Source organism: Peromyscus eremicus, chromosome 2 (assembly GCF_949786415.1).
Source record: "Peromyscus eremicus chromosome 2, PerEre_H2_v1, whole genome shotgun sequence".
NCBI classification, from domain to species: Eukaryota; Metazoa; Chordata; class Mammalia; order Rodentia; family Cricetidae; genus Peromyscus; species Peromyscus eremicus.
The window spans coordinates 54,970,177-55,258,534 of NC_081417.1; the positions used below are offsets into that span (position 1 = coordinate 54,970,177).

The 288,358-nt window shown below is 39.5% G+C and overlaps 1 protein-coding gene and 1 pseudogene across 3 annotated transcripts; one reads left to right on the forward strand and one right to left on the reverse strand.

Annotated features, from left to right (window-relative positions):
* The first annotated feature begins 9,218 nt into the window (after nucleotides 1-9,218).
* On the forward strand, nucleotides 9,219-225,737 carry Rngtt (RNA guanylyltransferase and 5'-phosphatase). Of its 3 annotated transcripts, none has more exons than XM_059254084.1 (16): nucleotides 9,219-9,404; nucleotides 17,867-17,976; nucleotides 21,303-21,406; nucleotides 21,489-21,577; nucleotides 26,083-26,158; nucleotides 27,241-27,481; nucleotides 32,795-32,904; nucleotides 33,937-34,038; nucleotides 59,288-59,423; nucleotides 66,571-66,642; nucleotides 77,259-77,423; nucleotides 82,521-82,589; nucleotides 115,771-115,871; nucleotides 158,694-158,760; nucleotides 223,657-223,780; nucleotides 225,022-225,737. In XM_059254084.1, the coding sequence occupies exons 1-16, from the start codon at nucleotides 9,341-9,343 to the stop codon at nucleotides 225,183-225,185; spliced, it is 1,794 nt and encodes a 597-aa protein (XP_059110067.1). In that variant the 5' UTR covers nucleotides 9,219-9,340; the 3' UTR covers nucleotides 225,186-225,737. The 3 variants fall into 3 exon arrangements, with proteins under 3 accessions (XP_059110067.1, XP_059110069.1, XP_059110068.1); XM_059254086.1 differs by having other exon boundaries at nucleotides 225,083-225,737; XM_059254085.1 differs by lacking the exons at nucleotides 158,694-158,760; nucleotides 225,022-225,737 and having other exon boundaries at nucleotides 223,657-223,769.
* On the reverse strand, nucleotides 164,316-165,310 carry LOC131903490 (large ribosomal subunit protein uL23-like; annotated as a pseudogene).
* Nucleotides 225,738-288,358: the final 62,621 nt, after the last annotated feature.

Genomic DNA, 288,358 nt, shown 5'->3' on the forward strand with positions numbered 1-288,358 from the left:
TCTTGTTCTAGAGCTTTCAGTTGTGTTGTTAAGTCAGTAGTGTGAGATTTCTCCATCTTCTTTATGTGGGCATTTAGTGCTATGAGTTTTCCTCTTAGTGCTGCTTTCATAGTGTCCCATAAGTTTGGGTATGTTGTACATTTGTTTTCATTGAATATAGGAAATCTTTAATTTCTTTCTTTATTTCTTCCTTGACCCATTGGTGATCCAATTGGGCATTATTCAGTTTCCATGAGATTTTAGGCTTTCTGTAATTTTTGTAATTGTTGAAATCTAACTTTAAGCCATGGTAGTCCGATAAGATACAGGAGGTTATTTCAATTTTTTGTATCTGTTGAGATTTGCTTTGTGACCAAGCATGTGATCAGTTTTGGAGAAGGTTCCATGGGGTGCTGAGAAGAAGATATATTCTTTTGTGTTAGGGTGGAATTTTCTGTAGATGTCTATTAAGTCTGTTTGAGTCATAATGTCTGTTATTTCCCTTATTTCTCTGTTAAGTTTCTGTCTGGCAGACCTGTCCATTGGTAAGAGTGGGGTGTTGAAGTCTCCCACTACTAGTGTATGGGGTTTGATGTGCAATTTAAGCTTTAGTAATGTTTCTTTTACAAATGTAGGTGCCCTTGTATTTGGGGCATATATACTCAGAATTGAGACTTCATCTAGTCGGATTTTCCCTGTGATAAATATGTAATGTCCTTCCCAATCTCTTTCGATTGATTTTAGTTTGAAGTCTGCTTTATTAGATATTAGGATAGCTACGCCAGCTTGCTTCTTAAATCCATTTGATTGGAAAGTCTTTTCCCAGCCTTTTATTCTGAGATAGTGTCTGTCTTTGAAGTTGAGATGTGTTTCTTGTATGCAGCAGAAGGGTAGATCTTGTTTTTGTATCCATTCTGTTAGCCTGTGTCTTTTTATAGGTGAATTGAGACCATTGGTATTAATGGATATTAATGACCAGGGATTGTTAATTCCTGTTATTTTTTTGGTGGTAGTGTTGTATGTTGCCCTTCTTTGGTATTTTTTGGTGTGGGACTATCTATTGCCTGTGTTTTCATGGGCATTTCTAACTTCCTTAGGTTGGACTTTTTTTCTAGTGCTTTCTGTGGGGCTGGATTAGTGGAAAGATATTGTTTAAATCTGGTTTTATCATGGAATATTTTGTTTACTCCGTCTATGTTGATTGAAAGTTTTGCTGGGCATAATAGTCTGGTGACCCGTCCAGCAGGTCAGGTTATTCGAGGGTCTCGAGGAGGGAACCACCTGAAAGCCAATGGGGGCGAGAGAAGAAGGAGACCAAGCGCATAAAGAAAGACAGAGTCAGTCTAAGTTGTGTCAAGGTCTCGTTTATTGGTAGGATGTTGCAGCTTATAAGTAGGATTTCAGGCAGGGAGGGGGAGCAGAAAGAGTGGAAAAATTTTCTTGAGAAGAAGTCAGGGTGGTCAGGGTAGGGTGTTTCTTTGGTCCCAGGCTTCTGCAGCTGGCTGATTACAGTTTATGCCAAGTGGTTTATCTAAACGTAAATTTGGTGGTTAGGCCAAGGACGCCCTGTTTTTGCAAGACTCCACTAAGCAGAAAAACTTAAGACATAACAGTCCTGGGTCAAACAGTCCTAGGTCAGTCTCCAACAGTCTGGGTTGGCATCCATGGTCTTTTAGTGTCTGCATAACGTCTGTCCAGGACCTTCTGGCTTTCAGAGTCTCCATTGAGAAGTCAGGTGTTATTCTTATGGGTTTGCATTTATATGTTACTTGGCCTTTTTCCTTTGCAGCTCTTAATATTTATCTTTATTCTGTATGTTTAGTGATTTGATTATTATGTGGCGAGGGGACTTTTTTTTTGGATCCAGTCTATTTGGTGTTTTGTAACCTTGTATCTTTTTAGGCATTTCCTTCTTTAGGTTGGGGAAGTTTTCTTCTATGATTTTGTTGAATATATTTTCTGTACCTTTGAGGTGGTATTCTTCTCCTTCTTCTATCCATATTATTCTTAGATTTGGTCTTTTCATGGTGTCCCAAATTTCCTGGACATTTTGAGTCATGACTTTATTGGCTTTAGTGTTTTCTTTGACTGATGAATCGATTTCCTCTATCATATCTTCAACGCCAGAGATCCGCTCTTCCATCTCTTTCATTCTGTTGGTTATGCTTGCATCTGTAGTTCCTGTTCGTTTACTCAGATTTTCCACTTCTAGCATTACCTCAATTTGTGTCTTCTTTATTGTCTCGATTTCAGTTTTCAGATCTTGAACTGTTTCTCTCACTTGTTTAATTGCTTTCTTTTGGCTTTCTTTAAGGGATTTACTGATTTCTTCCCATTTTTTTGTTTGACTTTTCCTCGAATTCTTTAAGGAAACCTTTCATTTATTCTTTAAAGATCTCTATCATCTTCTTAAGGTCATTTTTAAGGTCGATTTCTTCTGTGTCTTCTGTGTTGGGATGTTTAGGTCTTGCTGATGTAGGTTCTGATGGAGCCATATTGGTTTTTATGTTGTTGACTGTATTTTTGAACTGGCATCTACTCATCTCTTTCTCCACTTGGTGCAAGCGGTGTCTGAGGGAGCCTCTGTTGGTCTGATCGATACTCTTGGTCCAGTGGCAGCTCTTGGTTTAATTGGTGCTGATGAACTCTTTGTCTCAGGGAGTAGCTCTTAGTCCAATGGGCGCTTGTGGGCTCTGTCTCAGAGAATAGCTGCAATCTTGGTGTGGGTGGGTTGGGAGGGGTGGAGCTTGTGGGTTACGGGTCTAGTGAGGGATGGTGCTAGTCTGACCTGTCTGCAGTAGGTCTGCTTGCCCACTGGCCTGAAACTGGGACTGCAATGGGTGGTGGTGTAGGGATGCAGGGTTGTGCCCCTGGGCCCAAAGCCTAGGGGCTGGGGTGTTCGGGTATGAGGATAGAGACTCACCTCTTAGTCCAATCGGGTGCTGGCGGGCTCTGTCTCAGGGGACAGCTGCAGTCTTGGAGGGTGGGTGAGGTTTGGGGGAGGTGGGGCTTTGGGTTACAGGGTCTGGTGGGGGATGGTGGTAGTCTGACCTGTCTGTAGGAGGCCTGCCTATTGGCTTGAGACTGGGACAGCAATGGGTGGTGGTGTGGGGGTACAGTGCTGTGCCCCTGGGCCCCACCTAGACAAAGACTCACCTCTTAGTCCAATTGGGCACTGGCAGGCTCTGTCTCAGGGAACACTTGCAGTCTCGGAGGGTGGGTGGGATTTGGGGGAGGTGGGGCTTGTGGGTTACAGGGTCTGATGGGGGATGGCGGTAGTCTGATCTGTCAGCCAACTGGCCTGAAACTGGGACTGCAATGGGTGGTGGTGTAGGGGCCCATGATTGTGCCCCTGGGCTCAAAGCCTAGGGGCTGGGGTGTTTAGGTATGAGAATAGAGACTCACTTCTTAGTCCAATCGGAGCCTGGCGGGCTCTCCATATCCCCCCTTTTTTTTTCTTTTAGAAAGAGATCGACTATGACTAGTAACAGTTTGTAATCAGACCCCCTAAACAAAGACAAACATCAATAATCCAATTTTTGGGAATGTGGGCATAGTTTTCTAGGCTACTTCCTGCTGATTGGGGGACACTGTTAATCTTTGAGGGACCCTGAGGAAATTTAGAATTATAGTTAAATCTTGCCTGTAGTAGTCTGTGAGGCTGCATCATTTCAGCCAGTTGCCTTGAAGCTGTTCTGGATGTTGGATCACCTGGGCCATTGCTCCCATTGGAGACCTCTCAGGGGATCTTCCTTGATGGAACCATATTAACCTGGAGGGAATCCACAACTTCTCATCTTCTGTGGAAACAAAGGCAGAACCTCTTTTCCAAAGCAACATATCCTTAGACCCAAATTTTGAAATCAAGATACCTTTAAAATATATATGTTGCTTTAGCTTAGCAGCCCCCACAATCAAATATCTCTCTGCAGTTAAAAATCCCAAAGACAATATATATGAAACTGTGAAGGTTAATCCTTAGCTGCAATGGAGAATCCAGGATATTGGTGATGTTAGGACCATATCTACCAGGGAAAGCTGCAGGCATGGGATGGAACTGGTCCTCTGCAAACAGAGTTGAGGGGTGGCAGTTGCTGTGGATATCGCTCTGTATGCTCTGATTTGGTTGATAAATAAAAAGCTGATTGGCCAGTAGCCAGGCAGGAAGTATAGTATAGGCAGGACAAAGAGAGAGGAGAATTCTGGGAAGAGGAAGGCAGAGTGAGGAGTTGCCAGCCAGACACAGAGGAAGCAAGATGTAAAGATACCTGTAACCCATGAGCCACGTGGCAAGGTATAGATTTATAGAAATGGGTTAATTTAAGTGTAAGATCTAGCTAGCAAGAAGCCTGAGCCATTAGGCCAAACAGTTTTAATTAATATAAGCATCTGTGTGTTTATTTGGGTCTGAGTGGCTTTGGGCCTGGGTGGGACTGGAGAAAATTCCAGCTACAGGCAGTGCCTAAGCCTTTCAGAGCATAGTCAGTTTCATTGGGTACCCCACAGAGTTGTCATGGAGTTGTAGGCTTCGATGTTTGTCCTTCTGGATTTTGGTCTTGCTTTGGTCTGATTTTTCTTTGCTATGTCCCAATTCTTCCATTCTGGAACATAAAATGTTTATTCTGTGCAACTGTATGATAGAAGTATGTTATCTGATTTTTATTGCATATGAGCTCACTGTTAAGAGCTTACCTTGAGTCTCAGATGAGATATGGACTTTGGACTTTTAAACTGATGGAATTGTTAAAGAGTATTATTTTGAAGTTGGATTGCATTTTGCATTATGAGATTAACATGAGACTCTGGATACAAAGTGTGGGAAATTATGATTTAAAGTGTGATGTATTGAGTATCAAGTTGACAGTGGGTGGCGCTGTGATGGCTAATCTCAGCCGTCACTTGAGATCTAGACTCACCCGGGAGATGGGCCTCCTGCATGTCTATGGGAGAGTATTGTGATTAGCCTGAGGTAGGAAGAGCTGTACACTGTAGGTGCGCCATTCGTGGAGATGGGATCTTAGACTGCATAAAAAAGGGAGTGTGATCTGAGCACCATCATGTACTGCTCTCTGCTTTCTGACTCTGCATGTCATGTGACCCGCTGCTTCAAGCTCCAGCTGCTGTGACTTCCCTACGATGATGGACTGTGATTCTGAGCTGAGTTGAAGTAAACCTTTTCCCCTTTGGATGTCTTTATCAGGGAGTTTAATCACAACGACTGGAAAAGCCGTACACCTGCCTACCTGAGGTACCTACCAATGAATTTGAGAAGTTGGTTGATTTATGACTTTCTTTGTTCTGTTACTGTAGAAACTGTTAACCATATTAGAACATGGAATTTGGGGCAACCTATATTTATCTAACTGGACCATAGTCACTCATATTTGGTTCCAGAATAATTGATCTTATTCCCTCTGAGGTAATTTTTCTTTTGAGACAGAGTCTCACTGTGTAGTCCTGGCTAATCTGGAACTTTTTATGTAGACCAGGCTGGCCTCAAACTCAAGAGATCTGCCTGTCTCTGCCTCCCAACTTCTAGGATTAAAGATGTGAATCTTCACACCCAGAAGAATTTCATTTAATAAAAGGATTTAAGTGTGTCTGTGTACATGATGAGTGTCTGAGTATAGGCATGCAAATGCCATGGCACAAATATGGAAGTCCGAGGACACATTTTGGAGTCAGTTCTCCCTGTCCCCTGTCAGACTTGAGGGGCAAGTAGTTTTACCCGAGGAACCATTTCTACAGCCTTACCTGCAGTTCAACTCTAGAATTGGTGCTTGTAAAGTCAAACTGTTACAGTGTAGTTAATTTGCCACTGTGATGGTTACTAGTCTTGTCAATCTAGAAACATTTGTGAAGGGCCCCCCATGGAAGAATTGTATAGATGGAGTTGGCTTGTAGGCAGGACTGTGAGGGACTTTCTAAATTGGGTGACTTGAGGTAGAGAGACCTATCTTGAGTGTGGGTGGCAGCATTTTATGGCTGGATCCTACTTCACTGAATGAAAAGGGCATCGTGAGCTGAGTACAACCATGCAGGAATGGATTTAAAAATGGACACTAATGGGGCAGTGGCACACACCTTTAATCTCAGCACTCGGGAGGCAGAGGCAGGCGGATCTCTGTGAGTTCAAGGCCAGCCTGGGCTACGGAGCTGGTTCCAGGATAGCCAGAGCTGTTACACAAAGAAACCCTGTCTCCAGCTCCACCCCCCAAAACGACCACCACCAACCAAGCAGGCAATGTGTAAACACTAGTCGTTGCTGGGAGGAGGGGGCTGGAGAACAGCAAGAAGGAGAGCGAGAAGGCCAGCGGCATTAAGGTCAGGCCATGGAGACGGACAAGCAGCCCCATGGGTCATGGGGTGTTGTGTGATGGACATTTGGTGGGGAGACACCACACATGCATCCATTCACCCCAAAAAGGGAGCCCACAACAGAGTAACGACCACACCAGCTTCCAACTTGGTGAACCAATGAGGTTTTTATTGGGGTCACTATCAGGAGTGTGGGGGAGGCTTACTGACAAGGAGCAGGGGTAATTCAAAAGCAGCTGCATGGCCAGAAAGCCTACCAGATGTGGGTGATGACTCAGAAGATCTACAGCTCTGGAGCCTTCCTTCTATGAAGCTCTCGGCAGCTCTGTGACTGACTATCTCTTTTTATCCTCCAGTTTGGCTTGTGGAGACTCTTTTCACCTCTCGGTAATAGTTTACTCCTTTCCATACCGCTGGGGAGCAGCCCTCCGTAATTTTCCAAGTGCCGGTTTTCATATAACCCTGTGTTTACCTCCCGAGGCTCAAGGGCCTCCCCTTCCTGCTTGGTGCAAATGCTTCAGTTTGGAGGGAATGTTCTGAGGAAGCTGTTTTACCAGAGGGGGCTTCACAGAGGGAATGAGATCATCCATAATGTCAGGGCAAGCGTGTGTAGAATTTTGGCCAATATTAAACAAACAAAACGACAGAAAGAAAAGTTACGTTGTTCTGTTGGACCTCCTGTTCCCTCTTGTACAAGCTGGGACACCCTGTCTGCCGACTTTCCCCAACCCCTCCGGTGCTGAGAAAACTCTGAACCAAGGAATGGCCCCCAGGTGCCCACCCAGGAATCTAGCTTTTGACCATACTTGGACATAGTCCCAGCTCCTGGCTGGCACATTATCACCCCTCACCTAAGGTCTATAAAACCTCCCTGACTTAGCTGTGTGTGCTCAGCTTCTCTGGCTCTGTTCTTTGGGACTGGTGAACCCACCCTGGGAGCCACACCCAATAAACCTGCATTTATCTGTTTTTAATCTGGTCTGATCTGCTCTTTTGCAGTTGGCAGAAATATATCATCTGCTTTTTGAATTAAACCACAGAAGGCAGAGCAGAATTAATGAAAATCTGTAAGTAACTACATCAGGGGAAGGACTTGGGGTGTGTGTTTAAGTACATTATCTCATTAAGGAGATAATTATTCCTTCCATCTCCTCAGCATGTCTTTAGACAAATTAGCTTGGGGGGGGTGTTATGTGCCTGGCCGACTCAGTTGGATTAACTCTAAAGGGAGTGAACAATAGCACAAAAAGAATATAGATTTTGGGCCAGATTATGACAATGTCTCTCTTCACCTAAGGCCAGAGGTAGAATTTAGATTCTGTTCATTTGAGCAAGAGTGTTCTAGTTTGATTTTTTGTTGCTGTAAATAAAACATTGGCTAAAAGCATCTTGGGGCAGGAAAGGGTTTATTTGGCTTACTGGTCCACGAAGAAAGGAGACAAGGGCAGGAACTCAAGCAGGAACCTGAAGGCAGGAACTGAGCACAGCCTTTGAAGGAATGCTGCTTAAGGGCCAGCATCCCTGGCTTGCTCAGCTAGCTTTCCTATGTGGCCCAGCCAGTGGTTCTCAACCCATTCATCATGAAACCCTTAACAAGCCTCTATTCCCAAAAGTGTTTGTGATTCATAACAGTAGCAAAATTACAGAGAAGTGGCAATGAAAATAATTGTATGGTTGGAGGTCACCACAACAGGAGGAACTATATTAAAGGGTCGCATTAGGAAGGTTGAGAACCCCTGATCCATCGGCTCAGGAACAGCACTGCCCACAGTGAGTTTGGGGCTTCCCCACTAACTAGCGACCAAGAAAATGCCCAACAGACATGGCCAATCAATTCCTTAATTGAGGTTTCCTCTTCCTAGGTGTGTCATGTTGACAACTGAAGCTATTACAATGAGGAACCAGCTTGTCCATGATGGGTCACAGTCACAATAAAGCCCTGATAGCTCCACCTTTCCATACAGTGTTTTTTTTTTTTTTTTCTTGAGACAGGATTTCTCTGTGTAGTTTTGGTGCCTGTCCTGGAACTCACTCTGTAGCCCAGGCTGGCCTGGATCTCTGTGAGATCCGCCTGGCTCTGCCTCCCGAGTGCTGGGATTAAAGGCGTGCGCCACCACCGCCCGGCTCCATATGGTGTTTTAAATCTCAAGGGGGAGACACAAGGCTTCCTGGTCTACACTGACCTAGTAGTGGCCAAGTTCCTATCTCTGCCAAGTACACATAATTAGTGATTCCTTCAAGACAGAGACTTTCCAAAATCCTAAATGTTTGTGATAGAGAAAACAAAAAAGATTAAAAAAAAAAAACCCAAGAAAACAAATAAACTAAAAAAAAACCACATTAAAGCCACCTGCTCCATAAATGACAAAGTCTTAAGGGAAGTAATTTTTGATGTTTCATGGGTCCTCAGGAGCATGTTCCCTACCCCTTCCCGATAAAGAATTTCCTCATTTGTAATAGCCTAGTCCTTGGTTTTCAGGACTTTCTGATCCCGGTAAGGGAGGATTTCTAAATGCCACTTCAAACCCAGATCCCGCAGGCACACCAAACTTGAGCTGTGACTAGCGACAAAGCACCTTCACCTGTAAAATATACCCTTTTGAAAGTGGCAGGTCAGTCCACAGGTGGAAAGAAGCGTCGATTCTTTCTATTTTGGGGGTTTCTCTAGTTCAGACGGAAAAAAAGGACTCCTGTCATTTGCTTACGCGAAGGCAAAACAGACTTGGGGCGTGGCAGACGGAGGCCGGTGCCGGAGACCCAGGGGGCGGGGCGTGGGGGGCGGGGCCAGGTGGAGCCGCCCCTCTAATTCGTGGCCGCTTCCACTCGCTCACCTGGGCGGAGCTTCGTCTTCGCCTGACCTCGGAAGGAAGGGGGCGGTCCCTTCGGGGCGGAAGTCGCAATGCATTGTGGGCTCGCCGGCAGCCTCGGAGTCGAACCTGAATGAAAGTGGCGCGCCGCTGAGGAGCCGGGTGGGGCAGCTGGCGCTGGCGTTCGGGCCACTGGCTCCAGAGCGGTCGGCTAGGTGGCGGTGTGCGGCGCAGACATGGCTTACAACAAGATCCCGCCGCGGTGGCTGAACTGTCCGCGGCGCGGCCAGCCGGTGGCAGGTACCCGGGAGGGGGCTGCGGGCGGGTTCGAATCCCACTACTGCGGCCGGGCCTGGGGACCCGCGCGCTCGGCGGCGGCCAGTCCGGGCTCCTTCCTGCAAGACTGAGCAGTGAGGACGGGAGCTGGACGGGAGGCTTCCGGAGCTTAAAGTTCGCGAACCTCTGTGGCCGTTTTGAGACTGCGTCTGGCTGTCTGTCTGGCGAGACTTGTTCTCGGAAAGGGCGCACGAGCGGAGTGTGAGTCTTGAGATTGAGGAGAGCTTGAAGAGAAGTGAGAGGCCGGGGAGCGAGGATTTTTGGGTTTTCTTTTCGGTGGACTTTGGTGGAATGTTTTCATCTTGAGTTTGACAGAGTAGCCTCACTCTCGAACTTCAGAGCTTCTTTTTCTAGCCTCCAGAATACCTGGCATTATAGGCCCGTGCCACTGCTTGGCCGAGGGACAGTGACTTAAAAGTGTACAGTTTGGTGAGTTTGGACCACACACATATACCCCAGGGAATACACATGAAATAACCGAGACACAGTTCTCTGGATTTGTAGAGACATTGCAGATGGTAGCCTCAAGGGACCAGGCTCCACACAGTTCCCAGCAACAAGGTTAGATGGCAATTTGGAACTATGTCGACTGGACCTAGGAGCCAAAAGCATTTTTTTTTTTTAATAATAAAATTGAGGAAGAATTGCTCGAACTGTTTACACTGGATTTACTGTTATAGAATAATTGTCGGACAGTTGTTTGCAGATCTTCCCTGCTAAGCCTTCGTTTCTGAGTTCTCAGTCAGGCATCAACATTTCCTTTCCATCTTTCTAGCTTTTGGTTTTTCGAGACAGGATTTCTCTGTGTACCTTTGCGCCTTTCCTGGAACTCACTCGGTAGCCCAGGCTGGCCTCGAACTCACAGAGATCCGCCTGGCTCTGCCTCCCGAGTGCTGGGATTAAAGGCGTGCGCCACCACCGCCCGGCAAGAAAGATAATTTAAACAAATTGTAGTGTGAGGAAATTAAAAAAGCAAACCTTTTTATTCTCACCACACTCATATATGTGTTTCAGTTATAATGATATTTTTTGATAGTCCTATTGTCTTCAGTCAAGTTAATCATTTTGAGTCTTTTAAGAAATATTTATTTACAGTCCTGGTGGCACATGACTTTAATCCCAGCACTTGGGAGGCAGAGACAGGTAGATCTTCCGAGTTTGAGGCCAGCCTAGTCTACAGAATGAGTTCCAAGATAGTAAGAGCTACACAGAGAAACCCTGTCTCAAAAAACCAAAAAGAAAAGAAAAAAAAAAGGAACAGTTAATTATTTAGTAATGTTGGGGATTTAGTAATATTGAGGAGTGTTGCGAGGAAGGGATAGAAGCCCAAACTCCCCAAGCCTTGTGTTATGGAGGGCAAGGAAGTTTTTCAGAAAGAGGGTTGTTGGGTGCATAAAATGCTGCTGAGATGTTAAGGTGCTGGTAGTTGTTGACAACTGTGAGAAGTGTTTTTTTCTACCTCCCAAGATGTAATCACCTTTGGAAGGAGAGGGATTTAAAGGAGTTGGGGGGAGAATTCTAACTAGACTGCATGAGAACTCAAAATTAGTGTGAATTAGGTGTAGTTATGGACAGATGAAGTCATTACAGTTTTGTCTACATGTATAAATAAGTGTTTGTATTCATTTTATTTTCCTTTTTTGAAGTTATGGTTTCAATATTTAGTTCAGGTTGGTATGAAACTTGGTATTCAATATTTAGAACTTAGAGAGATCTGCTTGCCTCGGCCTTTTGAGTGCTGGGATTAAAGGAGTGCACTACTATACCTGATGGGCTGGAGATGTGACTCAGTAGTAGAGCACTTGGCCAGCATGTAAGAGGGAGGAAAGAAGAAGAAGTGAGGAATGAAATTCAAGCACAGCCTGGGAGAATTTGTTTGGGTCTTGTTCTTTTCTGGTCATGTCTATTCAGGGTTCTAAATGTGTCATGTTTCAATGCCATTTCTTTCCTTAGCTTTAGAAAATACTCTGCCATGATTGGACTGAAAGTTTCCTGTGTCCTTAGTCTGCATCTTAGTTCCTTCTTTTACAGCACAGATTTCTAGGTTTGGTATCTTTTGTTGTTCATCTTGAGTATTGTAATCATAATCATTCATTTCTTCTTTATTATCTGGACGTAGTAATTCCTTAGCCTTGTCTTCATTTATTGATATTCTTTCTTCCACTTGGTCTATTGTGATGCTTTCCATTGTGCTTTTTATTGAGCCATTGAATCTGAACTTTGGGTCCTGGAGAAATGTCTCTTGTTGCTCTTATAGAGGACTCAGGTTCAGTTCACAGCTGTCTGTAATCTTAGTTCTAGGGAATAATGTCTTCTGGTCTCCTGCCATACAAGGCACGCATGTGATCTACATAAATAAACATAGGCAAGACACATGAAATAAAAATAAATAAATCATTAAAAACAAACACAAACAAGTGTGAATTACTGCAGTTGGTTCTCTCATCAACAACAGCCAAAACGTTGAATTCTTGCTTGTCATTCCAATCATTTCAATACTTTTGGCTTCAGTTTGGAAGAGTTACTGACTTTTGGAAGAATTGTGCTGTCCTGCTTTTTTTTTATGTTTCTTGGGTGTCTATGTTGCCCATGCTGTGATTAGTGCACCTATAGGTGGTTAGCACTTCTGGCATTAGCTGAAGGTCTTAGTGAGCACCTTTGAGGGTTCAGTCCAAAGCACTGCTCAGATAGGAGGAAAACTGCTGTAACAGTAATAACATCAAAACAAACCAGATAGAGAAATACAATAAAAATCAACAAGACAGTATACACTACCAATAAATATGAAAATATGAAGTTAAAAATAAATAATGGGGCTGGTGAGATCAGCTGGTAAAGGTGCTTGCTACCAAGCCTGGTGCTTGAGTTCAATCTCAGAGTCTCCAGGCTGGAAGGAGAGGACAACTTCAGGAAATTGTCATCTGACCTCCATGTGCAAGCTGGTGGACACATATACACATAAATAAATCAATCCATGTAACAAAATTAAAATGATACTGTTACCAATTAAAAATTTTAATTACATTTATTTAGTAATAGCCAGGTGTGGTGGCACACATTTGTAATTCCAGCATTTGGCATGGGGAGTTGGGCTCAAACCCAGCCTGGGCTACATTGTGAACTCTAAGCCAACCCCTGTGGAATGGCTCAGTAAGTAAGGTACTTGCCACCAAGCTTTACCACCTGGGTTTGATCCCTGGAGCCCATAAAGGAGAAGGGAACTCTCTTTCCTCAAGGTTGTTTGGTGTTCATAAATAAAATAAGTAGATGTTTAAAAAAAAAACACTGAAAAAAATGAGATAAAGGAGTATGGTAGAGAAATGGGAAGAAAAGTTAAAGGAAAAGTGAGGGGCTGGAAAGGTGGCTTAGCAGTGAGAACATGTACTGCTCTTGCAGAGGACTCATGTTTGGTTCCCAGCATCCACATGGTGGCTAACAGCTGTCCATAGCTCTAGTTCCAGTGGATTCAACACCCTTTTCTGGCCTCTGAAGGCCCTGGGCACACATGTGGTACACATACACACACTTAGGCAAACATAAAAGAAAAATACATGTTAATAAAAATATGACAAGACAAGAGGAAATATGAGGAAACAGGTAATAATAACAGATATTATTAGATTCTGGACCACCGTGGCTGCTCAGAGTCAAAGCACTTGCTCTGTAAGCCTGATAACTTAAGTTTGATCCTCAGAGCTACAGTGGAAGGAGAGAATTGACTCCACTGTTGTCTTCTAACTTTCATACATGTTTAGTGACACATGCATCAGCATTCATACACATCTCTCCCTCCCGTCTCTGTCACACACACACACACACACACATCATAAATGAAAATTTTTGAAAATAAAGATATTATCAGACTCTGCCCTACAGCTACTAAAAGAATGATGCCATTATTAGCTGAGATGAGGAAAAACCAGTAAAAAGAGTTTGAATATTGAGAGATCAAATTTGGATATCAAATCAGAGATGTCTGTTAAATTCAGAGAGTAAGACCGGTGGTTTGATAATAAAATTAAGAAAAGTTTTTAAATTTTTTGTTAATTTTTATTTTCTTTTTTGAGACAGAGTCTCCCTACGTAGTCCTGGCTGTCTTGGAACTCCATATGTAGACCAGGCTGGCCTTGAGCTCACAGAGATCCACGTGCCTCTGCCTCCTAAGTACTGGTATTAATGGCGTGCCCTAACACAATAATTAACGTTTTTGATACAGGGTCTCTTATAGTTCATACTAGCCTTGAATCCACTATATATCTAGATCCCCTGCCTCTACTTTTCAAGCTGAGATTATAGGAATGTCCTTTCATGCATGTCCACCTAAGAGAGAGGTTTAGATTGGAGATAAACGTTTACTCATCAGAACTGGGTATGGGGGTGTATAACTGTAATCTCAGCTCTCAGGAGGCTGAGGCAGGAGGTTAGTCTGGATTGTGCATAGTGAGTTCCAGGCCATCCAGGGATACAAGGGGAAAAAAAGCACATCTTTAGCTATTAACCTTATGAGAGTAGATGAGACATCAAAGGAGTGAATGCAGATGGAAAAGAAGTGTAAGACAAAGCAGGAAGCTACAGTAGGGCCAGGTAGAAGAACCTAAGGCAATGCTAAGCAGGTATAAGAGAAAGCAAGAGGTGTAGGAAAGTCCTGAAAGAAAATGATCTAAGAATTCATTCTTGAGCTAGAGAGATGGCTCAGTTGGTAAAGTATTTTCTTGCAGGCATGAAGATCTGAGTTGGTTTCCTAGTGCCCAAGTAAAAAGCTTGGTGTTGTGCATGCTTGTAATCCTAGCATTGGGGAAGCAGAGATGGGCAGATCCCTGGGGCTATTTATGTAGCCTAATCTGACAGCCAGTGTTCCCAGTGAGAGATAGTTTAAAAAATTGAAAGGTGAGTGTCTCCTAAGGAACAACACCAGAGCTGACCTCTGGCTTCCACATACATACATAGGTATATGTATGCATATACATGTGATTTCACAACACACACACACACACTTAGGCATGCAAAAGAAAGTTCCTCTTTCAAAAAAATTAATCAGTTGTGTCCCCTCCCCCCCCATGTACTGAATGAAGATTGAACCTATGGCCTTGTGCATTCTAGGCAATACTCTTTCAATGAGTTTTATCTACATTCCTTACTATTTTGGCTTTGAATTCTTTCTGCAACCCAGGTTAACTTCGGTGTTTTGATCCTCATTTTTCTGAATAGTTGGAATTATTGGTCTTTACCAGCAGGCTTGGACAGTTGTTTCATATATTTGAGAGTTCAAGTAAGTTGAGAAATGAGACTTGACCATTGAATTTAGCAATGTGGAGGAATGCTCAATGCTTTTGAGTTTTATAAAAAACAAAAATTAAAAAAATGTCATACTTGGGTGAATGGCTTTTTTTTTTTTTTTTTTTTTTTGGACAGGGTTCCTCTGTGTAACCCTGGCTGTCCTGGAACTCAGTTTGTAGACCAGACTGGCCTCAAACGCAGAAAGATCCGATTGCTTCTCCCTCCCAAGTGCTGGGACTAAAGGTGTGTGCCACCAGGCCTGGCCAGGGTGAATGACATTTTAGTTAGCTATTCTTGTTGTTCATATTATGTTTGAAAATATAAATCAGTTTAAGTAGTGCATTATTTATATTTCTATTACTATGACAAAATTCCTGAGGTAATCAACTTGTAATAAAGAAGAAAGGTTTTGGGCTCACTGGTTAAGAGTGTTTGCTGCTCTTACAGAGGACCCAGGTTTGGTTCCCAGAACCCACTTGGAAGGTAACTTCAGTTCTAGGGGCTCTGATTTTTCTTTTGGTTTCCCAGGGCACCAAACACCTATGTGGTGCACATATATACATGTAGACAAACACACATAAAATAAAAATGAATACTTAAAAAAGAAGAAAGGTTGTCTGGGCCTGGTGGTGCACACTTGTAATCAATCCTGCCTATTCAGGGGGCTGATCACAAGCTCAAGGCTAGCTTGACTAACATAATAACCCCTGTCTCAAAATTAAAAACAAAACCAAAAAGGGTTGGGGATGCAGCTCAGTGTTAGAGCACTTAACTAGTATGCACAGAGCCCTAAATATAGTCCATATTACCACAAAAAGGGGAAAAAAGAAGATGATTACTTTTTTTTGAGACACATTCTTTCTATATAGCTAGGTTGGCCTAGAACTTGGGATGCTCCATCCTCTGTGTCCTCAGTGCTGGCATTAGAGGCATTTTCAAGTGATGCAAGAATCTGTTTTTTTTTTTTTTTTTTTTTTTTCTGGTTCATAATTTGAGAAGTTTCAATCTGTAGTTACATACCCTGCTCCTTTGGGTCTTGAGGACATCTAGTAAGTCAGAACATCATGACAGAGATGGTATGGCAGAACAAACTGTTCTCTTCTTGGTGGCCAGAAAGTAAAGAAGGGTCCAAAATCAAGGTATAACCTTTAAGGATATGCTTCTTTCAGGGACTTCTTCCAAATAGACAACTCCTGTGAGTGTTTCTGTCACCTCCTAGTAACTCATTAAGTTAGGAATCTATGAATGAGTGAATTTGTTCATGAGGTCAGAGCCCTCATGATCCACTCACCTCTAGATGTTGTGTCTGTGAACACTGCCACATTAGGGAATAAACCTTCAGCACTGGATGTTTGAGAGATTTAAGAACTACAAATCAGCTGTAATGTAATCTCAGCACTTGGTAACAAAGGCAGGAGATTCATTGCTAGTTCAAAGCCACCTTATCTATATAGTGATAGCCTGGGCTATATCATGAGGCTCCCTCTTTTTCTTTTTTCTTTTTGTTTTTTTGAGACAGGGTTTCTCTATAGCTTTGGAGCCTGTCCTGGAACCCACTATGTAGACCAGGCTGGCCTTAAACTCAAAGAGATCCGTCTACCTCTGCCTCCCTAGTACTAGGATTAAAGGTGTGTGCCACCACCACCTGGCATGAGACTCTGTCTTAAAAATAGTCAAAAATCTAAACCATGACAAATAGGTATTTAAAAATTGCTTATTTAAGGTGATTTCCCTGGACTTATACTGTTAAAAAAAAAAAGGCACCAAACAAACAGTCTTTAGCAAGTGATTTTGGTTAATACTATTTTAACACTATAACAAATCCTCCATGATCTTTTTCCCGAGATGTAGATAAAGTTCAAAGATGGCAATACTTTACAACCCTCACATATGACCAGGGCTGGGAGAGTCCTTTAGTTAGTAGATGACTTGCCTAGCATGCACAAAGCCCTGGTTTTGATCTCTAGCATTACATGAACCAGTTCTGTTGGGGGAGTGCCTAGGATCCCAGCACTCTGAAAAGTGAGGTAGGAGAATCAGGAGTTCAGGGTTATTTCCAACTACATATCAAGTTTGAGGCTAAACTTGATAATCCCTGCTTTAAATAACAAATAAACAAACAACAACAACAACAACAAAAGAAAGCCCCAAATACCAAAGCCATGTAATTAAGAACTTGAAAAAATTGAGTTAAACTGGATGTGTTGGTACACACTTGTAACTCCAGCTTTTGGGAGATTGGTATATTTTGTGAGATACTATTCCTGGGTAGATGTGAATATCTATTCCTGCTTACCCCAGATAGGGAAATGACAATAGACAAGAAGTAAGGATATTACCAAAGTCCAACTTGGTGAGCTAATGAGTTTTATTGGGGTTATTGCTTACAGGAGCAGATGACTCTAGTGGTTTAAAGTTTAGATTCCTTAAAAAAAGGATTTTTTTATTTATGTTTTATTTATGTATATGTGTGTGAGCCGGTGTAAGTTTACGTGCACCATGTGCGTGCAGGAGTCTGTGGAGGCCGGAAGAAGGAATCGTATCCTTTGGAACTGGAGTTACATGCGGTTGTGAACCACCATGTGGATGCTGGGAATTGAACCCAGATCCTCCACAAGAGCAATAAGTGCTCTTAACAGCTCAGTCATCTCTCCAGCCCCAAGTTTAGATTCTTTATGGAAGTTACATTAATTGGTAATTTTTCTTTGTTTATATTGTCAAATTCTAGAATTAATTCAAATTAATTAATCTGTGTTTCAGAGTTTCAAAATAGTCTCATTTTAAAATATTGTTCATTGTGAAAGTACATTATGGGTAGTTGCATTCATACTTTTGGGTTTCATTTTAAGATATTACCAAAGTGGGGGTGGGATGTAGTTCATTTAATATAATGTTTGCTTACCACTGTGAAGCCCTGGGTTCCATACTCAGCACTGCATAAAGCCAGGCCAGTGGTACAAGAGAATCAGAAAATCAGGTCATCCTCAACTACACAGTGAGTCTGAAGCCAGCCTGGCATATGCGAGCCTGTGCTTTAATGAAAAACAAAGACAAAATGTTATTTTAAGAAGGCAGGTTTGAAATAGCAAATTATAGAATTTTAGTCCTTTCTTTAAATAATGAAAATTATCAATCACCTTAATGTTTAGGAAGATTCTTACCTCTGAAGACAATGCTGGGGCCAAGATATGATAGTCAAGTTGCTGAAGAAAACCGGTTCCATCCCAGTATGCTCTCAAATTATCTAAAGAGTCTGAAGGTAAGAATCAAAGCTCTTTGCTACTAATGTAGTATTCCCTCCCTGTTTTAATTCTTCAAGGGCTTTCCTGTGAGGGATATGTGTGTACACATGGGTATAGAGGCCAGAAGACAACCTTGTGTATGGTTCCTCAGGTGCTGTTCACCTTTTTGTTTTTGAGATAAGATTTCTCATTGGTAGATTCTTTTCATGTATGTATTTATTTCCAGAAGCTTCTACAGCAGTAGGTTTCCATATGATTTCTAAAATGACCTTTAGTGTTAGTTGTCCCTCCCCATATTCCCTCCTCTTTTCTCCCTTACTCCTGTCCTTCCTCCCTCCCCTCATTTAATCCTCTAGTCTACTTTCCCCCTTATTTCTCCCTAGCACTATATTCTATTTTCTCCTTCCTTGGGAGATCCTCTCCTCCTCACTGGTCCATTACTAGGTTCCTAACCCCTGTGGCTATTCAGTTTGTAGCACACATATTGAAAACTTAAAACTAATTTCTATATATAAGAGAATAGTGTACAATATTTGTCTTTTTGGGTCTGGGTTACCTCTCTCAGGATGAATTATTCTCACTTCATCCATTTACCTGCAAATTTCATTTTTTTTAATAGCTGAATAATATTCCATTTTGTAAATAAATTACATTTTCATAGTCCATCAGTTGATGGACATCTAGGCTGTTTCCAATTTCTGGCTTTTATGAATAGAGCAGCATTGAACATGGATGAGTAAGTATCTCTGTAGTAGGAAGTAGAGTCCTTTGTTTATGTGCTTAAGAGTAGTATAGCTAGATCTTTATGTAGATCGATTCCCAGCTTCCTGAGGAACTGCCACACTGATTTTTATTAGTGACTGTACCAGTTTGCACTCTCCCCAGCAATGAGTAAGTATTCCCCTTTCCCAGTGTCCTTGCTATCATTGTTTTATTGATCTTGGCCATTCTGACTTGTATAATATAAAATCTCAAAGTCATTTTAATTTGAATTTCTCTGATGTGTAAGGATAGTGAATATTTCTTTGTTTCTCAGCCATTTGTATTTCATCTTTTGAGAACTTTATGCTTAGTTCTGTACCCCATTTTTTAATTAGTTTATTTTCTTGATGTTTAGTTTTTTAAGTTCTTTATGCTTTCTAGATACTAATCTATCAGATGTATAATTGGTAAAGATCTTTTCTCATTCTATAACCTACTACTCTGTTCTGAATGATGGTGTCCTTTGCCATACAGAACTTTTCAGTTTCATGAGGCACTATTTATTGATTGTTGTTCTTAGTGCCTGTGCTATTGGTGTCCTGTTCAGAAAGTTCTTTCCCATGCCAATGAGTTCAGGTCTATTTCCCACTTTCTCTTCTATCAGATTCAGAGTATCAGGTCTTATGTTGAGACCTTGATCCATTTGGATTTGAGGCTGCTGTGGAAAGTACTATTTCCCTGTTTTTTTCTTAGTATGTCTGTCATTTGCATATAGGAAGATTACTGATTTTTTTGTGAGTTAAGTTTGTATCCTGCTACTTTTCTGAAAGTGTCAGCTGTAAAGTTTCTTGGTAGAATCTTTAGGATCTTTTATATATAAAATCATATCTTCTGCAAATAAGAATACTTTGACTTTTCCCTTTCCTGTGCATATCCCCTTCAGTTGTCTTTTTGTTCTAGCAAAGACTTCAAGTACTATATGGAATAGGTAAGGAGAGAGTGGACATCCTTATCTTGTTCCTGATTTTAGTGGAAATGTTTTTTTGTTTCTCTCCATTTATGTTGATCTTGACTGTTAGCTTGCTTTACATCACTAGTCCATCCTGGACTTTTATCTTGAAGGAATGTTGAATTTTGTTAAAGATGCTTTCTGCATCTGATGAGATGATCATGTGATTTTTGTCTTCTATCTGTTTATGTGGTGGATTTACACTTATAGATAATATAAGGCCTTCAGTAGGTAAATCAATTCAGCTTCAGTTTCATTGGTTATATTTTCTTGCCATCTTTCAAATTATGTATGACAGAATGTTGTGGAGGATATGTGAACTAACTCTTTCTGGAGCTCAGTTTAGGCATTTATTTCTTCTCTCTTTCTCTTTCCCCTCTATTTTATTTTATGGATTTTTGGACAGAGTCTCATGTGACTTAGGCTGTGCTTAAAGTTGCTATATAGCTGAGGATGACCTTGAAGTCTTGTTTCTCCTGAGTCTACCTTCTGTGTACTAGGCATGAGCCATTACACTAGGCTTTGGAACTGCATTTTAAAAATAACCATTTAGATTATAATTATATTCTCATTTTTATTGAAAATGAAGTTAGGATTTTAATTTATTTTCAAACCCTTATCTTGTTTTTTTCTGATATCCAGGAAGAGAAATATACGTGCAGAGGCCAGAGGTTGATGTCTGATGTCTTCCTCTATCATTCTCCAACTTATTTTTTTGAGACAAGGTCCTTCACTGAACCTGGAGCTTTCTGATTTGGCTAGACTAGCCGGACAACAAAGCCCCGAGGATCATCCTGTCTCCACCTCCCAGCTCGGGGATTACAGGTGTGTGTTACCACACCTGCCTTTTTATGTGGGTGCTGGGGATCCGAACTCAGGTTCTCATGCTTGCATAGCAGGCTCTTTGTCCACTGAGCTATCTCCTCAGTTTTCATTTTTTTTTCCCCCCTCTGTGTAGCCCTGGCTGTCCTAGAACTTCATCTGTAGACCAGGCTGGTCTCAAACTCAAGAGTTCTGCCTGCTTCTAGGATTAAAAGTGTGTGCCACCACACTAGGCTTCTGTTTTCGTTTTTACCGTGCTTCTTTAGAAGGAGTATAGTTCTAGGCATTAGTATATTTTTAGGAAATAGAAGAATAAATTAAATTGAAAAGGAACACACATTTGTTGCATAAATGGCTTCTTAACATATTTTAAGGCTGGATACAGTATAGTGAATAGATATAAGTAGCAGTTGTGGTGGCTACTTCAAACCTGGATGATGTGCACCTGGGGTTAGAGCTGTGCTCTTTCAGAAGAGTGCTGTCCTGCTTCTAAGCTTCAGGCTTCTAAGGACCAGAGGTAGATACAGAAAACAGTGGCAGTCTTTGCCTCTTTGAATTCACATTGTTGACAGTGGAGTCTGTTTTGCTTATACTGTCTGTCCTCCTTAGTTTAGAATTACTTTCCAGTGCCTGCCTAGCTCTTGTTTCTGGAGTACTTGGACTCTTAGTTGAGAAGGTACTTTCCACTGTCAGTTGCTTGGTAGCAGTGAGCATGCACTCCTGCTCAGTGGAGCGGATGAGCTCTGCTCTTGTCACCTACTCATTGTTTGGAATAGATGGAGTAACTAGCAAATTCACTTCTTTTTAAAGGTTAAAATGAGCTTGTTGGTGGATCTGACAAATACTTCAAGGTTCTATGATAGAAATGACATAGAAAAAGAAGGAATCAAGTATATCAAACTTCAGTGTAAAGGGTAAGTTATAAGTTACTAACATTGAAAACTTTAATTGAAGTTTGTAATTTCTTTTCCAAGCAACTTCTGTTTGTGTTCTCAGACATGGTGAATGCCCCACGACTGAGAATACTGAGACATTCATTCGCCTGTGTGAGAGGTTTAATGAAAGAAGCCCGCCTGAACTTATAGGTATGCTTGACTTCCTTAGGACAGTCCCCCTGATTTCTGTTACAGAAATTCACAAACATACAGAAGTAGTAAGTAAAATAAGACTCCATGTACTCAGTAATTACCATTTGCTGATATTTTCATATTCCCACTGGTGTATATTGTATGTACATGTTTATGTGAGTGTGTGTGTTTGTGTAGCTTAAGACAGGGTCTCTCACTAACCTGGAGCACATCAGTTTGGTTAGGGTTGCTGGCCAGTGAGCAGGGGTCTGCCTGTTTCTGTGCCCTGGTGCTGGCGTTAGTGATGTTTACTGTACCCAGCTTTTTATATCGGTGCTGGGGATCTGAACTCAGATCCTCAGGCTTGTGTGGCAAGGTATTTTCTGACTGATTCATCTTCTCTGACCTTTTTTTTTTGGTGTATTTTAAAGGAAATCATAGAAGTCATGTCATTTCATTAAGAATATTTTAGTATGTATTTTTAATTGTTAAGGGATTTTGGTTTTTATATAATCACCTTGCAATTAGTATACCAAACAGAATAGTTACAAATTCCCTAATGTCATCTAAAACCAGTCCACTTTAAGATTTCCTCACTTAATCTAAACTTTCTTTTTAAATTTTATTGTTTTGGGACAGGGTGTGGAATGACCTCTGGTCTCCATATAGTCACACAAAGAAAAAGAAAAAGAAAAACAACTGCAACAATTGGTTATTTCCTGTGTACTGTGAAGCATACAGAGCCGTCTATACAATATTTCTGTCTGAAGTGCTAGAATGCATCTGGATATGAATTTAGTAATGTTTCTAATCTAAATTCATGGACTATATAATAGACAAAGAAATAGTTTATAGGTTAGAAATCCATAGTCTGTACATCCAAAATTCAAAATGCTTTTAAACTACAAACATTTTTAATATAGTTATAACACTACAAATAGCAGATTTCTCCCATGAAATTTTGTTTAAAATTTTGTTAAGAGTAGTTCTACAATATTACTTTCAGGCTAGGTTTTTATGAAGCATAAATTACTTTCATATTTAGACATGAATTCAATCCCCAAAATAAAATTTCCAAAATTGGAAAAGAAAACCAAGACCTAAACCACTTCTGGTCTCAAGCATTTTGTATAAACTGTGATTAATACCATGGGAAAACAAGCAGAGGAATTTAGAGTGTAGATTATTTTTACAAGAAAATGACTTATTTCTCTAGGAAACTTTTTTTTTTCTTTTTTTCTGGAGACAGGGTTTCTCTGTGTAGCCCTGGCTGTCCTGGAACTCACTCTGTAGACCAGGCTGGCCTTGAACTCACTGAGATCTGCCTACCTCTACCTCCCGATGTGCTGGGATTAAAGGTGTGTGTCACCACCACCCCACCTTATCTAAGAAACTTTTAATGGCTTGAAAAAAAGAGAAACTAGAGAGACAAGGTACAACAACAGAATTTCATATGTGAATGTTGTTAGATTGTGTTTCGAGAAACTAACTTTAGAAAGGCATTGCTGGGGCTGGAGAAATGGCTCAGAGGTTAAGAGCACTGCTTGCTCTTCCAAAGGTCCTGAGTTCAATTCCCAGCAACCACATGGAGGCTCACAACCATCTTTAATGAGATTTGGCACCCTCTTCTGGCCTGCAGGGATACATGAAGGCAGAATACTGTATACATAATAAATAAATAAATCTTTAAAAAAAGAAAAAAAAGAAAGGCATTGCTGGCCTGCGTATGGTGATGGTTCTCTTTTACCTCATTCTAGTGTTTGAGAGGCAGAAACAGGGAGAGTCTATGAGTTTGAGGCTAGCCTGGTCTATCTAGCAAATTCTAGGACAGCCAAGTATACATAAAGAGACACTGTCTCAAAAGAAAAAAAAAAAAAGCTGAGTATAAGTACAAATAGCTGTCAGGTTTTCCTTGCCCAGCAAGCCTTTCCTGCTAAACCATCTTACTGGCCTCCAGAGGATTTTGTGGAACTGTGTTTGGCATTACTTTCTTAGGATATCCCATGTGTTAGCCACTGATTGATTTATAGTTTGCTACATGTGCTTTTTGATTACTATATTTACATTTGAACATATTCTTACTATCTGTTCTTTCTTTGTATCCTTGTTTATGAGGGTTGTTTATGTAAAATATTTTATTTTTAATATTAATGATTATTTTATGTTATGAAGGTGAAGGTGAAATAATTTGGCTCAGCTAATAGTCATTTTCAAAACTGTCATTTTAACTAACAAAAACACTTTTGTAGAGAAATCTTACATGTAGAAATGAGATGAAAATGATACTTACTTTATTCAGTTTTTGAGATAGGCTCTTTGTAGCCTATGCTGGCCTGGAACTCAGAATCCTTCTGCTTCTACCTTCTGAGGGCTGGGTTTTTGAGAATGTACCACAATGCTGGAAGTTGAACTCAGGGCCTAAATATTGCACCTTAGTTGTTACTCAAACAGTTTTTTAAAAACATTTGCGTGTGTGTGTGTGTGTGTGTGTGTGTGTGTGTGTGTGTGTTTGCCTGTGAATGTGCCTGTGCCTGTGACTGTGACTGTGTGGGTGTATATCTGCCACAGCAAGTATGTGGGGGGGTTAGAGGGCAATTTACAGGAGTTGGTTCTCTCCATATACAGATTTTCAGGATTAAACTCAGGTGGTTAGGCTTATGACAAGCACTTTTACCTGCTGAGCCATTTTGTTGCTCTCTCTCTTTTTTTAAATTAGATGTGGCTTTATGCCCTAGGCTGACCTCAAACTTGCCAAATTCCTGCTTCATTCTCCTAAACATTGGGATTTCTGGTGTAGAGTACCACACCTGACTTCTGTGAGAGTTCATTTTGAGTCTGCTGGATAGTCAGTTGATCTGGCAGTAATATTATATTAGTAATGCCATAAAACTCTTAATTACTTTTTTTTTCTTTTTCTTTCTTTCTTTCTTCCTTTCTTTCTTTCTTTCTTTCTTTCTTTCTTTCTTTCTTTCTTTCTTTCTTTCTTTCTTTTTTTTTTTGTCTTGTTTTTCAAGACAGGGTTTCTCTCTGTAGCCCTGGCTATCCTGAAACTTGTGCTGTAGACCAAGCTGGTCTCAAACTCAGAGATCCACCTGTCTCTGCTTCCTGAGTATTGGGATTAAAGACCTGTGCTACCACTGTCCAGCTTTAATTACTATTTCCAAACTCTTATGTTTTGTTTTGTGCTTTGAGACAGGGTCTTACTATGTAGTTCAGACTGGCATCACTCTTGGACTAATCCATCTGCTTCAGGCTCTTAAGTGCTGGAATGAAAACAGGAATGAAAACTTAAAACTGTTAAAATGATCCCCTCCACTCCCCTCCCTCCCTCCTTTTGGAGGCAGAGTCTCCTGTAGCCTAGCTTAGCCTTAGCTTGATGTATAGCTGAAGATGACCTTGAACTTCTGATCATCCTCATTTATTTCCTAAGTGCTTTAATTACAGGGTGTACCACCACGCCCAGGAAAATAATCTTGAATATATTCTGAAAGAAGGTTTAAGAAAAATACATTTATTTTCTTCATGTGTTTCTTTCTTGTAAACATTTGTATAAGTCCCATGTAAGGATACACTCAGTTGGTTTATAAAGCACTTCAAAATAGTATAGGTTTACTATACTGAGTTAATTAAGTTATCTACAGCTGTCTTAGTAAGTATGTGTTTTATTGCTGTGAAGAGACACCATGACCATTGACAACTCTTGTAAAGGAAAGCATTTAATTGGGGCTGGCTTACAGTTTCAGAGGTTTAGTCCATTGTCATGGCAGGGAGCGTAGTGGCTTGCAGGTAGATCTGGTACTGGAGAGGTAGCTGAGAGTTCTCCATCCGGAATGTCAGACAGCAGGAAGAGAGTGACACTGGGCCTGGCTTGACCTTCTGAAACCTCCACACCCAGCCCCAGTGACACACTTGCTCCAACAAGGCCACATGTACTCCAGCAAGGCCACATGTACTCCAGCAAGGCTATGTGTCGTAATCCTTTCAAATAAGGTGTGAGCCTATGGGGGCCAGTTTCATTCACATCACTATAGCAGTCAATGACTTCAGTTGATTACAGTCAACTACTGTTAATCCTCTGATGATTTTATATCCATATAATTATTTTTGGTCTGATTTTTACTTTCTTTCCCAATATAGTTTGACTGTCTTTCATGTTGATCATAAGAAGGGCTGGAAAAACAGGATCAAAGTTGTGGAATATAGGTGTCTTGTTTTTGTGTGTGTCCTTCTGACCTGTGTGTTTAAAACTAAAATTCTTGAAAATTTTTAATGATAAATTTTAGACAGTAGATAGTTTTAAACCAATAAACTAGTGTATTGTTTTTGAATTTTTGTCTAGTACTCTAAGTTAGATCCTAAGTCACTTAAATTGACAAGCTATTAAGTTAAACGAGTATTTTGAGTGGAATGTACAATTATGTAGTGTAATTAAGTCACTGAACTGTTTGGAAAGCAGTTGTCATTTAAAACAGAATGTGGCCTTTGGAGTGGTTTAGTTTAACCCGAGCTGCTTTCTCTTCTAGGTGTTCACTGTACCCATGGCTTCAACCGGACCGGTTTCCTCATATGTGCCTTTTTGGTGGAGAAGATGGATTGGAGGTATATAGGTTTATTATAGTAGAAGAAGATGTATGTGACAGTTCATGGTGCTTATGAATCCTATAAATGGTGTACTTACTTTTCCATGTTTTTCTTGTATTTAGAATAAGCAGAGGTTGGATCTTCCAATGTTTGTGTTTGTATTCAGCTTTGGAAATGTCTGTTGTTTTCCTTTGAAATTTATTTTCTATAGCTGTTAATTACTAGGAAAAGCATATAATGCTATATGAAGGAAGCATTTTAGGATGGCATTACTCTATTTTAAACAAATCTTGTCTTTATTGAGCATGTTACTTGTAAAGTATATTTTTAGATTTTGAGGGATTAGAACCTAGTTACCAGAAATTCTTATGAGAATAGAATATTGCTGACTGGATTTTCTTATTACTGCTCTAGGTTCATAGTTTATATTTCTAAAACCTTTTACCCAATAGGTCCTTTTTTTTGAATATAGTCAGGCAAAACATAGATCTGATTGTCTGTTTTCTATTTCTTTTACACTCAGTGGTTTTCTGCCTTGTGCATTTTTCAGCTTTGGCCATTCAAAATATTATATACAATAAATCAGACTCCTATGTCAGACTCAGCCAATAGTTACCTCTCTCTCAAGATGTATATTCTTGGTGCCTGGGTCTGGATCTGTTGGTAGTTTCTTAGAAATTAATGTGTTTGTTGACTTTGCTGTTCACATTTTCTTGACTGCTCTTTTCTCTTTGAGACCTTGACCTTCAGTGCTTTATTAAAATTTTTTTTCATTGGCTACCCATGTCTGTCATAAACACTCATAGCAATGTGCTTTAGACATTTATAGTGTACCATATATTTAGAAAGTAACATATATTATAGTGGACCATATATTATAGTGGTCCATGTATTACGGGTGGATGATCTATGTGTACCATATGTTGCAGTGTATTGTGTATGTGTTTTTAGAATCAGTTTATTATTGATTGAAAGCTTTGCTGGTAAAGAAAGACTTTGGTTTGTCTGTTTTATACGCCTGTTACAATTTGAGTATGAATTAATTATTGGTAAGTCCACATAAACGGACACTAGTGAGAAAATTGCATTGTTTTCCGTAGTATTGAAGCAGCAGTTGCTACGTTTGCCCAAGCCAGACCACCAGGAATCTATAAGGGTGATTATTTGAAGGAACTTTTTCGTCGCTATGGTGATATAGAAGAAGCACCACCACCACCTGTCTTGCCAGATTGGTGTTTTGAGGATGATGATGAAGATGATGAGGATGAAGATGGAAAAAAGGACTCAGAACCAGGGTCAAGTACTTCCTTTGGTAAAAGGAGAAAAGAACGGTTAAAACTGGTAATGTTCACAAATACTGCAATATTCTTTTAAATTACATTTATTTATTCATTTATTTTGTGTATATGCATGCTTGAATATATGTGCCTTGGTGTGGGAATGGTACAGTATGCATGTGGAGGTCAGAGGGCAACTCATGGGTCCTGGGGGTCAAATTCAGATTGTCAGGCTAACTGCAGGAACACTTACCTGCTGAGCCATCCTGTTGGCTTCCAAATACCATAATACTCATATTTTTGTTTAAACTTATTGTGGGATATTGGCTATATTTCTGTTATTTATGTCTTTCTCTTTCTTTCTCTATATGTGTTGAAGAACATAATAATGGCCTCTGTTTTTATGAAATTAATTTTGATTCTACCTGAAACCCATTAAATAACTCCTGACATCACGGGCCAGATGGAGACCTTAAGAAGGTGTGATGTGGTCTTACTATGAAGCCCAGGCTGGTCTCAACTCCCAGTTGTCCTGTCACAGTGCTGAGTAATATTCTTAGTGCTGAGATAGATTATAGGCATGCCTCACCATTGTTTCACTTTTAAAATGAGTCAGCAATTTGTCTTTAAAATTTTGTCTTACAGAATTATTTATTCTTTGGGTAGAGGGGCTTGCCTATTGTGGTGGGAATGAGAGGTCAAAGGACAACTTGTGAGACTCATTCCTCCCCAACCATCTTGTGCATTCTGGGATCGAACTCAGGTTGTCAGGCTTGGCAACAAGTGCTGAGCCATCTTGTAGCCCAGCAGTCTATTTTTTCAGAGAAAAGTTGGAGTTAAGAAATTTCATCCTAGTTTTGTTTCGTATGTAAACCAAAGAACTCTTAGATGTTAGATTGAGATTAGGTAGTAAACTAACTACATTTAGTGTTAACAATAGATTTAGTATATTACCTAATAACCAGTGAGAATGTTTTTACAAAATAGTCATAGAGTTAATGTAACTGTCCCCTGCCATAGGTGGTGTTTCCTTTGTACTATATACAACTTAGAAGACTTCTACTTCTAGTCAACTTTTCTTCTAGGAGTAAAAGTCTAATGAAGTTGGGTTGTGGCTACAACTCAGTTGGTAGAATACTTGGCCAAGCATGCATGAAGCATTGGGTTCATTTCCTAGTACTGTATAAATGATGCATAGTGATGCATGCTGATTCCAGCACTCAGGAGTTCAAGGCCACCTTCTGCTACATAGTTGTAGGTAAGGATGGGATACATGAGACCCTGTGTTTAATTAAAAGTGATAGAGTGGAGTTATGTAGATGAAATTGTAAATGGTCTTATTAAATAAGAAACACAAGAGCCAAATACAGAGTTAAAAGCCCAAGAGGTCAGAGCCTTAAACTTACCACTCGCTGCCGTCCTTTCCCTCAGAGAGAGACCTTCTTCCTGTGTCTTATCTTTTTATTGCCTTTCTGTTCTGCTTTCTCATTGGTTCTTAACCCAACCACATGACTTCCTCGTCACTGCCTGTCTATACAGACCTCCAGGTCTCTATGGTTTGTTCTGAGATTAAAGGTTTGGGTCACCACTTGGCTGTGTCCTTGAACACACAGGAACTCTGCCTGCCATGTGATCGCATTAAGGGCGTGTGCCACCACCGATGGACTTCTGCTAAATGGCTTGCTCTTAGCTCTGATCCCCAGGCAACTTTATTTATTAACATACAAATAAAATTACATTTCAGCACAAATAAAATATCACCATATTTCCCCCTTCTATTCTAACAAAAAGAAAAAAGTTATAAGAAAAATTATGTACAATAAATACAATAACTATATATAATATATACAAGCAATAAATACCTAAACAATGTCTAGTCCATTTGCGTTTGACAAACTCAGAGAAAATATTCCATTATCTATCCTATTTTGGTAAGTCCAAAATGTACCTGATTCACTTTCTATCCTAACATATTACTAACAGAACTATCTTATAATGTCTTTCAAATTTATATACTTATACCTCTTTAGTGAGTTTCTTTTCTGAAATTATTAACAAGGAAAACTATTAACTATAACTATCTAATCTGCAACTCCCTCAGAGACCCAAGAAGGAAATAATATTACCTAATAAAACAGGAAGCGCAAACAAGCAACTTCCAAAAAAATGTGAGTTGACAGAAACAGCCAGCTGCCTGGACAGTCATTTGAGGTTTCTCCACAACATTGGGGCATCTTCTTCAGCCTATAGGCTTAGCGTATCTGACAGACTCATTTGTGAAGTAGAATGTACACAAAGCCTACAGTTTGACCTCACATTTGGTGAGAGTAGTGCATTTACCAGAGACACCTGAATTCCACTAGTGTCCTGTCATGATTCAGGATTTTAAATTCTGGAAATTGTTGATGTTTTTTGAATTAAGCTGTCCATTTTTCTTGGCTCGTGGGTGGCTTCACCTCTTTTATTAAATGCCAGTCTACCATTGAGAGGTTAGACTCTGTCAGCTTAGTTATTCTTTAAGAATAACTGTTTCAGCTATTGTTCCACTGCACACGAGAAGCCATCGGTCCACTATCTGTTCAGCTGCCTTAGAAGAAAGGGGCACTGTACCTTTTCCATATTGCAAAGGCCACTTCAGGGATGGTGCCATATTGGCCTGGCCTCAGAAGATTCCTGTTGTTAAAGCCACAAACACACTTTTCTTGGCAAGAATCGATAGTCCTTTGTTTTGTGTCCTGTCTGTCCATTTTGTCCTGTTTGTCAGCAGTTGATTCAAGGATAATTCGTTGTCCAGTGGCTAACTTTTGCTACAATGAAAGTTAATTCCATATGCAGTTTCTTCAATGCCCATATCTTCTCTGAAGTAGATTGGTGTTGCCAGGAGTCAACATGTCTCATAGTCATAAAAAAAGAGAAAATTTCTAAGTTATTAAAACATTTTAAATGCTATATTCTGTAGATCTCTGAAGGGTTTGAAGATGACCTGTCTATCTAAAATATATCTGCTTGACCTTGAAAACATACCTAAAATGACTACCAGTTCGAGTGTAATGTCTAACTACTAACTTTCATTTCTTTATATCCTAATAGTTGGTAATAATAACATTCAAGGATTAGCAAATTGCATTACATTGGGAGACTTAATGACTTTTAGGTTTTCCAGTTTTGTGGAGTACAGGTTGTTTTTTTTTTTTTCCCCCAAGACAGGCTTTCTCTGTGTAGCTTTGCGCCTTTCCTGGAACTCACTTGGTAGCCCAGGCTGGCCTCGAACTCACAGAGATCCGCCTGGCTCTGCCTCCCGAGTGCTGGGATTAAAGGCGTGCGCCACCACCGCCCGGCGGAGTACAGGTTTTTAAAGTATGTCTTTATGATTCTCTGGATTTCCTTGGTGTCTGTTGTTATGTCCCCCTTTTCATTTCTGATTGTTAATTTCAGATACTCTCTCCACGGATATACATATGCACATCCATCCACACCTGTGGAGGTCAGAGGACAACTTGGAGTCTTGTCTGTTTTTCAACCCCACCCTGGGGATCAAACTCAGGTCTTTAGGTTTGGTTGAAATGGCCTTTATACCCTGAGCCATTTTACATGCCCTGCTTGCTCTTTATGATACATTTTTGTAAGGAAATCGAAATACGTAGATGATTTAGATTGCAGTCATGTCCCACCATGTCTGGCTTTCAAATACACTTTTTAAAAGCAACATTAATCTTGAGCATATGTGCTTAAAATATTTTTGAAAATAATATTTTTTATTATAATAGTTACTGATTTGCACAATGAGATACAATTTAAAGGTTTATTTTTTATGCCTTTCCAGTGGAAAGAGCTTTAAAAGTTACATCAAAGGACTGGTAGAGTGCTTGCTTAGCTTTTGCAATGTCCTTGGGTGCGTTTCTGTCCTTTCTTTTTTAAGGAAGATTTGGTATTTTATTAAAGAAATTTTAATATTGACTTTTAAGCATGCTAGTTTAGAAAAGAGGGGCTCTTAGGTACAAGGCACAAGCTGGGCATATTTAAGATAATATTTTATAGGGATATTGACACCACTTGGGTATTCTTAGTCACTGTATTGTGAGTCTTAGAGCTTTGCTTTCAGGATGTATTTTTCTTATTTAGTATTTAATAATAGAAATGACCTTATTTTTAAAGAGTTTTCTAAACAGGCTGTCAGTATATAGAGCCTAGCTGACCTCAAACTTATTGTGTAGCCCAAGCTGGCCTTGAACTTGTAGGCTTCCTCCCTTAGGTTCCATAGTGCTGGAATGATAGTCATACATCACCACAGCTGACATTAGAAGAGTGTTTTTATTTTTAAGATTTATTATTTTATGTGTATGAATGTTTTGCTTGTATGTATGTATGTATGTGCACCACCTGTGTGTCTGGTACCCATGAAGGTATGAAAAGTGTGTTGGATCACCTGGGACTGGAGTTCCAGATAGTAGTGAGCTGCTGTGTGGGTGCTTGGAATTGAACCAGGGTCCTTCTACAAGAGCAGTAAGTGTTCTTAACCACTGAGCTTCTATTCAGCCCCTAGATGTGGTTTTAAAACAGAAATTTTGTTGTTGGGTCAAGGTAATGTTATTAACAGGAAAGTATTGGTTTCTTTGATCCTTAGGTCATGGGATCCCTACATTATCATTATTTTAAGGCCGTCAGAGTTGAAGATTTATTAGATGACAATACATATTAATTCTGAGTTTGAGGCAGAATGTAGGAGTGCTGTCTGCTGGAAAGACTTAGGACTTCTGTGGACCTGACAGTGATGTATATGTGGATGAACTCTGAATGCTTTTCTTCCTCTTCCCAAATGGATTGCTTGCCAGATCTTGGCCAGACAGTTGAACTTTGTAACTTGTAGACCAGGTTTTTTATTCTTTAATGACATCATCAGCTAGAGTTTTATGTAGATTTTACTTGAAAGTGAAGCCAGAAGGTCTCTGATGTGTCTGAAACTAATTTAGTATACACTTAGACTAATGTTTTAGTTTTAAATAGTGTAAAAACACAAGTGTAGAAAATTTTATAGACTTCCCTAGAGTACACCTTTTCTTTTCTTTGGCTTTGAGATGGGATCTTGCTATATAGCCTATGTTGGCCTCAGAATTATAATCCTTTTGCCTGAGCCGCCCGACTTGTTGGGTTATAGATGTTACTATTACTGCAGGTGAAACAGACCATTTCTGTTTGATATGTTTTCTTAGGTTTGTGAAAATAAACTTATTTATTTGTAAATACATTTGTCCTTTAATTATATATATATATATATATATATATGTGTGTGTGTGTGTGTGTGTGTGTGTGTGTGTGTGCATATATATATATACACATATATTTATTATTATCATTTTATTCTCTCTTTTCTTTAAAGGGTGCTATTTTCTTGGAAGGTATAACTGTTAAAGGTGTAACTCAAGTAACAACTCAACCAAAGTTAGGAGAAGTACAGCAGAAATGTCATCAGTTCTGTGGCTGGGAAGGGTAAGGAATATTTTCAAGTTTCTTTGTGTAACGCGTAAAATTAATTCAGACATTCCCTTTTTTTTTTTTTTTTTTTGACTCCCTAAAGTTAATGTGTACATTGTAAGAGGATGTCAGGTGTTTTTCACGGTAATCTGTAACCGTCAAGTTGAGTCAGGATCAGCTGACTCACATTGTCCTCAAGAATATATTACTGTTGTCACTAGAGTTTTTTGTTTTTGTTTTTTTTTTTGATCTCTGTTTCTGTTGGTGCTGGTTAATGTTGGACGCGTCTTACCAGTGGAGAATAATAGAGGAAGACTCCCAGTGTCAACCTCTGCCTCCACTGTGCACGTGTGGGCTAAATGTGCCCCTCCCCCCCATAATTGATTATGCATGATTTAAATAGTAAAGCAGGTGTGTTTTAAAGTCTTATACTTCCGAGAAAAGCTTGAATATTAGCTTAATTACCTTAACCCCCACTCCCTATCCCTAGTGCTGGGATTAGAGCACCTGCTGCCAGGCTTGGCTTTTTACATGGGTGCTGGGAACCCCAACACAGACCCTCATACTTACATAGGAAGCATTTTAGCCACTGAACTTTCTCTCTAGTCCTGCATAGTAACATTTTAAAATTAGCCCAGTATTTAGCAGTGGCAATTTAGTACCCTGTAAACTTGTATTATAAAATGTTAAGAGAGTGATAATCTTTTTTTTTTTTTGTTTTTTTGTTTTTTTGCTTTTTTGAGACAGGGTCTCACTTTGTAGCTCTAGCTGTCCTGGAACTAACTATGTAGACCAGGTTGGCTTCAAACTCACAGAGATCCATGTGCCTCTAACTTCTGAGTGCTGAGATTAAAGTAATTAATTAAATTATCACTCCTGGCTGAGAGTGATAATCTTTGTTAGAATTTTTGTGACAGCTGATGCTAATCCATTTGAAATCAATCTCATGATTAATCGCTTTATGATCAACATGTGAGCCATTGGTTTAACACAAAGATAGCATTATATGGGTTGTAGCTATGACAGAATAGTGTTTTTTTCTTTAAGGTCTGGGTTTCCTGGAGCACAGCCTGTTTCCATGGACAAGCAAAATATTAGACTTTTAGAACAGAAGCCATATAAAGTAAGCTGGAAAGCAGATGGTACTCGGTAAGTTTTACTACTCAAAACAATTACACAAATAACTCTCATGTTTAAAGAATATTACATTGTTAGGGAAAGTGTATACTCCTCAGGGTGTGAGTTTCTGATTTGAACAGCGAAATATATATGTTTTAGAAATTATGTATCTTTCATCTCATTGGTATTCTAAGCTGTCTAAAGTTTTAGTTCACTCTGCTGAATTTTGGCTTCAGAATTCTAGTTTTTATAAAAAGTTTTTTATTTGTTTTAATTTTTTGAGACAGAATTTTACTTTGTAGCCTGGTGTAGCCTTAAACACCTGATGAACCTGCAGCAATCTTCTTCCTCACCCTCCCAAGTGCTGGGATTACAGGTATGAGCCATCATACCTGCCTTATACTGAATGTATGGAAGGAGCATGCGATCCTCTTACGTCTGTCTCCCAAGTATTGGGATTATAGGCGTGTGCTGACATGCCCACATTTGGGGTCTCTTTTTATTAACCTTATTTCATAATTTAGTTGTCGGTTGTATCTTCTCTTATTCCACGGTCCTTATATATACATATTTCAGTAAAACTTAATTTGGGGTTAGGGATATAGTTCAGTTGGTACAGTGCCTGCCTAGCATGGGGTAGGCCCTGAGGTTAGTCTCTGGCACTGAGTAAAACTGGGCAGTAGTGACTCAAGCCTGTAATTCCAGCATTTGGGAGATTGTGGCAAGAGGATCAGAAGTTCAAGGTCATTCTCAAGTATATAACAAGTTCAAGGTCAGTGTGAGGTACAAGAGACCCTGCCATAAACAAATCAACAAGCTAACTTTGTTTACAAAGCAGTAGTCCACCTTTTTCTTTTGGGTCATAGTTTGCCAATCCATGCCTGAATATATTCTTCTTAAAAGACTTTTTTTTTTTTTTCCTTTTTAAAGATAGGATCTTTGTAGCCTTGGCTGGTCTGGAACTTACGATGTAGATCAGGCTAGCCTTGAACTTGTGGCCTTTCTTTTTCCTACCTCTGTCTTCCCATTTCTGGGATTAGAAATGTGACCCACCACACCTTGATAAGATATTTTTTAACTTAAAAAATTCTTGGTTTTTATGTATATATGGTGTTGTCTTGGTTAGGTTGGATGTGATAAAACATCCATGACCAAAGCAGCTTGGGGAGGAAAGAGTCTTTTTTTTGTAGACCAGCATGAAGGGGTATCAGGACAGGAGCTCATGCAGGGCAGGAACCTAGAGGCAAGAACTGAAGCAGAATCCATTGAGGATTGCTGCTTATTGGCTTGCTCCTCCTCATGGCTTGTTCAGCCTACTTTCTTATATCATCTAGGACCACCTGCCCAGGGATAGCACTGCCCACAGTGAGCTGGACCCTTCAGCATCAATTATTAACCAAGAAAATGCCCCACAGGCTTGTGCACATGCTGATCTAGTGAAGGCATTTTCTCAATTATGGTTCCCTCTTAGACTAACTGGGATATGTGTGCTTGCATGAGTGTGTACCCTGGTTGTTCAGGAGACTACAGAGGCAGGAAGACGGACGGTGTCAACTCTTCTAGAGCAGGTATTATGAGCTACCATGTGGGTGCTGGGAACTGAACCCAGGTCCTTTTCAAGAGCAATAGGTTCTCTTAATTGTTGAACCATCTCTCCAGCCCCAGATAATTTTTTAAAATCTAACTTACTAAATGTGTATTTCAAAGGCAAATAGGCCCGATTTTCCTCATAAAAATTACGTTCTATTTCTTGGTTATAATGTGGTGTTCAGTGTCTGGTTTATGTTACATGTGCTGATGTAAGTATTTAGTGACCTGTGACTATCTTGTTTTAAAAATAGCTGTTATATGAATGAACTAATTATAATATGTTGCCACAGATTCTGTATTTGCTGCTGTAATTGTTTTTGTACAGAACAGTGCAATAACCCCAGGTAGTTTACTTGAGTACCTTGAGTAGGTATTTTGTCAATAATTCTTGTAGGTGATGTTTATTCTGGTGACTGGAGCTAAATGTTCAGACAGCAATGATGTGGATAAGGTAATGAGACTCTAGAATTGTTTGCCATTTAGTGAACAGTAATAAAGAGGCTTCAGATGTCTCTGGGATAATATTCAGTCATTTACAAACTGTCTTTTATACTATGTAGAAATAGAATGACCAAGATTAGCCATTGTATATATATGCTTTTATATTTGTTCACCTTGCTCTTTTTGAGTTCTACTTGAGGCAAGATATCAGCTCAAATACACATTTCTGCTTAGCCCTTGTTTCTTTCTGGCATTACATTCTGAGTGGTGTTTTTTCTTTCCAGTTTATCATGACACCTTTTAGGACAATACCCAGATAACAATTATGAATCATTGTAGGAGGTTTATACTAAAAGAAAAAAAAAGCAGAGATTTAAATCAAATAGGACTGGGTTGGCTTTGACAGTGCACATTTTTGAGAAGCACTCTAGTTTCATGGTTGATTCTGACTTTTATTGGGTTTGATAGTTAAGTCAGCAACCTAATTTAGAGTCATTGAATTAAAGATATACCAGAGAATTTGATTAAAGGAGAGCTACATGTGGTAGGTAATTGTTACCATCGTAGCTGACATTTTTTTTTCTTTTAGGGTCCTTTTATTTTTGAAAATTACTTGCATATGAAGATGCTTATCGAAAGTATGTATTAAACTCAATTTCTGATATCAAACTTTTACACAGTTATAACCACAGTAGAACTGACAGTTAATAGGCAGCTTTACAGAAATGTTTACAGAATAAATATTCTTCACACGTATAGGTTCTAAAGAAAATAAGAATTGCCAGGCGGTGGTGGCGCACACCTTTAATCCCAGCCTCGGGAGGCAGAGCCAGGCGGATCTCTGTGAGTTCGAGGCCAGCCTGGCCTACAGAGTGAGTTCCAGGAAAGGAGCAAAGCTACACAGAGAAACCCTGTTTTGAAAAACCAAAAAAAAAAAAACAAAACCAAAAAAAAAAACCCGAAAAAAGAAAATAAGAATAGCTATCTGAGCAAAATGAGACAGTAAGAATATCTGAGTTAGGGAACAGACTGAAAGGACTGGGCATATAACTTACTGGTAGAATACTGCTTAGCATGACAAAGTCATGGGTTTAATCTCCAACAACACGTAACTTTACGTAAGTAAGTGAGTAGGTAAGTAAGTAAGTAAATAAATATAAGCTTTGTCAGCTCAGGATGATGAATACAAGCTTAGAACCTTAGCAATACACAGTGCAGTAAATCATAAATCATTGGTAATAAACATCTAACTCTAATTCTTGTAATTTTTCTAGATACCTCTCAATAACTGCATTTTCATCAGTGATATTGCTCTCAAACAAATTTGGGACTCAAATAAGATAAAACTGTATGACCTTTGGGGTAAAAACTAGAACAGGTTTTGAACTTAGTAAGCAAGCATTCAGTCTTTAGTTCTATTTCTCAGTTCTGAATAGAAAAACCTCTTTGAAATGGCATTTGTAACAAATGTAAATCAGATTTATTATTCCACAATCTGTTCAATTTAGAACTAAACAGATACAAATAAAACTTGTGCTACACACACAGCTAGCATCCTAGTTGAGAATTTTTAGATGCCTGTATTCTAGGGATAACAGATTTGAAGCTTGGAGACACTTAACAAAATCCTGTTTTTTATTTATTTATTTATTTATTTTGGGTGTTTTTGAGACAGAATTTCTTTGTGTAACAGCCCTGGCTGTTGTCCTGGAACTCACTCTATAGACCAGGCTGGCCTCAAACTCACAGAGATCCTCCTGCCTCTGCCTTATGAATGCCGAGATTAAAGGTGTAGGCCACCACTGCTTGGCTTAAATAAAAAAAAAAAAAAATCCTGTTTTTGGTTAGTATTTCTAAGCTTTATTTTCAAAATAGACTAGGCAGATGGACCCAGATATCTGAGAAACAGATAAGATAGGGTGAAGACATTGAATTATCTTTCTTCCCTCATGCCATATGCTCTTTGTGATATGTGAATATGTGAAATTTGCTGCTCTTTGAAAATTGTTAGATCTAAACTATATGATGTGTCTTGAAAAACAAAAACAAACAAAAAATTGGATTGCTGCTGAGAATTATTTATTCTTGAGGCATTGAGAGTGTTACCAGTTTTTTGTTTGTTATAAGTAACCATACAGCTTTCTTTATACCTGTCTTTGTATAGATGATGAGAAAAGTAGTATTACCTGGATAGTGAGTGTGGTCATAGGTGTCTTGCTGAAGTTTGTTACATTTCTAAGGTTGTCCAGGAGTGCCTATTTCATTTCATCACTGACAGTTTGAGGAGATAGCCAAGTTGACAATTGGAAAATGAACTTTTCCTAGAAAAGAAAGCCAAATTTCACTGATATAAACACCCACAAAACTAAAAGAATAGTAAGATTTATTATTGCTTTAATTAGTACTTTTTAAATAGTGGCATGGCTGCACAGTATTCATTGTATATTTTAGTTGTAGGAAAAGCTATGACAGGTAACACTTATTGACTTCTTGGTATTAGGCATTTTCTAAGCACTCTATGTAGAACATCTCCTTTAATTCTTACTACTGTAGTACAGCTACTGTTATCATTCTAGTCTATAGGTTAGAATGAAACACATAAAGGGAGGCAACATTTCTGAGGTCACAGAAGTATAGTAAGCAGCAAGAGTGGGTTTGGAATGCAGACAGAATCTTTACTAGTATGCAATCATGTAAACTATTTTTTCTTTCTTTTGGTGGTTCTAGGAATTCAATCTAGGGTCTCATGTGCATGTGATCTCTGTCACAGTTGCCAAATGATGTCTTCATTGTTTTACAAAAATTCTTTGGCTATGTTTATTACTTTCGATAATTTCTTCTTTATCAAACCTTAGTTAGAGAAATTAAAACATCTTCTCATGAAGATATTTGTCTAATCTCTTAGAGTAAATGGTGTTAAGAACTGGGTGTTCCTTCAGACACAACTCCTCAATCTTTCTGCCTGCCTCTTTTCCCTCATTTTCAGATCTTCCATGTGAATGAGAAATGATAAGTACTGTTCTATTATAAGTGAGCTGTAGAAAAACCTTGTTGATTTTCTTTTACCTTGTTTTGTAATGTTAGTTAGAATTGCTCAGTACCTGTCACTAATGGGTGATCAGTGTCTTTGTAGAAATACTCTTTGTTGCTCTAGTAGCAAACACCTTATCTGAAGTGCTGGAAGCCAGAGTGGTGTGAACATTTACATGTAGAGAATTAAATTTTCTGGGGATGGGATTCATGGAAATGATTCTAAAGGTAATTATATACAGTTCTTTAAACAGTTTTGTAGTAGTGTGCTTTCAGATCAGTCAGTACCCCATAAATCTCCAATTTTGAGTATTTTGGATTACAGATGTTCAGATTATGGAAATGTTATTCTGTGTCTACCCTCAAGCTTCTATGAAATGAAGTAATAAATGTGATTTTTTTTTTGTTAGCTGAAGTAAAGGGAACCACACGTGTGGTGGCTCATGTTTGTAATCCTTAGTATTTCCTTTTCGTTAAACGTCTTTCTATTAGATGTAAACATAAAATTATTTCCTTATTGATTCCTGTATTTGGCTCAAGAATCAAATAATACTGGGAAGCTTATAATGGAGAAGTGTTATAGTCTGTTTCTGTCCCTTTTTCCTTACGTCAGTTCTACTCCATAAAGCAACTGCTTTCAGCCATTTTTACATTTTGCTACTCTAAAGCTGTCCCAAGTCTCTAAACTCCATTTTATGTTTCTACTTACCAGGTGTGAATGAGTTGCTGTTAATAGAATTCACCAAAATCTTTGTATCCACCTTTCCCTTTATTATTCCATCATAGTTATTTCATTGTTATTCTTCATGGCTCTATTTTTAGCCCTTCTTTTCTTCTTTTACTAACCTTTCACAGTGCTTCTTGACTGTTCATCTTATAAGATAAAAAGGTTAGAGTCCCCTTTCTCCCACCTACCTCTCATTACATTGTTGAGTGGAGCTAGGGATGAAACCTAGTGGTATGCCAGGCAGGCAGTCTGCTACTGAGCTGCACATCCAGTCCTAACTTAAAAACATTTAATGCTGTATTTTGTGTGTGTGTGTGTGTGTGTGTATGCGCGCGCGCGCGCGCGCGCATATGGGCAGGTGTGTGCTGCAGAACACACATGGAGGTCAGTTGGTGAATTGGTTCTTTCTTTCCATCGTGTGTGTCCCTGGGATTAACTAAGGTCTTCAAACTTGGTGGCAAGTGTCTTTACCTGCTGAGCTATCTCTCTGCTTCCAGTCCTAACTTTTAATATTTTCAGCTGTTGTCATTTATAGACTTTGGGGAACATATTTTTTTTTTTTAAATTTAATTTGTGTGCATATATGAATGTCTCAGTATGTGCACCACTTGTGTATAGGAACCAGCAGAGGTCAGAAGAGTCATCGAAGATGGAATTACAGACAGTTGTGATTCTTCATGTGGGTGCTGGGAATTGAATCTGGGTCCACTGCAAGAGCAGTGAGTGCTCTTAACTGCTGAGCCATCTCTCCAGCCCTGGTAAACAGTTTTTAAAAAACATTAAAAAAATGTGTGTGTATGTGTGTGTGGGGGGGGGAGGGTAGGTGTTCATGGAGACTAGAAGATGACATCAGAACCCCTGGAGCTAGAGTTATAGGCAGTTATAAGTGCTGAGGATCTAATTCAAGTTCTTTGGAAGAGGAGCAAGTATTTTTAACTGCTGAGCCATCTCTCTAGCCCCTTAAAAAAATTAAAAACAATTCTGTGGTTGAACTTATTTATTTATTGTTCATTGTTATTACTATTACTACTATTATTATTATTTTTATTATTATCAAGAGAGTCAAGGTCTCTGCACTACCTAGACCAGCCTGGAGCTTGCTGCATAACAGAAGTTGACTTTGAAGTACTGATTCTCTTGCCTCCACCTCCCAAGTACTGGGATTGTAGGCCATGCTCAGCTTTGTGGTTGAAGTTAAGTGGTGAAAATAATTTTTTTTTTTTTTCGAGACAGGGTTTCTCTGTGTAGCTTTGCGCCTTTCCTGGATCTTGCGCTGTAGACCAGGCTGGCCTCGAACTCACAAAGATCCACCTGTCTCTGCCTCCCGAGTGCTGGGATTAAAGGCGTGCGCCACCACCGCCCAGCAAAAATAATTTTTTATCCCTATTGGAAATATTTTTAGATTAGCGGGGGTGTATTACATTCCTACTTTTAATGGCAAGAGGAAAAGTCACTTTAATATATCAGAGATACAGGAATTTGATATGTGAATTGCTTCCAAAGGCATTTGATAGTGAAGTCAAAGGTAGAAAGGGTTCCAATGAGATCATGAGCTATTACTGCTCTTCCAGCCTGGTTAGCACATGGGTTGTTTGTTTGCTGGAGGAGGGCTGTTGCTAGAAGTGTGCTCATTGTGGCAGTACCTGCAGCCACCACTCAGACCTTCCACCGAGCAACTGGAACCCACACTGCTGCAAAGTCGAGATCAGCTTGGGTTAAATACCCACTCCGCCAGCAGAACTCAGACTGCAAAGCCATGAGGCAGAAAGCCTCTTGGAAGCTCTTGGACTATGGGCTTCTGACTTGAACAGAACACAGCTGTTTGTGCTGGAGGACCCTCTTTTTCTATCACTTTATGTGTGTACCTTAAGTACGAATTTTGAGAATTTTAGTTTAAAAAATACATTTCTTTTTTAGTCCACATGTCATGTCATTCTTTCAGTTGATGTTGGATCTGGATCTTGGGTTGTGTAAAATGGCAGCTCCATCTGTGGAGATTATTGCTGCCACTGTGCATGCTTCTTGGTTGGCCCTTGTTGTTGAAATAGTATACTTGTTACCCAGCATTTAGCAGTTTAAAACATCAAAATGTATTATCTCACTGTTTCTGAGAACAGTTTAGTTGGGTGGTTCTGACTCAGTGTTTTCATGACATTGAAGTTAACCAAAGCTTCTGTGTATCAAACCTCTGCCAGCATTATTTATATGGTTGATGGTAGTCCTCAGTTCCTTATTGGCTATTGAGTGAGCTAGTTATACAGTAGTACTGTTATAAAAGCAAAACTTTCAGGTCAGGCACTGTGGCATAATACCTGAGGTCCTTGTTACTCAGGCAGCTGAAGCAGTAGGATTTCTTGGACTTAGGAACTGAAAACAAGTCTAGGCAAAACAGCAAGACTCTATATTAATCTTCCCCTCCTGCCCCCCCCCCAACAATAGCAGACCTAAAAGCTAAAAATTCCAAGCATTTTAAATTTGAAAATGCAAACAAATTTTCTAAGTACAGTAGTTTCACACAGTGGAATAAGGATTCAGAATGATTCCGCTGGCTCTTAAGACACCATCAAATGATAGCGAAGTGTTTTTTTTTTGTTTTTTTTTTTTTTTAAAAAAAAAACAACAAAAAAAGCATGTTCATAGATCCTCTGGTACTCCCATCAAAGATGGTAGGAGGTGAGCACCTTGTATGGGCTGTCCTGTACTGACTGCTTGGGTGGAATGTGGCCAACACATAATGAGGATACTCAGGATCTGTGCAGTCCAGCTGCAGCCTAAAGCTTTAGTATGAAGATGATTCTAACCTGAAGTCATGTCAGCGTCAACAGATGCAGAAGGGAATCTTTGAGCTTCACTTATGAATTTAAAAATAGAAACTTCAACCAGGCACACTCTTTTCCAGAGTTAAAAACTTAGAAGCAAAAACTTCAGTGGTAGTGCATGCCCCTGACCCCTGCACTTGGAGGCAATGACAAGGGGAGGATCAGGGTTCAAGCTAAAATCTTGGCCATATATCAGATTCAAGGCAAATCTGGGCAACATGAGAACTCCAATATATTTGTTACAGAGTGTTTCTGCACACATAGATCTGTTTGCCTTTGCCTCCCATGTGCTGGTATTCTTAAACATTTTATTTAATGATTTATTAAAGAGTTTCATGGCTGAAAACTTCCTGGTTTAGGGTTGGTATTTTATGACCTCAACAAGATGGTAGTAGAGGACCAGCTTTGATTTGTTGTCTTTGTAAAGCAGTAGAATCATAATGGTAGTTAATATATTACACATATCAGAATACTATTTATTTTGTCATTAAGAATTTAGTGATGATCAGGTGGGTTCTGTCCACATGGAAAGTCTAGCTCATTTGACAATGCTGACATATTCTTTTGTGCATTGCAGTCACCTTTGTAAAAAAAAAAAAAAAAAAATTCCCACATGGCCAGGTATGGACAGGTACGGTGCTGCACACTTGTTAGTGTGAGGCAGGTTGAAATAAAGTCCAGGTCAGCTTGAGCTACAAAGCAAGTTTCAGACCAGGTGGAGTTATCCAGTGAGAGTGGATCTGATATTTTTGAATTGTATTAAAGTTAGGAATGGTTTGTCAGCCTGAGGAAATAGACCTTCCTAAGTCTATTCCTGGAAGGAACTAAGTGATGTGAGGATTCTCTTTTCATCTCATGTTTATTTTCCCTTAACTGTGTTGGGAGTGAAGAAATTTAACAGAAAAACAGGTGTTGGCTGGTAACTTTTCTGATTTAGATATGAAGGTTGATGTTGGTAAGGTCAAGATACTGACGTTGGCTTAAGAAGAACAGTAATTCTGAGAACAAGCTTTGCTTTATAGTTTGGAAACACTTTGATCCTGCATTTTATTTTGTCGTTCCCCCCTCCCCCCCAGCTGAGGCCCGAACCCAGGGTCTTACGCTTGCTAGGCAAACACTTTATCACTGAGCTAAATCCCCAAACTCAATACTGCATTTTAAAACTGAGTTCTATTTCTACCTTTCTTCTTTTTTAAAATCTATCTTAAGGAACTAAATTCAGATTTCATTTGTTTGATAGTAGTTTGGTCCCCAAAAGGAATTACTGTCTGTGAAATTAGTAAAGAAGTGGGGAACTGAGTGAATTAGTTTTGACAGCTCCTTTTCAAATTGTGCAGTCTGATTTAAAGATTTTTATAAGTAGCCCATCTTAGTACAATGTGTCTCTGGCTTTCAGCCTGGTTTTAACGTAGCTATTGCTGATAATTTTGCTGGCAGGTGAGCTTTCTTGCATTGGTTTTAATAACATTTTGGAATTTAGGAAATAATTTAAAAAATAGTCTTGTATGATAGAGAACTAAGTTTTGTTATTTCTTAATTATGTAGAATGACCTTCAAGCTTTGTGTGTGTTAGTTTTACCTGATAAAAAGTAAACTCCCAGAGTTACAGAATACAGAATATAATTAGAACAAAATAAATTGCTGCTTGAATTATAAAATTAAAGTATGTGTATATTGAGAATTCTTTGAGATCTGGCCTTCCTAGTTGTCTTTTGAATATACATATATATGATCTTTTTCTTTTCGTATTCCTATTTTTTTTTCCCCCGAGACAGTGTTTCTCTGTGTAGTTTTGATGCCTGTCCTGGATCTCACCCTGTAGACCAGGCTGGCCTCAAACTCACAGAGATCTGCCTGGCTCTGCCTCCCGAGGCTGGGATTAAAGGCGTGCGCCACCACCACCACCACCACCACCACCACCACCACCACCACCACCACCGCCAACCTGGCTTGTATTCCTATTAGTGTTATAGACACTTGTTTTTAGCTGTTAGAATGTTCCATCTAGAATGTCTCATGGCACTGTTCTGTCAGTATGGACAAAGTGGCATCCAGTTATTATTTAAAAAAAGATTATTTGTATGTACATATCTGTGTAAGTATATGCTGTGTGTATGCCGAGGCACTCTTAGGCCAGCTCGAGTTACAGGTAGTTTTGAGCTGCTGGATGTGAGTGCTAGTAATGGAACTCGGGTCCTCTGGAAGAGCAGCAAGAGAAGCACTGAGCTGTCTCCCCAGCCTCAAAGCATTTGTTTTTCAATAGTGTAATCCATTAAACATTATTCATTAATATTAAAAAAATGAAGATGGAGGTCACAGTTTAGCTTTACCCCAAGACAAGTGCTTATAACCTTGTAAGTCAAGTAAAAGTCATTTTGATTTTTCCAGAGTGCTATCTCTATGCATAAGAGAGACAGAAAGCAAGCTTTACTCCTTGCCAGCATGGCTCAGTGACATCAGACCAGAGTTATAGACAGATTAGATTACACAGACCTGCTTGCCAGAAAAGAATTCTTCAAGCATAGTAGCCAGCCACCAAAGTGATGAAATGCTTCATACTTTATGTGCTATCTACTGCCATCACTCACTATCAGGCAAGCTTCTTGCCACTTGGTATGAACACACACACACACACACACACACACACACACACACACACACACACACACTTACTTTGAACAGCAGTAAAGTTTTTAAACTTTTCCTCAATCTGACTTTATTTCATTTTTGACGTTAACAAATGGAAAAATTAAAACTCATTAAAAAATGTTCTGAGTGGCTGGAGAGATGGCTGAGTGGTTAGAGAGATGGCTGAGTTGTTAAGAGCATTACCACTCTTCCAGAAAACCTGGGTTTGAGTCCCAGCACCCATACAATGGCTCATAAGGTCTGTAACTCTAGTCCAAGAGAATCTGGTCACTGTCTTCAGGCCTTTGAGGGTACTGGCAGGCATGTGGTATACCAACATACATGCAGACAAAACAGTCATACACATAAAATAACTAAATGAAAAATAGAGTGAATGTCAACATTATGCTATTTATTCTCTTATTTATTTGTGCATAAACTAAAACCAAGTATTTCTCACTATTTTTTAAGTTTTAAAAATTTTGAGGTAGGGTCTCATGTAGTCCAAGTTGGCCTTGTGCTGTCTGCATCCTTCTCCCAAGTGCTGGGATTACAAGCGTGTGCCACCACATATAACACTTCCACATTTTTAATTATCTTTCTTAAAAATACCATAATTTCATTATTAGCTCATTTCTAATTTTTGATTTTTTGAGACAGGGTTTCTCTGTGTAATTCTGGCTGTCCTGGAACTCACTCTGTAGAGCAGGCTGTCCTTGAGCTCAGAGAATTGTCTGCCTCTGCCTCCTGAGTACTGGGATTAAAGGCATGCACCGCCAACACCCGTCTCATTTCTAATTTTTATTTCTTTTGTGATAGTAGGGAAGTTTATTTAAAGCAAGCAATAGAAAAGATCAAAATAGTGCAAGAGAGCAGCTTGCTACTCATTTGGAGATACTCAAAAATTTTGCTTCTGAGTTGTTAACAAATAATGGATATTTATTGTAAGACACTTATAGTACGTTAAAGGTAGTATCTTAAGTTTGTTATAGATTAGCTCTTTTCAATAAAATATTTTCTAGAAATATTGAGTAAAAATTACAAGAGAATATAGAGATATTGCTTATTTTAAAGAAAACGTTCAGTATTTGACAAGTTTTAGAAGGCTGTTTGGACAGCCCGTTCAGAGCCACTTAGTACCATATTGTGATGGCTGATCAAATATTTAAATATACAGTAGTATTGTTTTGGGAGGACAGTGAGTTTGTACATATTTACTTTTTTTTTTTTTTTTCTCTGAGACAGAATTTCTCTGTGTAGCACTGGAGCCTGTCGTGGAACTCACTTTGTGGACCAGGCCGGCCTGGAACTCACAGAGATCTGCCTGTCTCTGCCTCCTGAGTGCTGGGATTAAAGGCGTGTGCCACCACCTCCCGAGTTTGTACATATTTAAAAAAAAATAGACATGGCTTATGCCCTAGAATGGATCAAAATCAAATTGATGTTTTAAAAAGAGAAGACACAGGAGAACAAAATGAAGTGTAATTGTCTTGAAGGGCCTGGCACACTCTCTCATAATGCAGGGCTCTTAGGAAGAGGGTTAGTGACAGATGCTAATGGCAGCACAGGAAGAAGGAAGCTGGGGTTGGTTTGCCGATGTACATCTCTATGAGTTCTGGTCTTTAGACACTCAGATGCTATCTATAGGGAGGAAATTGTTGCTGAAGTGACAACATCATCCCTTCATTCTTTGGAAGCATGACAGAGTATAGTGATTGTCAAACTACAAGTCTGCTGGATTTGACTACTCTGTCTGCTCCAGCAAATTATAGATAGAAGATCATTTATTTTAGTCTTCATGGGGTGTGGACCTTTGAGGCCATAAAATAACTTTCTCGTTAAAAAGATTATTTTTAATTTCTTCCTCCTCCTCCTCTCCCTCCTCCCTCCTTCCCTCCTCCTCTCTCTGTCTCTGTCTCTCTGTGTGTGAGTGCCTGTGCAGGTCAGAAGAGGGCATCAGATCTCTTGGAGCAAGAGCCATCCTTGTAGCTCTGGGAGGACATTTCCTTGGTGACCTGGAAGGCAGAGTGTGCACTCTTGGAGGGATAACTGCCATGTCAGTGCTTTATTACCTTTGGCAACTGAAAGAGAAAAGATGATGATAACCCAGAGAGCTACACTCCGTGTCCCCTTGCCAAGGCCCCTTCCAGCAGGAGGCAAGGGGGAATTGGATGGTCATTTATCTTACACTTATTCTCCTAAGTCTTCAATTCCTTATTTTCAGTTACCTAGTAAGGGAATCTTTTTTGGTACTTGAACGTTTGATGGAAGATTATAGTAATAGTTAATTAGTCTATCCAATAATCAGTTTCAAATGTTATATATCATGTATGAGATGCAAAAAATAGAAGGTGGAACTAACTTGTGATCATGGTTATTCTTTATTATTACTATTTACTCCTGTCTGTTCTTTTATCCTCAGGATCAAAATAAGAACTTTTATATGGCCAAGAAGAGAGGAAAGATTTATTGAATGTAACTTTTGGGTTGAATCTTCAGTGGTACTTCCCTTTTTTCCTTATTTTGTTATCAGTTACAGCTTTCCTTTTTTTTTTTGAATGTTAAAGATAGTGAGTGGATTTTTAATTCAGCTGAGTTTCTTGTTAAGTTGCAAATTTTATTCTTCAAATAAGGGCTGGGGCCCAAGCCTAGATTCTTTGGTACCAGCAGGTTTCTGGGTAAGGCCAGTATACATCTGGGACCACACTTTAAATAGCAATAATGGACTTCATTTTCCCAAGCTACAGGTGAAGAGAACAAAGATGGAGAAACAAAGTGGCTTGTTCAAGGTCCTTTATTAATCAATTACTGGAGACCGTAATTTTTCTTGCCTATTTAAAAAATGAATTTAATTACATTTTAATTTATTTTGGGGGTATGTATGTCTGTGAGTGTTCATGTGTATGTTCTCCAGTGCACACACACATGTGGAAGTCACGAGGACACCTTGAGGAGTCAGTTCTCTCTTTCTACCATGTAGTAGTCCAAGGAATCACAATCAAGTTGTCAGGCTTATTGATAGGTGCCTTGCTTAGCCACTTGGCTTGTTTTTGTTAATTTTTGGAGGCAGGGAAGCAGGATTTCATGCATCCCAGGCTAGCCTTGAATTTGTGTAGTCAAAGATGTCCTTGAACTCCCAGGTATCCTCCTCCTACCTCCAGGTACTTGGATTACAGACATATCCTACCAAATTATTGTTTGAGTCCTTGCATTTTTGGATTTAGGTGTTGACTTAGGAGAGATTAAAATATCTACATTAAAAGGTATTTTTTTGTAGAAGCTTCTTGTTATGGTAATACCATCTCGCTTTCTCTCTCTCTCTCTCTCTCTCTCTCTCTCTCTCTCTCTCTCTCTCTCTCTCTCTCTCTCTCTCTCTCTCTCTGTGTGTGTGTGTGTAAGGTGAAGAGCATAATAATGACCTGATTTTATGAAATTAGTTTTGGTTCTATCTGAAGCCCATTGAATAACTCCTGACATCATGAGCCAGAAGGAGATGGAGACCTTGAGATAAGGGGTCTCCTGCAGTTTGCAGGTACCTCTTTCTCACCTAAGGCCCCCACTGGGTTTTAGTTCTTGTAGCTTCATAACCTTCAGTACTGCCACTGTGGGGACCAGGGTTTAAAGTTGTTCTTGGGGGGAACTTCCATTCCATACCTGGCACTAGTGTTTACTGTGTCTTGGGCATATGCTGTAATAGTGGGTATTTCCTTTCATTAGGCTAGCTGTTCTGTTATATGTTAATACATTTACTTATTTTTTAACTTCTAAAATTGTGGAAAATACAAGTAACAACATTTACCATTGTAACTACCCTCTCCCTTTTATCTCTCTTTTGAGACAGGGCCCTTTTATTTGTTCTGCTGCCTGGAGCTTGTGATCCTCCTGCCTTAGCTCCAGTGTGCTAGAATCACAGAAGTGTGTCACCATGCCCAGCTTATTTTGCCACTAGTGGGTTCAATGGTATGAAGTTAGATAGTCGTCATCACCATCATCTCCATTTAGAATTCTTTCATCTTATGAAACTGAAAGTCTATACCCATGAAACAGTAATTCCTCATTCTTCTCTCCCTGTCACCTCTGGCAACCCCATTCTGTGTGTATGATTTTAACTACTCATGGTACCTTCTATGAATCCATATAGTGTTTGTCTCTTTGTGACTGGCTTATCATATTGCTCTCAGGGATAATCCTTATCATGTGTGAACATTTTCTTCCTTTTGGAGACTGAGTAATATTTCATATATGTACCACATTTTGTTTATTTATCACTCAGCGAATACAGGAGTTGCTTCCATGTCTTGGCTGTTGTGAATAATGCCACTGAAAACAAGGACATGCTAACTCATTTAACTTTTATGAACAAGTGAAGACTTTTGGTGAGGAAACTGGGATTGAGAATGACCAGTGAAACTGTACTAAGATATAGCAGGTTTTTCTTTTTTCTTGTTTTGGTGCATAGGTATATGTGCATGTTTGTGTGTATGTGGGTGAACTTGTATGGGTGGGTGTGGGTTTATGTATGTCAGTTCACACATCAAGGCCAGAGGTCAACCTTGGAGTGTTCTTAGGAATACTGTGCACCTCCTTTGAAACAGTTTCTTTCATTGGCCTGGAGCTCACCGATTAGGCTAGACTGGCTAGTGCTTCCTGTTTCTGCCTTCCTATCCCTGCCTTTTTACCTAGGTCCTGGGGGTTGACCTTAGGTCTATGCTTACAAAGTGGACACTTAACCACATGAATCTTTTCCTCAGTCCCCTTTTTTTTTCTTTTAAAGATATATTTTGAGATAAGGTCTTATTGTGTATCCTTGGCTGGCCCAGAACTTGCTATATAGATCAGGCTGGCATTGAACTCATAGTTACCTGCCTGCCTCTGAACCCCAGGTTCTTATATTAAGGTGTGTACTACCACACCTGGCTATTTTACTTACTTACTTATTTAATTAATTAATTTATTTATTTTTTGGTTTTTCAAGACAGAGTTTCTCTGTGTAGCTTTGCTCCTTTCCTGGAACTCACTCTGTAGACCAGGCTGGCCTCGAACTCACAGAGATCTGCCTGGTTCTGCCTCCCGAGTGCTGGGATTAAAGGTGCCACCACCACCTGGCTGGCTATTTTATTTTTATTTGTGTGTGTGTGTGGTCTCTGCAAACACTTCCTCCAGCAGAGTGTTGATCCAGGGGAGGCAAGAAGGAAAGCCAGTTCAGTAGCTGGTGTTGGTTCAAACTTCAAGGGTCTGACACCAGGTAGTATTTTAGGCATATTTAAGCATGGCACAAATTGGAAAAAAGTTTCCTGGTGATTATTAACTCAGTTCCGTTTGCACAACAAAGCTGAAGGCATGACTATATAGAGAAATTTTTGTAAAGTACAAGGATATCTTCCATAAATATAGTTCCTATAGATTAACTGTGGAAACAGGCTCGAGGTAAATAAGGGTTTGGGGGAGGACAGACAGCACCTTAGACTGAGTGAGATAAACCTCAAGATAAGGGTCTAGGAGCCAGTGTGGCCTGGCCATACAGATGGCACAGTGATCATCAGGCTATTAACTGCTTCCACTCCCAGCTTTCTGGGTGGGAAACAGGTTTATATATATATATATATATATATATACACACACACACACACACACACATATATATATATATATATATATATATATATATATATATATATATACCTCCTACATACGGGTATGTGCAAGTAAGTATAGGTTCAAACAGAGGCCAGATGTGTTGGATTCCTCAAGCTGGAGTTACAGGCTATTGTTGATTTGCTTTATGTGGGTTCTGGGACCTGAATCCAGTGCCTGTGCAAGAACAAAAGTTTTTTAACTGATGAGTCGTATTTTAGTCTTCCGATGGTTTTAAAATTGAGTGGTTTAGAGCAGCAGACTTTATCTCTCTCTATTGTACACTTCATTCTTGGTATTTCCTGTCATTTGTTCATGAGGTAGGACGGAGGAGTCTAGAATCTGATGCTGGGTCCTGTTCTCAGGCAAGCTCTCTGCTAATGGTGTGTGGGGTTTTTGTTTATTTTGTTTTGTGTGTGTGTGCATGTGTGTTTATTTTTAGAATAAACATGTGTGTGCTTTGTAGAAGTCTAAATTTTTTTCTGGTTGAAGGAACTTTTTTGAAATAGAAGGATCTATAATTTTGAAAATGATCAATTTCTGTTGATAGAAGAACACTCATGACATTTGAGAATGCTTGGAGATTTAGCTGTTAATTCTAGGCATCCCAAGTTCTTCATTATTTAGTTGTAAATTAACTAAAATTGAAACAAAAGTTACTTTTTTGTCTAATGAATTTTCCATAGACAAAGTTTACCAAGATATAGTAGGACACTTGTAATATAAACAGCATATGAAGTAAAAATGATTGAAATATTGGCAAGTTGTGTAACTGCTGCTAGCCTTCCATTTAATGTACAGTTCATTGTAAGATAAGAGATTGGTTAGAAGGAATTGATATTTCAATTAGTGAGGAGGTAATGGGCTTTGCAATTATATTTAAATAGTACATATTGTCTGTTTAATCACTACATGCACGCAAGTCATCCTATAATAGAGGGAAGCTGATGGCTTGTAGTGAATTTAAGATCACATCTGTTTCATGACTAAACATGTGATTTGAGGATTGAAGGAAAGCTAATCCTTGTAAAGTATTTTGCTGTGTGTATAAACTCAATATATCCAAATTAAAATACCTGTAGAATTGGAGTATTTTAATAATGTTCAATGAAAACTTGTATAGTTTGTGTATTGTGTATGTTTTCTTCTTGTGAAAATGAAGACTTTAATGTGAATTTTTAGGAATTTAAATGATGGATTTCTCTTCCAGTAGTTATTACTTTAAGGTGCTGAAATGTTATATGTGCAGGTAAACACAGTAGTCATAGGTTTGAATTCAAACTCATCTGTTGGATTATGTTCTTTCATTAACTTGTTTCTTTTGTGGAAATATCTGAAACAAGATTTTGAATTACCTTGTTTTTTTTTTCCCCCCTGTGTTTCCTTAACTTTAAATTGTATTTTATAGAATTTTAGCTTAAGTAGTGATTAGATTCCCAAATTAGCGAATGAATTTTACTTAATTCCTAGGGTAGCTAAATTACCTACTTTGTATATCTGCCACAAAGATAGTGAAACGTACTATAATTGTACTGTTAATTAAACAACATAAGCAGCATTAGAAGTTTATGCAAAATTATATTGGATACTTTAAAAACTCTTAGGGAAAATAGAATTTTATGAGATGAAGAGGCATTTCCCATGGAGGTTAGGGACTCTGTTATCTACAGGGGATAAAATTTAGTACTTGTAGTTTTGTTTGATGCAGATATTGCTGGCTTTGGTTCATGACTGGAACTAAGTAAAGGAGATGAGGAGGAAGGAATAAAAAAAAATAGAAAATGTGCGGGGTGGTGGTGGTGGTGGTGGCGGTGGCGGCGGCGGCGGTGGCGCATGTCTTTAATCACAGCATTTGTGAGACAGAGGCCGGCAGATCTCTTTGAGTTTGAGGCCAGCCTGGTCTGCATTGTGAGTTCCAGGACAGCCAAGGCTGTTAACACAGAGACACCCTGTCTTGAAAAACAAGAACAAACACAAACAAAAAAGTGCTTAAAGTTTCAGTTTCTTTTAAAAGTTAGGAAGAATCTAAAAAAGTTTAGGTTAAAGAGGCCATGGATATAGGATTTTTTTTTTTAAATAACAAAAGAGGTGATGAGGGATGGAGTTTACTGAACAGTGAGCTAGTGAGAGACACAGAGGCCCAGTGTGCATATATCCCATGGGGAAGAAAGGAAGCTAGAAGCTAAAAGCTGACAAATCAGTAGTTTTTGTATCGCTTTTAGAGCAAAATGTGAGAAGAGTGTTGGTGAGTAATGGCCAGGTCTGACTAGCTTTTTTTTTTTTTAATGTCAGAAAAGTTTCTAAATTGTCTTTTGTAAAATGACTCTAAGCTCTGCATTTTCTTTTAAGATGCGTGCAAGTTTACTGGGATTATAAGTGAGTAGAAAGATAGCAGTGGTTAGGTAATGGAGTCTTGTGAGGGAAAAGATCCACAGGGAAGGTTAACTGAGCTTAGCCTTATGCACTTGTCTCTGCAAAGGATGAGATGTAGGTGTCTTGCCTCTTGGTAGGAGGTTATTCTATATAAATAGCTAGTATTATGCAACCCTTGGTATTGAGGATATGCTGGGGACATAACAGTGGTGTTATATCATAGGCACATTTAGTTTTCACCCAGCTGAAGAGAGTTAGGGAAAACGACAAACCCACAAAGGTAGTATGGGTACGGGGACAAGTATACTTAGTAGCATTCTTGATGGTGCAAATCATTTTGACTAATTTATCTAAAAGAGTGTCTTGAAAGCTCTTAAAAGAAGTAATTTTTTAAAAAAGATTTATTTATTATGTGTATGGTATTCTGCCTGCATGTACACGTGCACACCAGAAGAGGGCACCAGATCCCACTGTAGACGGTTGTGAGCCACCATGTGGTTTCTGGGAATTGAATTCAGGACCACTGGAAGAGTAGCCTGTACTCTTAACTATTTCTCCATCTCTCCAGCCCTGGGAGAAGTAATTTTAAGATGTTGTCTTTTGACAACTTAATACCAGTCTTGATTTCCATCTCAGAAGTTCTAGCTCCTGGGTGGGGAATAATGGAATGCCACTCTCTCCAGCTCTAAGTCCTTGTGATTTTGTTTGGTGCAGATATATTGCTAATTTGGTTCATGACGGGAACTATGTAAAGGAGATGAGGAGGAAGGAATAAAAAATGGACAAAATATACTTAAAGTTTCAGTTCATTTTATTTATTTATTCATTCATTTATTTATTTATTTTTGTTTTTTTTCGAGACAGGATTTGTCTGTGTAGCTTTGCTCCTTTCCTGGAACTTGCTTTGGAGACCAGGCTGGCCTCGATCTCACAGAGATCCGCCTGCCTCTGCCTCCCGAGTGCTGGGATTAAAGGCGTGCGCCGCCACCACCACCGCCCGGTTCAGTTCATTTTAAAAGTTGGGAAGAATCTAAAAACGTTTTGGTTAAAGAGGACGTGGGTAGAGTTTTACAAAAGAGGAGATCAGGGATGGAGTTTCCATATTAATGCATGTTTTTGTGTTTTAAAATAGTGGAATACTATGCTTTTCTGAGGATATCCTTAATTTATTTAGTCTATTTGTTCAGTGAATGTAGGGTTTTCATCAGTACAAAATAGTGTGATGAACTTTCTTGTACATAGCTTGGCTGAACATTTATTGAGTGTCCTGTGTGTATTTAAATAGACCTGGTCTATAAAGAACAAATAAGAGATAGATCTTTGCTTTCAAAGCCTAAGATAAATTTTTTGAAATGTAAATTTATCATCAGAGTTGTGAATTGGTGATACGAAATCAGCATTATTTTCCCTTTAAAGTACTGGTAGGAATGTGAATTAAGACTTTAATGTGCCATTACTTACAACTTTATCTGTCAGTCCTCTTCTGTGTGCTTCCTAATTTTTACTAATGCATATTTTAGGGATTTTACTTGACCATACAATCTCAATGATGAAAAAAGATAAAACTAGATTGTTTCTAGGTCAGCTGGAAAGGTTACATTTACAGTAAAACATTCTATCAGTATGACTTTTCTATACTCTATAATGACTGTGTGTACCTTTATAGAAGGAACACTGCAAGTCTAGATGTGGTGATGCATGTTTGTGGTTCCTGGGCTGGGGAGGCTTCCTAGTGCAATGCAGTTTGGGAATCTTGAGCCTGAGCTCAGCCTGGGCTACATAGCAAGATCTGTACAAAACAAACAAACAAACAAACAAACAAACAACAAAAAGCATGACAGAAAAAGAAAAGGTTTTAGTGAAATTTTGTGTCTTAATGAGAATACATATGACATGAATAGTTCTGAATATTAAATTTGCATCTGAGATAATTTTCTAAAGAGAAATTATATTAGACTAATGGTTCATGGTCCATGAAATTAGATCTATAGTTAGGTACTGAGCCAATATCTAGCAATGTGTGAGATAGTTGTCTCTTTCTAAAATAATCTGATGTATTTTCGTGGTCTTGGGTGTGATGTGAGAATACTTTCTGTAGTCTTTTAGTCTTTGTTCATGAACATGAGATAATTCATTACTTAGTTATTTATTTTGGTGTTGCACATGCTGGCAGGGCCTTGTACATGCTAGGCAAGTACTCTACCACTGACATGTATTCTTAGCCCTGCTCATTTCTTCCTGTAAGTATCACATAATGATTAGAATTGAGGCCAAAAATTGTACTTCAGCATCTTGTTTCAAAATACATGTAGAGGAATCTCTGAATACCAGTGAATAAATAATTTTTTGTTATCTCTCTAGATATAGCTGTTTTTCACATGAACAGTCCTTTGAAGTAAATTCTATCCTCCAAAGTCTTTTTTGTTTTTGGCCTTTTTAATCTGTTGATATGCATGGGGACACAGTATTTTATTTTATGTATATGGTATTTTTGTTTTTTATTTTTTGCATGCATCATGTGTATGTACCACATTCCTGCAGTGTCTATGGAGACCAGGAGAGGCATGGGATCCCCTGGAACTGCAGTTCCAGATGATTATGAGTCACCATGTGGGCACTGGAAATTTGAACCCATGTTATTTGGAAGAACAGGTCAGTGTTCTTAAGCACTGAGCCATGTCTTAAGCCCCTACACTGTTTTTTTTTTTTTTTTTTAAACTGATAATCTATTCAAAGTAGAAAGAAAGTTCAGCTCATGAATAGATACATAGGGGTGTGTGTGTGTGTGTGTGTGTGTGTGTGTGTGTGTGTATCTCAAGTTAGTATATCACTACTCAAGAAATTACTATTTATTTTATATGACCATCATTTCTTAATTTCTGAGTAGCAAGTAAAGAGAAATACAGTATCTGTCTTAGGCTCAGAAGAGGCAAAGCATTTCTCAAATTAGAAAATGTATTAACATAGGCCAGTTTTTTTCTTGAATTTCGAATAAATATTGGGGTTAAGTTTAGAAATCTGGGGCTCAATAAGACAGTTAAACTTATTTATATGTTTTCTCATGATTTTAATTTCTTTTAAAAAGTTTTTTGTTTTTAGATTTTAAAATTTTTATTTTGTGTATGTTATATGATTGTTTTGTCTACATTTTTGTATAATAAGTACCTGGTGTCTAGGAAGTTCAGAAGAGGACATTGGATCCCTGGGTACTGAAGGTTACAGATGGTAATGAGCTATCATCTGGGTGTTGAGAATTGAACCTCTGTTCTCTGCCAGAGCAGCAAGTGGTCTAAACCTCTGAGCCATATGTCCAGCCTGTTTTTGTTTAGTTTTTGATACTGATTCTTGGGCTATATAAAGAGGCCTGGAACTCCAGAATCTCCTGCTCCTGCAGTACCTCTACATTACTACACCTTACCTATGATTTAAAATACCCTCATAATGTATGCATATCTTGACTTTCTAAGAGAATGACAGTGTTTTCCTAACTTGTGTTTTCATCAAACACCTTTTATTAAATATTGGCTCAAGACCTTAAAGATGATGGATTGTGTATCTTCTATAGCATATTTGTAGACAGTGTCATAATTGCTTCTCATTTGACATTTTCTTGTGTTGATTTTCTTGTCTTGCAAGAAGCCTAGTTTCTTTATATATGCCGGGAATCACTACTTTTACAAAGCATCTGCAAGAGAGCCTTGAGTATTAACTCTTCCTGTTGCTCTGGAGCCTGCTGGATAGTATTCGGTCCATCAGTTCTTCTCTCCAGACTGAGGCCGATTGATTTTTTTTTTTCCTCTGTGAAACTGAGTTTCTGCCCTGTTTGTCTGTTAGGGCAGCAGCTATTTCCACATGTAAGAAGGGCCTGAACAATCTGTCTCAGGGCCAGTTGGAATAACTACTTTAGGAACAGCGAGGAGTACCCTGATACGAGCCCCTTGGATGTTCACTGCTGCTCCTTCTCTTGTTGTTTGTGTTCCTCTTGCACTTTAATCAGTTTTCCTATTTCTCCTTACCTTTACTAAACACACACAGTAAACAATTACTGTGTTAGCTGCTCTCTGTTCATTCAGTGTCTCTTCTGTCTCCTGATTTTAGTTTGCTTCCCCTCCATCTTTTACTTGTTTCTGACACACTCTATTCTTTGGGTAGGTGGTTGGATGGGTCATTATTTCCCTCTATTTTCAGTGTTATATCTTGAATATTCTTCCACATCAGTGTCCCCTGGAAATCACTCTGTAACCAAAGTGGACCTTAAACTTGTGATCATCTTGCTTCCTTCCATCTTCCGTGTGCTCTGATTACAACTCTTTGCCACCATTCTGGGTTTGCATGCTAGGGCTTTGTGTATGCCAGGCCAACACTCTACCAACTGAGCTGCACTCTCTAGCTCTACCCTTTCTGACATCCAACACAAATTGCTTGGCTGAACTATATTTGCTTTTGCCAGGATATTGCTATGTAGCCCAGAGAAGCCTTCAACTCTTGATCCTCCTACTTCTACCTCCTGGGCTTTATGTTTATGTGATGTGAAATTTGAGCACTGTTTTTATTTGAGTGCACATGTGGAGGGTTGGTTTTCTGTTTTGTTTTTTTAGACAGGATCTCTCACTGAGACATGGGGCTCACTGATAGAGCTAGCTTGGCTGGGTTGTTAGCCCCAGGGTTCCACCTGTTTCTGCTTTCCTAGCATTGGGATTACCAGTGTGTGCCTTAACACCTGTTTTTTTATGTGGGTACTATATTACTTTTCCATTGCTCTAAGAGACCAAAGCAACTTATGGAAGAAAGGGTTTATTTCACAGAATTAAAGTCCATGATGCAAAACAGGAGGCATGTGTCTAGCCCCTAAGAGCTTACATCTCGAACCTCAAGCGGGTGGCAGACAGAGCACTGGGCATAGCACAGCATTGGAAACCTTGAAGCCCACTCCCAATGACACACCTCCTCCAACAAGACCACACCTTCTCATACTTGCTAAACAGTTCCATTTACTAGGGATCAAGTATTTAAACACAAGCCTATGTGTGACGTTCTTATTCAGGTCACCATAGGTACTACAGATCAAACTCAGATATTCATGCTTGCATAGCAAGTACTTTACTGAGTTGTTTCCCCAGGTCCCCACCATTTTCTGTTTTTTTTTAAAGAGAGACAAATTTACCCCCCCCCCCCCCCCCCCGCCTTCCCCCTCAAGACAATAGTCTTGCTATTTACTCTGACTGTCTTGCTCTATAGACCAGGCTGGCCAGGCTGGCCTCAAACTCAAGAGATCTGCCTGCCTCTGCCTCCCAAGTGCTGGATTAAAGGTGTGTGCCATTATGCCTGGCTGAGCCATGGGAAGCTTTGGAGCCTGTCCTGGAACTTGCTTTGTAGACCAGACTGGCCTCGAACTTGCAGAGATCCTCCTGCCTCTGCTTCCCGAGTGCTGAGATTAACGGCATGTGCCACCACCGCCCGGCTGGAGCTCCATTCTTGACTTGTAGACACCATACATTTAACTTGACTTATGAAGTATGACTGCCTTATTAAGTGCATAAATTTCCCCATATGAATGAGAAGAATTCTAATATTGTGATATTTTGCATATTATAATATTGATTCAAAGAGAAAACTTGTGCAATTGGTATGGTAGAAATAGGATTGAATAATTTGAGCTCAGTGTTTTTTCACCTTTGATATGGAAAAGGTAATATCTAATTTGTAAAATACAGTATATATGTTTGTGTGTTTATAAACTTTGAAATTTTTTGATAAAAAATTAATCAAAATTAGAGAAGCATTTCTTCTTATACATCATATATGCACTCCCAATATCACATTGTCTTCATAAAAATCAGATTTCCCTATTTTTATGTTTCCTATAGAAGGTAAAATAAAAAAAAATTGTAGTGTTTTAATTTTCATGATCAAGAGAGGGACTTTAGTAATCATTCCATGAAAATGTTGTCAGTCTAGGGAAAACAAGTTCAGCTGTTCTAATGACCCTGTTCTTGATACCATGTGTTAATACTACCCTTTTAATGTTTTATTACAGTTACATGATGTTGATTGATGGCACAAATGAAGTTTTTATGATTGACAGAGATAATTCGGTGTTTCATGTTTCAAACCTGGAATTTCCATTTCGTAAAGATCTCCGCATGCATTTATCAAATACCCTTTTGGATGGGGTAAGTAATTTATTTATATGTGTGTTTTTTTTAAAAAAAAATTAAATAGTGCAGTCATTGTTAGTATGTCTAATTTAGAATCAAATATAATTTTTATTTGAATGTTGAATGTTATTTCTTACCTGTACTTATAGTGAGTAAATTCCTTTTTAAAGATGGATCTAGCTGAGAATGATAGTACACTTTGTAGTCCCAGCCCTGGGGTGGCAGAAGCAGAAGAACTGCAGCAAATTCAGTGCCATCAAGAGCTAACATAATGAGATCCTGCCTCAAAAACCAAACAAACAAGCCTCAAATATTTATCTTTGAGTCTAAACAAGCATTTTTCAGATATTTTCTTTAGTAGAGAAAATTGGTCATGATATGGGAAATGAGTTAAATAAATCTGGTATTAATCATAAGGGAACAAAATAAAATCTTTGTTTTTATTATTGAAAAGTAGTTGTTATTTATTTTTAGTAATTATGAAGTGTTTTTTCACTCTTTTCCTTGTAAATAGCTTTCCCTTAATCAGTCCTTAGAGGGGGAAAAAAAACAGCAGGTAATTTTGAAAAGAAATTAAAATAATGTAGACCAACAAATAGTCTGGTAAAAGCTGAGCATGGTGGCACCTACTTTTAATCTGCGCACTTGGAAAGCTGAGACAGGAGTGTATCGGTGCAAGGCCAGCCTGGGTTTTGTATTAAGTTGCCAGTCTACCTTCATAGTAAGACTGTCTTTAAAAAAAATATAATCAAAAGCAAATCAAGCCAAACAATAAAAAAAAAAAGCTAATAAAAAAATCACTGAAACTTCTAATGTTGGAATAACTTACGTTGCTATTTTGATGGCTGTAACTGTAGACTTTGCTCAGTGCAAGGTATTTCATGTTGAAAAATACAGCACATTCATATCAGTAACACCAACTTTGAGAACTGAATTTTTTTTTTTGAAATAGGTTCTTATATAGATAGTCTAGTAGTCTAGGCTTGTCTTGAATTCAAGGGCTCCCTGTTCCTGCAAGTGGTGGGATTGTGTGTGTATATCACCACAGCTGGTTTTAGAGGGTAGATTTTTTTTTCTGAGACAAGGTTTCTCTATATAGCCCTGGCTGTCCTGGAACTCGATCTGTAGACCAGGCTAGCCTCAATCTCAGAGATCAGCCTGCCTCTGCCTCTGGAGTGCTGGGATTAAAAGCATGCATCATCACTGCCTAGCTAGATTATAGATTGCCCCCCCCCCCCCCCCCCCCCCCCCCCCCCCGAGACTGGGTTTCTCTGTGTAGCTTTGCACCTTTCCTGGAACTCACTCTGTAGCCCAGGATGGCCTCGAACTCACAGAGATCCACCTGCCTCTCCCTCCCGAGTGCTGGGATTAAAGGCCTGCACCACCACTGCCCGGCGATTATAGATTCTTAAACAGAGTTTGTTAGAAGCTTAAGGGAAGCTAGGGGCCTAATTTAGTCTCAGAGTTTGAATATTCACAGAATCTTTAGCTTGGCTGAAAAAAGAAGTGCTCTGATCAAGTATGTGTACTTGTAGATCATTTCTTGATCTGTTCGTTTGCATAAAGAACTAAATGTTATATATGGTCTTTAAAGTAATTTTCTACTTGCAGTTTGTTTTGGACTTGTTATTTTATATAGATGTCTGAATGGTGTACCTATATGTATAAATACCGTAATTTTGGATTTCCAAACTGTTTTTAGATTCCTCGAGACTGGAGTTACAGGTGATTATGAGCTACCATGTTGTATGCTGGGAGTTGAACCTAGGGTCTTCTGAAAGAACAGTCTGTGCTCTTAAGCACTGAATCTTCTCTTCAGTCATTCCAAACTGTTTTGATGGCAGAAATCATAGGGTTAAAAATTAGTTAAGTGGTGGGAAAGATGGCTAAGTCGGTAAAGGTGCTTTCTGTGCAGGTCTGGTGACCTGAGTTCAATCCCCGGAACCTATGTACAGTGGAAGGAGACAACCTACTTTACAAGGCTATCCTCTGATCTCCACACATACCATGGCACATGAGCCCTCACATACAAGTTGAGTCCGGAGATTGATAAGTTCAAGACCAGCCTGGGCTACATCGTGAACCTGTTTCAAAAGTATCAAAACAAGGGGTACTCTTGAGATCGCTGAGTGGATAAAGGCTCTTCTGCAAGTTTGATAACTTGAGTTGGTTCCCTCCACCTGGTTGGAGGGACCTGAAACCTGTAGTTATCTTCTGATCTCCATACATATGCCATAGAATACATACAATCCTCCCCACACATAAACCAATATAATTAAACACACAGACACATATATAACTAAATATGATATAGTAAAGCAAAGCAAACATCTCTTCCAACAGCTGGTTCTAGATATCCTGAATTACAGTCTCCAAAAGTATCTTTATAAGTGACCAAGTGGACAGTACAGTTTTTTTTTTTTTAGATTTTTTTCTAAGCATAACTTAAATGTACATCTTGTGTGTTCAAAATTGTACAGTTTTATAATAATGAGTCCTTTTTTCTAATAGTACATTTTTATTGCATTTTATTTATCTCTGTGTGTGTGTGTGTGTGTGTGTGTGTGTGTGTGTGTGTGTGTAATTGTGTACATTCCATGGCTTGTGAGTAGAAGTCGAGGACAACTTCTAGATGGAATTCAGGTTGTCTAGTTTAGCTCTAAGCATTATTACACACTGTGTTAGCACTGGAATTTGATTTGGTATTTTCTCATTTAAAGAGGGTCAGAATGACTTCTTTGTTTTAAGGAATAGTATGTATAGCAACGAAACCTTAACTCCAAGTGCCTCCCTGGCTTTATCAGTTATTCTATGAGGGACCTTACAGTTCAGTCAGTTTTCCCCTCTGTGGTGAAATGGGAAAGATTAGGAAAGTTCGTAAGGTGGTTTGATAGTGTCTGGCACTTAGTCCTTGTTTATGTGGTCATTATGAGATGTAACATTTTCTCACTCCTTCGTGAGTTACTATTTTGATTCTGAGAGCTCCCGTTCAGATCTTTTCTACAGTTTTCTTCTGGGTGTTCATTTCTCTCATATTGGCTTATGAAGTCTTCTTGCTTACTGGGGCATACTTTGTTACATATGTTGAAAATTATGTTTCTTTTTTTTGTCATTTCATGCACTGTACAAAAGGTTAAATATATGTAGGTCAAATATAAAGATCTTGATGCTTACTCTTTGGCTTTTTCACATTTTAAGACACCATTCACCACAGGATGATCATAATACTTATATTTCTTTTAGTGTTTTATTTACACATTTGAATATTTCATCCAGCCCAAATACTCTTGATAGAAGCAGTAGTATGCAGGTACTATTTTCTTATTTTCAAATGTCTAGGCTGTTGCCTCAATAAACACTTAGCTACTCTGTTTACCCTTTCTGGTTGGAAGTATAAGTTTTTGTATGCTAGATTCCACTGTTACCATAACATCTCCTTGCTTTCTTCTTTCTTCTAGTCTTCCCTTCCTTCCTTTCACAGGGTCTTGCTCTGTAGCTCAGGCTGTCCTCAGAGCTGAGACCCTGCCTCTGTCGCCTAAGTGCTGAGATTACAGTGTGTACTACCATAACAGGCTACCGCTGCTGCTTTCTTGATTCACTTCCTTTTTCCATTAATCTTTGTTCTTCTAGTGATGGTTTTAGATTCTCTTAATCCTGTGAGTTTAATGCACATCTCGGGACCGGAGAAGCCAAGTGTACCCAGTCTCCTGGATGCTCTGATGTTTGCCACTGAGATTTTACTCCTTCCTTTGTTTTTTGAGTGAACCAACTATGCATAACAAAGTTAGACTAGATTGCTGTGTTATACACTGGGTGTTATACACTGTGTGCTGGTCTAGATGGCAGTAAGCTTATGTTATTTTCTTCTGAAGAATTCTGTGAGGCTTATTTTCCGACCTTTCACTTTCTTGGTTGCTATGGTTCCTCATGGTTGATCTTCGTGCTACATCAGCACAGGGCAGTGCAGGGTGAAATACTTTAAAATTAAAAGAGTCTTTCTGATAGTTGGGGTAGTTTATATTGAACTAGTATTTGTTGAGTATCTCTTATGAGTGCAGGCATTGCTTAGAGTGTGGAAGTCTCCTCTCTCTGGAAACTTTCCTATTGGGAAGGATAGAGAAAGATTGGAAACAATTGGGGGTACCCTTAAGTAAAACAGTAGCTCTAAGATGTATTCAAAACAAGTCCTGTGGACATTTGGAGGAGAAATGAATCCCATTTAATGATGTGGAGTGGATCTGCTTTATGTAGGAGTTTGTATTAAAGATGGAAGATGTGGGGGCTAGGGAGATGGTTCATTGAGGAAGAGTGCTTGCTATGCAGGAATGAGGACCTGAGTTTGTATCCCAAACACCCATGTGAACCTAATTGTGGCAGAGTGCTTATAACTATAGGGCTGTGGAGGGCAGGGACAGAAGGATCACTGGGGCTTGCTTGCTGGCAGCTGACCTACCTACAGGTTCAGTGAGAGACCATATTTCAAGTGACTAAGTCTGAGACTAAGACACCTTATGTCCTCTTCTGACTTTCACAAGCAGGGGCAGGCACACCATACATGTACACTTAAACTATGCATGTATACATACACATAATGAAAAATGGATATATGGAGATTTCTGTTATTCTGAGGCCAGTCCATGTAGGAAATAATGCCTCAGAATGAGATGTGCAACAGTCTGCAGATCTAACTTGGTAATACTATTTATTTTCACTTCAAACTTGATAACTGAGAACAACGTAATAGATTCTTGTGAAGTCTCTCTCTCTTTTTTATTTTTATTTTTTGTTTTTTCAAGACAAGGTTTCTCTGTGGCCTTGAACTCAGAGATCCTCCTGCCTCTGCCTCCTTAGTGCTGGTATTAAAGGCCTGTGCCACCACTGCCTAATTTTTTTTTTAATTGAAAATAGATTCTCTGTCATACAAAACATCCTGACTGCAGTTCCCCCTCCCTCCACTTCTAGCTTCCCAGGGGTTGTGTGCCCTCTCCTCCATTTCCCCTTCAGAAAAGAACAGGCCTCCAAGAGATGACAGCCGAACAGGACAAAGCAAGATACAAGACAAGGCGAAAAGCTCTCATATCAAGGCTGAAACAAGGCAACTCAGGAGGAAAAGAGCCCCAAGGGCAGACAAAAGAGTCAGAGACACACTTATTCCCCCTGTTAGGAGTCCCACAAAAACATCAAGCTAATAGTCATACATACACGCAGAGGAGCTGGTGCAGAATTATGCAGGCCCTGTTTGCCGCCTTAGTGTCTGTGAGCCCATATGAGTCCTGCTTAGTTGATTTAGAGCTTCATCTTCTCCTGGTGTCCTCCATCCCCTCTGACTCCTACAGTCTTTCGTCCCGTTCTTCCCCAGAGAGGGACCCAATAGAGACCTTTAATTTAGACTCTCTCTACATAATGTTTGGCTGTGGGTTTCTGCACCTGCTCCCATCTGCTCTTGGAGGAAGCCTCTTTGATGACTGGACAAGGCATTGATCTATGAGTATAGTAGAATATCATTAGGAATTGTTTTATTGTGGGTCATTCTTCCCCTTCCCCCAAGGACTCTGGGCTGTCCAGTCTCTAGTTCCTGGCCATCCAGGCAGTGTTGGGCATGGGCTCCCTCTCCTGGCTTAAGCCACAAGTTAAACCAGACATTGGTTGGCCACTCTCACAAATTCTGTACCACCATTGCCCTAGCACATCTTGCAGGCAGGACAGATTATAGGTTGAAGGTTTTGTGCCTGGGTTGGTGTCCAGGTTTCTCTTTTGGTAGCCTATAGAGTACCTTCTCACACCAAAGAGACTAGAACATAGGGGTGAAGGCTCCATGCAGGCGCTAGCTCAATGAGCTGTGTGGGTCTTGGCCTCAGCAATGGGGCCCTGCTGTCAGTTTTGGAGAGCCACTCTCTGTCCTAGCATCATCCTGGGCTGTTAGGGATCTCCATGGAACCCCCTTGGCCAGCAACTCAACTGAATGCAATCCAGACTCACCACTGGAAGTCTTGCCTGATTACAAAAGATGATCACAAAACTCCATTTCTAGGAGTTCTCACTAGGGTCTCTCTCACAGATTTCAGGAAGTTCTTACTGAACAAGACTTCCACACTGCCCCCCAAACAACCCCAAATTCCAGCCCACCACCTGATCCCTACCAGGTCCATCCCCACCTGCCCCCATTCCACCTGTAAAATGTATTATTTCCTCTTCTCATGGAGATCCGTGAGCCCCCTGAGAGCCCTCTTCTTTACCTAACCGGTTGCTCTTGTGAGGTTTTAAATAGCTTTTCGGCCCATGACAGTTTACTTGGGCCAGAATTACAATCGCCATATCTGTTTTTTTCCAGTTAAAGTCCAGTGTAGTTTGCTATTTCTTTTTCATTTTCATTTGCATATTGTTTTTTAAATTCCAAATCCAAAGAAAACCCAAATTTTTTAAATGGATGTGGACATTGATGTTCTTTTATGCCCTATTAGGATATATTTCTTTACCTATAAAATATGGCAAATAGAAATTTAGAAACATAATAGTAATTTACTCAGGACAAATCGGTAAAGTTTAATGAAGTGATCTTTGATGAAAATTTAAAAAGCAATACAGGAAATTTAGTCTGTAATAAGACTAAAGTAATTAGCATATGACACAATTTTAAACAGTCATGATTAAACATAATTATTTATCAAAATGATGCTGAATTTCAAACTTAGTTATTTATTCTCAAATATTACTAGTAATACAAACATAAAGCAGAATGTATTGTAGCTATTCAACTATAAAAAGCATTTAACTGGTTGTGATGGTGCAAGTCTATAATTTAGCACTTTGAAGGCTGAGGCAGGAGGATTTCTGAGAGTTCCAGACTAGCCTTGGCTATCTCATGAGCTGTAGGTTAGCCAGAGGCTACATAGGAAGAACCTGCCTTTAAACAAATCTACACACTCCCAACCCAAAACACAAGGAGATAACATCAGAGATTATTTCAACATATATTATAAATACATAGTTAAGATTTTTGACATGTTGAAAACTTACATTGATTTGATGTGAGTACAAGTGTGCTCCCTTTGAAGTTTCATCAAAGCATATATTGAAGATTTATATTCTTTCTCTGTGTATTGTATTCTATCAAATTAAGGTAATTGCTATTAAAGTAAAAATTAATCTTTTTTCTTTCAAGGAAATGATCATTGACAAAGTAAATGGACAGGCTGTTCCAAGATATTTGATATATGACATAATTAAATTCAATGTAAGTACCTCTTATAATTTATAAAATTATTAGAATTGTCACTGAGATAATGTGTATGTTTATATATATGTTATTTAATACTTTTTTGTGGTTGAGTTGAATTCATGGATTCACATATGCTAAGCAAGTGCTCCACAATTGAGCTACAATTCCAGTAATAAAATTACAAATGTTTTTAATAAAAAAATTTTAAAGAATGTGTCACATATGGTGACACAGCTTGGGGGAAAGGGCAAGGAGGATCAGGAGTGTGAGGACACCTCACGAGATCCTATCTTGAAAAAACAAAGGTTATATAGTCATTTACTTATTTTATGATTTTGGAATTAAAGCATTTAAGATTTGAAGATGTGTAGTAGTATTTAAAAAGCCAACTTTAGGGGGAATATATTTTATTTTAACTGTAGTATTAAAATTCAGGATTACATTAATCTCAGTTATTAATGGGAATTTTTTTCTGAATATTTTCAATGTATATAATTTAAATTTTTGGTTGAATTTCTGTAATTTACAGATTTATTTATTTTTATTTTTTGTGCATGAGTGTTTTGCCTGAACGAATGAGCTCCGCTTGTTTGCAGTGCTCATGGAGGCCAGAAGAGGGCATCAGATTCCCTGGAACTGGATGCTGAGCACTAAACCTGGGTCCTCTGCAAGAGCAACAAGTGCTTTTTACCTATGAGCCATTTCATTTCTCCAACCATTTGTTGTTTTTTTATTGCTATCTATAGTCCTTAAAACTAGTACTTTGCAAAATTGGTGACTCTTACCACCCATCAGCAAATGATGTTTCTCATCTACAACTAGACCCACAGACCAGGGGAGTGGCTTTGTTTCCTTGTTGAACGGAGAAATGCTATCTTCTTTTAACTCTGATTTTGAGCTGCACTTTAATATGTGATAAATTGCTGTGAAGACACTATAACAAGGCAACTCTTAAAAGGGAAAGCATTTGATTGGGAACTTGTTTACAGTTTCAGAGGTTTAGTTCATTGTCATCATGGTGGGAAGCAGACAGAGGGAGAAGGAAAAGGAGAGAGAAGTAGGGAAGAGAGACACACAGAGAGGGAGAGAGACAGAAAAAGACAGATACTGGGCCTGGCATGGGCTTTTGAAACCTCAAAGCTCACCCCTGTTAACACACTTCCAACAAGCCTATACCTCCTAATCCTTTTCAGACAGTTCCACTCCGGATGACTAAGCATTCAAATATATGAGCCTGTGGAAGGCCATTCTCATTCAAACCACCACAGCAGTTTTTCTTGGCTTAGGAACTCTCTTTGAACTAATAGCTTCAAATACTTAAAAAAAAAAAAAAAGAAATATTATATCATGCAGAAATGCACAGAACAATATGACTATTAACATTTATTCATTTATTTTATGTGTATGTGAATGTATGCCATACCTTACATGTAAAGGCTCAAGGACAACTTTTAGGAAATGGTTTTCTGCTTCCACCATGTGGGGCCAGGGGATCAAATTCAGGTTATTGGGCTTGGTAGCTAGTACTTTTACTGATGAACCATTTCCCTGGTTCCAGATTTGTTAAATCTTAATAATTTTTTCTGTATTTTTTGTGTGTCTGCATTTGCGTGTGTGTGTGTGTGTGTGTGTGTGTGTGTGTGTGTGTGTATGTATGTGTGTATGTGTGCGCTCCCCTGCTTGCCTGTGCATGCCTGTGTGGAGGCCAGAGGTCCTTGTAAGGTGTCTTCTGCTTCTCTCCACCTTATTTTTTGAGACAGAATCTCTCACTGAATGTAGGGCTCCTTGTTCTGGCTAGGCAGGCTAGCCAGAGAGCCCTGGGAGTTGCTTCCTCCAGTGTCAGGGTCACTGCCTTACTTTTTCATGTAGGTGCATGCATCTTATCTACTGAGTCCAGCTCTACACTTTTTTTTTTTTGATAAGAAATAATTAGTTATAAATCCAAGAGCAAACTTGTGTGTACTGCTCATCCTGTTCTTAGGTCTCTTTCCTCTTAAGATCCCCCTCCTATGAATTTAATGTGTACTGCTCCATGGATGTTTTTAAACACTTTACCCACCTCTGTGTATATTCATAGCATACATTTGCAAGGTTTCTAGAGTTAGCTATATAATCTGTGATCTTTTTTTAATTTTTATTTTTTCCATTATGTTCTTGAAATTTACTGGTTAATGTATGAAGAGTTAACTAGTTCACTTGAATTTTTGCTAGACATTGTGCTCTATAATAGAATTGATCATTTCTTTTGATATACAATGAGGTTTCTTTTGTTTGCTTTTATTCTCAAGTTTTTTCTTGTATACATAGTGTAAGTTTCTCTAGCACAAACTTCTTACTGTTGGGATGTATTCAGGAGAGGTGTGTGTGTGTGTGTGTGTGTGTGTGTGTGTGTGTTTAATGTATGTGTGTTTGACTGTGAAAGAACTAAAAATCTTCTTAGTTCTTCTTAGTTCTTTCACCTAGGTTTTCTGTTAGGTTGTTCATCTTTTTTTTTTTTAGAAATGTGTTGGATTATTCCTTTTGAAAAATGAGTCCTTTCTTTGGTTCTGTGCGTAGCAAACAGTGTTGTTTCTCAGTCAGTGTCTATGGACACAAACAAGTGATGTGTTAATGTGAAGACCTTCTCAAAAAGTGTGCTTGGAGTCTTGTTTAAGAAATTCATCTATACTTTAGCCTATAAATGGTTTAGTTATGTTTTTCACCTAAACAGTTGCTCATTTAGTAAATATTAGTTGTATGTCTGTTACTGTACCTCATGATTTAAAGCCACCTATTTTTCACATATCTACTGCTAGGATGGATTTCTAATGGAAAGCATTGTATGTTTTATTATTTAACCACTATAGAACTTGCACTGCTTTATTAGTCTTAATTTATATTGCTAGCCCCCAAATACCTGATGCTGGGTGATTTGTAATGTCAGCAAGTTAATTTGGCTCAAGTTACTGGTTAGAAAGCCAAAGTCTTAATTAAAATATTTTTAGTTCTTTCCTTTATTATTTTCCTCAAAGAGAATTTAAGTGATCATCTTATATATGCTAGGTTCTATAGTTATTGAATATAAAGATAAATAAGACTGATTTCTGATTTCTTCTCTTCATGCCATTTCTATAGCAGTTCATTGGAATTTGAGAACAACAGAGGAAAATTATTTTAATGCATTTATTCTATTTGGTTTGCCTTATACTATACAGTTGTACCTGCATACAAATTGTTAGTGTTAATGGCATATATTGTTTACATTTGTAAGGATATATGTTTAGATTGAATTTAATATCAAAATCAACTTGCAGACTGCTCATCTGTAGAGGTGAATAGAAAAGTAAAGAAATATGGCTGGGCATGGTGGCTTACACCTTTAAACCCAACACTTGAGAGACAGAGCCAGTCTGGTTTTGTTTTTTTTTTTTTTTTTAATTTTTATTTTGCAATACAATTAAGTTCTACATACAGGCACAGATTCCCTTGTTCTCCCCCCTCCCGCCCCCCTCACCTTCCCCCCAGCCCGCCCCCCATTCCAATCTCCTCCAGGGCAAAGCCTTCCCCACAGACTGAGATCAACCTGGTGGACTCAGTCCAGGTAGGTCCAGTCCCCTCCTCCCAGGCCGAGCCAAGCGACCCTGCATAGGCCCCAGGTTTCAAACAGCCGACTCATGCAATGAGCACAGGACCCGGTGCCACTGCCTGGATGCCTCCCAAACAGATCAGGCCAATCAACTGTCTCACCCACTCAGAGGGCCTGATCCAGTTGATGACCCCTCAGCCATTGGTTCATATTTCATGTGTTTCCGTTTGTTTGGCTATTTGTCTCTGTGCTTTATCCGACCTTGGTCTCAACAATTCTCTCTCATATAAACCCTCCTCATTCTCGCTAATTGGACTCCCAGAGATCCACCTGGGGCCTAGTCATGGATCTCTGCATCCAGATCCCTCAGTAGTTGGATGAGGTTTCTAGCACGACAATTAGGGTGTTTGGCCATCCCATCACCAGAGTAGGTCAATTCGGACTGTCTCTCGACCATTGCCAGCAGTCTGTTGTGGGGGTATCTTTGTGGATTTCTGTGGGCCTCTCTAGCACTTTGTTTCTTCCTATTCTCATGTGGTCTTCATTTACCATGGTCTCCTATTCCTTGTTCTCCCTCTCTGTTGTTGATCCAGCTGGGATCTCCCACTCACCCAAGCTCTCTTTCCCTCGACCCTCGCCCTTCACTACCCCCACTCATGTCCAGGCTGTTCATGTAGATCTCATTCCATTTCTCTGTCATTGGGCGATCCCTGTGTCTTTCTTGGGGTCCTGTTTTCCAGGTAGCCTGCCTGGTGATGTGAGTAGCAGTCCAGTCATCCTTGTTCCACATCTAGTATCCTGTTATGAGTGAGTACATACCATGTTTGTCTTTCTGAGTCTGGGATACCTCACTCAGGATGATTTTTTCTAGGTCCATCCATTTGTCTGCAAACCTCATGATGTCATTGTTTTTCTCTGCTGAGTAGTATTCCATTGTGTATATGTACCACATTTTGTTTATCCATTCTTCAGTTGAAGGGCATTTAGGTTGTTTCCATGTTCTGGCTATTACAAACAATGCTGATATGAACATAGCTGAACAAGTGCTCTTGTGGTGTGGTTGAGCATTCCTTGGGTATATGCCCAAGAGTGGTATAGCTGGATCTTGGGGGAGATGGATTCCCAATTTTCTAAGAAAGCGCCATATTGATTTCCAAAGTGGTTGTACAAGCTTGCATTCCCACCAGCAGTGGAGGAGAGTTCCCCTAGCTCCACATCCTCTCCAGCATAAGGTGTCTTCAGTGTTTTTGATCTTAGCCATTCTGACAGACGTAAGGTGGTATCTCAGAGTTGTTTTGATTTGCATTTCCCTGATGATTAGGGATGTTGAGCAATTCCTTAAATGTCTTTCAGCCATTTGAGTTTCCTCTGTTGAGAATTCTCTGTTTAGTTCTATAGCCCATTTCTTAATTGGACTGTTGGGCATTTTGATATCTAATTTCTTGAGTTCCTTATATATTCTGGATATCAGTCCTCTGTCAGATGTGGGATTGGTGAATATCTTTTCCCATTCTGTAGGCTGTCGCTTTGCTTTGTTGACCGTATCCTTTGCCCTACAAAAGCTTCTCAGTTTCAAGAGGTCCCATTGATTGATTGTTTCTCTCAGTGTCTGTGTTACTGGTGTTCTATTTAGAAAGTGGTCTCCTATGCCAATGCGTTCAAGACTACTTCCTACTTTCTCTTCTAGCAGGTTCAGAGTAGCTGGATTTATGTTGAGGTCCTTGATCCACTTGGACTTAAGTTTTGTGCACGGTGATAGATATGGATCTATTTGCAGCCTTCTACATGTTGATATCCAGTTTTGCCAGCACCATTTGTTGAAGATGCTTTCTTTTTTCCATTGTGCACTTTTGGCTTCTTTGTCAAAAATTATTTGTTCATAGGTGTGCGGATTAATGTCAGGGTCTTCAATTCGATTCCATTGGTCCACATGTCGGTTTTTATGCCAGTACCAAGCTGTTTTTATTACTGTAGCTCTATAGTACAGCTTGAAGTCAGGGATCGTGATGCCTCCAGAGGTTGTTTTATTGTACAGGATTCTTTTGGCTATCCTGGGTTTTTTGTTTTTCCATATGAAGTTGAGTATTATTCTTTCCAGGTCTGTGAAGAATTGTGTTGGTATTTTGATGGGGATTGCATTGAATCTGTAGATTGCTTTTGGTAAGATTGCCATTTTTACTATGTTAGTTCTGCCTATCCATGAGCATGGGAGATCTTTCCATTTTCTGACATCTTCTTCAATTTCTTTTTTCAGGGACTTAAAGTTCTTGTCATATAGGTCCTTCACTTGCTTGGTTAGTGTTACCCCAAGGTATTTTATGTCATTTGTGGCTATAGTAAAGGGTGATGTAGCTCTGATTTCCTTCTCCGCTTTTTTGTCCATTGTATATAGGAGGGCTACTGATTTTTTTGAGTTGATCTTGTATCCTGCTATGTTGCTGAAGGTGTTTATAAGTTGTATCAGTTCCTTGGTGGAATCTTTGGGGTTGCTCAAGTATACTATCATGTCATCTGCAAATAGGGAAAGCTTGACTTCTTCCTTTCCAATTTGTATCCCCTTAATCTCCTTATGTTGTCTTATTGCTCTGGCTAGAACTTCAAGTACTATATTGAATAAGTATGGGGAGAGCGGACAGCCTTGCCTCGTTCCTGATTTTAGTGGAATTGCTTTGAGTTTCTCTCCATTTAATTTGATGTTGGCTGTTGGCTTGCTGTAAATTGCCTTTATTATGTTTAGGTATGTTCCCTGTATTCCTGATCGCTCCAAGACCTTTATCATGAAGGGGTGTTGGATTTTGTCAAATGCCTTTTCAGCATCTAGTGAGATGATCATGTGGTTTTTTTTCTTTGAGTTTGTTTATATGGTGTATCACATTGACAGACTTTCGTATGTTGAACCATCCTTGCATCCCTGGAATGAATCCTACTTGATCATGGTGGATAATTGTTTTGATGTGTTCTTGGAGTCTGTTTGCCAGTATTTTATTGAGTATTTTTGCATCAATGTTCATGAGGGAGATCGGTCTGTAGTTCTCTTTCTTTGTTGTATCCTTGTTTGGTTTGGGAATCAGGGTAATTGTAGCCTCATAGAAGGAGTTTGGTAATGTTCCTTCTGTTTCTATTGTATGGAACAATTTAGAGAGTATTGGTATTAACTCTTCTTTGAAGATCTGGTAGAATTCTGCACTGAAACCATCTGGTCCTGGGCTTTTTTTGGTTGGGAGACTTTTAATGACTGTTTCTATTTCGTTAGGGGTTATTGGACTATTTAAATAGTTTATCTGGTCTTGATTTAATTTAGGTATGTGGTAACTATCCAGAAAATTATCCATTTCTTTTAGGTTTTCCAGTTTTGTGGAATAGAGGTGTTTGAAGTATGACCTGATGATTCTCTGGATTTCCTTAATGTCTGTTGTTATGTCCCCCTTTTCATTTCTGATTTTGTTGATTTGGATGCTCTCTCTCTGTCTTTTGGTTAGTTTGGATAAGGGCTTGTCTATCTTGTTGATTTTCTCAAAGAACCAACTCTTTGTTTCATTAATTTTTTGTATTGTTCTCTTTGTTTCTATTTTATTGATTTCAGCTCTCACTTTGATAATTTCCTGGCGTCTATTTTTCCTGGGAGACTTTGCTTCTTCCTGTTCTAGAACTTTCAGGTGTGCTGTTAAGTCACTAGTGTGAGATTTCTCCAGCTTATTTATGTGGGCGTTTAGTGCTATGAATTTCCCTCTTAGTACTGCTTTCATAGTGTCCCATAGGTTTGGATATGTGGTGTCTTCATTTTCGTTGATCTCTAGGAAGTCTTTAATTTCTTTCTTTATTTCTTCCTTAACCCATTGGTGATTCAGGTGGGTATTGTTCAGTTTCCATGAGATTGTAGGTTTTCTGTAGTTTTTGTTGTTGTTGAAATCCAACTTTAGACCATGGTGGTCTGATAGAACACAGGAGGTTATTCCAATTGTTTTGTATCTGTTTAGATTTGTTTTGTGACCAAGTATGTGGTCGATTTTAGAGAAGGTTCCATGGGGTGCTGAGAAGAAGATATATTCTTTTTTGTTAGGATGGAATGTTCTGTAGATGTCGATTAAGTCCATTTGAGTCATGACATCAGTTAAGTCCTTTATTTCTCTGTTAAGTTTTGATTTGGGGGATCTGTCCAGTGGTGAAAGTGGGGTGTTGAGGTCTCCCACTATTAATGTGTGGGGTTTTATATGTGATTTAAGCTTTAATAATGTTTCTTTTACATATGTGGGTGCCCTTGTGTTTGGGGCATAAATGTTCAGAATTGAGACTTCATCTTGGTGGATCTTTCCTGTGATGAGTATGTAATGCCCTTCTTGATCTCTTTTGATTGATTTTAGTTTGAAGTCTATTTTGCTGGATATCAGGATGGCTACACCCGCTTGTTTCTTAAGACCGTTTGATTGGAAAGTCTTTTCCCAGCCTTTTATTTTTAGGTAGTGTCTATCTTTGAATTTGAGATGTGTTTCTTGTATGCAGCAGAAAGATGGGTCCTGCTTTCGTATCCATTCTGTAAGCCTATGTCTTTTTATAGGTGAATTAAGTCCATTGATATTGAGGGATATTAATGTCCAGTGATTGTTCATTCCTGTTATTTTTTGGTGGTGATGTGTGTGTACTTTTCTTCGTTGGGGTTTACTGCTGTGGCTTTATCTATTGCCTGCGTTTTCTAGGGTGTATCTGACTTCCTTAGGTTGGAATTTTCCTTCTAGTGCTTTCTGTAGGGCTGGGTTTGTGGATAAATATTGTTTAAATCTGGCTTTGTCATGGAATGTCTTGTTCACTCCATCTATGATGATTGAAAGCTTTGCTGGGTATATTAGTCTAGGCTGACATCCATGGTCTCTTAGTGTCTGCATTACATCTGTCCAGGACCTTCTGGCTTTCAAAGTCTCCATTGAGAAATCGGGTGTTATTCTGATAGGTTTGCCTTTATATGTCACTTGGCCTTTTTCCTTTGCTGCTCTTAATATTCTTTCTTTATTCTGTACGTTTAATTGTTTAATTATTATGTGGTGAGGGGACTTTTTTTGGGGGTCTAGTCTGTTTGGTGTTCTATAGGCTTCCTGTATCTTCATAGGCATTTCCTTCTTTAATTTGGGAAAGTTTTCTTCTATGATCTTGTTGAATATATTTTCTGTGCCCTTGAGTTGGTATTCTTCTCCTTCTTCTACCCCTATTATTCGTAGGTTTGGTCTTTTCATGGTGTCCCATATTTCTTGGACATTTTGGTTCATGATTTTGTTGGCTTTAGTGTTTTCTTTGACTGATGAATCTATTTCTTCTATTGTATCTTTAACCAGTCTGGTTTTTATAGCAGGTTCTTGGCCAGCCAAAGCTACACAGTGAGACTTTGTCTAAAAAAAAAAAAGTAAAGAAACAGAAACAGCATGGTAGTGCTCTAAGTAGTACAAGAAGATTTGTAAGAGGTAGAGTGGAGCTGGAGGGATGGGAGCACTTCATCCTTCCCTGGCTGTTGTTGAGTCCTTGAAGGATGGAGTTAGGAACATTAGATGGTTGTTGCCATACTTGATGTGTGCTGAGGAGTGGGTCATACAGTAGATTGGTGATAGGGTGGCAGATTACTTGACTATGGTGTTTGAACTTAGATTTTAATGTAACAGACTGTCACTTAAGGATTTCAGGTATGGTGATGGTGGGATAGTATTTTTACTTCTTTTAAAGAACTCCATTGCCAGTGTGGGCTGTGCTTGGAAGTGAGAAATGACTGATGGAAAGGAGCCCAACACACTGCATTGAGTGTGTCTTGCTATCTGCTCTCAATGCTTCTACATCTGGCTGCCCAGTGCTTCCTTTGTGGGAGTGACAGTGATCTGCCTCTGTTCCTGTTTTGGTCACATAATATGTATTTTAGTAGAGGATTTAGACTACTTTAAGATCTTCATTAAAATAAAAAAGGCTTGTTTGTGCCTTGCTACTTTTATAGGTATCTGAGTACTCCTAATAGGCCTAATATGTAAGCCTATCACTTTAGGTTTTCCACCGTGGTGGGGATTGTATAGAGAAGGTCCTACATCGACTTTGTCCTTGTTTATTAACTTTTCCTCAGTAAATATCCTTTATGAGTTGTTGTTCCTCTTTTTTTTTTTTTTTTTTTTTTTTTTTTGAGACAAGGTTTCTCTATATAACAGCCTTGGCTGTCCTGGAACTCACTCTATAGACCAGGCTGGCCTCAAACTCACAGAGATCCGCCTGGCTCTGCCTCCCGAGTGCTGGGATTAAAGGTGTGCGCCACCACTGCCCGGCCGTTGTGCCTTTTTGTAGAGAACATCTTAGAAATTGTTCCTAGCTCCTGCTCAGTTTGTTTTCACTCCATGTTCTTAGTTGAGTGTAAAAGTTGTCATCCTTCCAAAGCTGAGAGAAAGACATCCTGAAGCATGTGCTGGCGCTCTCGTGAAACATTAGATTGGGTAATAGAGATTGGAGAAGAGGAACAAGAAGGTAGTGATGGTGTCACAAGTTTTCAGGAGTTGTTAAGGCTGTACTTTCTATCTTAGACAATTACTGTCAACCAGGGGATGTGTTTCTATGTTTATATACACCATGTGGCTGGATAGGACATGAACATATGTAAACTTATTATTAGTTTTTAGCTTGAGGATGTATCTGTATAATAAATGTCTTCTTACTGATGCTGTGAAGTCTGATCACAGTAGGTAACTATGCTATTTATTTTGAGTACTTATACTTTACCAAATTTGGGTTTTAGTTTTTAGTAATATAGTTAAGTAGTAAAATATAGTAGTTACATTAATATATTAATTCAATTTGAAATCTGAGCTAGCTTATAATAGATATATTACATTTTCTTTTGCTGCCATATGTAATTACAACTTAAAAATAGATATTGTTAGTCTATTGTTACTGGGATGGGCATCTATTGTGTGCAAGATGTTCACTAGACATCTCCAAAGATTGCTATTTGTATAGTGTATAGTATTGTATATAGTGTTACAGCCTTGACAGTTATGCTGATAATATAGTTGTTAGTGTTCAAATTAAAATAAAATGTTCTCTCATTCAGGCACAACCCGTTGGAGACTGTGATTTTAATATTCGCCTGCAGTGTATTGAACGTGAAATCATAAGTCCACGACATGAAAAAATGAAGACTGGGCTCATTGACAAAACACAGGAACCATTTAGTGTGAGACCTAAACAGTTTTTTGACATCAATATTTCAAGAAAGGTAAAGTTTATTTATTTTTTTAGTTGGTAATTCAAGTTCTATTGTTCAGCTTTTGAGAGGAACATGGATGACTGTCTTTCCCAGGGTGATGCTCAGGGTCTCCTCTTAGCCGTGTTCTCTGTGTGGACACAATATCATGCTGCTTCCCTGTCTCTTGGAATAGTTTGTGATTAATGATCATTGGTCCATATTCTCATTAAAAAAAAAAGCTACAGCTCACAATGAGTCATTTAGAATGAACTGGGAAGAGGAGAGGAGAAAAAAAGAAAGACAAGGAAAAAGAAAGGAGAGGAAGAGGAAGAAGAAAAGGAAGAGAGGACTCAACCTAGCTCTGTTCACAGCCTCTTCACTTTGTTTAGTGTAATACAGCCAGGACAGTGAAGGAGTGACGAGCTGCTCAGGATTTAGGTTCAAATATGTATCTCCTAGTCAAGTTGAGCTTTTCAGTATTTTGGTAGAGTTTCTTAAATTTTTGCATATGTATGTCTAATTTTTAATTTTTTGAGCTCTTTGGGAGTTTATACAATGTATTTTGATCATATTCACTCCCATTCCCCAATTCCTCCCAGATCTATCCTTCCCCTTTTTACCACCCAACTTTGTTTGCTCTTTTTTATTCATTTGGGACACCCGCCCCTCTTGGAATGGTACTGCCTACCTCAGTTACCTCTATTAGATACTATGTCACAGACTGCACAGAAGTTTGTTTCTACATAATTCTGGATCCTGCCTATTTGACAATCATAAAACTGTGTTTCCTATGGAAATTGCTCAGATTTTCTATCTTTTCATTTGAGATTTGCCAGATTTTTATAAATATAATTGTAATAATGTACATTAAAGAAAGATAATGTAGGGCTGGAGAGATGGCTCAGAGGTTAAGAGCACTGACTGCCCTTCCAGAGGTCCTGAGTTCAATTCCTAGCAACCACATGGTGGCTCACAACCATCCATAATGAGATTTGGTGCCCTCTTCTGGCTTGCAGTCATACATGCTGTATACATAGTAAATAAATAAATCTTTAAAAAAAAAAAAGATAATGTAAAACCTATGTATAAATGTTAATGGCTAAACTTTAATGACACGGTTTGATTTTAATTGTTATACAGTGGTAAACAAATCATTAATTTTTAGAGAAGATAGTAATATTAGTTTTGTGGTTAGCAGGAAAGATAATTTACCCGTGACAGTTCATTACTGGTTACATTTAGAGGAACATTTAGCATATAGACAAAGTAGATGAACTTAACTGGAGCTAGAGTTAGACTTGGGGAATAAAAAACATTAAAAATTAATATCCAGGTAAGCCCAAGCTTCCATTTTGTGGGGATCATTAAAACTAAACTTGGGGTTTTAGGGGAGCAGTAAGATTTCATAAAAAGTCACCAGATACAGTATTGAGTGAGTCTCCTCAGGCAGTCACCTGAAGCTGTATGGGCTGTTTGCTCCAAAAACAAAAAAGTGTATAGAATAAACTAGAATTGAAGAGTGGATTCAATTTATTCTTTTCTTGTTTAAACATTAAATATTGTTTTCTGTATGATATTGATAATGATGAATTGATAATGCCAATTTGTATTCACAGAAGAACTGGAGATCCATTTTCTACTTCACTATAGTCTTATGCTGATATTTTAAAAAATATTTCTAAAATTTTCCTTTTTATGCACTGTAATTTTACAGCTTTTATTTTATTTCTCATATTTCTAATTTTAAGTACTATCTTTTTCTGCTTATGCATTTATAATGATTTGGTTTCTGAATGATTTATAGACACAGGATTCTAGATTGTGTCTAGTTGACAGTTTAAACTTACCATCACAGTAGCTCAGGACAATTCACTGCATATTCCACAGCAAATTTTCTTTGAGGGGTTTACCAGTTAAATATTTACAGATTAAATTCTTTGGTTTGAAATGCTTTAAAAATATCTTAGATAATTTAAGTAGAATTGTGTGTTTGAAAAAAGATTGACAGGGAGAAATAGCTTATTTACACCATTACATTTAAATATTCCTGCTAAAATTAAGATATTAGGTACATTGGCAGAGACATATATTATAGTATCCCTAATGTCCCTTACTTTGTTTTTAGCATTGGTAGGAAGTCAGGAAATATTTATCTAAAAGTGAATGAAAATTTATTTTTATTTAGCTTTAAATTTTTTTATTAGTAGTATGTGTGTATGATGCGTGTCTGTGCATGTGTGTTACATGTATGATGCATGTGTTTGTGTGTGTGATGCTTGTGTATGCATGATTGTGATAATATGAGTAATGTGTGTTTATGATGCTTGTTCGAATGTGTGTGTGTGTGCACGCGCATACATGTGTGTTTACATGCTTGCCATAATGTGTCTATGGAGGTAACATATGGGATATGGGGTATGCTATCGTTTTCCACCTTTACAAGAGTTCCGGGATCCATCTCAAGTTGTCAGCAAGTGCTTTACTCACTGAGCCATGTCACCAGTCCTTATTTAGCTGTTGATCATCCAGGAAATTAAAGCTTAGTATGCTTTACATTAGGATAGCATGATAACTCAGGAATAGGTTTGACTTAAAATATAGATAAGGAGAGAAGGATGTGTAGCTATGGTGATATATTGTGTCCCCCAATATATTACACACCCTAATAAAGCTTATCTGATGATCAGAAAAGCAGAAAGAAGCCAGTCACGTTCTTACTACTTGGAAATCCTTAGCCAAAAAGAGCTACTTCCTGTATCCCCATGCCTATATGCCTTTCTGTTCTGCATCTCACTTTCTCTCTCCGCCCATCTACATCACTTCCTGTCTGTCTCTACAGACCTCCAGACCTCTATGGTTAGTGCTAGGATTAAAGGGGTGTGTTACCGGTGCCTGGCTCTGTTCCCCAGGGTGGCCTTGAACTTACAGAGATCTGGATGGATCTCTGCCTCCAGAATGCTAGGATTAAAGGCGTGTGCTACCATTGCCTAAACCTATGTTTAATATAGTGGCTGGCTTTTTCCTGTGATCTTCAGATAAGCTTTATTAGGGTGCACAATATATTGGGGGACACAGTATATCACCACATGTAGCCTAAAACCTTAGAGACATTTAGAAATGTAATGTTGGAAATAAAATTCCAACGGTAGCTTTAAATTGTGCTTGTCATTTAAATTATTAGTAGAACCTGACCGGAACTTGAAGAATCCTTGGGCTTCTCAGTAACCCTGGCACTTTTTGTGGAGATTGCCTGACTCTCAAAGACTACCCATCATCCTTAGTGAATGCATCTTCATCTTGTTTGGTTTGACCTGTCTTCTCCAGTTTGAAGTTTTTGTCATGGTGACTGTGTGTGTGTGTGTGTGTGTGTGTGTGTGTGTGTGTGTGTCCCCGTCTTTTGAGCAGAAATGGCTCAAAAGACAGCTGTATCACTAAAGCTCACTCCAGCATGGATGGCAGCTTCTCAGATCTGGGAAACCTGGAACACACTGCACAGCCTGCAGGCAGCTCAACAGGTTGGGGAGTGTCCTTTCCAAGTGATTTAGTTTAAACCTCCTCTAGGCAGCTCAGCTGGTTTCTGCCTTGTCCAGGCAGCTGGTCTGGCCTTAAGCATCTTCTTTGCAGCTCAGCTTCCTTCTGTCCAAGGGGGAAGACTTTGGCTTTTACTACTTACTGTGGCAGGCAAGGGCCTAGTGAATCTGGTTAGTTTTAGAGACTTCCTTGAAGCTGTTTTGAGTTGCTTACCTTCCTGCTTAAGGAACTTCCTACAGGATGGAATGTTTTAATCTTGAAGAAACTGTTACATAGCACGTCCCCCTCGTTCTTCCTTTTTTTTTTTTTTCCGTCACCAATTTCTTCTCTTAAATGTGATCGGTCAAGTATTCTACCATGGTTTTATTATTCTTACTCATTTCTAAATGCTTTAAAATGTTTCTTTTGATTTCTTTTATTTATGGATTCTTAAAAGTTCATTATTTATGTTCTGAATATTGGACAACTTTCCATGGTGTGGTATAGGGATTAGCAAAGTTATATATTTACTTTTTGTTTTACCCTTTTCTCATCATTAATTTATAAATATTTGGACTAAGTCAAATCAGTCATTCAGTGCGTCTGTCTACCTAGTGTTAATTAGTATGAAAATGCTTTCATTTTCCCTCTAACATGTACTTAACAAAACTGTGAGTTTTTTTTTTTTTTTTTTTATGACCAGAATGAATGTTAAGTAGATATTTGACACATGGTACTTCAGAGTTTTATTTTCCTTTCTATTTATAAGAAGTCAAAGATTTTAATGTATAGTAAATTTTTACTTTGGTGAAATTTCCTCCTCATCTGTGTCACTTAAAACTTGTGAGAGAATTGAAGAGAAATATTGGAATTTTGAACAGTCCTAAAATTTGGCCACGCTGCACAATAATGACTGAAAATCTCAGTTTGCCAACTCTGCTCATTTGCTGGCGGAGGAGAAACAAAACAAACAAAAACCAGAGTGAAATTTCAAGAACATTACAGTAAAATTTGCCACCTTAGCATTAACTATTTAGTCCAGTCCCAATACGTGCATTTGCCTTACCGTACAGCTATCACCAGCTGTCTGTCTCTAGAACTTTTTCATCCTCTGAATTGGAACTCAGCTAGATGTGGTGGAGTGCTCCTGAATCTCAGAACTGGGACTGGGTGGCAGGAGCAATAGAAGTTTGAAGTCAGCTCTTGGGATTCATGGGATTCTGTCTCAAAAAACCAAGACCAAGCAGTAAGAGGAAACAACCCAGAAACTTAAACACTTAAGCTGCATGTATCATCTTAGTCCTCCTTAAGATTATGTGTCACTGAGTACAACAAAAGACTTTATATTAACATTAAAGGAAAAAAGCTTGCCAAATTCTATTATGAACTGCTTTCACATTAGAGAAATTGTAGATGTTGGAAAATGAGATGCCAGCAAAGAACAAGCCACAAATTAGGACCCCAAAATCAGAGTTTAACCTGGATCCCAGTGTTTCTACCTGTTTTCCTGTTTCTTAGTTCTTATACATTACAGAAAATTTCATAAATCTTAGCAAGAAGTTAAACTAATTTTTAAATTATCATTATATTTCTAAAGAATATATTTTTATTTTGTAGCTCCTGGAAGGAAATTTTGCCAAAGAAGTCAGCCATGAGATGGATGGACTTATTTTTCAGCCTATTGGAGTAAGTTCATGTGCGTGCACGTGTGTGTGTGTGTGTGTGTGTGTGTGTGTGTGTGTGTGTGTGTGTGTACATGCCACAGCACACCTGTAGTGGTCAGAGTACAGTTTGTTGCCTGCACCCAGAAGAGAGGACACCAGATCTCATTATAGATGGTTGTGAGCCACCATGTAGTTGCTGGGAATTGAACTTAGGACTTCTGGAAGAGTAGCCAGTACTCTTAACCTTGGAGCCATCTCTCCAGTCCCTTATTAATTTTAAAGGAAATTAGTTTTTCAGTGTTTTCTTATAATTCATAAGAAATGAGTATTAGTTATCTTTCTTTGTTAGAAATCTACCAGTAACATTAAATAAACACTTGTTTCCTTTTGAGGCTTGTTATGCCATTTAAGTCGTAGTATCTCAAAACTTTCCATTTGCTGTAGTTGAAAAATTCAAAGGGTTATCGAAGAAGAAAAAGAAAAGTTGCTGTTTGCAGTCCTTTTTCCACGTAGACTTTACCGTGTTACTGGTCAGATCACAGGTGGAATAAGCTGTGGTGTACTCTGCTTCAAGCTTTCCTGCCTCATCAGCACTGATGTGTTGGGTCTGACAGCTCTCTGGTGTTGGGCTGTCTAGTCACAGAAGAGAGTGTTAAGCAATACTCTTGCTCTCTACTCACTAACTCAGTAACTGTCAGTAAATTTCCATTCCAGTCACCACCTGATAACCAGTTCTTTATGCAGCCATATTTTTCAAAATGTGTCATTGAATTCACACATTCAGGAAATGGCCATAGATACAAGTACTGAATAGAAACTTGGATGGGGATTGAGCAACTTGTGCTTTAACATGATATTGAAATTTCTCTGAATGTTCAAGACTAAGAACTACCTATTCAACAGAGTTATATCCCGTGTTGGAACACCTTCCCATTTGCTGCATTTTGTTTTTATTCACTCTGTCCTTAGAAATTAGGGTTTGAACTACTGAGAAGTTACAGAGGCATCAAATTAGGTAACTGGAGCAAAAGAAAGTAACTGGTAATTTTGAACACCAGGCATATAGTACCTTAAATATATAGTAAAACTTTTAATTGATATTTGGATACAGTATGCCGTGTTTTCCAGGCTCTTGTTAGAGGAGGAAAAATTCTTAACCTTCTGAGATTAAAGGAGGAAGAAGTGGAGTAAACTAGAAGCTGGGGACAGAAATTGCAGAAAGTACTCTTATAAGATGGAATTTGGGTCTTTGAGTTCCATTATTTTCCAGGTTTAGTCTTATAGAATAAAAGAAATAGTCTAAATATAACAGTAAAAATAGAAAATTTTAGTGTGTGAAATTCATAGGTCAGTCCTATTCACGTACAAGGTTTGGGTAAATAAGAAATGACTGCAGAGGAATCTGGTAAGATTTGTATGTCAGATGTGCCCTGCCAGCTCATGTGTCTGAACACTTGGCCCCCTTGCTGGTAGACAGGCTGCCAGCAGTGGGCCCTTGAGTGGCATAGCTTGACCACCCTCTGGACTGTGAGCTAGGGTCAGCCTCTCCTCCAGTGGGTTTTTTTTTTTTTTTTTTTTTTTTTGCCAGATACTTTGTCACAGTGAAGAAAAAGCCTCTTTCTAGGATGTTGAGTAAAATCAATTGAGTTATTACTCTGTTCCTGTTCTGTTAATCTTAATTTTTATTACAACAACTTTGTAATTGATACCTGGTAAGGCAAGTCTCCTTGATGACCAGAATTTTCTTAAATATTTTTAGGTATTTGCTTTAGAATACAAATTTCAGAAACATTTGTCTTGTTTTCTGTGTATGTGTGTGTGTGTGTGTGTGTGTGTGTATAGCTTTGAATTTGGTTTGTAGAAAATCAGTATCCTATAAAATCATCTTCTCCCTGGCCTTCTGTTCTTTTAAGTACAGTTAGGCTAGTTTCTAAGCATTTATGAGCTCTGTTTAGGTAGTAAACTATGTTTCTGCCCCTTCTTTGGCACTTGATGTACTGCCATGTTGGATATTTGAAGCAGGATCTCGTAGCTCAGGGTGGCCTGGCATTAGTCATCAGTTCTGTTAGTACAAGGTGTAAGTTGCCATGTGTGGCAGCTGCATTTTTGTTTCTTCTCTTCCAGGCTCCTGGACTGACTTTAGTTCTTTTCAAAGTGTTAATTTTAAGGCATCATGTTTTTTTCTTTCTCTGGTGAGATTATGCCCTTCCCCCTTTTCCTTCTCTTCCTGTCCTTTCTGTTTGCTTTTTTTTTTTTTTTTTTTGGTTTTTCGAGACAGGGTTTCTCTGTGTAGCTTTGCGCCTTTCCTGGAACTCGCTCTGGAGACCAGGCTGGCCTCGAACTCACAGAGATCCGCCTGGCTCTGCCTCCCAAGTGCTGGGATTAAAGGCATGCACCACCACCGCCCGGCCTGTTTCATTTTTTAAAGACAAGTTTCGTGTAGTACAGTCTGGCCTCAACTTGCTTTGTTGCTAAGGCTAGCCTTGAACTAACTCCTAATCTTCTTTCCTCTCCCTCTCAAGTGCTGGGATTACATGCATGATGCCACCAAGTCTGGCAGTAGTGCTACTTTGATGGTGACAGTGCTTTTCACATTCTAGTCAGGTATTAGTGTCTTCTGTGCCCCCACCTCCCCCACAGTGCTTTCACCTGGATGTAGACATTGCTTTATTTTCATTCATGGTGGTTATCAGTGTTTCTTTCCTGAACCAGATCTGTCGCATGTTTACAGTACTTCTAGTGTACCAGCTTCATTTTGTGTTTGAAGGGATGTGTTCTGAAATTCTCCCTTCTCTGATCTTGCTGCATAGCTTTACTGCTTGGGATTCTTTTCAATTATCTCAACCTGAAAGTTCTGCCCCCCCCCCTTTTTTTTTTAAATTCATGGATAAGTACTTAGTGGGATTTGTGTTTCCCGCTTTCTTGCTTGTTTCAAGTGAACTTGAAATTGTGATGTTTTAGGAACCAGTCTTTATGCTTTTGGGACTCTTGTTTAGAGGAAGTTTTTCTCAGAAGTCTCTCTTCTGCTTATTACTTGCTACAGTCACTATGATTCAGCCTTAGCTCTTTATTGGGTATCCTGAAGGCAGCTAAAAGGCACATTAAGTAAACTTTGCTGCTGAAGACTACTGATCTAAATGCTTGAAGTTTCAGAAGTTCTGAGCATTCACATTTGGTAGCTCTGGTACTTGGTTCTACCTTTAATGAAGTTTGCCCCATCTGTTTAGAACACTGCATAGGGATTTTTGGGCTGTCTATTAGGTCTGGTGGATCCTCTGGACCACCATGGTCACCTCAAGACAGTCATGGGGGAGTACTTGCCAGTTGTCTTCAGACAAGATGGTAGCAGGATTGATGGCGGTGGGTTTCTCAAACTATACTTGAGGGTGGTTCAGGGGTAGTGCCTGGTACTAGGTCACACAGGCATTTACACAGCCAGTGGTTTGGTGTTCATCATAAGAAGGCCTCAACCATGTGGCATGCTGTGAGTATAAGATTCTGACCTAGCTTATTTGCTTCTTTCACTGTGACAGCTCTTAGACAGGTGGGCCATCCTATGGCTATAGGGTCCAATCGTTCGCCAAGGTATACCACAGGGCATTTCTGTGGTCCCAAAGTTTGGGTTAAAACACCTTTTCAATGCTTTTTGTTTCATGGACAAACAGATGGAAAAGTCTTGAGACACCTGGAATTAAGTGCTAGGTCAAGAGCCAAAGTCAGAGCTGTTTTTAAAGCCCCAGACACCTTATGTTCAGTCTCAGTTCAGATTAGAGGTTGGTGCTGCTCTTTATGCCTTGCTAGTCCCTCAAACCCTGGTATCCAGAAGTGGAATCTGCAGCTGCACCTAGGAACTCTTGAACCTATCTCTTGGTCTCTGGAGTTGGGATCTGAAGGATGGCAGCAATCCTACTTTGAGACAGGCTTCTTTTGCCTCCCTTTAGCTGGTTTCTGATAGGTAGCCTCTGATGTACAAAGTTGGGTTTTCTTAGCTGATGCTCTGTAGCCCGAGGTCTTATAACTCTTGCAGCAATCCCTCAGTGGCCCTTTTAGAATCTCTTTCCGTTTCAGAAGTTAGGAGGAGGTCATCTACATATTTTAAGAGTATAGTTGCAGAAGGTTAGCACTTAGTGCCTCTTCAAACAGAGTTGGAGAGTTTTTAAATCCTTGGGGAAACCTGGTCCAGGTAAATTGCCCTCTGTATCCTCCCTCTGGGTCTGTGTGTTAGTACAGGTTTCTATTCATGTGAAGAGACACCATGACCATGGCAACTCTTACAAAGGAAAATTTATAAGTGTAATTGGGGCTGGCTTACAGTTTCAGAGGTTTAGATCATTATTATCACAGTGGGAAGCATGGTGGCAGGCAGGCAGATATGGTACTGGAGAGGTAGCTGAGAGCTCTAAATCTGGATGCTGAGGCTACTGGGAGAGACAATGAGTCACTGAGCCTTGCTTGAGCTTCTGAAACTTCAATCCCACTCCCCTCCAACAAGTCCACAACCTACTTTAACAAGGTCTCACCTCCTAATAGTGCCACTCCCTTTGGACCTATGTGGGCCATTTTTTATTCAAACCATCACAGTTTACCCATTCAAAAATAAAGATGAGTTGACTTACCTCTGGCAATGAGAGGCTGAAGAATGCATCATTCATGTCCACAACTGTGTATATCAGTTTCTCTGAAGGAATCAGACTCATGAAAGTTTATGGGTTTGGGACTTTGGGCGTCTTAAGGACCAACTATGTCAACCTGGTGTCTACTAAAAAGTCAGTTGCTTTGTCTCCAACTTTAAGTATTATTCTAGGCTCCCGGGGACTTAAAGCACAGGAACACGGGCCCTGTCATTTCCCACTTTTCTAAGTGTAGTGCTTGTGCACACCCCTCCTCAAGTAAGGTACTAATTTTCCAGTGTCCTTTCTCCTTGCAGTTGGCACATTGGTCTTTCTCTAATTGTGTCCTGTGTGTCTTCTGGCCTACTTTTCACCTGTTGAGCTGGACAGGCTTATTATCTGGGTTTTCTTTTAGGTCTGCCACTATGGCCCTAGTATGTCTCTTATCCTTTTGGCTCTCAATTGGTTTTCTGTTGTTAAACACCCTTTAAGCTACCTCCAACAACCAGGACCTATTCATACCTTCAAATCCCTCTAACTTTTGTAATTTCTTCCTAATTTCTCAGGCCAGCTGGGCGACAAAGGCAATGTTGAGTGCCCACCCATTCGCCAGTGCTTTTGGGTCAGTTGGGCATAATGGTAAGCCCCAGAAGTGCTCTAGTAACACAGCAGGATACTCTGAGGTCCTCTGTATGATTTCACTTTCCTTTGACAAGTTTGTGGGCTTCCATGCTGCTGCTTGGAGCCCAGCAAGGAGAGTCCAGCAGTAGGTGTCTAGTGCCCCCTTACCTTGGTCACTGTTAGGATCCCAATGGGGTTGGTTGCATGGAAACATGCTCTCAATGCAATAAGTGTTATCAGCCAGAGATCCTCCTTTTTGACCCAGGACCTTTTTCTTAGCTTCTGGTTTATGAAGTCCCTTTCTTCCGATGTGAACAACGTGGCTGGTAACTTGGCAACCATCCCATGTGGTCTGGTGGGTAAATGAAGCAGTCTTGAGAGAGCTCAGTGCCTATAGTTACTCAGAAAGGGGGCTTCTAGGACTTCCAGTTATACAGGTCACTGGTCAAGAAGGGAAACATATACCATAAATCGGGGTGGGGGCTTCTTGCTCTGATCATTTGGCTCAAAAGGAATGAGTCTAGAGGGCTTGCTGGAGGAGAAAAACGGCAGGAACTGCAGGGTCTGGGTTGAGTCAGGGGTGTCCAGGGAATTAGGAATGGTACTTGAGACATCTGCTAGATTTAGGGAAGGGGCATAATTATACCATTGCAGGTATGTAGGGGAAGACACTATTTTGTTTTTTCCCTCCTTTAACACAATTTACTCTCATTTCTAATTAACATTCTTTTTTTATTCTTTAGTTTTTTTTCATACAATATATTCTGATGATGCTTTTCTTCTCCCCCAGCTTCTCTTAGATCTTCTTCACCTCTCCACTCACCCTACTCCAGGACCTCTATTTTTCTTGTTAGAAAATAAATAGTCAAACAAAACAAATAAGCAAAAATACCAGAAACTCACACACAAATCAAAATAGTAAACCTCACAAAAACACTAAATCAGAAATAATAATATGCAAGCAAATTCCAGTAAGACAAACAAAGCCCAAACAAAGCATGAGATAAAAAAAGTCTACAAAAATACCATTGAGTTTGTTTTGTGTTTACCATCTAGTGCTGTGCATGAGGTCTACCATGACATGTGGTTAATATACCTAGTGAGACTCCATTGGAAAAAAATATTTTTTCCTTTGTAAGTGAGTATGAATTGCAGGTAGCTTCTTAGTTGGGAGTGGGTGCCTCTGTCCACTTTCCCCTCTCAGTGCTGGGACCCTGTCTGGATTGAACTTGTGCAGGCCTCTGTGTGCTACCACAGTCTCTAAGAGTTTCTACGTGCATCAGTCCTGTTGTGTCTGGAGGCCACTGTTTCCTTGGAGTCATCCATCCTCTCTGACTCTTAGTGTTTCTGCCTCCTCTTCCACATAGCTCCCTGAACCTGTAGGGGAGGGATTTGATGAAGATAATCCCATTTCTGAGTGTTCCAAAATCTCTGACACTCTCCACATTGCCCAGTTGTGGGATCCCTGTGTTAGTTTTTTCTTCGATGATGGCTGAATGAGGCACTGATCTGTGGGTATGGCAGACTGTCATTAGGAGTCATTTTATTGCTATGCTTCTTTAGCAGAACAGTAACATTTGCTTTTCCCCTAGGCTTAAGGCCTATCCAGTATCAAGTTCTTGGTCATCTGAGCAGTGTCAGGCATGGGTTCCATCTCATGGAGTGGGCCTTAAATCCAGAGAATGGTTGGCCACTCCCACAACATTGTGCCACTGTTGCACCAGAGTATCTTGCAGGCAGGTAACCATTGGAAGATTGCAGGATTTGTAGCTGGGTTGATGTTTACCTTTCTTCTCTGGTACTGTGCAGAGTGCCTTCCAATACTATGAGCACTAGTAGTAGGGTGAAGCCTATAGTTAGGTACTAGCTTGACTTCTCTTGTAGTTTTAGAAGTCTAAAACCATTTTCTTGGGTTGAATTGGCATGTTGACAGGACTGTACTCTGCCTGGCTGTCAGGAAAAATCCATTTGCTTGCCTTTTCCAGTCTGGAGCATCATTAGTATTTCTTGGCTTGCCCAACTTCAAAGCCATCTCTTGCTTCTCTGGTGCATCACCAACTTCTTTGTCAAACTTCTTTTATCTAAAGATACTTTATAGGTATAACTTTTACCCCTTTATCTAAAGATACTTGTAGGTACATGTGATGGCACAGAGAAACTACTGTGGGCAGAAAGATTTATTGGGGATCAAACTGCCAAAGCCATATTTTGGGGGCCAGAGAGAAGAGCAAAATGGTGGAAAAGCAAGCAGATTTTATATGACAGTGAGCAGGGTGGGGTGGTGGTGCTTTGGACCTAACTTTCCAGCCTTTTGTTGATGATAATGGAGTGATGAGTCCCCTACTTATTGTTGATTAGGGCTTGAGAAGAGAGGGTTCTGGAATGCTGATCCAAAGTAGGAGTTTAAGCCTGTAGACTGTGGTAGGATACCCGAGGAAATTCCATCTGACTGTTGGGTTATTTCACCAGTTCTCTCCTGAAGAAACCTGAAGAGCCGAGTGTAATCATGCTATTATTATGAGAAGGGTATCTACCAGTGGGTGGAGGAGGGTAGGAGAAGCTAGGGGCCCAAGAGAGACCAAAGGCTATCCTTCGAGTGAGCCCCTGGAGGTTACAGTTTGCAGGCCAGTTCTCTTTCACATTGCTGCCTGCAAGTTCACCACTCGAGCTCTGCAGGACTGCCTAGGTCTAGCAGTTGCAGGGCCAGGGTTAATTCAATATTAAGTATACCTGATTTTAAACAAACTTGTTTTTAGTTACTTGTTTCAGGCTAAACCTTGGCTACATGTACATTATGATAAAGCTTGTCCCTAAGTACATTTGTACTTAGCAAGACTACAAACATAGTTTTGAGCACATTAAAGACCTTGATCATTTATAAGGTGACTGACCATTAACTTGCATGTATTAATTATCTTTAATAGTTTACAACAAGTTAGTGGCTTTTGTAAGATTAGTATTTTATAGTTTTATCCTTGTTAAGTTTGAACTTTAAAATTCTGAATTGATGTTTTAAGTGAAGATCCTTTGTTGTGAGATCTCCACCAGAGAAAACTAACTGGACATGTGTAGCTGGAGTTATCTCCAGTCCTGCCCAGGCCTGCAGCCACTCAGACCCAAATAAACACACAGACGCTTATATTATTTAAACTATTTGGCCTAATGGCTCAGGCTTCTTGCTATCTAGTTCTTATATCTTAAATTAACCCATTCCTATTAATCTATAAGTTGCCATGTGGCTTGTGGCTTACTAATACTTTGCATCTTACTTCTCATGGTGGTGGTGGCTGGCAGCTCTCCTGACTCAGCCTTCCACTTCCCAGAATTCTCCTTTCTCCTGTCCCGCCTATACTATATTTCCTGCCTGGCTACTGGCCAATCAGCGTTTTATTTATCAGTCAATCAGAGCAACACATTCACGGCATACAGACCCGTATCCACAGCATACAGTCTTTATTAGCTGGCAGAAGACTACACTAGGTGTTTGAGACTTGAGTGTAGCTTTTCTCAGGTGTGGGCTTTTAAGCCTGAAACCACACTGGGTTGACACATTTAAGTTAGCAAGAACAGTTAGCCAGAAGCAGAAACTCCAGAATCCAAGAACCAAGATTAATTCGTTTAGACTTTCCCCAAACTATGTATGGACTTTGATGGATTAGCTCTTTGTTTTTGTTTTGTTAGGTGTTCCTGCATATGTGCTGGATTCCAGGGTCTAAATGATATTTCCACCATTTTGTCAGTTGTGCTAAGGTCTGGTTGGGGGCCTGCTACACTTTAGCATAAAAACTTCAAACCATAAGTACAGTCCACAGAGAGACTGGGAACCTTATTTTCCTGATTCTCTCATAGTATACCTTTACAGAATATCAGTTTCTTGTATGGCTCAATTTATCCATATAGCCAAAGCTTAACAAATTTAGCAAAAGCAAAGCGACTAGATATTTTTTGCTAGCCTGAGTCGACCTTAGGAATTCATAAACCTTATTAATCAGACATATGTTATTCCTTATGCAGAACAGTTCTAAAAGCCTGATGTTGAATACAGTTAGCAGAGACATAAGTTTCTAAGTCAGTTTCTGTTAACCTGAGTAGACCATTATAACTTTAGGAATTTAAAAATCTTAATCATCAAACATGCATTGTTTTTAAGTCCTATTTTCATAAACCTTTTTCATTGTTTTGTTCTCATCTGTTATTTTTCACTCTCCAGGACAAGACTCAACATACAAAAATCCATTCTAATCCAAAATATCTTAGAGGCCTGCTGTTATCTCATTAATATAAGGAAAGTGAAACAAAACAAACCGTTTTGGAGGCCTGCTGTTGCCTCCTTAGTCTATAAGAGGAGGTACAATATAAGCGGAGGCCGGTAGATGAGCTGTTTTAAGGGGGCTCCCATAGTTGGTTTATGCCATGTGGTCACCTTGACTAAGATGGTGATGAAGTCATATGGTGTGCCCTCTCTTTAACCTAGCTAAAGATAGCTGCCAGCCACATGGTTGTTTCCATCCTGGTGGTGTCATCAGCCAAGATGGCAGCAAGCCACTTGTTCGCTATTTAGTAAAGGTGAGTGCATTGGGCACACACCATTTTCTATTCCTTTCTTAAACAAAACAAAATATTCATTTTCCTAAACTAGAGTTGAATTTAAGTTACATACAAGCATGCTGTAGCAAATTAAGACTGCCTATATAGCTGGTGATGGTGGCACACGCCTTTAATCCCAGCTCTCAGGAGTCAGAGGCAGGCAGATCTCTGTGAGTTCCAGGCCAGCCTGGTCTACAGAGTTCTAGGACAACCAGAGCTGTTACACAGAGAAACCCTGTCTCAAAACAAAAACAAAAACAAAAAAGGAAAAAAATAAAAACAAAACAACAGAAAGATTACCTATATTTAGATTTGTTTATCCTTTCTATTATAACTTTTAAGCTAAATTTTTATTACAGATTTTACAGATTTCATTTTATGAGCCACATCCAATGAGCTTACAAATCCTGAGATACAGAAAGTTTGCACAATGGTCTTACAAATCTTGAGATGAACTTTATATTTTAGCAAAAGTTTTAGAGATATAAGAGAAGGCCATATTTATAGAGTTAAAACCAAGAAGGAGGTGTATGAGGTAAGTCTTATTGGCAGTAGTTTACTTTTTAGCTGTTTTAAAGCACACAGTGTCCATGACTTGCTCTCTTTTGCTCTCCTTCCTGTCATAGAGTCAGGTGGCCTGCCTGACCTAGGACAGAGACTTTGGAGGAAACTTTTTAAAACAAACATGCTTAGGTTTAGAGAGAGCAGGCCACAACCCATCTCGAGAGCCAGCTTTTTTTTCTAATATGGTAGATTTTAATATTATTTATACCCCAAAGATTTGAATCTTGGTAAGATTGAATTTAGTGAACAGAGTGAGAAACTATAGAGCAAGCAGAGAGCAAAGAAGGCTTAAGAGATCCTAGAGTGGAGAGTAAAGAAAGCTTTAGAGATAAGGGGATTTGGGGATCATTTGCTTGTATGGTGGCAGAAGTTGTTACAATCTTTGAGAATTTGGAAGTTGAATGTGCTTTTTTTTTTTTCTTTTGGGCCATTGAGACAGATTATCTAGTCTGTACCGAGGCCAAGCCCTTTGTAGTATAACAGTGTGCCTTAATGGAATCTGAGTCTGAGGAGGAAAAGATTAGAGAAGGCAGGTGAGGGGTCAGGGGTTTAATTCTCAATGGGAAGAGCCTGTGGTTAGAGACAGTAGCTAGCTGTGAGAGCAAGCAGGAAAGAAGCAAAGGGAAAAGGAGGTGGGAGAGGCTTAGGGAAAAGCATTGCAAACAGGAACTCTGCCAGAGAGAGGATTCTAATATCTCCAACACTGCAGAGTCCAGGAGGGCATAAAGAAGCTCCCTGATATACTTATGGGACTTCTGCAGAGTAGGCTTCAGGACCCGAGAGAGACAGAAACAGCAAGCTCCAGCAAGCCGGTGAGTGGGAAAGAGACAAAACAGATAGCCCTTAGGGGGAGGCAGGAGAGACGAGTGGTTAGCCATGGTTAGAGACAGAGTAAGCTCTAGAAGGTAGCTGAGAGACAGAGCTAACAGGGAGGCATTCAGGAGCCGAGTAAGGGGATGGGAGAGACTTAGGGGAGTAAGTGCCTTGGCAACAATAAGTTTAGTCTGGGGTTCCTAAGCAGACTTGAGAGACTTGTCAGAGAGATGCCCAGGATCAGTCCAGGGTCTCCCTCCTACATGTGATAGGGCATCCAGAAGGGTGTAGAGAGGCTGCCTGACACATGGTATGGCTGGCTCCATGAGCCAGGAGAGACAGAACAGGCAGCTCAGAGACACTTAATGAGTAGGTGCAGAGAGATGAGTGATTAGAGCAAGGAGAGGAGAAGCAGCTGAAGAGGCAGACTCTAAAGTCTTGAGTTGAATATGATGGGTGCCAAGCACCAGCAGAATCAAGTGATCCATACCTGGGGGGTCAAAAATGAGCAGCTTGGTTTGGTTAAGAGGGACAGGTCCTTTAGGGGGTGGTCCATTGCCTGTCCCAGGTTTTAGCACCAAATATAAATAATATTGCAGAGAAACTACTGACCTAGACTGCTCTATGGTCACAAAGAAGATTTACTGAGGATCAAACTGCCAACGCCATCTCTCAGAGAGCAGAGAGAAGAGCAAAATGCAGAAAAGCAAGCAGATTTTCTATATTGTCAGCAGGGTGGGGAATCTTAGCTGATACAGCCCGTTAGGTCTGTAGGTCTGAGGTAGTTGACCTTTGGGGGACAGCTAAGGGTGGTTCCTGGAGGATTAAGAGTGGTTCCTGGTGAAGATAAACTAACTTTTTACTTTACAAAACTACAAAAAAACCCAAAACCCCAAACCAAACCAAACCTAAAAAAACAAAAACAAAAACAAAAACAGCTCAAAAACTACTCTACTGCTTTTCTAGTAAACAGAAACCTGCCTTTAGGCTTGTTTACCTAGTAAAAGTCCTTCTGTGTACCTGGCCACAGTCTTTTTGTTTAGGACAATGTCACCAGCACTGCCACTTGGGGAGGGTAGAAGCATTCTGGACCTAACATTAGGCATGCAGGATTCACCTAGATGAGCTAGTCTTATTTCCCCATCTAAAGAGCCTTAATGTAATATGATGTTAAAATGATGTCAGAGAGCTTTATATGTTATAAAAGTCATGGATTCTTGGCATGTTTAGGGGCCCATTTTTAACTCTACCCTCATTATTATAGTTTACCATGATATTTCTAATTATTATTCATAATAATTGGACATTAGTCCTAACGCCCAGTTTAATTTCTGATTCTGTTTTGATAAAATTTGTAAATTGCCTATGTTAGGCATTATATTAAAATCAAGTTCTAAATGAGAAGTTTGGGGCTTTGATCAGACCAAGAACTTTTAATATAAAAATTGCCAATCTTCCTATTTTTTTTTTCAGAAATGTCTAGAACTTTTTGTTGAACTTAGTTTTATTAATTGAAAAGGGGTTGGGATTCACTATTATGATAAGATAATGCCATAAGTTATTGGTGCTCCTTTTAAAATATTAAGTTGCATGCAAATCTTAACCTTTGGTTTTGAGTTGGTTAATTTCTAAATGTCAGATCCTATGGTTCTGTTCTTGGGAATTCCTTCTGTCTGTCTAGAAGACCATTCCTCTAGTCTCTTGTCTGATGGCATTTCCCTGCTGTCAGTCTTCTCAGAGTAAGGAAGGTAAAGGAAAGGTTAGAGAAATGGCTTAGAGGTTAGGAGTAAGTACTGCTTTCACATTTAGCTCCCAGCACCCATGCTGGAGCTCACGACTGTCTGTAACTTCAGCCCCAGGACATCCAGTGCCATCTTTTGGCCTCTGAGGACACTATACTCACATGAACATATCCACACACAACCATACAAGTATATATATAATTAAAAATGAAATTCTTAAAAGATATTTAAGAAAGGTAAAGGGGTATACTTCTACTCTTTAGAAGGTAAACTCTCCCAAACTCCAGGGTTGTTTTCCTCTGCTTGAATTTCTAGACTGGAGCTTCTACTCTTGAATAGACATACTTCTTGCTGTTCTCCTCTGATAGAAGCAGGGACTGAGATACTCAAAGCTTGGTTTTAACCTGCAATGTTTCTCCTGGTACCACAGACATTCCAAAGGCAAAGGAGTGTTGAAAGATGAATATTATTGATATGTGTAATATATGCCTCTGTGTGTGTCTGTCTGTCTGTCTGCCTACCATCTATCTATCCATCCATCATCCTATCTATCTATCTATCTATCTATCTATCTATCTATCTATCTATCTTTCTATCTTTCTATTTATCCATCCATCCATCCATCCATCCATCCATCCATCCATCCATCCATCCACCATCCATCCATTCTGTCTGTATCTATCATCTTGTCTGTCTGTCTGTTCATCCGTCCACATTTGTGAAAAAAAATGCTTGACTACAGTGTGTTTGGTGCTAGTTAATTAAAATATGACAAGGAATTACTTCTGTTACATTAATTATTATTGTATTGAGTCATTTAATAGGCAGATGTCAGTTCTGCTGAAAAAGAGACACTACTGTGAATTTTTATGGAATAGTAAAAGCATTGGTACAGATGCTAAGTAAACTAATCATACTAATCAGGCCAGGGCCACAAAAGTGAGTTTAGGAAAAATATGTTTAATTTTTGATTTAATGTTCTATTTTTTAGAGCAATTTTAACTGCATTTTACTTATTTGTGTATGTGCACCTGTGTGTGTGTGTGTGTGTGTGTGTGTGTGTGTGTGTGTGTGTAGTACACATACCATAGTATGCTTATGAAGGTCAGAGGACAACTTGCAGGGTTCAGTTTTCTTTGGACAGTGGGGAACCCCGGGAATAAACTGAGGTTATCAGACTTGGCACCAGATGCTTTTACCCACTGAACCATCTTGGCAGCCTAATATATTTAGAAATACGATTGTGTGTCATCCAGAGAGTTGCTTATTACTTTTATAAGAAAAAGGTGAATGCAGGCTTTAATCGAGAAACAAAAACTTAGATTTTTTTCTCTATTTATATAATGAAATGTACCAGTATCAGATTTTGAAATAAAACACAGAAGTTATTAATCATCACAACAGTCCTGATTCAAAGCAGGCTAAATTTTGCAAAATTGTAGAAAGTTAGCTGAAAAAGTTAGTTCCAGAATTATTTAGTTAGCTGGGTTGAAAACTAGTCCCAAACCTCCAAAATTCTAGGTATCTGCAAATTGCCTTACCACATGGAGTCAGTAGGGAGAAGTCTTGAGTACCTCAGCAGCTCAGACTTATTATTGTGTGTAGCACAGCTTATGGTTGCTCTTTTTAGAGGTCGCTACTGATGTCTCTTCATTGCAGAATCAAAATCACTTGTTATTTTTCTTTTTAAGTCCTCTCTCTAGTGCAGTGGTTCTCAACCTATGAGTCAAGACCCCCTTTGGAGGATGGGGTTGAACAAACCCTCCACAGGGGTTGCATATCAGATATCCTGCATATTACATACTACTTTATGATTCATGACAGTAGCAAAATTACAGTTATGAAGTAGCAACGAAAATAACTTTATGGATGGGGGTCCCCACAACATGAAGAACTGTATTGAAGGGTCACAGCATGAGGAAGGTTGAGAACCACCGGTCTGCTCAAGCATTAGTCTGTTTGCCTACAGTTTCTTTTAGTATTGTTTGGTGTCACCACAAGTTCCTGAACTCTCTTTTAGAATTTTGCATTTCTCTCCTTTCTCTCTCCTTCTCTCTACTCCTCCCTCCCTTCCTCCTTCCTTCCCTCCCTCCATATTTTTATTATTGCAGAGGGTCTAGTCCAGGCCCATGCCAGTTCCACAGCTGTTGGTCTAAAGTTTGTTCCTATGAGCTTGGTTCAATTGTCTTTGTAGATTTCCCCATCATAATCTTGACCCCTCTTGCTCATATACTCTCTCTTCCTTCTCTTCGACTGGACTCCTGGGGCTCAGCCTGGTGCTTGGTTGTGGATCTCTGCATCTGCTTCCATTAGTTACTGGATGAAGGCTCTATGATGACAGTTAGGGTATTCACCAATCTGATTACCAGGGTAGGTCAGTTCAGGTACCCTCTCCACTATTGCTAGTAGTCTAATCTGGGGTTGTCCTTGTGAATTCCTGGGAATTTCCCTAGCACCAGGTTTCTCCCTTCTCCATGATGTCTCCCTCTATCAAGGTATCTCTTTCATTGCTCTCCCACTCTGTCCCTCCCTCAGCTCTACCATCCCGTTCCCTCATGTTCTCATCTCCCATCCCCTCACCTCTATTCCCCCCCCCCCCCCTTTATCCCTAGTTTACTCATGGAGATCTCCTCTGTTTCCCCTTCCCAAGGTGATCCATACATCCCTCTTAGGGTTCTCCTTGTTTCCTAGCTTCTCTGGAGCTGTGGGTTGTAGTCTGATTATCCTTTGCTTTACATCTAGTATCCACTTATGAGTGAGTACATGCCATGTTTGTCTTTCTGAGTCTAGGTTACCTCACTCAGGATGATATTTTCTATTTCTATCCATTCTCCTGCAAATTTCATGATGTCATTGTTTTTTTACAGCTGAGTAATACTCCATTGTGTATATGTCCCACGTTTTTTTATATCCATTCTTCAGTTGAGAACTCAAGAAACTAAACTGCAAAATACTAAACAATCCAATTAAAAAATGGGCTACAGATCTAAACAGAATTCTCAACAGAAAAATCCCAAATGGCCAAAAGACATTTAAGGAATTGTCCAACATCCTTAGTCATCAAGGAAATGTAAATCAAAATGACTCTGAGATACCATCTTACACCTGTCAGAATGGCTAAGATCAAAAACAACTGATGACAGCTTATGTTGGAGAGGATATGGAACACTCCTCCACTGTTGGTGGGAGTGCAAACCTGTACAACCACTTTGGAAATCAGTATGGCGACATCTCAGAAAAGTATGAATCAATCTACCTCAAGACCCAGCTATACCACTCTTGGGCATATACCCAAGGAACACGCAATCATACCACAGAGACACTTGCTCAACTGTGTTTATAGTAGCTTTATTTGTAATAGCCAGAACCTGGAAGTATTTTGCATTTCTTTTGTCTTATTCAGCTCTTCAACCTTTACAACATTAAAATTCAGTGTCTTGAGGCTTGTTGTCAGGACCTTTGTTCTTTCTGTTTAGTAATCACATCTACACTCATGGCTTTAGTTCTCTTCTATCAGCCAGTGACTTCCATGTGAACTCTAGATTTAGTTATGTGTCTACTACATTGCTTTCTGATTAGTGACTTGATACACTTTAAAGCTGATCTCTATCTGTAGTCCTCAAATGAGCAAACCTAGAAGCTGTACAAACTGGTCTTTTTGTGTGTCAGTGACTTAACGAGAAATATAGATGTTGTCTCGGACACTTTCTCTTCTTCCCATCCTAATAAGTCTTCCTTTACCTTCCAATTGTTTCTTAAATTATTCTCTGTGTCCATCACCACTATCATACCTGCAGTTCTATTCGTGTTATTGTCTTTTGCTTGGAGAACCACAGGTGTGTTCTGTCGGGTCTTGATATATCTGTTCTTGTCTCTCCCTCCAGTCTTTATATTTATAGCAATCAATCTTCCTTAATTGCTAGTGCTTTCTGATTGTCCTTCAAGCATAGTCAGTTTATTCTTTTGGGAGTGGAAGTGTTAGGGGTGGGACCCAGACCTCATATACAGTAAGTGTTACTCTACCAGTAAGATATAGAGCCAGTCTTTTTTTGTATCAGGGATAGAAGGTTGGGCCTCCTCTATGCCAAACAAGTAATCTGCTACACAAGCTGTATTCCCACTTTCCTTTTACTTTATTTTGAGACAGAGTTTACTGAGTTACCTGTCCGGTTGAAGTCTTTCTATAACCCAGACAAGCTTTGAACTTGTGATCCTTCTGCTCTAGCCTCCCAGGAAGTTCTTTTTGCTCTCTCTTCATTAGATGTTGCCTTTTTGTTTCTCCATGTGTTTTGCTATTGATTCAAGAATAATTTTTTTTAAATTTAAAGATGACTTTCTTATATTATATACCAACAGTGTGTCTTAATTTGAATGCTGCAATGAGGTCTAGTAAACTGAATTGCTTTTAGAGAGCAGAATTTTATTTTTGGAGCTTCAGAAGGTCAAGATTAATGTACTGACAGATTGGTGTCTGGTGAGGGTCCCTGTCTTGGTCCATAGGGGACCATCTTATCACAGTGCTCCTTGATGTGTGAGAAGGACCTGGGTTCATTCACAAAGAGTACTAATGGTATCATCTATCTAATTACCTGAAAGGCCTTATCTTGTGTTTCAGTTCTTTGTGTGTGGGTGGGGGGTGGGGTGGGTGGGGGGTATGTTCAGGCAAGGGCAAGTCAAGGTGTGTATATGGAGGCCAGAGGGCAGTTTGGGGGAGTCTTGGCCCTCTCTTTCCAAAGGTCCCATCTTCTAATGCCTTCAAATGATATCATGTTGGGGTTAGGGTTTTACTTTAGGAATTGCAGAGGACACAAACAATTTGTAAACACCAGTTCAAAAAATTTGAAATGTCAGACTGGTGAGGGTCTCAGTGGTTAAGAGCATATCCTTCTCTTAAAGAGGATCTGAGATTGGTTCTCAGCACCCATGTCAGGCAACTCAGACCAACCTGTATCTCCAGCTATTGGGGGATCTGATGCCCTCTTCTGGACTCCACAGGCACCTACACTTACATCATGCATCCCCTCCCCCATATACATGTAATATTAAAAATAAAATAAAACTTAAAAAATTGAAGTACCAGTTATACTTGAGAAAACATTTGAGTATTTTGAGAAAAATTTGTATTTTCTCTAAAAGAAAATGACTATTTTTTTTTCAATAGAAGCCTATTTTTTCACCTAAGGTTTAAAGTTCAGGCCTTTTATTAACTGAAATTGTTTTAAAAATTCATTTTCAAATTGAACCCTTGTACTGTTGTCAGTCTATGTCATCAATCAAATAGATCTTATTAGACTGCCAATTGTTATGGTTTTAGTTTTGCACTATAATTGCCATTTGAATCACTCATTATTTTGTGGTTTGTTACTGAAGAATGGCTGTTTTTAAACAGTACCTTGACATTTTAATATAAGTAGTAAGTCTTTTACTTGATAGCTATTAGATCATTAAGTTTCCAAAGTTGGTGTTAACATTAAATCTTATTTATTCACCAGATTTTGTAAGGCTATTTTAGTGATAATTTAGGTAGTATGCTGTACTTTTAATTTTTATAATAATTAAATTAATTAATATTTAATCTTTTAAAAACTGTCTTCAGTTTTCTATCTATCTATCTATCTACCATCCATCCATCATCCATCTATCTATCATCTATCAATTTATCTATCTTGAGGCAGGGTCTAACTGTGTAGCCTTGGCTAGTCTGGATATTCCTCTGTAGACCCAGCCAGGATGACCTTGAACTCATAGGGATCCTTCTGCCTATGCTTCTGTCTTTTAGTGCTGGGATTAAAGGCATGTGCCACCAAGCCTGGCTTGGTTTTACTTTAATCTTGTGGAAATACTTAATATTTCTAGATAAGAATTTTTATGCAGCCAATTAAAAAACAAAAGAATTATATAGAGTACATTCTATAATTGAGGTAAGGATAGAAATATTGCAAGTATCTTTGTTTACTTTTTAGAAAAACTGCTTGTGTTGTATAGTAGAGAAACGGGAGTTAGTAAAACACTTAATTGCTTCTATACGGAGTCTAGAGTGTTTACTTAAGTAGTAGTGATACAATTATTTTATAATGTGTTTTTCCCAAAGTTGGGCAGCTTGATTTTATGTCTCTGGCATTAATCAATTTGCATGTAAATTTAAGAGTCAGCTTTGGTTTTAATATTTCATTCTTGTAAAATATTAATATTTTTATTAAATTTTTACTACTGCTAGGTCTAATGACTGTTATAGATAGATTGTAAAATGAAAACTGGAATTAGTCTAAATGCCTTGTCTTGAAGTACATGACGAATTACAGTGGTTTTTCTCTCTAGCAGGGCGGTGTTGCCATGGTGAGAGCTTCTGTTTCCATGACATTTGCTTGCATATTTTGATAGGTCTTCAGCTGAAGAAGGGCTCTGTTTCCTGGCAGACTGGAAAAGTGTCATCTCCCCACCCCCATCCCGGAACTGTGCTATTTTTTCAGTTGAGAAATATAATCATTTCTAAGGAATTGTAATAGTAAAATGTCAAGAAAGAAAATACACCTTGTCCATTTAAAATACTTTTTTTCTTGTTCAATTTTCAGAGCATAGCAATTCTTAGCTGCTTGGTGTAAAGAAGAAAAAGGAGAAAGCCACCATTTTTTAGTTTTCATAATTCATAAATAAATATATGCCTCCCAATGAATTTTGTTGACAAAATAAGCAGTTACAGATGATTAATTTGCAGCCAGTCTTAGCTGGATTTAGTTATATATATTCTTCCTATACTACTGTATGGTTAAAGCAATTGTTCATGATGACATGTTGGTGGCTGAGAAAGGAGAAATAAATATACATAATGACTTTAGAAAATGGAAGGATCAGTGATGTCTTTGAGGGTAAAAATACTGAACATAGAAAGTCAATTCTCTTATCGATGACAGCTAAACACCTAAGGAATTGGATAGGTTCTTTTTATTGGTACTCTATTGTTAATGTTGAAACATTAATGGTAGATTTTTAAGAAGAGTTTACGGTGGTATACTTAGTTTCAACTTTTCACTGGATAATATATTCACAGAAGTGTAAAAATAAATCCAGAAGTGATATCTAGGACTGGCCTCTTTATGCTTCTCCTCTCCTTTAGTTATTATTATTATGATTATTTTTTAAATTTTTAGATGGGCCTCATTGTGTAGCCTAGGCTGGCCTCAAGCTCACTGAGATCTGCTTGCTTCTGCCTGTTGGTACTGGAATTAAAGGCTTGTGCCTTCCCTCATGCCCTCACCTCCAGTTAGTTTTCCCCTAGGTTTGCATGGTTGCTTTATTCACATCTAAGCAAGTAATTAGTATATTAATGCATTCTTATTTCCACTCAGTTTTCAAAGCTGTTATTATTTTGCACTTTACATTTTAGTATTTTTCCAGATATTTCTATTTTAACATATTTTGCTAATGATAAAGTTTTTTTTTTTTTTTTTTTTTTTTAGCATTTGTAGGGTCGTACTAGAATCATAATGAAAAGGTAGGGCTTATTGTCTACACTGCATGCCACTCATGTTTGTAACAATTCTACAGTTTAGGAGGTATTTAAAAATAAACATTTTGCAGATAATGTATGAATTTTTTTTTGTTTTCCTTTGGTACTAGGGATTGAACAAATGGTCTTGTACTTGCTAAGTCTCTGAGCTATTCTCCAACCCAACATTGTACAAGTTTAGAAGAAGAAATTGGATTTTGTGCTTTATTTAATTAAATTAATTAATTAATTGTGAGATAGGGTCTTACTGTGTATCGTTGGCTGGGCTGGAACTGGCTGTGTAAATCATATTGACTCATGAACTCACTGAGATCCATCTGCCTCAGCCTCCCAAGTAGTATTTCATTTATTTATTTGAACATTTTTCTATATTTATTTTTATTTTCTGTGTTTGATTGTTCTGCCTGCATTCTGTGTACCACTTACATAGAGTTCAGAGTGGGCCCAAATCCCTTTGGAACTGGAGTTACAATTAGGTGTTCTATGGGTATTGGGAATTGAATCCAGTTCTCTGGAAGATCAACCCGTGCTCCTAGCTACTGAGCCATATCTCCAACTCCATGCTGTATTTTCGAAGTTAAGAATTGTGCTGGTCTGCTCTTGGTAGACCAGTGCATTTGGTAAGAGTTACAAACTGAAGTAGTTTAGACATATGCTTACATAAGTGTCTCTGGCTGTACTTGCATTTTCTTTGTGTGTGTGTGTGTGTGTGTGTGTCTGTGTCTCATTTTTCCTTTATGTACTACCTAGGTGTGTTACTTTCCCTGGAGAAACTTTGCTGACAGATAAGCTGTGAGTTTTCTATGCTGGCCCCAGAGTATTTATTGAATTTCAGTGATATTTAAAATTTCTTTTCTTTTCATATCCCCCCTCCCCTTTTAAAAGTAGACGGGGTGGGTCCTACAGGCAGACATCAAGGCCGCCTTGTTTTTTTTGATGCCTGTATAGGTTGCTTTCCAGAGACATTGTTGAGCACTTTGTCATGGGTGAACTTTGAATGCATTTGTTATTCAGGTTCTCTCTTGTTTCTACCTGCTCTTAACCATTTTTTTTTTTTTTTGGTGTGTGTGTGTGTGTGTGTGTGTGTGTGTGTGTGTGTGTGTGTGTATAATCCTCAGCTTATATTTTATTTCCTGTCTTCTTGACAGTGCTGTTTCTTATGCTCTCATCATACTTTGAACTTCATATATCATTAATTGTTCAGTTTGTTGTAACAAACATTCACCTGGACTGCCCCATTGTCTTTATGCCTCTGGCTTCTAGCAGAGGTTGGTATTGTGGGTGATTGATAAATATTTGTTGAGGGTGAGGATTGAATGAGTGCAGACTTTAGAACAGTATTTGGGTAATTTTAACTTTCTAGGTGGTAGTTGATGGTGTCTGTGGGAGTGGTGCTTGCTGCTCTGGTGCCAGGGGATGCTGCAGAATCTCCAGAGCATTCAGAGCAGCCTTGGGGCACTCTGCTTTGGTAATTCTTATTCTTTGTAATATTTTTAGATTTGTACATTTGTGAACATATAGAGCTTTAGAAGATATCAAAGAGATAACATCTTTAACTGTTTATATTTTAAATTCTTTATTTTGTGACATTTTTGACTTACACAAACTGTGTATTATTAAAAAAGATTTATTTTTATTTCATGTACATGGGTATTTTGCCCCCATTTTGTCTTGCTGGTGCCTAAGGAGGCCAGAAGATAGTCTTAGGTGCCTTGAAACTGGAGTTAGAGGTGGCTGTGAGCCAGCATGTAGGTGCTGGGAACTGAAACTGGGTCTCCTGCAAGAGCAGCAAGTGCTCTTAACCTCTGCTTTTAACCATCCTTTCATCCCCTAAATTGTATATTTTTAAGGTGTACACCTTTGTGTTTTGATAATCATTGTGAAATGATCAATCCATTTTATATAATTAACATGAATCATCTCTAATTTACTAATTTTGTGCCATTGTTTGGTCAACCTCATGCCTTTCTCATCTCCTTACAGTTCCTGGCAACACCATCTCTCTCTCTGCTCTCATGAGTGCTTATTTTAGATTGCACATGGAGATCACATACGTTCTCTCTTTCTATATTTTGCTTCACAGAATGTCCTCTAGCTCCACTTGTGTAGTGGAGAATGGCAGGACACCTTTTTTTTTTTTTTTTTTTTTTTTTTTTAAAGCCGACTAATATTCCACTGTAAATAGAATACCTTTATCTGTTACCTTTAAAACGTTCATGCATCTATCAAAGACATTCAAGTGTTACCATACTTTGGGTATTGTGAGCAGTGCTTCAGGGAGTATAGAAGCACAGGTTTCTCTCAGTGATCCCACTGTCTGTACCTTTGGATGCACTCAGAAATGGAATTGTTGGCTCGTTTGGTAGTTTCATAGTGGAGTTTTACACTATTTTCCATAGTGCTGTACCAATTTTCAGCAGGTATTCAGTGCTTTCTTTTTTGTCCTGTTTCACAAGAACATTTGCTCTTTTTTGTCTTTCTACTAATATTAATCCGAGTAGATGTGAGGTGAATTCCCACTCAGGTTTTGGTTTCCAGTCCCTGCTGATTGGAGATGGCTGGGTAGGTGCCTTCTCACATGCCTGTTAACATCTGTTTCTCCCTTTGAGAAGTGTTTGCTTAGGTTCTTTGTCCCTATTTTAATTGGGTCATTTGTATTTCATTTTTGAGTTACATGACCATATATTTTTGTATATTAAATACCTTATTAGACACATGGTTTTCGAACATTTAATCCCCTACCCCCGGTAGCTCACCTGTAATGTATTTTCTTTGCTGTACAGAATTTTCTTATTGTGATGGAGTGGTACTTCTCATGTTAATGTTTGTTGTAGTGCTGTATCTAGAAATTTATTTTAAAGTCTTCTTGAGATTGTCCCCTATGGTTTTTCCTGGCTTTACAGCTGGAGGTTTAATCACTTTGAGGTGTGTGTGTTTGTGTGTGTGTGTGTGTGTGTGTGTGTGTGTGTGTGTGTGTGATGTGAATTCCTGTTCTTCTGTTGGCCCATTTTACCATAGTAGTTAGTATGCATTTTAATGTGGAATAATATATCTAGGTTTGAATATTTATTCTGTCTAGACTCATTGCTTATTTTCTGTTTTATGTGTTCTATGAAGACAGGAGATTATGATGAATTAACCTACTTTACAGACTATTCTAAGAATCATGTCATTTGGTAGCACACAGCACCCATGGTTGGTCGGAAAAATGCACAGTAAATGATAGTTATTAGAAATTACCACTATCTTTATTATTCCATATAAAGACTTCAGAAGAAGATGGAAAGTAGAGGAGACAAAGGAGGCTAGATTGGGGGCTTGACTGTTAACTTCAAAAGCTTGAATCCTATTCAGTCAGCTAGCTAATCAGCTGCAATGAAGATCGGTTGAATTTGACAGGGTCTGTTGGCTCTAGGGATAACAGCTGGGTTATCACAGTAGTAAGGGAAATTCCTGGGAGTATTTGATGACTGATAGAGACTCAAGAGTGGTCTATATAGAAAGTGAACCTGACTAGGTAGGAGGTTCCTGTTCATTAAGATAGAAAGGGTAGCTTTTTGTTGAAGCAAACGAATGATTCCATTTTCGATTGAAAATCTTAGGGTGCTGCCTAGACCTGAGGGCTGTTGGATTTGTGCTCGATATATTCATACTTATAAGGGAGCACCTACGTTTCCTTGAGAGTAATTAAAACTAGAAATGAAGATTTGGGATTAATTTTTGTGGGTAGATTTGGAGCTGCTTACAGTGAGAACCAGAAAAAAAAAAAGCGGGATAGGGGCATATATATGTGAAGAACATATTCATTTAAAACTAAAGGATGGAATAATAGCAAGTGGTAAGAGGGTAGGCAGAGGCAACATCAGGTGGGAAGCTTGAAAGATAGTGTTTTCCAAACATGGCTGTTCATACTTTGTTACTGGAGGTTGCAGAGGAATGTACAACTTTGGTCTAGATACCCTATTTTAGGGAAGCAAAACTTTAAACCTTAAACTTCCTTTACATTATTAAGTTAGTAGAGCCAAAGAAGATTTAAACATACTACTTTCTATGCAGTTACTGTCACTGACTTTATTTATGCTGTGGTTTCTTCCTTTGGCCTGTTCAGGGCTGTGTAGGGTCTGTAGCGGTGTTTCTGGCTTGTGCCACTAGATGGCAGTAACACACCTTCCTTGTGCCAGTGTTTTCCAGCATTGCCAACTCTTAAGGGACAGCCTCTAGTTGAGAAGAGCTGCCTTACACCTATCTGTCAGTTTTCCCTCTGTCTAATTTTTGTACTTTCTTTTCCTTATAGCCATACTAAACTGTACTTTGAACAGAGGCTCTGCTGTTTTATTAAACATTTCCTTCTCATATTCTAATATTTTTAATATTTACGTTGATTGCGTTTGTTGCTTCTTTAAATACCAGGGACATCTCAAATTATATTTGGTTTGTATTCAAACACAAGTATTTCTTTAGTTTTTCTCTTTTAAACAGTTCACTTGTTAAAATCAGGTTTGTTTATAGGTATCATTTATCAGTTATCTAGAGCTTTGATAATGATTTTAATCTGAATGCATGCTGGTGAGTTCAGTGTAATTAAAATTCATCATTCCTTATTATACACTAGAATATGTATATACTTGTAGACTTCAGCAAGAGTTTGTATTTCAAATGTGATAAGTCATATATATTTACTTTCAAAAGCCTTAACCCTTTTTATGTAATATCTTGGCCCCATTACTTTGGAGACTATGAAAAAAGAATTCTATTTACCTCTTTTTTGCTAACATTTACCATAAAAAAACCAAACAAACAAATACACAATGATTTATCTCTAAGTATGAATTCCCTTGGCCAGGGTTGTGGATGGATTCAGAAGGGCTAAGCATAGGCATTATGAGGCACAAGGGCTTGCTCTCTTGCTTTTCAGCTCATTCTTTTCTACAGACACTCCTTTCTTCCTTACTTTCTTTGTTACCTCATGACCCATTTTGTGAGATTTCTACCATAGCTTTAATTAGCAAAAATAATTACATTTTTATCATAGTCTTTTCAGAGATGAGTTGACAATTGGAAACATTTTCCACTTTGAGCAGTAAGAAAACTCTATGCAAAGCAAGTCTAAAGAGTTTTCTTTCCAGTCACTGGGAAGTGTGTATGTCACCTAAGTGAATCTGTTGTGGCAAATATGGGGAGGAAATGCACTGACACATTGAAGCATAGGTATTTGACTTTAAATTTATCCACTTTTAATCATAATACCTGGGAAAATACTCTATATTATGTTCTTTTTTTTATTACTTTTGAGGTTTAAAAATTTTATTTTATATGTCTGGGTATTTTGCTTGCATGTATATCTGCACATCGTGTGCTTGTCTGATGCCCACAGTGGTCATAAGAGGATATTAGTCCTTTGGAACCATTGTTTGGGTTGGTTGTAACCATGTGAATGCTGAGAACTAAATCCAGGTATAAGTGCTTTTAATCAGAGCTGTCTCTCCAGCCCTTTTTATTTTTTTCTTAAATGAGCTACATGGAAAAGGTGTTCCGTGTGTTCCTCCTACCCCCAAAGACAGAGTCTCACCCTGTAGCCTGGACTGGCCCAGTACTCATAGAGATCTAACTGCCTCTGCCTCCTGTGTGCAGGGTTTAAAGATGCATACCACCACACCTGGCCCAGAAAATGTTTCTTAGGAACTCCAGTGCTTTCTCTTTTATAACAAACAAACAAACAAACAAACAAATTATACTAAATTGTCATGATACTGACTTGGGTTTGAAATTTGTGCTCCTGTGGCTAGGGTCTTTTACAGTTTTTGTGTATTTTACAAAAATGGTTCTAATGCGATTTTGTGTGTATGGAAATAATACTTATAATGGGTATGGGGATATGGAGATCAGTTGGTAGAGTGTTGCCTACTAAGTAGAAGGGTCTGGGCTCATCTCAGCACTCAGGAGATAGAAGCAGGAGGATCAGAAATTCTAGGCCATCTTCAGCCACATAGCAAGTTTGAGGCCAGCCTGGACTGCATGATGCCCTGTCTCAACATTTAAAAATGAAAGAAGGAAGGAAAGAAAGAAAAGAAGACAGGAAGGAAAGAAAGAAAGAAAGAAAGAAAATGAAGTCGCTTAGCTACTTTGCTTTCCTGAATGTCTCTATGATCTGCTCCCATTTTACATAGTCACTAAATTCGCTTGGTAAATCTTGTGTTCTGCTCTTACGTTTTTGCTAAGATTTACTTCCTGCTATAAGCCTTAAAATACTCATTTTTCAATAATTAGGCCTTAAGCCACCCAAATAAAACACTCCCCTAACTGTGTTCTCAAGATACATTTAGCTCTCCAGTGAAGTTTATCACCAGTATAGAGTTTTTTTTTTAAAAGAAAACAGATCAACCAAATATGCTGTTAACATTGTAACAATAGAATATTAGCCGAGTAGAAGTTATAAACTGCTTGAATGTCTCAATAGATGATGAAATGCATTTATCAAAATTTAACTACTAGTCATTTATTTATGCTTTTTGGAAAATTGTTGAAGTCCTTTAACTATTGTTAAGTTGTGTTTGACTTATTGTTGGAATGTAGGTTAAAATTATATATTCCAGATGCTAAATGCATGTCAGATATCAAATAGTAGTTCCAGTCTTCCTCTTAACAATGCCCTATGAAGGATAAAGATCCTACAGTGATACAGATTTATCTTTCCTTTTTTCTTTTGTATTAACTCATGCTTTTGATACTCAGTTTAAAATTCCCTTAACTAAATCTACAACCATGAAGATTTACTCTGCGTTTTCTTCTAAGATTTTATGTTTTAGGGCAGGAGAGGTATGTAGCCTTTGCTGGTCTTTCAGAGGACCAGCATTGAGATCATTTGGTGGCTCCCAACCAGGGATCTAGTGTCCATTTCTGGCTTCTGTAAATGCCTGCACAAGTGGCATTTGCACACACATACACATAGATTAAAATAAACAGTTACATTTAGGGACTGGAGAGATTGCTTAGCAGTTTAGAGCACTTGTTGCTTTTCAGTAGGACCTGGGTTCCTTTCATAGTACTACATACTAGCTCATAACCATCTTAATTCTAGTTCTAGGGGGATCTGACACCCTCTTCTAAGTGTGGTGGGCATCAGGTATTCATGTGATACACTTACATATATGCAGGCTAAACATTCATGTGCATACATGAATTTAAAAAGTTAAAAATGATAAAAAAATGAAATTACATTTTTAAAAATGCTACCATGTTTAGATTCTTTTTTGAGTTTTGTCCATTTTCAAATTTTCGAGACTATAATTTAGTTACAATACTTCTCCCTTACCTTCCTCCCTCCAAATCCTTCCATATTCTCCTTCTCTCTCTCCTTCAAATTCATGGCCTCTTTTTTCACTAATTGTTACAACATGAAGATATGTATATGTATATACATATTTATTCCTAAATATAACCTGTTTAGTTCATATGTTACTTGTATGTGTATTTTCAGGGATGACCGTTAGGCACTAGACAACTAATTGTTGTGCTTTTCTTTGAGGAAGACCACCTCTACTGCTCCCAGCTTGCCTCAGTTTCCTAATAGTTCTTTGTGTAGAGTTGAGGACTTGTGGACTCTTCCCCATTGAGTTTGGCATGTCCATTGGTGTCATCCTTGTTTAGCTCACACTTGGGTGGTCATGTTGGTGAGATTTTACATATGTAGCTTCTGATGTTACTAAGAGACACAGTCTCATGACAAACTCCCTGAGCCTCTGGGTCTTAGAATCTTTCTGACCCCCTCTTTCTCAGTGTTACCTGAGCCTTGGATGTGGAAATGTTTTGTCTATGTATCCACTGGGACTGGGTTCCCAACTGTGTATTGATTGGCTGTGGTTTTCTGTAATGGTCTCTGTCAGTTGCAACGTTCTTTGATGAGAGATGAAAACTACACTTACCTGTGGGTATAAGGGCAGATGTTTATGGATTATTATTAGAGATTATGCTGGTTTGGTAAATGTGTGATTGTAGATTCTCTTTCAATAACCATGACTCATAAGCACTGAGTAGCTAACTCAGTTAACTACTAGATACTCAGTTTTCAGTATCAAGCACAGTATCCCTCTTGTTGAGCTGATATTAAGTCCAGTTAGAGAACTCTTAGTTCCAATGTATTTATGCTACACTAGTACACCCTCAGGATTGTTACACTGTGTTGGTCCTTGATGTGGTGGTTCAGAAGGGTCATAGCTGAGTAGGACTGTTAGTTGCTTCCTTCCTTTGGAAGCTTGCATGGTACCTTCTGGTACCGTGAAAACTAGTCCTCAAGGAAGGGGATATACAGGTCAGTTCCAGCTTGGGGTGTCTGGGTCCTGTTTCTGAAGTGCATGGTGCCTTCTGCAATGGGGACTTAACCTTCCACAGTAGGTGGTGGTGGGGAGTAGCCAAAGGCAACAGCAATAGGGCTGTATGTTTTTAGGAGTCTCATGGACAGCTTTGGCCAACAACTCAAAAGAGAGCTTCTCATGTTTGGTATTGGAAGTTTCTTTAGGCCGTCTTTGGTTGTTGGATGGATCATTGTCAGCCCAGATGAGAAGTTTACTAAAACTATACATACATACATACATACATACATACATACATACATACATACATAGTTTTCACATACCTACCACACACACACACACACACACACACACACACACACACACTCATGCACACGTACACGTGTATACTCACCTTAATGGTTTTTTCCCCCCAGTTCGGTAGATAGTTAATAGTATGATTCCTTGTGACTTTTTCAGACATCTTATTGTTATTTTACTCTGCTCCTACCTTCTTTTTTTTGTTTTTGTTTTGAGACAGGGTTTCTTTGTGTAGCTTTGCGCCTTTCCTGGAACTCACTCTGTAGTCCAGGCTGGCCTCGAACTCACAGAGATCCACCTGGTTCTGCCTCCCGAGTGCTGAGATTAAAGGCGTGTGCCACGACCGCCCGGCCTACTCCTACCTTCTGTATTTACTTCCCCTCTTCCTGTTTTCTCTACTAGATCACTTGTGTCTTGCTATTGCCCTTTACTCACCTCCTGTCTTCTGCATTTACCCCGCCCCCTCCCTAAGGAGCACCCCTTCCCCCATCTTCCTGCTCAGATCATGTGTACCTTGCTAGTCCCCTCTCTATTGCTCTCTAACACTCCATCCTTGCAATGGTTCCATTTTACTTTCCTGGTTTCTGTAGTTACTACAGGCCTTGTACTCACACCTCAGGATTTGGAGCTAGGAGCCTCCAATAAGAGAAAACATTTGTTGTCTTTTTGGACCTGTATTACCTCACTCAGTACAATCTTTTCTAGTTCCATTCATGAACATATAGAGTTCATGATTTCAATTTTCCTTATGGCTGAATAGTAGTATTACATAGTGTGTATATAGCACATTTTCATTCTCCATTTGTCCGTTGTAAGACGTTGAGGTGGTTTCCATTTCCTACCTATTGTGAGAAGAGCAGCAGTGAACATGGCTGAGCAAGTATCTGTGGAGTAGGATGTAGAGACCTTTGGGAATATGCTTGGTCTTATGGCAGATTTAGCTTTTTGAGAATTCTCCACACGAAATGCTAGGTCTCAAGAAATTCCTTTTCCCAAAGTGTAACATGTAGACAAAAGCCAACATTCCCTCAGGGACTTACGAAGATAGTCTCTGGCAAAAGGGTCATATGTCTCCTCCTCTGCCTAAGGTGCGTGTAACACATCAATTGGACACACTAGCCACCAGATCTCTCAGCATCTCCAGTACCTATTACAGAGTCATCCTGGCTGGCATATCCTACCTCCTACCCTCAAGCTTTCCCAACTCCTGAGCTTCACTCCCATTCTTCCAGCCTATGATCCCTATATAACCTCAGCCATTTTGACTATGTGCCCTTCTGGTTCCTGTATGCTCTCAGCTCCTCTTGTAGCCCCCTTCTCTCTTCTTTCTCACTCTTCCCTTCCCTCTCTCCTCTCATGGCCTGGTTCAGTCTAGGCCCTTCCAGATGCCTCTGGCTATGCTCTCCCTCATATCTACAGTAAAAACCTTCTCAACCCACACCTAGGAGAAGTCATGTCTTCACTTTTTCTTTCACAGGAGTCAGTTTTCTCCTTAAACCATGTGGGTTATAGGGATCAAATTCAGGTTATCAGGCTTATTGGCAAAGACCTTTACCCCCGAACCATTGATTGATGGCTTGCCACTTCTTTCCTGAACTTGATTTTCTTCTCTTTTTTTTTTTTTTTTGGTTTTTCGAGACAGGGTTTCTCTGTGTAGCTGATTTTCTTCTCTTAACAGGGGAAATAACAGTCTATCTGCTTATTGATGATCTTTCCCCTTCCATACAAAAATGGCAGACTCTTGTTTATGAAAGTTCAGAAAAAGAAATCAATTATTCAATTGAATCTTGCTAAGAGACCAGACATCTGTCTTTAAGTCAATTACTGTTAACCTGAGTAGAGTATATCTTTATAACCTTAGGAATTTATCATTATACAAAAATCCATGCTAATCCAAACTATTTTAGAGACCTGCTGTTGCTTCCTTAGTCTAAAAAAGGAGATCCAATGATAAACCAAGAGCTAGTAGGACTGACTAGTTTTTCTAGGTGCTGCCTTAGTTAGTTTATATCATGTGGTCATCTTAATCAAGATGGCAGTGAAGTTGCATTGTATGTCATCAGCCAAGATGGAGACAAGCCACATAGTTGCCACTTAAAATATCTATTTTTTTGGTAGATTTATTTTTTAATCAAAAGTGGAATCCAAGTTATATATGCAGTATATTCTAAACAAGAGTTGAGTCACATATATAGTGTATTGTAGCAAATTGAGATTACCTATGTATGGATTTTTAAATTACAAGCCTTTGTTATAAGTTTTGAGCTAAATTTTGTTACAGATTTTTTAATCATACCCAATGAACTTACAAATCCAGGGGTAGTTTATAGCGTAAATTCTTTGGAGATTTTTTTTTTTTTTTGAGAGTAGAGAGCACAGAAATCATAGAGATAAAAGATTTTTAAGAGTGGAAAAATAGCAAAACCTTAGAGATAGGATACAAGTTTAGATATAAGAGATTTTGGGATCATTTGTTTGTGTGGTGCAAATGATGTTACCATATGAGAGAATTTGGAAATCTAGTGTGTTAATCTTTGGCTATTGATCTGTATTGAAGCCAAGTTGTTTGTAGTAACATGGTGAGGCTTTAATAAAATCTTTGAGTCCATGGAGGAAATTAAGGAGAAAGGGTCATGAAATGGGACTCCACAGGATGGGGAGGATTCCTGTAAGCTCCAAGAGGAAGCTGAGAGAGTGCAGTAGCCCAGACAGGCTTAGAGAAGCTGTGAGACTCTAGGCAGCTCCTTGGGGAGGTGAGATGAAGTTCTAGGAAGGGTCTGAGAACAAAGGGCTGAGGGGGTAAGTATCAGTGGTGTTGAGAATTTGAATGAGAGACTTGTCAGAGAGATGTCCCAAATCACAGGGCAGAGGCATTCCTTTCCAGATGACAGGGGGCTCAGTAGGGTGAGAGGAGCTTTCTGACACAACAGTGTGCCTTTTTTGTAGTATTAGTAGACAAAGCAGGCAGCTCCAGGGTGACGCTTATTCAGTAGAGGAGGAGAGGAGAAAACAGCTGAAGAGGTGGAGAAGGCAGCTGCTGTGGGGACAAGGAGAGGCCCAGGGAGGGTTCCCATAGAAGGAGACGGGTAAGTGTCTTTAGAAAGAGAGATGTGCTCATATGGAGGGCATAAAGAGATGCCCCAGGAAGGTGTAGCAGGCCATACATAGTAAGTAGCCAGAGAGATACTTGGAGAGTAGATGAGAGGCCAGTGATTTGAGCAGCTGGAGGGAAGAAGCAGGTGAAGAGTTGGACTCTAGAATTTGAAGTAAAATTTGATGGGTAACAGAAGCCAGCATAAATAAATGATCCATACATACCTTAGGAGAGTCAAATCAGCAGCTTCGCATGGAGCAGCTGAGTCCCTGAAGGGAAATCAGATATGCCAATCCTGAGCTTTTGGCACCAAACAAAAAAATGAGGATACAACTGCTCCTGGGTACGGTGATGTAGAAGGTTTATTGTAGATGTTAGGGGGATTCAGCCAGAGGCTTCTGGAAGAGTCCAGATTTGGGGGTGGGGCGGTGAGAGAGGAAGAGAAGAGAGAGGAGAAAGGGAGGCTAAGAGGCAAGGAGTGAGCCAGGAGCCAAGAGGCTGAGAACCCACAAAGCCAAAGTAGATGGGTTATGTAGGAAAGATAAGCTGTGGGAAAGGAGAGTGAAGCTCAGGCTGGAGAGGCTGAGGGTGGGGGTAGGTATGCTAGCCAGGATGACTCTTTAACAGGTATTGGTGATGCTGAGAGAGACTCGGAGCCTTTGATTTGTTAAGCAGGCACCTAGGCGTAGGTTAATAGAGGAGCCATATCCCCCTTTTGCCACAGGTAAGGAGAATGATTCCTTTTATTTAAAAAGATAAATAAAAACTATCTTTTTAAATCTCTGAGGGAGTGCTGGCTTTTGTCTCAATGTCAGACTTTGGGAAAAGGAATTTCTTGAGATCTAACATCCTGCAAGTTTTGTCTTGAGCCTTGGCAAGTACACACCCACCTGCACACACATAAACAAACAAACAAACAAATAAATGTAATTAAAAAACCAAAATGGAAATAAAAAATAGCAGTGTTGCTTAATAAAAAGTAATATTATGCTTAATGAATTGAATCCTAAATTTTACCTTTTTCCTAATTACTGCTTTTATTTTAATTTATTTTAGAAATACAAACCTGGTCGATGTGATGATATTTTGAAATGGAAACCTCCCAGTCTGAACTCTGTGGATTTTCGACTTAAGATAACAAGAATGGGAGGAGAAGGGTAAGTGTGCACTCTAGGCCCAAATAGGGATTTTGTTTAGTTTTTGAACTCTGATCTTACCTTGTAGCCCCAGCTAGTCTTGAACTCAAGATCTTATTGCTTCCCAAGTCTTGGGATTATGAGCTTGTATCACCATACCTGGCTATCTTCATGAGGTTTCACCCCACCTCCTGTCCGATTTGCATGAAATTATATTTCATTTAAGACTTTCCTGTTTATAGGCTAGTTTACATTACTCTGAAAAAGAAAGTAAAATATTGTATTTTTTACATATGTATCTCTTTTTCACATAGCATTTACTTTTTGTATATACCTAAGACTGTCAACAAAGCTTTTTTCAAATTTTAAAGTTTTCAGTATAAAATATAGATGTTACTAAAAATAATCTCATCAATCAAATTCTCCATATGAGATCATTGGTTTTATAACCACAGGCACCGAATCAGTGAGGTTTTTCCTTTGAAGGGCATTTGTCTATACTTTATTAGGGAAAGTTTCTCATTATTGACCTAGAGTTTCATAATATTCATTTTTTTCTATTACTACCTATTATTAATGTTGACTCCTATTGTAAAAGATGTTTTAGTGTGAATGTTTATTATATTTTCAAAACCTTGTTTTTCATAAATTTTAAAATCTTATCAAAGTAAAAACAACAAAATAGAAAATGTTTAATTGAGGAGAAAAGGAGAAGTAAATAGGATAATGATAGCAAAGGGATAAAATTTGCAGGGCATGCCATTGAAGTTTCTTTTGTCTGTCAAAGGTAAAGTACAGATGCACCTTTATAGATGACAGAGACAAGAGTGTATTATTGATTGCAAAAGTCCAGACTCTGAAGATTAAGTATTAATCTTTTAAGAGAATATAAATATTCAAAAAGGGTGTTGTGTAATATAGTGAATCCTAAGTAAAGAAAGGTGCTTGGTTAATAATGTGCATTAATGCTAGTTTTTAAAATTCCAGTGTTTAATATTTTATACTTTTTGTGACTTAATTTACCATTTTTACTTAATAGCAAAAATTAGTTAAAGAATAATTTCCTCTGGCTCCTGAGTTTATATTCAGGTCTCTTTGTTACTAATCATGGATAGGTAATTTTATTTATTTGTGTGTGTGTATGTATGTGTCTGTGTGTATGTGTATAGTTTTCAGAGGACAACTTGTAGGAGTCAGTTCTTTAAACATGTGGGTCAGCAGGTTATCAAGTATTGGTGGCAAGAACCTTTACCTGCTGAGCTATCTACCTAGCCCCTTATAGATAATTTTAGACTATAGGAACAGGTTGTATATACAAACACACACCTGCATGATTGGGAGGCTGTTTATGAAAATAATTTATTTTGTCTAAATTTTTGATAAATATTGAGTCAAGTTTATTTTTTCTGATGTAGTGTTTGGTATATTAACATTCTGTCTAGCTGTGGAGGCTGTACTCCAGTAAGCAAGAATGGAGACTTAGGGGAAGACTACCCCACTTCAGAAACAGTGCATGATGGAGATTATTCTGGTGGGGCCATTTTCAGAAAACAGAGATGTTTATGGTTGTTTGGAAAGTTATATTTTGCTTTGCTTTGCTTTTTTGAGACAGAATCCTTCTCTTTAGCCAGGCTGGCCTAGAACTAATGGAGAGCCTCTCTCAGCCTCCTTAGTGCTGGGATTTTAGGTGTGAACCACCACATCTGGCCTTGGAAAGTAAGTTTTTTTTTTTTTTAAGATGTATTTTTTTATTTTATGTGTAGGTAGAGTGTCTAAATCTCTGTATGTGTACCATATGCATGCCTGGTGACTGATCTAGTCAGAAGAGGCTATCAAATCTCCTGTAACTGCAGTCATAGGTAGTTGTGAACTGCCATATGGATGTTAGGAACTGAACCTGGGTCCCTGAACAAGTAGCAGGTGCTCAGAGTAGCAAGTGTTGTTAACTGCTGAGCCACCTCTCCAGAACACTGGCAAGTAAGCTTTCACCAAGAAAGTAAAATTTATTAAACAACTTCATTATTGATATTTTCTTTTCCTCTAATACTGTGTTTATAATATTTTATTTGTGAATATTGGCTATTGTGTCTGGTTTTTGTTGTTTCATCCAATTTTTAAAAACCTTGAGTTTTGGTTTTTATAGATCATGTGTTTGGCAGTAACACTTAAAAGCCACCTGAGGATAAAGAGAATGCCCATCTTTCTAAGTTGCAAAAATTGTTAACTATTTTCCTGCAATTATCTATTATAATTCGATGTAATAAAATGTAACTGAATCCTTTTTTTTATATTGTTTTTCAAATTATTCTTTTAAAAATATATGCTTTTTTAAAACAAAAAAATGCATTACATTTTAAATATCAAAATGTCACTGTTTAATGTGACTTCTTGATTTAAGGTACATCAGTGTAGATAGTTTATTTAAGACAGGTGCCAATTAAAAATGTTGATATGAACTATTACATGGTAACTGTTATATGAAATATTTGTTAGCCAAAATGCTTTTCCATGTAAAGAATGTTATGTGATATATTTTAACTACATAAGTGAGGTTATGTCTAATGTTCCACAGCAGCTCAGTTGTTACAAATATGCATGTTTTGAAGGGAGAATAGCTGCAGACACCACTTTTTTTGCAGGGTATCCAGATTTGGTTGTTAACACCCACTTGGTGACTCACAACAGTCTGTAACAACAGTTCTAGGGGATCCAGTATTGTTTTTTTGACCTCTATAGGCTCCTGCACACACCTGATACGCAGACATGCACCCAGTCTCTCTCTCTTCTCTTCTCTTCTCTTCTCTTCTCTTCTCTTCTCTTCTCTTCTCTTCTCTTCTCTTCTCTTCTCTTCTCTCCTCTCCTCTCCTCTCCTCTCCTCCCCTCCCCTCCCCTCCCCTCCCCTCCCCCCCCTCCCCTCCCCCTCCCCTCCCCCCCTCCCCTCCCCTCCCCTCCCCTCCCCTCCCCTCCCCTCCCCCCCTCCCCTCCCCTCCCCTCCCCTCCCCTCCCCTCCCCCCCTCCCCTCCCCTCCCCTCCCCTCCCCTCCCCTCCCCTCCCCTCTCCTCCTCTCCTCTCCTCTCCTCTCCCCTCCCTCTCTCTCTCTCTCTCTTTCTCTCTCTCTCTCTCTCTCCCACACACACACACACACACACACACACACACACACCCCTTCCCACAACACACACAATGTTTAAAATGTGGCACTGCCTGAAATATAAGGAGCAGTACATATACAGTGAAGTGAGGCAGAAATATTAAAATGCCATCAGATAGCTTAATATATTTTAAAAATTGATTCCAAATATTTCTAGGAAATTTAAATGGAAGTGTGTTTTGAAAGATATACCAATTTTGAAAATGTCTCCAGTGAGTTATTTTAAGTGAGACTTTTTTAGGTTTTTTTGGTATGACTTTGAGTTTCATTTAGGTGGTATAATGCAGTAATAATAGTTGTGTTAGGTCCAAGTTCAATATGAAGAGAAAAATCTATTGTTACATTTATTACCCTGCTGGTAGCAACTAAAAATCTGAAGTTGATCTTTCCAATTCTTGATCATTTTTGAAAAATGGAGCTATATTAATGTAACATCACTTCATCATGGCCTAAAATAAATTTTGTATCTCTTAACAATTTAAGTGTTCAATTTTATAAACATAGCTTTAAAAATCCATTGTTTTGAAAATACTGTGGTTTTATATTAAGTGTTCTGTAGTCCAAATCCATAGTTAAACCATGAACTATACACAGGTAGGCTCTGTTTTGGAAATTGTAAACTCTTGAGTACAGTATCACTGACTTACAGTGAAGGGTAGAGATATGTTGTATTGCACAGTAGTTAAGAGCATAGATTTGAGAGACAGGCTGCCTGGGTTGAAATTATCTTGCTGTAGCTCTGTGGCCTTTGGCATAGTACTTTCTTTCTGTGCTCTGTTTCTTCATCCCTGTCCAGTTACTTTCCTCTTGCTGTGGTAAAACACTCTGACCAAAGTACTTTGGAAAGAAAGTGTTAATTTGGGGCTAGTGGTCTTAGAGTCCAGGACCATCATGGTGGGGCTATGACAGCAGCCAGGCAGACAGGACACTGGAGCAAGGAGCTGAGAGCTTGCTCACACTTGGAGATAACCAGGAGGTACGCCTGGGGGTGGGGAGGCGGTGGCAGAGAAACTGGGACTGAGACCAGCCTTAGCTAATTCTTCTCAAACAGTTCCACCAACTGGAGACCAATGTATTCAAAATATGAGCCTAGAGGGGTCATTCTCATTCAAATCACCACAATTGGTAAACAGAAATTGTCTTCATAGGACTTTTATGAGGAATAAATGTGTAAAATAGAACAAAACTGGGTACATGATACATTTAGATATTTGCCACTGCTTTTCTTGTTTCCATACAAATAGATTTAAAAGGCCATATTTCCTCCTTGCCACTCCTATAGAATTACCTGTTCTTTGGTGTGTTGTGTAAATAACTCTCTGTGAACTGTTTCCTGTTTGCTTCCTCTCCCTGTTAATTCATATAATTATGAATTGCTGAAAGAGACTATATTCGTTACTTTTCTTTTGCTGTGATTAAAATATGACGAGAATATGAAGAAAGTTTATTTTGGTATGTGGTTCCAGTCCATAATGGCAGGTATGACATGGCTGCAGGTGGCTGGAGCAGGAAGCTGATAGTTACATTTTGTTGTTGGCACCCCGGGAAACAGAGAAGGCAAACTGGAAGTGGGGCAAGGCTATTCATTCTCAAAGCCTGCCTCCAGTGATGTATTTCAACAACCCCCTCAAACAGTGTCACCAATTGGGGACCAAGTATTCAAATACATGAGCCCGTTGGAATGTTTTTTCATTCAAAATACTTTAGAGACCACTGGTTTTTGAAAACAGTTTAAAAAGAAAGTAGTAAGTGATGATGAATATAAAATGAAAGCCTATAAAGTGTACTGAGGTTGACAGTGTCAATTTGGCAGAGAGGTTGGTAGTTCCTCAAAGTGGTAAGTAAGTATGTACTTAACTAGAAGGACTCACCCATTCTTCTTTCAGGCATATACTGAGGAGAAATAAAAACTGTGTCCACACAAAAAGTTAGACTTGAATTTTCTTGGCAACAGTGTACATAAAAGTCAAAAGGTCGGGCTGGAGAGATGGCTCAGAGGTTAAGAGCACTGACTGTTCTTCCAGAGGTCCTGAGTTCAATTCCCAGCAACCACATGGTGGCTCACTACCATCTGTAATGAGATCTGATGCCCTCTTCTGGACTGCAGGGATGCATGCAGACAGAACACTGTATACATAATAAATAAATAAATCTTTAAAAAAAAAAAAAAAAAAAAAAAAAAAAAAAGTCAAAAGGTCCAAACAATTCAGGTGCCTGCCAACTGATGAGTGGGTTGACTGCAAATAAAACAGCTTTTATATGGAATATGCTAGTCAGTGAATTGTTCTAAGCAAAGGGTCTCTGGATCCTGAAATGGAATTTTTTTTTTTGTTTTTGTTTTTGTTTTTGTTTTTCGAGACAGGGTTTCTCTGTGTAGCTTTGCGCCTTTCCTGGAACTCACTTGGTAGTCCAGGCTGGCCTCGAACTCACAGAGATCCGCCTGGCTCTGCCTCCCGAGTGCTGGGATTAAAGGCGTGCGCCACCACCGCCTGGCCTCTGAAATGGAATTTAATAAAATAGTATATGTCCAACGTTTAGACAGCTGCCTGTGACATAATAATTACATTTTTTTTCTCTTAAAAAATGATCACTGTGAATTAGACTATAGCTAAGAGCAGGAGAACAATGTGCTCTAGATGTATACTGTGACCACTGGTTATGCCACAGTAAGGCAGGAAACTCTCATAGTACTTCAAGTTGATAGAGAAACCTAAGCATTTGCTGATTTATATTTTTATAGAAGAATGAAGAGACTGTGTTGATTTGCCTTGCTAAAGATAACGGCTAGATGTGATTGGCATAACAACCTGATTAAATTGTGATAACTCAATGATCATTCTATGCATTTTATGATGGCACTAATCTCTGCAGTTCCTTTGGGGATGCTGTATTACTTTAGATTTATTCTTCTGGTAGGGAAGGGAAGTTGTAGGTCTTTCATTTTGCCTGTCCTAGAATGATGACTCTTACTCTAAGGTTCAGAGAGCCAATGTGGAAATTCTTCCATTTGCCAAGTATTTTTCATTATATATCCAGTAATTGGGAAATAAGTAGAAATTCTATTTGTGGACATACCAATCCGTTTAAGGTTTGTTTTTTGCTTGATAGATGCAAACATAATAATTGTGCCATATGAATAATTAGGCTACATATGTTTCAGTAATGTATACATTGTACAATGCTTAAGTCAGGGCAAGCATTTCCTTATTGTGAAAAGATACAAAAGCGTGTTTTCTAACCTTTTCAAATATAGTTCATTATTGTTATCTGTGGTCGAACTCCTTTGGTGTAGCATACTTAAGTCTTCTTCCCATGTAATTATAACTTAGAATCCATTGACCAGTCTCTCTTCATCTTTCTTTCCTCTCTCCTCTTCCCATCTCCTGGTAATTAGTACTCTGACTTCTCTGGAATTAACTTTATGTTCAACATATGTGTGAGGGCATGTGGTACTTACCTTTCTGTGCTGTGCTCCACTTAATATGATGCTTTTTCCATTTCCATCCACATTGCAAATGACAGAATTTCATTCTTGAGCCCCAAACCAGGTTATTATCTGACCACTCTTAAGTTCTCTGTTTAGCTAGGAGAATATGATGACATCTTTGTCCTTCACAATTAGTATCTATTTAAAGTGAGTGTCTGGTAATTTCCAAGTGGTTTGGGTGGGGTTTTTTTTTTGTTCTTGTTTTTATTTGTTTGTTTGTTTTGTCCAGTGTCCAGTTACTGGTAAATGCTGTCAGTCTGAAAGTAGCTGCAGGATTTACAGTAAGGGTGGTACATTTTAAAAGGCCATATAATATTAAGGTTTGGCCTATACATTCTCTTGTTTTAACCATTCCATTCTGTCACTCTCCTGCAAAATTTAACAATAAGTCTGTCTTCAAGAACATGCCTATGGTTTCAATGAAGCTTTATTTCCAAAGCTAGGTTTCAGGCCAAGTACAGTCTGTGACCATAGCTTTCCACCAGCAGTTTATATATGGTCTAGGAACACAGATTCAGGCTATCCCAAATACTATACTTTGAAGTTGTAACAGTTGTCAAGTTTTGATAGTAACAGAAACATGAGAGTCATTACTTAATACACTTTTCGAATATATTGGTGGTTATATTAGGTAGGCAGCTTATAACAAAATAGAGAAACTTCTTCTATAGGCCTCAGATGCTATCTAACAATGTTCTTAGCTTTTGGGATGATGGAAGGTACAGATTGTTCATTCCTTCTCTCCAAAGACTTATGAAATAGTTACAGGGATGTTAAACACACTGAGATAAGAAGTAAATGGATATTTAAAGGATGAAGATAGGTCAAGATAGTTTGGCTCTTGATATAATATTCTACAGTATTCTAATTTCCGCCTTGAACCCATTCCCACTTGTGTAGATGTAACCAACCGTCTTATTAAATAAGAAACACAGAGCCAATACAGAGATGAAAGCCAAGAGGTCAGAGCAATAGCTAAGAGCTAAAAACCTTACCCTTCGCTGTTGCTATACCTCTCCGAAAGAGACCTACTTCCTGTGTCTGTCTTTTTTTAATAGAGTTTCTGTTCTGCCTTCTCATTGGTTGTAAACCCAACCACATGACCTCCTAGTCACTGCCTGTCTGTACAGACCTCCAGGTCTTCTGTGGTTGGTATTGAGATTAAAGGCGTGTGTCTCCAATGCTGGCTGTATCCTTGAACACACAGAGATCTACCTAGCTCTGCCTACCAAGTGCTGGGATTAAAGGAGTGCACCACCACCACCCAGCTTTCTCTATGGCTTGCTAATAGCTCTGACCCCCGGGCAACTTTATTTATTAACATACAAGTCACATTTCAGTACAAATAAAATATCACCATACACTTGCACACCCACACCCACCCCCTGGAAACTTTAGTTCACAGTTACTTTGTTTCAGGCTATGTAGTAGTAGGTTTTCTCTTAAAATTAAAAAAAAAAAGTTTTTATTATTTAAAGAACACAGCTAGTGTGACAGACATTGTACTTTATTGTTAAGTTTATAGGGGGTCTCTGTGTGTGTATATGCTTGTGTTGCTTGCTTGTCTGTGTGTGGACTGCTCTCAAAAGCCAGAAGAGGACTTCAGATCCTTTGGAATGATTGCCACAGGAAATTGTGAGACATCTGATATGGATGCTGTGGGCAGAATCACAGTTCCTCCTGCAAGAGCAGCAAATGCTTCTGGGCTTTCTCTCTAGCCCCTTCTCCCCACCCCCATGCTCGAGACAAGGTCTTACTATGTACATATTCCTGTGGCTAGCCTAGAGCTCTCTGTGTAGACCAGGCTGACCTTGAACTCACAGAGATCTGCCTGCCTTTGCTTTGCTGCCTTTGCTTTTGTGATTAAAGATATGTGCCACAATGCCCAGCATTTATTTTATTTTAACTATTTTTTAGATTTTCTTTTAAAGCCATGTGTGCATTTAATTAAAAAAACTTAGTATACATTTCCAGCCAGCTTACCATTTCTCAATTTAAATTTAAGAACATTTGTATATTCTAAGATGCATGGCCCTTCTAGGACATTTTCACATCCTTGCTGTTTGTGACAAGAAACCCAGGTGAGGAAAGGCTTCTAGTCTTCCTGTGCAAATGAGTTTTAGATCCATTAATCCTGATACTGCTTTCATTTAGACTTTTTACTCTTCCTTCCTTCCTGTAAGTTAACTTTAAATACCATTCTGTCCCTAGTCTTTAGATTTTAGAATTTTGGTGATTTCTTTTAGATCACCAAATCCAAAATCTTTAGATTATCCAAACCAAGCAATTTTTATATTGGTCTTGAAATTGAAGAGTTCCTATTTATTCCTAAAATGTGTTTCTCTAATTTTTTTAAAGGTGTAAAATATTTTCTGTGACATTACACTAGCTTACTACAAAAGCTGTTGTTAGAATAATGTTAGTGAAGTGAAACCATGTTTTAGTCCAGTGGCTTATGTTTGATATGATTGAATATGGAATTTAAAAATTAAGCTTGTTTTGGTTTTTTAAGATTTGGCACAAAGTAGTATTTTAATTACTATATACCCCAAGTTCAAATTCCTGTTTATATCTTAAGGATAAAAGGAAAAGAGATTTTAGCTTTTTAGCCAATGTGCATTTCTAACATAAAATCAAAAATAGGTTAAATAGCTTTAATTATTAAAAAAACGTTTCAAAATGATTAGTGATATAATTATATTCCTTTAACTTTCAATGTCTGTGTTGAATGAAGTCATTTATTTTGGCTTAAAGAGTTAGTTATAATGAGAGGATATTTAATATCCTCTAACATATGAAAGCTTCAAAATATAAATATGGAAATTTATTATGAAAAGAAAGGGCACATCATTGTTAATGCAGGCCTTTTATCTCTAGGAAATGGAACTCATATCAAGCTCTGAGTCTCAGGGGAGAGTATATGTGGGAGGGATTAGAGAGGCTTTCTTCATTCTTTGTGTACATCTGAAAATTATCTTAGCAAGCTAGACTGCCAGGTCTTTAATAAAGGGGTAATAGGGACAGTTATAATTCAAGATTTTTGCAACACTATGTACAGTGATGGAACTAGTAGTTTCTAGTGTTTTAATTTTGTTATATTGGTTCCTGAGGATTATGACCTTTGTTTAAAAAATATACTTTCTCATAAGCAATGCGTTTCAGTAGGAACTTAGGCTTTGGTTCTTAGGCACAGGTTTACCACAACAGTGTTGTCTGGTAAGAACACTACAGATTTAACCATTGTGTTTTTATGAAATTACTGCCTTGTGTTCTTTTAATTTTAAACCTCTGTCAACTTGAGGGTGAGGGTATCTGTATTTACCGTTGGAAGATGCTTTATACTCATACTGATAAACAGAATCTACTTCATATCACAGAATCATCTTTCACTCACCAAAAGAAGTGTAGACCTGCACCTTTTTAAAAATTACATTTTCATTAATTTGCTTAAAAAAGACAAGTTGTATAACAGATCTATTTTTACTGACCACTTGTAGTTATATAAGTTCCTTAGATATAAAATTTCTCTCTTTTCACTAGTATCCTCATTTTTATATTTTATTTATATTTAAAAATTGCATGGACATTTAAGTGTGCATTCATTATAGGAAGTATAGGACATGCTAATGGTCTTAAGGGAATTTAGAATAAATTAACTGTAAATTACATGAATTCATTACTAAAGAACAAAGACCTTTTCATCTGTTTCGGGATATAATTTATGAATAGGAAAAAATTACTATTCCTGCTTGTCTTTCAAACTTTTAGTGTAAGTAGAGATGCTAGTTACAGCTGATTTATCACTATTCATTAAGTACCCATTGAGAACCATCAGTGTATTGTTATGTACAGGAAATAAAAAGATGCATGAGCCCAGCCTGAAGGAATGAGTGGCCTAAGACAATAAATACAAATAACTGTTAGCATGGAAAAATGTTAGCCTGCTGCTGTGAATATAGTACTACAGATGCCCAGTCAATTCTATATCTTAGAATGTATAAAAATGAAATAGGAAGATGTTTTAGTTGCTGGACAGAACACAAAGTAAAGGTGCTTTGGTTGAAAAGAACCTTATAAATATGTTGGAATTCATAAAAGAAAATGTAGTGGGCAAGAGAGCATAAAACTTTGCTGTGATTAGAGAACTCATGGAATTCATGGGAATGGAGATTTGAATAAAGTAGACCAAGACTTGATTGTGACAGACCCAGAAAGCAGAGAATTCAGACTTACCTTAGAGAGCTAATGACTTTTAAACAAAGTGAAGTAAAGGATCAGTTGTTAAGACATCCTGGTAGGAACAAAAAGAGGTGAAGGAGGTGAAGGTGAATCAAGGAACACAGCAGATCAGACGGCACAGGATCAGTCATAACAAGGGTAGACAGAAGAGGGGAGGAGTGTATCGGCTTTGGTGTCAGTGACGGAGTGCCTGCCTCCTTGATGAGTTACTTGATAATGTAAAGCTTTGAACCTGGCACCAAACACTGTGCTCAGGTTCTAGTTATCAGCTCACCTTGGCAATGACACTATCAAGCTTCACTCTTTTGGGAGACCACTTCTGCTTACCACTGCAAGCTCTGATAAGGAGCTGTAGATAAAGAACTGGTTTTCCCCCATCTCACAGGCTTTTGTCCTGTATGTGCAGCTTGGTGGATGCTTCTCTATTCTCTCCTGACATCATTTTTCCCCTTTAAATTTTATTAATGCACCCCTGCCCTCCATGTCTTCGTGTGTGTGTGTGTGTGTGTGTGTGTGTGTGTGTGTGTGTGTGTGTGTCCCCAGTTGCCTATGAAGGCTAGAAGACAGTTTTTGTGACTTTTTTTTTCTTTTCTATGCTTTTCCCAGCTCTTAAATACATAGGCTACCTTTATAATGCTGAATTTTTAAAAAATCTAATGCTGGCTTTAGCAAATTCTGGTATGTTGGTGTTGTTAGAGAAGAGTGCCTGGCAGGTATGGGAAAGGAGCAGACTAGAAATTACCATTTAGAAATGATATTTATTGAGAGAGAGAGAGAGAGAGAGAGAGAGAGAGAGAGAGAGAGAGAGAGAGAGAGGATTAGCCAGGAGTGGTGCCACACGCCTTTAATCCGAGCACTTGGGAGGCAGGGCAGGCAGATCTCTGAGTTGGAGGCCAGCCTGAGCTACAGAGTCCAGGACAAGCAGAGAGACATAGAGAGACCCTATCTTGAAAAGTCAAAGAAAGAGTGTCATGAATATTTTTCTTGGGCAGAGGACTTAGCTCATTTTGTAAAGTGTTTAACACGTAAGCATGAGGACCTGACTTTGTCCCCAGAACTCAAGAAACCAGTGTGATGCTGTCATCATCAGTACTGGGGAGGCCAAAATGAACAGGTCCCGTAGTCTACTAGCCAGCCAGTGGCAGCAACATGACTTATTGAACCCATGGGGGTGGGCCAACCAGCCCAAGCCCATGAGGCTGTGGTGGAAGCTAACACATTCTCTTAGCTTGGTTGTGCTACAGTACCACCCTGTAGAATGCATCCCACCATCTTCATTCCCACCCTCTCTGCTTTCCCCCATACTGGTCATTTTCTACTGCTGTAATTACATCATATCTTTATCAAGCAAATAACCCAGTCTTATCTTTAGTGTTCTCTTAACACTCCTAGTGTTTTATAGTTTGTAGAGAACAAACAATTTCCAAATCTGTAGGTTGTGGTGCCATTTGCTTAACAATTCCTTTCTCTGTCTGGGTCTCTTGCTGACTCACCCACTCACTGCATGTGCTTTTTGTTCTGGCAGTAAAGTACTCCTGAGCTGCTAGGTTGTCTCAGTTGCATTGATTATACATTCTGTAGTGTCTATACATTCACACACAGCCATGGTATATCTTATTAGATTACCTATTTCTCCTTTGGGACTTATGTCAGTCTGTACATTTATTTATATACTTTTTTAATTCATTAAAACATTTTTGTAAAAAAACTTGAAAATAACATAATGTAGTGAAATTGACCAAACCCAGAGCTCATAAATTGCAATGAACCTCTATCAGTTAAAAAAAATAGTGGCCGGGCGGTGGTGGCGCCCGCCTTTAATCCCAGCACTCGGGAGGCAGAGCCAGGCGGATCTCTGTGAGTTCGAGGCCAGCCTGGGCTACCAAGTGAGTTCCAGGAAAGGCGCAAAGCTACACAGAGAAACCCTGTTCGAAAAACCAAAAAAAAAAAAAAAATAGTGATTCTGAAGCTGTGGAAGACTTCCATCATCAGGTGTCATTACCTTTCCCTGTGAGCCATTACTCAGGCCCTCAACTTACTAGCTTTTTGAGATATAATTTTACTCTTTAGCCAAACTGGCCTGGGCTATGTAATCCAGCATAACCTTAGACTCAGAGTAATTCTTCTGCCTGTGCCTCCCAAATTCTGGGATTGCAGGGATGCATCATCATGCCCAGCTCAACCTCTAGAAGGTAAACTTTTTAAGATTGCATATCTAAGATTTTGTGATATTATCACTGTGTCCTTAGTTTATTTTACTTAGCATAGTGATCTTTGTTTCTATTAGTGTTGAGACAAGCACTAGAATTTCATTTTTATTAGTGGCTGGTTGGCATCTCATTTGCATATGTGCCGAATTTTTTTGTGTGCATCAGTTGATATATGCTTAGGTTGTCTCTGTTTGTTAGCTATTCTTAACAGTGCTACAGTGGGAACATGCAGTGGCAGATCTCTGTTCATCATACTAGCTTCATTTCTCTTGACTATATACTCACCAGTAGATTACTGGATCACGGGCTACTTCTGCTCTTTACTTTTTGGATGAGTGGTTGATGCTGTTTTCCTTTATGACTATACTAATTTATATTTCTACCAACAGTGTACAGGAGTGTCCTGTTTTCCATATTGATAATAACCATTCTGATGGGTGAAGTGATACTTTATTGTAGATTTTAGTTGCATTTCCTTTATAGTATTCTTTTCAATTAACTTTTTAAAAATTATTATTTGTGTGTGTGTGTGTGTGTAAGATTAGGAGCCAACTTTGTGAAGTCAGTTTTCTCCTTCCATTTTTGTATGGGTTCTGGGAATCAAACTAAGGTAGCCAGGCTTGTACGGCAAGCACCTTTATCTACTGAGCCATGTTACTGGCCCAGTAATATTCATTTGTTATCCTTTTTTGTCCTTAGGCTCAGTACTGATGGCCTTTCTTTCATTTACTGATATTCTCCATTCATTTTCTGTTTTCAAGATCATTGGTTTCTGTTGGAATTGTTTCCTTCTGATTGGTTAAAGACTTCAGTTTCTCATTCTCAAGAATGTTCTAAGATGGAAGCTTACTAATTTTAGTTCTTTTTAAAAATTTATTTCAGTGCTACAAATTTTCCTCTACTCACTGTATGCTGGCTAGCTTCTATGTTGGCTTGTCAAGAGCTAGGGTCATCTGGGAAGAAGGAATCTTAATAGAGAAAATTCATAATACTGGCATGTAGACAAGTGTATAGGGCGTTTTAATGATTGATGAGGGTGGGCTCAGCTTACTGTGGATGGTACTATCCTGAGCTGGTGGTCCTGGGTTTTATAAGAAAGTAGGCTGAGGAAGCCATGAGGAGCAAGCCAGTAAGCAGCACTCTTCTGTGATCTCTACATCAGCTCCTTCCAGGTTCCTGCCCTGGCTTCCCTGATGGACTACACGCTTTAAATTTAAACCTTTTTCCCCTTCTCCAAGTTTTTGGTCATTGTGTTTTATCAGGGCAGAAGAAACTCCAACTAAGACATACTGCCTTTACTACATCTCTTAAACTTTGATGAATTGTGTTTTTATTTTAACTATGGTCCAAAATACTTTAATTTTTTCTTTAACCTTTTATTTCCCCATTAATTTGAAGTATATTGTTTAAATTCCAGGTATTTGGGGATTTTCCAGCAGTCTTTCATTACTGATTTCTGTTCTGATTTCATTATGGTCTGAAAACATAGATTACCTTTTTTATAATGTTACTATATTTTTTTATGGCTTAGAACATATTCTCTCTTGGAAATGTTCCATATGAATTTTGAAAAACAAAACAAAAAACAACCACCACTTTTTCTGTTGTTGAACATATTCTATACATGTTTGTTGAATCTAGTTGACTAGTGTTGCTATTTACAAATGCTTGATTTTCTCCCCTTAGATCTATGAATCACTAAAAAGAGAATTTTGAAAACTTTCCAATTGAGCACTCTTCTGCTGAGTAGTACCCTTGGGTATCGAGACTTATGTCAGTGTGATAGTAGAATTGGTGTCTTTTCCCTTTAATTTGATTAGTTTTTGCTTTACTGTGTTGCTCTGGTTTTATTTTGAAGTTCTAGTTTTAGGCATATGTATTTAGGTTATAGTTTTTGTTTTTAAACTTTGTTATTTTTGAGACAGACTCAAATGGCCTAGGCTGGTTGGTCTTGAACTCTTAGTTCTGCTTCTGCTTCCTGGATGCTAGGATTACAGGTATGTCTCACAATATCAGCTAAGGAACGCACGTTTATGATGTTGTGTCTTCTTGGAGAACTGACCCCTTTATCTTTATGTAATGCCTTCCTCTTTCTCTGGCAATTTCCTGCTCTGAAATCTACCTCATTTGAAATTAGTGTAGGTACTCCAGCTTTGTTCAGATCAGTGTTCTCTGGCTTTATTTCTTTCTTTTATTTATTTACTTTTAAAACTTATTTTGGGACATGTGTGTGTGTGTGTGTGTGTGTGTGTGTGTGTGTGTGTGTAGAGGCATGTATGTACTATGTGTAGGTCAGAGGACAGACAGTATTTATGGAGCATGTTTTCTTCTTGTACAGTTTCAGAGTTTGTCAAACTTGTACAACACATGCTTTTTCTTTTCTTTTTTTTTTTTTTTTTGAGACAGGGTGTCCCTATGTAGCCCTGACTGTTCTGGAACTCTCTGTGTGGATTAAGATAGACTCAAACTCACAGAGATCCACCTGTCTCTGATACTAAATACGTATGTGCACTACCACACCTGGCCTCACAACAGATGCTTTCATCCTCAAAGTCATTTTGCAGGCCTCACCCATCTATTTATTTATTTGTTTGTTTGCTTATTTATTTATTTATTTGGGGAGGGTTGAGTCGGGGTCTGTCTGTGTAGCCCTGGCTGTCCTGGAACTCACTCTATAGACCAGGCTGACCTCAAACTCAGAGATCTGCCTGCCTCTGTCTCTTGAGTGCTGGGATTAAAGGCATACGCCACCACTGCCCATCTCCATCCTTTATTTTTAATTTATTTGCATCTTATGTTTAAAGTGGTTTCTCTCTCTCTTTCTTTTTCCTCCTTTTTTTTTTTTTTTTTTTTTTTAATTTTGTTTTTTGAGACCAGGTTTCTCTGTGTAGCCCTAGCTGTTTTGGAACTCATTATGTAGGTCAGGCTAGCCTTGAACTCAGAGATTCACTGGCCTCTGCTTCCTCAGTGCTGGTATTAATCTAAATTAATTTCTTTTAAAGACAGTGTTCTGAGTCTTGATCTTTCTAATTCAATCTTTCTTTTATTTAGTCTTTATTTAGGCCATTGACATTGAACATGATTTTTGATATTTTTAGGTGAATGTCTATCATGTTTGTGGCTTTCAAAAATTTAAAAACTATTTTGTGTGTGCATACACACACTTCATGTTATGTACAAGTGAGGGCCACCTGCAGAAATAAGCTCTTTCTTTCCACCATAGAGGTTTCAGGGGTCAGTGTTCTTACCCATGAAGCCATCTTGGTGGTCCAGTATCCTTCTTATAATTAAACAAATCTTTTCTTTTTTTGGTGTCCGTACTTGAAATACAACATTTTATATTATTCCATTTTCTCTTTAATGTCAGTATACTGATTATGGCATTTACAGTTCTTAAGTGATTACACTAGCATTGGCAAGACATTTGTAACTAATTTCTGTTCAAACAGCATGGCAGAGTTTCATGGGCAGTACAAGAGCTTTTCGACAGCGTATTCTCAGTTCCTCTGAGTTCCTTTTTAATGTATTCATTTATCTCAGTTAGCCATACGTTTTCCCGATCTCCTATGTTTTTGCCACTATTATTCTTATGAACAGTTATACATTGTTATGAATAAAAAAGATTTTGTACTATACTCATTTGCTCCTTGTCTAACATTTTTCTTAATGTTGAATTTCTGTCCTGTATCATTTTTCTCTTTAAAGAACTTTTTAATACATATGAATTATTCAAAATATACTTCTTTTTTAAAAAAAGAAAAGTTAATGTTTGGGTTTTGAGTATGTGAAAGCTTGGGATAACTCCAGTTAATTTCTTTGTAGTGTCTGAGATTACCAATAAAGACACAATTCATAATGTAAGAAAATAGTGAATTGAGCAGGACAAGAGGAATAAATTTGGTTTTAGACAGGGTAAGTATGGGTTATTATTAGAACTGGACACCAAATGGTCACTTATATAAATTTAGTATTTATTCTTGTAGGCCTTTTCTTATGTCTCCCTCAGTGAGAGATAAAAGGTACTTCTTTAGAGTAGGCTGAAGTGGAAATGTAGCTCATCTGCCCTTTGGTGTTCACGGATATTTTGGTGTTGGTGGTGTCTGTTTATGCCCTGGCATAAAATTTAAATTAGGGATGTGTGTGTGTGTGTGTGTGTGTGTGTGTGTGTGTGTGTGTGTGTGTTGAGGGTAAGTTCAGGTACTTGTGGAGGCCAGTAGACAGAGTGATCACTGCAGCCAGAGTTCTAGGCAATTCTGAGTCCTCTGACGTGGATGCTGGGAACTGAACCCAAGTCCTATATAGGAACAGTACACACTCTGAACTGCAGAGCCATCTCTCCAGCATCTCCCATAGTGCTGCATATTTCTTTAGGAAAGAAGTTTTCATTTATCTAAGTTTTTGTGAATTGGTCAAATAAAGAGATAAGTAAAATTAACACATGAAGTTTTTCTACCAAATCAGTTTTCAAATATATCCACATCCTTATAATAAACATAATTTATAATCTAGGGAAGGAAATCCGAAAAGTATTGTTTTAAATAATAGCTTCTATCTTTTAGAATGATTTCTATTGTTAACTAGAAATCAGTTCTGTTACATGAAATTCATTTTGGATAATCACTTATCTGTCAATTGTTCCCGTGTACCTTAGCTTAAATGAGCCTCATTTTTGATTATAAAAGCACAAATGTCTTGTGGAGCAGATGTGCTAGTCAAAACATTCCATCCTAAACTATTAAGTTGTCACCCATCTTGAGTCTGTTGCAGATATGAAGGTCAAGATGAGTCAGGTGATCTTTCAGAGAGTGGTATTAGAATTTTCAGTTTAGAGTTTTTGAAAGGGTTTAAATACATACTCTGAATATTAAATTTAAAAGTTTTATATTACAATTTCACTGAACATTTTCAAATACCTATGTATTTGTATTTGAAGACTTAGTTTTCAAATACCTAGTATTAATTAACAAACACATCTTCAGAAGATAGGACTGTTTTTTGCATTTTTTATATGAGGAAATTGAGAAAAACCTTGTGGTTTATTACTTAACCCAAGAGCATTTATCGAATTGATGTTAGGACTGGGAAAAGAGGACAAGATTAGAACTGCAAACTTTTAAATTTATTTTTATTTTATGTATATAAGTAGTTTGCCTGAGTGTGTGTATATGCATCATGTGCTTGCTTGTTGTCAGTGGAAATCAGAAGAGGGCATCCCATCCTCTAGAACTGGAGTTGTAGATGGCTGTAGCTCCCATGTGGATGCTGAGAACTGAACCCAAGGAAGTGCTCTTAATTACTTACTGAACCATCTCTCCAGCATAAGAACTCTAAATGCTTTTTACCATCAACCTTTGCTTGGTCTCACAGCCCATGTTATTAATCATTTTTTTTTTCCACAAAGAGATTGAGGTTTGGGACTATCTAGTTAAAAACTAGTTTTAGACATAATCCTTAACTATCTGGTTTTAAAATTACATTTGTGTGTGTGTGTGTGTGTGTGTGTGTGTGTGTACATTTATGCCATGACACATGGGTGGATGTCATAGAACAACTTGTTAGAGTTTCTCCTTCCCTGGTGTGGGTCCTAGGGATGAAAGTTCACAGTTCAAATAGTGACCTTTCATGGCCTCCTTTAAGGACTCCTTCCTTGCCACATGTTGCTTGGCCTTAGCAGCACTCTGAAATGGCAGAGGAAAAATTTATAGCCCCTCAGTCTTGTATCTTTCATGCCTCTGAAGCCAGTGACATGTGGACTGCACTGCCTGTTTGGCTGCCACTTGGGACAGACTTTTGCACCTCATGCTGGCCACAGTAAATGCATCTTTTTTATGCACTTGCTTTAAAAGAGTAGGAAGCCCTTTGGTCTCTTTCTTTTCTCATATTGGAGCTTTAGCTGGCTGGGGTTTTGACCCAAGAGATTCTTTTGTATCTTTCCAGTGAGAAGCAGGGGACTTTTCTTTAATGGCAGTGACCTCTTTAACAATTCTAGCCTTTCTTCCATATAGTCCTTGACTATAAAAATTAAGGTTCTAGTGTTCTTTTCCTCTCCAATCTACACATTACTTTTGCTCCCCCCGCCCCCAGACTTGTTTAAGAGTAGTCATTAGTAACCAGGTCACAGACTCAACATTATGCTGTCTTGAAATTTCCTTTAACAAAGACATTAGAAAACAGCCAAATTTGTTGACAGATATCACAGGAATGCCCTCTACCAAATTGCTAATAGAGTCTTGTTACCTTTTGAAACCTCATGAGCTAGGCCTCCAGTGTCTGAATTTCATCTGTGTAAGGCATGGCAACAGGCTGCTGAACCAGGATACTGGCTTAGCTCATTTCAATCACAAACTGGAAGCTGAGGGAGAAAACAGGAAGTGGGCTGAGCCTATAAACCCCTCAGAGTCTTCTCCCAGTGGTATACTTCTCTAACAAGGCTCTTCCTCTTAAAGGCTCCCTGAAGTCCTCAAAGAGCACCAGCAATTGGGGACTATGTATGTATTCAGATACACGAGGTGTGGGTGGCTTTACTCATTCAGATCACACCAGTATCTATAATCTGGGTACAGGGTGGCTTACTAATTGTCTTAGTTACTGTGCTGTTGCTGTGAAGAGACAATATGACTATTGTAACTTATAAAAAATATTTAATTGGAAAATTGCTTACAGTTTCAGAGGGTGAGTCTAATGACTGTCATGGTGGGGAGCATGGTGGCAGGCAGGCAGGTAGGCATGCATGGTGTTGGTGCAGTAGCTGAGAGCAAAGAAAGAGAGAGAAACAGTTCTACCAACTGGGAACCGTATGTTCAAATATATGAGCCTCTGGAGGCCATTCTCATTCAAACCACCACACAAATCTAGCTCAATGAGGGAGCTCAAGGTTCAGTAATAGACCTTACCTCAAAAATTAAGGTGGAGAGCAATTGAGGAAGTACCTGATACCTCTGGTGTCAACACACTTGTGCATGCAAATGTATGTGCACTCCACACACATGATTATGTACACATTTTTAAGTAACCTTAACCAAGTTGTATGTGTATATCATATATATCTTAAAAAATTCAGTATACATAAATGATAAAAGATGACTTTTGTGACTTGCATAGAGATGAGATTAGAAGTTTTTTTCTATAAAGAAGAAGACACCTCCAGACCAAAATGATGATTTACTGCATGTTATCTCTATCTTCTAACTGTACTGTGTACTAAGTGTCAGGTCTTGCTTCTAAGACATTGGTCTCCTACTTGTCATGTTTCTCAGTACAGTTGGTGACTTTTAGCAGTTTGCTTTCTGATTGTGGCTAGACACGGCATGACAGAGTTCATCTTGGCTTGCAAAAAGTGTTTTCTTTGTAAGAATGTGAGAAGTTTGGTTTATCTTTTAATGAACAAATAGTTTTTTTAAATTTTATTTTGGTGCTCTGCAAACATGGTAGCAACTAGCTGTGAGTTCAGCTGGCTCTTAGTACTTGAAATGGGGCTAGTCTGTAATGATATGTTGAAAGAATGTGATATGTACCAGGTTTTGAAGATGTGATCAAGGAAACTGTAAAATATCTCTTGATATTTATTACCATGTTGGAATGATGGACTTTTGGAATATTTAGTTAAAATATAGTTACAGTTAATTTCATGTTTTTATTGGTTTTAATTTGCTCCAGGAAAATTTTAAATTATATGCATGTAGCTTGAATATGTTGAAGCACTGCTGAACAGCATTTTCCTTCTTTTTGTTTTTTTTCTTATTCAGTCTTAGTCTACCCTGAAAGCTATTAATGTCTTAGCAAAGGACAGTATTCTTTTTTAATCTTTCAGATAAATAGTTATAAATTAAGATTTCCTCTTTCTTCCTTTCTTTGTTTTTCTTTTTTGTGGTATGGACGCTGAAACCCAGGGCTTTGTGTATGCTACGGATGCACCTATCATTGAGATATACCCTAGCCCTATCTTCCTTTCTCTAGAGGTCACAGACACTGGCAAGTCATTTATTAAATGAATGTGAATCATTTAGTCCTATGTGTCTTAAAGAAGTGAATCTGTGGTCTAGTCACCTTTCATGTTAGTCTCTTTTCAAAGCAGGGCTTGTTCCTGCTTCATATTGCTGTTCTAGTGTGCTTTATTGTTACTATGATTATACATTTATTATCAAAAGTAACCTGGAAAGTTTATTTCATCTTACCAGTTTAGAGTCCATCATTGAAGGAAGGAAGGCAGGACCCAAAGCAGAGACTTGCTAGCTTGCTTCCAGGTTCTCTTTCAGCTACCTTTCTTATATTTCCTAGGCCCTTCTCCTTAGGGATAATACCATCCACACCAGGCTAGGCCCTCTCACATCAACTAGACATACTCACAGATCATTTGGTGGAGGCAACTTTTCCATAGTGGTTCCTTTCTGGATGTGTCAGGTTGACAACCAAGATCAACATTTCTGTTGCCAAAGTCTGAAGCCCACAGTAGGATAAAAATTCCATTTACTCCTAGAAAGCATATATAACAAGGAAAATTCTGGTGGTGATTTTTTTTTGCCCCCAAGATGTTTCTCTAGGTAGCCCTGGCTGTCTTGGAACTTGCTCTGTAGACCAGGCTGTCCTCAGACTCACAAGAGATCTACCTGCCTCTGTCTCCTAAGTGCTGGGGTTAAAGTTATGTGCTGCCACCACCCAGCAGAAAATTCTGTTTTTAGAAGAGAAAAAAAAAATCTTGGAACTCTGAAGTACTATCTCAAAGGCTGAAATCAGCTTCATAACACTGTCTGCAGGACCAACCTGGTAGCAGCCAAAGGCCAGAGTGGTGACAGATCTCAGAGTACCCGCATTGAGAGGTTATAGAAAGGGCAGCACACTCTGACATCTAGAAAAGTATGAAGCTGGTTGAAACCATGGTCACCGCTGACATCCGACACTAGGCAGTAGTTTCCAGGGCAGAGAAAGGAATGGGACAGAGGAAAATAGTTTGAGGGCAAAGACTTAGCACATAAAAAAACAATACACTTTGAACAGTTTGTGGGTCACCTTAAGAAAGCAGACTATTTCTCTTGGGATGGTGGTCAGTGAAGTAGCTAAGCAACTATGGCCTGCTATGCTGTTTCCAGAGTCCCTTCTGGACCAAGTGACACAAAAGAAGGAGTTAATTGGAATGGCTTGCACAATGAGAGGTTCTTTTCTAGTTCCAGCTTCCTGTTTGGTCTAATCTCTGCAGAATGTGATGATATAGTGTTAATTTATTAGTGTGCTTTTAGAACAATTGCCAAATTCAAAGCCCTGGGTTTGCTTTTATCACAGCAGCAGAAACAAGCCATGAGAAGCCATACTGAATGGTTACCATAGTGCACTAGCCCTTCCACATTGAATTGTGGGTCTTGATTTTATGATGTCTTTTAGTAAGGCACAATATTGTGAGAGCAAAGTGTTGTAGCAAAAAACATCGTGCCTGTGTTTAGAGGGCCCTTTTGTAATTCAGGAATGGTGATGACATTTATCTTCACTGGAAAACAGCTACCAATAAACTCTCTGAATTAGGGAAAGTGGTATCAGCTGCCACCTGAGATAGGTGTAGTGCCATATTTCAGAGAACTCTTAAGTATTTTCTAAGAAACATTTTTTATCCATTTCTTTGTCTAAAAGGAAAACAAACAAAAACAAAGACCTTGCTACTTTTACCATGTCTCTATCCAAGTCATAAGAAAAACACTTAAACCAAATATGTGTTTCTTGATAGGTAATTTATTTTTCTTTCTTCCTGCAGAACCAGCAGCACCTCAGTAAGTACAGGCAATGGCTGTAAGATGGATTGGTTATAATTGTCTGGCATATGCCAAATATAATGTCTGAGGTTTTTCATAGTTTATGATTACTTGATGCTTTAAAAGTGCCTTTTGGCTATAGTAGTTGATAGAGTATGTGGTGATATTTTAATTGTGCTGAAATGTGATTTTATTTGCCTAGAGATCAGAGGTCATTAGCGAGCCGGGAACAGAAGTCAGATGGTGGTAGCCCAGGTCCTTAATCCGATCACATGGCCGGCAGAGTCTCTGTGTGGTCAAGGACACAGCCAAGCATGGTGACCCTTGAGTCTTTAATCCCAGTATCCCCGTAGAAACCAGGAGGTCTGTATAGACAGGCAGTGACAAGGAAGTCATGTGGCTGGGCTGAGAGCCAATGAGAAGGCAGAACAGGAAAGCAGTAAAACACAAGACACAGGAAGAAGGTCTCTCTCTCTCTTAAGGGAAGGACAGCAGTGAGTAGTAAGATAAGGTGGTCTTGGATCTTCGCTAGTGCTCAGATCTCTTGGGCTTTTAACTCTGTATTTGGCTCCGTGTTTATTATTTAATAAGACCTTTTTTTTTTTTTTAAATACAATTCAAACTTTTGAGATAGAAGAATCAAGTCTAGGACTTCTCCTTATCCTGCATGGATTTACACCCAGTAAATTTTATGATGGAAGAATGACAGAGATAATAATCTGTGGTATTTGTTCAGAGTATCTCTTTCTGTTTTGATTGTGATTGCATTATTGCAAAGTCCAGCATAAGTGATCCAGATGCTTGATATTGTCTATCTTGCCTAGTGTGCAAGAAGATTGTTTGGAAAGACTTCTCATCAGATTCCAAATAATGCTCACATTTCTTTTGGAGTGTGAAGAGGGTATTTTTGAGATAAGTCTCTCTATGTAGCCCTGGCTGTCCTGGAACTTGCTCCATAGACCAGACTGGCCACAAACTCATAGAGATCAATTTACCTCTGTCTCCCAAGTGTTGGGATTAAAGACATACATCATCATGCCCAGCTATAGTCATGTTTCTTAATTTTAGGAGTTAAACCTTGATAGATTTCATCTTGTCCTTGCATTGTTTACTGTTGGTAAAGTGTAATGTGCTACTAGACCTTTTCCATTTCAGTTTTCATGTCATGATGTCATCATTTCTTTGAGACATACATTAAAATTTTTGACTTGAGAGTTTATTTTATGGAAAAAATAGCTACTCAGGAACTAAATTTTTATCTGTATTCTTCAAATGCAATTGTAACTGGAAAAATGAACACTAACTAGTAGTTTTGGAGGAGAAGAGATTTGTCTCCGAGGTTCCAGATCTTTCAGCTTCTGAATAGCAGATGCTTTATTATAGATTTAATTTTTTATTGTTTTGTTTATTATTGTATGTGCAAATGTGTGTGTGTGTGTGTTCAGAGGACCACTTTTGAAAATCGGTTTACTTCCTTCCAATTTTGGGATCTAGGAGTGAAATTCAGGCCATCAGGTTTTTAGGTAAGTACCTTTATTCTCTGAGCCATTTCACTGACCCTTAGCAGGGTAGTTTTAGAGAGTTCAGAGACAGAAAATAAAACTTTAGACTGCTGTTCCAAATGTCTCTTAAGCAGGGTTTCAAGGCTGAAATCTATAGTCTCAGCCTCCGTAGGAGGAGGCCAGAGTGGCTTGCATTGTGAGTTCAGGTCACTTTGGTCTGTAGTGTGAGACTTTGTTTCAAAATACAAAACAAAGCAAAACTGATCCTATAAATACCTAAGTTAACGAACATGGTTTATTATTTTATATTATAGATTTGTCATATATATAGCTTTTGCTTATTATAATTGACAATATACATTAATAGGGTCTTATCTTCAAGGGATGTCCTAAAGACCTCCCTACCCCCATACACACTGGATGCCTTAAGCCTCAAGTAGAACAGAACCATTAATTACGAAACATCAGATCATACATAAAATTTTTATGTGCTCTGACAGGCTTAGGATAAAGTTCAATTTGAAGCAAAGTAAGACAAAAGGATTAATAACACTAATAATAGAACGGGACAAGAACAACAATATAGTATATAAAGTTTTTGAGAATATAATGTCTCTTTAACATCTTTTGTCCTCCCTCCTGTGATGATGTAATTGTGTAGTATTGCGTTTTTGATTATTGTTTTAATTAAAAAAAAGTGATTCAGAGTCGGGTTATTAGGGTAAAACCAGATAGATCCATAAAGCAATGGAGAAAATGATCTGTGACCTCTACTCTCCACGCTTCCCTCCTAAAAAAGGGCCTGCCCATCTCTTTTGAGCTCTCCGTATTCCTTTTGTGTGTCCATCTGTCTCCCCAGAGTCCACCAGAGAACTCTGTGGTTCACTCCTGCTGAATGTGGAGCCTGCCCTCTGAACCAAGGCCCTACTCCATTGGCGGTCTTGGAGCAACAACACAAACAAATCTGTTGGAACAATGTAGAGCTGTGCCTCTTGAGCTACCACATAGAGACCATGGTACAAGTTTTACATGACCATTAGTATTTTCAGAGCACAGGTAACTAACTGAGAGTGCAGAAAGCGGAACTGCAGGAGGAGAGAAGTTACTGCATGGTTTATAGTTTATATTATTGAAGTAGTTTTGTTTTGTTTTGAGACTCTCATTGTATGACTTTGCTGGCCTGGAAATTGCTATGTAGACCAGGCTGGTATTGAATTACCAGAAATCCCATCTTCTTCCTCCAGAGTACTGGAATTAAAAATGTGTAGTGTACACCACCATGTCTAGCTTTTTATGTTTTTATCATTGCAGGAACACTTCCTTTCAGTGCCACTGTGTTTTCCTTGGTGCAGTCAGTGTTTGATTTTAATTTCCAGATCTTTGTATGTATTCTTACATCACAGTAACCTGGGTTGGTGACCTAGTTTTCCTGTTCATTTTACAAAGCACTCTTGAGGAATGACAAATGGTTATAGAAAAGGAAAGTTAAACAACATATCAGATAGTTCTCTAAAATTTATAAAGAGACTATTATTTCTTTTTGTCTATTTCAGATTTTGTCTTTAATTATGCATACCTGTGTATCTAACACTTGTAGGTATGTGCTTGTGAGTGCCAGTGCTCTCGGAGGCCTAAGGCCTCAGATCCCCTGAAGTTGGAGTTACAGGTAGTTTTGAACCACTTGACGTGTGTTGGGAACCAAACTCTCTGGAAGAGCTCTTAATAATCCTGGATCCATCTCCAGCCTCTAATGGTTATCTCTTATGTGTTAACTGTGGCTTATAGTACTTGCAAAAATGGGTTCCTTTCTTGTCATAGTCCTCATGACACTTGTGAGAGGTTGGTGTTGTCTCCCCTGAGAAAATGTCTGAGAAATCAGTTGTTTAAATGGAACCCATTATATTGGTGGTCCTTTTTTCTTATCAACATAGATAGAATCCTTAGATAGTTCATTCCAAGGTATTGTATATATGAGGTTGTTTTTTTATAATAGTGCTTTTCATAGCTAAGGATGGTTATAATTAAAACTATTCTACTCTTCAGTCTTTTTTAGTAACCTTGAAATTTGACATTTCCATTCTTTAGGCTGCTTTTTAAATTATGATTAAACTATGATTACCATCACCAAATAGTAATTTGACATGTAGTTTAGGGGCTACATTTCTAGCTAGGTAGGTGATAAACAATATTGCATCTTCTCTAAGGGGAAAAAAGTATTTTGGATTATTTTAGTTACAGCAAAAAAAAAAAAAAAGATAAAATCAAATTTGACATTTTTCTCTAGGATGTTTCACTTTAGATTACCAAATTCTCAATCTCTTAGTATCCCCCTAGTAATGATAAACCTAATTTCAACTGAGTGTGATGATATATATATATAGCGCTAGTATAAGGGTAGTTTGGCATACACAGTTCCTGGCCTGCCAAGGCTTTAGAAAGAGACTCTGCTTCAAAGATAGAATAGAATGGTATAGAATAATATTTCAGAAATGTTTTCCCCCAGTAACCATGCATGCTTATTTGTGACTTGTAGACATTGGAAGTTGTTAAATTTTATTTTAAGGTTCCTTGATATTTGCTTTACTAGCTTATATTTTTGCCTAGGAAAATAATTGAAAACATTGTGCTTACCATTTCCAGGTATTATGATAGAATTGTAATTAAAGAATAGTTTAATGCAGTGTTTTAAATTTCAAATTACTGCTTGGAGCTGTTTAAATTACATAATCATAACAATGTGCCTTTCTTGCCTGATAAATCCACTAATGCTGTTCTCAGTAGGAGTGACAGTTACTTGTATCCATCTCTAAATTATGTGTAACCGATCAGTTTATTACAATCTTTTATTTGCTAGCCACTGTTTGTAGCTTATGGTAAAAGTTATACCTTACACAATAAAATGTAAAGATACCTCAACTTTTCTAAAATTAATCTGTTAGAAGCAACACATTGTCTTACCTTAGTTTACCACCCAATACAGACTTTTCAGTGCATTGATGCCCTGTTTAGTGATGGTGTCAGTTCCATGGTGACATGATCAAGGTTTATATCAATCCTAAAATTTATTTAATGATACTTGCTGTTTGTTTGTTTTTCTCCTCCTCTTCCTCTTCCTCCTCCTCCTTCTCCTCCTCCTCCTCTTCCTCCTCTTCCTCCTCCTTTTAATAGAAATGACTTTTATGTTTTTGGAATCAAGGGAAACTAGCATTTGGGTAGTTAACTGAAGCCCTGACTTATCTTTTCTTGTCTGTAGCCCACCTGACTGGTCCCAGTCATTCACATCAGATTCTGTAAACAGATTCTACTCTTAGACAGACTCAAACTTATCAACTATTTTAAATATTACCCGCTAGAAAGTAAAAGGTTTGGAGCTTCAAGCACTATAAGCATAACTAAACTTGAGGAAATGAAGTGGAATATTCAAGTTTCATCCTAGAGATAATTAACCCTGACCACTCTCACCATAATCAGAACATCTGCAAAATGTTTGTTGGTTACATTGCCAAAATGTTTTACTACCAGCTAAGCATATAATATAGCAACGTTTTATAATTTTTAATGAATTAATTTCATGAATTCTGTTAAGCTTTGTATTTGTACTTATAAGTCATTTGCTGTCTTTTCTATACAAATCCTTTAGGTTTCCCAAGACCCATGTTGCCTTTACCTCATTTAGCTTGCAGTTGAAACTTTAGCTTGCTTTCTTTGCTTTTTTTTTTTTTTTTTTTTATTGATTTGTTTGTTTGTCTTTGAGAGAGGGTTTCACTGTGTAGCTCTGTCAGGCCTGGAAGTTGGTATGTACTAGCTGCTGGAAATTCACAGACGTCCTCTTGCCTCTTCCCTTTGAGTGCCAGGGTTAAAGGTGTGCATCATCACATCCTGCTCATGTATCAAAATATTTTATGACAAAGTAATCTACATAGAAATTTTCTTTATATCTAGTCACCGAAAAGAGCACACTAGCTTCTAAGGGTACTTTTAAAAAAATTTCTTTTGTTCCCTTTAGATTATGTATCAAGTAGCCATTGATCATCTGAAATGTATGAGACACTTTACTAGAGATTTGATATTATAAATTCTGTGTTTGAAAAAGTCTCACTATGTATCCCTGGCTGGTCTAGAACTTACCATGTAGACTAGGCTAGCCTCACACTCATATATAGAGGTACCCCTGTCTCTGCCACTCAGGTGCTAGCCCACAACTTTAATTTATTCATTAAATTAAGTTTAATTAACTATTTTAAAAGTCTTATCATTCCCTTTTATTTTTTTTCAGTTTTTTTCTTTTTGATAGGATCTTACCTGTAGCCCCAGATGACCATAAACTCATGTTTATAGGTTCTCTAGGTTATGGGTTTCTGGGTTCTCTAGTTTTTGTTTTTCATATATCAAACCTATATGTACTGTATGGATTCTGACAAGATTATAATTTTAAGCTCTTAAAATGGTCATGATAGCTGACTCATGACTTGTAATAGCAGCACATAGGGGTCTGAAACAGAAGAATTGTTGTGAGTTTAAGATCAGAATATGAGAGCTTGCCTAAAATTAATTTTAAACAGTGTTATCATTGACCATAATCTCCAGTATTTCATATGAAGCAACTAATTTTTCTTCCTTATTAAATATATATTTTAGAGTATATACTGATCTTTTAATGTAATTCAATTTAAACATGAACTAACCATATATATTTATTTTACTTAATACTCAAAACATCTTTGCAAAGTATGATTTGCCAATATATCTTATAAAGTACTGAGGGTAAAGAGGGGTTAAATGAGTTGCCTGTTATTGTGCAGTTAATAAGCACCATAGTTAGAAGTTGGCCTGACTCCATGATCAGCTTTTCAGAACATCAGAATAGCCTGATCAGAAAGCATCTACAAACCCTACAATGAGTTAGCTCTCTCAGAGTAGACTCTTTCTGCAAATGCTGTACATTTTGTGGTTGATATTAGTGGACTCATCTTCAGAATGTCCTTTGCTTATCTTGTAACAGTACTCCTTCTTAACTGTCAAAAATGGAAAAAGATTAGAAGTTAAAAAAAAATCTTTGAATAAAAAAAAGTTTGAATTCTGGAAAGGTATCTAGCAGTTTCAGGAGAAATTTTAGCAAGACAAGAAGAAAAAGCTAAGAAACTAACACTCTGCCTGCCTGCCTGTCTATGCATCCATTATATATAAATCCATTAAATATGAAGTAGTTATATTCATTTTATATATTTACATATATCAGATATATGTATATGTATGAGAGAGAGAAACAGAGACAGAGACAGAGAGACAGAGTATGTAAGAAAGAGATTGGCTTAAAGAGCCAGAAGAAAGAAGAAAGAGACCTCTTGAAAATTGTTGGTCAAGTTGTATTGATGTGGAGCGGGGGGAGGTTAAAATACACATAAAATGGAATTTACCACTAGTCATGGTTAATATTGTCAACGTGACAACTTCTAGAACCACCAAGGAAATGATCCTCTGGGAACCTATTAGAGATTATCTGGATCAGGTTAATTGAAGTGGAAGACCACCCATTTTTAATGTAGGTGGCACCATTCCAGGGATGGGGGTCTGAACTGAATAAAAAGGAGAAAGCTATCTGAGCAGTAAATGGCTTGACTAGACACAATGCCACCAGCTGCTTCAAGCTTCTACGACCTCAGCTTCTCCATCATGTGGATTATATCCTGAAACTTGGAGCCGGAATAAACTGTTTCTCCCTTAAGCTACTTTGTCAGGATATTTTATCACTGTGACAGAAGTAACTGAGATGCTATTTAACCATTTTAACATGTGCAAATCAGTGCCATCAAGTATGTTTTATATGATACACAAATTTATCAGCTATCCACTACTAGAACTTTTCTATCATTTCCAAATATAAAGTCACTCAGAATGAGGTGGACCTTTGTGGGTAGAGTCCTTGTTTAGCATGTGCACGACCCTGAGTATAATCTTCAGTACTGCAAAACAGAAAAAAATTAAGACTAAACTGAACTTCTTCAACAGGGGTTTCTCCATTTCTTCCTCATCCTAGCCCCTGATAGCCTTTATTCCACTTTCTGTCTTTATGACTTCCATATTCTGCATACCTCATATAATACATGTTCTTGCTAAGTTCATTTAGCTCAATGTTTTAGTTACACTGCTGTGCCTAAAGGCATATTAATTTGAGTAAAAGATAATATAGTCCTGTTTTGGCTAAGTACTTGAGATTCTCAGATTGTGTTGACCATAATCTGCTTCACAAATTCTTATTCAGACTGAGAAGTATAGCTCATTCCTCTTCACTGAGGCCGTGGTTTTAAGACATTTTATTTTTATTTTTTAAATTTTATTTATAATTTTTATGTGTATGCTTTTTTTTTCCTCTGCATGTAATCTGCATCACATGTGTAGCTGGAGAGTTTCTCTCTAGCTCCCGCCAAGCCCCAGCAGTCCTGCAGCCCACTTATAAAATAAACACACAGGCGCTTATATTATTTAAACTGTTTGGCCTAATGGCTCAGGCTTCTAGCTAGCTGTTCTTATATCTTAAATTAACCCATTTCTATTAATCTGTAAGTTGCCACGTGGCTCGTGGCTTACCGGTATCTTAACATGTTGCTTCTTATCAGGGCGGCTGGCAGCATCTCTCTGCCCCAGCCTTCCACTTCCCAGACTTCTCCTCTCTGTCCCTCCTATACTTCCTGCCTGGCTACTGGCCAATCAGCGTTTTATTTATCAATCAATCATCCACAGCACACATGTGTGCTTAGTGCCTTTGGAAGCCAGAAGAGAGTATTGGATCCTTTTAAGATTAGTACTGTGGGCAGGTGGGACAGCTGAATCTGTTATGCTTTCCTTTGTGGTTTTCGTTGGTTTATTTCTGTGTTTTCAAACAGGTCTCACTACATAGCCCTGGCTGGCTCAGGATTGCCCCAAACTCAGAGATCTCCTGCCTCTGCCTTTTGAGTGCTGGTATTAAAGGTGTGTCACCACACTTGGTTTAATTTACTTTCTGATGGACTGTTATGCTTTTAATGTGTATAAAAAACATGCATCATTTTATTTTGTTCTGAAATGTTACAGTTTCCATAGTATTGAAGTGGAACTACCTCATACTTTGTTACTATCTTTTCTTATCATATATATGTGTGTATGTTTTTATATATGTTTATATATATAAACGTGTGTGTGTGTGTGTGTGTGTGTGTGTGTGTGTGTGTGTGTGTGTGTATGTTTGAGACAGGGTCTTCCTGTATAGATCAGGCTAGCCTTGAACTTACAGAGATCTATCTGACTTATAAGCCAAATTCTTAAAACCACCTCTATGAGTTTCTACTCAGTTACTTCTAAATCTGTAGTAATTAAAATAGTTCTCATCTAATATTATTACTTGTAAATGTGTTGGGAGCTGATCCTCAAAGGAAAGGCCAACTGAATTTGCAGCTTAGATTCTTTTCCATGAACTTTTTAGCTAGGCACAAAGTTCCTTCAAGGTCTTTACAAACTGTAGCCAGTTAGTATTTTATTTGAACAAAAGACTATGCTTGTAATATTATTAAACAAATAAATGAATAAATAAATGTAACTCAGTGGGCTGCTTTCCACTTATAGCCATGAAAGTGATAATTACTTTAAAAATAAGGGTCAGTGTTTTGTGATGAATAATAAATAGTTCAATATTTCTACAATGTATATGTAATATCAGGAACAGGAGTATTCAGACTAAAATTAGTAGTGGAGTGAAGTCCAATGTAGTGTATATCCTATCTGTGAGACATTGAACATTTCTTTACATTATGTTGTAGTTCATGTGGTAGCCAGTAGTACTTTGTGGAGAGTTCTGTGAAGCTGAAATTACCCTTAAAATTCAGAATTGTTGAAATCTTTAAAATATAGAATACATTATAGCAGTCTAAATCATTGTGAGATTTAAAACAGCATTTGTCTCTTTGACTAATCATAGCCATTGTTGAAGCAAGTTGTATCATGTCACATAGTACTATAATTTAAACTAAACATTGATTCATAGGTGATATACATTCTTTGGAATTTCACTGTATCTGGTTTCTAGAATGTCTTATGTGCTTTTCCCTTACATGAGTGGCTTTCCAACATCTTATTTTTTACTCAATGAAAAAGGGTGCCGTGTAGTCAACAGTCTTGTCTAAAGAATATATAGGGTGGTTTTTTTTTTTTTTTTTTTTTTGGTTTTTTGAGACAGGGTTTCTCTGTGTAGCTTTGCGTATAGGGTGGTATTTTAAACAAAGATAGAGGAGAAAAAACTGGTATCAAGATTCAGACGTTTTCAACCCAGGAAATGAACTTCACCTCACTATTGGTGAAATTATTAAGGCCACTCCACGTAGTTAAAAAGGAGGTTTATTTTGTGGGGTAACTCACAAATGAAGGGATAGGCTACAGGGTCTGGGGAAGAGGTAATGCAGTCCGGCCGTGTTCCCTGGAGAACTCTCTTAGGTCTACCCCTAGCATCCAGGGTCCGGGAACCAAGAGAAGGCAGCGCATCTGGATCTCAGGTCTTCAGGGCCCTTTCTTGGCCCCGCCTTGTAGGCGTGATAGTTACCGAAGCCTCAATGGGGGTTGGAACTTCCAGACCAAAGCTGGAATGACTACCCACTACACCTCACCTTTAACACATGTGTTTTATGTGGTATGTGCTTAAACATTTCTGTTGTCTTCTCTGAGAATTGTTTCCATAAGGGTTTTCTTTTCCTTTTTCTTTTATTATTATTAAGAAATTTTCCATTTATTTTACATAACAACCACAGATCCCCCTCTCTTCCCTCCTCCTGTCCCTCCAGCTTTTCCCCCCAACCCACCCCCCATTCCTACCTCCTCCAAGGCAAGACCTCCCATGGGGAGTCAGCAGAGCCTGGTACGTTTAGTTGAGGCAGGTCCAAGCCCCTCCCCCTGTACCAAGGCTGTGTAAGGTGTCCCACCGTAGGTACTGGGCTCCAAAAAGGCCCCTCATGCACCAGGGATAGATCCTAATCCCACTGCCAGGGGGCCCCATAAGGGTTTTCTTTATGTGCTACTGTATTTATATCTGGTACTCTCTTTAGTCAACTAACAGCAGTCCACAATGTGTGAGACAATTCACCTCAGTTAAAGTAACACTATAACATAATTTTTTTCCACAGTAATAAAATAATGTGTTTGTTTTCATTCTGTTAGGATTTGTGTCATGAGGTTAGTGTGAAGGAGAGGCGAATGCATGAATATGGTGATGTCTGATATTTCAGATTGGAGTTCAATCCTCTAGTAAGCCATTTCCCCCTCTCTGTAGGTATGGTAAGGCATAAAATAATTCTTAGCATTATTAAATAGCCAATTATATAGGGAACTGTATGATCTCAGTGACTTAGCTGTTAAACTCAGTTTTTCAAACTATTCTGATTTACATTTACACAGGAAATAACAAATCAGCTGTCCATTTAGAATCATTAGAATCAACTTAAATTCATTAAGAACATATTTTTATTATTTGTTATTATGTGCATATGTGGTACATGCGAGGGCAAATGCCCTTGGAGGCTAGAGGCATTGGATCCCTTGAGCTGGAGTTACAGATGAGCTGCCTGATGTGGGTTCTGGGAACCAAACTCAAGTCTTCTAGAAGAGCAGTGAATGCTCTTAACTGTTGAGCCATCTCTCCAACCTCAACTTAAGAGTTTTATATTGCAAATGGACAAACCCCCATATAATATGTTTTCAGAATAACTAGAAACAAATCTACTAACTTAAGAACAACATGTGGGGCTGATGGTCCAGCAGGTAAGAGCACATAACTGCCAGTCTTGATACTCTGATTCAATTCCTGGGGCCTACATGATAAAGGAAGGTTGTTCTGACCACCACATATGTGCAGCCACATGTGTGTATATGCCCATACACAGTTGTGCGTGCTTGCAAGCAAACACACACACACAAACAAATAAATGAATAAATAAATACAATTTTTAAAAGGCACAACATGTGATCTGGGTATGGTGGCTCATGCATATGATCCCAGCACTCAGAAGACTGAGGGAGGAATATTGCTGTGAGTTTCAGGATGATGGTATGAAACCCTGTCTTGAGCAAACTTACAAACAAATAAAACAGCAAAAACCAGTTTTTGTTTATGGTCATATAGGATATAGTTGAAATACTGGTTTCCAGTTAAGTTCTTTGCATATCTACTCCCATTGAAGTGGGTTATTGTAATATTTGCATTTCTATTATTTCTGTTTTGGGGTAATTTGGCTTGTTTTTTTGGTGTAGGAGCTATTGTCTTGATTCTGAGCTCACAGAAATGTTTATTCACTCTCCCACTCTTCTATTATTCCTCCCGTTTGCACACCCTGCTCTGGGAAGGCAGCTTCGTTAATTTCTGCTTTAGTTTTCTTGTGTTTGTTTGTTTTGTACAAATGAACTGATAATGAACATCTTCTTTACCAAGAGTACTGGGGGTAGCATGCTATATGCACTGTTTTGTGCTTTATTCTTTTAACATTTTCTTCATTCATTTTTACAGCTGTGTTATTACTTCACTGTGTGGATTTATCATTATTTAACCATTCTACTATGTATGCCACCAACATGTTGAAACTATAGGCAGTATTATAATATATAGCTTTGTCTATGTGGTTTTGGTTTGGGGTGTATAGCTCCTTCAAGACAGATTGTTAGATAGGAGATTAGTGGCTAAGTACATAGTTTTTTGTTTTTTTGTTTTGTGTGTGTGTGTGTTTTAATTCTGACAAATTTCCCTCCTGAATGGTTGTTTTAGTTTGCATTTCCAACAACAGTATATATGAGGGTCTTTTTGCAGTTTTGCCTACAGAATGTGTTGCCTGTACATTTTAACTTTTGTCATTATGATAGGTGAGAAATGAGATATATGTTGTTTTAATTTACATTTTTTCTTATTGCAAGTCTGAATTTTTTTACATGTTTAATGTGCATGTTTTATGTTTTTATATGGAAATTGTCTTTATGTGTTAAATTATTAATGTTTTTTGTGTATATATGTTTGTGTCAGCATATGGGTGCATGCCTATGCATTGGTGCGTGTTTTTATGCATTTGTTGGAGACCAGGGCTCAAGTTCAGTGTTTCCCTTGATTGTTCTCCATCTTCTTTTTTGAGGCAGGGTCTCTTGTTGTCCTGGAGCTAGCCAAATAGGTGAGGCTGGTTGATTAATAAACCCCAGGGATCTTTCTAGCTCTGAGATGATTATGTGATTGTACCTGCCTTTTGTACATGAATTGTAGGGGTCAAACTCAGGTCCTTATGTTTGAGTGGCACACACTTTACCAACTGAGCCATCACTGCAGATCTTTATTTTGTCTTTTGAGACTGAGTCTCACATATCCCAGACTTGCCTTAGACTTGCTGTGCAGCTGAGGATGACTTTGAACTTGTGATCCACCTGCCTCTAATATAAAAGTGCTAGAATTACAGGTATAAATCACTGTACCCAGTTTTATGCTGTGCTGGGATTCAAACCCAGGACCTAGTGCAGGCTAGGCAAGCACTAATTAAGCTGTATCCACAGCCTTGAAATTATTGATTTTAGTGTAGTTAGATTTCTGAGTACTTTGCTTTATGGTATGGTTTTTAAACATTTGCAGCAGTAGAGCTCAGATATGTCTTTTGCAAACTTTTTCTCTCCTTTTATGACTTATCTTTGTATTTTCTCTTGATCAAGATTGCTTTCTGTGTATGAGTGCTTATCAGTTTTACACTTCCTAAATTTATTATCAGCCTTTGTGTGTGTATATGTCAGATGACAACTTTGTAGAGTTGGTTCTCTCCTCCCTTGTCTACAGGGGTTCTAGGGCTTGAACTTAGCTCAGCAGACTTGTGTTGTTAAGTGCTTTGGCCTGCTGAACCATCTCGCCAGTTCCAAGATTGCTTTTTATTTTTTGTATTTTTTCTTCTTATCCAGGTTTCAAGAGTTGTGCTGATACTAATAAAATAGACTATATTTCTTCTTTTAGGTGTGATTAGAGCTAATTTTATCTGTAAACGTTTGGTAGAATTTAATGGTAAATCTAGCTAGACCTTTTGTTTTCTTTATAGAAACATTTTTAAATGTTATAAGTCAAAGAAGACTTTTAACTTTGAAAACTTTGGATTATATATATTCACTGTACATGGTATTGTGCTGCATAAGGACATTTTATTTAAGTATGTATTTATGTCGAGGTTATCCCTTGCATATTGCCTACCTTTCTCTCTCTTCCCTCCTGTGAGTCCCCTTTCTCCTCCCAGACAATATCTATACAAAATGCAGAAATCACATGATGAAAGAAAAATAATACAGTTGTGATTTTATGTTTTTATAAAATATAGGAGCCACAAATGAGAGAAAACAAAATATTTGTCTTTCTGGCTTAATTTACAAACTATAATTTTGTCCAATTGTTTCCTGCATGTAGCATAACTTTGCTCTTCTTTATGGAAGCTTTGGACTTTATAGTCATCAGTTTATTTTTGTATTTTCCTAGTATTTTTCTTAATCAGAATTTTGAAACTTGTTGATATAAAAGTATTTATGCATAAAATTCATTTTTAGTCTTTGTTCCTTTTAAAATTTTATTTTTAATAAAGAGTGTGTGTGTGTGTGTGTATCTGTCTGTCCATGTAAGTATACACCACATGTGTTCAGGTACCCTTGGAAGCCAGAAGAGAGAGCATTTTATTCCATGGGGCTGCCCAGTGTGGGTGCTGGGAATTCAACTTTGGCATTCAGAAAGAACAAGAAGCACTTTTAACTCCTGATCCATCTTCCCAGCTCCAGCCATCTTTTAAAAAGATTCTGGTCTGATGATTTGTACTTTTTTTCTCTTTATAGTCTTACTAGAAATCAATTTATTAATTATTTTAAAGTAAATACTGTGTAATGTTTTGATCCTCTGTAGCATGTTCTTTATTAAATAAATTTCAGTTCACCTGTGAGACTTAAGAGGCGGGAATATTTTGTAAATAATATTCATGATACTTTGTGTTGGCTGACATGTGTGTGGGTGTGTCTGATTTCAGGGCTTCTGTCAAAGTGGAGGACAGAGACGGTAAAGTCCCTTAGAATTCAAAACTCAGCTGGCTAGAAACACACAGATCCTGTCTAACAAAGTAGAAGTGAAGGATCCATACTTGTCCTCTGACCTCTACATAGGTACCTGTATACAGATGTGACCACATTCAAACATGTGAACACATCATACATGTACCGAAAGTATACAAAGATGAAAGAATACTGTATGTTGTTTCAAAGTATTTTATTGAAGGTTGAAATCATATCTGATTGTATATAGTGTATGTGTATGGGTGTTTTGCCTGTATGTATGAATGTATACTATGTGCATGCCTTATACCCGCAGAGGCCAGAGGAGAGCATCAGATCCCCTGAAATTTGAGTTACAGAAGATTGTGAGCTGCCATATGGGTGCTGGGAATTGAACTCGACTCTTCTGAAAGAGCAACCAGTGTTCTTAACTGCTTAGCCATCTCTCCAGCCCCTACAGTCAATTTTTGAATTATTAAGTTCTTGTTTTGTTTTTTCTTTTTCCTTGAGATCTCATTCTAGCACTGCCCTGCATGTCCCTCCATCTTTCTGTCTCAGCATCCAAAATGCTGGGATTACAGATGTGTGCTACCACACCCATCTTTCTTTAAAATGTTTAATTTGAGGTCATTGTAGACTTGATAGCTTTTTGAAGGGATACTTCTGTGTCTTCCAGTACACAGTTATGAATCAGTATGTGTCAGATGTCAGGATACAGTGAATGAAGGTCATTTAGTGTTTGTTCTGTTACCCAACAGTGTTTGCATTTCTTTTATTGAGAGGTGTTTGTAGGAACAATGTGGGGTCTTTTCCGGTATAGACAGTTGTTACTATTTTTGTTTGGGAAATCAAAAGTAAAATGAATAGTACTTTTTAACCTATTTTTAGTTCTTCAAAAGCTATAGTAGGAATCCCCTTCATCATTATTCGTCTGTCACTGTTTTTGGAAAGAGTCCTACTTGATAGCCACACTACCAAGCATTTAGTTAGGATTCAGTACTTTAGAGGCCATTAGTAGTTTATAAAGATCATGGTGATGTTTATCTAATTTAAGGGCAGAACAACTTCATGGACTTGAATGAGCCAGAATTTCTGTCTCAGAGAATACCTATGTATTTGACTGTCAGTACTAAATTAGTGCCTTACTGTGGAGATCAAAAACATGTGATTGCTGTACTGAAGTGCAAGCACCCTGTCATGGTAAATAATACTTATTACTTGGCAATAATTATGTATATGGTATGGTAAAACAATCCTTTAAAAGAGTAGAACATTTAGCCGGGTGGTGGTTGCACACGCTTTTAATCCCAGCACATGGGAGGCAGAGCCAGGCGGATCTCTTTGAGTTTGAGGCCAGCCTGGGCTACAGAGTGAGTTCCAGGAAAGGTGTCAAAGCTACAAAGAGGAAACCCTGTCTCAGAGAGAGAGAGAGAGAGAGAGAGAGAGGCATTTAAAGTATTTCACGTTAAAAATGGAAACTTATATTCCCAACGTATTATCTTCCTCTTAAAAGACTTTCAAATTATAATACATATTTAAGACTACTCAAAGCCAATTATGGTATCTTTCACAAGCCTTGGTCTCAGTATTCAGGAGGCAGAAGCCGGTGATCTCTGTGAGTTTCAGGCCAGCCAAAGCTGTACAGTGTTGTTTGTCTTAAACAAACAATAACAGCAAGGCCTGTTCAAGTAGAGATAGTGAGGTATATGATAAGAAAACTAGATGACAGATGTTTTTTAAAGTTAAAAACAGTCTAACTGGCAACATTTAAGAAAATGCTGAGGAAATGTAGTTTTTAGATAGCAAATTAAAGGAAGGGAGGTGCACACTAAATAGTATGTTGGCAAACTTCCTGAGATGCACGTATATAGTAATTAGAAGCTTATTGGCTTTTAAATGTCAGCCAGCTTTTATTCTCTTCCTTTTCCTACTGTCTCTTTGTATGAATAGTGATTATTCTTACTTTTAAAGAAGGTTTAACAAGTTTTCTGTGAACATTTGTTAGTTACCACTACTGCTGCCAGCAAGGTTTTCTTGGTTGAATTTCTTTTCCTACTCTTTTTTGAAGATTTATGTATATATTATGTATACAGTGTGCTGCCTACATGTATGCCTGTACGCCAGAAGAGGGCACCAGATCTCATTATAGATGGTTGTGAGCTACCATGTGGTTGCTAGGAGTTGAACTCAGGACCTCTGGAAGAGCAGCCAGTGTTCTTAATCTCTGAGCCATCTCTCCAGCCCTTGATTGAATTTCTTAGTTGTCAAAGCATGGCTAAGAATTTTCTCATTTCATTGTTGAGATTTGGGGACATATCCTATGCTTTGTACTTAAATCCAGTAAAGAAATGCCCTTAGTCATGTCCCTTATAGTGTATTATTGACATATTATCACTTACATTCTAAATGTAAAAAGGGAGTTGGCTAAATTAGTTTAATTCAGGATTGTGTATGTCTACTATTAATGTTCTGTTAGTGTGTTTTATTGTCCCTACAGGATAAAAGGAGCAGAGACAGTTCTGAGGAGACTGAAACTGTGCCCTATTTCATGCTTTAAGATGTTTGCTTTCTTAATCTCACTAGGTAGTCCATACCAGTGGAAAGAATAACACAAACATCTGTCTCCAGTGACAACTCAAGAGTCCACTAGTATCAGAAATGTTCTAGTTTCAGAAAAGTTGTTAATAAGTGTAGATTCTAAAACTCCTGAAGTAGAGTTTTTTAAGCTGTGAATTTGAATTGTAAAGAGACAGTTATGCCAGGTCCTGCAGTGATGCATCTTTAACCTAGCACTTGGAGGTGGAGTTAGCCTGGTGCAATTGAAAGTTCCAGGATACCTCAATACTATGAATTGATATCTCCATAGCTCTGTTTAAAAGCCAAAAACAAACAGTGCAAAAAGGAGATTGTTATAATAGTCTTGAGTGTTCTAATTTTTTGTGATTATGTCAGTATGGCACACTGAGAAGGTTCTGTTGGCTTGCTTTGAATTGGCACTTGTTTACTAATGTATAGTTATCCTGCAGCTCATTTCTATGCTGTTAGCTGTCTTAAAAAGCGGTTAATTTCATGTAGGCTCTTAGATATGTCTGTACATAGAGATTTGGAGTGTGAAATACAGGCTTTCCCTCTATATAGAAATACTAAAACTGAAGTTACATGTTCATTTACTTACATGTCTTTTAGGAAAAATAAATATGATAAAAGAGTGAGAGATATAGATGGTATAGTGCCCATGCTTACTTACCGGGCCAAGGTTACCTGATATGGCCATGAAAAATTAAACCAGGCGGGTTGGAAGGGCCACAGCAAGACAGGTTGTGACAATTTTTTTGAGAGCAATCAGACTCTTTATACCTTTATCAGCGACAGAATATAGTGGCAATTGCCAGGATCAATACAAATGTAGTTGCTGGGATAGAATGACATTTGCAAGCCATGCAGGGTACACAAGAGTAATGTCTAAGACCAATTGCCCCGCTAAGCTTCTATGCTTCCTTGATTTCTAAGGAAAGAAACAGAGAAACACAAAGTGGCCTGAATGCTTCACTGCCTGAGGGAGTGCATTAGTCTCTCGGGAACTGGAAGGCACATTGTGCCCCAGGAGCCATGGAAAAACCTGTGACACATGCATCTCAAGGCAGCTAGGCCAGGCCAACTTCATAGTTCCCCACATTAAGGTTAGTATTTATGTCCTTCCATAGCTTACTCCACTGCTAATTTCTCTTTAATCATTCCAAAGTTCTAAAGGCAGTATTTCTTCATTTATAGTGTTTTGATGTGGACTGGGAATATAGCTCTATAGAGAGCACTTGCCTTTATATTGAGGCTCTACGGTCAATTCCAGCACCACAAAACCAAACCCACCTTGAGTTTCAGTGTAAATGATAGACCCCTGATTGACACAGGACCATAATCCTGTACTTGGGAGGCTGAGGTAGGCCATCATGAATTAGAAGCCCCCTTGGGCTACATAGGAAGACTGTTTTTAGAAAGGAAAATAAGGGGCTGCTGAGATAGCTCAGGACTTAAGAGCACTGGCTGCTCTTCCAAAAGACCCAGGTTTCATTCTCAGCACCTATGTAGGAGCTTAACAACCATCTCTTAACTCAAGTTCTGAGGGATCTAAGGCCCTCTGTTGGCCTCAGTGGGCACCAGACATGCATGTGGTGCACAGACATATTTGTAGGCAAAATATCCATACACATATAATTGGTTTTTTTTTTTTAAGGAAAAACAGAAACAAAACAAAATGATACAATGGACTTTCTAGAGATCTGAATAGGATCTCTAATGAATGAAAGGATGATTTAGGGAATGAAACCATATATAGTTTGACTTTTACTCCTTACACAAGCTGTAACTTCTGTGTACTCAGACTTTTAACCTAGTTCTCCATAATCAGTACCCTTACCCCACTGCTTTCCAGTGACAGATATTTTATTATACCATGGGTCAAAGCTACTATTTTGTTAGGAATATTTATGTCAAGTTTTTGGTAAAATTTTAGCACAGAATTAAGTTCATTATCATCTATAATACATGGTGTAGGATGCATTCACTAGTTCTTCAAGTAAATTTTTATATATTTTTGATTATCGTATTGTCACCTCGTTTCTAGAAACACTAGTAATCTTATTAGAATTATTAAGTATGTTCTGAAGTTTTTTTGAGATATAGAAGCAGGTAGCCCAAACTAGCCTCGCACTCTCTGTGTATCTGAGGCTGACCTTACACTTTTGATCCCCCTGCTTTCATCTCATGAATGCAAGCATTATAGGCCTGTGACAACACACCCAGTTTTATGCTGTACTACAATTTGAACCCAGGCTTCATATATGCTATGCTAATACCCTACCTACCTGAGCCCCATTCTTAACATTTTACCCTTTTTTTGTTTTAAAATAGAATTATTCATTTGGTGTTACTTACTATCTCATTGTACAAAAGACAATATTTGCATGTTTAGTATCTGTTAGATTGGTCGGTCTGTCGGTCTGCGCCTCTCCCTCCCTCCCTCCCTCCCTCCCTCCCTCCCTCCCTCCCTCTCCCTGTGTATGTGTGTGTGTGTGTGTGTGTGTGTGTGTGTGTGTGTGTGTGTGTGTGGCCAAAGATCAACCTTGGGTATTGTTTTGCAGATGCTATCTACCTTGGTGTTTGTTTGTGTATTTGAGACTGTCTCTTTGATGACCCAAAACTTGGCAGTTAGGCTAGACTGGTTGGTCAGTGAGCCTGTCTCTACCTCTCCAGTGCCTAGATTACAGGCTGTTGCCACCACACCTGGCTTTTTTGCTGGATGATGGGGAATCAAACTCAGGTCCTGACACTTGTGCAGCAAGCACTTTACTGATTGAGCCTCTCCAGTCTCCTCACTTTTTATTATTATGCGTCTTTGGATTAAAGGCAGAGTATTTTATACATAAGGTGTTTTTTTTTTATTTTATTTTTTCCTACCCTGTAGGTTGCTTCCACAGAATGTTGGCCTTCTCTATGTTGGAGGTTATGAAAGACCCTTTGCACAAATCAAGGTATGCTTATTCATTTTCTGTGTATTTTTCTTTGGTGTTTACTTATCTGGAGCTCACCCAAAACTGAGTAAAATCATCAGCCTCATCAGAGATGTTGGTGAATATGAAGGAATAGTTTCATGGATTTTGCTAATGTCTGCTGAAACAGTTATAAAGCAATACCAGACCTGATATTTAAAACTCTGTTCCTACTAGAGTTGACTTTCAACAACATTTTCAGGATGTGTGTTCTTTATTGGGTGTGGTTTACAGCAGTATACTGTACATTAGACGTCCAGTTTGATAAATGCTAACATATTTACTCTGATAAAAAACTATTAAGATAATGAAATATATCTAATACTTGAAAAAATGTACTCAGATAGTTTGAAATTTTTTTCCCCTGTCCTTATTTTTGTCATCTTGTCCCCTAAAAACCACTAAACTAACTTGTTATTATAGAGGAATTTATGTACTTTAGTACTTCAGTGAATGGAATCATACATTTCTTCCCCCTCTCTTGTTTTCATCTTTCACTCAGCTGATTATTTTGAGAGTCGTCTACATTGTTACACTTATTATTACTACTGTTGTTTTCTTTTGGAGGTAGTGTTGGGAATTTAACCCAGGGACTAATGTGTGCTAGATGCTGCTGTTAACATTTGCATATAGTTTTTCAGTAGGAATGTGTGCTTTCTTTTCTCCTGGGTAGCAGAGTATCCTGTGTTTCTCATGGGTAGATACATGTGTCTATTGCATTGACCTTCCTTCCACTAGTACCACTGTATGGATTATTGTAGCTTTATAGTAAGTCCCAAAATCAAATTATATAAGCCCTCCAGTTTTATTCTTTCCTGTGTAGCTTTGGTTAATCTAGTTTCTTTTCATTTTCATGCAATTTTTAAGAACTATTATATCAATTTATATAAAAGTGCTTATTTAGATTCTATTTGGGATTATGTTGAATCTATAGATAGATTTGAATAAAATTGAAATTTTTAACACTATTGTGCTGGAGGTATGGCTCAATGATAGTGTATTAGCCTGACATGTGTTTAGTTCCAGGAGAGGAAGGGAGGTAGTTAGATTTTTAACAATACCGGAACATTCAGTTCACCAAGACTGCATCTCTCTATTTATTCCAGCTTTAATATCTCTTACTGTGATATGTTCTTATTTGGTGGTCTTGAATAGTTTTACAGTACGTGTGTGTGTGTGTGTGTATTTCATGTTTTATAAAAGTTTTTTGAATGTTCATTGCTAATGTGTAAAAAGATGATTCTTAATATGTTGACTTTGGATTCTGTGGTATTATTACACTGAATTATTGGTTCTGGTAGTGTTTTTTGTGTACTTTATAGGATTTCTTTACATAATTATATGATCCACTGAAAAAATCTTGTCTGATCTGGTGCATTTCACTGCGGTTTCTGTATTGTACTGACTGCAGTCTTTAATGCCAAGCTGAACAGTAATGGTTAGATCAGGCATCCTTGTGATCTTCCTAATCTTAAAGGAAAAGCATTCATTCTTTAGTCAGAACTGTCCATAGAAATATTAGGTAAGACTCGATCCATTGGGGCTCGAGAAATAGCTCAGCATTAAAAATGCCCAATGTTTTTTGCAGAGGACTGGAATTTGATTCCTAGCACTCAGCCAGCTTATAACTGCCTATAACTCCAGTTCAAGGGGCTCCATTTCCCTGTTTTGGCTTCTGTGGGTACCTACACACAAATAATAAAAGAATTTTTAAGGAGTTTATTAATTAATTCTAACCTGCAATTGTTGTAAGGAATGAAAAAACATAGGGATGGGAGATGTCTAAGTAGGGCACGAGGGGAAGGAGTTTGAATCCCCAGTGCCCACAAAGATGGGTTGGTAGGTTGTGTTAGTAATCCCGGTGCTTTTATGGCAAGATGAAAGACAGCATGTACAGCTGCAAATGACAAAAACACCTTGTGTGGAAGGTGAGAACCCACTGTTGAGATTATTCTTTGACTTCCACATGTGTGCTGTGGCACATACAAGAGCACACTTACATAGATGAGTGTGCGTGTATCTTCCCCCTCCCCTCACATACACGTTACATATGCACCAGAGGGGTAAAAATGAACAAGGCAGTAAATAGAAGATTTCAGTTTTTTCTTTGTTATTGTAACGTTTTGTAAATATTTTCTAAGAGGAGGTGTTAGTCCCACTGGGCAAGAATAAGACCACAATGACAATTTTTAAGCCAAGTTTGCAGCAAGTTTTATTAAATACTGTCTAGGACAATGGACACTGGCCAGGTCCATTCCCAGAGAGTGGCTATGAATTATATTAGTCTAGTGCTTACTAAGGCAAAACCCACAAGGCTGCATTCTTCCTGCCTTTGTCAAGTATACATCCTGGGGCCAGTATACATTCTGATGTACTTTCTGCCTACATGTGATCATACACATCCTGTGCAGTTGGAAAAACCAAATTTGTTTACAGAAATGAAAACACGTGGCATATTATCTGTCTTTGGGCAAGTGGAGCTTACAGGTTAGAGGTATTTTTGTTTTACAGATTTCTTAAGCACAATTAAAACTTTAGACATAACCTTAGCCCTCACATTTGGTTGGACTCTCATGCCTGTGGCCCCTCTGCAAGGTGCTCCATGGTCCAGCTGGAGATGGTGGCCACCACCATCTTGAATTGGCCTTCAAATATTTTTTTAAAGGTTCTGATAACAGAAATTATATGTGTGCTTGGGCACATTTACTGGAGATATAGCCATTTTCTCTGATGCTTTTCTCTGAGTTTCTTCCAGCAAGGTAGCACTCCAGATCACATGGCGAGGGTGCACTACTTATTTATTGCCCAAGATTACATTAATAAAGATATTATAATATAAAATATTATAGACTTAAGATGTCCTTTAGCCTTATATTTAAATTTTTTAAAAGCTCTTATTTAAAAAAATCTAGTTTTTTCTTAATTTAAATTTCCTCTTAAAGAAGTTTAAAATCGCTCAACTCTGGGCTCCTGCAATGTCAAAAAATAAAGTCCCTTTTAAAGTACCCTTTCGTACTTCAAGAGGGAAGAAACAGGGTGCAACCACAACAAGGGCACAACCAAACTCCCAACAGTGCCAACAACTCATTGCTCAGTAGCTGGGATTCATTCATAATCCTCTGAGCTTCCCCAAGGGGCTTGGGTCACCTCTCTGGCCCTGCCCTCAGCAGCACATACAACCTATTTTCTAGGCCCCAACTGGCTCCATTTCATTGTGGCTGTTTTTTCTGGTGGCCATTGCATGATACCAGCATTTCCCAAACTGCTTGGGTCCCTCTCCTAGGCTCTCTTTAGCAACTGAAGCCCTGCTATGCAGTGCCAAGTCTCAACTGCTCCCCATGACCCCTTCATGCCTTTAAAACCAGCACCACCTGAGTGTCTATTATATTACAAAGTTTGGCTGCCAGCATGAGGTTCATTCTTGTATATGAATGCATGGGGGTACAATTTTAATACCTGTTAAACAAGATTGTTTTTAAATTCTATATTTAATAAACCTTGTTTTTATGACTTTGTTTTCAGGACAGGAATCAAACATCCATCCTAATCCAAAATATCTTGGAGACCTATTGTTGCCTCCTTGGTTTATACTATGTCTGTCGCTGATGTCACATGACATCCACCATCTCATGCCTTAGCAATGATACTGCCAGCTATGTGGCTTCCTCCCATCCTGAAGGGGGACAGCAGCTAAGATGATGGCAAGCAACATGTTGTTTATATCCCAAGATGGCATCATGTCACATGGTTCCTTTAAGATTACATATGTGTCTTAGGGTTTCTGTTGCTGTGAAGAAACATCAGGATCACAGCAACTCTTACGAAGAAACATTTTATTGTGGCTATCTTACAGTTTCAGAGATTTAGTCCATTATTGTCATGCAGGAAGCATGGTGGTAGGCAGGCAGACATGGTGCTAGAGAGGTAGCTAAGAGTTCTACATCTGGATCAGCAGGCAGCAGGAAGAGAATGCCACACTGGGCCTGGCTTGATCAATCACCTGAGACCTCAAAGCCCAGTGACTTACTTCCTCCACACCTACTCCAACAAGGCCACACCTCCTAAGAGTGCCACTCCCTATGAACCTGTGAGGGACATTTTCTTTCAAACTACCACACTATGTATAGATTTTTAAATTTCAATACCCTGCTGTGGTGATTTGAATCCCCACTAAACTGAATCTAGTGATCAGAAAGCTCAGAGATAAATTCTGAGCCTCACCACCAAAACAGCCATGGCAAGCGGCTTTAGCAGTAGTGGCTGGCAGCTGACAGTGACAGAGACAGCAGAACAAAACCAATAAACACAGAACACAGGAAACTCACACACTCAAAGGAGACTAGTCAGAAATAAAACATGAGGTGGCCACCATCATTCATACATTCATCTGAACCTGACCTGTATCTGTCCTGACTCCTGTGTTTGCAGCAGAACTTACAGACAACAGAAGACAGATCCGTCTACATATATAGAACAGACAGACAAAACTTTCCAAACAACCAGAACCAGGCAGGCAGTGACATCTTTCTTCTGACCCTGGACAAGAGAGTATTTGGGTCCCATCAAACCTATCGACATCCCAGATTGGGATCCTAGAACAGAGCCAGACTGTGATTTACCAGGGGAGGCCTCTATAGATGCTTGCTGCTTTTCTCAGCATGGCATTTCACTCTGATAGTCTGTTAAATCAAAGGCATTCCTCGGAACCTTGGAACATTTCAAGGTGTGAGCCTCCTGAGGAATCCCTTCAGTCCTTGAGTCTAGAGAAAAGGTCCTGCTTTAGAATTTGAATGGATGGTCTGATCTCACTAGGGTCCTCTAGAAAATGTTAAACCCATAGGGCAAGAATAAGACGACCACGTTTTTGAGCCAAATTTGAAGCAAGCTTGATTGACACTGGCCATGTCCATACCGGGGATTCCCAGAGAATGGCTGTGAATACCTTCATCCAATGCTTATTAGGGCAAAACCCACTAGGCTGCATTCTTGCCACCTCAACCCTTTGGGGGAAAGCATACATCCCCACAATTCCTACCTATGTACCTCATGCCTGCATATGATCAAGCACGTTTTCTCCATTTGGGGCAACTTGTTTACAGAAGTGAAAGCACATGGCTTGTTATCTTATATGAACAACAGCCCCCAGGGTCCCAGAAAGTTATCTGTCTTTGGGCAAGTGAGGCTCACAGGTTAGAGGCATTTTTGTTTTATAGATCTCTTAAGTACGACAAACTTAGTGCATAACTTTAGCTCTCACAATTTGGTGGTGGTTTTTTTGTGGTTTAATCTTCTGAATTTTTTTCAATGTTTGTTCCTTGCCTCAGGAGTTACTTTTCTGCTGCTTATTTGAGAGTTGTACATTTAAATTCCTTTCTATCTACATACATGATGTAGTTTTTTGTTTTTAAAAAATAAAAATTTTTCACTTAGCCTGAACAGGATATGTAGACTTTTAATACACAGGGTGATCAATCTCAGCATCAACAGCTTTTAATGTTGAAAAAGTCTATATTTAGAATTAGTCAACTGGACTCAGTTTAGATGATCCCAATTTTGTTGGCAACATCTAGAGCATCATAATCAGGAGCCAACCGAACATATGCCTGTTGTAGAATATTATTTTAAGGTGTGTTACCTTTGTTTATGTTGGATTTGTTTAACTCTGTGAACTTGTGTTACTGTGCCTGTCTAAAACACCTGACTGGTCTAGTAAAGAACTAAAGGGCCAATAGCAAGACAGGAGAGAGAGATAGGTGGGGCTGGCAGACAGAGAGGCTATATAGAAGGAGAACTCTGAGAGAAAGGAGGAAGAAAGAAATGGAGATGAGAAAAGAAATAGCCAGAGAAGGAGGAGGACATCAGGGGTCGGCCACCCAGCTACACAGCAAGCCACGGAGTAAGAGTAAGATTTACAAAAGTAAGAGAATGGGAAAAGCCCAGAGGCAAACAGTAGATGGGATAAATTAAGAAAAGCTGCCAAGAAATAAGCCAAGCTAAGACTGGTCATTCATAATTAAGAATAACTCCATGTGTGATTTATTTGGGAGCTGGGTGGCAGCGCCCCCCCCAAAATAGCAGAAACAAACAGCAACATATGCTTTCTTCTCTCTGTCAGGCCTCACCAGGGTATTGACTATGGCCGCATCAATGTCATAGAGTTTCTTGACAGCCTGTTTGATCTCATGCTTGTTGACCTTGACATTGGTAATGAGCACAAGTGTGTTGTTGTCTTCTATCTTCTTCATGGCAGACTCAGTGGTCAGGGGGAATTGGATGATGGTGTAGTAGTGGTCAAGCTTGTTTCTCCTGGGCATGCTCTTTCAAGGGTATTTGGGCTGCCTTCAGAGCTACAGGGTCTTGGGCTGCTGGAAGGTGGCTGCCTTCAGAGCTACAGGGTCTTGGGCTGCTGGAAGGTGGTGACGTGGCTTTTTGTGGCTGTGGGTACCTTTCAGCACTACTTGTTTTGCTTTCAAGACCTTTGCTCTTGGGCTTTGGGAGGGGCAGGGGCTTCCTTCTTTGCTTTCAGCACCATCTTCAATATCAACATTATTGTACTGGAAAGTTTATTGTCGTTACCATGGCATCAGCACCCTTTAAAACCTATAGTAATTTATCTTAAAACACTTCAAAGTCCATCAGTGTTATAAATTGAATACCTTCTTATGTTTTCTGATTCCTTAAGAAATGGTAAGCATTCAGATATTCTTCCTTCATTTTTCAGTGTTTCTACAACACTCGTGGGTTGGCAAGAGTGTTTTTATAACTTTGCCCCACTGTCCCATTCATGGAATTTAACAGCAAAGCCAGAAAGCTTACAATGTTCTAACAGGAACATTTCTGACAGCCTAGTTTCTCTCCCCTTCTTCTCTCCCTTTTTCCTTCTCCTTTCCCCCTCTACTTCTTTCCCATTCCTTGCACTACCCTACTCTGTAGGAAAGAGAGAGGGAGAGAGAGCCTACACAAACGTATGTTTACATGTGAGTTACAGTTATCTCAAAAGCATTATTACAGTATATGTGTGAAAGCAAGTAAGTTCCTTTATTCAGTCACCTAATTCATTAACATAAATAATATTTTCTTATCTAGTTCTTTCTTAACAGGCTGTGTGACAGAGGACACTCCTTTGTCAGTTTTCTATGTCTGATTAATCAACTTAGCTGAAAAGAAAAATCCATTATTTTAGGTTATCTTTTTGCCTTTGGTTTTCTCTCATTCACTGTGGAAAGATTTCTTAACCTTACAATTGTTGGAGATCTTTCATAATTCCCTGGTTATAGCTAATTGCATCTCTTTAATTAGAGTATGTATAAGTTCATTGGAAACAATAAAAATAGTTTGAATGATTGAGATTATGCTTGAAATTTAAGGTTAATTTCTTACCTTGTCTGTGCTTACTTCTGAAAATACCAGCATTTTATTATGTCTACTTTTTCTCCCATTACACTAAATGTAATGATGATGCGTTCTATGTTATAGATACTGGGTAAAACCTTTTAAAATGGAGAGTGCATTGTTTTTCTTTTTTCTTTTTTTAAAGATTTATTTATTTATTATGTATACAGTGTTCTGCCTACATATATGTTTGCAGGTCAGAAGAGGGTAGCAGATCTCATTACAGATGGTTGTGAGCCACCATGTGGTTGCTGGGAATTGAACTCAGGACCTCTGGAAGAGCAGCCAGTGCTCTTAACCACTGAGCCATCTCTTCAGCCCCTCATTGTTTTTCTTAAGAACATATTGATTACTGCCTTTTAAAATAAATCACTCTATACCAAATGTCTTTCTTAATACTCTCCCACCTTCATTTTTTTATAGATTTATTTTTACTTTTATTATGTGTAGATATGTGAATTCATTATCAATGTGAGGTCGTAAGACCCTGTTAAAAACAAAAAGGACTCTAAATTAAGAATCCTAAAGAGTATTTTCCTGTTTTTTTCTACTAACCAAAAAGATTGAATACCTAAAAATAGTTTTCACAGGAAATATTTATTAAGGACTTTGATTTTAAACGTACATGTTTATCTGAAATATAATGAACTAAATAAAACATTGATCATTTTCTAATAATTTACTACATGAAAAAATGCTTTATATATCTTGAACAGATTACTCTCAAAGCTGAAACTGCTTTAAACATAATCATGGGTAATTTAAGTTTCTAAATGCATTGAACTGTACTTAACTTGTGGTATAATTAAGAGAAATGATTCATTATATGATTATATGCAGTCTTTGAAATTGAAAAGGAAAGGCCTACCAGCATGGCCCATATCTGTGATCCCAGCACTTGGGACACGAAACAAAAGGATTGCATGAGTGTCTGAACTCTATAAAGATTATCTGACGAAACCAAAATGGAAATTAAAAAACATTTTTTAAAAAGAAGTTTTTTGAGACAAGGTCTTACTATGTAGATCAGAGGCTGCCTCAAGCTCACAGAGACCTGTCTTCCTTTTCTCTTCTTCCTGAGCGCTGGGATTAAAGGTGTGTGCCAATTTTAATTAAAATCATATTTTGGTTCATTTCTAATTTTTTAAGTTGTCACATGTTTTCTAGATGTCTCTTATGATTGGTTGGAATTGAGTATATCATTGCCTAATACCTAGATTAATTATATCTGTCTGTCGTGTTATTTAGAGCTTACTTTGTAGGTACTATCATTCAAATTTCAGAAGTATTTTACATGTTATACCTTTTTCTCCTTTTCCCCCTCATTGAACTATATATTCTTAGCCCAAGGTATAATCCAAGTGCCTTGAATTTGTGAGTCTTTTGCCTCATCTTGTGCATCAATTTGCCTGCCAGTCTGTGATACTGTTGGTCAGTCTGGCTTCGTTTTATACCTGCTACTCTGTTTTGTTTTCCAGAGCAGCTCATAGTAGAGAGAACTTTTTTTTTTTTTTTTTTAAGGCTGGCATGGAACTCACTATGTAGCCAAGGATGACCTTGAACTTCTTACTCCCAAGTGCTCTGATTACTGGTAGGAGCCACAATACCTAGTTTATGTGGTGCTTAGGATCATACTCAGGGCTTTATGAATGTTTTACAAGCATTTTATCAGGTGAATTACATTGCCAGGCCAAAATCTTAATGTTAATTCTCCAAAGTTTCTAATTCTAAAGACTGAATTTAGCAGGCAGAATCCATAAACTCCCATGGGGTGAAAGTCTGTCCATGTGGCTTTTAATCAGCCAAGAGTGGTGGTTACTGAAAGGCTGAAGGCTACAGGGTTGCCACTGTGGAACACTTTTGTATAGTCATCTGTTCCAGTTCTTACAGTCCAGGAGATGTGAGAGGCACTGAGGCTAAGTGTGACTTTTCAGATCAAACTACAGAAAGAAACTGCTGTGTTTTAAATGTGAATTCCGTTCAGCACAAGTCTAAAAAGAGCCGTAAGCATTGCTCAGGACTCTTCTCTAATGCAGTTCTTTTACAGTTGGCTCTTGAGGGACTAGATCCCCCTAGTCACAGTCACTCAGAATTTCTAAGCGTGCATTAAAAACAATCTCCTTGTACCCAAGGAAATTTAGGTTGTTCTCTGCGTTCCAGTGAATATACAGCAGGTAAAAAAAGAAGTATTTATCTTGTTTCCATTTTTTTTTTTCCTTTTCTTTTCTTTCTAAAAACCATCTGGGGCCGGAGAAAGGGCTCAGAGGTTAAGAACACTTGTGATCTTCCTGAGAACTTGGCTATGGCTCCCGGCACATACAGTGGGCAGCTGATAACTGCCCAGTTCCAGGGGATCCAATGCCTTTTCTGACCCCTGAGGTCACCTACATATGACATGTGGCAGTGGCGGGGAGTGGTGGTGGGAGGCATACAAAAGTAACGATAAATCTTTTTAAAAGTTAGTGTATTTTTCCTTTAAAGTTTTTTTTGTACTGAGGTTGTTACTTAAAACACCTTTGAGATGGTAACAAGTCAGTTTTAATTTTAGGCTAAGTTAAATTTAAAAGTTAAAATATTGATTTTGGATCATTCTATTGTAGAAAAAAAACAAACCCTAAACTAATGGAAATAATTTGATGTGTTTGCCAGCTAGTAATTATTTTTAAGATACTTGGAGCCAGTATGGTGGCTTATGGCCATAATCTACCACTTGGGAGGCTGAAGCAGGAGAATTGCTACAAGTTTGAGATCAAAAGAATGAAAACCTGTCTCAGGGCTGGCATGGGCTCTTACTTGATGTATTAGATCAACACTCTTATTACTTAAATAAACTAATGCCCATATATTTGTATTTTAAATCTCTAAAATGCTTTCCATACTTTAGGAATATAGGAGATACATTTTTGATAAGACCCTGTCTCAGAGAGAAAGAAATGTGCTTATATAATTGCAACAAACTGAACTTTCAAAGTAAATGTTATGTCACATTATTATTTCCTTTTCTTTTGATTTGGCTTTTTATTTTAAAATTTCCATTTGCTTATTGTGATGGAGGCATCTGTGGAGGTCAGAGGATAGTTTTGAGGAGCTGGCTCTTTGCTTCTATGATGTGGTTTCTGGTGATAGAACTCAGGTCCTTGGGCTTGGTGGCAGTTGCGTTTTTAGCTACTGAGCCATCTTGTTGTCTTTTGGTTTGATTTTTAGATGCTGGACTCATCCCTCAGAATTTCCTCTATTGAGACTGACTCACAGTTTGGCAAATACTGCTTCAGGATAAGACTCCTCCAGCTAATGCTGCCATATGCTTCCAGCAGGAAAATGCCACATTTGTGACACTCAGGAAGCTGCTTGCCCCTGAATTGAAGCTAGCCCTTAGGTTGGCCTTGGAGAGAAGGAAAAGATGAAAGAACATACATAGTTGCTGGGTAGAGGGCAGAAGACAGTGTAGGAAGATATCAATGAGAATCGAGTTAAGATATTCTATAAAACCAATAAAGCCATTTTTCTGTTTTAGAATACATAACTCTAAAGAACAGAAGGGAGCCTTCTACACCTCCTCTGTCTTCCAAGTGATTTCATGTATTTTGAGGATAGAGAAAGAAATAAAGATCAAATCTCCCCTTGATGAAAAAATTAGAAGTTGAGGTGGGTGAAAATTTGAGAGAAAGCAATTGAATCAGATTTAGATTTATATGACATATTCATTGAATAATGGCTAAATTTTCCATAGTGCTATTAATAATGAGGAAGCATTTTTCAGTGTCTTGGATTTACAGGAATAAAGATTGAGGTAGTTGTCTAGATTTTTAAAGCAAGATTAGTAAGAAAAAGAGCAAACAACAGACTCATCATTGAAGGTCTGAGGCTTTCTTCCACAAATAGCTGTTAAATTATTCTTCAGATCCCTGCAATAAGGGAGCTGTTACTTGGTAGATATTAAAATTTTTATGCCATGGTCTATGGGAGGTAGTAAAGTGGTAAGTGTTTGCCATGAAAATATGAGAATCCTAGTTTGTCCCTGAAAATTATTGTGTAAACAAAAATGAGTGTACTAGTGCCTGTTATTCCAGGCTGAAGACAAAGGAATCTCTGGGGCTACCTTGGAGCTTCAGGCTCAGGGAGAGAGAGACCTTGTCTTAAAGTAATAAGGTAGATTAATTGAGGAAGGTACTGGGTGTCAACTTATGGCCTCCACACATGTGAGTGAATATGTGCATACACACAGACACAGAATTACACATTGTTATGAACAAATTATATGGTAATTGTTGAACAGAGTTCTAGAAAGTGCACTATGCTGCTTTTTTCCTGGATAAGTGCTTTAGATAGCATTGTTTTCAAAATAGAGTAAGAGTTCAGGCCGTAGCCACAGAGTTTAGTCTTGGTTTTTCCCTTTTTGTGAGATGTACTCTCATGTAGTCCAAGCTCACTATGTTGCTGAGGATGATCTCAAGCTCTTAGACTTCCCACTGATAACAGGCATATGTCACCCTGCCCAGTCAATCTCAGTATTCTTTTAAGTTTTATTTTAAAAAATTATTTGTATATGTATGTGTGTATGTGTGAGTTTGTATGTATGAGTTCAGTGCTCTCAAAAGCCAGAGAGGCTGCCCTTGGAGCTAGAATTATGTGGATGTTAGAAACTCAACTTAGGTTCTTTGCATGTTCTTAACTGTTGAGCCATCTTTCCAGTCCCCCAATCTCAGTATTCTCATCATCATATCAGTTAAGAAGTTATCTTGTTCAAGTCTGTGTCCTTAGCATTTAGCCCAGTTGCAAAAGGAAATGAGTATTTGTTAACATTATTACTGAAGAGTCCTTAGAAAGTAACACTGTTGCTGTTGGTTTTCATCTTTAAAGAATTTATCATGACTGATTGAAACACAGTGACTTGGTAGAGACTTCTGCAGTTTCCTCACCTTGGAGATTGAGATTGGAGAATCTGGGCTATATAGTGAGAGTATCTCAAAAACAACACAGACCTACCCCCAAAAGAATTTATGGAATTCACTGTGTAGAGCAGTCTGGTCTCGAACTCAGATCTGCCTGCCTCCGCCCTCTGAGGCAGTGCTACCGTGCTTGGCTATTTTCTAATCTCTTATTACATCTTGAATTATGCTTATCTCTGTGGTTATATAAATTAATTTTAATTTCTAATTCAAGATTGTGGCAGTAAATTATTATTAATGTCAGTAGCAGCTTTATTTGAAATGTATATTTTATGAGTGTATTACATTGAGAACATTTTAAATATAGTACTCAAGTTGTTTTTGTATTAGGAAAGTTAGAATTTTTTTTAATTAGAAATTCCATTATCTTTCAGTCTTTCAAACTGGATTGTTTACAGAGAATTATTTGGCTTATTCTACTGTGTGTGTGTGTGTGTGTGTGTGTGTGTGTGTGTGTCTGTGTGTCTGTGTCTGTCTCTGTGGTGCTGGGATGGAGGCCAGGCTATGCAGTGCTCTACCACTGAGCTGAAACCTCAGATCTTGGTCACACTGTATAGCCCAGACTGGTGTCTGAATGTAGTCATTCTGCCTCTGTCTCTTCTCTGTTTGGATTATAGGCTTGTACTGTTGTGTCATGCCCAGTAGATAGCACAACATGTACAGTGTGAATAGCTTGGAGGAAACAAAACAAGTCCGTCCACTGATTATTTTCTTCTCTACACTGAACCACAGAAACTCAGTCTGCATAATACAAATTATGTACATTGCTGCAAAGTATAATAGAGGTGTTAAAATAGATATTTCATCATCTTCAGAAGTTTGATATTGCTATACTCATTGAAATTAAGGAAATATATGGTAAGTCAGAGGAAATGTTAATATTCTAAAATAGGGCTGCCATGATGGTGCATGCCTTTAATCCCAGCACTTGGGAGACAAAGACAGGCAGATCTATGTGAGTTTAAGGCTATCCTGGTCTACAGAGCAAGTTCCAGGACAGCCAGAGCTGCATAGAAAGACCCTGTCTTAAAAAAGAAAAACAAATTCTAAATTAGGAATACAGAGATACCATCTTGCTTAGTTTTTATTGAGATCATAACCAACAATCACCTGGGAAGTAGAGGGAACATCAGTGGAATTGCCTTAATCATATTGTACTGTGGTCACATGTGCTAATCATGTAAGAGGGACCAGCCCGCTGTGAGCAGTGACATCCCTAGGCAAGTGAGTCAGGGTTATATAAGAAAGTTAACTGAATATAAGCTGGAGAGCAAGCCAATAAACAGCACTTCTCCATGGTCTCTGCTTCAGTTCCTGCCTGTGGTTTCCTACCTTGAGCTTCTGCCTTGGTTTCCCCACGTGATAGACGTAACCTACAAGCTAAATTAAACCAATTCCTCCCCAAGTTGCTTTTGGTCAGTGCTGTGTCACAGTAACAGAAACTAGAGCATGTATATTCAAAGAAGTCTATTCTTATGAAATAGTTTTTCTAAACTTCTGGTAAAACATTTCTCTTCATATCTTAGAAATTTCATTGCCTGTAGAATTGTTGTAAGTAGAAAAATGACAACTTTTAGTTCAGAAAATTCATAAACTACGCTAAACATAATGAGTTGTAAAATATGAAAAAGTATTACAAATTTTACCTTGGAAATTGTCTTAGATTTTCTATTGCTGTGAAGTGACACCATGACCACAACAACTTTTATAAAGGAAAGCATTTAATTGAGGGTGCTCGATTACAGTTTCAAGATTTAGTCCATTATCATCATGACAGGAAGCATGGCACCATGGTAGAGCTGAGAGTATCACATCTAACAGGCAAAAGGAAGTCTACTATGTCACTGGGCCACTTCCTGAGCATAGGAAACCTCAAGCCCACCCCCACAGTGACGACTCACTTCCTCAAACAAGGCCATACCCACTCAAACAAAGCCACACTTTCTAATAGTGCCATTCCCTATGAGATTATGGGGCCAATTTTCAGACTACCACAGAAATACATCAGCAACAGTATTTAGATGCTTACAATTTTATATTAGTATGTTAAATCCTTCACCAGCATTTAGATAGCAAAATCAGGAAAATCCCCATAATCAGGAAATAGCTTTATAAGTGATTATTAATATACTAAAATAATATATTGTTGCTGATCAAAATACTCTTGGGGGGGTGCTGGTGAGTTGACTGTAGATATAATCATCTTGTTAAATAAGAAACACAGAGCCAAATACAGAGTTAAAAGCCAAGAGGTCAGAGCAGTAGCTAAGAGCTGAGACTAGCCGGGCGGTGGTGGCGCACGCCTTTAATCCCAGCACTCGGGAGGCAGAGCCAGGCGGATCTCTGTGAGTTCGAGGCCAGCCTGGGCTACCAAGTGAGTTCCAGGAAAAGGCGCAAAGCTACACAGAGAAACCCTGTCTCGAAAAACCAAAAAAAAAAGAGCTGAGACTAAAAACCTTACCCTTCACTGCCACTGCTGTTCTATCTCTCCACAAGAGAGCTACTTCCTGTGTGTTTGTCCTTTTTATTGACTTTCTGTTCTGCCTTCTCATTGGTTGTAAACCCAACCACATGACCTCCTCGTCACTGCCCTTCTACACAGACCTCCAGGTCTTCTATGGTTGGTATTGAGATTAAAGGCGTGTGTCTCCATGCTGGTGGTATCCCTTGAACACACAGGGATCTGCCTGTCATGTGATCGGGATTAAGGGCGTGTGCTACCACTGCCAGACTTCTGCTATGGCTTGCTATTAGCTCTGACCACCAGGCAACTTTATTTATTAACGTACAAATAAAATATCACCATAGGTGACTCTGTGGTTAAGAGCACTTGCTGCTCTTAGAGGACCCATGTGTAGTTTACAAGTGCTTCTCCAATTCCAAGGGATCTGATGTCGTCTTCTGGCTTCCTAAGGCACTTGCATGCCTGTGGTGCACATACATACACTTAGACACACACTCACAAACAAAATAAAAATAAACAAGTCTTTTAAATATATACATTAAATACACACATGTCCACACACATCATTTGCTTAAATTTTCTGACAGTAGTTAAGTCTGGGAACTTTTAAAAAATATTGACAATATACATAACATATATATTTATAGATATACTCTATCTACAATTCTCTAAAAAAGGGGGGGATAATTTGTTTAAAATCAAACAGCTATACTTTTAACTTTTTTTTTTTAAGTAAGATTTCATTATCCCAAGGCTGACCTCAGACTTGATGTGTAACTAAGGATGACCTTGATCTGCTGATCCTTCTACCTCTGTCTCTGAAGTGCTATCGTAACACACAGAAAATTTGTAACTTTAAAGCTAGTATTATTATCAGATATTATATTGACAGTTGTTGGTGTGTGCTTGATATTATTCAAATTGGCCCCCAAACCTGTAAAGTGTGGGTGCTTATAGCATTTTAGTTTTATAGATTTGGAATATGTAGATGAACAGGTAATATGGAATAAGGCATGTGGCAGGGTCCTGTGCTGTTGTTCCCTTTGGGGGTGGGGGCCAAGTAGGTGCAGAGTCAAACCACACAGACTCAGGGAGAATGTTGAAACAACAAGCTCAGTTTATTCAGGAAAAGGCAAGCCTTATATACCTTCCATCCCACCCTGGGGGGGTGGGGTTCTGATGAATATGCATCTGCTGGTGTGACATGGCTGCCTCTCATTGGTCCGGGTCATCTCCAGATCATGTTTCCAGCTGCTTCTGCTAAGGCCATTAGGCAGACCCAGGTTGGCTCTCAGAAAGTATCTTTTTTACTTGTTTGGGCCGGCTGGCCCTCAAGCCTGTTAGGGATGAGTCATCCCACAAAGGCATTCAGCTAATATATAGGACAGTTATGTTGCCCCTATAGGGTGTTACTTTGGTATGTACTATTTATTTATTTATGAATGACAGAATCTACATTGCTCAGGCCTACTTCCAATTAGCTATGTAGCTGAGGCTGACTTTGAATGCCTGCTCCTCTTGCTTCCACCTCCCAAGTGTTGGGGTTACAGGTGTGTACCACTCATGCCCAGATTAAATGTATTCTCCTTTAAAATAATTAATTTCTCTTCATGTTGAATTATTATCGTATAGAGTGTATTTTATAGTTTTTGATGTCTTTGTTTTGCTTGTATAGTAGACCAAAATAATCCCTATAATTTCTGTAACTTGACAAAAGGCATGTGATTTTTACCAGAAAGATTGAAGTAGGGAATTATTGTGCTTTGTTTGCATTTCAAATAAATGGAGTATAAAGGAGCTGAGTGTTCTAAATCTCACTTCTTCCACTTAGTTAATAATCATTGAGAGTGTTTATATTCATTATTGCTTAATAGGAAGAGCTGAGAGTTTGTACATTGGGAATACTTGTGAATCTCTGAGGTGTTCGAGGAAACTAATTACGATGTCTTCTTATATAGTTTAGAAATATTTTCCCTTCTGTATCCAGAACATCATGTTTTGAGTGAATGAACTATACTGTGTCATGTATTTCTTCTAGTCAGTATTCCTTTTAAAAATACTGATTTATTTATTTTGTGTATGTGGGGGTATATGTATGCATATGCACTCGATGTAGCACAGGAAGCATGTAGAAGCCAGAGGACAACTTTCTAGAATTCTTCCCTTCTACCACATGGGTCCTAGGGACTGAACTCAGACCATCATGCTTGGTGATAAGTGCCTCTACTTTTTATTTTCTCCTATATAGGACCTTTTGTCTTTATTCCTTTTTTATTGCTTGCTAGTGTGTGTGCAGGTGCACCTGGAAGCTATGGTTGATGTAGATGTTTTTTAAGGCATTCTGCAGTTAGTTATTGAAGCAGACTCTCTTGCTGAACCTGGAGCTCACCAATTCCATCTCATCTAGCTGGCCAGCTTGCCCTGAGGATCCTGTGCTTCTGTTCCAAGTGCTGGGATTACAGGAGGCCACTATCTTTTCACCCTAGTCATCATGCTTATGTGGCAAGCACTTTATCTTCTAAGCCATTTCCATAACGGTGAGGTCCACAGTCACTTTCCAAATTTTATTTGGTTTCTGCATTGACTCCATGAGGGCATTGTAGGACTTTGTGTTGGTTTTGTTATACTGCATGGGAAAACCATGACTCTTGGAGTTGGCAGCCCTTACAGGAGGTAGTGACAGTGGTCCCTCTCCACTGTCTTCACAGTCCTCACTCAAAGTTTGAACTCTCTGGTTGCCTGGAGGGTTGCCAGCCCTCAAAGAATGTGTGCCTCTATAATATATTTAGCTATAGGAGATGCATAACATTGGACATGGCTGAGGAGTCAAATGGTCAATCTGTCAAGTGGTTGATGACTAAGATCAGAGTCACTGGCGTGGCCTTGGTAGCTGACCATGATAGCCATCTGTGTATGCAATTTATGTTCCCATGGACCAAAGTACAGTCAGCTCCAGCATCAACAAGGAACAATAAATACTCTTGTATATTGGGGGTAGGATGGAGAAACCAATGAATAATGAACTCAACAAAAGAGGTCTCCAGTGTTTTGGAGTCTCTCACTAACTGGACATGTTAGCCCCACCCCTAGGATATTCTCAGCCCTGGATCCCTACTTGCTGAGGTCCAAAATACTTGTTTACGTTTGGAGAGTGTTGGGGTTCCACCTGTGGTAGCCCTGCCAAGTAATAGGTCATGGGGGGCACTCTGCAGTTCTGAGCACTGGGGCCCATGTTTTAACACAGAACATACTCTGCTTCTCAAGTGCCCTGCTGAGAGCCTGGCACTGTGTGTGTGTGTGTGTGTGTGTGTGTGTGTGTGTGTGTGTAAAGAGATTTGGGGGCATTTTTACTCTTGGATTGTCTGTATTAAGTCCATGTAGGAGATTCCTTCACTCACAGTCTCTGGCAGCTCGTCACCATCAGCCCGTACCAGCTGCACTTCAGCCATCACACAGCTCATTAGTGAACGTTCTCCATTTGGTGGTCTTGGAACCTGTAGGCCCTGCCTTCAAGAAGGGTGGGTGCAAATGGAAGCGAACTTCTCCATCTCTCCACTTTCAGAGTTGCAGATTCAGTTCCCCTGGGCTCTGATGTGTTGTTTCTCTTTTGATAAAAGCTCTCAGTGAGCTCCTGCTCTAAATCACATACTCAGCTCTCAGTTTCTCTCTCAGCTTATAACCCTTGCAAAGTAATCTCAAGCTTTTGGCACAGTCAAAACAGCCAGCTTACTTTCTCATCAGCTGTTCCACTCTTCTCCCAGTGACGTGGGAATCCAGTTCAACTTTCTTGGGTATTTTTGTACTGCAGGTATATCCTGTTCATAGTGCCAGACTTTTCCTGCCGTGCTCCAGTGCCAGGAAAGGAGAAGGGTCACAGAACATCTGGAGATTGAAGACACTGTGAGGAGCAGAGAGCAAATAAAACCTGCTTTATTCACCTGTATATAGGCTGGTTGTCAGGCAGTGAAAGGCAGGCACTCAGGCACTCATTGGCATGTGCAGGCTGCACACAGACAGACATAGGCACATGCACAGACGGGCACACAGGCCTGCAGACAAACACAGGGAGGCTGATAAAAGCAGAAAAGAGGCTTCTGCCCTCTGACCTCAAGGCCATGTTTATACAGAACTGCACTAAAGTGACACTCTGCCAAAAACAGTTACATAACAGTACATCACTATTTTACTTTGGAGTTCTCTGGACATCCAGTGTCAGCCATCTTATGCTGACTAATAGACCCTCTATCCACTCTCAGCTGTGTTTTAGCTGACTCATCCCTGATTCCACATCAGTGCTATATTGTCTAAACATAAACTGGCTCTTAAAGTTTTCTGTTTCCAGCACTCCTTTATTATTTTTAATATCCAAGAGTTTTGGGTTAAAACTATCATAAGGTTTTATTAATTTGAGACAGTCTAGAAATCCATTTCATTTCTTTGAGAACTAGTTGGTAAAAATTACATGTATAAACAAATACCCTATGTATTTGAGTGTTAATTAATTCATAAAAGAAGAGTTATTCTCATTTGCAGAATTTTTTAACCAGGTATGGCAATTATGCTAGATACAGTGAAACAGTTTTACACTTTTTTAGCTTAAAGTTGAATATGAGTATAGTTGAAATTAAAATGTTTTAATGCTTTTCTACCAGTATGTCTTGGAGTTAGTTTGATGACTCAGGACTGGTTTTAGCTACAAAGTGAATTATAGCAGAATTGCAGGGAGAAGGAACAGATGTTTTTTAGTTTCAGAATGAGTAGGTTGGTTGCATAGCATGGGGTAATAGGATGATATAAAAGCTGTAAGCACTACTATTCCCATAGTGATGATGGCTTGGCAAAAGGATGAATGAAATAAATTAACATGCACATAGCATGTGGGTCATCACATGTTACTTAGTGGCTGTGTATAGTGTGATAGAGCTACATTAGAAATGGAAATTGTCTTGTAAGGGCTGTATTGTTACCAGTTAATTGTACCAGGCTATTTTATCTAGCCTCCTGGTATTTTAGGAGTCACCTTTCTCCATAATAGCTGAAATCTTAAGTAAAATTCAGTAATTTTCAAATGTCTTCATTGGTTTGAGTGAGTGATTTATCAAATCAGTAAAAGCATTGAAGATTATGCTTTGGGAGGAAATAAGTAAAGACGGATTTGTTCATTTGAATTCTACTCATTCTTTGGAGTCCCACATCAATGTGATCCACATCATGTGAGCCCAGACTTTCCCTTAGTTGTCTCTGTCAGCCACAGCAATCAACACATCTGTTCACAGTGCCCCATGGTAGGTCATGTTGCCTCATCTGCTCAGAACTTTTACTCCTTGATAGTCTGTTTTCGGCATGATATACCCTAGCATAACATCAATCTCATATTTATGGATTTCTGGACATTTCGTATATCAGCTTTGCATTAGTTTGGTTTTGTTTACTTTAAAAATCATCAGTCTAGCAAATAGGAAGTCCTTCTATTGACTTTCTCCTTCCATTGTATTTTTATTTCCTCTAACTTCCTTTTCTAAATAATAACATGTTTGCAGTTCTCTCTTCCTGCACCTTTATGTATGTTCTGTGGTGACTTGGCCTCAAACTTTACCTGATGATCAAGAACAAGCAGTTGGAGATGGCATGTAAAACTTATTAAGATCTTTGTTTGTTCCTAACCCTAGCATCTGATAGAAAAGGATATTTTCATAATAAAATCATTAACTATACAGTCTTAAGATGAGATGTTTCAGATGCTTAGAACTGGCTGTTAATGTCAAAAGCTGAGGAAGTGCTTTGAACTGGGGCAGTTGGGGAAGAAGTCTCAAAGGCAGCAAGAATTGTTTTTACTGATTATATAAGTGATAGGTTATGTCTGTGGGTCTTTCCCCGTTTCCTCCTTTTGGGGTAGAGGATGTTTGGCGTGTACAAAAGTACAAAAAGCTTTATTTGGTGCAAGGATTAAGTAATAGTTGAATAAGAGCAAAAGTTTTTATGCAGGGAAATAATAGATATGGGTGGAGAGGTAAATTGGTGTTAGAGAAATACATGACAAATGTAGCCATGCACTGTGTAATAATAAGATAATTCTGAGTCAGTATGGTAGTACACATAGTGTTATTTCAACTGAGGCAAGAAGATTACAAGTTTGAGGCCAGCCAGGGGTATATACTGAGATGGGGTGTGGGTGAGAGGAACATAGAGGCGAGGAGTTGATCTTTCTTCTTCCTCCTCCTCTCCTCTCCCCTCCCTCCCTCCCTCCCTCCCTCCCTCCCTCCCTCCCTCCCTCCCCCCCCCTCTCTCTAAGATTTTGTTGTGTGAAATACTGTTGTTATTGATGGCCCTCCCTCCCTCCCTCCCTCCCTCCCTCCCTCCCTCCCTCCCTCCCTCCCTCCCTCCCTCCCTTTCTCTTTCTCTCTCTCTCTCTCTCTCTCTCTCTCTCTCTCTCTCTCTTTCAACATGGTCTTGTAATGTTTCTCAAGTTGGGCTTGAACTTAGCACATACCTTAAGCTGGACTTAAACTCAAAATCTTCTGTTCCATCCTTCTAAGTGCTAGGATTAGAGGTGTATAGTACTTTGCCTTGCTCCTATGAACAACAATGGCTAGTATTTATATATCCAAACATTCTTAAAAGCTACAGTCAAAATACAATTTCAAAGATAAAAATAGGGGCTGGAGAGATGGTTCAGTGAGCAGAAGTGCTTGCCTTACAACCCAGATGACTTGAGTTCCAGCCCTGGAACCCACAAAAGTAGGAGAGAACTGACTCCACAAAGCTGTCCTCAGATCTCCACATGAGCACCAAGGTACATGTGTGTGCTCCCCCACACTCACACCACCGCCACCACCACCACCACCATCATCATCATCATCATCATCAATAAGAAGGATAAAAGTTGATATACCTATAAAGGTACTTTATATGATTGGAGCTTGCAGAGCTGAAAGTTGGTTTGGGGGAGCAGTGAATGAAAGGTTTAGGGTTTGCAGCTCAAAGGGATCCTGAAGTGTATTATCTTTTGGATAAGAGGTTTATTAGATACTAATGCCATGAAAAATAGCATGACTAATGCTCCAAGGAGTGTTCAGGCCCCAGTGTCAGAGACGGGTAACAGAGGCACTGAGGAGTGTTCATACCCGTGAGGTACAGTGAAAGTTCCTTCATAAGTGTTTCAGAGGCAGAGGCAAGGTTCCTGCTTTTCTGGGTTCTAACAGTGACTAGTGAATGTGAAGGCCTAGGCTACTGCACTGCTGTAGACTTTATAAACACTGTACACTTTGGCTATTCTGTTCTTCAAGATTGAATTATACATTAAAAACATTTAATTTTTAATTTCTATGTATGAGTGTTTTGCTTGCTTGTATGTGTGTATATACCACATATACGCCTGTTACCTACAGAGTCAGAAAGGGGGTCAGATCCCCTGGAACTGGAGTACAGATGATTGTGAGCCACCAGGTAGGTGCTGGGAATCCTCTGCAAGTGCTCTAACCCACTGAACCATCTCTCTAGCTTCACATTGTAAACTTTTTTCTTTTTTTTTTTTTTCTTTTTTCTTTTTCTTTTTGGTTTCTCGAGACAGGGTTTCTCTGTGTAGTTTTGGTGCCTGTCCTAGATCTCGCTCTGTAGACCAGGCTGGCCTCGAACTCACAGAGATCTACCTGGCTCTGCCTCCCGAGTGCTGGGATTAAATGCGTGTGCTACCACAGCCCGGCTTCACATTGCAATTTTTTTAAAAGTTACTTTTATTTTCCTCACTTACTTTTGGTTGTGTAGCAAGAACTTTACTGACTTAGCTAATTTTTAAAACATTTGAATTTGTATTCGTGTATGTGTTTGGCTGTTACCACGTGTGTTTAGCTGCCCTCAGAGACCTGAAGAGGAGGATGGATCCCCCTGGAGCTGGAGTTGCAGGTGGTTGTGAGATACTCAGTGTTGGTCCTAGGAATGAAACTCCAGTCATCTGGAAGAACAGTGCATGCTCTTAACCACTGAGCAATCTCCAGCCCCTGTTTTCTGATTTTGAACTAGAGTCTCGATTTGCATCTCAGACAGCCTAGAACCCGTGTAACCCTGAGTGACTTCAGACTTACAGCAGTCCTCCAGCTTTCACTGCCAAGAAGCAAGAGTAACAGATGTGAGTCACTAGTCTCAACTCCAAAAATTTATAAAAATGTTTACTCTCGTAACATGTAGCTTAAAACACATGCAACTGAACAAAAATGTCCTTTGTATATTTAATCTGTAAGCTATTTTCTTGTTCATTTTTTTAAATTTTATTTACTTGGCTATGTTTTGAAGCAAAGTTAATTTTAATGACTTTTTAGGATTTATTTTTTCAGATTACGTGTGTGTGTGTGTGTGTGTGTGTGTGTGTGTGTGTGTGTGTGTGTGAGTGCATGAGTGCTAGTGCCCTTCGAGTTGGAGGCATTGGATCCCCCTGGAGCTGGAGTTGTGGGGGTTGTGAGCCATCTGATATAGATTCTAGAAACTGAATTCAGGTCGTTCGAATGAGTAGTGCACATTCCTAACTGTTGAGCCATCTCTCCAACTCTGGGATTTTTGCTGTTGTTTTGTTTTTTTGAGATAGGAGCTCTGCCATTACATAGTCCAGGCTGGTCTGGAACTCACTATGTTGACCAAGGATGGCCTTGAATCCTAATAATCCTTTGCCTCCTGAGTGCTGAGATTAAAGGCCACCACATCTGTCCCTGAGGTGCTTTTAAAACAGATTTAAAAACAAAGTTGGTAGTCATTTAGGAAAAGGAGAGTACACATCAAGAAGTATGACTGTGGAAGAGTCTCCTTTTTTACAGTTTAAGCTGTGTTTAGAGTCTGAGATGCAAACATTGGCCTGGGCCTGTAAAGACATAAGATGATCATATTACCTTCTGCCTCCACATCTTGTTCCCCTAGAAGGTTGTGGGTTTAGTGCTTGGATTAAACCCAGGGCTTTGTATATGCCAAGTGCTTTAACACTACATCCCCAGCATCTAGAAGACCTTCTGGGATATTAGTACTCAGGAGCTGTCATCTCTGTGATGGAGAGGCCTTTTTCTGGAGGCTAGTTTTTGTTGTTTGTTTTTGAGATAGATTCTCTTGTAGAGCAGGGTGGCCTTAGACATACTCACTATCTAGCTGAGGTTGACCTTGAGCTTTTGATTTTCCTGCCTGCTTCTATGCCATTTTAGGAAATTAAACTCACCAACTGAACTGTATCCCAACTTTTCTGTAAGGTATTTAGTATTTTTTTTTCTAGTTCTTTAAATTTTGAGGGGGATTACATTGGATCTACAGGTTTTGTTTGTTTATTTTTTGTTTTTTTTATTTTTTATTTTTTGGCGATGTAACCATTCTTACTGTATTGATGTTGCCTTTCCATGAATATCTTCAAGTGTCTTCAGTCTCTGAAACATTTCACTTCCTTATTTAAGGTAGGTGTGTGTGTGTGTGTGTGTGTGTGTGTGTGTAGTTATTGTGAATAGGATTGTTTTTCCCTAATTTTTTTCTTAGCAGGTACGTTTGATATATAGAAAAGTTACTGATTTTGTTACTGATTTTTTGCATATTAATATTGTATTCTGGTATTTTGCTGAAAGTGTTTTTAAAATCTAAGTCTTCTGATAGTCCTTTAACAATAGGATCATATTGTGTGAAATAGATAATTTGACTTACTCCTTTCCTGTTTGTATCTCTATATTTTTTAATTCTCTTGCTTAATTGCCCTAGCTAAGATTTCAAGAGTGAAGAATAGAAAGTCTTGTCTTTTTCTGATAGCAAAGAAAATGTTTAGTTCTTCTCCGTTTTAATATAGTTCTGACTATGGGTTTGTCCTAACTGTAGCCTTTACTATGCTGAGGTATGTTCCTTCTATTCCTAGTTGGTTCAGAGCTTTTACCGTGAAGGGCTCTGAGCTTCGTTAAAGGGCTTCTCTGTGTCTTTTGAGGTAATGATGTGCGTTCTGAGTCCTCCTTGTGGATGTTGAAATGTAGCATTTCCTCGACTTTGTCCCCATTTTTGACTGCTCTCTTTTGTTTTGCTGGTCTATTGGTGCTCTTTCACTGTGGTTTTGTTTGTCTGTTTCATTCATCATTTCATCTCCAGGATTTCCATTTCTTTTTAACCACAAATCTCAATTTCATGTTTATTTTCTTAACCATGTTGCTGACTTTATTCTCCAGGTTCTGAATTGATAGTTTTTCATCCTTCTGCTTGTTATATCTTTTTTGCCCTTCAGTTTCACACACTTTTCCTGCCTGTCACCATCGTGATTTCTAATGTTCTTCTACTAGTTTTCTCCTTGGAGTAGTCTTTTTTGTTATCTCACTCCACAGAGGTAGCTTCTTAAGAGTTGTTTTGTTTTGGGTTTTCTCGGGTTTTTTTTTTGTTTGTTTGTTTGTTTGTTTTAAAAATGTGGAGTGTTTTGCCTGTAAGTATGCATGTTTATTTTATGTGTGCCTGATGCTTATAGGTTAGAGGTGGCCATCAGATCCCCTAAAACTGGAGTTACAGGTGATTGTGAGTCACTATATAAGTGCTATGAATCAAACCCAGATCCTCTGCAAGAGTACAGGTGCTCTTAATTGCTGAGCCATATCTCCCGTTCCACAGAGATAGTTTCTAACCTACTCTTACACTGACTCCTCGCTTAAAAATTTCCCCACTAGTTGAAACTAGTGGAGAAAAATCCTTAGATATTTGTTTAGGAAACAAACAAATTTAGGTAAGAACCAAACTTAGGGTAAAAAATGGATCCCTTCTTAGAGACTCAAGTCATTATTTCATATAGTTTGTTTTAGTCCAGGCTAAAGAAATGGAGAATAAATGGCTGTGCCTATGGACAGTAAATAAAGAGTCCTGGATTCCTAAAGTCGTCACTGTGGTAAATAGTTTTATATTTTCCTCACATTACCTGAAACAAAGAAGTAGAGCTGATGCAGAAATTGTTTAGTGTGTCTCTCAGTTCTACTCTGCCCCTGTTCATACTGAACTATTATTTGTAACAGGAAGTGAATGCAATAGGTAGATCCTTCTGAATGCCCAAGTTTGTCTTGAATCTGACAGTTCAAGTTGTGGAAGATTCTGCCTTTCCATAGTTGGTATTTAAGTTAGTTTTGTTTTATGTTTTGAAAAGTAAGAATTTTTTAAAGATTTTTCCTTTTTTTTTCCTTCAATGTAGCCTATTTAAAAAAATTATTTCTACAGGACAACTGTGTCTTGATTGTTGTTGTTGTATTTATTTTTTTGTTTTTACACCCAACCTCAGTTTCTCCTCTCTCCTCTCCTCCCAGTCCTATTCCCCTTCCAACCCCCCCCCCCCCCCACCACACACACACACATCTACTCTGTCTCCTCCGTTTCTCTTCAGAAAAGGGCAAGCTTCCCATAGGTATCAGTCAGCCATGGTATATCAAGTTGTGGTGAGACTAGGCACTTCCTCTTCTGTTAAGGCTGAATGAGGCAACCCAGAAGGAGGAAAGGGTCCTAAAAGCAGGCAACAGAGTCAGTTTGTAGTGAGGCATTTCTCATTCAAAATGCCACAAATATATCCCTGTAATCCCATCACTTTGGAGACAGAGGTAGAAGCTTCATCAGTCTGGCCTATAGTGAGGGGGAGGCAAGGTTCATCACACTTTCCCTAGTAATGGTCCAATTTTCCATTATGATTACTCTCACAGCTTCTTCAGGAAGTTATTTTTAAAACTGATATTTGAGTGTAAAGACTTGCAGAGGATGCTTGAACTCTGGGTTCAATTCCCAGTACTAGATGCGGAGGGGAAGCAATGAAATAACATGAAGCTAGGAAGATAGCTCAGTAGATAAGTGTTTGCCACTAGGCCTGGTCACCTTATTTCAGTCCCTAGCATGCACGTAATACCAAGAGAGAACCGACTCCTGCAGGCTCTTCTGTGATCTCCATGTGTGCGCTGTGGCATAAGCACCCACACAACAAAACACACATGTACACAGAATAAATAAAAACGTAATGCAGCTTTTAAAAAGGATCTTTTATAATGTTATCAGCTGTCTGTGGTATCAGAGCCCTGTAATCTCAACTTCCGAGAGGTAGAAACAAAATGGTCATATGTTTAAGGCTAGCCTTGGCTACATTCTGAGACTGTATAAAACAAAACACAAGTCAGTCTCTTTGGCAGCTGGGGATGTAGCCTGTTGGTCGAGCACTTGTGTAGCGTGTGCCAAGTCATCACTTCAGTCCCTTGTCACATTTCTATCTGGTACCTGGAAACAGAAACTTGAACTCTGATGGTTTCTACCCAGTAGAACAATTTACCAGTGACTCATATATATATATTCCTTTTAGAAAAATAATCTTGGATATCATTCTTAAAATTAGGTGTTTGTTTTGAAATTAAAGATAAGTTTTAGAAACATAGCTCTGACATCAAAATAACTGTATGATTCTAATTGTACTACCTGTGGAAGAAAACCAAATATACAGAGGCATTAGAAGTAATTTTATTTATGTCATGTGGTCAAAATACATTATTCCTTCTAATATTTATAGCAGCTTTATAAAGTAAATATTAGTTTTGCTGACACATGAATGAAAAAACTGAGGCCCAAAGAAATAAAGTAACTTGCCCATGATCAATAAAAGATAGATATTTTGTTGTTGTTTTGCTTGCTTATGTCTGTGTGTTTGTAATCCAAATATGTGCATATGCCCACAGAGGCTAGAAGAAGTCATTGGATCTCCTGGAGTTGAAGTTGCAGGCAGTTGTGGGTGCTGGAAACTGAACTCAGGTCCTCTGCATGAGCAGCAAGCACTCTTTTAACCACTGAGTCATCTCTCCAGCCCCTCATGGAAGTATTTTCTATGTACCTTTATTTTTATTTTATTTTATTTTTTTTAGTTTTTATTTTATTTTACTTTTACTTATGTATGTGAATGGTTTGTGTGCTTGTGTATGTGCATGTCTGAACGTATGAGCACATGTGTGTGTAGGGATACATGTATGTGTCTGCAGGTCCAAGATTGGCAATCAGGTGTCTTTCATTCACTTTTCACCTTATTAGGCAGGGTCTCTCACTGAACCAAGAGCTTACTAATTCAACTGGTCTGGCTAGCCAGTTTGTTCTGGAAATTCCTTGTATCTACCTCCTGTGCACTGGGATTACAGGCCCTACACCCACCTGGCTTCTATGTAGATTTACACTTACATGGCAAGTATTTACCTACTGTGCCATCTACCCAGCCTTTCTGCATAGCTTTTTAAAGTAAGCCTTTATATTAAATTTTGTTACATATCAGAAATTTCATTTTTAAGCAGTGTTTGCTATAATTTATATGTCTCATTTGTAGTATCATTTCCAGCTGTTGCTCTGTGCTTTAATAAAGCAACTTCAGTGCTCTGTAGCCAGTTACTGCCTAGAAAAAGGGCCTTTATTGTTGCAGATTGAACCCAGACCCTTTGACATGCTAGGTGAGATTCTCTAACTATAACTGAACTATACCCTAAGTGCTTTTTTGGTACTTATCTAAATGCCCATGGAGCCCTAAACATGTTTGAGAGTACTGTGGGCATGATGGTTAGCTTTAGTTGTTGACTTGACACCACCGAGATTTCACCTGGGAAGAGTCTTAGTGAGGGTTGTCACCTTTGCTTGGCCTGTGGGCATGTCTTTAGGGGATTGTCTTCAGTTCACTGATGTGGGAAGACCCAGCCCACTGTGGACAGCACCGCTATGGACAGTGCTGCTGAACTGTATGAGAATGGAGAGAGTGGTCTGAATGCAAGCAAGAGCAGACCTGAGTTCAGTGTTCGGCTTTTTACTTTGAAGGTGATGTTTGAGTTTCCCAGAATGATAGACTGTAAAAATAGATAATTATTAGTTAAATGTTTATCACAGCAACAGAAGTGAAGCTAAGGTAGTGGGGACTCAAGGATGAAAAACAAAAGTGAAATATAGTCATGCAATTTAAGATACAAACTGAGATAGCTAAAAAGGAAAGCAGCACACGAGAGCCAGGGCCAGGCTCTGGGCAGGAGCAGTGCTTTTTTTCCAGGAGTGGTTGATGACTGTGCCACCACTGGCAAGCACTTTATATACTACCGTGAAATCTGAATTTTTTTATTATTTTTTAAAAGAGTGTATATCTCTAGCCACTACTAAGTTTTCTGTGTTGGAAATGAATGTGTATTTTGAGTCATAGGTATTCTGACTATGGATTATTGGTTAATAGTCTTGAAAGCCTAAACTTCATAGGGTTTTTTATTTTAAACAGCTTCAAAGTCACTTGAGACTGTTTAACAGCCTCTCATATGATAAAGGAATCCCATGTCAGTGAAGAAAAGAGATACTACCTCTTCTTTCGTGGGTGCACATTTGTAGATTTCACTAAATGTCTGCTCTAATGTTTTCTTGTGGTAAGGAGGCATCTTTGACACCATTAATGAAAATTGATAAACATTTAAATTTTTGTTTGTCTTACTAGCAGTAGCAAAAAATAGCATAATTCACTTTTGGTAATACCATCTTATGCTCACAGAAAGCTACATGTTTTATAAATTGAAGTTTTCCACATCATTGCTTCTGTTTCTCTCTTGGAAGAAAACAGGTGCTGTGTGGAAAATTGCATGTTGTAGCTTTTGAGTGTGTGTATTTAAAATACCTATAAGGATGGGCAGTACCTCTGTTTAACTGATGAGAGATCAGCTAACACTTGTAACTGCTAAAACAAAATATTATATAACATATTATAATAGCCATTATTAATATGTTCAGCCAAGATTTGTTACAAAGGTGATTCACAGACAAAGGAAATAAGTGAATAGTATACTTGCTGGAATCTTTCGTTTCTGTGCCTAAAAATCAGTACACTTATGATTATGATTTGAGTTCTGGTTTTTGTCTGAACTTTAAAACTTAGAACTATTCTTTTTGCTAAGTATTTGCTTCACAATTGTTAGAATTTAACATAACAGACCTGTTTTGGAACTAGATCTTCTCCCAAAAGTAGATGAATGGATTTCTGAGTTGAGAGTAGACTAGAAATTACATGGCAGTGAATCTTTGCAGTGGCTTTTGTTTGATCTCTAAAACACAAGGATTGCATGGAAAGAGGTGTGAATTAATTTTCCAGCTTTTGATAAAACTGAATCCTAAAACGACATGCATATGTCAGTCATTTCTAAAAGCAGTGAGCTTGTGGTAACTACAACAGATATCCTGTGAGAAGATTGTTTCCACTGTTGAACCAACAGAAAAATTTGGTAGGATAGTGACAATGTATATCTTACACATAACTTTTTAGTTTGTGTTGGCTTTTTAGCTTAGATTCACTTGTGAGAGAGGTAGCTAGCTTGTGGTGTGTCTCTTACGAGGTATGGGATTAATTTTCCTAATTGGTTTTTATAAATCTTTATGGAGATAGTTTCATGAATCCATTAAAATATAAGAAAAAAGATATATCTTTCAATTGAAAAGCCAACTAATCCCTAACACATAGGACAGAGTTTAGAACTAAGCAAATGTTGGGTCTAGGTGTAATTTGGTAGTGGGAATTCCCTGGAATTTTGTCTCTAGGATAGGAATGACAATATATAGAAAACACGAATTATATGGAGTGGTGGATAAAGTACCTAGTATAAATGCTAACCCCACAAAAGTCATGTATAAAAATGGTGCTTCCTTTGCCCCTGTCATTCCTAAAACAGTTACAAGCCAGATGGGGGCCTTCTTCTCTTGCTAATTTAAGCTCTTCAAATGCACCTTTCTTTTGTAACAGAACTCCTGGCATGAATAATGAAGAAAGCAAGTAACCTAAACCATAGGGCATGTTTTTTTGAATATCTGTTTTAGGATACCCTGGCTCCCTAGAGCTTGATGTATCTTTTCAGAAAAGGTAGTGCTTGTAGGACACCATGTGTAGGCTTTGATGTCTGTGACACAGAACTTCAGTTTAGGAACACATTAACTCACTATTCCGTTTTAATTCATACATAACCTAATTGAATAGCCAGCATTTTCCATTTCAGATTGACAATACAATGAAAAGAAATGAATACTCTGTTACTTGCCTTCACTTACCACCACTAGTAGTTTTACACCAAATTATATGTTGAGGAAGTATGAGTAAACCATGTGAGTACTGCTGTTTCTGTTGTTAAGCCTTATTTTCTTACTGTTTAAAATGGAAATCAAGAAAATTCTTCTGTTATGTATAATCATATTTTCCTACACAAATTGAGTGCAGAATAATTCAGGAAATATTAGGAAAGCATACAACAAGAGTTAATTTCCCTAATATTTTACCAAATGTTATAGAGGTTATTTACTGTATTCCAGATTGCACACTTTTAAAATGGATAATATCTAGGTATGACAGTGCAGGCCTTTAATCCCAGCACCCAGGGAGTGGAGGCAAGAAGGTAAGGAGATCAAGGCCAGCCTGGGCTATATGAGATCCTGTCTTAAAACCATCGCCATAACAAGCAGTCGGATGAAAGACATAGACAAAAGGTTGCAACAAACGTGGACTAATAAAAGACTTCTGAGGTGTGGTGTACAGTGTACACTTCTTTTTTTATTTCCAGATTTTAATCTAATTTAATCTAAATTCCAGAGTTCTTTATATTATCTTTCTCAAAGTGTCTTAATAATTGAACAAGACCAGAAAGAGACTATCAAATTTTCCCTTCAATTGCATGCTGGAAGTTATTTAGAATTGGGTGTGAAATTTGAGCTTCTCATTTTTTACTTAAAATTATTTTTTGTTTGTGTTTTCATTTTAGTTAAAATGTGGGGTTTTGGATGCTAGAGAGATGGCTCAGTGGTTAAGAGCACCGGCTCCTCTTTCGTAAGGACTGAGTTTGACTCCTAATACCCACATAGAGGCTCACAAACACCTGTAACTTTAGTTCCAGGAGATTTCATATCTTGTGCCTGCTCAGGGTACTATATACATGTGGTGCATCAACAGGGAGGCAAAATACCTATATGTACAATATTTTTTAAAGTGGGGGCTTTCTTTTCCTTCCTTCCTTCCTTCCTTCCTTCCTTCCTTCCTTCCTTCCTTCCTTCCTTTCTTCCTTTCTTTCTTTCTTTCTTTCTTTTTTTATTTTTCTTTTTTTCTTTTTTTATGTATTGAGGAGGGAGGATGTGGACCCATGTGTAGAGGTCGGAGGATAATTTCAGGAGTTGGATCTCTCCTACCATGTGGGTTCCAGGGATGGAACTCTGTAGTCTGAAAATACTAAATAAAATGTTCCAGAATAACTTTCAAATAATATATTATATCATACTGTTATAATTATCTTGTCATTATTATTGCTGATCACTTTATATGTTTAATTTATGAATTATACTTTATAATTTGTCAGGCTCCACTGAGCAATCTTGCCAACCCCTAAATTTTTTTTTTTTTTAATAAATGCATTTAAGATCCTTTCTGGTTTGTTTTTGTTAAACCAAAACTGCTGTCTTAGTTACTTTGCTACTGCTGTGAAGAGATACCATGACCAAGGCAACTTATAAAAGAAAGTATTTAATTGGGGGCTTGCTTCTAGATTCAGAGAGAGTATATAACCAACATGTCAGGAAGCATGGCAGCAGGCAGGCAGGCATGACGCTGGAGCAATAGCTGAGAGCTTACATTTGGTCCACAAGCAGGAAGCTGAGAGAGAGACAGACACAGACACAGACACAGACTGGGCCTGGCTTGGGCTTTTGAAAATTCAAGGCCCATTCCCAGTGACACACCTCCTCCAACAATGCCACACCTCCTAATCCTACACCTGGGGACCAAGCATTCAAATATATTGGCCTATGAGGACCAGTCTCATTCAAACCACCCCCAAAAGCAAAGCAATCTATTTATGATTACAGTAGCAGTCTTGTTTTCTGTGCTCATCTACAGTCAGAAGATACTAAATAAAAATTTCCAGAATAACTTTCAAATAATGTATTATAGCAAGCTGTTGTAATTATCTTGTCATTGTTATTGCTAATCACTTTATATGTATAATTTATGGATTTTACCTTATAATGATGCTGTTGCTTGGATCTTGAGTATTCCTCAAAACCATATGCATGAGTTAAAGGCTTGGTCTCAGCCTGTGATGCTGTGGTCCTAAACCTTTAAGAGGTAGAGACTAGTGGGAGGAAGTTAGGTCATGCCCTTGAAGGGGATGCTGGGACTCAAGCCCTGCTCTCTTTCGTTTTTGCCCTTTATGAGGTAAACAGGCCTCCCATTGTGTTCCCTGGCCATGATGATAAAGGCCTAAAATAAGGCCAAGTGACCGTGGACTGAAATCTCCCAGACCACGAGCCAAATTGAACTCCTTTCTTATATATCTCAGGTATATTGTCACAATAATGTGACAATTATTAGGAATCTTAGAATATCCCTCATAGATGTGGAGAAACTGTCCTATGTTGGGCTTTATTTATTGATATATAGTAATTATTTTATTTGACTTTAAGGATTTATGAAGGAAAAATGAGTCAGTCAAATAATATAAATGCATTGACAATTTTGTTCAGATAACGGAATCATTGTTAGAAACCACAAGTCATAATTATGGAAAATATAAAAAAAATCTATAGATAAGAGCTTTGAAGTTAAGAGGAAGTAAAATTGATACCTTTGGGACTGGGAATGTTAATTCAGTTTGTTAGAGTGCTTGCCTAACAGTACAAAACCTGAGGTTTGGTCTCCAAACTTTACTACATAAACCAGGCCTGATGGTGTATACCTGTTGTAGTCCCAATAGCTGGAAGGTAGATGCAGGAGGCTCAGGAATTCAAGGTTATCTTTGGCTATATAATAGCTTAAGGCTAACCTGGGCTACATGAAAATTGGTGTCAAAGCTAAAGAAGGAAGCCAAGATTGAAACCTTTTATAACTGGATACCTAGCTCCTCAATTATGTAAGTATTGTTTGACCTGATGGTAATATCTTTCTCCTTCTCCTGGAAACTTGATACAGTTAGCCAAACACATATTAATTAGCAGTGATAAGACAGAATTATTCCAAAACAGGCATTCATATTCCTCATCATTGAGAATTAAATCTAAGTAAAATCTGTAGGAAGTTGTAACTAACTGGCTTTTCTAAAAGAACTATGTCAACTAAAAGGTACTTGACAATGTGTCAGTTAAATAGTGCTTTTAAATAAATTTCTTGTCTAGGCCTTCCTACTTTGTCAAAAGGAAAGGTACCACAGATAGCCTTGAACACAGAGAAAATGCAGTCTGTCTGTCTGTCTGTCTATCTATCAATCATCTATTTAATCTATCATCTATATCTATCTATCTATCTATCTATCTATCTATCTATCATCCATCCATCCATCCATCCATCCATCTATCTATCTATCTATCTATCTATCTATCTATCTATCTAATCTGTTGTCTTATGTAGCTCAGGCTGGCCTTATACTCTTTATGTAGAACCAAGGATGACCTTTTAATTCTCCTACCTTCCTATCCTGAATGATGGAATTACAGCTTGTGCTGCCACTGCTGGTTTAATACAGTGCTGGGGGGTCAAACCTAGGGCTCTGTGCATGCTAGGTAAGCCTTCTACCAACTGAGCTACACCCTAGACCTAGAGTTAGTCTCTTTGTGATACAAACACACTTCCCTGATAATTCACTTCCAGAATCTGGCATTGGAGCCTTCTTTGATTCATTACAATGTAGCTAGCTGTACAGTAGTAGGACCTGAAGAAGTACTTACTTATATTATAAATATTTGATCTCTAGCTTCTAAAAGTAAAATATGTCCCAATTTCTGAACCACGGAAGATTGAATTTGTGACTCATTTTCAGATATAAGAACACATAGTAGAAATCACAAGTAATGAATCTACAGATTTGCCAATTGAAAATAATCACCTACATCCAAATAATGAGATCAAAGTATATGCTATAAAGTTCAATATAGAAGTGAGGCTGCAGGACTGATAATCTCAAAGATGATTTTTGTGTGTGTGTGTGTGTGTGTGTGTCTCATCTTCTGATTGTATAGGCAGCTGTGTTATTGTATGCGTTGAAGTACTGAGATTTGTTCATCTTTCTAGACCTTGGAATGGCTGAAAAATGGAAGAGCTTTCTGTTCTTGTCACATCCTCAGTTACAAGGATTTATTAACCTAAATTTTGGGATTAATTTCATCTAGATAGCAGCTATGTGCTTTCTTTTCTTTTTCTTTTTTTTTCTTTTTTGGTTTTTCGAGACAGGGTTTCTCTGTGTAGCTTTGCGCCTTTCCTGGAACTCACTTGGTATCCCAGGCTGGCCTCGAACTCACAGAGATCCGCCTGCCTCTGCCTCCCGAGTGCTGGGATTAAAGGCATGCGCCACCACCGCCCGGCTGGTTAGGTATATTCTTAATACTTAATTTTTTGATATTAAAAGTTTTTATGTGTATAGGTGTTTGACCTGCATGTATGTCTGTGTACCATGTGTATGAAGAGTCTACAAAGGCCAGAAGAGAGTATTGGGTCCTCTGGGACTGAAGTTACAGACAGTTTTAAGCTACTGTGTGAGTGCTGGCAATCAAATCCAGGTCCTCTGAAAGAGCAACCAGTGCTCTTAACTATGGAGCCATCTCTTTGGCCCCTGGATTTATTTTGAATGGGATGTTTTTCCTAATCTGTTTCTCTGATAGTACATTGTTGATATATATCAAGGCACATAAATATATCCTACAACTTTAATGTGTATATTAGGTCCAAGAATTTTCTAGTAGACTCTTTAGGGGTTTTAAGATAAAGAATCATGTCATCTCTAAATAGGGATAGTTTAACTTCTTTTCCTACTTTTATCCCTTCTATCCCTTTCTTTTGTCTAATTCTTCTAAGACCTTTAGTACTCATGTCAAATAAGAGAGGGAACAGTGGGTATCTTTGTTTCTAAACTTAGAGGAAATGCTCTTTCAGTTTGCTTCCATTTAGTGTAATGTTCACTATAGGTTTGTTGTACATAGCCTTTATTACTTTGATGTGTAAATCACTAGAGCTTTTATAATGAAGGCTTGTTGAGCTTTGCCAAATACCCTTTCAGTATCATGCAAAATGATTATGTGGTTTATGTTCTTATGTTTATTTATATGGCGTATTACATGTATTATGCTATATATGTTGAAGCAACCTTGCTTTCTGGATGGAGCCCACTTGATCATAATGTGTAATCTTAATGTGTTTCTGAACTCAGTTTGCAAGTATTTTGTTGAAATTTGTACATCTATACTCATCAAATAATTGGTCTATAGTTTTCTTTTTTGTAGTGTCTTCACCTGGTTTTGCTATCAAGATAATAGAGGGTTCAGAGAATGAATTTGGAAGTATTTCTTCATATTCTGCCTTATAAAGCAGTATATGGAGAATTAAGTTGAGACCTTCCTTGAAGAGTTGATAGAATTCAGTAGTAAATCCATCTGGTCCTGGGTTTTTTGTTGTTGTTGTTGTTTTGTGAGGCTTTTGATTACAGCTTGATGTCATTGCCACTGGGCCCTTCTCTTTTCAGATTTTGTAGGAAATTTTGATGGAAATATTTTTTATTATGAGAAATTATTTAAAGATGTGATACAGATGTATTTTAGCATGAGCATACTAAGGCAGAACATATTTTCAGTTCATTCTTGTTTACATGATGTCTTAGTTTTGCTTCTGTTGTGATAAAATAATCTGACAAAAGCAACCTGGGGAGAAAGTTTATTGTAGTTCACAATGCCAGGTCACTTTGCAGGGAAGTTACTGCAAGGAGGCAGGAATTTAAAACATTCTTATGTTTTATGTTGCCTTTGTAGTCAGGAAGCACACAAGAGTGATTGATTATATGCATGGTTACACTTTGATTATATGCATAGTTACACTTAGCTGACTTTCTTCACTTGTACACAGTTCAGGATCCTCTGCCTAGGGGATAGTCCACCCACTTTCCTACCTCAGGTAACTTAACAAAAGTAATCAATCCCTCACTGACACGCCCACAGGCCAACAACGTCTACACAATTTTCTCTTTGAGACTCCTTTTCCCAAGTAATTCTACATTGTGCCAATTTGACAACTAAAACCATCCGTCACACCTGAATCTAAAGTTTATGGTTTAAAATAGAAATTGTGTAAAAATGGCTCATAAGGTTGGAAAGATTAGTGTTTGTAAATTCGTTGAGTTCCTATCAGGTACACTATGCAAATCTGTTTTTATTTAGTGTGTGTCACCTAGCCCTTCTCCTATCTGGACCTGTGATGAAAAGGAACATGGTGCATCTTTATTATTTTCTCTTGTCTTTGCACTTTTCCCGATTGCAAACTATTGATAAAAGATGGGTGAGTAAGTCCTTATCTTTTATTTCTTTTTTTTAGGAAGGAGACAAGCTTTGTTCATCACAAGTATGAACAAGATGCATTTGGATACTTTAATTATTTTGCTTGCTTCCCATGTAATAAAAACTGCATAGGAGACTATTTGCTTCTTTTGTCCTCTCTTGTTTCTTTCATTTTTTCATAGTTAATATTCTACTTCCTTGCTAGAATCATGTATCTGAAGAGGTAAGAGAGCCTAATCATAAGCACATGGTTTTAAGTGATTTCTACAGAGAAAACATCAGATTGCCAAGTGACTAGGTCATTAACTTGAAGTTACTCTGTGGTTTAGGATTGTTTTGTTTGATTTTTTTTTTTTTTTTAATAGGGTCTTTGGCTTCAAAATCAAAGGAGATCCTCCCTGCCTTGGCCTCTCAAATTCTGGGAATATAGGTGTTCTTTGTTTGTTCTTTGTTTTGAAAGGGGACCTCTAGCCCAGGCTGGCCTGGCCTCCATTCTGGGAGTGCAAGCACATATATCTAGCACAAACAGTTTTGAAGGAGGCAACAGTCAAGTTGAGAGAGATTTCAACAGATTATATTTTGAAAAAAGAGAAGAATAAAACTTGTCGATGAGGCACAAAAACTTGGACAGACAGAAAGAGGCTTCCAGAAGAAGTAATTCTGGTAAAAATCAATGTGACTGGCACAGGGGAGGAGAGGCTGATGCAGCAGTGAGACTGTGTAGCACCTATTTATTATATGTTCAGTAGAGGTGTGGCAGTCTCTAAAGCATCAGCTACACTTAGCCAGTATGCCATGCAAAAGGACTGCAGAAGAGGTGGGTGATATGACCTGCCTAAGGGTAGCCTAGCCTCTTCACAGTGCAGTCTAGGGGCCATGAGGTGAGGGTCTTAGGCTAGTAGACTCCTGTCTTGAGCCTTATCTCTCCCCTTCCCACTCTCTCCTTTTTTATGCAACTCAAGACATTGCTTCCTTTACAATCTTGCTAGTTGTTTGATATATTCTTTTCATCTACTCAATGAGGTATCCCCCCCACCCCCCAACTTTGGTGATTAGTCCTGAAATCACTGTGGTTTGTCCAGTTTTGTTTTTGTTTAATGAAATAAAATGCAAGACACTACAATGTATTGAGCTAAATAAATAAATAAGCTTGTAAGTTTGTGTGCCTGTAGTAGCTTGTGTGTGTGTGTGTGTGTGTGTGTGTGTGTGTGTGTGTGTGTGTTGCATTAGAAAACTCAGATTAAGTGTTTCTCTTTGGCAAAACATTTGTGACTGCAAAGCAGAATTGGCATGCAAACTTCTTCCTTTTATTTACTAAGGAAGTTCTGGTAGACCATTCTAAAGTCAATACCCTTAATCAAGATGCCAGAAGTCTGACCCAAAGAAGTATGTGCTTCAGACTCTTTTTAGACACTCTATAAACCTTGGTTATTTCCATCTAAAACAGTTGGTGTAGGTGAGCTTTTATGTTCCCTTCCAGCCAAGATTCAAGCCTTGGTACTCCCTTGAAGGCAACTAGATAGAAAAAAATGAATTTTGTTAGTTGAACATTTTTATAGAATTCTGTGAAAAAACTCTTAATCCTAGAGGTTTTTGTTTGTTTTGTTGGTGTTTTTTTGAAGCCCAAAGCAGAATGCTTATGTATGCATATATATGAGGGGGTACCACCACATGACCCTTATTCTTGGCATTTACATCCCTTCCCTCAAGTGCATGGTCTACTGACAGCATAGGAGCAGATACTCTGGGTAAAACAATGAGCATAAGAGCTTTAGGCCTGGTCCCAAAGGGAGGAGGGTTAGGGTGGGCAGACAGAAGGGTTGCTGTTGCTCTCAGCTCCTGTGCAGGACATAACGTACCTTGCCTGGTTGAGAAGACCATGAGTGCTGTGGAGAATACTGGCTTTCTAGAGCTGATGATCCCTCATTCCTTTGTACCACTCTAAGTAGCAGTGAGTATAAAGTACCAAGTCATTTTCCTGTAGTTTGATTTGAAGGCTGCCTAAAAAGAGAATCCTGTCATTCCATAAGTAACAACTAGTTCTTTGAGCACTTATGGTCTGTTCTCTGAGCTAGTGGCAAATAAACTGAACTAAGTTAGCAAAATACTGCATGCTGCAAAGTAAGTGAAAATTCTCCAAGAGCTCTCACTGTCTGTGGTCATGGGAGAGAGCCGCTTGCAGCCCCATTTGGGGCATTGTTAGGCAGCTCTGTTGACACATGAATATATTGCATATGATTATCATAAAATTGTAGCCTGGGAATTGAACAGCCATGATGCTGCTGCATTTCAGACTTAACATTTCTAATAAGCTGTAATAAGGAAACATTTAAAATGGATGTAAGAATAGGCATTACTTGCCGTCACAGATGTATGGTCAATTGAAGTGTTTTTGAATCTCAATTTAACAACGCAAACAAATTCCTTATCATTATTAGTATAATTGTTCTCACTGTTGGGTCTTGATTTCAAAACAAGTAAGATAAAGAACAAGTTACTAAAAGAACAAAACTAGCAAAAGGAAATGTAACTGAGTTACTGTCTTGACAAGAGGAGAGAGACTGCAGCTGCTCTGTCCCTTCCTGACTGGCCCAGCCATTGCTCTCCTGTTGGACATAGGTGTGCTTCGTTCATGATTGATTGGGGAGTAGGTAGAATTCAGCTGTTTGCTGCCATAGCAGGCTGTGAAGTCCAGCTGCCCAGTGTTTATGTGCTAGGGAAACACCAGATTGTAGGCCTTTAAAACAAGGATCTCCCTCCCACCTTTTTACAGCTAAGATGATTTATTCTGTGTGTGTGTGTGTGTGTGTGTGTGTGTGTGTGTGTGTGTGTGTGTGTGTGTTTGGGGGTGGGGGCTTTAAGACAGACATTATTCCACAGCAGAACTATTAGATTTCACAAGAAAAGATATATTAGTAATATAGGGGTTTTTCAAGGTTTATTTTTGTTTTAATGTATGAGTAGGGGTGTGTATGTCTGTGTATGTAAAGATACCCATAAAGGCCAGATGAGGGCATCAGATTACTTGAAAGTGGAGTAAGAGGAGGATGTGCGCCATTTGACATGGGTGCTGGGAAATGGACTTGGCTCTACTGTTAACTGCTGAGCCATCTCTCCAGCACCAGCGATATGATTTTAATAAAGGAGTATTATTAACAGTTAATTACATTAGATTATGAGATAGTTTCACTCAGTGTTCTCAAATTAAGATACCTACCCTCCTAAAATATAGGCTGAGGCAGTAGAATTGCAAGTTCAAGCCCAGTGTAGGTAACAGAGAATTTGAAGCCAGTACAGGCAACTTAGCAAGACCCTATCTCAAAAAACAAAACAGAATTTTCTAAAATCTGGCATTTCTATTAAAGTTGTAGTTAAATTCAAAAGTTTACAAAATATGTGATTTGTGTTTTAAAAACAGTAGCTAGATAGCCACCATTTTAGAGGTAATAATCAGTGACATGCTTTGTAAATTTTTTACAATGTACAACAAAACTTTCTTCTAAAAGATAAATACGTACTAAAAATAGCAATTTTTTTTTTTTTTTTGCAAATGAGATGGGAAGTTTTTAAAACTGGTATTAAAGTTATACCCTTCTGTAAACTGAGGTAGAAAATCACAAGTTCAAGGCCAACCTGGGCACATTATTGAGACCCTGTTCCAAAATAAAAGATATAGAACAGGGCTGAGAATGTAGGGAATTTGCCTACCATGTGAGAGGGTCTGGATTCAACCTCTAGTACTCAAGTAAACAAACAAGCATTAAAATGTAAGAGGAGGAAGAAGTCCTTTATAGATTTTTTTTTTTTTTTTTTTTTTTTTTTTTTTTGGTTTTTTGAGACAGGGTTTCTCTGTGTAGCTTTGCGCCTTTTCCTGGATCTTGCTCTGTAGACCAGCCTGGCCTTGAACTCACAAAGATCCACCTGCCTCTGCCTCCCGAGTGCTGGGATTAAAGGCGTGTGCCACCACCGCTCGGCTCCTTTATAGAATTTTAAAGAAGCGTATTACCAACATATTATAAAAGGAAATTAAATTGATTTTTTAAAAACTAAAATTACACTACAGTGAAAACATAAATGGGCTTGGAAAATGTAAACTCTGTTCTTTTTCTAAAGAGAAAAAAGGCCAAACCCTCCATTGAACTCCAATTAAATAGTTGTATTTGAAGGATTAGTTCCTGGATTATTCTGAAGGGAACAAAAGACAGCTGAAGCCACTGTGTGACTTAGCTGGCTGGCTGTCTTGGTTGCTCTCTACTGGCTTTCTTATGCAATCTAGGCCCACTTGCTAGGGATGGTGCTGCCCACAGTGGGCTGGGCCCACCCATATCAACCAGTTGAGATAGTCTCTCTCAGATAGGGCCAAAGGCCATTGAAATAGAGTCAGTTCTTCATTTGAGGTTCCCTTTTTTCTGGTGACTCTGTTGTGTCAAGTTGGCAATTAAAAACTAACTAGGAAAAAAGTATATGCCAGTTGTAGGTAGTATAGTTGAGTCAGTCATATGGAAGTTCTATTTTGAGAAACTTCCACACTGATTTCCATAGTGGTTGTCCTCAACAATAAACAAGAATTTCCCTTTTTCTACATCTTCACCAGCAATTGTTGTCAGTTGTTTATGGATTTTTTTTCTTTTTTTATGGTAATCATTCTGCTTTGGTGAGATAGGATCTTTTTTTTTTAATAAAGATTTATTTATTTATTACGTACACAGAAGAGGGCACCAGATCTCATTACAGATGGTTGTGAGCCACCATGTGGATGCTGGGAATTGAACTCAGGACCTCTGGAAGAGCAGTCAGTGCTCTTAACCTTTGAGCCATCTCTCCAGCCCAAGATAGGATCTTAAAAGTAGTTTCAATTTGCATTTTCCTAATAGCTAAGGATGTTAAACCCTTTTTAAAAAGGGAACTGAATTTAACTCTGGCCAGTTGTCATTTTTGGCATTTACTTTTTTCAGTTCTCTGGGTATTCTAGATCTCAACCCTTGCATGAACAGCTGACAAAGACTTCCTCCCATTTGTAGGCTATCTACTCTGTTGTGCAATTACTTTTAGATTTTATATTCTTTTGTGGTCTGATAAGATGTAGGAAATTATGTATTTATTTATTAAGGCTTGTTTTGTGGTCTGGAATGTGATCAGTGTTAGGAAAGACTCATATGCCACTGAAGGATGTATTCCCTATCTATTGAGTGGAATGCCCGGGATGTAGCTGTTAAATCCAGTTATCTATGATTTCAGATGTGTTGTTCATGGCTCGTTGTGTTCTGTATCCCTCCCCAGGGATGCTGAGTCCCGCCTCTGTTTTCTTTTCTAGCAAGCATAAATTGCTTCCTTCTTGCCAAGTGTATCACTTACCTGGTACATATCTGATGCATTATTTTTAATAAGTACTAAGATTATGTTAGATATTTTTAATGGGAAAGTAAAAGACTACATCCACCTTAGTTGTCCTCAAACCACATTTTTATTTTATTTTGTTTTTATTTTTTTGGTTTCTTCGAGAAAGGTTTTCTCTGTGTAGTTTTGGTGCCTGTCCTGGATCTCACTCTGTAGACCAGGCTGGCCTTGAACTCACAGAGATCCACCTGGCTCTGCCTCCCAAGTGCTGGGATTGAAGGTGTGCACCATTGCCTCTTGGCCTCTCAAACCAAATTTTATGTACCTAAAAAGTAACATACTAGCAAACAGTAGGAACCAGAGATGGTTCAAGGTAAAGGCATTTGCCACCAAGCTGACTACTTGTACCTAGTACCCATATGGTGGAAGAAGAAAACAGACTCCAAGTTGTCCTCTGACCTCCACACTCTGACTCCATGCGGCGCGCACACACACACACACACACACACACAAATAAGTATAAACTTTTAAAATGTAATAATAAAAGTTAACATGGCTTCCTGATTTGCAGTAGGTCCTTAAAACCTTGATAATAAGCAGTTGAGAGATAAAAGTTCACATTTTGGGGATCATTTTGTCCAAGTTTGCTATTGGCTAGCATTTAGAACTTAAGGCGTGTGGCCTTATTTTCCCTTTATCTTTAGACTATTTTTAAAAATAATTTATGTTATAGATTATGTTTTATTGGACATAACATGACTTACTAGAGTCCATATGTCTCCTAAAGTTTTCAGTGGGGAAGAATATCTTACTGGTTCAACTCCATTAGCTCATTGGTTTAATTGTTTAGACATTTACTTTGTTTGTTGTTTTAGAATTGGAGATTGAATTCAGAGCCTTGTGTACATACTTGTACTCTAACATTGAACTGCATTCCTAGCTCCTGTAATTTCTTTTATTTGAAGGCGTAATGCACACACCAGGGCATACTAATAGAGGTCAGAGGACAACTTTTTGGGAGTCAGTGGTCTGACAATCAAATATGTGGTCAGGCTTGTTAGCATGAACCCTACCCATTAAGTCATCTCACTGGCCCCAGGCTGATCTTGTGATCTCTTGTCTTTATTTCTTGAGACTATCCTACTGACATGTGCCACCCTAACTGGTTAATTTCTTGATAATAGAATTTTATCAATAGTTTCCTTTCACTATGCCAAATGCCCCACTATTGCCAAGAGACAATGCAGTTTACAGCTCTAAATCCATACATAATCCTTTACTTTGTTATTATAAAATAACAGGAGCAGTGGTAGAGCTCTCATTTGGCATGCATAAGTCCCTGATCCAATCCTTAGCACTCTCAGACCAGAAGAACAGTTCAAAGGCTGATGATAGACATGAAGTGCTCTCCTACCTTATAGGCATTAGTGAAAGTAATTTCTCCCTTCTTCCCTATGAAGGGAAAAAATTCTAACCAGTAATTAGATTAAATATCTTGGCTAAGTCCTTAAAGTACAAATTACTAAAATAAAGAACTTGCTCTTTTTTTTAAACTACCTTACTACCTGACAATGAATAATAGAGATAATGGGGAGCACTTTAATCATTTTAGTACTTGAATATTATAGAATAAGAATGTCTGATTGGTGATTGTTGGGTTACTGTTGGAAGTTCTAGTTCTAAAGCATTTGATTTTATGAGACTTTTAAGGTATGTTTCCATTTTTTAGGAATATATTTCATGAGTATGATATTGGTAACTAATTTATTGCAATCACTTTAAACTTTAAACCTCTTTTGAGTGTTTTATGACAGTTCTGATATCTCAGGAGAATGAGATAAGGTTTCTATAAAATTTGTCATTCAGGGAGTACATAGACACAAAATTGAACCTGAATCTGGATATCATTCTCTCTCTGCATTTGTACCCCTTCTCTGTAACTCCTTAGATTTCTTTCTGGAAGAGGAAATATCCATATACATCAAATGACTTAAAATGCCTCTAAGTGACTGTTTTATACCAAAGTCGGATTACAGCTGCTGTAGACAAAGAACTCTGTGTGTCTTTGTGATTTCAGATTCAGGTGTAGACTTGTAGAAATAGTCCCCATAGAAGCCTGTTTGTTTTTTAGTGAGAGAGAGAAAGGAGCTAGATCCAAGTGGGAGGGAAGGTGAAGAGTAGAGGGAGGGGAAGCCATAATCAGGATATATTATGTAAAGGAAAACCTATTTTCAATAAGAGGAGGAAAAAAGCAATCCCGGGAGCCTTGTTTGCCCAGATGAGTCTTAATAACTACAAAAAAATTTTCACTAACCCAAGAAATTCTGCATTATGATTAGTATTGTGAATATTCTGAACAGTTTTAACAGTTCAAATGATGTTCAGGTTTCTATGTCTGCTACTATTATTAAAGCAAATTAAGTTATTTTGAAGGAGAAAGAACTTATGTAGAAGATCAAGAGTCCCCTAGCATTGTTGATGGTGTTCTAAGTGCTAGGCAACAGGAAGGAAGTGTCACTCATCATCAATAGAACATCCTCATTGTGGATCTATCTGGTGGACAGTTCTCTCCCACTAGGAAGAACATAGTTAATAAATGGAATTTTTAGTGAATATTGCTGGAGCAAAACTGTTAGCAAATACGAAAAAATAAATAAAGGACTCATTTGAGCTGTATGTTAATATCTTAATGAATTACTTGCTTTGGTTATTTTGGGAACTTTGTTAAACATGGATATTTAATAATTAACTGTATAATTTTCAAGCCAGACCTGGTAGTACATGCCTATAATCTCAGCACCTTGGGAAGCAGCAAGATCATGAGACCCTGTCTCAAGGTCCTCAGACCTTGAGTTTATTTCATTTTATTTATTTACCTAGTCATTTACTATGCTAGGGATCAAACCCAGAGCTCAGGTATGATTGGCAAAGACTCTATTACTGAGGCATACCATCAACCTATAAAACAAAAAAGGTGTTCGGTTAGGTATTTGCTGTCAAAAGGTGATAGAGTGAGCCAGGCATGTTGGTACATGATTTTAATCTCAACACTCTGGAAGCAGAGGAAGGCAGGTCTCTGTGATTTTGAGGCTAGCCTGGTTTACATAGTGATTTTCAGCACAGCCAGAGCTTAAAAACAAAAAATTGATAGACTGAGTCATCATCATTCTAAATGGAGATAAATTCAAAGCATTTCCACTAAAATCAGGAATGAAACAAAGATGTACACTCCATACCTATACAGTATAATAGACCAAGATAGCATGTATCTGAGAGAAGAGAAAGTGGGGGATAGTCTTGAACTTAGTGGCACAGGAAAGACATTCTGAACAAGACACTGATAGCATAGGCACTAAGAACATCAATAAATGGTACCTCATGAAGCCGAAAAGCTTCTGTACAGCAAAAGACACTACTATTGGACAAAGTGGCAGGCTACAGAATCGGGGAAATATCTTTACTAATTACATATCTAATAGGAGAATAATATCTAAAATATATAAAGAACTAAAGAAATTGAACATCAAGAAACAACCTAATTAAAAATGGGGTACAGAAATAAGCAAAGAGTTCTCAAAAGATGAAACACAAATCACTGAGAAACACTTAGAGGATTGTTCAACATTCTTAGCCATCAGGAACATGCAAATTAAAACTACTTTGAGTTTCATCTTACCCAGTCAGAATGACCAAGCTCAATAAAACAATGGCAGCTGATGCTGGCAAAGATGCTAGGAAAGGAGAGCACTTGCTCATTGTTGGTAGAAATGCAAACTGGTATACCCAGTATGGAAATCAATGTGAAGGTTCATAAAAAAAGCTAAAATCAATCTACCACAAGATCTGGCTATACCATTCTGTACCCAAAGGACTCTGCATCTTATTACAAAGATACTTGTTCATCTATGTTTATAGAAACAGCTTAGATGTCCATCAATTAATGAATGGTGTGGTGGTTTGAATGAAAATAGCCCCCATAGACTCATAGGGAGTGACATTATTGGAGGTGTGGCATTGTTGGAGGAAGTGTGTCACTGGGGAGGGGGGATGGACTTTGAGGTCTCAGATGCTCAAGTGGGGGTGTTTCTTCCTGCTACTTTAGGGTCCAGATGTAGAAGTCTCATCTACTTCTCCAGCACCATGTTTGCCTGCATGCTGCCATGCTTCCTGCCATGAAAATAATTGACTAAACCTCTGAAACTGTAAGCCAGCCCTTACATTATTGTGTCCCTTTATAAGAGTTGTCGTGGTCATGGCATCTATTCACAGCAATAAAACCTCTTGAGACAAATTGATAATGAAAATGTGGTACATTTACTTAATGGAATATTATTCATCAGTTAAAAAAACGAAATTGGGCCTGTCATAATGACACACACCTTTAATCCTAGCAATTTAGAGACAGAGGCAGGTGGATCTCTTGAGTTTGGGGATAGCCTGGTCTATGTAGTGAATTTCAGGATAGCCAGAGCTACATAGTGTTATTCTGTCTCCAAAAAGGGGGCGTGGTACTGGTGGCTGTGTCAGAGGAGCAGCAGGGAGCAGTTAAAGTTCGGGAAGCTGGCCCACCAGGAAGCAAAGCTCCTATGGGTGAATCTCAGATAGGCAAGGCTCCAAGAACCTTGGCCCCAGAATGTCCCTTGCTACTGTTGTGTCTTTGCATGTTTGCCACTGCCATTTTTCTCTGGTATCTGGCATGGTATGAATGGGCATGGGGAGATCTCCACTGCCCTTAATGTGCTATGATTATTTCATGGAAATATTCTGTTCTACTGGACATTTTTACCTGTGGATTATTTTGAAGATGATTTCCTCCTAAGCTGTACTGTTTAACTGAAGCAATGATTTTATACAATAATAGTGTTAGTTTAAATAGAATTTTGATGATTGAGGGTCTTTAATAAATATAGTAAGGGATTATGATAGAGGTTAGCTTAGTGGGGAAACTAATATGGATAAAAGCAAGATAACAACAGTATTGCTTCCACCCCTGATAAAGCAGGAGCTTCAGAGGATAGAAAATAAGAACTAGAAAGTGTCACGAAGCTAGTTTCTCTTGAGGAGCCATATAGGCTGTGACCTAGGTTAATGACTAAGAAAACTAGTCGAGTCCCAGAAGCCCAGCTAGCTCAAGTTCTTTTAATCTTAATGTTGGGAGATGTGTTCACAGGTTTCGGTCTGCATCATAACTAAAACAAAGCTTTAAATATGACTTAAGGTTAGGTTAAGATGTTTTTGTTAATAGCTTTGAGGTAGAAAAGCTTGGAAAACAATCTAAAGTTTAGAAAGGCACATAGTTGAGTGAGGGACTCATTAAGGTCAGAGAACAAGAGCAAAGCAGCCCAATTATTATTGGTTGATGTGCCTCTCTTGGTAGGATTGGTTGGTGATCAAAGATGATGATTAATTCCTTGTACCCATTTCTGCCCTCAGCTTCCTGATATTAAAAAAAAAACTGTTGATGAGTAGGTATGCACCCTGAGGATTTAAAATAGAGCTGACTGATTCTTTTACATATGTAAAAGTTTAGATTTGTGATTCTTCTAAGATTACCTTTTGAGATAGTGAAATGATTGGTCCTTTCTTTGTAACTGAAAAAATGCAACCTGCCAGCAAAAGAACTGGCTGAGAAAAATACCTTGCTTGCTTATACTGTTACTATAGCAAGTTGCTTGGGTGTGAATGTACATGGGTTCTTGGGACAACTTATTTTCACCTGTAATATGTAAAATGATTAATCATGTAAGGGATATGGGAAACATGTTGGTTTTTTACTTGTATTCATTGTAATCATTCACTTAAAAATAGAATGTAACCATACTGTAATTTTTTTATTGCTTGAAAGATTCTACTGGGGTATGTAAGCTGTAAGGGAACAAATAAAGACACGAGAAAAGAAAACACCAGGAAAGACATAGAAGGAAAGTTAGAAGAAAGACATCAAGACAGACAAAGAGAAATGTCAGAAGAATAGAGTAGAGCAAGCAGCAGTAAGAATAAAATGAAGAACTGAGCTTTGGCCCCCAGAAAAATCCCCATGTGTCTTGTTTATCTGTCCAGTAGTTCACCTGCTCTTCATCTCCTCTTCAGTTTCTTTGACCTGCTGAGGGCTTGCCATTCATTAACACCCTAGGTGAGAACCTGACGTGTTGGAGATGTATGTGTGTATATGTTTTTCCCTTTTTTGCCATCCCCAGAGAGTTAAGTTTTACTCCCTCAGATAGAAAAGTCAAATTGAGTGATTAATTCACTGACTCTGTGGCTCCCCCTCCTCCATGGCTGGTCCTCATAGCAGTGGGGGTGTATGGGGGCGGGGAATGTAAAGTTTGCTGGTATATTGATGAGCTAGAAACAGTCATCGTGAGTGAAGTAACCCAGATCCTGGAAGACAAATATTTTGTCTTATATATGATATTATCTTTTAAGCTTTAGATACGTGTTTCAATTAGAATAACCACAGAGGTTAGGTAGAGCTACTCAGGGGCCAGAGGTAGGAGGGTATTTCCAAAAAGGTTGACTAGAATATAGTGTTATAAAGAGATGAAGGGGAAGCTAGAATAGAAGGATTAAATGGGGAGAGAGATGGGAAAACAGGATAAAGGAGGGGATATGGAGAAGGACAACTAACCCAAAAGTTTTTGGGAAAGCTATATGGAAACCTACTACTATAGAAGCTTCCTATAATTATACATATTTGAAAGTAATTTGAACAGAGTCATAATATAATGAGGGAAACAGTGTGCCAGGAATGGGTTACATCTTGCTGAGTCATTGTCCAAAGGGGTTCCTTTACACCACCACTGCCTACCCTGCCAAACAGCCTCAGCTGTTGCCAGTGCTATTGATTGTCCTTCATAACCTGATGGTAAGGCATGTTGCTGAAGACACCACTTACTTACGTCATCAAACGTGGAGAAATTGAGTTGGTACACAACTAGAAGCTTTACTCTTACTAACTAGCATTCATGGTACTGGAAGGTACTTTGCATGCTACTAGAGGAGAAAAGCAATCATCACTATCACCCAGTTACAAACACTGTGACCTACCTGCGAAATATAATGGTGCAAATGTCTTGGAAGTAGCCAACTACTTTTTAATTGGATTTAAGGCCTACTCCATGAGATCAAATCTGTATATGACTCTGCTAAAGTGGCCAAGAACCTCCGATTAAATATGGCCTGTGGGAAAGCCCACTGGTATTATTCTGCTAAAGGAACACAATAATAAAATGACTTCTAATGATATATTGCTATATCCATAGATCAGTGCATAATGCAACCCTCATCAGAGAGGCTTCTTCATGCAGTATATAGTAATTAATGTGGAGACCCACAAGTATACAGAGAGTAAGAGCATTTTGTGTAAGAGTATAAGAGACTTTGGAGCTCCCATCTCTAAAATGGGATGCCTTTATCAAACCCTTCCCCTCAAGGCTCAGAAATCTATGTGAAAGAGAAGGCAGAAAGAAAGATTGTAAGAGCCATGGGTGGTTAATGACTCTTGAGGAAGCTGTGTCATCCAGAGACACAATGTTGATACACATATGAACTCACAGAGAGTGTGACAGCACACAAAATAAACTGTACAAGTTCAAACAAGACAAAATTCCAGCACTGAGAAGGGGAAATGGACACAGAGTCCAATCCTTAAGCTATTTGCCTTCTGGGCTTTCTCCATAGAATGTCACTGGGTATATCAACCACATTGTAAGTCAGGCCCCATGCTCAGGAGTAGTTGGCCAACACAAAAGGGACTCTATGTTTTTGTTTTTTAAATCTTATTGGTGGTTTGTTTTGATCTTTAGTTTTATGTTTTGAGAGAGAGAATGAATTGGGTAGGCAGTGCAGCAGATCTGGGAAGAATTGAAGGAGGAGAAAGAATATAATAAAAATATATTGTACATAGAAAAATTATAAATAAAATCAATTAATAGATTTTACCAAATTCCATATGGCAAATATACTTGATAGTGTCTTTGGAGGTTCTGGCAGTGAAACATAGCTATTCGTATACCCTTGACCAAAGAACCATCTTCTATTGGGGAAGGTCGTCCTCTCCAGGCACATACTCAGCTTTAGGCAGATATACTTGGGGCATTGAGGGAATTTGAAGACACCTGCCTAACCATCCAGATCAGCCAAATCAGTCCTGGCAAGCAATGAGGTGACAGATGTCAGAGCCAGATCACCTTCACATCCTGTACTTTGTGAATGACGTATATTGATTTCACAAAAGATATCTTTAAAAACCAAGTAAGATCAGATAGGTCTGTCATTATACTTATAGTTGTTTATAAAGAAAAAGGTGTTAGATATGCATGTTGTGTTGTAGCCTCATATTAGAAGGCAAAGCTTTCCTTGCTTATTTGTTTTATCATTTTCATCATGCAACGGATTCATGGTCTTTTTATAATTCTCGTCATGCTCGGTACTACACAGATAGGGAGCCAATGTTGTGTCATAGAGTTCGGCACTCTATTTACTGAACCATTGCTATTACCTCACTAACCTTACCTGGCCAAGGTGCCTGTTGTCTCTACTGGAATCTTTTCTTTTTGCTAGTCATTCCCATTGGAAGGTCATTTCTTCCAATAATGGCTTCTCATTTGGTCTAAAAATCAAACAAAAGCTTTGCAGCTGTGAGATGCAGCCCATTTTAAAATTAACCTATTGTAAATCCTTAATGACTGAGAAATCCTGTAATTTGCTATGATTTCTGGTAGTGCTGCATGTAGAATAGCAAACAGTAGAAATGATACAGGTCAAACTGATGTATACTTGGGAAGAAAAGGAAAGGCTCAGCCACTATGTTCTGTCCACTGCTTTCATCAGTCACAGAGCAGTTCATGTCATGCCTACGAACTTTCCCAAGTGAAATGTTATCTTTGGAAATAATTGGTTAATACAGTTTATTATGCCAGAAGTAAAACTGCCCAGGAGTGTATTCTTCCTTTGCCTTTTACAATATCTTTTCCACCTAGAACTTAGATTCCTGAGAGGAAGAAAGAGTATAAATTTTTGATATACAAAGTTCTCGATTTTACTTTATTTACCTACTTACTTTCAGTGCTAGAGATCAAATCCAGACTTTCAGGCACTCCAGAAAAGTACTTTACCACTGAACCACACCCTCAGCTCAAGAATTTGAATTATGATAATAAAACAAGTTAGCTCTATTCTTATACAAATTATATTAATTCTCTGACTTTGGGTTTTCAATCTAGAATTTCTCTGGATTTTATACAGCCTAAATTAAATATGATATTAAAGAATCTTGTAGACACAATGTTTCTCCACTGTCTATTAAACACTTAATAAATTCTTTGTGCCTGTTTTTCTACATACAAAATGAGACTACTAATAATGCCTACTTCCTAGAGTTGTGAGAATTCAAACAACTTCTATAAAGCACTTCAAACAGTACACAATACCAGTGAAGTGATTAGCAGTAATTATCCTAGTGTACATATTAAATCAACAATGAACAACTAGTTTACAGATAGTGATGTGCAGTATAAATGAAAGTGTAAGGTGCTCGATATAATATATATGTCAGAATGGTGTATGGGGATGTTTCATTTAGTCTTTGAAGGGAGAAGCCATTGACAGAGGATATGATTTAATTTACCTGTGTTTTTAATCACTAAAAAGTTTTAAGTTTCTTTTTTGTTTTAATTCACATTAAAATTTGTTTATGATAAATTTTCTTCTTGGTATACAATTTCATGAGTTTAGACACGTGCATCTAGGATACAGTACCACTGAAGTCAGTATACAGAGCAGTTTACCCCTCTCTGCAAAATTCTCACAAGATACTCCCTTGTCCTTGTTCACTTCTCTCTCTTTAGCCCATTGCCACTGATCTATTTCTTTCTCTCTCTCTTTTTTTTAAAGATTTGTTTATTTGTTATGTACACAGTGTTCTGCCTGTGTGTATGCCTGCATGCCAGAAGAGGGCACCAGATCTCATTATAGGTGGTTGTGAGCTACCATGTGGTTACTGGAATTGAACTCAGGACCTGGAAAACAGTGTTCTTAACCTCTGAGCTCTCTCTCCAGCCCCACCACTAATCTATTTCTGTAACTATTTTTTCCACCATGTTCTGTGAAATGATTTACTTAATAGCTTTTAGAGTATCATTGCTTAAATTTTACACGTTTCATTTGAAATTCATCCATGTTATTGTACTTACCAGTAGATCTTATTTCTTGATAATATTTCATTGTATAACTTTACTATAGTTTATCTGTTCACCAGATGAAGGGCCTGTATGTTATTTCCTGTGTTGTGCTATGCTAAAGTTATGTTTGTTATATGCTGGGATATATTCTTTTAAGAAATAGTCTTATAACCCAGGCTAACCATGACTATGTAGAATGACTCTAACTTCCTGCTCTTCTTCCTCTATCAAATGCTAGGATTACAGGCACGTACAGCCATGCCAGGCTTGGTTCATACTTAAGTTGATTATTAAAAAATCTACTTAAAACATACAATTTTATGTGAACTTTTACTTTCTCTTCTGTTGGGTAATACCTAAGAGTGAGGTTGCTGGTTCTTGTGGTAAGTGTGGGTTGAACAAAGCAACTGCCAAACTATTTTCCGAAATTATTATACCATTTGACATTTTCTACCTCTGATAATGTGAGAGCTCATTTGAATAGCTTGCTTGTAGTTCTTTATATTGTCAATAGTTTCTAATAGAGCAATACTGCAGTGTCTTGATTGCTAGGCCTGTGTGTTAAACTTTGAAGTTAGTATGACTTCTCCATCTTTGTTCTTTTTAAAAATTATTTTGATTATCCTAGTTCCTTTGGCTTTCATATAAAATTAGGTTGTCAGTGTCTATTAATGATAATTCTAATCAGGCATGGTGGCACATGCCTGAAATCTCACCACTTAGAGATTGAGGTAGGAAAATCATTATGTTCAAGCCCACCTGGGCTTCATAGTAGGAAAATAAAAAATTCTGTTGAGGTTTTCCCTTGTGGTTGTGTTGAATTTGTAGATCATTTTGGGAAGAAGTGATGTCACCAGTATTGGCTCTTTCAATCTATGAATTTATCTCTGCATTTATTTACTTTCTTTTTTCTTTCACTGATAATTTTGTAATTGATAGTGTATAGATGCTACAATTTTCAAATCTTGTTTTTCTTTTTTTGGATAGGGTCTTAACTATGTAACTCAGGCTAGACTCAAGCTTGCAGAAATCCTATTGCCTCATCCTCCTGAATAACTGTGATTGTAGGTGTCTACTACCATGCCCAGCTGAATTTTTAAGATTTATATTTAAGTATTTCGTGATTGTAGTTTCTAGTGTTCAGATATTTATATGACTTCTGTGTATGCTATATCCTTGTGTTCTGTAACTTTGCTAAACTTACAATTCTTAAGAACCTCTTTATATATTCCTTCTATGTAAGTGTTGCCATCTGGGAATCATGATGAATGTAATTCCCTCTTTCCAGTCTAGTAGATATTTTCTCTTAAGCAAGGAATTATAATTAGGTTTGTATTTTTCTAAGTAAATCTAGCTTTATATAAAAATTGATGGGATGGGGAGACAATTTATCAGACAGCAGTGACTTGGATTATGAATTTTAAAACCAGGGTAGTAGAATAAATAGACAAAACAGGTTTTTGTTGTTGTTGTTTTTAGTAAGCCCCCTAATGGATTGAATATAAGGAAAAATGAAGAGGAAGAGACAGGACATCTGAGTTTCTGTCATGAATTGGGTGAATAATGCTGCCATTTTTTAGATGATGACAAGAAGAAATAGATTTGGAAGAAGATGACAAGTTGAACATATTAGATTTGAGAAGTCTTTGGAATATTCAAATAAAGATGTGAAATAGAGGCAAGACCTATATTTCTATGGTAGAGTAAGTAGCAATCTTGAGGCCCTAGGTTTTATCCTTATCACAAAGGAAATCAAAACAAAACCAAATGATATCAGATAGGAAACTAGAATATGCGAGCATATGGAATGGAGTTTGTAGGCTGTAAGAAGTTTGGGAATGTGTTAAAACTATATTGAAACTCCCTCAAAGGCTTATAGGTGACCTTTCTCACACACACACATGTATCCTCTGAGTTGTCTTCATTTTGGTCCTTTAGTGTACTAAGTTACATAAGCTTTACCATAGGTCTTAGGATCCATTGCTCATCACTTATTTGAAGCATGCTTTTCTCTCTCCCAGTCTATTCCCATGTATCTTACGTAGTTACTTTTCTATTTCCATGACAAAACATTGTGAACAAAGCATCATATACAACAATGTATTTATTTTGGGGGCTCATTTTTTTTCAGAGGGTTAGTCTGTCTTAATTAGAGTTTTTATTGCTGTGAAGAGACACCCGTGACTTTGGCAATTCTTATAAAGGAAAACATTTAATTGGGGTTGAACTACAGGTTCACAGGTTTAGTCCATCATTGGCATGGAGGTGTGCAGGCAGACATGGTGCTGGAGAGTAGCTAAAAGTTCTGTATCTGGGTCCACAGGCCACAGAAAGAGAGAGACACTTTTGAAACCCCAAAGCTCACCCCAAGTGACATATTTCTCCAACAAGGCCACACCTACTCCAACAAGGCCATACCTCCTAATGCCACTCCCTAAGTATCCAAATATATGAGTCTGTGGGGGCTAATCTTATTCACACCACCACAGAGTCCATGACCATTGTGGCAGTGAGCATGGCAACAGGCAGACTGGCATGGTGCAGGAACAGTAGGTGAGAACTTACATCTTCTACAAACTCAGAGGAGGGAAGGAGAGAGCACACATTCACAAATGTGAGCTAACTGGGAATAGCATAGGCTTTTGAAACCCAAAGCCTGCCCCCAAAGACACACCTTCTCCAACAGCGACACTCCTCCTAATCCTTCTCCAAAAGTTCCACCAACTGGTAACCAAGTATTCAAATATATGAGCCTATGGTGGTCATCTCATTCAAGTTATCATGGGCATTTAAAACTCAGAATAGATGAGAAAAAGCAAATTTCAAAAAGTTTTTATTTTTATTTTGTACTTTGGATCCTTGCTTTCGGGTTCTGTAATTCTTGGAGCCACTGTAAGACTTGCCTATGAAAGGGCACCATTATCCTACCTTTTAAGATTAGAATTCAGCGGGCCCAAGTGTAATGCCTTACACCTGTTCTAGGGAAGCTGGGGCAAGACCATCTCTGCATGTTTGAGGCCAGTGTAGTTACAGGCAAGCCTGGACGGACCGCAGAGTAAAACCAAAACAAACCAATAGATTGTGCTTTAATCAATATTGATTAATGATTTATAATGCTTGGCATATTCCAAATGCTCAGTGGATAAATTCTATAAAAGCAAGTGATCCAGTCTATCTCTGCCTGCCCTTACATGTTCTTTATTGCCATTACTAACAGGGGAGCCTGTGGTGCCTCGTGTCCACCTGATGCAGTCAGCAGTAGAGAACACAAATGTGCAGTGTGTGTCTGTATGAGAACATTAAAGCTGACAACTTTTGGAGTGGGAAGAAGGGAAAGATGAACAGACTTAAAGATTGTTCTGGCTTCCTTTTTGATTGTTTGGTTGGTTGTTGTGTATGTGTTAATGCCAGAAAAGGACAACAGATACCCTGGATCTGGAGTTTGAAGTGGTTGTGAACCACCTGATATGGGTGCTAGAAACTGAACTCTAGACCTCTGCAAGAGCTGCAGGCACCCTTAACTGTTGAGCCTTCTCTGCAGCCTGCTTTATTGTCTCCTTCTCTGCTTTGGAATGCTGTGGAGCTACACCCTAGCCCTGGTTTACTTTTGCCAGCTGTCAACTGTACTAGCTCATTGAGGAGCTGAGGCTCAGGACCTCTTGCATTTAGTAAGCAATGTTCCCCAAGGGTCTGTTCTAGAGCAAGTACTGAGACAAGAAGGAAACCAGTGACTTGTGTGTGAACTGGATGAAGGGATGGGATCTCATTTTGTGCCATGGTTTCAGTATCTCGAACAGTGTTTGTTACTACTTTATTAGTTGTACATTAGAATTTCATATTAGAATGTACATCCCTTATATTCTGTATGTAAGTTGATAAGTAGATTTAGAGATTTGGAATGTGGGAAAGGATAAAGAAAAATAGTTGAAGACAGAGGTTATCCCACTTTCTCTTTTCACATTCCCACAGACACTGAACTAAGTCTAAAGAAATACCTAATAGCCCCATTTATTTAGCAGATAGATTGAGATAGCTAAACATTTTGTGTTCTACACAAACAACATAGCATGCATTGAAATAATGTCTCAAGCCTTGGAGTCAAGTATCAACACTCTTATATCCTATTCCACATTGATTTTTTTCATATAGTTCTTGTTTTTTTCTTTTTGTCAAAATAACTGCTAACAATTCAGTTTTGCAAAGATCTAATACATCAAGGACCCTTGGTTAAAAAAAAAATGTATCCCTTGTAATGAATAATTGGCATGGTTGTATTATGTCAAGCATATGTCACAGTGTTTCCCTAAAACATTAAAACAATCACAGCTTCTCTTCATTGCTGCAGCTCCTTATGAGTTACTGCAACTCCCTGTGAGTTATTGCAGCTTCCATGTGTTCTCTTGCAAGTTGGTATTGAAGGGGTAGAGCGGCGCTCATGGCTGGCCCCGGCTACCGGGTATACAGCACTAGTGGCTGGCACTAGATACTGCAGTGGCAGAAGAATCACGAGCCATGGTTACCTTTTTAGAGCTTTATTGGGGGGGGCAGAGACCTCTCTGCAGGAAAGTACAGAGAGAGTGTGTGGGAGGGCACGTCTGCTTTTTAGGCTGGGACAACATCATAGGCTGATGACGTAATAAGGACAGAATCCTTACAGGTATAGCTCTTGGTCTTCATTGCTGTTTGGGAGCTATGAATTGTCTTCCAGTTAACTGTTTACCTCTTGTTTTTTGTACCTTTGTTTCTAAAGCTAACCTGAATATTATTACTATTTTTACTAAAACAGTGTATTTTAGGTTTTTATTATTTAAAATTATAAAATTAAACATACATAGTGCTGAAACATTGAAAATCAGCAGATACAAAGAAAAAAGAAACCACTGCTATCATGTTGCAGTTGACCTGCCCAATTATTTTATATACCAATTGATTGCATTTTGAATAATAAACATGATTTGAGTTTATTGGGAAGTATTAAACTGTAGTTTAATGTAAATTTCATATCCTCAAGTTATAATCTATCTGTAATGACTTCAAGATAAACAAAGTGAAATTTCTAACTTCTTACTCTTTGTTTACTCTTGGTGGCTTAAGGCCTGGTTGAAAGACCTCATCATTCCTGAAGATACATCCCCAGTTGCTTTGTAGCTGCCCAGCAAATACAGGGATGACACTCCAAAGCAGTTCACTCTAGGGGCCCAAGTGACAATAGAAGTTAGTGGAGGTTATTTTAAAGGTTCTGAAATGTTAAAACAGTAGCTTTCCAACTGTCTTCCTTCCTCCAGCAGATGAATGTGTTATCACAGCCCTACTCTAACGAAGTAGTTCTCAAAGGAAGTCAGCTTTATTCAGATCTCTTGGTACCACATGGAAAACTTAGCATTTCATTTCTGAGTTGTTTTTATTTTCTCTGACTAAATACTAAAAAGTGAATGAAGATCAATAAAACCAAAACTTTTTAGTTAATTTTCTTTAGATGTTTTTTAAAATCCACCTTATGTTATGCATTAGAGGTAAAACTTGAATTATCAAGAAGTAGAATTTTTGTCTTTAGAAAAGAAAAGGTGACCACTTTAGTTTTACTCCGCTGAAGATGGTGGAAACCTCCAAGTATAAACCAATATTCACAGTGGCAGTGCTCCTCCCCAAGTCCTTGTCCTTTGCTCTCTCTGTAGCCAAAACAAATGGTGGTGGTCCTTCCTTAGTATAGCCTAGACTGTTGGAAAGTAATTTTGTTCTTTGAAAAATCCCTTATAGGGTCCCACTGAAAGAGGAAACAAGCTAATAAGCAGGAGCCAGCCTGAGAATCCCTCTGGTCAAACTTTGGGTTGTTGAGCAGCAAAATAATGAAGACGGTGCTTCATAAACCATCACTTAAAAAAAAAAAATCAAAAAAAAAAAATCTACAGTCTATCCCACTAGCCAACTAGAGGAAAATGGGACGTTTTCCTTGCAGAAGTCCGGTTAGTTATAGTTAGTGTATAAGGAAAGAGGGAAGTAGAAAAGTCTCCTGCAACACTTCACTGTAATCACTGTAGGCAAGTTTGTGGATGGATGAGTGCTAAAGTCAATGATCGAAACTTGGAGAAATGGAATATTTGCATAGCCTCAGAAGGTATCCTCTAAGAAATTTGTAAATTGTATTATTAATAAATTCCACATGGAGCTGGAGAGATGGCCCAGTCATTAAGAGTACTGGCTGCTCTTCCAGAAGATCTGGGATTGATTGCTAGTATCCACATGGTCATTCATAACCGTCTGTAACTCCAGTTCAATGAGAACTGACTCCTTTTTCTAATTTCCGCTGTCACCAAGCACACAGTGGTACACAGAGACAAACTTGCAGGTAAAAACATCCATACATATGAAGTTTAAAAAGAAGTAAGGCCGGGCGGTGGTGGCGCACGCCTTTAATCCCAGCACTCGGGAGGCAGAGGCAGGCGGATCTCTGTGAGTTCGAGGCCAGCCTGGGCTACCAAGTGAGTCCCAGGAAAGGCGCAAAGCTACACAGAGAAACCCTGTCTTGAAAAACCAAAAAAAAAAAAAAAAAGAAGTAAAATAGAGGGGTGGAGAGAGAGTTCAGCGGTTAAGAGCTGCTCTTCCAGAAGACCTGGGTTCAATTCCCAGCACCCACATGGCAGCTCACAACTGTCTGTAACTTCAGTGTCAGGGGATCTAATACCTTCACACAGACATACACGTAGGCAAACACTAATGCACATAAAATAAAAATAAATAAATTGAAACAATAAGTAAAATAATTGAACCCCACATATCTTTAATAACTTCTTTCCAGGAAATAGACTTTCATAAATGGGACTAGAAACATGACTCACACCAACCAATAGAGAAGAAATAAGAAACCTGGCAAATAACCACCCTGACTAATTAATCAGAGTTACTGTCATCAGTAACACAGTGAGCTAGTATAGTGTAGGTAGGACCAAAAATGCACTCCTTGCCACACCCAGAAATTCTTTATCATGAGCAAACACCAGAAAAAAAATTCTACTTTGAGCATCATTCTTGAAATGTCTAACTGGCACTCTTTAAATATCCAGGGAGCTAGGTGTGATGGATGGCTCATGCCTGTAATCCCAGTGCTTGGGAGGGCTACGGTGGGAGGGTTACCATGATAGGAGGTCAGCCTGGGTTACAGAGCATAAATAAATAATGAAAAAACTGAGGACTGTCTGAGTAATGGTTGCAGGTTGGGAGAAACTAATATGTGACCATTAATTCCAAGTGGTTTTCTGGATTGAATCCTAGTATAGATAATGACATAGAAATCCTGATAGTCTTTATGTTATACCGATGTTAAATTTTTTAGAGTTAGTAGCTATACACCAATAAATGGTATATAAATGTTAGTAGAAAGTGGCAGAAGAAAATAGGAACTCTCCCCTGTCACCTTTACAACTTTTCTGTCAATCTAAAATCTTTCCAAATTAAATGTTAAGAAAGTAGAAACTCCTGATGGCCTTCTTGGTATATGGGTAATTTTGTTTTGTTTTTAATGGCTTCAGAGCAGACAGAAGCCACTCTCTAAGATGCTCACTTGATCCGACCACCCAGCAGGGCAGCTGTCTGCAGGCTCCTGTCCTACCACCAGAAATAGAGCTACTTTCACACACTTTGTGCAAATTGCCAACATTTAGCATGGCTTTTGTGATTTGTTAGTGTGTTCCCATTCAGATTATTAAATCAATTTTTTTCTTTTCTTTTCTTTTTTTTTGGGGGGGGGGTTGAGACAGGGTTTCTCTGTGTAGTTTTGGAGCCTGTCCTGGATCCTGCTCTATAGACCAGGCTGGCCTCGAACTCACAGAGATCCACCTGGCTCTGCCTCCCGAGTGCTGGGATTAAAGGTATGTGCCACTACCGCCCAGCCAGATTATTAAGTCAATTTAATATAATAATGGATATAGTGTGAAATTCCAGTTTATAAATATTTTATTCTTTTTACTATTAAGCACTCATTAACTCAAGCTAGGATAGCAGAGTTGATACAGAAAACTGACAGGGATCTCTTTTAGTAATGATATATGTAATTGACTGAAGATGAATATGGATACTAAAATTAAGTCACTCCTCTGTACCTCATTCATTTTTTTTTAATGAGACCATTAGTGAAAACTTTAGTTTGTACACATATGAAAGATACTGTTTTTACAAGTTAAATATATTTACCATCCAATCAAATGTATACCTTAACAGCCTGTCTGCAGTGGGAATATAATGTGTAATGAATGAATAGCACCATTTCTTGTTGAATATGGACACGAATTTAAGTTAGTAGTGACAAGTACATGCATTTTTGGGAAAGATTTTGCCAGATTGCTAATACTTGACCAAGCGGCTACAGTAGATAATTAATAATGCTGCTTAAATTGATGTAGTCAGATCAATTTAAAACAAGTCTGAACTTTGAACACAAGAGTGAGAAGCTATATGATACTTAACTCCCAGTTACTAGCCAATAAAAGAACAAATTGCACTTGTTGACTAGCAAGCTAGATAACGTTCTTTTAAAATGCCGAAGATATAATTTTGTTGACAGCTGCTTTCAGAGTCTACCTTTTCATTTCAGCATGATTCCATTAGTGAGTTTACTTGTAAAGTTGCTTAAAGAAAATAAGCAATGTTTCTTGTTAAGGGAAATAAAAGATGATACAACTAAGGGGAAACTATTGAATAATCATGGATCAGAAGATAATGTTATGAGGATATCCATAGAACTTATTGCAACCTTATCAAAACCCTATCTATCTTATGCAGAAGGGGAAAAGCTATGCTAGAATTCATGTGAACCCTCAAGGGATTCTACATAGCTGATACATAGCAAAGTTGGAGGCCTCACACTCCTGGCTTCCACCTACTGCAAAGCTGCAGTGGTTTAAATAGCATGCTTCATCATTGACACAGACAGGTAGATCATAGGATCTAGCAAAAAAGCCCCAGCCTCCCCCACCCCCCCAAAAAAAAAGACAGATGTGCTAGCACACACCTGTGATCTCAGAGTACCTGGGAGATTATGACAGGAAAATCATGAATTTGAGGACAGGCTGAGCTATATAGGAAGCCTCTATCTCAAGTAATAGCAAAAGCAGCTAGAGCAGTCAGTGGAATAGAGAGCCCAGAAATAGGTCCTCAACCTATAGACAAATGATATTACACAAGGTCACAATTATACAGCAGGGAAAGCTGATTTTCTCATTGAAAACTACTGAGGAAACTGGATATCTGCCTGCAAAAGCAAGATGATGGACCTTGTCCTATACCATGTAAGAAAATTAACTCCAAAATAGATTAAAAACTGAAGCATAAGACCTTAAACTATTGAGCCTCCAAGGATTAAAAACAAGCAAAACTGGGGACACTTTAGGAAAAGATCTGGCAGTAACTTGTTGGATGACACCAGAATCACAGCAAAATGAAAAGTAAACAGGGACATCAAACTTTAAAATGCCTGCTTATCACCATCAGAGCAGAAAGGTAACCTCTAGTATGGAAGAAAAGAATTGTAAACATTGTCTGATGAGCTTTAATGCCCAGACATAAAACTCAGCAATACCAAATCCTTGGTTAAAAATATAGGTACCAATATGAATAAAAGTACAAAATAACTAAAATATTTTGTCATTCAAATATTAATATCTATTAAATTTGTGTTCTTTCAATTGTGCTATATTATATATACCATGTTAAAATAATAAATGGCTCAAACTAAATATATATGTATTCATATATTCATATATATATGAATATATACTCAGGTAAATAGAAAAAAAAGCATGACAAGTTTTCTCTTATGTAGAATCCAGGGGGGAAGGACATCAAAGTAAAAGGAAATCTCTTAAGATCTCTTGCCCTGTAGTCCACTGGGGGGACAAGAGAAGGAAATGGGAGAAGAAATTATGGTCAATTATGTCATATGCACAAATGAAAACCTCTGACTGAATTACCTTAATTTTTATAGTTAGCAAATGCTAGTGAAATAGGCAAAAGTAAATGGACATGCTGATAACGGCTTCTGATCCCTGCACTTGGCTAAGTCAGATCACAAATTTGAGGCCAGGATGGACATCAGAAGTTCAAGGGCAGCCTGGGCCACAAAGTAGGACCCTCTTTCACACACCTACCTTGCAAATGGTAAAGGAATTAAATAGATATTTTTCCAGAAAAGGTATACAACCACTAAGCATATGCAGCCAAGAACCATAGTGTCATACATCTGGTGCCTGTCAGGATGGCTTAGCATCAAAGGATGCACTGTTAGTGATGTGACATGGTTTAACTGTTTTGGATAGTAGTATGGAAGTTGCTTGGAAAATTAAAAACTTGAATTACTATATGATCCAGTAATCTCACTTCTGGGTATATGCCCAAAAGAATTTAAAGCAGGATCTCCTAGTGATACTTGTATCGCTATTTTCCCACAGCATTAGTCACAGTAGCAAAGTGGTAGAAAAAAATGTCCATTAACAGATGAATGACTGAAGAAAGTGTAATGCATGTCTATAATGATATGTTATATAATCTGAAAGGGAACTCGGTCAAATACTGTAATATGAATGAACCCCGAGGATATTATGCTAAAGCAAAATAAACTGCTTTAGAAACATAAATACTATGTAGTCCTCCTCATTTGAAATGTATAAAGTAGAAAAAGTATAACGTCACAAGCAGAAAACAGGAATGTCTAGGTATGTAGGAGGTGCAAATTTGTAGGATTGGAAGGTACACAAGCTGGAGCAGTTCACTATACAGCAGTGAATGTGCCTAATACTACTAAACTATGCCCTTAAAATGATTAAGACAGGATGTTGGCTTTCTTAAAATTATCTATTTAGTTACACTTTTACTGATTTCCTACTCTGTATCAGGCACTTCCAATGACCTAGTGTATTGGAAAGTCCTTTGCTTTTAAAGATTAGAGAAATGTAGACTGAGAGATTTAGAGACTTAACTTCTGTTAAATCTTCCACAGAAGTAGTTGCCTAGACTGAATGAGTTGCCCAGTGCCTGCATATGAGTGCTGAGTCAAAAGTAAAAGGAGATGAACTCCTGCTAAGTCAGAAGGTAGAGACTAGAGTATGGATCATCTGAGGACACACTGGCTAGCTTGCTAAACAGCATTATTTTTGTCAGGAGGTCAAGTTATAGAGCCAGATTGCTAAACATTCTGGCCCTGTTGGACCTGTTGTTAGGCCTGTTGAAAATGCAAATGATCGATCAACACTTATCTAGAGGGAAGGAAGACAGTTTGAAAGTTTTTATGAAGACACGCCCTCCCTAATCTGTGAATTGAAAGCAGCTTTTAAAAATTTGCATCCTTTCATCTTCCTAGGTGGTAGTGAATATGTGGGCAGAAAATGAAGCATTTCAAATAATGCTAATGAAGTTTAGTGATTACAATCTACCATATTGTGTGAGAGAGAGAGAGTTGTTAGTTCTGAAGGATGAAGACAGAATTCAAATATTACCATGACTGGCATTTGATTGGAAAAGTGCAAAGATAAGCTTAGGTTCCTTTTATGAAAACCATCCTCTCAGCCTGATGGAATATCTTTTAAAAGTTACCATAGTTACCATGGAGACTTGGTGGCTTTGATAGAGTATGTTGTAATCCATATTCAATCATCTGAGGTAAAGAAGCCAAGAAACACACCAGCTAAAGTCAAAGTAGTTTCATCTTTAAATCCATATTCTCTGAAAAGATGAAAGGGGGAAAATACCCTAAGGAGTAGGTTTAGGTTAATTATCACTGCTTGAAAATTAAAGTTTAGGAAGCACATTGCCTGAAGTTGATGCTAGTGTTTATTTTCTGTGTGTAGCCCTTTTACCTATAATAAAGACAATTTCTTGAGTTTTGGCATAGGAATTTAAATGGTGAGATCTTTCTGAAAGTTGATGAACCCTAAGCAGTGTACTCAATTTCTGAAAGCCAGAGAAACACAGACAGGATTGCAGGCATTGTCCCCATGGTAACATATTTGCATTTGGCCCAGAAGTGGCAGCTTTCTGCTTAGCTTCTTTTAATTGCTATATATTGACAGCCATTTTCACAACTCTGAAGTGTCAGATACATGAGCATGTGTACTGGGAGTGTGCACCATATCTTCAGGCTTGATTAGACACTTCAGATGACAAAGAGCTCTGCTTGAAGAGTTACTGAGGTGTTTTTGGCATTTCCTAATGTGTCTGTCACATAGTGGAAGCAAAAAGCCTTTCAAATGATTTAAATATTTTCATCAATTCTCTTTTAAAACAGGTGACAAAAGAACTAAAACAGTACGACAACAAAATTATAGAATGCAAATTTGAGAACAACAGCTGGGTCTTTATGAGACAGAGAATAGACAAAAGTTTCCCAAATGCCTACAACACAGCCATGGGTAAGTATGAACAGAGGCCATTACCTTAAACTACAGAATATTATCGCGTCAGAACCCACTTGTACTATTGGTGCTGTCCTGCTTGCTGAGGGAGATAGTCAAGCCAGCACCTTGCTAATCTCTAGTAATTGGAAGTTGTCCTCCCTGAGCTGGGGAGCTGCCCTGTGTGCCTGAGAGGGCAAAAGAAGGTAGGGTGGTGGTGGCTGCACACCAGTTGAATTTAATGAATGACAGCAACAGTGAAAACCATGATAATTTCTGATCTATTCAAAACTATTGAAGCCATTGTTTGCCAGATGGTAAGAAACAAAATTAGCAAGGGAAAATGTAATTTCCAGTTCCTAAAATAACTTTACAAACAATGAAGAGAAAGTAAATGAAAACCACTTTAAAACAAAAACTGCCCTGTTGTCCTTCAGAATGTTCTTCGGGTATAATCTGAATGTCTTGAGGATTTAGAAGAGTTTGTTGTTTTCGTGAGGAACACCACAAGTTCATTTGAGTTTATAAGATATTCTAATAGTAGGGGTAGTAAAAAACAAGGTAGATAAAAGGTACAACAGAAGAGTAAAGGTTAATAGAGTGTGTACTTGTCTAGTGTTCAGTTGCTGATGGTGCTGATGATCATAAGAAGCAGAAGAGATAGAGAGAGATGGCCAGTTCAGGCTTTTCACTTTACATGATGCTGTTTTACATTCAAGGACTCCATGTTCAGACAAGATGAGTTCATTTCATTGCCTTCCCCCATCCCCAAAAAACCAAATAGATAAGTAAAATGAAAAGCATGGGTTCTAAATTTTAATTATTCAAGAAAAGATGTTTTATTTATTAGGCTATTTTATTTTGTGTCCTTCTTCAACTAAATGATTAAAATAACAATATGGATGGCAGTTGTCATTAAACCTCCCTGGTTCTAGTAGCAGTGGCTAGTGCTGTTGTATTTCACAGGATGAACATCCTTCTGAGAGAAGGACTTAAAAACTGTAGTGTACTTTCTTGTTTTGAGGTTTTAATTGAATGTGGACTTTGATGAGGTGTGCTGTACTAGATTAAAATCCCTTAGCATTTTTGCTTAAAATTAATACTGTAGCAAAGAGTAACCACAGAAAAGAATCTGACCTGGAGCCCACTGGTGAAATGCCAGGGTTTCATGGAGCTGCATGGAGACTCCCTACCCTCAGCCTGTGGTGAGTCAGCTGCCTTAGTTAATCACTTGAGATGCTGTCCCCCTTTGTCCACAGCTGTGTGCAACAGCATCTCGAACCCTGTCACCAAGGAGATGCTGTTTGAGTTCATTGACAGATGTGCAGCAGCTGCCCAAGGACAGAAGCGAAAGTATCCCCTGGACCCTGACACAGAGCTCATGCCACCCCCACCTCCCAAGAGACTGCACCGGCCAACCTAGTCCCTGCCTCTGACCTCATGCTCAAGAGGAAAGAAGAGTGAGAAGAATGCTGTTGCCTCATTTACACAGCCTGAGAAATTAAAGAGACAATTGTGGCTTGGTACTGACTCATGTAGCCAACCTGTATATATTTGGTACATTTGGTTTCTCAGAAATACAGTACATCATGGACCTAAATATTTTATTTATACCTGATAAATTCAGCCTTACCTTTTGGAGTCTGAAGATTGAAATATCCAAAGGTTTAAATCAAATTGAAGTCAATGAAATAGAGGCCTTGTTTGTATGTGAGTAGATACCTTTACATTTGATTCATAACTAACAATCTGAAATTGTGAGCTCATTGAGTTTTTTAGAAGTTGGATTTTAAGTTTTTCTCCTAAAAATGTAGGCAGTGGCATCAGAAATTCTTGCTGTCACTTATCATGGATTTCCTATATTTCTGAATTTTCTATATTCTGAACAATGACAAGGTCAAACATTATGCACATTAAACATTTTGGTCTGGCTATACCATTTTAAGTTTTTGTTTTTTGGTTTTTTTTGTGTGTGTGTGTGTGTGTGTGTGTGTGTGTGTGTGTGTGTATGGGATGTAAAAGTAATACAGTAACAGCCCCCCTCCCTCTTTTTGTAAATTGTATCCTTCCTTTAGAAACAACTCTGAGTGTTTTATCATTTCTCTTGTTTGAATCACAGTGTCAGATGTCTGGTGTTCCCATCCTGGCAGTGGTTTTGAGTTACTTTGTGGCACTTAAATATAAAGCCCCAGGTCCTTTATGTGCTGCTGTCCTGGGAACATTGTTTCTTTTAGGCACCAGGGCTCCTTCCACTGTACCTCAGTGGGATCATCACACACCACTCACTGTGATCTCTGGGAGCGATATCAAACACAAAGGTGTTGTGTTAGTTCCCTCAAACAAAGCGTCAGAAGCAATAGCATTATTCCTTTGTTAGAAGGTAATGTCAACTGAACAAGGTGTTGTCTCTAGGAGATGCTGTCCTCCCACTGGACAGGATGGATCATGGAGGAAGTGAAGATGTTGCTTCCACTATTACAGTTGCACCTGTGCTTGGGGGATGATATTTCAGTGATGCGGCTGCATTTCAGTGTTTACTATAGACAGTAGGTTTAAAAGGCAGCTAATGGTCCCTGACATTGTAAAAAACTGTTTTGATTGGCTTGTGAAGGGAACTCAGAATTAGCTACTAGCAAACAGCTTAATGTATTTATTTTTAGAGACACAGGTTTTAAGTGTATGTATTTAAACAAATTTTCATGATCTGAATTTTTATATATGTATAAGCATATATGTGAAAGTATATGCAACAGTGTATATTCTTGTACTGATTCAGCCAGAAGTGAAAACCCAGATGCGTTACCTGGCAGACTGAGTATCTGATGGAATTTTTATTTGACATAGCACAGATGAACCAAAACTGTATTTATATGAACCTGAGTTTTAATGTTTTTAAACAAACTTTTCTTCAGCACTGCTTTTCTATATGGAGTACTAGGGCTGTGCTTGGGCTTCTGCCTCTGTTGTTCCCAACTGATGTAATGTATAGCAGATTTATTCAAAACACTGTTTTAATGTTTTTTTTTTTTTTATTTGCTTAGATTGCTTTTGTCTGTTTGGGCACTGAAGGGATTTAAACACTCGACTGCTACAGTGATTATTGAAAGGAAGTTGTCAAGGTTCCTTCTGTCTTTTACATGGTGGATCTAAAACTGCCTGTGAACTCCAGACAGTCTAGTGCCTGCTTCCCCAGGGTCAGTGACTCTTTATATCACAGATGTTCCGCTCCCAAGCTGGTGCAAAAGCAGAGCTCCTTTTCAGATATAATAACAAGCTTTTGCCAATGCTCTTTAATAGAATTAAAATGTTTGTGGTAGCTCTAATATTTAAATGAATTTTGTGAAAAGAGCATTGTATAGGGCTTAACTTTTTTAGTTTTTTTTTTTTTCCTTTCAATTATGGTAACATGTAATCACTGGTCTTCTAAGCAGATGCCATGTAGTCCCCAGACACAGAGCCTCCTCAAGTATCATTAACAGTCACTTAGGTTGTTGGGTGAAACCTGGAGGCAGGACTTAGACATCTTGAAGGAAATGTTCCTTCTTGAAGGCAGTTCGTCCCTTCTGAGCTCATGATACAATAGCCGTTTTCTTAAGCTGATGTTTACTAGACAAGAGTAAGAAGACTTTTCCTGAGTTATCGCATGTAAAAGCTCGCTTTTTGTTTGGAAAAAAATATGGATGGCTACTGCCTAGATGGTTACTTTGCTTTCCATGAAATGCTCAGAAATGCCAGAACATTCCTTCTCTAATTGTGTGTCAGTGTGTATTGTAATAAAACTACTGATGTAAAATAATAGTGTGTCTTTCCTGTCTCATTGGCAATGATTTGGTGTCCCTTCTGCTACATTGACTCTTTTTTTAAAATATTTTTATTTTATAATTAATTTAATTTTACATTACATTGACTCTTGTTGCTAACTGCCATACCTAGTATGGGTCATCTAGCTAGTTACTCTCTAAAGATTAGTATAGAGATTTGGAAAATCTGTTTTGCCTTCTGAGAGACTTGACTTGACATGGCAGTAGTTGTTTGAACCTTTTTTACTTTTGAAGTCTAGGGTGGAGGTACTTTATATTATTTCTGTGCATTTACCCCATCTCAGCAGTCTACCAAATGAGTATTCTTTTACATTATTTTTCATGGATTTCTTTTAGAGTATTTAGTAGTCAATGAAGTAATGAACCATCAAATGCTTGTAAAGACTGTGCATTTTTGTATATGAGATTTTGCTATTGTAAGCATAAGCACCATTTTGAGCAATGTTTATAGTTTCTTCAGGCCAATAAAATAAAATCTTGAAAATCAGTGCCCAAGTAGTTAAATGCCTATGGTGGAGAAAAGCCCTAGGCTGGATCCAGAAAGAAGTCCAGGCTGTACCTCCTACTAGTTTTGTGTTCTCCCTACCTTCTCCCTCCTTTTCCCATTTATAAAATGTTAAGTTGGACCTGATCAAAAGGAACCTTTCTAGTCCAACTGTGATTCTATGTGAAGTCAGGACTCTGTAAGTGTATGTTCACCCTAGCAGCCATATTTCTGTGACTGATGGTTACCATCAAGCTAAGCGTATCAGTTAAGTGCCCTTCCATATAGATACAGAATGTTGGACTGAATTTTCATTTAAGCCCCAAGCACATGTTGGCACTCCAGTAGAGTTGCCTAAATGTTTCTTCACAGTCCGGGTGGGGAATTCCACTTCCACAAGGTCTCAGCCTGCCCAATTGAATTTTTGCTGCTGGCCATGATAGGCATCATTTGCCTCTTGCCAGATGGAGATGAAATTGACAGCAGGAGAGAAAATGTGACTGAACTGCCATGAAGGGAAGTATAATATTGGAAGTGCTGGGTTCTGAAGCTGTATTTGGGAAACATGGTGATTAAAATAAGCACTGGCCCATTGTTTTCTTGATTGTGGCAGTTAGCTGTCAACTCTTACACTTTGCCAGGTTATTGTTAGCCTTGGTTTAACTCCAGTATCTCTCCCTCCCCTCCCCTGACACCAGGTAATCACTGTACATGGTAAGGGAATAAAGCTGGGGCCACTGGACTTCCAGATTCCACATTTCTAAATGCACATGGGTAGATGGACATGCCAGCTATTTTTCATGAAAAGGCATTTTTTAAAAATTTGTGGCCATCATTCAATAACATAAAGAGAATCTCAATACTGAAAAGTACTTACTTTACAAGAAAATATAGGCCTTTACATAGAACAGTTTTTATTACTGTAATTGTCCTTAGCACCTGCATGTCACCCTAGGCTGGCAAAGTCTTTGTGTTGGCCCATTGTGCTGACTAGTCAAGTTGACACAGACTAGAGTCATTAGAGAAGATGGAACCTCAATAGAGAAAATACCCCAACCAGATTGACTTTGGACAAGCCTGTGGGACATTTTCTTGATTGATGATTGATGTGAGAGGGCCCAGTGTGCCTTGGGTGGTGCCACCTCTGGGCAGATGGCCCTGGATGATACAAGAAAGCAGGCTGAGCAAGCCATGAGGAGCAATTCAGTAAGCATCACTTTCCATGGTTTCTGCTTCAGTTCCTGCTTCCAGGTTACTGCCTTGAGTTCCTGTCCTGACTTCTAGGATGATGGGCTTATAAGCTGTGAAATAAAGTAAGTTCTTTGTTCTCCAAGTTGTTTTTGGTCATTGTTCCTTATTATAACAATAGAAAACCCTAAGTAAAACACTCATATTAGTAATCTACCAAACAGCTTGTAACTGGGGAGTAGGGCATGGAGACCCTTGGAGGAACAACAGTCATTGATTATACAACTGAAGGTCACATTTGGACTTGGCAGTGGTTGATTATATAGGGGATTTTGTTGTGCAAAATGTACATAAGTAGATACTGGAATTACCTGTATGTTAAAAAATGCCCAAGTAGAATGAAACTTGAATATTTTTCCCAAATTTTATTTTATATTATGTGCATGGGGCGGGGTAGGTATGCATGTGGTGAGTTTAGATGCCTGAGGAGGCCAGGGGTGTAAGATCCCTCTGGAGTTAGAGCTACAGGCAGTTGTGAACTGCCTTACATGGGCACTCTTAACCTCTGAGCTATTTTTCTAGTCCTGAAACCCAGATAATTAAGGGACAGAAATTAATTTGACCAAATACAACACAGAAAAAGAGAATTTAGTTTTGACTAGACCAACAGGAAGTAATGTGTTTTCCAACTTTGACTTTGGTACATAGTCTATTTTTCTTGAGATCACAAGTTCAGAATGATCTTTCAGAATCTCAAACTGCTCCTCTTAGTAACTCCACTAAGAGCACCCTAGCACTAGCATCATAGGAAAGCCCTCTGTGATGTGGCTCCAGCCTGTGCCGTCTAGGTTCGTAACCTAGTGAAGGTGCACCTCCTGCAATCACAGTGTTCTATTGTTCTGAGCCCAGGAGCCTCAGCTTCCCCTCATCTCAGGATCAAGGATGTCACCACAATGCAGATATCTGCAAGGAGGCATACAAGCAATACTTTCCTTGGTTTTTCTCTTCTAGACATAGGACTGTAAACATAATGGTGATACTGGGTCACAGAGCTTGGCAATAGTGGAATTCAAATGTCCCGTTGTGCTGTGTTCCCCTTGGGTTAGCCATATGGAAAATTTCCTGTATATGTCATTCTAGTCCTCTCACTATAACTGAAACACTGAAGCATATGTTTAGAAGACTATATTCAGGGCTGTATCTAGTGCGGCTCCCATTTAATCCCATCAGCAGCATCTTATCTGTTCTTGTCTTTTGTACTGAAAGCAGGAACTTCTCTGGGAGACTACTGAGCAGGTATTTCCCTGTTCTCCCTTTTTGTGATATGCTTGTAGGGAGATGAAAAGGAGTTTTTTTTTTTTTTTTAATTTTTTAGTGCAGTTTCATTGAACTTACTGTATCAGAAGCTCGAAAGTTCAGCCTACACATCCCACCCATTTTCTCATGTTTTCACAGAGCAGTCCTTTGGTAACTATTGGGACTTTGCAGTTTTTTAAAAAAATTCAGGTTCCCTTTGACTAAGTCTGTGCCTCCAGCCTTGTCTTCAAACAGGAGAGCAAGTGAAAGAGGCTGTCCTTGCTGCTACTATTCACTGTCTTTCAGGATCTAAAGGAATAAGAAACTGCAGTTTCCATGGAAGTTCTGCTCACTTCAATGTGGGCATCCTTGTGTGGCTTTGATGTCTAGTATAAATACAGCATGCTCTGATAAACATGAAGGTAAGGCCTGCAGAAACCCTATTTGAACATATCACCACCAAGGTCCTGTAAAGATTCTGGACAGTGTCAGTTTTAGGTGGAGCTAGAATGGCTGAGTCATCTGCTGGGTGTGGAATGAGAGGAGAGGTAACCTAGGCCTTCCTGGGTGGGCGGCAGAGCTATACATAGTGAAGGTAAAAAAGCATACATTGAGGGTTGCTCACAGCCTTGCAAAGGAGATTGGCTAGAAAATGAACTGTAACCTCTATCCTTGCCTCCAGCCAACAGGCTCTTATCTTCATAAAGCCTGTCCACCACTGCTACCACAGTTCTGCACAGGGTCAAATGCACTTACATAAACAACCTACTGGCAATATGTTACACAGGTGCTCATTGTTCATTGAGGAATTTCAGATATTTAAAGTGCAGAGTGAAATGAAATCCCATTTCCACAGACTTGGTGGTGCTCACAATGTCGGGGCCATTAATTTCACTGGCCAGTCCATAACCATAAACACAATTGCTTTGAGATTCATCTCTCTTCCCTCCTGCTGCCCTTGTTGCATTTGGCTCCTAAGCCATTATGGCTTCTTGATTTTCTTCCCTCCCACACACAGCTACCCTTTCCCCCCTTTCTTGCCCTTCCCACCTATACTAATGACCCAGGTGCAGTCTGCTGGCCTCTGTCCACACTCTATCAAAGTTTCCAAGTTCATTTAGAGTGCTCATTCAACACTCATTCTTGAGTGCTGAACTCAGATACCCCACTGACAGTTTAACATCTTTGCTGGGGTGTCTAATGTCACCTCAACCTGAATACGCCAAAACTGAGCTCTTCCCCTCCTGTGTGCTTCCTTCTCTGCCCACAGCCATCTTCCAGGCATAATTAATAGCAATGTATTCTGTATTGTCTTTGACTCTCTTCTTTCTCTTACACTTCCACCCAGTCCATCAGCAAATGTTGACAGCACTACCTTCAAAATAATGACAACTCCTTTATCTCCCATCTCAGTTCCTGTATTATCCCAGGTCCTCTGTCCCCACAGCTTCTCTAACCTCTACTCAGACACTTAGGATAGCCGCTCAATTACACTCAGCCTCTATCTGCCTCCTTATCTCCTCTCCATACTGCTCATATAGTGCTTTCAAAAACAAGTCACTTTCTAATTCAAGGCATTCTGAAGTTCCTGCCTTATTTAGCATGTCCCACGATCCCCTCAGTTTAGTAGCAACATGACTTGCTCCTGTTCAACCTACTTGTCACTACAGTTTCTGTGCTGTGTCACACTAGCTAAGCAAGCTCTCATTTTAGGGCTTTGAACTTTGTGCATCTGCAGTGCTCTTCACACAAACATTAGAGGTCCCTGCTCCTGCAGCAGCCATGCTACCTGGAGTGCCACGCCCTCCTCTTTACAGTTCCTTCTTTTCTAGCATGCATGTTAGCTTTTCTGCCTGTCATTTGTGTCTCTCTAGAATGCAACTTCTGTGTGAGGTAATAATTTATTGCATCAGTGGCTATATTTCCAGCACCTAGGCTATTTAGGCACAGAGTATGGGAGTAAATTTTTTAGAATCCTTAAATAAAATCTGGTTATGCAGACTATGCAGAGCTTTGAATCTGACCAAGAAGTTAGACTAAAAGCCAAACTTAGCAAGTTGGGAGTCCATTGTATTAAGCAGATGGAGGTCAAAGTTTAGGGAACTAAATAGTGGATGGATGTGATGGGCATTCAGAAGGTTAAACCTCCAGACTTCACCATCAGAGGGTTCAAGTCTGGGTGGGGAAGCAGTGACACCCTTAGCAAAAATGGGACAAGAGGAGAAGCTGTATGGGGCTGGATGAGAGGGGCTTTCTGAGTCCAGTGAGTTGGCTGGACATGCTTGGGAGAGCTCTGGGGGTTATGCTAAGGATGGTAGCAAGGAGAACAGGACTCAGATACAGTCAGTAGCAGGTGTGAAGTAAAAAGAGAGCTGGGGATCCAGCTTGGTTAGCTGATGGTAAAGAAAAATAACCAGCAGAGTAAGGCAGCAAGAAACTAAAGTAAAAAAATAAAGCTTGAGAAGGTGTATGGAAGGGATAGAAAGGCCTGAGGCAAGGACAGGGGACATGGCTTGGAGGCTGGCTCCTGGGGGACCTGCACAAGTGTCTTCAGAGTGGGTGAGACCAAGAAAAACAAATCAGGAAGAAAGGTATGTGATGGGCCTTGAGCTACAGTAGGTAGCCCAGATAACCCTGCAGTGGTCGAGCTACTTGGGCATGCTGACTGCAAACATAAACTTCCCAACCATTCCTTCAGGACATTAGCAGTTTGCCACCAGGTATGACAAAGTGTTAACTGTGGGAGACTGTGGCAGTCCAACTCCTACCTTTCCCACCTTTTCTAGGATTCTTAGGAAGAGGAGAGAAGGATAAATATTAGGTAGAAAGAGAGACCTAGTTGACGAGAAGAAAGAAACACAGGATAGCTTCGGGAGGGCCTGAATCAATACCCAGTGGCCTCAAAGGTTTGTTCAAAAGGCTTTTTATAACATGCCAAGGGGAGAGGCAAGAGACCTTCTCCTTGCAAGTTCAAAGCACACCATACAGCCAAGTGTAGACCCTTCCAAACACCTGGTAAACACACCTGTGATCAAACCATCTCCAATGCAACCCTACTGGGTAAAGTAAGCTCAGATTCTCGGACCCTGAGTAAGTTCTCACTAGGAAACTGTTGCTGGAGAATTTCTCTCCAGCTCCCACCACCAAGTCCCGCCAGTCTCAGAGCCCATTTATAAAATAAACACATAGACTCTTACATTATTTAAACTGCTTGGCCATTAGCTCAGGCCTGTTATTGTCTAGCTCTTACTCTTATATTTAGCCCATTTCTATTAATCTTTACCTTGCCACATGGCTTGTGGCTTACCGGTACTTTACATCTTCCTTGTCCTGATGGCGGCTGGCCGTGTCTCTCTCTCACTTTCCACTTCCCAGAATTCTTTTCCTTGTCCCGCCTATACTTCCTGCCTAGCCAATGGCCAATCTGTGATTTATTTACTGACCAATCAGCAACACATTTGACATACAGACCATCCCACAGCACTTCCCCTTTTCTTTTCTTAAAAAGGAAGGTTTTAACTTTAACATAGTAAAATTACATATAACAAAACAATTATCAAGCAAGAATTACAGTTACAATATTAAAGAAGAGATCCTATCTATCTTATATTTGTAAGTTTAAGGTTTTATATCTAACTTATCTTTTATTATAACTAAGGAAAATTGTAAGTATCTAGTCTTTAACCATATCAAAGACCTCAGAAGGATATATTACTACCTGAGAAATGGAGAAGGATATAAGCAACTTTTAGGAGTCTTGTAGGGTAGACAGAGACAGCTGGCAGCCTGGACAGTCATTCAAAGTTCTCTTGTAAAGTTGGGGCATCTGTCTTCAGCCCACAGGCCTAGAGTCTCTTATTCACTCTTCTCTGTGTCCTGTCGAATGTCTGGCAGTTTTCTCTGCAAAGCAGGAACCTGAAGGACCATTTTGTCAAGCAAAGTTCAGTGGTCACCTTTGTATGGGTCCTGCATGTCCAGTTGATCAGACAGTCCAGGCAAGAACAGTTTCTTGCCCAAATGGCTATTTTTGTCAAGGTGAAGATAAACTCCATATGGAGTGTCTTCGATGCCCATCCTCCTCTCTGAAGTAAATCGGTGCTGTCAGGAGCAGACATGTCTCACTGTCCAAAGTCTAAACTTTTAAAACATTTTAAATGCCATATTCTGTAGGTATTTGAAGTGTTTGAAGACTACCTATCTATCTGAAATATATCTATGTATACCTAGAGGACTTAACTAACATGGCTACAAATATTATCATAGATGACTAACTATTAATCTATTTTTTAATTATCCATTACAATTTTAAATGAGTTACATAAACATAATATCTCAAACAAGAATAGAAATATATATACAGTATAACAAAATTAAATTTAAATTTGTATCAATAAACTAAAATCTATAGCAATGTAAAACATTTTAAACAAGTTGTTACTCTTTAAAAGTAGGTTCATTAATCTACCCTTTCATCCTATCATATCTAAACTATCCCCTTTTTTGTTTTAGAAAGAGATTGTATTTATAATCAACCTGATTTAAATAAAAATATTGGTTTTTCTCTGTCCCACACCAGAGGGCTCTTCTGATTTGGGACACAAGAATCTCTTAACCATTTTTTTTTTTTTGAGCAATATGTCTGGGTTTAGAGGGGGAGTGAGCCAATTCCATCTCTAAAGCCAGCTTGGTATATTTGGGAATTTGGGCGTAGCTTCTCTTACTACTTCCTGCTGGAGGGGGGCGCTGTATCTTCTGGAGACAGAAAGAAAATTTTAGGATCATGGAGTAGTCCGTGAGGCTGTATCGTCTGAGCCAGTTAACTTGAAACCATTCTGGATGTTGAATCATCTGGGCCATGGTGTCATTGGAGACCTTTCAGGGGGTCTTGGCTGGTCAAACCTGATGTATCTTAATCTGGAACAAATCCATAGTCTCTGGCTTTCTGTGGAAACAAGAGCAGAGACTCTTTTCCAAAGCAACATATCCTTATATCCAAATTTTGAAGTCAAGGTACCTTTAAAATATACATTTTGGCATAACTCAACAGCTTTTACAATCAAATGTTTTTCTGCAGTTACGAATATCAAAGAGAACATAATCCAGATTCTCTGTGTGGTAGTCATCTTTACGTGGCTTATTTTTTTATATTAGCTTGAGCCTATTGCTTTTAAACTGCAGCCTTCTAAGCCTGAAATGGCGCAGTGGCTGCTGGCTCCGCCCACTTCAGCTTCCCAACATGGCGGCGGTCCGCTTTCCGCCAGCTCTGGGAGCCATAACTCTCAGAAATAGTGGGTCTACACTTTTACCAAAGTAGCGTGTAGCCCAGAAACCTCTTTTTTTTGTTTTGTACTAGCAAAGGCTAAATTCACCACACAGTTTAATGTGTTACTTGCAGAGGCCTCATTCCCACCATACTGCAGGTCGAGAGCGCACGCTAGGAACCCGCCAGTAGCTCAAACCGGCAGCTGCCGCTTATTTGAGAGAGACAATTAGGAAGCTGTTTTTAGGTCCGTTTTAGAATCTTTTTTCTAAGTTTTTAGGTGGAAACTCTTGCCACCACGTTGGACGCCATTTGTTGCTGGAGAATTTCTCTCCAGCTCCCACCACCAAGTCCCGCCAGTCTCAGAGCCCATTTATAAAATAAACACATAGACTCTTACATTATTTAAACTGCTTGGCCATTAGCTCAGGCCTGTTATTGTCTAGCTCTTACTCTTATATTTAGCCCATTTCTATTAATCTTTACCTTGCCACATGGCTTGTGGCTTACCGGTACTTTACATCTTCCTTGTCCTGATGGCGGCTGGCCGTGTCTCTCTCTCACTTTCCACTTCCCAGAATTCTTTTCCTTGTCCCGCCTATACTTCCTGCCTAGCCAATGGCCAATCAGTGATTTATTTACTGACCAATCAGCAACACATTTGACATACAGACCATCCCACAGCAGAAACCCCTGTGGGCTTCCATAGATCCCCCTTCTTAATAATTTAAAGGGCCCCTCAGACCCTCAAATTGACTGTATCTGTCTTAGGTTGCCTTTGTCACTAAAAAGCCTTACCCGTCACAGAGATACACTTTCCGCCAAGTGTACTCTGTCTTAGGTTGGCAGCTAGCAAGAAGGACTTACCTGTCTCTGACTACCAATCACTGGCAGGGGATGATGCAGAGCTTAACTCTATGCAGCTCTGAAGCTGCTTTTGCACTAAGCTTGCAAATAGCTGGAATAATTATAGCAATACTCCTGCTCCTTATGGCTGCTATGCCTCCAAGTAAAGGAGTAGAGGATGATAAAGATGGAATGGCCTCTTTGAATGGGTCTAAGATGTCTATAATAGTCTTAGCTATGTCAAGCCCTTTTTTAAATCAGTAAACTCTTGATGCAACTGCATCAAATGAATCAGTAAACTCCTGGTGCAACTGCATCAAACCTAAAGACTCCCTTAGCATCACCATTGACATAAATAGATTAACATCATTCTAGTATGAATATTATTATACATAATTACAATTCTCACAAACTCATATCCAAAAGCAAACTCTCAATAGAACTATTTATACTTTACAAACTTTAGCAAATTTCTAAAAGCAATTTCTTAATAGACCTTTTTGCATTTCTTGCTTACAAAACATAAGGTACATTAACACAAGTTGACATTATTCATACAAAGAACAAGGAATTTTTTTTTTAGTTAAAGAGACTAAAGAATATTAACTCCCCCTTTATAATTTTTTAAAGCTTCATCTTTAGCCTGGGTAGAAAAAAAAAACAAATTTCTGTATTTCTACATGAACAGTTCCATTTTCATAAAAACAGTTCATTTCTACACAACAGTTCCACAAAACAGTTTGTGAGTCACCACAGTTAATAAAGCATATACACATACACAAAACAGTTCATAAGTCATCACAGCTGATAGAGTCTATATGCATAAGTAAAGTCAGAACTGTCCCATTGCAATTGAACCACTCCTGTCCATCCCATTTCTTAAGTCTGAAAAGTTCAGAAATTCAGTTCTGATAACAGTCTTAAAGTTCCTCTGAATGTAACCCTAGTTCAAACAAGAGTTGCTGAAACTTCACTCTCAGTTACAGCAGCATTTTATGGCGGTCTTCCCCTAGGAACTTGCCTCAGGATGAAGGTGGCTGTCACTACAGAACTCTTTCAAAAAGCTCTCTGTGTAGCCAGGAAACAGAAACTATGTGGCTTTTTTATAGTCACAGTCCTGAGGCCTGAGGGCTCTCAACTGCCTCTCACTGTAGGAGCTCAAGGGAAGAAACCTGGCTGCTACAAGCTGTTGCTTCATCTGGTCCCATTACTTGCTCTGCTCTGGTCCTGTGCTCAGCACCCCTGGAACCTAGAAGCCTCCATGTGCTGCCCTGCTTGCATGGCCAAACACCACCAGCTGCACAACTCTGCTTCACTCTGCTGCTGGGAACTCAGGCTGTCCTGAGTTCCAGCGTGTCTCACCTGGGTGTTCTGTCAGCCAGCAGTTTCTCCTGGGTCCACAGTACTACCTCTGCTGCCGTTCCACCCTAGTGGGATGCTGCCCCACTCAGCTCTATGTCCATGCTCTCCCAGGGTGTCTCTCACTTGGCTCTGGCTACCAGAGACTCTGGCTCTGGGTGCTCTGGCTGCTGGTGTCTGAAGTCTCTGCTGCTGCTCTCCAAGCCTCTGCCTGCCATTTGCCTGTCTGGTTGCACAGCATCTCTGCTTGACTTGTCAAGGTTGGTCATAGCCTCAAGCCATGTCTCTCTGGCTGGCTGACTAAGTTCTCCCACCATAGCTTCTTACCAGCAGAAGGCACACAGAACCCTGCTGCTCATGCTGGCTTGCTCAGCATCTGTTGTTGGCAGTTTCTGGAGCTTCTGAAGCCACTTGGACTGCTAAGTTCTCAGTGGCTGCTAGGTCCTAGATGCTGCTTTGTGCGTCCCAGGTCTCATCTGTGCTCAGGGAAAATCTCTACTCTAAATTACTTTATATTACCTTCACCATATCCCTAGACCAAAAGCTTATATTCTCTAAACTTCACCCAAACTTTTTTACAGCTTTACAGAGAAACAGGGAAACATAGGCTGCAGCAAGTATCTCTGTCTCTGTTTAACTTTGCTTTATATTTACAGCTTTACTCCTGAAGGATAGAATACCACTGCCTCAACTTAATTCATTAGTTGGGCATGCCCCCCTGCTTTGTGGTGTCTCCTCTCTCTTATCCTTGTACCTAAGTCCCACATTCTGGTGCCATATGTGGGAGTCCAGCTCCCACCTTTCTAAGAGTCTTTAGGAGGAGGAGAGAAGGATAAGAAATATTAGGTAGAAAGAGAGACCTAGTTGATGAGAAGAAAGACAGAAACACAGGATAGCTTTGGGAGGGCCTGAATCAATACCCAGTGGTCTCAAAGATTTATCCAAAAGTCTTTTTATAACATGCCAAGGGGAGAAGCAAGAGACCTCCCCCTTGCAAGGTCAAAGCACACCATACAGCCAAGTTCCAAACACCTGGTAAACATGCCTGTGATCAAATCTCCTTATGCAGCCCTGCTGGGTAAAGCAAGCTCAGATTCTCTGACCTTGAGTAAATTCTCACTAGGAAACTTCTGTGGGCTCCCACGGTTTACAACTCTCAACCTACAAGCCTGGCACCTTCCAGTCCTAGAATACTACTTCTGGGCTTCTGAGCAGGAGCAGCCTGTGGTCCCTATAGATAAAAGTGTGATGACCAACGTCAAATCCACAAGGCCTTGTGGGTTCCTCTCTGGAGATGGCCAGGACAACCAGAGAAACAACTGTAGCCCATTCTTGCTGGGCAGGGACCCTGAGCAGCTAGTGAGCACATGGCTTAGGTACAGATGAGCTAAAAGGGGTGTCTAGGAGGCTGCTTAGGGACAAGGAGTGAGTCTGAGTCTCAGCCTTCACAGATGATGGTTTGTTTTGGAGGCTTTCATTTCCAGTACTAGATGGTGCTGGGAGCCATCCCTGGCAGTGGATGGGTTCTGCAGAGGATGTAAGGAGGAAGGAAGTGAGACAGGCCATGTTGGTCGGGAGAATCTTGCAGCCTGACTGACTAGCAGCTAGAGTGTTTATTTATACAGAATTCAGTAAGCAGGGATACATCCATGATGTTCCAAAACATAGATCATATTATTTTTGTTTTTGGACATGTGTTTCACTTCCTTTTGCTCATCTTTTATTTATCATTAGTAAATAGAGTTATCATTTTTACTCATTAACCCCATAACACAGTTTTTGAGAATCTAGAGGCATATGACAATGGGTTCTCAGGCTGGTAGCTTTGGTTGCTTCAAGGACACTAGACCAAAACCAAATCTTCAACCATTCTGGGCATTTTGCCATGTCCCAAGCAGTGTATTATTAACTCTTAGTGTTCAGAGTGCCCAGGAAAAAGCTGCTGCAGTTATTACTCAAATTCTGGCATAATACAATCAATGTTCACATTTATATCTTTATAGAATTTGTCTATATGTCTAATCCTGGCATTCTGTTGTTCTTTGGTCATACATCACCATAGTGGCTCTTCATGAGCTAACATTTCTAAAAGAGGGAGATTCCGACATCTCATTCTTTTATCATCTTTCCACTCCATACTTTGCTCATCAATATGTCTCTGTGTAGGGCAGAGTTGTATGCCATATAATTGTCTGAGTGTACAGTGGAAAGAGGTTTATAATCTGAACTGTGGCCAACTCCTCTAGCCCACCAAAATCTTGTTGATCTTTTTGAGTTTACTTTGTTTTGAATATCTCATTCCTGTGTAAGTACAGGGACAGGTGTTTCAAGAATGTCTCATAGCCCCATGAAGAGACCTCTGGCTTCTTTATGTGTCACAACCTCCAAGGTATGCGGAAGACCTTCAAGTAAATAAAGATATCTCCCTAAAAGTGGGGGGAATAGTATGTTCAGGACTGTCCTGGGGAAGCTTAGAAGCAGCATTCCCGGGAGAAGGCATAAATGATTCATAAGGAATTTTCCATCAATCCAATATCCCCAAATTGTACAAATATTAAAAGTCCCTCAAGTATGCAACAGGTAGAAATAAAAACCAAAGGTGGCATGGCAGCTATCATGTGGCTCAGCTTTGCTGGATCTTTGTCAACCAGCTGTGCTGGCTTTATGACTTCTGTCATTCAATTCAGATATGGCTGTGGCAGGATGGTACTGTATTCTGCACATCAGAGCCTCATCAGTGTTTGAAAGAACTGACATGAAATGCCCATTGAATTAGAAGTCCACTTGAATCATCCAAGACATGCCAACAAGAAATCACAAATTTGTGAAAATGAGAAAAGATGATTCTTTATAGTTTCAATTGTTAACATTTTTGAGAGATTGCAAAAAATGGTTTAAGTTTTTATTCCAACATGCAGTTTCTCATCATTAGTGATGGCTAAATATTGGAAGAGACTATCAGGATTTGAGGGCAACCTTTTTAGCATTATGCTATGTTAAAGAGGCAGGCACAGGTTTTCAGACATTCTGAAAAGGATTTATTTCAAAGCATCTAATAATACTTCCTCCCACCACATACACACACACACTCTGACAAACAGAAAATAGTATTGTTATTGTTTTTTTAATTAATTTTTTGTATGAGGTTGCTTTACCTGTATGTTTGTATGGGCATAATGCCGTGCCAATGGAAGCCAGAAGAGGGCATCAGGTCCCTAGAACTGGGGCTCTATATGGTAATAAGCTATCCTTTGGGTGCTGGGGATTGAACCCAGGTCCCCTGGAAAAGCAGCCAGTACTCTTAACCACTGAGCTATTTCTCTAGCCTCAAGAAAATATTTAATAAACCACAGAATAAACTAGAGAATAAGGATTTCTATATCTGTCTTGGAGTGGGGTTTATTAGTTTCTTTATAGTATTGTGGTGATTTGAATAAGAATGGTCCCCATAGACTCATATATTTGAATGCTTAGTCACCAGGGAGCGGAACTCTATAACAGGATTAGAAGGATTAGGAAGTGTGGCCTCATTGGAGGAAGTGTATCACTGGGGATGGGCTTGAAGTTTTCAAAAGCCCACACCTTGGTCCAGTGTTTTTCTTTCTCAACTTGTGGATCTCAGCTACTGTTTCAGCACCATGCACACCGCCATGCACTTTGCAATGATGATAATGGACTAAACTTCTAAAACTGTAAGCCAGCCCCCAATGAAATGTTTTCTTTTCTTTTCTTTTCTTTTCTTTTCTTTTCTTTTCTTTTCTCTTCTCTTCTCTTCTTTTCTTTCTTTCTTTCTTTCTTTCTTTCTTTCTTTCTTTCTTTCTTTTTTCTTTCTTTCTCTTCTTTCTTTTTTCTTTTTGGTTTTTTGAGACAGGGTTTCTCTGTGTAGCTTTGTGCCGTGCCTTTCCTGGAACTCACTCTGTAGACCAGGCTGGCCTCGAACTCACAGAGATCTGCCTGCCTCTGCCTCCTGAGTGCTGGGATTAAAGGTGTGCGCCACCACCACCCCCTGGCTGCTTTCTTTTATAAGCGTTGTCTTGGTCATGATATCTCTTCACAGCAACAGTACACTGACTAAGACAATTACATAATTGAGAAAAGGTAAAATGCAGCTTGGGGTGGTGTATGTACCTACAGTGGAGGAAGTTTGTGGTGAGGGAGCTGATTTTCTGACCTCTATGGCCTGGGATCTTCCAAGAGAAAAGAAAAGCCCCAGACTGTCTGCAGCCTTGAGACGATGGTCCTATTTTACAACTGAGCAGCGTGAAACTTTTATGAAGTTACATAACTGTAGTTTTCTGATTCCCAGCTTGTTTGGTATTGTTCCTTGCTTGAATAAGGATGAGGGTGGGAGGAAATTTCCTTCAATTGGGTAAATTGATCTTTAAGAAAGCCAGGCTATCATCTGCTGGTGATGTCTCTTCAGAAAGCATTGAGAGAACTGATTGCTCTTGGTGCCTCCATGTGGAGAGACTACTGGCCTCTGTCCAGTCTATCAAAGTTTCCAAGTTCATTTAGAGTGCTCATTCAACACTCATTCTTGAGTGCTGAACTCAGATACCCCACTGACAGTTTAACATCTTTGCTGGGGTGTCTAATGTCACCTCAACCTGAATACGCCAAAACTGAGCTCTTCCCCTCCTGTGTGCTTCCTTCTCTGCCCACAGTCTTCTAGGTGTAATTAGTCACAATTATATGTCCCCTTTTCTCCAGGAGCTTGAACAGCCCAGGATTTCGAGAACACTGGTGCTGGCACACACCTCTGAGGTGCACAAGTTTATCCGGTGTGAGACAGAGACCACAACAAATGGCGATGTATTCAAGTTGTGTAACCCATAGGCACATGCCTACGTAGAAAAGTTTGATTTGGGCTGCCAAAGAAGGCAAAACATCTCCAAACGAAGTTGAGCTATCTTTGGGCAGGATGCAAACCGCCCATGCGCATCTCACATCAGAAGCGACGTGTGATTTCTTCCAGTCTTTCAACTCAAAAAAGATGAACAGATTTAACTGATGCATTCTAAAAATAAATAAATAAATAAATAAATAAATAAATAAATAAATAAATAAAATCCACGTGAGCTGGAAACAAAGTGTAGAGTGGGGTGGGGGTTGGATGAGTAGTGGAGGGCGGTACAATAAAGGGTGGTGGGGATTTTTTTTTTTTCAGTATAAAAAACAAAGGGCAGTATAAATGTTTCAGCTGTGAGCTTTTTCTGCTGGGAAAAAAAGAGGACCAAAGGTCACAGAAACAAGAGTTAGAAATGTGTGTGGACAGTGATTAGAGATTAAATCATCACATATGCCTGAGGAAATACCTTCCTCAGAGTTGAGAACCATGATGAAAGTCCAAGCTCCTTTTTTAAAATCTATAATTTCAAGAACAAAGCCAGATGCTGGGGTATACCAGCTCCTGCTGGAGGAGGGAGTACATATGGGTGAAGTCTGGCAGCTAGCCCCCTCTCAGCCTTGCCATGCCTGAGTAGTGCCTCAGGTGGAGGAGGTGTCCCCACCAGCTGTCACACAGGCACAGTTTGTGTGTAGAGACATCAGATCCCCTTCTCTCTGGGGGCATGGTCAGTCTTTAACTTGTTAGGTAACAGAACTTACTGGACAGAAGCAAAATGTCCTTCCCAGGTCATTCAGACACGAGTATGGAGCCTATTCAATTAATGTGGTTGCGTCATTGAATTAATGTGGCTGTGCTTTGGAGTGGGGGTTTATTCTTTTAGTTCTCTTTTGTCTTTTTCAGAAAAGAGACTTAATGTGTTGCTGTGGTGTAGAAAATCAATGCTTTGAAATCAATGGTGATTTTGCAGGCTGTTTAAAAGGACTCACATGGCTAGCCAAGCACTACTGGTAGAAACGGCGGCAGAGGAAATCTTCTGGGCCCACTCCACCATTCCACCCGTGTGCCTGCCACTTCTTCTTGCTGCTTGTACATTTACCGGTGCAGTACTACATGCTTCAGCCCAGGTGGGGCCAATTTGACCCTGAATCATGCTAGAGACTCAGAAGTCCCGTCAGTAACTCTCACTGGCCACACCCTGGACAAATAGTACTCTGTATTGGGCCAGGAAACCACCTAAGAGCTCAGGATGGGCCAACTCAGATTCCTCCTTAAACCTGGGGGTGCAATTGATGCTAATTCTGGAGAAAGCCGGTTCCTTTCAGCCTTTCCATTTGGAGACCTCCTGCTCCTTCAAGAACCCTCACCCCTTGGAGAGCATTTCAGTTAAGTCCTCAGCCAGGCTCTTCTTATCTGAAGGCTGTGAATGAGCCTGGTCCTGTTTTTAGGGGAAGTCCTGGGCAGAATATTTTTGAAACACTGTGTAGTTTTTGTCTGGTACCCTAAAGATTCTCCATCTGGAAGTTCAGACTTGGCAAGCAATTCTTTGGGTAGATAAAGTCAGGGTGTTTGTGCATACCTGTTCCCAGAAGTGCAGAACTGTTCCTTGCATGGGCCACTGCTGTGGGATAAGTTTTTGATTGGCAGCTTCTATTATTCTTGGCACCTAGCAAGTCACCAAACCTCCCCATGTGCACCTGTGAAAGTGACAGAGAAGGAATGCCAGTCACAAAGCTAATCTACTTTCTGTTTCAGAATGTGCCAGTCTACAGTAGTGACCTGTGGTCCCAGTACTTGACTTCAGTTAACAGAAAATGGAACACAGTGTGGTGCTAATAGACTGAATTCCTTAGAACTGCCCATAGGGTGTTCTGGGGTTCCCGAAAGAGCCACACTTGCTGGGGTGGATGTTGCAGGCTTCGGCTGAAGAGCCCATTCTCTGAGGCTAGAATCACAAAACCCAGGCCTCTTTCCTTTCCTCCCTGCCTTTGCCTGTGTACAGAAAGAATAGTATATGCGGCTTAGGGATAGATTCTCTCATGGGCATCTTTGCTAAAGTTGTCTTTCTCAGGTGCTGTGGGCTGCTGGCTGCTAAGTTTTGACATCACAATAGAGACTACCAAATGTCGAGTGGGGGAAGACTCTGGAGGGAAGGGCTGCCGGGCTTCTCAGGTGGAGAGCAGAAAGTGGGGTGTAATTCTAGGTGGCCCCATAGTTGAGGGGTGCATGAAGCCAACTTGTTTCTACCTTCTGGGCCAAATGCTTGGTCCTAAGTTTTACAAAGCCCAGCACCCCTCAAAGCCTGGAGGCAGAGGACAGGACTGGAGGCAGAATAAGGGATGTGTGGGGGGTCATGGTTAAGGGTCCTCAGGGGTCATATTTGGGTTTGGCTACTGATTCTCCCAAAGCCCTAAGCCCATTGTGGGTCTAGGACAGACCTCCAGTGCCTGCCGTGAAGATCAGTTGAATTCATCATTTTCATCACTCTGGGACATCTAAAATATTCTCATTTCTGTCCTTCCCTTCTGTTACCAGAGTGTGGAGACGTGCATGTAGAGCAAGTTGTAAATGAACCATTGGCCCTCCTTCCCAGCTTCTACATGTAGTCAAAGCTGCCCTGAAAACTGACAAATGCTTTCGTTATGCAGAACCAGACAACAAACCTGCCTAAAGCAAGCAGGCCCGGGGGTGCCATCCAAGTGAGCCCCATTCCATAAGCAGTTCCCTTGCCAGCGCACATGGTACCCACACTTTTGGTTTTGATGATTTCAGAGATTTTAAAATGTCAAAGAAATTCTGGCTGTAAATGTCCCCACAGTGATTTTGTCATTTTGTAGAGAAAGAAAGCAAGCTTCCTGGCTGGCCAGCCCTTTCAGAATGGTCCAAGCTGTGTGCCCAGCCCCTCCTTCCCAACCCCTTCCTACCACTCCCCCATCCTATTCATATTCTGATCTACACACTTGAAAAGATGTTATTCCAAATGTTCCTGCCAAAGAGGAAATCTTCCTCCTGTTTTTAGAGCTGCTGCCAGAAGACTTAATATGCTTGTGGGGCCAGTGGCTGCAGATGCGGGACTTACGCACAATGTGACCAAACTGGCCCCACGCTTTGGCTTCAGGGAGTTGGCCCACTGCCTTGTCTGAGGTGTCACAGCCTGGAGGGAGGAAGGTCTCCAATTCCCTAAAGCTTCTAACTCTGACTACACAAAACTCCAGGAGTGCTCACCTAGGGGCAGGAATAGAACTAGGTAACACACCCAGCCCCCAGAGGGGAGGGTCTCCTGATTCGGAATTCCCAATCAGTTGATGAAAGTGAAAGTGAAGACATGGTAGGTAGGAATCATTTGCCAAGCTAACTTGTTAAATAACACAAATTGGTAGAGAACTTTTCAAAATGAGATAACTTGATCATTCTTCACAGGCACTTATTGACGTTCTACTGATAAAGACGGCGACTCACACTCTGTGCTGAAGGGTGAAATGGACAGCAGACAAACTAGCTGCGTGCTTCTGTGGTTAAGGGAAAGGCATATGAGGTTCACTTGAAGCTTGTAACACTATGCTTACGACAAGTGTGAAGAACCAGGAATTTAGACACCTTTCCAATTGAGATCTGAAGGATGTGAGAGAGAGTGCAAGACAGAGGGCCTGTTGAGAAAGGAGGCGTCACCCATGGGTCTTCTAGAAAAGTGTGGTATGGCTTTGGGGAGGCACAGTAGGTGGATGCCACATGTCCCGGCCACAGCCCGGGAAATTAGTAGGATGTAGGGCTAGGGGAGTACAGAGGGGTTGTAAAGAGGCCCTGGATTCAGAGTAGGGTGTCTGCAGAGGGGCAGTGCTACATCCACTCGTGGGAAACTTGCTGGAGGAGGAGGGAAAGGGAAGCAGATGGTAGGAGGAGAGAGAGGTCAGCTCCCTGGGAGAGTGCCCACAGGAGTGCAGCTGGAGGAGGTCCAGGGTCTTCATGCCACTGGGGACCTGAATGAGGACCTCAGCAGCATCCTTAGCAATCAAGTATTTGGTGCTAATTACAGATAACAGCAGGCTTCATTTGCATATTAACGACTGAGTATACTAATTACAAATTAGCTTTATCTATTCATTAAAACAAGACCAGGATGCCTTTTTACTTGGGAAGGATTTGATAGTGTTGAGTTAAATTACTGTGCACCTGGAAGGAATGAATACCAGCTGTATTTTCTTGTGAGTATTGTATAAATCAGCCTGGTAAAAATAGAGGCAGTAGCAAATTTGAAACCAAAGATGAGGTTCGATTTGGTGTCCTCAGAAATCCAATGCATACATGCATATAAGAGTTATTTCCAGCGAACTTGTCAGGAAAGTTCAAAATTATTACACTGCAAAAATGAAAAACTTTGTACTGCTCTTTATGCCCGAGGAAGCAGGGCCCCTGAAAGTTCTCTCTGAGGCTGGAGTGCTTCCAGAATGAGCCAGGAGGGAGCTGTGGAGGATGGATGAGGTGGAGAGGATGGGGAAGAAAAAGGATAATAACACAAAAGGCCAAGCTAGCTACCACTCCAACACTAGTAAAGAAAGCAAAAAGCAGTGGAGATGGCAGTAGCTTTCTTGTCCCTGAGAAGCGTGGCTCTGTGAAATCATTGAATTAAGTTCTGCCTTCCCTGGGGCAGAGACTGTGGCACTGGGAAGGTGGAGAGGAGGCAGCATGTGTCTAGAAGAGAAGTGAAGAGGATTACCTAAGTATGTGTCCCAGATAAGAAGGTAATATAGACAGTACCAAGGCTTGGGGATTGGAACAAGGAATGGAAACAGGGACAGCAGTTTTTCTCTTGTGTGCCTGCTAGTCGTGCTGACTTCTTGAAACTGTGTATAAGTGATACTTTGATACAGAAAAAAGATCAGGCCTGTAAAGACATGGAAGACCAGCTTGTTTGGCTTTAATTCCTAAGCCAAGACATGGAGAAGTAACAGTCTACTAATTCACCAAAACAGAAACAGAGTAACCATTCCTGAGTGCATGTGACTGGAACAAATGCAGCTCTTTGTGGCACTTTGCCTGTCTCAAATCTCCAAGCCTTCCCATCACCTGCCTGAGAAAATTCATGTCCTTCAGGGCTTCTGTGATATGGGCCCTATCTGCCTCTCTTCATGGACCTCTTTAATCCACTCCTTGTCAACTTGACACTCAAATGTATCAATGTTAAGCCATAACCTTTCCTTCTTTGTTTGTCCCCAAGATCTCATGTTACTATGATGTAAAACATAGTCAAGTTTCACAGTCTTTAAAATTTTAATGCTTTAATAGTTCAATGTCTTTTTAAAGGTCCAAAGTCTCTTAAGTGTAGGCCCCTGTAAAATAAAAAAAATGTTATGTACTTTTTATTCCAAAAGGGAAGAATCAGGACAAAAAACAATCACATTTAAGCGCACTAAAAGCCATCAGTGTAGATATCTCAGTGTCCAACATCTAGTCCACTGATGATCCAGAGGGCTTAGCCATCCCATTTCTACAGTTCTGCTGTCCTTAGCACACACAATTTGTTTTATAGGCTCAGACAGCTCCACTCCATGCCTGCTGATGTCCTTGGTGGACATCCCATGGCCCTAGAACCTTCAATATCCTAGAGTCATCACTGCCTCTGAGACTACACTTTCACCAATGGCCTTTCCTGGCCTCTCTTCAGGACTCTGTCCCTGCCACATGGTGGCAAGCCTCAGTTTCTCTCTATGGCCACTTTATGCTTTTAAAATCAGTACTTTGTGGAGGATTCTTAGACACTGCCCAGTTTGACTTCTAGCTTGATGTACAGCTTTGTGCTCCTGCCCCTCCACCAACGTCTTCAATGTACATGTGCTGGCCCTGACAAAACACTTCCCAGAGTATTTCACTTCAATGACATTGATCTCATGTTTATCATGGCTGATTCTTCAGCCCCAGCGGACAAGCAACCACAGATTCTCGATTTGAAATGTCACACAAATGGTCCTCAAAGAATCTTTGCTTCCCTCTGAAACTTCCTAGGTAAGAAAGCTTCCACTGTCTGCATTTCTGTTAACACTCCTGTCTCCCAAGCTACCACAGAAGAGCCTACTGAGCTTTAAGCACTCAATGAGTTTTCTAGCCCCAAATTCCAAATGCTTCCACAATCTTCCCCCCCAAAAAAACAACGTGGCCAGGTCATCACAGCAACACCCCAATCCTGGTACCAAGTTTTTGTCCTAGTTTGCTTTGGAGAAAACACTCTGACACAATAACTTAGGGAAGGAAAGGATTTATTTCAGCTTACACTTCAAGCTCCCAGTCCATGAGTCAGGGAAGTCAAGGAAGAAACTCAAGCAGAGAGTGGAGTAGAAGCTAGGGAAGAGCACTGACCCCTCTAGCTTGATCAGCTAGCTGTCTTATACAGGCCAGGCCCACCTGCTTAAGGATGGTGCTGCCCACCCTGAGCCAGACTCCTCCCATATCCATAGTCAAGACAATTCCCCACAGAGATGCCCACAGGCCAATGCAGTGAAGACAATTCTCCAGCTGAAGTTCCTTCTTCCCAAGTGACTAGTGTGTGTCAAGTTGACCGTGAATACTGCCCTGGATGCTCTTCTTCGACATCAGTAGGAAAGCAAACCCTTTTTGTCTTTCCTTTCTAGGTCTCATTCTCCAGCAAGTCCCCTGACCCAGTCTCTGCTCCCCTCTCTCACTGAAGGACAAAGGAAACCCAGGTCTGATGGGAGAGACAGGCAGGTTTCAAAGGACAGTGGGAGCATCAGGGCCTCAGGGCTCTGACAGACTTCTAGAGTTTACCAGCTAGCTGCACCCACAGAGGTTAGTGCTAGGATGCTTGTAGCTTCCAGCTAACCCCTTTCCTATGCTGTCCATGTCCATGGCCCTCATCCTCAGGGAGGAGCAGGCCTCAGGCTCCCATCAACTGGGATTTATAAAGGCTAGGGATGTGAGGTCTGGAGTGGCCGTAAGTGTAGCTCAGTGATAAAGTGCTTGTCTAGCACTTGAGAGGTACTTTGATCCTCAGCATGGCCAACAACAATAAATAAATAGTAGAGTGCTCTGTGTTCTTTTCTCAAGTTTCAGTGGGCCCCAAACCCCACTGCCCTTCGTAACAGCTAAAGGGGATGAGACAAGTATGTATATGGAGCCTCACAGCTCCTGTGGGAAGAACCCCCAACCCAGCTCTGGCTTTGCAGCTTTCCCACAGAAGTCTAGCAAAGAGCGGAGAGGAAATGGCACCACAGCAGTCAACAGACACCTGGAGAAAGAAGGGATGCGGAGCAGAAGCTCCTTGCCTGCCCAGCACTGATGTCTATGCTGTGGCACAAGACAGAAGTCTATGCTTTTCTCAAGATCAAAAAAAAAAAAAAAATCTTGATTTTGAGGTCGGCTGGCAAAGAGGACAGGAGCAGAAAAGAACTCAAATGTGCTTCTCCAGTCAGTGTGAGGGGGGAGTGTTCCAAGCCCAGGGAGGAGAGAAGCTCCTGAGTGTCAGTGAGAAAGAAGTTAGCTTTAGAATTCATTGGGCAGCTGTAGATGGTCTTCATGCCTCTTCACAGGTTGCACACATCTTTTAGGAGGGAATTATGTTCTGCCTAGGGCTTCTGAGCTTGTCATGTTAAAGTAATTGGTTAGGTAAATCGGCTGTTTCTGTGTGTGATCGTTCTTCAGAAGCCAGTTTCCAACTACTAGAGTAGATTCTGGGAGCTTTTCTGGAAAAGCAACAGCCACATTCTGCTGTGTAAGGAACTCACGCCCAGGCCTTTGCTGATTTCTGTACTAAGTAAAGGTTGTAGTCACTCGGGCAGGCAGTTTTTGACTGTGGACCCTCAGCCTGTCCACAGTCCAGGGAGGTAGCCACTATCATGGTCTCTGGCATTTAGTGGGTATGAATCCCCAGGCTCAGAACGGAAACTCAGTTTGTTCAAGTACCTGTCCTTGGCCCTGGTGCAGGTCCATCTGGCCTCTTGTTAAGGACCAGATTGGCAAAGGACAGAGATTTGGAGAAGAGGAAAGTTCAGCATACACACTCATCAAGGCTTCCAGGACTTTCCTCCATCCCTTTCGCTTCAGGCTGCCTGTTGATTGGGTGGCAAATGAGCAGAAGGCTTTCACTTTAGAGAATGCAATAGGCCGGGAAGTTGGCTCTCGGGGGTGCTTGCTGGGCTCTCGGGGGTGCTGGCTGGGCCCATTTCCTCTTGGGAACCCACGGTCGGCTCCCTGGAGTTGGGAGGGCACTTCTTAGTGCCAGAGTTGCGCCAATGGTGAACCAGGAAAATACCACACTCCCTGGTTGTGTCGCTAATCTGCATCTTGTCTAGACTTGCTAATGTCTCTGGAGGAACATGGATCTTATCAGCGTCTTCATTTTTGACAGGCAATAAGTTCACACTTATCTAGGCTGGTGGCTCCAGGAGCCTCCTTCAGTGAACTGGTAATTTCAGATGTTGTGAGAGGGAGTTCTCTGTGGAAGGACCACACTGTCAGCCCTGAACTACAGCTCATTTTGGCCTAATTGTGGTTGGTTTTATCCATTGTATAAAATGGCTAGTTTCAAATGCAAAAACAAATAGGCGTTTGTGCAGCTTTGAGATCCTTTCTCCTTGGAGACAGATCCCATCAAGCTCTTTGCTGCTGCTTGGCTATTTCCGGCTGCCATGGTGCTGATCTTTCTTTATTCTTTTCTATTTTCTGTCCCTCTGCTGTGCTTTCCCAACTCTTACCAAAAAAAGAAAAGCATAGTGTCTCTCTCTGTGTCTATCTCCTCTGTCTGAGTCGTGCACAATTTTAGCATGGATGTTCCTTAACATCAAGAATAGTCCCTTCATGAGATGACACTCAGAAATCTAGACATGCCTATTTAAATGATAAATTAGAATAAAAAAAAGTGATTTAAAAAAAAAAACCCACCATTTGTTTCCCAGTAACAATTTCTTTGCAAAACCCAACATTCAGACCTGGAATGAAGAGCCTAAGAGACCATCCTTGGCCTGTGGGGGGGAGAATGCCTTCCACAAACAACCAAAGATCCACTCCTGACCTCCTGCAGCCCCCCTTACCCCCCCACCCCCCACCCCAAGAAGAGACTAGTGGAAGGCCTGTATTCCAGTAGCCTCTGCCTTGAGGGAGCCATGCTGTCTTCAGGCTCCAGTGAGGAGAGTATAGGAGTGTGGGTGATCTGAGTGTATCCCAGGGGTGGCTAGGAACCCTGAAGAGGAGGGAGGCCAGTGGTGACCCGGAGGACAGTGAAGGCCAACAGTAGCGGCTGGACAGAAACAAGGTGAGGTGCTAGAGGCATTTGGAGTCTCCAGGCCTTGGTACCCACTGTATGGACTATGAGGAAAGGAGTCTGTAGAATTGGTCTGTTCTGCCTGGTGCACCCAAGAGGTGATACGGATCAGGACTGTGATCAGAGATGCAGCAACAGTAGTTGATGATGCCAGCTGTTTCCACAGGAGCTGGAGTCTAGATTTTCCCTGCTGGAGTCTGAGTGGGCTTGCCTTAGTGAGCTGCTTCCAGTGACCATAGTTCAACAGAGGGAGCACCATGCAGCTTTTCAATACTAGTTTCTGGAAGACAGTCCCGCTTCCACCCTGGTCTTCCCTGGGATCCATACCTGAGCGGCTGAGGCACTGTGTCACAGCCACGCGGGAAGGCCATCGGTAGGCCGCCAGTGAAGATCCCAAAGGACAGTTAGACATCAGAGGGCTGTCCCTACTCATAACCACTGTCTATCTACAGCCTTGTGGGAGACATTCAGTGAGAGCTAGGTAAGCTGGGTCAATGTCAGCCTGTGAAAAATAGTAAAATAGTAGGTGACTCTGCTGTGCTGGGCCACTGTGTTCTGTGGTTTCTGATGCAGTAATGGGTGAGTGGGACACCTGGGAAGGGAGGGGCTGGGTGGAGAGCACATAGCACATGACACGCGCACCCCCATGACAAAGGGAGCCGGAGGAGGTTTGCAGTGGCAGGCTCGTGGCAATGGGTTATTGGATGAAGCCTCCTGGTGTGGACCTGGGTAACAGCAAGCAAGAAGGGCAGGACTCCAGGTGACCAGCAGCCTGACAGCCACTGTGACATGAAAGAGATCCACCAGAATGTCAGCAGGACCAAGAGGGAATGAGGAGGTCCTAACTGCCCCAATCTCCTCTATTCTACCACCTGCCAGTGTCTCCCATTGGCTAAGCCCGGCTGGAGGCCAGATGCCGGAGTGGTGGTAATGCAGAGGCCTCCCTGGATAGTGTGGGGAGCAGATTTGGCAACCTTGTTTAGGACATAGCCACCATAAGTGAATGAGTGAAAAGAGAGGTCAAGGTGGAGGTGAGAAATGCAGCATTGGAGGGCAAAGTGGGGCAGGGGGTGTCTTTATGCAAAGAGAAGGTGAGGTTGTTGGGGTAGGAGGGGCGCTGGGTGGTATAATGTTCATTGTCGTGTGCTGTTTGAGCTCACTGAGAAACTAACTCTGAAAGCCTGATTGCTTCCCACCCCCATCCACCCCTCCTTCAGACCCAAGTATGCTCACACTAAGTGCTCTTTGAGACCTCTAGTCTGGGGATGGGCTAGGCCCTAACTGTGTAGGGGAGGAGAGAACAACGGAATGGTCCAGGAGTAAACAGACTGTGCCCTAGACAATAGCTGAAAGGTGAGCTATTCCCAACAGAGGCTCCTCTTGTTCATCCTAGGTAGAAAATCTCCTGCTGTGGGGAAGGGGGAAGGAAGGTCACTTATGGAGAGCAAGTTCAAACTAGAACTCCAGCTGACTGCCTCAACTTCCCTAGTCAGTTTTTGCTGGACATTGTGAGCACATATTTGATGATGTTACCTTTATCTGTTGCTATTTGTTTTTCACATGGAAGCCTCACCTGAGGGGACACTCTGTTCTGCCCAGGGGACTCTCTGTGGAGCACACCAATGGACTGCCTTAAGGGGGCTTCTTCAGTCCATCTCAGTTGGATGTTCTGAGTACCCAGTTCAAACTTTAAAAAAAAACTGTGAGTATTGTAGGGCATTCTTTGAGCTGTACAGACATGGGGAAGGACCTACAGCCCTCTACCCAACAGAGGATTCCAAGGGCCAGCAAGGGACTGAGAGCAGGGCTCTTCCTGGATCTGTAAGAGCAGAGCCTGGGGCTTGGGAGCTGACCACAGTGGGGAGGTCTGTCTCCTTAGTCTGCCTGCAAGCTGCTCGAATCCTACCTTCAGCTGGGCATCAAGGCCAGTGTGTGCCTCCTGAATTCCTACACTGTGCACAAAGGGACCCGGGTGCCACCTGGGGACTGCTAGTACTGTGGCTGCATGGGGAATGAGATAGAGGTCAGAGCACTTCAAAGAAACCATCCGGGTGGGCACTTTACCCCAGCCTATTGATTGGGTTGGGAATTCAGTCCGCCTCCCACCTAACCCACCCTGGCTGGGAAAACTCTCAGAGTGCATGTCTTGCTTAAAATTGGTGTCCCGGAGGGCAGGCCTACCTGGCTGCCCTTGAGACAGCTCTGTAGCCTCTTCCCTTGCCTTCCTGAGCCCTCCAGCCCCAGCATGTGTAACTCATAGAAATGGTTGCTGGAAGAAGTCTCCTGGCACAGTGGTGACACCCGGCCAACAGATGCTTAAAGGATCAATGTCTGGGGACTCGAGGGCTTCCCAACCCACGGTCAGTACTTACAATTCAGAAAGAAGTGAAGGCGGTACCCTGGGCATGACAACTCAGATCAGGGTCCTTAAGACTTTGTCCAACTCTGAGATTCAAGCCCTGGTGTGTGTGTGTGTGTGTGTGTGTGTGTGTGTGTGTGTGTGTGTGTGTGTGTGATTATGCATGAGTGTGCATGCACGCGTTCATGCTCATGCACAGAACTCCCTGGAGAACTGGTGGAAATATTTTTCTACCCCATCTCACATAGTTCAGACTAAAATACAAACCATAATATGAAATATCCCCTCCCCCGGGAGAAACCAGCAGGCATGACCACAAGAAGAAAGAGTTTGGGACCACAGACTAAGACAGAGCTTAAAATTGGAGAGTGCTGTACCTCTCCCAAGGGTGTCCTTTCGGGACTCAGTGGCTTAGCCTCCAGAGGGAACATGCTGATTTTATCTGCCAGCTTAGAGCATGTACCTGATGGCGTGTGGCACTGATGGGATGGCCACTGAAGAAGCTGGAGGAAGATAGTCTTATCCCTTCAGAACTCACGAAATGCCCGGTGCCCCCTGAGTCCTGCAGTCTAGTTCCTTTGCTGTACTCCTCCTTTGGGGCCCTGCTGTCTAGAATCCCAGAACCAGTGACCTCAAGCTCAGAGCCAGAAAACATGTTGGCACCCAGCCAGCTCCTGCCCACTGACAGCTGGGAAAGGAGGAGATCTGCTTGGCATTCACTCTTAACACTGGTGTTCGCATTTCTGCTGAGGTTCACTGAGAGAGAGACGAAGTGCCAGCACAACAGATTTGTTTTTCTTTCTCTTTTGATGACTCACTTTTTACCTAAAGAATAGGGCAGCAGGTTGGTCTTGGCTTTGGAATGGAATAGCTCCATGTCTTGGGGTTTGGCCAAGGGCCCTTTCCAATGAGTTTCTTCCTTTCCCAGGAGAGGCCATGTTCTTGTATGAGCCAAAGGGGAGACACAGATGTCAGCATGGGCGAGAGAGCTCCAAGTCCAGCTTATTACTTCTACATCTATCATTCAAGGCCAGAGCCAAGGAGGAGCTGGGCTTTCCTACCAAACACTGATGGCAGCAAGGTTGAAAGTTTCCCTTGCTTCAGAGCACCATGGTGCAGCATACCCCACCCCCTTGCCATTCATCTCCTGTGTACTCACGCATTCACCTATCCATTCATCCGCCCACCTATCTACCTATCCTCCCACCCTTTCATCCATCTGTCCATTCATTCACTCACCCAGCTGCCTTAGCTCTCAGGCATCTACCCATCCATCTGATCATACAATGACTCTTAGGAACCTTGTGTTGGCACATGGTGGGGGGGGAGGTAGCTTCCACATGAGTGATTTCGTCAGTCTGGGGTATTTGTGTGACTGAAGGAAAGCTCTTCATTGTGGAGTGGCGTCAAGGAAGAGGGAGTGGGTGACAAGGCCCAGCTCACCTTGAAGGACTGTAGAGTTGGCCAGTCCCCCAGAACACTCATCTGCAGTTTGCAGTCTTAGAAGAAACCTCACTTTGTGGGGAGACACAGGGAAAGTTAGCAGAACCACAAGGGTGCCTCCTGGAGTTGGGGTTTGAGTTAAAACAAAACAAAAAACCCTCAGTACCCGGATTTAAAGTCTTTACTTTTAAGGGAGTGGTTACCAAACACCACAGAACAAATTCATGTCACACCCTTCACGATGTGTGTGCCTATGTTTTAAAGCCCAGTGGTTATTCCAGCTGTGCTCCTCAGAAACACATACCAAGCCCATGGAGAATGGAAATGAGAAAGCCAATATGCCAGAATGTGAGGAGCATGGAACACCCCCTGGAGTTATTCAGAGAGAAAACAGGTTCATATCCCCTCCCACCCCCCACCACAGATTCTACATTTCTCTGGACTGTGGCTGATCCCAGAGCAGGAAGCTTCTCTGGGGCTTTTTAGGAGGCAAGGGTGAAGGACCGGAATGTGACAGTCCCCTGGGGCCTGGCAAGCCTGAAACTGATACCTGAGTGAAGTGTGTGTGTGTGTGTGTGTGTGTGTGTGTGTTCCCTGATTCCAGTGTTTTCTCTCTGTGAGACCTGAGAACGGTTCTCACATTTCTGAAGAAGTTTGTCAGCTTACTCCATTCTGTTTCCCGAGCAGCCGGGCAATGTGTTGTCTCCAACGACAGAACTGTACAAACGGCAGTTCAGTCTCAAAGGAAATACCTCACCTAAGGAAGAATCTCACCATGCCAGTTGCGGGGTGATCGCTTTCCACACCACAAACTGAAAATGTTGGCTGTCAAGATACGGAAATGTAAATTCTCTTAACACCAAGAGAGAGGAGAAACCGTGTTCTGTTAGGATGGCAAGCCAAGGACACTCAGCTCAGCCTTGCGTTCTCCTCTGCAGGCTTTTGCCACAGCTGCTCAGCAAAAGGACTTGTGCTTTTCAGAAGAGGGGCATCCCCAGCGCTGCCTGGCAGGTGGCATTCCTGATGCTCACAAAGGTTGGGCATCTTTGCCAGGCTTCCCCAGCAGGTTAATGTTGAGGTGATGATTAGACTAGGGTGACAGACTGAAATTCACACCCCTCCCAGCCTTCCTTACAGATCCACAGAGCCTCAGGCTTGCTTCCTCCCACAGTGCCCTGGGCTTGCTTCCTCCCACAGTGCTCTCTGCTTTTGCTTATTTGCTGTTGCCTGAAGTGGGCTGTTGGATCCAATTTGTATTCCAATTCAAAGCCAAGCTGACCTTGCTCAGCAGAGTTGGAAAGTGTGCATGTGGATTGTGACAGTTCCATAGCCTCTCCCAGGAGAAGGTGTGGTCCCTGCACATGTGAATTGGAGCCTAAGCTCATCCGTCAAAGAAAAATGTCTCATTGCTCAGCCTCTTGCTGACATTTGGTTTGCAAGTGGGACATTGCTAATGTCTCTCATGTGACCTCCTCTGAGTATGGGGAGACTCATAGTTTGCTCATTGCTTTGTCTAGCCATACTCCAAATCTCACCAATGCTAATGTCTAATGCATTAGCTGCCTGACAAAAAAGAATTAACTTTCCTCTGATGTGACATAAAAATAATAAAAACAAAACTGACCAACTTTCTATGTTCAGTACAAAGGAAAAGACACTGTCTGGGCACCTGAAGCATAGCCCTCAGACGGGGGTGTTCTGTATGACAGGGCAACTGCCAAACTCCAATCCTATGGGTCAAGGGAGCTCTTGTTTGCAACATTGAGTTTACTTTGACACTTGAGTTTCCGGTGGAAGTATTAAAAATAGGATTTATGATTCCAGACAAATGAAACAAGGGTACCCCACTACTTCTGCTAGTTACAGTGGAAAACCTTGGACAAAATACATAAAACGCTAACTACCAGAAAATTATGTACTATAGAGAAAAGACTGGGCAACTACAGCTGTGTGTGTGTGTGTGTGTGTGTGTGTGTGTGTGTGTGTGTGTGTGTGTGTATGTATGTATGTGTGTGTGTGTGTGTTTGCCTCCTGTGTATCCTGGCTTGTACATTAGAGAGGCCCAAAATGTGGAAATGTCAAGGGGCTCAGACAAAAATAACTTCCTAAAAATGATTTCTCTAGCTGAGGCCCTGGGAGAGGGAGGCAGCGCAGGACAGGACTTTCTACCGTTCCTGCCTTATACCAGGGTAGCACTGGGCTGCGCCTTTCTCCCTGGGCACTGTGGTGGTGGGATGTGGCTGAAGTGTCTGGATTACTCCTTCCTCAACTGTGCTTGTAGGCTTTAAATAACAACTGGACATGACCTAGAATCACCTGGGAAAAGAGGTCTGATGAGGAATTATGTAGATCAGGCTAGCTTGTGGGCATGTCTATGCGGGGATTGCCTTCATTGTAACCAATGTAGGAAGACTCAGGCCCACTGTGTGTCACTATTTTATGGCAAACATCCCTTTCTTTACTCTGACGTGGTAAAAAAAGGGTCAGTGGCAGCAGCCTGGAGGCTGAACCACCGTGTCCCTTCCTCCCTGCTCTCGACTGTGGATGTTTTGTGACCTTCTGCTTTGGTTTTCTGCCTTCTCCTCCTCAGTGATAGGCAATAAGGGAAAGTTGTGAGCCATTGTCAAAGCAACAGAAATGAAATTGTCTGGGGAAACTCCACCTCAGCCCTGCTACCCTGGCATCCATATACCCAAAGAGTCTGGAATGTTCTGGTAGAAGCCCCTCCTCTCTGCCCAGATCCTGCCCCTCAGACAGTCCAGCCAAACACAGCTCCTCCCTCAGAGATGCTCAAGACTGCTCCCAAAGGGTATGTAAACTGCCCCCCAGAAAACAGACTGTGGTTTTTCGATCTCTTGTCCCTGTCTCCTATCTGGGGTCTGGAGAATCACCTGGGAATGCTTTACCCGTTAAGCTCGGGCTTTTTCTAATTTGGTCTAATTTGGATTGCTACATTGGCAGAGAGGTGCAAAAACTTTTCAGAAATAAGACGCCCATCCCCTGTTATCGCTGTGACCATTTTGTATTGTTTCCTGAATAAGGAGATTGACAAGTTCTGTAAATGAACTATGGGCAGGCCTCAAGTGTTTCAAGAATGAAAATGATTAATCAAAATCAGACCACACCAGTTTCAGACTGAGCCCCGAATGGTACCCAAGTGTAGGAGGCATGTAGGTCTTTGTGTTCACAGATAAACGCATTAAGGAAACCAGGAACATTAAACATGCACAGTTTCTTCAAAGAAGAGATGTACAACCTGTTTTTCACCTAGAAGGCTGGTAACACATGTGGTTAATGCTTACTGACCTCTATGCTGTCTGTATGGCTAGACCATGCTGGCTTCTCCAGACCCTTATCATGAGCATTGTTTACCTTGATCTTGCTTCCTTAATTAATCTATTGAATATCTTTATGGAAGATGTCACTTGTACTTTACAAGAGTTTCAATGTAATCACATCTTAAGCTTTGTTGTGCACATGGGGATTGAGTTAATTATTACCAGGAAACTTTTTTCCAAATGCCTAAACTCCCTAGTGTCAGACTCTTAAAGTGTGAACTGATGCTAGTTCCTGATTCTGACTGAATTGAGTTTCCTTCTTGTCCTCTGGATGGACACTCTGCTTGCTGGCCATGGTGTTTGCAGAGATCCCTGACATCTGAGGAGGGCAGAGGTGAAGCACAGGAGAAACACCTTGAAATGAGAACCAGCCACACACCCACAAAGAAGCCCAATGTTTGTGCTCTGAACCCAGAAGGTTGACTTTTCACAAAAGTGGAATATTTACGAAGATACCAGTCTCCTGACATGATACCCCAACTTTTCAAGACAAACTTTTTATAGAAAGAACGGGAACAAAGATAACAGAACATTTTAGAAGGTTTATAACTATTATAAAAGTGACCCAACAATCAATTATGAACACTCTTGAAACAAAGTCTCAGTAAAAAATTCAGATGATATAAAAGAAAACTGAGTAGGAATTATAGAAATGAAAAATAAAATGAGTTCTAAACCCCACACAATGGGTTCATCTGCAGAGTGAGATACCAAAGGAAACAATTAGTAAACAAAGACTTAGGTCAATAGAAATGATTCAATCTGAACAAGGAAACAAAGATGTTTTATAAACGGAGTCTCAAAGATTTGTGGGATAGTGACGGACAGAACATCCATCAGAGTCCTAGAAGAGGAGACTAAGTAAGGGGCTGAGCAAACACTGTAAGAAATAATGTCAGACAACACCCCCCCCAACTCGATGAAATACATTAATGTATAGGCTCAAACACTGTAACATGTAAACAGATGTATCCTGTCCTGACCACCCAGTCCCAAATAAACACATAAAAACTTATATTAATTGTAAATGGTCAGCTGATAGCTCAGGCTTGTTACTAGCTAACTTTTACACTTAAATTAACCTATATTTCTATTTACACTCTGCCACATGGCAGTACCTTTATTAGCATAGCACATTTATCTCCTGCTTCCTATGCATCTGGCTGGTGATTCCTTAATCTGCCCTTTTTCCCCAGAACTCTCTCTGTGTCATGCTGTCTCACCCAATCTCTTCCTGCCCAGCTATCAGCCAATCAGCTTTTTATTAACAATGAAAGCAATGCACATTTACAGTGTCAAAGATTGTTCTACAGCAGTAACAGGTCTTTCTTTGGACAACCAGCTCCCAAATAATGACATGGAGACTTTTATTAATTATGAAAGCTTGACCTTAGCTTAGGCTTGTTTCTGAGTGGCTCTTAAAACTTAAATTAACCTGTTTATATTAATCTATGTTCTCCTACATGGTTCGTTACCTTTCCTCCACACTGTATATCAGATTTCCTCTGTGTCTAGCTGGCAAATCTCCACCTCTCTGATTCTTCTCCCAAGTTCGTCTTCTCCCCAAAAGTCCCACCTATCCTCTCCTGCCTAGCTATTGGCCGTTCAGCTCTTTATTAAACCAATCAGAAGGTGCCTTGGCAGAGACACATCTTCACAGTGTACAATAAGAGTATTCCAAAACAAAATACCAAGGGAAACATAATCAGGTTAAGCTATCCATACTCACATAACCAAATTCCTGAAAGTTAAAGACAGAATGCCTCACAGGCAGACACGGGGGAGCATGCAGCATGGGATGAGGAGTGATAGAAAGGGCAGAATATTTCTCAACCAAAGCTGAAGGGGCTAGAAAGAAGGGCAATATGCTTTGTAAGTGTTGAAAGAACAAAATTTTAAGCCCCCAAATCTATAGCTCACAAACTTCCCTTAGAAACAATGTAAAGTAAAAAACAAAAAATTCTCAAATGAAGGAAAACTAAGATTATTGTCCATACTTCTACTTAAAGAATTACTATGGAGCATGTTTAAACCAGAAAGCAAGTGATAACGGAGAAAATTGGGAACATTAGTTGTGAAGGAAGGCAATGAGTAAATGCCTAGGTGGTCATCAGTGTGCTCTGCTCTTTACATCGTTTCCAGGGCTGGGAACAGACCGCTGAGCTTTGCAACATATTCAGATGCAGAAGATGAGATAATTCCATTGTATCCATCCTAGAAAGGATGGATCTATTCTAAAGAGACCCTAGAGCCCCTCCCCAAAGCCCCAAAGCAGATTTAAATCTTAAAATACCAACAAAACTCATTAAGTGTAAAGTCTAAACACAACAAATAAATAAATACAGATTAACAGAATGGATTTAAAAAGGATGGCTTAACTCATTTTCTGTGGATAATCACTTGAAAGTAATAATATAGGAATTTTTTTTCAAAGTAAAAGCATGGGGAAAAGCTGCAAATGAATCAAAGGGAATACAGAATTTGTTTCTATCGAGCAGCATAGACTGTTGTGCATAAGACGTTGCCAAGAAAAAGAAGGATATTATATAATGGTGAGAAGACATATTTGTCCTACTGTACATACTACACAATTTCAAATATCTGAAGGATACACTTCTCTTTTGAGCTGAGGGTCTTGGAAGGCTAGAGGGCCAAGCTACACAGCAAGATCCTATCTCAGCAAATAAAAAACTGGCCAGGGCAGATGGCTTAGTTGATAAAGTGCTTGCCATGCAACCTAGGTTAAAAAAAATTGCACCACTGGGAAGTGGAGACAGAAAGAGGCATGGAATTACTGACCAGCCACTTTAGCTGAATGTATGAGCTCCAGGTTCAGTGAAAGACCCTGTCTCAAAAAACAAGGGGAAAGCTCTTCAGGACGGATGCCTGATATTGACATTTGGCCTCTGCATGCATGTGAACACTTATCCCATCCCCCACCCCCCAAAAGCCACCTAAATCCGATCAGACAAAACCCCATCTCCTTCCAAACAGATAAACATAAAGCCCCCAACAACAATGACATCATTGCTCTATCAGTAACTGTGAGAACTACAGATAAGATCCCTGGGGAATGTGAGAGAATCCAACCATACCATCAGCCACCATGCTCTAATTAATACTGCAGAGCCATCATCCAACACAACAACATCTTCCTTTACAAGTCTCAAGAGAGGCTTAATATACATTGAATGGGGTGAGATGAAAATACAACTGATTGGCTGATCGGATCTATATGCCCAGCCAAAGCAGTGCTCAGAGGGATCCAGCATCACTAAAAGCTCATGATGGAAAAAAAAGGGAAAGACTGCAACCAACAATCTAAGCATCCACCTCAAGACACTAGCAAATGAAGGGAAAATGAGCAAGAAGAAGATAAGAACAAGGCAGAAACTGATGAGACTGAAGGTGAGAACAGGGAGCATTCAGAAAGCTACAAGCTCCTTCTTGGAAAAGATCAATAATACTGAATAATCTCCAGCAAGTCTGACAAAAATGATAGAAGACACAAATTACCAATAACCAGGATGAGGAAAGGGGGGTGTTACACAGATCGTCCTGGTTCTGAAATAACAAGGGAAAGTACAAACAATGCTGTGCACATAGGACTGAAGTCTCTGAGGAAACAGACCAGTTCCCCAAAGCCACAAGCTCACACACTCAGCAGAGATGAAGGAGGTGAAGCGCTTGGAGCAGCCGCACAGCAGCTGAGGACATGCAATTCAGTTCAGGTTTCCTGAACACACATGTCTTCAGGCTGCCGACTGTCTCTGCCAACCATTTAAGGAAGAAATTACACTAGTTTTCCATCTTCTCTTACAGAAAGTAGAAAGGGAACACTTTGTAATTAATGTCATGGGGCAGGCATTACTCTGATAACCAACCAGGATAAAGGGGGAGAAGTGGAGGGAAGAGGGGAAGAAGCCACACACACCAAATCCTCAATGAAATACTGCCAAATTGAATCTATATGAAAATAATGGTATACCACCAGCAAAAAATATCTTCCTCATTTACAAAGGATATAATCCAGGCAAGAGCTCTTAAAACTAAAATGTGAATGACACTAAGACACAAAATACGAAGTCAATACAAAAAACAAACAAACAAACAACAACAACAACAACAACAAACTCATTAACCTGGAAAATCCTGTTCACAATAACTTAAAAAGAAATTCTTAGGACACAGCATTAGTTACTGAAAACAACAAAATGTTGACTCCAAGAGCTGAAGTGGAGTGGCTGGCCATCCAGCAAAGGGCCAGCTCCCTCCAAGATTGACCTGCAGGCTCAGTGCAATTCCTGTGGAAATCTCAGCTGGACTGTTTTATAGACATAGACAAGGCAATTCCATTTTTTTTTTATTTTTATGTAAGACAGATCTGGAACAGATGAAATAGCTTTGAAAAGGGAAAGTGAAGCTGGAGCAATAGTACCACATGATTTTAAGACATACCGTGTGCCCACAGTGATAGGGAAGGACAGACACATGGATCAGAGGAGCAGAGTGGAGTTCAGAAGTGGACCTGGGAAAACATAAGGCAACTGATTTTTAAAAGTAAAGTTGTAAGATTCAAAGAGAAAGGGAAGTCTTTTCAACAGATGTTAGTGGGAAAATTAAAAATCTACAGCCAAAGCCAAAACAAAACTATAGTTCACACTTTGTATAAAAATGACCTCAAAGTGGGTTGTAGATCTAAATGGAAAGTGAAAACTGATTTTAAAATAAAACATAGGAGCTTATAGCTAAGTGTGGTGGCGTATTTGCCTTTAATTCTAGCCCTTGGGAAGCAGAGGCAGGAGGATCTCTGTGAGTTTGAGGCCAGCTTGGTCTATAGAGAGAGACAGTTGGAAAGTTGTACATATACTTACAATATGAGTTAGCAATAATAGTCCTGAACTTTCATCCCATATAAAAACTAGACCACAAATGGTCATAGCCCTACATAAATATTCATCCATAATATGCTTATTCATAATAAAAATTGAAAATAATCCAAACAACCCAGATACTCTTCAGTAATTGTTAAATAAACTCTGGTATATCTATTTTTTGAGGGAGGGGGAGGAAGAGAGAGACAGACAGACAGACAGAGACAGAGAGAGAGAAGAGGAAGAGAGAGATTGTGTATGCATGGATTCACTCTTTAAAATTTTTAGTGTGTGTATGCATGTGCATTCCAGAATGTGAGTTCAAGCACACATGTGCCATTGTGCATGTGTAGGGAGGCTCAGAGACAACTTTCAGCAGTCAGTTCTCACCTTCTGCCTTGTGGAGTCAGGGTCTTTCTTATTTCTGCTTCTGTACTGAATACTCCATGCTACCTGGCCTAAAAACTTCCCAGCAATTCTGTTGTTTTCATCTCTCCATAGGAGTGGCCAGGATTACAGATGCAGGCCACTGCATGGGCTTTGTAAAAATGAGCATTCTGAGAATTGACTTCATGTGTCAGTCATTAGACTTGTAGAGCTAGTGCCTTTACACACTGAGCCCTGTCCTAGCCCACATCCATGTGCTTTGAGATGGTATTGTGTTATGTGGCCTAGGCTGTTCTAGAGCTCATGATTCTTTCATTAGCCTACTGAGTGCTGTGGTTACAGGTGTCTGACACCACACTCACAGAACAGCTATTGATATATATTCATTTAGATGACTTTAAGAGTATTGTGCTAAGTAAAAGAAGAAACATGAAATGGTAACATAATGTCTGATTTAATGTATCAGATACTTTAAGAATGACAAAATTATAGTAATAGAGAATAGACAGTGGATACAAGGGCTAGAGAAGAAAGGAAGACTGTGAGAGGTCTTATTGAGTTGCCATGGGACATTTGCTTATCCAATTATGATGTTTACAGAATACCTCAACGTTCTGAAGCTGTGAATCTGAATGAGGGCTATAGTTTGAGTAATGACACTACATCAATGACAGTATGATTTTTAGAATGTCACATGGTTTTTTGTTTCTTTTAATTAAGACATTGCAGTGACATCATTTCTCACTTTCTCCCCTCCAAACCCTCCCATATACCACTCCATGCTCTCTTTTAATTTGATGGCCTTTTTTTTTTATCATTAATTGTTATTGTATGCACATATGCATATACATATATTCCTAAATACAACCTGCTCAGTGTTGTGTGATATTTTGATTATGTTCTGACAAATAAAGATTGTTTGGAGTCAGAGGGCAGAGCTAGCCACTAGTTGACCAAAATTAACCATAGAGGTTTGGAGGACTTAGACAGATAGGAGACAAGAAATAGTAAGACAGGGCTGAGAGAGCATCTTGGCCCTTTAGAGGAAGGAATGAAAGAGGTAGGAGATGACTGGTGGCGGCTCCCCTGCTTCTCTGATTTTTCAAGTTCTTACCCTGATATCTGACTTGTAGATGTAACCAACCTTCTTATTAAATAAGAAACACAGAACCAATGCAAAGAAGAAAGCCAAGAGGTCAGAGCTAAGAGCTAAAACCTTACCCTTCCTCCTGCAGTGGTCCTACCTCTCCGAACTCACTACCCCTGTGTTAATGTCTTTATATAGTGTTCCTGTTCTGCCTTCTCATTGGTTGTAAACCCAACCACATGACCGCCTCATCACGGCCTGTCTGTATAGGCCTCCACGTTTTCCTTGCTTGGTATTGAGATTAAAGGCATGTGTGTCCAATAATGGCTGTATCCCTGAACACACAGAGACTTACCCAGCTCTGCATACCAAGTGCTGGGATTACAAGTGTACGCCACCACTGCCCTGCTTTCCTATGGCTTGCTAATAGCTCTGACCCCCGGGCAACTTTATTTATTAACATACAAATAACATTTTAATACAAATAAAGTATCACCATACTGACTCCTGATTTTTTATTAATAAATGTTTCACCTGGCACCCAATATGGGGCATGAATTTACAAGAAAGCCATTTGCCCCTGGCTTTGAAGCTGCCAGCAGCGACCAGAACTGCACCCAGAGCTACCATGCCACTGGCTGGCTTTTCCTTTCTCCAATCCTCTCAGCCAGTCTGGGATTTTCTTGTTACAGCCTTTCTACAACAGTCTCTGGCTGCCACCCAGACTCCACAGGCCACAAACTCCAAAGGCACCTGGTCTCCAATGCCACTAGACTTACTCATCCATAACTGGCTGGCTGTGCCTTCAGACAGCTCCTACCACATGTGCTTCTTCTGCAGGATCCCCAATGTCTGTTTTTCAGACAGCTGGGTCCCTCTCCCCATGGGTTGCAGGCTTCCCCTGGACCCCCTCCTTGGGCTGCTGCCACACTAGATATTGGCCTTGACACTAGCTTAGGCTTCTATTGTTGTTTCAACTGCCACACACTCTGAGCTCACAGCTACCTGTGAGCAGCTGCAGCTGCCCTCAGTCAGGCTGTGCACCACCTGTGTTCTCTGTCCAACTGTGCTACTCAGCAACAGCCAGCCTCACACTTCACCGTCGTCATCAGCAGATTTAGTGAGACAACTAGGAATTCTTAAAGGGGGAGAATTATTATTATTATTTTTTTAAAAAGCAGAGTATTTTCCCACGTTAAAAAATGAGAAACAATATTACAATGGAGGGAGTTATGTCTTTGTATGACTTCACAATGGATGCTTTGAAAATGGAACAGTTAAATAAGGGAATAATTAACTTACCTGAGATTTACATAATGTCAATTATAATCATTATCAGTTTGGTAATTCTTGTTTTATCCCTAAAAGAGTTGATTGATATCAATGCCAAATAAAAAAAATTGGCTGATAAGATACAGGCCTTATTAAAGGTTACTACTGTTAACATGCAAGCCCTGCAACTAACTACTAAAGAAAATAATGCAATTTTGGCTGATAAGTTACAAACCTTAGAAAAACTTATTAAAACAGATAATAGACATACTCAGACACAGAGAAATTTAAAGGAGAACCAACCTCACCATTACATTATGAAATTAGAGAGGAACAGTCAAAGGTTATAAAAAAACAAACAAACAAAAAACCTTAACTTATCCAGTTATAATACAGGAACAATTGTGAAATGACAGGTATCCCCAAGGCTGTGGAAGAACAAACTGGATTCCTGTGGAAATATTAGATTTGAGGCAATTTAAGGAAATCATAGTCTCATATGGTATGCATTCACCTTTTGTGAGGCAGATGTTAAATTCATGAGCAACTAGTAACAAAATTATCCCACAAGACTGGGAAGACTTGGTTACAGCAGTATTAGAACTTGGTCCTCAATTACAGTGGAGGACCTGATGGAAATATGAGGCTCAGACCATTGAACAACAAAGTAGGCTAGAGGTATTGAAATTTCCCAAGACCAAATTCTTGGAGAGGACAATTGTGCTGAAATACAAAGACAGTCTATATATGATGAGCACATCTTGGTTCTATGTCATACAGCAGCTTCGAATGCTTAAGACAGAGTTAAAGAAGTTGGAAAGAGAACTGAGTCATTTACTAAAGTTCTGCAGGGCCTCCAAAAAAACCTTCACTGATTTTTTACAAAGATTGACTTCAACAATAAATAAAATGATACTAAATTCAGAAGCTAGACAAGTACTAATTGAATCTTTTGCTTTTGAAAATGCTAATTCACAATGCAAAAGGTTAATTAGGCCTTTAAAGGCAAGATCAGCACCCATAGAGGAATGGATCTGAGGTACAGTCAATATTGAATCTCATAACTATGATGATACTTGGATAGGAGAGGTGATTTCCATAGGCTTGGAGAAAAATCAAAATGATTTTAATTGTGGCAAACAAGGTCATCTAAAAAGGGATTGTAGGCAGGGCATTCCTAGAAACAATGTTTTTTCTAGAAATTATCCAAACAGAAGGTCCCTGCCTTCTGGAATTATAGAAGATGTGGCAGAGGCTGACATTATGGGCCATAGCCAGTTGATATCTCCCAGAAATTTTTGAAAATCATTAGGAGTTCATAGTTGATCTCTTCTGATTCATACTTTCTGTGGTTTAATTGTTTGTAAACCTATCTTATATCCTAGGTAATCAATAGAACCTCCTCTCTGTATTTTTTCAGGAGCAGTTTGTAATCACCAACTAGGCAAGATCTTCTTTACTTTTTCAAACATTTTCTCTAAGGTGTCTGCATCTAATCAGCTAGTAAGATATCATCCATATAATGGTAAATTATAGATTGAGGAAATTGATTACGAATTATTTCTAATGGCTGTTGTACAAAATATTGACACAAGGTAGGGCTGTTGGAAGAACTCTCCATTGATATCTTTTAACAGGCTCGGAATTACTATAAGTAGGCACTGTGGAGGCAAATGTTTTTCTACATTGTTCTTGTAAAGGTATAGTGAAGAAACAGTCTTTTAAATCAATCACTATAATAGACCACCCTTTAGGCACTAGAGAAGGCAGGGTAATTTCAGGCTGTAGAGAGTCCATTGGCTAAATTACTTTATTTAAGGCTAAATTACTTTATTTATGGCTCTTAAATCTGTTAACATTCTCCATTTTTCATATTTTTTAAATGACAAATATAGGGCAAGCAGTTATAGAAGATTAATTGAACTCTAAAAGATATGCTTAATAAACAGGAAGGGGTAATAAAGACACCCCCCAGAGATAGATTGCACAATGCTTTATTAACCTTAAATTTTCTAAATGCTAATGAGAAAGGAATGACAGCTGCAGAGAGACATTGGATAATAGAAAAAACTGCTGAATTAATTCACCTATATTGTAGAATATTATCTTAAGTTGTGTTACTTTTGTTTATACTGTGGAACATTTGTTTAATGGTGCAAAGATGTGTTGCTTTCTTTTATGTTGTATTTGTCTACCTCTGTGAAGCTGTGTTACTTTGCCTGTCTAAAACACCTGATGGTCTAATAACGAGCTGAATGGCTAATAGAAGGGCAGGAGAAAGGATAGGCAGTGCTGGGAGAAAGAGGGAATAAATAGAAGGAGAAATCTGGGAGAAAAAAAATAAAGAACAAGAGAACAAGGAGAGATGAATGCTACAGGCCAGCCACCCAGACACACAGATAGCACAGAGTAAGAGTGAAAGTAAGATATACAGAAGTAAGAAAAGGAAAAAGCCTAGAGGCAAAAGGTAGATGGGATAATTTAAGTTAAGAAAAGCTGGCAAAAAAACAAGCCAAGCTAAGGCTGGGCATTTATAAGTAATAATAAGTCTGTGTATATTTATTTGGGAGCTGGCTGGTGGCCCCCCAAAAGAATAAAAGGAGTATAACAACCAACAACAAGCCTGTATACTTTAAAAATATGTTGACCTCAGAATATAAACCAGGATATGTGTTATGTTGGAGAAGAGGTTTTGTTTTTGTTTCCACAGGAGAAGAAAAGCTATGGATACCATCAAAATTAACTTATAAAGCTAACAAATGCTTTTCCTTTGATCAGATATAACTTGCCAAAAGGGAAACTCCCCAAAGTTAGGGTCAGGTGGGGTTTTGTTTTTGTCTTTCAGGTGAATGAAGGCATCCAACTAAGGAATCTAAAAACTATTGGACAAATAAGATATCTGAAGAAAAAGGACAAATCATCCAGAGAAAATGTCCTAAGAAAAAGAGTAAATTGGTCTATTGGTATATCATATTTCCAACAGGATAAAATTTCATAAATCTTCCCAAATGTTTGTTTCTGCTGTTCTCTACAGACATGTAATGCGAATGATCTTTTTGTAGTGCCAGTTCAATTAAAAATTAAAGCGGGTGCTTTTTTATACTTTCCTTAGTATAGATGGATCCTTGTGAAGACCAGTTTTGAGAGACTTTGTGTTCTGCTGATTGCAGTTCTCTTTGGGAGGACATCTAGACACATCAGAAGTGAAATGTTCCTTTGCCCTTCCCTTTTCCTCCAGGTCCACTCCCTTTCTGTCTCTCATTTGAAAAGAACAGGCTTCTAAGAGGTAGCAACCAAACACAACAAAATAAAATAAGATAAGGCAAAAAAAAAATCACATCGAGGCTGCACAAGGCAACACCACAGAAGGAAAAGAGTCCCAAGAATAGGCACAACAATTAGAGATCCACTAGTTCACACACTCAGGAGTCCCATAAAAGTACTAAAATGAGATCTACTGAGACCGCACCTTCTACCTGAGACACAGACTCCACCAGCTCCAATTGGACCAAGAGGCGAGTCACTGTTCTCCTAGCTGATCACCCCAGCCTCTAGGCTTTAGGCCCAGGGGCACAACCCTTGCCCCCATACCCTCCACCCCTTGTAGCCTCAGTTGCAGGCCAGCAGGCAAGATTCCTGCAGGCAGGCTTGACTACCACCCTCCCCATCGGACCCTGTAACCTACAAGCCCGACTCCACCCTCCAAACCCACCCATCTACCAAGACCACAGCTGCTCCTTGAGACACAGACTCTGCCAGCTCTGATTGGACTAAGAGCAGCTTCCTGAGGCACTGACAATTGGCACTGATAGCGCCAATTCGACCAAGAGTGGCTCCCTGAGACACAGACACCATTTGCACTGAGTAGAGGAAGAGAGAGGTAGATGCCAGTTTGGGAATACATTCAACAACATAAAGAGCAATATGGCACCACCAGAACCTAATGGTTCTACTACAGCGTGACTTGAACATCCCAATGTAGAAGAAGCAAAAGAAAACGACCTTAAAAATGACTTTATGAAGATGATAAAGGCCTTTAAAGAGGAAATGAAAAATCCCCTTAAAGAAATCAAGGAAAAGACAAACAAAAAATTGGAAGAAATAATAAATCCCTTAAAGAAAGTCAGGAAAACCAAGAAAAAGCTATCAAACAGGTGAAGGAAACAGTTCAAGACTTGAAAACCAAAATAGAGGCAATAAAGAAGACACAAATTGAGGGAATGCTGGAAATGGAAAATCTGAATAAACAAACAAGAACTACAGACACAAGCATAACCAAGAGAATGCAAGAGATGGAAGAAAGAATCTCTGGCATTGAAGATACAATAGAGGAAATAGATGTGTCAGTCAAAGAAAACATTAAAGCCAACTAAGTCATATCACAAAACATCCAGGAAATCTGGGACAACATGAAAAAAATCAAACCTAAGAATAATAGGGATAGAAGAATGAGAAGAATACCAGCTCAAAGGCACAGAGAATATATTCAACAAAATCATAGAAGAAAACTTTCTCAATCTAAAGAAGGAATACCTATGAAGATACAAGAAGCTTACAGAACACCAAAGAGACTGGACTAAAAAAAAAAGTCCCCTTGCCACATAATAATCAAACCACTAAATATACAGAATAAAGAAAAAAATATTAAGAGCTTCAAAGGAAAAAGGTCAAGTAACATATAAAGGCAGACCCATCAGAGTAACACCCAACTTCTCCATGGAGACTCTGAAAGCCAGAAGAACGTCCTGGATAGACATTATCCAGACACTAAGAGACCGTGGGTGCCAGCCCAGACTATTATACCCAGCAAAACTCTCAATCATCATAGATGAAGTAAACAAGATATTTCATGATAAAACCAGATTTAAATAATACCTATCCACAAATCCAGCCCTACAGGAAAAAATCTAGCCTAAGAAAGTTAGATGAACCCATGAAAACATAGGCAATAGTTAATCCCACACCAACAAATACCAAAGAAGGGAAACACACAACACTACCACCAAAAAAAATAACAGGAATTAACAATCACTGGTCACTAATATCCCTTAATATTAGTGGACTTAATTCACCTATAAAAAGACACAGGCTAATAGAATGCATATGAAAACAGGATCCATCCTTCTGTTGCATACAAGAAACACACCTCAACTTCAAAGACAGACACTACCTCAGAGTAAAGGGCTGGGAAAAATCTTTCCAATCAAATGGACTTAAGAAGCAAGCTGGTATAACTATCCTAATATCTAACAAAATAAACTACAAACTAAAACTAATAAAAAAAGATCTAAAAGGATATTACATATTCATCACAGGAAAAAATCCATCAAGATGAAATCTCAGTACTAAACATGTATGCCCCCAATACAAGGACACCAACATTTGTAAAAGAAACATGACTAAAGTTTAAATCACAGATTAAATCCTACACACTAGTAGTGGGAGACTTTAACACCCCACTCTCACCACTGGACAAGTCTACCAGACAGAAACTTAACAGACAAATAAGAGAACTAATAGACGTTATGACTCAAATGGGCTTAATAGATATCTACAGAACATTCCACCCAAACACAAAAGAATATACCTTCTTGTTAGCACCCCATTGAACCTTCTTGTTAGGACCCCATCGAATCTTCTCTAAAACTGACCACATGCTCAGTCACAAAGCAAATCTCAACAGATATAAAAAATTAGAATGACCTGCTGTATGTTATTGGACCACCATGGCTTAAAGTTAGATCCAATAACAACACAAATTACAGAAAGCCTACAAACTCATGGAAACTGAATAATGCTCAACTAAATCATCACTGTGTCAAGGAAGAAATAAAGAAAGAAATTAAAATTTCCTAGAATTCAGTGAAAATTAATCCACAACATACTCAAACTTATGGGATACTATGAAAGTAGTGCTAAGAGGAAATTTCATAATTCTACATGCCTACATGAAGAAGTTGGAGAAAGCTCACACTAGCTACTTAACAGCACACCTGAAAGCTCTAGAATAAGAAGAAGCAAACTCACCCAGGAGGTGTTGTAAAGGAGTGGGAGTAGTGGACATCCTGTCTTGTTCCTGATTTTAAGCTTTTCTCCATTTAGGATGATGACGGCTGCAGGTTTCTCAGATATAGTTTTTTTTCCCCTTTATGTTGAGGTATGTTCCTGCTGTGGATATTGCTCTGTATGCTGTGAATGTATTGCTCTGATTGGTTGATAAATAAAATGCTGATTGGCCAGTAGCCAGGCAGGAAGTATAGGCACACAGGTAAAGCCATGGAACACATGGCAACATATAGATTAACAAAATGGACTGAATTTAAGTGTAAGAGCTAGTCAGTAGTAAGCCTGAGCTAATGGCCAAGGAGTTTTAATTAATGTAAGCTTCTGTGTATTTACTTGGGTCTAAGTGGCTGTGGGACTGGTGGGTGAGAGAGATTTGTCCTGACTGTGGGCCAGGTGGGACACAGAAAACTTTCAGCTACAAATAGCACCCAGACATGGGGCAAGAATTTCCACCCAAAACCTGAGAAAGCTTTAAAAAAGGGTTCTAAAATGGAGCCAAGAGCAGCTTCTTAGTTGTGTCTCTCAGCTGTGATACAGAGATACCATGGCATGCAGGCATGAGCTACAGTATGGCAGGTTAATGGCATATGGGCTTGAGTGCTGCATGGCGGATTCCTTCCACAGTACACAGTGGTCTGCAAGCCATGCAGCACACTGTGTGGTGGATTTAACTTTTGCTAGTACAAAAAAAAAAAAAAAGAATAAGAAGAGGCTTTTGGGCTACATGCTGCTGGATGGAAGCATAGACCCACTGCTTCCCAGAGTTGGCAGTGAGCATGGGTCCCAGAGCTGGCTGTAAATGTAGTTTTGCCATATTGGGAAGCTGAGGTGGGCAGCAGCCAAAGCTTCCATTTCAGTCCTAGTCATTCTACAGTTTAAAGCAATAGATTCACAATAAAACAGATTCAGATGAGATAAATCCTAAACAGTTTACAGTGTGTATAAAAATGTACATAGGCTTGGAAGAGAGAGGAAAAGGGATATAGACTTTCTATAAAGAAATAGAAAGTTAAAAAAAATACAGTCTTTAAAGAGACAGTAAAGGTAATATAAAAAAATAAGCCACGTAAAATGGATATTACACAGAGAATCTGGATTGGGGTTTTTAACTGCAGAAAGACATTTGATTGTAAAAGCTGCCGAGTTAAATCAATACATATATTTTGAAGATATCTTGATTTCAAAGTCTATGTCTAAGCATACTTTGCTTTGGAAAAGAGGTTCTGCTCTTGTTTTCACAGAAGTTGAGAACCTGTGGATTGCTTCCAGGCTAATGTGGTTTGACCAGCCAAGACCCCCTGAATGGTCTCCAGTGACACCATGGCCCAGATCATCCAACATCCAAAATCAACTTCAAGGCAACTGGCTCAGAAAATACAGCCTCACATACTACTCCAGTGAGAACTTGACCATAATCCTAGAATTTTCTTTGTGTTCCCATAAGATTACCAGCACCCTTTATCAGCAGGAAGTAGCCTAGAACACTATGCCCACATTCCCAAAAAATGGATTATGGATGTTTGTCTTTGTTCAGGTTGTTGGTTACAAATTTTTTTTTAAGACTTATTTATTTATTACATATACAGTGTTCTGCCTGCACGTATGCCTGAATGCCAGAAGAGGGCATCAGATCTCATTATAGATGGCTGTGAGTCACCATGTGGTTGCTGGGAATTGAACTCAGGACCTCTGGAAGAGCAGCCAGTGCTCTTAACCTCTGAGCCATCTCTCCAGCCCTGGTTACAAATTGTTATTGGTCATAATCAATATCTTTCTAAAAGAAGAAAGGAGGATATGATATGGAAATATAAGATATAGATAGGATAGGATAAAAGGATGGATTGTTGTACCTACTTTTAAAGAGCAACTTGTTTAAAATGTTTTACATTGGTATACATATTAGTTTATTGCTACAAATTTAAAGTTAATTTTGTTATACTGTATGCATATTTCTGCTCTTGTTTAAGGTATTATGTTTATGTAACTCATTTAAATTGTAATGGATAATTAGGAAATACAGATTAATAATTAGTCAACTGTGATAATCAAACTTATAGTCATGTTAGTTAAGTTTTCTATGTATACATGGATATATTTCAATTAGGTAGGTAATCTTCAAACACTTCAAAGACCTGCAGAATATGGCATTTAAAATGTTTTAAAAACTTAGACTTTCTGGACAATGAGACATGTCTGCTCCTGGCAGCACCGATTTACTTCAAAGAGAAAGATGGGCATTGAAGACACTCCATATGGAGTTTATCTTCTTCTTGGAAAAATAGCCATTTGGGCAAGAAATTGTTCTTGCCTAGACTGCTTGACAAAATGTTATATCGACTGGACATGCAGGACCCATAGGAAGGTGACCACTGAATTTTACAAGGTGAGATGGTCCTTCAGGATACCATTTCACAGAGGAGACTACCAGACATTCTACAGGACACAGAGAGAAGCAACTGAGAGACTCTAGGCCTATAGGCTGAAGATGGATGCCCCAACATTGCAGAGGAACTTAGGATGACTGTCCAGGCAGGCAGCTGTCTCTGTCATTTCCAGAATTTTAGAAATTGCTTACAATGCATTTCCTGTTTACTTAGGTAATATTATAACTTTCTGAGGTCTTCTAGGTAGTTGAAGACTAGATAGTTATAATTTTCCTTGGTTATGATAAAAGATAAATTAGATATGAAACTTTAGACTCACAAATATAGGATAGATAGAATATTTTCTTTAATTTTGCCAAATAGACTAGATATTGTAACTGTAATTCTTGCTTGGTAACTGTTTTGTTATATGTAATTTTGCTATGTTAGAGTTGAAACCTTCCTTTTTGAAAAAAAAAGAAAGGGGGAAGTGCTGTGGATATCTCTGTATGCTGTGAATGTATTGCTCTGATTGGTTGATAAATAAAATGCTGATTGGCCAGTAGCCAGGCAGGAAGTATAGGCAGGATAAACAGACAAGGAGAATTCTGGGAAAGGAAGGCTGAGCGAGGAGAGATGCCAGCCCTTTGTCCAGGGAGCAGCATGTAATGGCATACAGGTAAAGCCATGGAACACATAGCAACATATAGATTGACAAAGTGGGCTGAGTTTAAGTGTAAGAGCTAGTCAGTGGTAAGCCTGAGCTAATGGTTGAGCAGTTTTAATTAATATAAGCTTCTGTGTATTTACTTGGGTCCAAGTGGCTGTGGGACTGGTGGGTGAGTCAGATTTGTCCTGACTGTGGGCCAGGTGGGACACAGGTAAACTTCAGCTACATGTTTTGTCTAGTTCTACATTCTCTGGGCTTTTAGCATGGAGTCATATTAGATTTTGCACTGGTTTTTTCTGTATCTGTTGAAATGATCTTTTTATTTTTCTCTTTATTTATGTGGTTTATTACATTTATTGACTTGTGTATGTTGAATCATGCCTGCATTTCAGGGATAAAGCCAACCTGGTCATGGTATATAATATTTTTGATGTATGTCTGTATTCTGTTACAAATGTTTTACTGAGCATTTTTGAGTCTATGTTCATTAGGAAAGCTGATGTGTTATTGTTGTGTCTTTAGTTGTTTATTAGAGTGGCAGTGGCTTTGTAGAAGGAATTTGGGAGTACTTCTTTTGTTTCTATTTTTTTTGGGAATAATTTAGGAAGGATTGACTTTAGATTTTCTTAGATAGACTCATGCTGTGAACCCGTCTGTCCCTAGCCTCTTTTTGGCTGGAAGGCTTTTTATTACTATTTCAAGCTCCTCATTTGTTATGGGTCTGTTCAGGTTTCTAACTTCCTCTTGGTTTAATTTTGGTGGTTCACTGAATCTAGAAATTTATCAATTTCCTTTTGGTTTTCCAACTAAATGGAGTATGGGTTTATAAAGCCCTCCCTTATAGTGTTCTGAATTTCTTTGGTGTCTTTTGTAATGTTTCCCTGTTTATTTCTGATTTTGTTAATTTGAGTACTCTCTTTTTTCTTTTGGTCTGTTGGGCCAAGAGTCTGTCTATCTTGTTTATCTTCTCAAAGAACCTACTCTTAGGTTCATTAAATTTTTGTAATGTTTTTTCTGTATTTCACTGATTTCTACACTGATTATATTATTGCTTGCCTTTGATTGGGTTTGTATTTAGTTTTTTCTTATTTTTCCAACTTTTTGAGTTGCGTCATTAAGCCATTTATTTGGGCTATTTCTGGTTTTTAAATATAGGCACTCAGAGCTATAAATTTCCCTTGTAAGGTGACTTTCATTGTGTTATAGAGGTTTTGTCGTGTTGTGTTTCTTTTTCATTTACTTCCAGGAAATGTTTTTAATGTCTTTCTTGTTTTCTTCTTGTATCCATTCATCATTCAGTAAGGGATTATTTAATCTCCATAGGTTTGTGATTTAACTAGAGTTTTAGTTGCTTCCAGTTTTAATTTTTATTGCATTGTAGTCAGATAGGTAACAAGAAGTGCCTTTGTGAAGGACTTTACAGGCTCCATCTTAGGGAAAGGGCCACCATCTCAGACTACCTGCTGTACTCAGTTCCAGGAAGGACCTCAGGAATGTGCCATGACAACTTGAACGGATACAGAACAATATCCTCCTGCAGACATCCTGTTTGTGGTTTATGGCCCTTGAAGATATCTAGATAATCCTGCTGAGCAATCCAGATAATCCCATTCATCGGGTTGTGGTTCCCCGACAAAAGTCTAACCCAATGGTTTCGCGCCCAAAGTCTAGACCAATAGTTTAAAAAAAATCACCTTGCCCCATATCTCTTCTACCCAATCCCAAGTTGCCAATTCCAGGCTTGTGGTTTTTCCCTATAAAATCTCTCTACACCTGGGGTCGTGGCCGCCGCCACATTTCCTTCCATCTGCCGTGCGGTGGCCCAGATTGAACCTGAGTAAAAGGACCCTTATGTGCTTGCATCAGAAACCGGCTCCTTGGTAGTCTCTGGGGGTTTCGAGAAGTGGGTACAACACCTTCAATTTTTTTTTTTTTTTGAATTTGTAAAAATTTGTTTTGTGGCCCAGGATATGGTCTTCTTTAGAAAAGTTTCCAGGTGCTGCTGAATAGAAGGCATATTATTTGGTGTTTAGGTGGAATGTTCCATAGATTTATGTCAAGTCCACTTGATATATAACATCAATTTTATCACAGACCGAGAGACCAGCTCCCAGTCTGCTCCAGGGTAGCAAAAAAAAGACCTCAGGGTAGCGAGGGTTTAGGAAACATTCTTATCTGAGGGCTAGACCTTGTCTATCTGAGGGGACAAATAAAGAAACACAGATGCTTTCTGATGGTAACTTTCTCTTTACTTCATCTTGAAAGATCTCTCTGAAAAATCTCTCATCACAGTTTCCAATTAGCTCTTCACCCCTTCTCATTCTCCACTCAGCAGCTTCTCTAATTCACCTTCACTGCCTCCACATCTCTCTCTCTACACCTTTCCTCTTCACTCTCTCTGCACCCCTGCTGCCCTGCTCTCCTTTGCTGCTCCTCCTCAGTCCCTCTCGCTACATCACTCTGCTCTGTTCCACAGCCAAAATCTGGACAATTATAGGTTACATTTTTCAGGGCCCTACCCATTCTCAAACACAGGATAAGTCACATAGTTTCTCTTAGGCTAGTAATGTCACATTGACCCATGCATGTAGCTCTAAGTTGGTGAGGGTTCCCAGACATTAAACAATGGGCTGAACCTTGAGCGGTCAGAGTACATGCAGAAAGGGAGCTACTGCAAGGACTGTGTCTTGATGTAAACAGCCTGGTCTTGATTTAGCAATAAGCAACACCTGGGAATTAGTCTTTGCATATTCTCTGTAGAGGCAGCTTAGTCTGTTTTGGACTAGTTCTAAGGTCTTTGCAAAATATGTGAAGTCTTTGAGTCTAAGAATACTGTTACTTTCCTGTGTCAGTAAAAAGAATATTCTGGTAGTATTTCTTTTTTTTTTTTTTTTTTTTTTTTTTTTTTTTTTTTTTGGTTTTTCGAGACAGAGTTTCTCTGTGTAGCTTTGCGCCTCTCCTGGAACTCACTTGGTAGCCCAGGCTGGCCTCGAACTCACAGAGATCCGCCTGGCTCTGCCTCCCAGGTGCTGGGATTAAAGGCGTGCGCCACCACCGCCCGGCCTGGTAGTATTTCTGTTCATCAGAATTATACAGCTTAAACAGAAATTCACAGTTAAATATGTGCCCAAAGATGTAAAAATATACTACCAAAGGGCTTTGGAAAGCACCCCACAGCTGTTCTTATTAGGGAGGCATAGCAATAGCACCTGAGAAAGTCACAGACAGCACACAACTGGTTTCCATAGACAATGATCCCACGGCTTTGCCAGGTGGGGCTCCCCATCAGGGAGTTATACGTCTGGTGGGGTGACTTGTCAAACACTAGTTGTCACCTGCTGTGTACTCCCACGTCCCTCAGCACAATTAATTCCGGTATTTATCTATTTTTTTTCTGGATGACCTGTCTATTGGAGGACGTGGAATATTGAAATCACATACTATCAGTGGATTGATGTTAATCTGTGTCCTTAAATCCAGTAGAACATTTAAAAAAAAAAATGAAACTGGTTAACTTGGAATTTAGTGCATGCATGTTCAGGATAGTAATGTCTTCTTGGTTAGCTGCTTCCTTGATAAGAATGAATTGTCCCTCTTTATTTTTTTCTGATTAATTTTAGTTCAAAGTCTATTTAGTCAAATCTTAGGATAGCTATGTCTGTTTGCGTCCTGGTCCCATTTTATCGGAATGGTTTTGTCCATCCCTTCACTCTAAAGTGGTGCCTATTTTTTTCCTGGGGGAGGGGATGGTGGAGGGTGTGAGACAGGGGTTCTCTATGTAACAGTCTGGCCTGGAACTCACTTTGTAGACCAGGCTGGCCTTGAACTCACAGAGATCCTACTGCCTCTGCCTCCTGAGTGCTGGGATTAAAGGTGTGCGCCACCACCACCTGGCCTAAGGTGGTACCTATTTTCAAAGCTAAGATGTGTTTCTTGTAGGCAACAGACAGATGGATTGTGTTTCTTGATCCATTCAGTCTACCTGTGTCTTTCAGTTGGAGAACTGAGGCCATTGATATTTAAAGTTATTATTGAAATGTGTGTGTTGATTGTAGTCATTTTGTTGTTGTATTTTTCTTTTGTTGTTTGTATTCTCCCTGGTACTTTGTGTTTTAATGATTATGGCTTTGTAATTTTTTCCCCCCACTGTCTCTGCTATGTTCATTCATCTTTTCAGCCTGAAATAATGCTTCCTATGTTTTCTTCATGTTCAGTTTGTTTGGTATACAATTTTTAGGTTGTTTACATTGTAGAATTTTTTTTTTATTTTTTCTTCAAATATGGCAGATAGTTTTGCAGGGTATTTTATTTTAGATTGGTCATCATAATCTTTTAGGACTTAGAATGCATTCTCCAATCTATTCTGGCTTTTAAAGTATCCATTGAGAAATCAGCTGTTCTTTTGATGGGTTTTCCTTTATATATGGACTTGTGCTTTTCTCTCTTGCAGCTCTCAATACACTTTGTTATTTATATTTAGTGTCTTAGTTAGGGTAACTATTTCTGTGAAGAGACATTATGACCAAGGCAATTCTTAAAAAAGAAATCATTTAATTGGGAGCTTGCTTATAGTTTCAGAGTCTAGTCCATTATTATCATAGTGAGAGCATGGTGGCAATCAGGCATGGGGCTGGAGAAGTAGCTGAGAGCTATATCCTGACAGAGAGAGAGAGAGAGAGAGAGAGAGAGAGAGAGAGAGAGAGAGAGAGAGAGAGAGACTCTGTGCTTGGCATAGGCTTTTGAAACTTTAAAGCCTACCCCCAGTGACAACTTCTTCCAACAAAGCCATGCCTCTTAATCTTTTTCAAATAGTGCCACTCTCTGATAACTAAGCATTCAAATATATGAACCTAAGGCAGTCATACTTATTCAACCCACCAGATTCCACTCCCTGGCCTCCACAGGTTTATAGTCATATCATAATGCAAAATTGCATTCAGTCCAACTTCAAAAGTCTCCATAGTCTATCAGTCTCAACTGTTATTTATTAAGCGGCTCAATGTTATTCATTAAGTGGTGTTATTTATTGTACGAGAAAAGCCACAAGGTATAACAAAACCCACTATAAGAGTTCGTTAAGGGAAGGGAACAGAAAGGATGTGATAAGTTAATGGAAATGATTGTGCAGGGAAAAGGGCAGAGGGATAAGTGGGACCCGCTTTTATAGATTCCCACACACATGTGAATATGGGTTTACATAGCTACACCACACATGCACATAGATTACATGATTGTGCAGCACACGGATTATGTAGGACGTAAGGCCCTGGGATGACTAAGCATCTTTCCAGTGCGTGTGTGGTCATGGGGGAGTGGCTAGGAATTCTAACATCAATACCATTTAAAAGTCCCAAATTCAAGTCTTTACTGAGATTCATGGCAATCTCTTAACTGTAGTCTCCTATAAAACCAAAATAAAAAAGCAGATCACATACTCCAATGTACAATGGTGTAGAATATACATTACCAATCCAAAACAGAGTAAAAGGGAGCAGAGTGAGGAAATACTTGACCAAAGCAAAACTGAAAACCATCAGGGAAAACTCCAAACTCTGCATGTCTTTGTCTCATAGTTAAATGCTCTTCAGATCTCCAACTCCTTTCATATTTGTTGACTGCAACATACTTCTTTCTCTAAGGCTGATTCCACACCCAGTCTGCAAAGTCCTTGGCAGGTATCCCATGACTCTGGATTTTCCAGCATCTTGGGTCCTCATGAAATCCCAGCTACACTTTCATAGCTTCATGCAGTGGTCCCTCTGGGCCTCCATGCAAGGACATCCCTGGCATATGCCTGGCCTCTGTGGCTTTTCTTAGCCACAGAAGGAGACTCCACAATCTTTCTCTTGTACTCTTGACTCTAAAGCCAGAACTACATGACTGAAGCTGCCAAGTTCTGCTGCTTGCTGGGGCTGGAACTTGGCTCCCTCTCTCAAATGCGTTTGCATCAGCTTTCTGTTTTTGATGGTTTCCTTCACTTCTTAGGCTTTTCTTTAATATTTTTTCACAAGTTGGAAGCTTAGTTGAGTGTGGTCTTACCTTGAGGTCACCACTCCCTATTCCATTTAGTATCAGGATTTTCTTTAAACTTACCATCTTGAGTACTTGACTTGGGGCTCCATTACTACATTTTCCTGGTGCTCCTTTTCTCTCGAAGATAATCCAGTCTGTGTTTTCCTTGCTCTACTTGCTCCTTTCATTAGAGACCTGCATGAGTGTGGCCACTGACAACCATGTGACAGGGTCAATGCCAGGCTGAGTGGCCACTGACAACCATGTGACAGGGTCAATGCCAAGCTGAGTGGCCACTAACAACCATGTGACAGGGTCAATGCCAGGCTGAGTAGTCACTAACAACCATGTGACAGGGTCAATGCCAGGCTGAGTGGCCACTGACAACCATGTGACAGGGTCAATGCCAGGCTGAGTGGCCACTGACAACCATGTGACAGGGTCAATGCCAGGCTGAGTGGTCACTGACAACCATGTGACAGGGTCAATGCCAGGCTGAGTGGTCACTGACAACCATGTGACAGGGTCAATGCCAGGCTGAGTGGCCACTGACAACCATGTGACAGGGTTAATGCCAGGCTGTCTTGAAATCTCTCCTGCTAACACTATTAATTCAAATTTACCCTCAGGCAGATTTTTAGGACAAGGGTAAAAACAGTTACATTCTTTGTCAAAATACCACAAGAATGGTCTCTACGCCACTTACTAATATTCTTCTCTGAAACCTTTGAGCCAGGCCATCATAATCTACATTGCTGTCAGCACTATTGTCTTCCACGTCTTTACTAACATGGGCCATTAAGCCCTGCTTAAAGCATTCAGCTGCTTTCTTAATCCACAGTCCCAAAGTCTACCTTCTGTCAACAAGCAACACGGTCAAGCCTGTCACAGCAAAACCCTCTCACTGGTACCAACTTCTGTCTTCGTCAGTGTTCTCTTGTTGTGAAGAGACACCATGATCAAGGCAACTCTTATAAAAGAAAGTATTTAATTTGGAGCTTGCTTAGAATTTCAGAGACTTAGTCCATTATCAGAATGTTGGGGAGCACGGTGGCAGGCAAGTGTGGTCCTGGAGAAGTAGCTGAGAGCTACATCCTAATCTGTAGGCAGAGAGAGACAGAGAGAGAGAGAGAGAGAGAGAGAGAGAGAGAGAGAGAGAGAGAGAGAGAGAGAGAGAGAGAGAGACAGACAGAGAGACAGACAGAGACAGAGAGACAGACAGAGAGAGAGACAGACAGAGAGACAGAGAGCATCTTGAGAACCCTTCAAACTAACACATCCATACCAAAAATACCTGCGAGAATCTGAGGCTGTCCCGAGCCTGTGGACTCCAGCCAGGCCCCTGTCAGCCTCTTCTCACTGACTCTGTTAGCACAGAGGATGGAGCTCAGTGGCTAATACTGACCCGCCAGCAGGTGTTCACTTCTCATAGGCATAATAACGTGTGGGGGAAAGAAAGAAACACAGTTTATTTGCTGTGTTGGTGTTTGTGTATGTTTAAGCTCCCACAGGTGTCACAGCAAACCCCACTGTCAGAATGCAGGCCAGACGATTCCTTGTGCTCCCCATTTCTCTGAATCCTCTCCTCTGGGGACTCCCACAGAGCTGTCGCCTTGTGCTGTATTCACTCCTTGTTATCCATCCTTTGGCTCTGGAGGAAAGATTCTATCTTCTTTCTGGACTTTAGGAAATATTCACTGGAGGCCACTGATGTCATTTGCCATCAGGATGCAGGTCTGTGTCAGCCACTCTGCACTTCTATGCCAGTCGGCATAATCATAATACCTTCTGACTGGTGCCTGACTGAATGTGAGCTTTAAGACCTCATTTTGATGTCAGCTGCTGTGAGACACCCCTCCCCCACCACCCCACCAGCTCTCCCCATGGACAGCTTTCTGACTCAGTCCCTCTGTGCAGTGGGTCCTGGGAGCTGGCTACCTGCTGACTCTCCAGGCCTTGCCCACACAGAGGCTACTGCTGGTTCCAGTGAGATGAGAACCAGGAGGAAGGAGGCTGAGACAGCTTGCTGAAGAACTCACCGGAAGCTATAGCAGCTCAACTTCCTGTGCCACCCTTTGCCATCTGCCCTGGGGATGAGTCAGCTCGGGCTCATCCCTGATGAAAGTCCAGGAACCCTGATTTAAAATCGGAATGTGGCAGACCCATTCAGGATCAGTGTTTGCATATGAAAATACCAGCTGTTGGCAGGGCAGCCGGGGAGGAAGGCTGTGTTTTAGCCCTTGGCTTGTGTGTGGGTGGTGAAGTCTGTCCAGTTTCCTGTGAAGAAAGCAGATCTTACGTTCTTAGGATGTCACCACAGCAGGCTGGCTGGTGACATTTTTGAGGAGTCACCTGTCCTTGAGCACTGGCCTCCTCCGGCCCTCTGCAGCACCTCTGGGTACGCTGGGATGGGAAGGGGCTCACAGCATCCACAGGGAGCCTTTTCTTTTTTCTTTGGAGAAGATGTGACATCTTGTCTCTTCCTTTGCTTCTCCGCCTCCTATCAGCAGGGTGACTGAGTTTGATAGCTCACTCTTGGGGGGAGGCACTGCCTGGTGAGAAGAGCCTGCGGGGGGGGGGGGGGGGGGGGGGGGGAGTCAGCATGGATGCCAGGTTGCGAGGCCTTGCCGGTGCTAATACAACCAGGAGGCACAATGAGCTCTTCTCTGAGTTCGAGATTGGAATTTAAATGAAACCTCATTTAGCTAGACGCTCCCTTTTGATTTATCGGCAGACGCCTCTTGCTGCTCGAGCCTTGTTAAATCGCTGGCAAACACTTCACTGACCAGCTGTTCCCATTAAGCCGAAAGCACGCTGCGGAGCAGGGTCAATCCCCTTGCACTTTGGATGGTTCTTATATGTTGTCCCTGTGGAGCAGCCACCGGGAGGATATTATCCCCCGCACCCTGGGAGATGGCTGGTTAATGGGAATGAGGGATTCTTATGCCGATGGGTGGGAATGGGCAGGCACGAGGTACCACACTGGACTTGGAATACCACTCTATTCTGCCTTCAGGGCTCCTGCCTGTCACTTTAGTCTTTGAGTGAAGGCGAAGACCTGATGCCCAGTCTTTGAGCTGATATTAGGAGATGTTTACTCTATGGATTAAGGAGCTCAACACTTGCGTAATGCTCTCCCCAACTCATCAGCTGCGGTTATGGTTTTTCTGAGACTGAGTTGGTACCAAGCCCAGACCTCGATGTACCTCATCATACCATGGTGTTCCAAGAAGGGGTGAATTCGTTTTCATCAATCATCTCAATCATGCAGGTGTCCCTGTGGGAGCCTCAGAGCTGTCTGCCAGTGCATGCTACATTGTTGTGTGACTGGAAATGAGTCTCTATCCATGGGCTGGACACCACCTGGTGCTAGAGCCAAGGGCTAGGCAAATATTCCTCATCTGCGTCTTCTGCCTCCACTCCCGGCCTCTGTGTGGACCTCTGCGGAGCAGCTCCAGACTTGCATGGGGTGAGGGCTTCAGTCACAGCTTGAACTATAGGAAGCTGACTGGCTGCCTGCCTGGCCTCTTCTCTAGGGTATGCTTTCCCTAGTCCTCAGAGCTTTATCCCTCTTTATCTCCCGTTCTCATTTGCTTGTGTTTTCCCAAACCAAAGCCCCATGAGGTCAAGAGTGACCCCTTCTGTGGGGAATGAGTCCAGATCAGAGTGACTTTTGGAGTCCCTTAGGGAGGAGGCCTTTTACAATTGAGTCAATGACTTGGCCACTGGATTGGGTCTGTGGAGGGCTTGTGTGCCAGATCTGGGGGTGGGAGAGCTGAGTGTTTGGAGTCAGGGATGGTAGAGCTGCTTATACATGAATTCCAGTGGGAGGGACTCGGGTGAATTTTTGTTCATTAGAAACTATTCAGTCTCACATGTTTTATGATAGCAGCGGAAGGTGGGCTAAAACATCTTCAATCCCTGTTTCTTCATCTGCCGATTCATTTACTTGGCAAATATGTTGTGGTAGTCTGTGATTGGTTAGGTACTCAGAACTATAAATATCAGAGGCCTTTCAAGATAGTGGGTACTTGTAATCAGACAGGGGAAAGTATCCATGAAGAAGAGTGCCCAGTGAGATGGGAAAGGTAGACAAGCTAATGGGAAGGCATTCTGACTGAACTAGGGGTGAGTGGCAGGATGAAGCTCAGAGGGAGAAGACCAGTCGACAGTATGAAGCCTTGCCCTGGTACTGAGCAGGCAAGACTAGCAAAGCAAGGTGGAAGAGTGATGGGACGCTGTGTGGAAAGGACAGTGTGACAGGCATAGATGTGTCATGCAATGCACACAGATCACGGCAGCATTTGTTCCGCCTGGAATGTGGAGTGCATCTGGCCAGCTCCACTGAGCCGGAGAAGCCAACACAAAAGGGCTCTTGGCTCCTGGGTAAAATGGCTTGAATTTTATCCAGAGACAATCAGGATCCACAGAAGAGTGTTCAGAAGTGTTGCTCTGCATGTGTTTTACTCATTACTCTCACTTGTCTATGTACCATCTAGACCTCCGGGGCAGAGAGTTTTATCTGTTTCATTCATTGTGATATCCCAAGAACATTCTGGTATGAAGGTAACGACTTCATGTGTAGATTTGTGTTTAGAAGACCCAGCCTGAAAGATACTGAGTGGAGCTGATTAGTAGTGTTGGACGACATTACTAGAGAAACCAGAGGTGCTATGAGCTGAGAGGCAAGAGAACGTAAGTCAGCCAGGAAGCTTCTGGAAGTCCGGGCTGTCTGGAAAGGCTGCCTGGTGCTCTTTCAGTCCTAGGACAGCTTTCAATCCTTTCTCCAGCTCCTCCTCCACCACGGCAGCCTGTGAGGCCGACCACACAGTCAGCAAATAGCTACTGAGCACCTCTTAGACAGCAAGCCACAAAGACAGCAGTGTGCACATACAGCCCAGGAATCTGCCCTCACGGCTTGACTTCCAACCGGAGGTCACTGAGGCCAAGTGAGTGTGTAAGCAAGTTGTGTGGTGAGTGTGTTAGTGGGGAGTTAGTGGATGTGTGCTTACCCGCCACTAGGCTAGGAGCTCCTTTGTATCTTTTTTCCCCTGGGGTATTTTCTTGTTTGTATCAACTTCATTGGCCCTTTACACATAAAGTAGAAAAAAAAATGGTTCAGCTGATCCTGACAAATAACAGTAGTTTAACTTTCATCTTTGTTTTTAAATTCAATTAAAAATTTTCCTCAAGCTTGTACATATTGTATGCTGAGTATATTCTTCATACCTCCCTTTCCCCCTTCTCCTCTTCTTCTTTCTATTGACTTCTCTGTCCCCTTTGACAGTTTTAATTCTACACACACACACACACACACATATATATATATATATATATATATATATATATATATATGCAAATGTATGATTTTATGTATCTCTATAAAATCTGAGAGCAACGAAGGAAGGAAAACATACATTATTTATCTTCTAGAATTTCTCTCTCTCTCTCTCTCTCACACACACACACACACACACACACACACACACCCTTGCCCATGTCTCTGTTGGCAGGCACTTATTTAGCTTGGTTCTGTAACTTACCTATTGTGAACAGTGCTGAGGTGAACATTGATGTACAACTGTCTCCTTGAACTCCTTTGGATAAACACCCTGAAGTGGTACAGCTGGGTCATAGGGTGCAGGTCTATTTTCAGTGTTTTGAGAGCCTTCCGTCCTGGCTGGACCGGTTTGCATCCCCACCAGTAGTCTATCAGGCTCCTTTTGTCCACGTCCTCACCAGAGTTTGCTATTATTTGTTTTCTTGATAGTGCCGTTCTGAGTGAGGTGGGTTGGAATCTCTGAGGAGTTTTAATTTGCATCTCTCTGAGGCTAGTGTGGCTGAACATTTTTTCATGTCTTTATTAGTCACTTGTATATTATCTTTTGAGAACCGTCTGCTCATTTTGTTATCCCACTTGAAGAAAAAGGAAAAAATGAAGACCGAGCTGGTCTGCTAGATTGACAGTGACTATTATGTAAGGGAGGAATAGATGTGGAGGAGGGAGAGAGCTGGGTGGCAAAATGGATACAGGAAGTGGTCTGATAGCATTGCTTCCCAGGCTCGTAGGAGTCTCACTCAGGAGATTCCTCGGGGGGGGGGGTGGTTCTTGCCCTCCCCTTCGGGTATAGCTTTCAATGATCTGGTTACAGATGCTAGTTGGTGGGTGGAGTTTCAGATGCTCCTCACAGTTTCCTGTGTTCCTTCAGGGTACAGTTGCAAATGCTGACCATACTCCCTGTGATCCTCTCCACTGTCAACTGCACTGTTGTCAGTGTACAAGTTCTCTGTAGGTACAAAGTACCATGTGCAAGTCCCCTGTAGATATAATGTACCATGTGCAAGTCCCCTGTAGGT

Bases quoted from the DNA above. Each gene is read 5' to 3' on its own strand.
- Rngtt (XM_059254084.1), top strand. From the start codon at position 9,341: ATGGCTTACAACAAGATCCCGCCGCGGTGGCTGAACTGTCCGCGGCGC. The intron at 17,977-21,302 runs GTAAGAATCAAA...TTCTTTTTAAAG, and splicing joins ATTATCTAAAGAGTCTGAAG to GTTAAAATGAGCTTGTTGGT. The intron at 59,424-66,570 runs GTAAGTAATTTA...TTTTCTTTCAAG, and splicing joins CAAATACCCTTTTGGATGGG to GAAATGATCATTGACAAAGT.